The sequence below is a fragment of the Lepidochelys kempii genome, chromosome 4 (genome assembly GCF_965140265.1).
Source record: "Lepidochelys kempii isolate rLepKem1 chromosome 4, rLepKem1.hap2, whole genome shotgun sequence".
Taxonomy (NCBI): domain Eukaryota; kingdom Metazoa; phylum Chordata; order Testudines; family Cheloniidae; genus Lepidochelys; species Lepidochelys kempii.
Window position 1 is genome coordinate 110,057,356 of NC_133259.1, and position 241,879 is coordinate 110,299,234.

Below are 241,879 nucleotides of genomic sequence, written 5' to 3' on the forward strand. Positions count from 1 at the left end.
TTCTGTGGGGGGTTTTAGAACAGAGGTGGGTTGCTGGATTTAAGTTTCCGTTGAGCTGATGGGACAGGTCAGGCAGGAGGGTTTGATGCTTATGGATCAAACCATTAGTTAATTTATATTGATATTTGTTTGAATAATATGAAGGGCTTAGAATGTGACATACATGTTTTAAAGCCTGAATAAAAGTTTCAATCCTTATGAAGCTTTTAGCCAGAACAACAAAACTTGGCTAGTTTAAGATGGCAAGTACTTTATAATAATTTTACCAGTGTTTGCCAATCCTGATAGTATTGATTTAGAGCATCTTTGAAAGATTTATTTCTATTGACTCACCAGTTATGGAGGAGTGTTTCTGACCTCTGAGTCACTCATATAGAATAAATGGGCAACATGACAAAGTGCTGTTATGTTAGCAAAACAGCTTGTCACTGCTATGTTATTGTTGTACAAGAATTCCAGATAAGGACTAGGTAGGTTTACTTATTCTGCATGCAGGTTTTGTTCTGAACCCTTCACTTTTTTGTAGAGGGAGGAAAAAACATTTCAAAAACGTTTTGGAAGGGGAGGCCATATTTGATGCTCTCCCTCCCCTAGAAGTAGCCAGGACTCACGGGTCCAATCCAAAGCCCACTTAAATCAATGGAAAGACTCCTGTTGACGTCAGTGAAATTTGGATCAGAACCTATATGCAGAAAACAAAATATGTACTGGTTAGGGTTGCCAACTTTGGCTGGATGAATTCCTGGAGGTTTCATCACATGACATTATCTTTAATTAAAGATTAACCTTTAATTTCTGGTGATTACAGGACAATCTGAGAGGGTTGGCAACCCTAGTACTGTTACAGATGTACTATATATACTGTACAAGTTTAACACAAATGCCTGAGTTTTATTTGAACTGAAGCCTGATTACACAATATGGGCTCAGTCCTACACTATTGAAGCAAAAGGAAGATCACCTCTAACATAAAGAATGGGCTAACAGTTTTCCAATTAGAAACTTTGAGCAATGATTTGCTAGGCTACAATACATTTTTCTAATGCTCTGAAGATTAGGCTTTTTGCAACAACCAACATCAGTGTGCATAATTTTAAGAAACAATACTATTGTTATTCTGAAGTGTAACAGAATAAATGTTGAACTTTGTTTAGTTGAAATTTATTTATAAAATAAATGTGTGGAAAAAGAGTCATATACATATCTAACGTTCTTAAATATTGGTAGAGCACGGGCACCATGGGCCCATCTAACTCGCCACCTATGCTCCTGGGGATCTCTGCCTTCTCCCTGCTTTTTCACTTACCTGGGGCTGCCTTTCCCCCTTCTCTTCACTCACACTCCGCCCATTTCTAATCCCCTTGGGCGAGGTCTCCCCTTCCCCACCACCCACTAACTGTGGCTCCTGGTGTCTCCCCCATCGTCCCCAGGGGAGTGAAGCGGTTGAGACTCTTGCAGGGGGAAGGAACAGTATAGCGTCCCCTGAAGGCAGCCACAGCCACCTGGGAGATGATGGAGTCCCTGATGACCAGGGGCCTGCTGCCTCCCCCTTTGGAATCTTTTGCACTGGCTGCAGTTCAAAGGATGCTCCAAAGCCTGGGGTCTGGAGTGTCTTTCCCTGTTTGCCTTTTCATCCTTCTCTCTTTCCTTCTCCTTGCATTTCTTCTGACCTTCTCTCCATTTTTCTTCTTCCTTCCCTCTCCCCATCTCCTTTTTTTAAACACTTCCCATTGCTTTTGTAGCATCATCTCCTTACCTTATTTTCACTCCTCACCAGCCTTGTCCTCCTGTCCCCGTCTCAATCATTTCCCCTTCCCGGCACCTTTTGTGCCACTTCGTCTTTCTTTCACACCCCTCCTTCCCCTGCCTCTTCTGCAGTCTCTTTTTGACTCAGAAGCCTAAACCCCCTGCACAGGAGCCAGGGCTGCAGATGGAGAGAAAAGGACCTGGAAGCTAGGCACTGTGCCTCCCCTGCAACCTTCCAGCGTGTAAAGAGTTTCTGCACTTGATGCACCAAAGGAAAACTGATCAATTCTGCGTAATAAGCAGAGCGATTGCCAGGATCCTTCCTCCCCAAACTTGCTCAACGCTCCCCCTACATGCTCCCTGGCTGGAGGGGGCTGCTCCATCCCACGTGGGAGTGGAGGAGCAAAGCGAAACTGACAAGATTCTTGAAGTACTTTGCTTTGCTGATGCACCATGGAGATGAGCCGTACAACAGAGCCTTCAACAAGGTGCCAAAGGCACCCGCCTGAGCCCCCTGCCCTCGCCAAGCAAGTGGTACGATTTAGTCGGCAGCCCTCCTCTGTAATCTATCTCCGGCAATATCTGTGCTGCTGGCTGTATGGCTGGCTCAGCGTCGCCTCTGGGGAATTTGTAGCATCCAGCCATTGGCATCTTCTCGTGGCGGAAGCTCAACCATTTGGAGAGAAAGAATAATAATATTAATCATAGCAGGAGGAGCACATGTTGTCTGCCTCCTCGCCTGGGTGTTTTGCGGAAGCATAGAAAGGAGGGGGGCAGCTGCTCCGGCTGCCCAGGTTAGGGGCTGAAGTTCCTAGTGCTGCTGGACTGTGTGTGTGCAATACACGGGGAGAGGGAGGGGGGGGAGTGGCAGGATTGCCGTACAGTACTTAGAGCAAACCCCCCACACACACACACACATCTACGTCTGGTTTTAGAGAGAGATTAAAATATTTCATGTCTGATGGCCTCTGGCATAAACAAGATTCATCAGCCCGGGACTTGCAATGAAGCTAAAGCCGCTCACTGCAGCTCGACAGAGGAATGCAACCAGGAACTCCACCTGAAAATGTGCAAGAAGATTGCCCAGCTCACCAAGGTAAATCTTGCTGTTCGTTCAGCGCCTTTCGGGCGAGGGGGCCGGGGCTGGTGGGGGGGGGGCGTGGCTGGCTGCTTGGAAATGTCCTCTCGTGATGATCCCCCCCCCCCCTCAAAGAGGAGAGGAAGGAGTTTTAGCTGATCTGATAAGGAAAGACCTGGGGGATCTATGTGCAGAAACTTCATTTCAAAACGCCTTCCCTCAGGGTGCTACAAATCAACCTCAATAGATTGCTTGTTGCCTCTGCGGCTAACGCTGGAGTCGCGGCGCACAGCTTGCCCTGATTATAGCAGCGGAGAGAGCCCTAACTCTCTGAAGTTACGTCAGGTAGGTGGGAGGATATTATCCGGCTTTTATCTTAAGTCCTAAGGATCAGAGTTCGTTTGCCTTTTACTGCTTCTGAAGTAATATTGCCCACAAGTCTAATAAGTTTGCTGTGTGGAATGCAATACTGCTTATAGCATATGTTGCATAGCTACCGGCTTCAGGTATGTTTGCGAAAATAAAAAATCGATTTCATTACCTTAGCAAAGGATCGTAGGTACTGGGGGTCAGAGTGGACTAAACTACCTCACTGGGCTCTTCCATATCTCAAGAGAGCCTGTCAGTTAATCCTGAGTTGCAGAGGTAAGTCAGTGGTTTAGCCTGGCCACTTCCTGCAGCATGTAAAAGTTTTAAAAAGTCTCCAACCCAGTAGCAGTAGTAACTGTCCTTCAAACTATTTGTACACTGCACCTCTGTCAATGAAAGAAAAAAACCCACCCTCATTCCAGCCCAGGTTTATGTGCTCGATTTCTACATATTATGCAAGCTCAACACAATCTATGGAGACATGACTGCACATGGTCCATTAATCTATCTAATAACTTCCACTCCTTTCATTATTAATACAGTACTAACTCCAGTTTAAATTGCCACCTATATAAATATGGTATGAACATAAAACAGCAGGAAATCATGAAAATATAAATATTCACTGGGCAGGGATACTGTATTGTGCTACTTGTGACTTCTTCAGTCATCCCTAAATAAGGACAAATATGGAGGGTGTGTTGTATGTATGCTGTCCACACAGATATACACCAGTGTTTTGTGTTTGTGCATGTGTATAGCAATGGTTATTTCTACTTATTTTATATACACACCTGAATGCACATTTTGATCCTACAGTAAACTTAAACTACTTGTACACATATCTGTAGCATTGCATTACTTGGGAGGTATTCAGACACAACTGGGATGAGGCCCATATAAGCACCTAGAAATAATCAGCATGTAAGGTTATGACTTGTTTAATCATTTTCATTTTTTATTTATCCCTGACATTGCTGCTCCCTTGCCCCACAACTATGCATGCACAAAAGGTGACTGGAAGATTAATTTAAATGGCTCCTCATTTTTTACCTACTGGTTCAGTCACTGTCATTGGTCCACTTTATCTTTGGCTGAAGACTCAAAATAGCAGCAACCTCTTACACCTACTCTACTTTACTGTTCTATGACACACCGCACAGGGCATGCTGAAGTAGTTGATCCATAAGGATCACATTCAAATGCTAATTTTCAAATTCTTGTCATTTTTTCAATGTGAAAAACAATAGTAAGGTTATTACTTAGTTTTATTTTTTTAAAGTGAGACTTGATTGTTTACAGCATCAGTAATTCATAGGATCACCAACTCAACCTTTCAGGTGATCCTGCCAGATCAGACCTGAGGCATATTTGTGCAGCAGAGTGGTGAAACATGCTGCTGAAACTCTCTGTGGATAAATAGAGGTTTTCATTCTCTGAGGCTTTCAGCATGCTGCCTTCCACAAGCATTTAAGTCATACCAAAATTTTGCTTGAAAACATCTTTAATTCCAAATAAATGTTGAGAGAAAATCTTTTATTCTGTCCCAAACTACAGCAACAGTATTTTGTAAAGTTTGTCTCTGGATTAGAAAAAATAAATCTGGTGTCTGTTCTTATTCATTGTGGGTAAAAATTCAGCTGAGTGCAAAGCCCTCCCCACTACTAAAGTCCTTAGCCAGTGATATGTGAGGCTTTTCAGAGCTTTTTGTTAGAATTGCACCATTAGAATTCTTTGCCTTTGATGGGATTCATCCTCTGGATACTGCTACATCATCTAAAACTAAGATGATTTATCCCTGAAGCTCATAAAAATACATCTGAAGAGTAATTTCACACTATTATAGGATGTGGCCCTTACGCACTTTTTATTATTGCAATGAGATACTTATTAAGGCTATACCTATGCAGAGATCATTGCAGGATTTGGGCTGAAGTCTCTTGCCATTTTGTTTTTTAAATTCTTGATGCAGCAATGTTAAATTAAATAAACACAATGAAACACTACCATAGTAGGCTTCAGAAAAGGTCTAACTTTTCAAAAAGTGGCCTCAGAATTTCAGCAGGCAACATCTCTCTTGCAATTCAGAGGCCAGAGTGAGGTCAGCTGAAAAATTTGGCTTCTGTTTGGAAAAACTGTCCAAGTAGGTCAGATTTTGGCCTAGCAACTAAAAAGATGCCCCTTTGACTGGTCCTCTTCTCCTGGCCAAATTCCAATCTGGAAAATTACAATACATTACAGTAAATTCCTCCCTTCAATTTCAACTGGATATAATATTCACCTCCACCTCTAACCTGAAACTAATTTATAAAGTATAATGTTGCTATATATGGTTAAAGAGCTGCCACCTTCCATCCCAAAGGTGTCAGTATTTCAGTGATTGGGTGGGTGGGGGTGGGAGGAAATACATTTTTTGTGTATTGAGGTGCAGCCCCGCTTCCAGAACCTAAGAGATTCTGGCTGAACATTTTCTCACATCTCCTAATTCATGTGCACCCCATCCATGGCCCCACAAAGTCACAGGATCTCCTCGCCAACCTCCTCCTGGCAAAGATGGCCATCCATCACATGAGGAGGAGGAAGCTAGAGAAGGGGTTACTCTGACTTTAGGGACTATTTCCAGTCCCCCATCCAATCGTGTCTCCAGGCAGATTTCCTCTTGGCAGTGTCCACTGACGCCTTAGACACCTTTGAGGAGCAGTGGACACGGTCTAGGGTTCTCTGCTCTGGGTCCCCTTCAGGTTCCCTCATTTTTAACCTTGTACCTCACTCCCATTCCTGTTTTTTCTTTCATTGTTCCACATACTAACTTGTGGACTGGGCCTAGTGGTTCATCTCCCGCTTAGTCGAGGGAGTTGGCCTTTAATCTTATGGAGAGGCCCTAGACCCGCCTGTCCCATACTGACAAATAGTATCCCTGATAATTCTGTTCACAAGGAGGAAGATTATGGCATAGCTTTTGTACTTTCAGCCAAGTGCATTTTTGCATGGAAGGGGCTGAGGTTGCCTGTATGTACGTAGCTTGTAAAGCATAGAAAAGCCTTTGGGATGAAAGGTGCAATATAAATGTCAGATAGTATTAGCAGTGGTTATTAATAACTATCTGCAAGTGATGTAAGAGAACATCAGTTTGGCTGTGGGAAAATGACTAATTTCATTTTAAATACTGCATAATAGAGTTGTATGAGTCTGAAGTGCCAGAATCTAAAGAGTTTGCAAGCCATCCTTGCTTACGGCATAGCTAGAGCAGGGACTGCACAGAGTTTCACTGGAGAAAAGATGTTCATGTCTTGGTACAGGAAGCTGTAGATTGATTTGCTTCCCACAAAATAAATAAATAAATAAAAAAATAAAAAACAACCACAACAGTATTTTCAATACATCAGTCCCCTTGTTATACTTATAAGAAGCACACGGGATCTTTATAGGGAAGAAGGAGGCATGCTGCATTTGTTGAGAATACAACAGTTAGCATATGCTTTTCAATCTCTCTCTCTCTCTCTCACACACACACACCCCATGCACACAGTCCTGCCAGTTGATTTTTAGTTACCAGTCCAAGGCTGGATCAATCTAGTGGCCAACCAGATTGGTTGCAGAGGGGAGCAGGTCGCAATCCGATGCTCCTGGAGTGTGGCAAGACGAACCCAAAGTCCCATGGCCAAGCACCCTGTTCTTACAGTCTTTTTTCTCTGTTGAAGTCGGATCCGATGAAGTGAGCTGTAGCTCATGAAAGCTTATGCTCAAACAAATTGGTTAGTCTCTAAGGTGCCACAAGTACTCCTTCTCTTTTTGCAAATACAAACTAACACGGCTGCTACTCTGAAACCTGTCATAGTAGACATTATAACTTATCTTAAAACAAAAGGGTGACCATAATCAGTCAAAAGGATTGTTTTGGTCTGTCCCTGCCTTAACATCAGTACAGACAGTGGCAGTCTGTCAGATGCATTCCTACCAATGTCCCAGAGGGTCATTCCTTTCTGCTATTCAAAAAGGGTGGCTGATAAAATGAAATCAAGACATATATTAGTACCTCTATTCTTATAGTACAATTATAAAATCCTGTTCCTACACCCTCAAATTTTAAACAACCAGTAACCACAGGTACTTTCTCATTATTTGAGAGTTTAGCTAGACCTCCAGCTTCCTGTGCTTGATATATGCCTATGATGTGAAGAACTCTTTTTATCAGTACAACACTGAAAGGGTGGCAAGCATCACATAGTTACCAACTCTTGTGATTTTTATTGCATATCTGATATTGTTCCAGCTCCTGAATCATAAGAGAATCTCTATTTTTTATTTTATTTATTTATTTATTTTAATGAAAATGAAGTTTCTAGTTGTCCTGGTTCCAGAGAGAAGCTTAAAAACATGAACCCTAAAGTTTCAAAAATTTTGGTTGGTTGGTTTTAAAATCATGAGATTGTTTTTGATAAAACTCAGGATTTTTGGAGGGTTTGACTCAGGACCTAGGAATGCTTGGTGTTGGCAATACTATGTGTATGCACTGATATTTGTGTAAAGTATTCCTAGTCAGTGTTTGGATGACTCAGATTTGTGTCCTAGAAAGGGAAGGAAGAAAAACAAACACTTGCTCAATGGATTTTTATTAAGTCTGTGTAAAACTTTCATAATGAAATCCATGTTTCACTGCAAACCCAAAACTTTGGCCCAATTTGCCAAGATCACAAACCTTGTGGCAAACTATATTCGAGTTTCAAGTGGACCTTGGAACCTGGGGAGATCTATGGGGTTGGTGGAAACTAGTTAAACCTAAAACAAGGCAAAATTAGCAGTTTCAGCTGAACTTTTCTTTGAGTTTGAGTTCTGAAAACAAAACACAGGGCATGTGAACTCACAAAGTGCATGTTGTAAAATGGAAACTGCCAGCTTTCGCACAGTTGTAGTTGTGTTTGACTGATACAAAGACCACTTCTGCTCTCAGATACATACCTATGCAACCCCAATGGATTCAAATCAATAGGGATTTAAAATCAGTGGACTTTCATGTCTGTAGTTGAGTGTGGAATTTGGTCAACTATGTATTAGTAATTAAACTTAGCTTTCTGTATTGGACCCAGCCTAGTGAGAATAATACTACAGCCCTGGCTTACTGTATGTATTGCACTTGCCAACTCTTTGTATTTCTGTTCTGTATCACAATAACATTCAACTTAGAATGAAATGGCAATTTTCATTTAAAACTTTGGGCCCAATCCTGAGAAGTACAGAGTACCCACAACTCTGTAATTGTACTCTGTAACTGCAATTGACTACAAGAGGAGTTACAGGTGCTCAACACTTCTTAGGATTGTCCCTTTTATTTAAGACAACTTGAGAAATGCAAATGAGCTTTCAGAGACCAGCAATGAGGGAAATGGATCAACTTTCATTTAAAAGGAGATTCTGACATGGCTGGCAAGAACGAGGCATTCTCTAGATATTCATTATATACAAACTTCTCCTTGAAGCCATACCAGTGGGTCTCAGTCTATTCCAGACTTTAGTCTCTTGAGCAGAGCCTGGCAGGCATAAGATACCCTGCTATAATATATAATGATATTATCAAGCAGAAAGCAAAAAGCCATTAGTGAGATGAGTCCCAGCCCAGTTCTTTAACCACAAGACGGTCCTTTCATCCTTCTCCTGTATTTCCCAGGGTTGAAATTCTGGAGGCTGATGGCAGAATATTCTCAGTGGAGGTTGTCCTCCACTCTGGAACTCATTTTCCCCACAGATCCATCTGACCCTGTGTATTTAGCGATTGTTAGGCATCTGTGCCAGATGTACATTGTTTTTTGTTTGGCTGTTCAGTTACATGGACTGTGTTAGTCAGTGGAGAAAATTGGCTTAGGGGAATGTTGTATGTGTTGAAGTCAGAAGCACTGGTCACATGCTTAAATGTAAGCACATGCTTAAGGGCTTTTCTGAATGGGGGCCTTACTTTGCTTAAGCACTCCCTTCATTGGCATCCTATATCAGTTAAAAAAGGAGTCTTAGGGTGTGTCTATACTACAAGCATTAGTAACACAGCTGCAACGAAGCCATGGGCAGCGGGTGGACTCCCCCTTCGAGGAGGCTAGCCCCCTGCCCCGCCCCTTCCACCTGAGACCCCACCCCTCTGCCTGCCAGAGTCCTGAACACCGCCCCCACATCCTAGCAGCCAGAGACCTGAGCTCCCACCTGCACCTCCCAAGCTCCGGGCCAGCCCCAGCTGCCAAATGAGAAATACACTGCGCTGCGTCTCCCCTCCCGAGACCCCGAGCTGCCCCCAGCAGGAAACCCAGGAAGCTGAGGAGCAGATACTGCCTCCTCAGCCACCCCGGAACCTGCATTATGCATAATAATAAGCAAGAATTTCCTCTGGCAGAAGCTCACTCCTAGCTCGTGCAAACCGTAAAAAACAGCAACCTGGCATCCGGTGGCAACAGCTGCACCAGGGGAAGTTTAGTCTCCCCATGCCTATTATACTGGCCATCTATGACAGCGATGCAGCTACGCTGCTGTAGCTCTGTACTGTAGACACTTACAGCAATTGGAAGGGGGTCTTTTAGGGCTGTCAAGCGATTAAAAATATTAATAGCTATTAATTGCGCTGTTAAACAATAATAGAATACCATTTATTTAAATATTTGGATGTTTTCTACATTTTCAAATACATTGATTTCAATTACAACACAGAATACAAAGTGTACAGTGCTCAATTTATATTTATTTTTGGTTACAAGTATTTGCACTGCAAAAAACAAAAGAAATAGTATTTTTCAATTCACCTAATACAAGTACTGTAGTGCAATCTCTTTATCATGAAAGTGGAACTTACAAATGTAGAATTATGTACAGAAAATAACTGAATTCAAAAATAAAACAATGTAAAACTTTAGAGCCTACAAGTCCACTCAGTCCTACTTCTTATTCAGCCAATCACTCACACAAACAAGTTTGTTTACATTTGCAGGAGATAATGCTGCCTGCTTCTTGTTTACAATGTCACCTGAAAGTAAGAACAGATGTTTGCATGATACTGTTGTAGCTGGTGTTGGAAGATATTTATGTTCCAGATGCACTAAAGATTCATATGTTCCTTCATACTTCAACCACCGTTCCAGAGGCCATGCGTCCATACTGATGACAGGGTCTGCTTGATAATGATCCAAAGCAGTGCAGACTGATGCATGTTCATTTTCATTATCTGAGTCAGATGCCACCAGCAGAAGGTTGATTTTCTTTTTTGGTGGTTTGGGTTCTGTAGTTTCCACATCAGAGTGTTGCTCATTTAAGTCTACTGAAAGCATGCTCCACTCCTTGTCCCCTCTCAGATTTTGGAAGGCACTTCAGATTCTTAAATCTTGGCTCTAGTGCTGTAGCTATCTTTGGAAATCTCACATTGATACCTTCTTTGCGTTTTGTCAAATCTGCAGTGAAAGTGTTCTTAAAATGAACATGTGCTGTGTCATCATATGAGACTGCTATAATATGAAATATATGGCAGAATGCAGGTAAAACAGAGCAGGAGACATACAATTCTCCCCCAAGGAGTTCAGTCAGAAATTTAATTAATGCATTATTTTTTTAACGAGCGTCATCAGCATGGAAGCATGTACTCTGGAATGGTGGCAAAAGCATGAAGGGGCATACGAATGTTTAGCATATCTGGCACGTAAATGCCTTGCAATGTTGGCTACAAAAGTGCCATGCTTGTTCTCACTTTCTGGTGACATTGTAAATAAGAAGCAGGCAGCAGTATCTCTCGTCAATGTAAACAAACTTGTTTGTCTTAGCAACTCAGTTCACAAGAAGTAGGACTCAGTGGACTTGTAGGCACTAAAGTTTTATATTATTTCGTTTTTGAATGCAGTTATGTAACAAAATAAAATGTACATTTGTAAATTGCACTTTCATGATAAAGATATCGCACTACAGTACTTGTATGAGGTGAATTGAGAAATACTATTTCTTTTGTTTATCATTTTACAGTTCAAATATTTGTAATAAAAATAACAATAGAAAGTGATCACTGTGTTGTAACTGAAATAAAAATATTTGAAAATGTAGAAGAACATCCAGAAATATTTAATAGATTTCATTTGGTATTCAGTTGTTTAATAGTGCGACTAAAATTGCGATTAATCACAATTATTTTTTTTAATTGCGATTAATTTTTTTGAGTTAATCATGTGAGTTACCTGTGATGAATTGACAGCCCTAGTTTTTTCCTATCGCTGTAGTAAATCCACCCCTCAAGAGATGGTAGGTAGGCCACCAGATGAATTCTTCTGTTGGCCTACCTGCATCTCCAGTGGGGCTTAGGTCGATATAACTACATCACACAGATTATGAAGTTTTTCATGGCTCTGAGCAATGTAGCTAGGTCGACCTACGTTTTAGGTGTCGCCTACGTGGTAGCCATCTAAATTCTAGCTTCCTGGAAAAAGGTAAGGCAGGTATAATTATTGATCTCAGCACTCCAGAGAAGAGTTCAATGTTCTCCAGAAATGAGGCAGCATGAGACTACATCTAAACTAGGATCACATTTTTTGGAGCAATTTTTTTTTCTCATGGGCATGCAGTACCAACACTGGTCAGACAGGAAAAGTTAATCTCTTCCAATGCATCTTAAAGGATCTCATCGCCCTTTGCGAGCATTAAAGACTCAGACTAGACTTTCCAAACTTGAATGCCTAAGACACCCTCCCATCTCAATGAGAACCAGGAATGTAAGAGGCAAGGGAGCTAGGAATCCTTGGTCCCACTAAAAACCAGCCACTTAGTTTCGTAAATATGTAAGTTTCGTATTCTGGGGAGCAGTTCAGACCAGTGAGGCATTGTGTCACAACTTGACTTGTAACCATGGGTGCCTCACAATGCTCTGCTGCTCATAGGCGCTGATTCTAAGGAACCTTAGTGTTTGTTGACCCCTTCAAAGAATTCTAATAGACTGGTGAGGCATGTTTTCCCTTTAAAAAAGCCATGTTGACTCTTCCCCATCATATCATGCTTACCTATGTGTCTGATCATTTAGTTCTTTACTACAGTTTTAACTAATTTGCCTGGTACTGAAGTTAGGTTTATTGGTTTGTAATTGCCAGGATCACCTCTGGAGCCATTTTTAAAAGTAGGTGTTACATTAGCTTATCCTCCAGGTATCTGGTACAGAGGCTGATTTAAGTGATAGGCTGCATACCACAGTTAGTATACTCCTGGGGGGAATTATATGCCAAAAAATTAAAAATTCTGCACACAATATTTTAAAATTCTGCATATTTATTTGTCAAAATAACACAAAATAATCACCCTAGTTTCAATTATTTTGGTAATTTATTTCAAAATATCTGTCAGCAGGTATGTCTGTAACAATACAGACAAGAAAAAGATTCAGGAAATGTTTTTTGTGGGGCTGCTGATTAATTGAAGTTAACTCACACAATTAACTCAAAAAAGTTAATTGCGATTAAAAAAAATTAATCGCGATTAATTGCAGTTTTAATTGCACTGTTAAATTATAGAATACCAATTGAAATTTATTAAATATTTTGGATGTTTTTCTACATTTTCATATACATTTTATTCTTGTTGTAATTGAAATTAGAGTGTATGTTATTTTTGCTTACAAATATTTGCACTGTAAAAAAGATAAACAAAAGAAATAGTATTTTTCAGTTCACCTCATACAAGTACTGTAGTGCAATCTCTTTGTAATGAAAGTGCAACTTACAAATGTAGATTTTTTTTACATGACTGCACTGAAAAACAAAACAATGTAAAACTTCAGAGCCTACAAGTCCACTCAGTCCTACTTCTTGTTCAGCCAATCGCTAAGACAAATAAGTTTTTTTACATTTAAGGGAGCTAATGCTGCCATCACCAGAAAGTGAGAACAGGCATTTGCATGGCACTTTTGTAGTTGACATTGCAAGGTATTTACGTGCCAGATATGCTAAACATTCGTATGCCCCTTCATGCTTCGTCCACCATTCCAAGGGACATGCTTCCATGCTGATAACGCTCATTAAAAAAATAAGCATTAATTAAATTTCTGACTGAACTCCTTGGGGGAGATTTGTATGTCCCCTGCTCTGTTTTACCCACATTTTGACATATATGTCCTGTTATAGCAGTCTCGGATGATGACCCAGCACATGTTGTTCATTTTAAGAACACTTTCACTGCAGATTTGACAAAACGCAAAGAAGGTACCAATGTGAGATTTCTAAAGATAGCTATTGCACTCCATCCAAGGTTTAAGAATCTGAAGTGCCTTCCAAAATCTGAGAGGGATGAGGTGTGGAGCTTGTTTTCAGAAGTTTTAAAAGAGCAACACTACAATGCAGAAACTACAGAACCCGAACCACCAAAAAAGAAAATCAATCCTCTGCTGGTGGCATCTGATTCAGATAATAAAAATGAACATGCATCGGTCTGCACTGCTTTGAATTGTGAACGAGCAGAATCCATCATCAGCATGGACGCATGTCTTCTGAAATGGTGGTTGAAGCATGAAGGGATATATGACACTCTAGCACATCTGGCACATAAATATCTTGCGACGCTGGCTACAACAGTGGTACGAGAATGCCTGTTCCCAGTTTCAGGTGACATTGTACACAAGAAGCGGGCAGCATTATCTCCTGCAAATATCTCTAGACAAAGCTCTGGCTGGGATGATTTAGTTGGGGATTAGGTCCTGCTCTGAGCAGGGGATTGGACTAGATGACCTCCTGAGGTCCCTTCGAACCCTGATATTCTACGATTCTATGAAATGTAAACAAACTTGTTTGTCTGAGCAATTGGCTGAACAAGAAGAAGGACTGCAAGGAGTTGCAGGCTCTAAAATTTTACATTATTTTATTTTTGAATGCAGGTTTTTTTGTACATAATTCTACATTTGTAAGTTCAAACTTTCACGATAAAGAGATTGCACTACAGTACTTGTGTTAGGTGAATTGAAAAATACTATTTCTTTTGTTTTTTTACAGTGCAAATACTTGTAATCAAAAATAAAGTGAGCACCATACACTTTGTATTCTATGTTGTAATTGAAATCAATATATTTGAAAATGTAGAAAACATCCAAAAATATTTAAATAAATGGTATTCTATTATTGTTTAACAGTGCAATTAATCACGATTAATTTTTTTAATCACTTAACAGCCCTAGTTTTTTGACAAATGGATTCTGTACTAGTCATATTAATACAGTACTCTGAGTAATAATTCATTTAAATTACAATACAGAAATCTATTTCTCTCACCCCTCAGAAGCAGTGCAAAGGCTTGGCAGAGTCAAGGGTATGGGAGGAGCCGAGAGAGAGAGAAGTAATTGCTGGGAGCCTGGGAGTGAACCTGGAGGGTTGTTAGGTGTTGGGGGGGAGAAGTATGGAATAGAGTTTTTTTGGGGGGGAGGGATTGTTAGGGAGTTGGGGAGCCTCCCCCATACAGACCGTGGCTGACCCATAGCCTCTCCCATTCAGTCAGGCACATCTGTCCCATCCCCATCTTTCCTTGCACCTCCTCCACATACACACACCTGGTGCCCTTGTGTCCCTGCACCCCACTCCCATTCAGCTCTTGGGTCAGTGCTGTCACCCCACTTGCTCCTGTGCCCCTGCCCCAGTCTGTCACCCACTAGTCCTTCTGAACTCCAGTGTATGTAACCCCCCAGCAGCCCTGTGTGCCCTGCTCTGTCTTTCCCCCTATATACTGTCCCTTCTCGCCTGGCCCTGCGGGCATATCACTGTGAGAAAAGCAACCTCTGTTCTCTCCCTCTCCATGGCTGGCTGCTCGGACTCGTGAGCTGGCTGCCCTCTCTTCTGGCACCACAGCAGCCTCTGGTCAGTGAAAGGTGTAACTGCAGCATCTCTCCAGCAGAATGTATTATTCTGCTAAGAGAAAAAAATCTGTAGGTAACATTAATTCTGCGCATGTGCAGTGGTGCAGAATTCCCCCAGGAATAGTTAGTAATTCTGCAATTTCATAGTTGGGCCCCTTCAGAACTCTTGGATGAATATCAACTAGTCATGGTGACTTATTACTGTTTAATTTATCAGTTTGTTCCCAAACCTCCTCCTGTTGACGCCTCAATCTGGGACAGTTCCTCAAATTTGTCACTTAAAAAGAATGTCTCTGATGTGGGGATCGCCCCCATATCCTCTGCTGTGAAGAACGATGCAAAGAATTAATTTAGCTTCTCTGCAATGGCCTTGTCTTCCTTGAGTGTTCCTTTAGCATCTTGATCATCCAGTTGCCCCTCTGACTGTTTGGCAAGCTTCTTGCTTCTAATGTACTTAAAAATAAGAATAATAACAATAATTTTTTTGCAGTTAGTGTTTGTGTCCTTAGTTAGCTGGTCTTCACATTTTTTCTTGGCCAGTTTTATACTTTTACATTTGACTTGCCAGAGTTTATATTCCTTTTTATTTCCCTCAGCAGGATTTGACTTCCAATTTTTAAAATGATGCCTTTTTGCCTTTAACCTCCTCTTTTACTCTGCTGTTTATCCATCATGGCATTTTATTGGTCCTAGCCAACTGCACTAAGTTTGCAAAGAACTTCTAATAATTGGCAAATAAATGCTGATTTACAGTATAAATTTGGACCAAATTCAAGCTACTATTTCAAGTCCCCTTATTTAATGTTTTTATCTGAAATGGCTTACATTTTGCCTGTAATGTAAGAATTGATAAAAAGTAGTAAAGCTTAAAAGTAAATGAGCCATTAAATGTATAAAAGAAATGGCAAGTACGGGCTCTAGTCTCAGTAACCCTTTTCTCATTCTAGCTTTTAGTTTTGGATACTATACATAAGTGCCATTTTTCAGTGACTTTCTAAATTGTATATCTCCAACACCCATTTATTTAAGCAGTATTATAGCTGCTAGGGTTGAGACATTACAATCAGAAAAAAAAATAGTATCTGAGTTAGGAGTTGCTACAGCACCCATTAGCCTAGTTTTCTTAAGGTATTGCATTCTCATGTAATCCTTTAACAGAGGTTGTACAGCAGTGGATTATATTATGTGTCCTGAGCATTTCTTTACACTGTGGTATACATGAGACACAAAATATTTCTATCTATCTGTAATAGTGATGGTCTACAAAACGCAAGGGGAGGACAGGGGGCCTAAACCCCCTCCAAAATAAGCAATTGAATTGATAGATTGCACACAATATTATTGTACTATAAAAATGTATTGAGTAAGGTGTCATAACTGGTGACACACTGGTCATGAATATGATTGTGTGAGGTATGGATGGATGGTGCGTAAAGAGTTATGTATGTGTACTGGACATATGTTCCTAAAATATGTTTTGGGGACAGACTTGATAAAGCTTGTCTTAGGTAAAGGGATGTTGGTTTGCCTGTGTCTCCAGTGTAACTGAGCAAGGTGATGCGAGAGAGAATAAAAGTTACATTTACACCAAAGTCAACAGGAGGATGATAAGACAACAGGAAGAGACAGAGGGGAGACTAACTTTATCTGGGGATACACTTCAAAAGAGTACATGTCAGAGGTTTACTGGACTATTAAAAATGACAGAGAACCCTTACTTATTCATCGCAGAGGGGACAGCACAATTTGATTCTGGGTGTGTTGAATCATGCTCCTGGAAGGGCTGGAGTTGCTGGTAGTTTGATATAAATGAGAAAGCTGTATAGGCAAAGATTGTAGCTTGCTAAAGTTGTCTTGGACACTAGCAATGTGTTTTATTTGGGGGGTTGGTTGTAACCATTTTCTGTTACTCTCTCCTTAGTATCACTTTAATCTGTTTTTTATTAATAAATTTATTCTTCGTTTCACTATAAACCATCTTAGTGTTGTGTATTTAGGCAAAGAGTGGATCCTCAGTGAGTTAACAGGCTGCTGTGTGTTCTGTCTCTTTGGAGACAGCAGACTTAATAATTTCTAGGTGTCCAGTGAGAGGGACTGGACACTGCAGGGAGATGTCTCGGGGAACTCAGGAACTGAGGTTCACTGAATCTCACCTGCAACTCCGGGTTTAGACTGTCAGAGTTTCAAGGAGTTTGCTGGCAGACAGACTGGAGTGGCAGGGAACTGTCACACAGTTTAAGCTCCAGCAAAGCCATAGCTCTGGGTGCCCCAGGAGAGCATCACAGCATGCATACAGCCGGTATCGATTGGTGGACAGTGAAATACTATAAGTATCTTAATGGTGGTTTAGATAATGACCTTACATTGCCATTCTCTAAGGCTGTTTCTAAGGCAGGTAGAATGTATGGATTTTTACAATAGATAGTTAGCATATCCAGCTACATCAAGGTAAAACTACAACTCAGCCTGTCTACACTAGGATCTTAAAACGTGCGAGCTACCTCACTGTAAGAACACGCCTATTTTTCTGGATGTGCCCATAGTCTAAGAGATTGGTCATATGTGGTACTGAATGCCTTCTGACTATGGTGGGAGTTAAGGCCACGCAGCAGCTTTCGGACGGTATCGTCACTAAGAAAAAAGCCGTGTTCTTGCATTGAGGTAAAACCCTGGTGAAAACATGGCAGTTTGTAGGCTTCAAACAAGTTAGCAGGTCAAGTTAAAGGCTACAGGGGACCCTAGTGTTGTCTTATCTGGGATTGTATCCTACCTTAGTTAACTCAACTTGCCTAATTCAAGTTAAGAACACACCTTTTTCTCTAATGAAGACAAGGCCTCAGAAGGTCAGCACTTTGTATGATTGGACTCAAAGACCATTTAAATTTATGGTTAACTTTAAGCAAATGAGTAGTTCTGTTAAGTCAATGAGACTATTCACATTCTTAAATCTAAGAATTTGCTTAAGTTCTTTGCAGACCTAAGGCCCAACAGAGGAGCACGCATGCAGTAATGCCTATAACAAAAGGGGACACCTTCTCATTGCACACTTCAAAATTATTAAGTCTGCTGTCTCCAAAGAGACAGAATACAGAGCAGCCTATTAACTCTCAGAGGATACACTCTTTACCATAATTCAGTATGTGGAAGAGAAGCTAGCTCATTTGTTTGCTGATGCATTTCTAGTCAGAGCAATCTTTCCTTTAATTGTTCATCCTGTGTTTGTTCCCGGTTATGTTCAGGCCAGGCACAGCTAAATCTACTCACATTTGTTCTCAAAACAAGATAAATTGCATAAGCAAGTAATTGTAGGAAAACAACAGCCAGAAAGCTATTTGATACCCAGTCTTCATTATGGGATTAAAATTCTATATCCCCACTGTTTGGATGTTTTTGGTCTCTCATGGACATACTGCAGTTCAAAGTTATCTCTTTCCTTTGCCTCTTCTAAATTTCCCCTAAACATACCAGAAACAATTACAAAAGTGTAGACTAGAGAAACCTTCCCTTTAAATTATCTTTGGAACTTGAGACATTTGCTTGGTTGTGGCTACAATTGGACAATGAGTGAGTTACTTAGCTGGCTGATTCCAGTGACAGATGAAATAAACCTATAAACATACATTTGAGTTTTACATCCAGAAAGTGTTTTGTATCTATCTACAGTCATGAAGTGAGAGTTACTAGTTAAACTGATAAGGAGACTTGATAGAATTGTGGCTGTTTCTTAATATTTTTGTTTAAATTGGATTTCTAAGCTGCTCTAGTGGCTTAGCATCATTCCATGCAAAATGCCGTCCACCATATCAATGGGTGGTGGAAATTGATGGGGCCAGTGGTGAAAGGGGGGCAGTCCCCGTAGCAAGGGAGGGAGGCACTTGCTGAGTGAAAATAGGTAGCTCCTCCCATGGGAGTCTCTGGCACCCCTTGGCCAGCTAGCGGAGAGTAGGCTGATTGGCCAGCATTCCCCAGCTCTCAGGATTTAGCCCAGCACAGGGGCCATGTGGAACTTCTTTGCAGCATTCCACCCTACCCACTGAAATAGGAATGGGAACCCAGCCTGATGGATGCTGTGAGTCTAGCCAATAACCTCTTTTCGGAGCTCAGGAAAGAAATTTTTCTCCCAGAGGCCAAATTGGCAGAGGACCAAAGCATTTTTTGCCTTCCTTTCAGCACCTGCAGGCCACAGTGGGTTAAGTAGGAATGCACTGGGACCTAACGGAGGTACTGGTGTGGTGTTGCTTACTCGTCACAACTCGCGGCCAGTTTCCAGTGCAGTTAAGAGAAGAAAATGAACAGTTCCTAGATGTAAATGATCTTGGATTTTGGTAATGGGCCTTGGGCTCATGTGATAGGGTCAGACCTGGTGGCCTCACGGGCTGAGGTCACCACCCTGCTGCACCCTCTGTCCCTCTCGCGGGCAAGGAGAATAAGATTCACAACTCTCAGTATTGTATGGAGTGTAGTTGTAGCTGTGTTAGGTCCCAGGACCTGAAGAAGAGTTGTGTGGCCCAAAAGCTTGTCTCTCTCAGCAACAGAAGTTGGTCCAATAAAAGATATTACCTCACCCATCTTGTCCCTCCCACTCCCATTATTGTTAGAGAAAGTTGCATGTCACATTTCACATGTCCTGCCTGGGAAATTTATCACTTATATGAAATCCCAGGTCAATAAAGTATATCAACGCCTATAGCTCACTATGCAATTGTTTTAAACAAACATAATTGTCAGCTGACAGTCCCCTAACAAATGCAAGAAGCAGAATTTATATCCATGAGTAATTGTGAAAAGGGACCTGCCTTCCAGGTTAGTTGGCAGTGTCTACTTTTTCAGCACATCACAGAACTGCCTTCTAAGGCCCCACTACTGCAGCTGGCTCTACACTGGCCACTGACCTCTGTGAGGTTCCCCGCGGGTGCAGGAGAGCCTGCTGAAGGGCAGACTGGAGCCTGGTTTGTACAGCATCTCAGGAACAAAGTCATGCCTTTCCCATTGAGTCAATGACTACTTCTCACAAGTGTCCCCTTTGAGCTAATTTCTTCCTTCCCCCAAATATGAAATACTCTGTTTATGTCGCTGCCTTTGAGGTGTAGGGCAGCAGATTTGAACCAGCCAGGGCAATATATGTGTTGCTGATACTGAGTTGAAGAAAAAGTAAAAATTTGAGGGTCGCCCCCAGTGTCCTCTTCTTACACTAAATGGACTAGCAGAGCAAAGACTTAATGCTCTGCCAGTTGCTCTCTTGGGATCCTTTTAAAATGCTTTTTAACCATCTCACATAAGCTATTGATCTTGGGGGAAATTCCTGCAGAAGTACTTAAAATCTCCAATAGCGCCATAAATCCTCTGACAGTTACAGTATCCAATAAGTTCAGCTCCATCTTACAAAGCTCTTTTGGGTAGTTAACATACGGGAAATGGAAATGTTCTTGGATTTAGACCATATTTATTTCCACTTCCTTTTCTGACATCCCAGTTCAAGTTTGGTTTTAAGGTAGTTGTATTGTATGTGAATTTTAAGCATAGAGATGTAGTTACCCATTCTTCAGTAGCAACGGAGAGAAATGCAAGGCATTATTCTCATGCTCTGCAAAGCCATGCAAGACCTTTTCCATATCTAACAACTACTTAGGAGTGCACATCCCAGAGGCAAGGCCATTGTTATATTTCAAATATATGAGCTAGTGCATCTCAGTAAGCAGTTCTAAGTACACAGAGAGAGAGAACTGATTTGCCACATTATCAATAGTGGAGAATCATTGCCATGTGTTAATATTTAGCTACAAAGGGCCAGATTTTTAAAAGGTAGGCACCTAGGAACTTTGAAAATTTCACTAGGTGCCTATTTTCCACTTAAGATACCTAAATACCTTTTAAAAATCTGGCTCCAAATAATTATCACAGAATACGGTACAGTATTCCAGAAACCTCAGCAAATCATCAAACTCTCATAGGACCATATCCTTCTCATTCTCCTTTTTAAAAAATATTTCCTAATTTTAAATACTGTTAGAGTAGGATTTGGGGAATTTGATAAACAGCCTGGAATTCTTCTATAGTTAACATCTTTAAATGCACAGTTAATTATGAACATTTAGTCCTTGTTTAGCCAAAATCTTTGCCCAGCCAAATTGACCACTTCTTAGGAGACAAAGGTCATTAGTAAAATATGGTTTATTTGAAAGTGGTGTAAAATGACAAGCAATCACTATAAATTAGGGTTGTCAGCCCTCTAGGATTGTCCTGTAGCCTCCAGGAATTAAAGATTAATCTTTAATTAAAGATTATGTCATGTGATAAAACCTCCAGGAATACATCCAACCAAAGCTGGCATCCCTACTTTAAATGTGAAGGATTTTCTGGTCCTGCTTGCAGGTTAGGAGGCTCTGAAGGAAGCTCTATGATCTGTGTCATCTGCGTCAGCTAACAGACAGGCAGTCTGAAAAGAGTGAAAAAAGCAAGGTGAAGTGAGTTGTACCTCACTGCCTCAGGGAGCAGCCTGTTTCCTCTCTCTCTGTTTTTTAGGTTTATGTGTGTTATCCTTCTGAATTCTAAGAAATAAAGTGATGTTATGTTGCAGTCTTCCAGCAAGAACATTGATGTTTTTATCTAACATCTATGTATGCTTGAATATAACATAAAATAAGTAGGTTGCAGCTGTCCTCATCTTTAATACAGAGATGTGGCCTGTGGAGACAATAGGTCCCAGGGAAGAATGTTCCATCTTAATTAATGTGAAAGCATTGTGCTTGGTTTAGTCAGACCCTGACTCTCATAACATAAGAGTAGACTTTTGGTGGAGGAATTTTTAAAACTCAGGGAAATCCCTTAGAGATCTCTAGACCTTGCTATTGAAGAAAGGAAATTTCTGGGCAAGCATATATTTCCCTAATCACACTCCCTCCAAGGCAGTAGCTAAGCAACACTCTTCTGGTGTAGATCAGACCACCACCAGAGGAGCTGACCCTGTCTTGCTCTTTCTTTCATTCTCTTATATATAGCAGGGGAGTTGTTTTTCTTTTCCTTCCTTCAGAGCTTACAGTGCATTTATACAGAAATTGGAAGTGCTTCACTTAAGGTTCCTGAATATTTTTACTGAGATCATCGCTAGTTATATAGGGAATTCATAAGTTAGCTGCAGTAGATCTTCAATTTTAATTAATAAAGCCACCCGAGAAATGCAATATTAAAAAAAATAATCTGTCCCATTGTTTCTCTTGATTAAACAGCAGGGAGCAATTTAGAAAATCAGAATTTAGATTAAAGCTTTAATCTAAACAGCGTCTCTTTGAGAACAATTCCCATTTCTTTTCAGGCAGTTTACGCTACAAATGTTTCATAGATTTTTATCTGTGACATTTAAATGAGCTGGTTTTACATTAGACATGCTGTGTAAGTCACTTATGAATGCTGGAAGTACAGTTCATTAAAGGCAGTCTGTAATATTAAAGAAATCAAAGTCCCTGCAGAGTAAAATGCCCCTACTGGGAAACTTCAAAAACTTCAGAAAGCAATAAAAATAGACATGACACCCAACATTCCACATTAATGAAAGTTGCCATCATCTAAAATGTTCTGTTACTTTCCCAATATTTAATCTTAAAAACAAAATTCCTATGAGAAATACCTTCAGATTTGCCACACCTGCATGTAAATGGGGATGGATAAGGAGGAGAGTAGCTTCTTATTTAAATTATAATAGCTACAAGGCCGCTATCCTTTTGGCATTCAAATCCCTCCTGGAGAGTCGCTTCTGCTGTGATTCCAACAAGAAACTAACCATGAGCTGATGGCAAGGTTGATGGGTGGTTTGGGATCGTTTATATATTGTATCTAGGGGAAGGAAACTGTATTAGCTAAGTATTTAAAGTGGCTTATCTCCACTTTTTCCCACACCCTCTGTTCACTTGTTTAGGCCTCAATCATCCAGACAGCTACATATGAAGATATGATTAACTTTGTGTGCAATACACATGAATTGAATTCAGTAGGACTGTTCATGTGTGAAAAGTCCACTCACACAGATAAGCGTTTGCAGGATCACGTAATCTTATATCGTAAGCCCTTAGGGCAGAGACTGCCTTGAGTGGGATTTGTTGGTCCCCAAAGAATACTGCAAAGTTCACAGCAGGCCAGGGTGGGGACTAAGCGGTGGGGCACTGGCCTTGTAATGCTCGCATAAAGGATTGGCGGGTCCTTCCAGCCTCCTAAGAGGATTTGTCGATCTATTTAATCTGTCCATATAGATTTTTATATTGAGCTTATATGGTGGAAATGGGGATAGAAATGTGTGTGGAGACAAGGGAGGAATGTGAATGAAGCCCATGCCAAGAAAGCCATAAAGTGAGCTGAGAGAAGATGGATAGTTGTACTGTCTCATTCATAGTTACTCAAAAATTATATGGAGGTGGGGAATTTGAATGAGACAAAACCCTTCTTGAAGAGTTTTGGTGAAGGGAGAGGGAATGGTGGGAGATGCAAAGCAAGGAAGAAAATGGGAAGAAGAGAAAGGGGGGATAGCTTTTAAAATAAATATAATGTAACAAAATTCTCACTGAGGAATGACCATCCACATCCATATAATACTCAAGGAAACCCCCCTGTTCATTTGTGTCACAGGGTGGGCTGGTCCCTTTAAGGGAGTTTGGGCTCAGTCTCACCTGTGCCTGATTTACCTCTCAGAGCATGTATCTGAGAACCCGGGCCTGCAAGGAGCCACAAGGGTAGCTTGTGGTCGAGGGAGCAGAGCTCGCAGGAAAAGCTGTGTGCTGAGAGGAAGTCTAGCAATGGGCCATATGACAAAAGGAAACTGGTGGGAATAGCTGGAAGGATAACAGCTTGCTGAGGAAACTCCTACGTAACCCTGTGAGACTTAATTACAGAAGCTCAGAAAAAGGTTGAGTAGTGGAAAGGGTCCTTCATTGCAGGTTAAGTGAAACGAGAGTGAACTATAATATTATGGGGTGGAAACACGAAATTAATTTGCTGTATAATAAGTGTTTCCTTTTTAAAATGAATTCTAAACAGTTATTAAATCACAAAGCCTATGTTTATATAAAAAGACATATTATTTTGAGTTGTGAATTCCTATTTTTCTTCAAAAGAAATACCCATGCTGTATCAGCCAGCCAGCGACTTTGCCATGTTCCATCAAAGTGCCTTACAACTATTAATAGACTTGGGGTTTGTTTGAACACAAACATTGTGCTGTAACTGTAGGCTTAGGCCTTGTCTACATCATACAGTTTTGTTGACAAAAGTCAGGCTTCATCGAAAAAAACAGTGGAGGTGAACACACAACAATGCTCCTCCCGCTGATTTAACTCTCCTGATATGCCAACACAATAAAACCACGTCAAAGAGTGGCATAGAGCTTTTTGTGACACAGTTAGAGCAACGCAGTGTCAGTGTAGACAATGTGCTTGCTTAAGTCACTCTAAGTGGCCCTCCAGGAGGTCTCCCACAATGTCCATCATGACCGCTCTGGTAAGCAGTTTCTACTTCACTGCCCTGCAGCCAGGTACACAGGCACCCCCCTTTAAAGCCCTGGGAATTTTTGAAATTACACTTCCTGTTTGCTCAGCATGGACAGCTCACATTGCATCTTCCCAGCTGACCATGCAGCAAACGCACTCTCAGCTTTCCACAACAAACGCGCTCACGCCTGGAGTACACCAGAGTTGCTGGGAGGGCAGGCTGTGCAGTTGCAGCTCCGATCCAGCCGTAGGAACTTTGACACCTATAAACAGATTACTCGTGTCATGGATGACAAGGGACTCAAAAGAGACATGTAGCAGTGCTGTGCTAAGACCAAAGAGCTGAGGCAGGCATACCAGAAGGCAAGGGAGACCAACCATTGCTCTGGTGTGGTGCCAATAACATTCCGCTTCTACAAAGAGCTGCATGCCATCCTCGGTGGCAATCCCACCTCCACTGCCATAAGCCCTGTGGATACTTCAGGGGGACTGGAGGCAGTGGTCAGATGAGTCAACCCTAAGGGATGAAGTGGTGGATGAAGAAGTCGAGTTGAAGGAGGATGTGAGCCAGATGCGTGGTGAGCCAGAACCTCTTTTTGACTCTGGAGGGGTCTAGCCAGTCCCAGTACTCCAGCTCTGGCATGCCTGAAGCAGGAAAGGGGAGCTCTAGTAAGTACTCATTTTTCTTTGATAGTGCACAGTTATATGAGGTAGAGGTGTCCTTTATTTCGTTACATGGTGCACGTGGGAGAAGGGATAGAAATTAACAACACTAGGTACTATTTGTATCTGCATCGCATTCCCCTGTGCAGCTACACAGTGGGGGCCCCGTGGAAAAGTTTGTTAATGTACATCAAGAGCTCCAAGGAATCCTCCATAGAGATCTCTAGGAAACCTTCCTGCAGATACTCTGCAATCCTCTGCCGAAGGTTCCTTGACAGAGCTGCTTTGTTTCTTCTCCCATTGTAGGAAACTTTGCCGTGCGAATCGGCAATTACTTCCAGAGGAACCAAAACAGCACACAGGTGAGCAGCATAGGGACCCACTCTGAAGCTGCACACATGCAGAAGATGCACCCTGGCATCTTCAGTTACCCTCAGTCATGTGATTTCAGCTTCAATCGCCCCCATCTGTGGAAAACAGTGCCAATATTCAGAATAGTCTCCCCAGGCGCATGTACTGATCCCCTTCTGCTGAAACCATGCAGATCCTTTGTCCTGTCTTGCACCCCTCCTCCCGGACTGAACTCGCCATGTTTAGTGGTGTGGCCGTGCTGCATGCTTTCCAAGGGAAAGTGAGAAAGTATGTAGCTTTTATGATTCAAGACTGTGAGTGCACACACAGTACTGATTCTTTTCTTTTGCTTCCGTAGATGTGCCCTTGAGGGCCAGCCTCTACACACTGGCGGAGCGCTTCTGCCAGATAAGGAAGCAAATGAGAAGGAGTAAGGAGGACACAGTTTCACGAAGTGCTGCCATCATCAGATCAGGCCGATAGTGAGCATAGAGTGTGGAGAGAGACAATAAACAAAAAACTAGAACAGGATAGACAGAAGTGGAGACAGGACCAGCAGCAGATAATACAGGTTCAGGAGTGGATAATAAAGCTCATGGAGATGCTGAGGTCCCTGACTGCAGGTGAAACATAGGAGTGCTTGATTCCTCCTGCAGCCTGTACAGAACTGCCTTCCTTGCCCTCCCCAAACTCCCACACTCACACATTCCTCTCACATTCCCGGCCCGATGCAGTACCCCTTGCACTCCACCCCTAGGGATATTTTCCGTAATGACAGCTGGACTTACACACTGCTGTGAGATCCTTACTTCAGAGAGTGCTGTTCACTATCATGTCCCTTGTAAGAAATGTTAATTTGTGTATTGCTGTTAAATAAAAATTGAGTCTTACAAAGACAGAGATTCTTTATTTGAGGATGGTTGCAATAGAAATTCATACACAATGGGAATCGCCACATTTGCAGACTACAATTAATGCTCAGCCAGGAATCATTACAGGGGTCATTCAATGTGGCAAGTAAACAAAGTCTGGCTCAATTAATTACAGAAAGACACATTACTGGGGCTCATTGTCAAAATGCTGCTTCAAAGCCTCCCTGATTTGAATAGCCCCTTGGTGAGCCCCTCTAATAGCCCTGGTGTCTGGTGTCAAAATCAGTCGCCAGGTGATCCACCTCAATGCTCCACCCCAGGAAACTTTTCCCCCTTGACTTCACAAATGTTATGCAGAGCACAGAAGGCTGCTATGACCATGGGAATATTTTCTTCACTGAGTCTAGCCTGCCACAAAGGCAGGGCCAGGAAGCCTTTAATCTGCCAAATGCACCTGCTGAACCTGTTGTTGAAGCGCTCCTTGCTGCTGTCAAGGTTTCCGGTGCATGGCTTCATGAGCCACGAGAGTAAGGGGTAGGCTGGGACACCCAGGATCACTATGGGCATTTCCACATCCCGTATTGGAATCTTCTGGTCTGCAAAAAATTCCCTGCATGCAGCTTTCTATATAGCCCAGTGGTCCTGAAGATGCACGTGACATGCACCTTCCCTGACTATCCCATGTTGATGTCAGTGAAATGACCTCAGTGACCCACCAGCGCATACAATACCACAGAGAAGTAGCCCTTTCTGTTGATGTACTGCATCACAAGATGATATAGGGCCAAAATTGGGATATACGTGCCCGCTGAAGTTAGCGAATCCCATTGCCGCAAAGCCATCCACTACTTCCCACACATTGTCCAGAATCACAGTCCTTCGTACTAGGATGTGATTAATGGTCCTGCACACATTGCAACCCCTACAGTGTACTTTCCAACTCCAAACTGATTCGAGACTAACCAGTAGCAGTCTGGAGTTGCCATCTTCCACACAGCAATCGCCACTCGCTTTTCCACCATTAGGCCAGCTCTCATTTTGGTGTCCTTGTGCCGCAGGCCTGGGGCAAGCTCTGGACGGAGTTCAAGGAAGGTGGCTTTACGCGTATGAAAGTTCTGCAGCCACTGCTCATCATCCCATACCTGTTGCGGTTCAGTGATGAGACAGAACACAGCTTTATGCAAGCAAACAGGCTGGTCAGCGGAGATGGGCTGTTCTGCACCCCCTGCCTTCCACCTTCTCCTTTTATTATATTTCTCCCCCTAAGCATTACACACTGCTACACAAAGGAATGTATGACGTTGATTCATATGCTTAGTTACCATCCTCCATCTACTACAATCCTGGTTCTCAGGCCTTGAGCCCGGGCTAAAGAAACCTCCCACAGTTGCTGTCCAAACAATCAAGTTCTCAGGGTTCATATCTAGCCCTTGTCCTTGGATAGAGCAATGTGTGCATTGCTCCTAGGAAACAGTTAGGGTGTGCCCCGCCTGCTTCCAGGTGGAATAGCTAGACATTAACCCTTCACATACCTACATCACAATCCGATCCCACGACTTGGTGCTTGTTTCCTGAGCCCAACAGCGATGCTCCACCATGTGCAGCTGCTCCATGAATGCCAGCATCAATCTTGAAATGTTTCTTTCCAGGGCGCACAGCAGGGCAGGCACCATGGATTCCTATTCAGATTCACAGCTCATGAAACACTGCAGGATCAGCCACATTGTGTTCATAATGCTTATCCCAAGATTGGTGAGTGGTGCAGGATCCATGCTTTCAGGCAAAGATAGCAGGCACACAGTTTACAGGGGCAGCTGAAAAATGGCACGAAACGCAGTAGGATGCCCTTGGAATTATGGGACCGAGAAAACTGCACCATAAGGTGATCTTTCTGCCCCCATGATGCACTGCAATCCATTCCCAGAACTCCTAGTGGGAGAAGGTGGTGATTTGCACAGTGGGATAGCTACCCACAGTGCACTGCTCTCTCTGTTAGTGCTAGAATACCAACTGTGGACGTGCTCTGCTGACACAAGGAGTGTTGTGTGAACACGCGCAAGCGATGTAATTACAGCAGTTTATGATCGTCAGTGGAACTTAAGTCAACTTAACTCTGTAGTGTAGACACGGCCTTAGTCTCCACTACAGAGTTTTGCCGGCCTAGCTATGGTGGCTAGGAGTGTGGAAAAAATTGGCATAGCTATGCCAGCGAAACTCCCCAGTGTAGAAGCAGCTATGCTGACAGAAGAGTGCTTTTGTCAGCATAGCTAATGTCTCAGGGTCGAAAGGGGGAGGGGGGCTAGCTATGCTGGCAGAAAAACTCCTGCCAGCATATGCTGCACCTACGATAGGGGTCTCTGCTGGTATAGCTGTGCCAGAAAGGTATTTGTAGTGTAGAGAAGCCCACAGAGGTATTGTTAAAGTCCTACAGCCCTCCAAGTGTGGATGTAGTTATACCTCTATAAAGGTGCTGGTAGAGCTTATTACTGTAGTGAAAGGGGAACAAACTGTAAGAGTATTAGGCACCTTTGTATCAGTACGATTGCATCCACACTAGGGACTGTACCTAACCCACACCTGTATAAAAACTGCATGTTGACCAGGCTCTAGTCTCACAACAAAGCCTATGAGATGATGCCCTTTTTTACAGGTAGGGAAGCTGGAGAAAGATTAAAGGACTTGACCAAGTTCAGAGGAAATCCCTGGCAGAACCAGTAAAACCGTCATCGTGTGATTCCCAGTCCTGTGTCTTAACCACAGGTTCATCTTTCCTCCCCATGCAAAAGCAAGTGAGAATTATAGCACTGTGGTTCATCCAGCAAAGCAATAAATGTTTAACGGAAAGCATCTTCAGTCAGTTCCCACTGTGGCTAAATGAATAAGCAGCATTCATCTAATTCTGTGAGGAGTGTGCATCTATCTTGCACCCCAGTCCTTGACTTCCAAGAGACAGCACCCTTTCCAAATAGCCATAATACTCTAGTGATGTGATGCAAGTCACACCTCCCAGACCAGCCTTGACTGTTGGATGCCACGTACGGTTTATTTAGGGGAAGGTAGCATCCACTGTGTGCTATGTACACATTAGCGAAAATGCAGTGTATTTACAGCGAAACAATGCAGACCCCTTTGATTTTAGTCTAATTCCAGATGATTAAAGATTCTATTTGTGTTTATTAAACCCATCAGTTTAACTAAATGCAACAGCAAAATAATCTCTATCTGACTTCAATGACCATATTTTTACTTAGGACTTAGCTTGGTAAATATGTTGAGGCTCAGTTTGATTAACCACAGTAATTACCAGAGCAAAAAAAAGGAAATATATTTCATTTAATGATAATACAAGTTGCTTTTTCTTCCACTTTCATAGTACTTTAGTTATTGTCAAATGAATTCAAACTAGTTTGGATAAGGGCACTGCCACATGAATTGAAACCTGGCTTAAGAACGGTAAACAAAAGATAATGATAAACAGCCACATATCAAGTTGTGGAGAGGTGGATGCTACAGGGATCTTGCCTTATTTAACACCTTAATTAATTATATGGAAGTGAGAAAAGTTAAGAAAAGTCATAGATGATACTAGGTCATGTGGAATCACAAACACCAGTGAGGGAAGAGAAATAAAACAAAAGGAACTGCAGAGGGGGAAATATGGACAGAAAGCAACAAAACTGAATTCAGCTTAGAAAACTGCATGCGAACGCATGTGGAGAAAACTAATCCAAAATGTGGCTATTGAATGGGAAGGAGAAACCTGGAAAACTGTAATACTGAAAAATATCTGGGAGGAAGGAAGTAAAAAGCTGTTCCACAGTGATTTATGTAGGAATCCTGCACTGGCAGAGGTATTGACAGGATGGCTAATTTCTGTCCCTAATTTGTGTGTCCAGTTCCTACCTTGCTTTACAGGGTGGGAAGAGCTCCATAAACGCTACTGGACCACATGAAGTGGCTGCACTCTGGTCTGACTAAATCCTCAGTGCACAAAAGTCAAAGGAGTAAATCATGGAGCGGAGATGAGTGGAGAACTCGAGCTTCCTGCCTCTGAGAAGTCATCCATCCATCCTGATCTTCCCTCTCTGTAGGGCTTTCTGCCTGCTCTGTGGGAACAGAGAAGGACCAGAGCCTTTGCTGTTCAAAAATAAATGCTTATTATGCAGGGAGAGCTGTTTGTGAGAGAAGAGGGAATTGCTGGAGTTTCGCTTTCTGTCTTTCCTCACTGTGAGTTCCAGGGGGTCTCATCTAAGCTGTCTTGTTGATAGAATTCCTTGCTCACAGTTCTGAAATGGAACTTTCTTCTTTGAGATTTCCCAGCTAACTGTCAGTCATCCATGAAAGGCCCACTCCTTGGGTCCTGGCACTGCATCTGCCCAGAGTTATGGTGGTTAGAATTTGTGACTCTACCTCTGGATATGGGGAGGAACTTGAGGCTGCATAAACACTGTCACACATCCCCAAAGGCTAATCCCACCCACACAGTATGCATTTAGGCAGGCTGTGGAGGGCACAGAAGACTCTGTGTCCTGGATTAGACCTTCTGATTCTATGATTTATTTTTCCTTTCCTGAAATTATTTGGATACTCTATTGGTGGTGCCTTTTTCACTACCTCCCCTTCCCTGGAAACTTAAAAATACCATTACTGCAATACATTTTTACTTTGCAAATTCTTAAACTAGCTGAGCAGCTATTTCCAATACAGGGCAAATTTAGCACATGTCTATATTTCACAAAAGAGACATCCAGCTGGCCTCACTTTTATTCATAGACCTTAATGTGATTAGCAGAATGATAGACTGCTGAGTACATAAACAACTTGGGTACTGTGTGTCCAATATTAATCTTAGGAGTTCAGGAACATTTCAGCTCAGATAAGCAAAAAGAGCACAGGAGGGAGACGAATGTATGTTCTTGTCTGGTTTCTGGGGCACTTTAGGTGAGCTAAAACATTTTAATTTAATTTATAAAATTTCAGTTGAATGGGGGAAAAAAAAGATACTCTTCCCCCTCTCACACCTTTCCAAAATCTTAACAAGAACAAGGAGGAAGCATAATCTAGGCAACAGGCATAGCAAAATAAGTAAATAGTAATCTGAAGCAAAGTATTCTATGGTTAGAATCTCTTAATGCACCTCTGCTGATATGTATTATTGATAGCAATAGATAGCTCATTCTGGAGAAAAGGGCATACATCAGAATATCCAGGATATGAAGTGACATAATTTGATGGTAAAATTTCACTAGAATAGTTTTAATAATGTGTTGGTTGATGGATAAAGGCTTAATATAAGATTGCTTCATTATGTGTTGGTAAATGGAAGTCAATACCACTAAGATCAGTGTAGATTCACGATAACGTTAATGGACAATGATGGAAAAGTTTTAATCTACTGTAGCAGGGGTGGGAAAACTTTTTGGCTTGTGGGCCACATCTAGGTATAGAAATTGGTGGGCCATGAATGCTCATGAAATTGGGGTGGGGGCGGGAGGGTGGGAGAGCTCAGGCTGGGGGTGCGGGCTCTGGGGTGGGGCTGGGGGTTTGGGGTGCAGGAGGGTGTTCTGGGCTGGGACCAAGGGGTTTCGAGCGTGGGAGGGGGGTCAGGGCTGGGGCGGGGCGGGGGGTGGCTCAGTGGTGCAGGCTCTGGATGGCGCTTACCTCAAGCAGCTCCCGGAATCAGTGGCATGTCCCCCACACTCTGGCTCCTACGCGGAGGCACAGCCATGCGGCTCTGCTGCACACTGCCATGTCTGCAGGTGCCACACCTGTAGCTCCCAGCCGTGGTTCCCAGCAAATGGGAGCTGTGGGGGCGGCGTTTGGGGTGGGGGCAGTGTGCCGAGTGGAGTTCCCTGACTGCCCCTATATGTAGGAGCTGGAGTGGGGACATGCCGCTGCTTCCGGGAGCCGCGCAGAGTGGCCTCCGACCCCGCACCCCGGCTGGAGCGCCAGAGTGGGGCAAGCCCCAGACCCCGCTTCCCAGCGGGAGCTTGAGGGACAGATTAAAATGGCTGGCGGGCCGGATCTCACCCACGGGGAGTAGTTTGCCCACCCCTGTACTATAGGCAAGTAAGTGAGCTATGAACTACGGTCAGAGAGTGAACTGTGTTTGTTTCTTATATACAAGTGGAATTGTACTTTACAAAATCTCTCTCATGGATGTAGTAATAGTGACTTGAGTTTATATAACCTGTCAACCTGCATGTTCAAAGCAGTGTTGCCAACTCTTGTGATATTAGGTAATTTTTTTCTGTAGATTTTGGAATCAAGAGATTTCAGGAGAATTAAAAAATAAGTTTCTAGCCTTCATTGTTACAAAGGGAAACTTGAAAACATGACCCGAGTTCATCCTAAAGGTTCAGAAACCAGAAGGCAAGTAAAAAGCACCCCACATTTATTATAAAATACCTCATGATTTGGGGGACTGACTCATAGTTTTTGAATGCTTGAGATTGACAGTACTTCAAGGACCTCAATCCTGCAAATACAAACATGAGTCACTTTACCATTATTCAGTAGGACTATTCATGAGCATAACGCTACCTATGGGTATGTCTACATTGCAGCTGGGATCATGCTTCCCATTCCCAGCTTGAGCAGACACAGACATGCTAGCTCTGCTCGCAGGATAGCTGGGGTAGCACATGCAGCAGTTTGGACTAGTCAACAAAGTACAAACCCACCTGGACCTCTGTGTACATAGGGGGGCAGCTAGCCCAAGCCTCCTGCCATGCTACCCCTGGATAAACTGCCTTTTTAGCACACTAGCTGGAGTGGAGCTAGTCCATATCTGCCTACTTCAACTGAGAAGCACCCTCCCAGCTGCAGTGTAGATGTATCCTTTGTGTGTGTCTTTAGGTTCTGAGCCAAAGCGCTTTAAAAATATTGCAAAGGAATTGTATTGAATTACAGACTATAGGCCAGTGATGTGGCATTTGGATACATCAGGTCTGAATTTGCTCCTATTTGTGTATAAAACTAATTTCACCCACCATTGAACTGCAATGATGTGGACTGAGGTGACCCTCCAGATTGAAATTCAGAGAAATTTTAACAGTGCGCAGCAGCAGCACCCAACATACCAAGGCAGGAAGTTAAAAATTCCTCCTAATGATGTCAAAGCCCTTTACAGCACTTGAATGTATCCTCACAACACCCCATGTGAAGAAAGGAAATCTTATTCCTGTTCTACGGGTCAAGAAACTGAAGCAAAGAGGGACTAAGACCCACATCCTCAAAAGTATTTAGGTGCCTAAATAACTCTTGAGGATCGGGGCCTAGATGACTTGCCTAAGATTATACATGAAGTTGTGGAGGAGCCAGGAATAGAACTCCGGAGTCTGATTCACCACTGCACTATTCCAAGTTCATATGAGTGGAACTCCACTGAAACCAGTGAAGGTCCATTGGCATAAAAGTACTGCAATGGCAAATCCAGAACTTCTGAATCTCAGACCTGTGCCTTCATCATAAGAATATCTTCCTTCTGCTTGAATATGAATAAAGAATATGGGAAAAGGATGTCGGTGTGGACATTTATTAAAATATTTATTTGGGATATTTGTGAAATGTATTAGTTGGTTTTGTTTTGTACCATTTATATAGTTATATCTAGAACACCGGGAGAGGAAGATGGAGCCTGTCCTTTTACTAAGGGAGACTTTGCTTCAAAACTCATTGCATTATTTTTGGAAAGTAACTCCTTTCAGGCTGACATAATAAAATATGCTCTTCTGTAATCTGCTTGGACAGTAGACAATGTAGAGTTCATGGTGACAAACTTAGCTGCCATCGGTGGAGGTGAGAGATGCTGTCTCTGGAAACAGAGATGGAAACAGAGATGATGCAATCACCTGACCTCAGTGAACAGATATCTAACTAGTTAGTATTTGAAGTTTGTCCCCTCCGCATGCTGTGAAGAGTTTGCATAACTTTGTAAATCTATGTCTGGTTTAAACGAGGTCTGTCAAGTGATTAAAATTAATCACGATTAATCGCACGGTTAAACAATAATAGAATACCATTTATTTAAATATTTTTGATGTTTTCTACATTTTCAAATATATTGATTTCAATTACAACACAGAATACGAAGTACACAGTGCTCACTTATATATATATATATATTATTATTATTATTATTACAAATATTTGCACGGTAAAAAAACCAAAAGAAATAGTATTTTTCAATTCACCTAAGTACTGTAGTGTAATCTCTTTATCATGCAAGTTGAACTTATAAATGTAGAATTATGTACAAAACCCCCAGCATTCAAAAATAAAACAATGTAAAACTTTAGAGCCTACAAGTCCACTCAGTCCTACTCGTTGTTCAGCCAATCGCTCAGACAAACAAATTTGTTTACATTTGCAGGAGATAATGTTGTCTGCTTCTTGTTCACAAGTAATCTGAAAGTGAGAACAGGCATTCTCATGGCACTGTTGTAGCCAGCATCGCAAGATATTTACGTGCCAGATGCGCTAAAGATTCATATGTCCCTTCATGCTTCAAACACCATTCCAGGGGATATGCGTCCATACTGATGATGGGTTCTGCTCGATAACAATCCAAAGCAGTGCAGACTGACTGTTCATTTTCATTACCTGAGTAAGATGCCACCAGCAGAGGGTTGATTTTCTTTTTTGGTGGTTCGGGTTCTGTAGTTTCCGCATCAGAGTGTTGCTCTTTTAAGACTTCTGAAAGCATGCTCCACACCTCATTCCTCTCAGATTTTGGAAGGCACTTCAGATTCTTAAACCTTGGGTTGAGTGCTGTAGCTATCTTTAAAAAATCTCCAGTGAAAGTGTTCTTAAAATGAAAAACATGTGCTGGGTTATCATAGAATCATAGAATATCAGGGTTGGAAGGGACCCCAGAAGGTCATCTAGTCCAACCCCCTGCTCAAAGCAGGACCAATTCCCAGTTAAATCATCCCAGCCAGGGCTTTGTCAAGCCTGACCTTAAAAACCTCTAAGGAAGGAGATTCTACCACCTCCCTAGGTAACGCATTCCAGTGTTTCACCACCCTCTTAGTGAAAAAGTTTTTCCTAATATCCAATCTAAACCTCCCCCATCCGAGACTGAAAAGGAGTACCTGTGGCACCTTAGAGACTAACCAATTTATTTGAGCATAAGCTTTCGTGAGCTACAGCTCACTTCATCGGATGCATCGGATGCTGTAGCTCACGAAAGCTTATGCTCAAATAAATTGGTTAGTCTCTAAGGTGCCACAAGTACTCCTTTTCTTTTTGCGAATACAGACTAACATGGCTGCTACTCTGAAACCCATCTGAGACTGCTGTAACATGAAATATATGGCAGAATGTGGGAAACCAGAGCGTCATCAGTATGAAAGCATGTCCTCTGGAATGGTGGCAAAAGCATGAAGGGGCACACGAATGTTTAGCATATCTGGCACGTAAATACCTTGCAATGCCGGCTACAAAAGTGCTATGCAAATACCTGTTCTTACTTTCAGGTGACATTGTAAATAAGAAGAGGCAGCATTATCTCCTGTAAATGTAAACAAATTTGTTTGTCTTAGCAATTGGCTGCACAAGAAGTAGGACTGAGTGGACTTGTAGGCTCTGAAGTTTTACATTGTTTTGTTTTTGAGTCCAGTTATGTAACAAAAAAATTTTACATTTGTAAGTTATACTTTCACGATAAAGAGATTGCACAACAGTACTTGTATGATGTGAATTGAAAAATACTGTTTCTTTTGTTTATCATTTTTACAGTGCAAATATTTGTTATAAAAATATGTTTGATTAATACTTTGTTTTAAATTACAACACAGAATACAATATGTATGAAAATGTAGAAAAACGTCCAAAATATTTAATAAATTTCAATTGGTATTCTATTGTTTAACAGTGCGAGTAAAACTGTGATTAATCACGATTAATTTTTTTTAGTTAATCACATGAGTTAACTCCGATTAATCAACAACTCTAGTTTAAACTGGTATATTTTCCTGACAGGTGCTAGGCAGGTGTTAATGAACATATTTAGGTTTCGCAGACTTCAATATGTATAATATAAAAAGAAAAGGAGTCCTTGTGGCACCTTAGAGAGGTGCCACAAGGACTCCTTTTCTTTTTGCGAATACAGACTAACAAGGCTGCTACTCTGAAACCGGTGTATAATATAATGTTTCTCTATAAGCATTTTTTTTCTATTTTCATCAATTTAAGCTTTCTCAGTTGTAGGAAATTATGGGGGTTGGACAACATGGGAATCAGACAATAATTACTGAATGACTATAGATGTTGGGATTCAAAATGTTAAAGCTTAATAGCTGTTAAAATACAAATTGTCAACATCGTATGAAAAAGTAAAACACCTTAAATCAAACTAATGAGATCTCAAGCAGCATTTTTCTTACTGTGTCTAGCTGTATATTTTGAGTATTAATTAATGGAAAAATTTTTCATCAGTTTGTGTGTGTACAGTGAAATCAACATTTACTAACAAAAATCTAGTCCTTCCAAGCCTAAAAACATATTTTTGAATGCTGATTGCCTCTAGTATCACAATCACTTATGATTTTATTCTCCTTTGATTCTCATCTCTTTCCTAACACCTCGCTCTGACAAATTTTATCCAGCTAATGAAGCAACCTGCTGGAACAGCACCTTCATTGCTGGCATTCAGGTTCCTACAAGAATAATGTGCCTGACACTTCTCTGTAAACACAAATCAGCTTTTTTCCACAGTGAGCCAGTTAACCCCATCTCCACTGCTGAGGTGAAATTCGATTTTTCTTTTAATTACCATTTTTAATTACCAGATTTAATAACAGAAAGCAAATGATTTAGAGAAATCAAATAATAAAGTGGGAGTATTAAGGTTTATTATCCATTGCACTGGTAATGCTTTGGTGTATATTGTGTGCCAGTGTTTTTTACCAGCATGTCATCTAACTCTGCTCAATAGCAGAAAAATAGGTAAGAAATTTCTTAGTGCACACATACCTTTGGAGAATTGCTATGGCAGCAGTAGCCTAGATATTATGCTGGTGATTCAAAGAACAATATAATCATCGCTGCAGGTCAAGGTGGTTCAGTCTTTGCTGTCACACCACACTGATTGGCTATTTAGGGTTGCCGTTGAAAACCACTTAAACTGCAACTAGGATGCTGCAGTGCAGTTCCACAGAGGCTTTCACCAGGTTAGCTGATGATACCTTTGCTCCAGTAACTGCACCTGGTGGCTTACAGTTCAGCAATTATGCTTTAGCGTCTTCCTTCTGGTATATTGAGCTATAAATAACAGGACCAGTCCACCTGACTGCTTCCCATACCCTCTATGACAGCATTTTTGATTGATTGGGTTAGAGCATCTCACAGTGCACACAGAGGCTTCTCCGTCCAAAGCCCATGACTTTGGAATGATTATTCTGGGGCAAGGCTAAAATGTTTTTTTATTTTCTTTTTCAATTTATCTATGTGGGTTTCTTTTGCTGGGCTTAGTTTTATATTTTTGGGAGTTCTAAAGGTATTATTATTATTTTATGTTATTTTTAGAGTTGGGACATTGTTGTCAATTACCATTTTTATTACGGGGCTTGGATGTCTTTGGGCATTAGCATTTAACAAAAATTGATTTTTGTTTTCTTATTTAGGCAAGTTTAACTGTTTATAAGATTAATGGCTTAAATTTTCTCAAAAGACTAATGATTTTGGGCCTCCAATCTGAGGATCATTTTCAGAAAGTGCTGAGCACCTGCTCTCTGAAGATCAATATCCTTTAAGTCATTTCAATTTGAGTACCCAAAAACTGAGGTACCCATAACCACTCGTCACTTTTGAAAATGTTATGCCCTTAAACCTAACAATATTTAAATCAAAATTATACCTGCATAGTGGTTCTAGTCACCAATAAAAGACAGGATACCAATAATTTCTAAATGGCCACAATGGGTAGATAAGCCATTGTCTCCCAGCCTTTTGGGCAATGGAACCAACTACAACGTTGGCTATTCCCACTAGCGCAGGTTGACTCCCATTCCTTTGTACCTGCTCTGACCTTCATTGGAGTTTGGGTTCCTCTCAAGCCCAATTTCACAATAGCCAGTAGGGGGCAAGGAGCAGCCCAAGCTCAACGGCGACCAACAACACAACTGAATAGGAGGCAAGTAGTGGCGGCACACTAGAATTCAAGACAGGGACTCAGCATTAAGGTGCGAGTGAAAGTCAGGACCCTATTAATCGAAGGGTTACCCGAACAAGTTACTTTGGTCATTGCCAAAATACATGGATGGAATGAATCCCTTCCCCCTATTTTTCAAGCAGACTATAGAATAATTAAATATGTTCCCAAACTGACTTAGGTTAGCACTTTCAGAGGAGAAAGAATCTGCTCAGTTCTTCCAAGCATTTCTGTTTCATTGAAAAACAGTTAAAAATAACAGGGTAGAATTAACAAGATGTAATACAAAGCTAAAATATATGTCTAAATTGAGATAATGGCCAAAAGACTTTTGGCTGTTGGTTTGCTTGGCTCTGGGAATATGATTCTATCACTGTCTGTTGTCATATATTTATCCAGAAATATACCCAGATACTGCTGTACTTGTGTTATTTTTATTAAGGCCCCTCCATGGACTTGAATATTAGCAGGGCATGAGGTTACATTCTGCAGGAGGTAGTTGCATGTCTGCTTATTTTTTTTTTTAATGGATAGCTGAAGGCTGAAGTCCAATGTGTGAATGTCACACTATGGAATATATAAAATACTACTATGGATAGCACAGAAAACTCTTACATGTGACCAGACAGACTCATGTTACCAACAAAGTATCTGGAAGAAATCTGAAGATATTCTTAAGGTGTACAAAATATAGGCCCCAGACCTGCAGTTCTTACTTAGACAAAGCTCCTCATGATCTCTCAGTTGATGTTTTGCCTGAGGATTGAGCAAGGATTGCAGGACTGGGATCATACTGTGACCAAAGAGTTGGATGTGATCCTGACTCTAGATGCATGCATTTGAGGCTAGTGTTGGCTATAAATGAGTGGTCAAAAGCCCATTGGGATTCTTGCCATTGATCTCACAGGGCTCTGGTCAGGCCCATAATCTCTAGCATACATTGTATGTAGTCCCAGATATTTATGTAGAGCTATGAGCTTTGAACTTTTGATATGAAAAATAAAAGCAGGAAACTCCAGGCATATGTCAATATATTAATTAATATCCTATTTGAGTCTTGACACCATTCTATATTTTTATGCCATCACTTTGTATGCACATGCTTAATGAGAAAAGACATCCTATTTCACAAAGGGATCCAGAAACAGCCAGGCCAGAGTAGACCAGTCCATTTATGCCAGGATCCTGTCTCTGATAGTGCCAGAAACTATACGTTAGCCAATAAATACAGAAAAGGGAGCCACTAATAAACAGAAGGAAACCAAAAATCCATGGAAAACATTATAACCAGACACATGTATCTGACTAACATAGATGTCACCTGTAGGGCTTTTAGTGGGCGGACATATGGATACTAAATGACTACATCTATATTTCTGTAGTGTATGTTGGTAGCAGCACAGTTCAGTACTGACCTTTATACATTTCAAACACAATTACCTATGCATTAGTCCTAACAAATTCCTCTAGCTCAATCCGTTCAGAAAGCCACTAACAGTAAATAACATGAGTATGCTGATGCATAAATTTTACATACTACAGGATGACTTACAGCATCACAAGGGATTTTGAATGTATTAAATCAGTCTGTTTGACATTTAGGGGGGTGACTGTTATTAACAGTACTGGGATACATCAAAGCTTGAAGCAGAAAATAAAGAAAACATCTATAACAAAATAAAGATGAAAATATTTATAACAATCAGTTACATCCCATGGGCCTGATCCTGGTCCCTGAAGATCAATGGCAAAATTCCCATTGATTTTGCTGGGAATGGGATTAGGCTTCAAGTATCTCTTCAAAGAGAATACTAAATATTTTGCAGTCACATATAACAGCCTTGCAAGCTCATCATGCAAATTTACCAGCTCAGGCAAAAATTCTATGAATCTACCCTTCATTCCAACCCACTGTAGATTTTTAATAGATATTTCAAAATAATAATAATATTTTGTATTTATATAGTATTTTCCATATGAATAAGAATTTATGTAGTACCTTCCATATGGATAAACTTTACAAATATTGAGTGAAGCATAATCAGCCCTGAGAGAAGAGGATTATCGCTCCCCATTTTATAGACTGAGCAAAGTAAATTGCAGAAAGTTTAAGACCAACAATTTTAAAAGTGGCCACTTATTTCTCAGCTGTTGAATGCTCAACTTGAGCCAGCCAAAACCTGATTTTCTGCAGCACTGTGCAACCAGCGCTTCCATTGACCTCAAATGGATTTGTGTGAACTCAGCACCTCTGGAAATCAGGCCTGTGTTTTGAATTAGGTACAGTGGACACTCCTGAAAATTTTGTCCTTAGTGACTTGCCAAAGTTGTCTGAGGAAATCTTTGCTAGAGTCCAGAAGAGACCCTATATTTCCCAGGTCTCAGTCTCCTATCTTAAACTCAGGGTCATTTTTCCTCCCTTCACCTATGTTGCTTTCTAATTTGCACTTGAGGTGTGTCTGCCTGTTATTTTCACTTTTTTCTCCTTGCTAGTAAGGAACAATTTACATTTAACTGTAGTGATCATCATCTTAGACATTAATTTAATACATTGATGAATACAACTGCTGAAATCTTTAATACCATAAATTAAAACATATTGTAATATTCTATTCCTGGTCTATAGGTGATATATGCTTTGAACACTAAAAATGATGAGCATGAGGCCAGTATACAGGCTCTTAAAGAAGCCCATCAAGAGGAAATTCAGCGCATCCTTGCTGAGACAAGGGAAACCATTCTCCAATATAAATGTAAAGTAGGAGAAGAGCAGGAGCTACGAAAGCATATTCAGACCCTTGAAGATACACTGGAGCAACACACAAGGCTAAAGGAGGAAACCTTAGTAGAATTTACCATGTGCAAGAAGCAGGTGGAAGAGAAGGCATTCAGAACAGAGGCAAAACATACTGAAACGATCATTACCCTTTCCAAGGAGATGCTAGATTCAAAGACAGACTTTGAAAACAAGCCTCAACATTTCAACCAGGAGTCCGAGAGCCTGGTAAATGAATGTAAGCCATTTAGGCAAGATAAATTGGATAAAAAGGAGACAATAGATGAAAAATGCAGCATAGAGTTGCGGGCTCTAATTAATGAAATGGAAAACCTCAAGAGGGAGAACCAGAAAATAACTGAAGAATATGCTCAGAAAGCCAGCAAACTACAAGCCTCTTACAAGAAAGAAAAAGAGACTTTGAAAAAAGCCATGCAGCAGTCAGTGGCCGATACACAGCAACAGTGCCAGCAAAGAGCAACAGAGCAGAAGAAAAGCTCTGAGGCCCAGGAAGCTGCTTTGCGGCAGCAGGCGAAGAAGCTGGAAGCTGAGCTGGAGGTGAAAGGCCAGAAGATAAATGAGTTGAAGAAGCATTCCCAGAAGCTGAAGGAGAAGATGCAGGTAGAATGGGAGATGCTGATCCATCTGCCTATAAAGTAGCAAATTACTAAATCTTTAAAATTCTGTTTTATAAAAGCGTTTTTTCTTTCTATAAATAGCCCTTTGAGTTAAGTGCTTTGTAAGCACTAGAGAAGTGTAAGGCAAGAGGGAGAAACTTAATTAACTGACAGAGTTTCGGAGACAATTAAGAATCCATTGGGGAGCCTTCCGGAACAGCACCCTCTCTTAAAGCTGTAGATGATGCGTGGGGGAGAGAGGTGAACCTTGTGCCTTGACTGAAAACTTATCCTCCCCTCAGCTGCCAGGTGAATCATAGAATCATAGAATCATAGAATATCAGGGTTGGAAGGGACCCCAGAAGGTCATCTAGTCCAACCCCCTGCTCAAAGCAGGACCAATTCCCAGTTAAATCATCCCAGCCAGGGCTTTGTCAAGCCTGACCTTAAAAACCTCTAAGGAAGGAGATTCTACCACCTCCCTAGGTAACGCATTCCAGTGTTTCACCACCCTCTTAGTGAAAAAGTTTTTCCTAATATCCAATCTAAACCTCCCCCACTGCAACTTGAGACCATTACTCCTCGTTCTGTCATCTGCTACCATTGAGAACAGTCTAGAGCCATCCTCTTTGGAACCCCCTTTCAGGTAGTTGAAAGCAGCTATCAAATCCCCCCTCATTCTTCTCTTCTGCAGGCTAAACAATCCCAGCTCCCTCAGCCTCTCCTCATAACTCATGTGTTCCAGTCCCCTAATCATTTTTGTTGCCCTTCGCTGGACTCTCTCCAATTTATCCACATCCTTCTTGAAGTGTGGGGCCCAAAACTGGACACAGTACTCCAGATGAGGCCTCACCAATGTCGAATAGAGGGGAACGATCACGTCCCTCGATCTGCTCGCTATGCCCCTACTTATACATCCCAAAATGCCATTGGCCTTCTTGGCAACAAGGGCACACTGCTGACTCATATCCAGCTTCTCGTCCACTGTCACCCCTAGGTCCTTTTCCGCAGAACTGCTGCCTAGCCATTCGGTCCCTAGTCTGTAGCTGTGCATTGGGTTCTTCCGTCCTAAGTGCAGGACCCTGCACTTATCCTTATTGAACCTCATCAGATTCCTTTTGGCCCAATCTTCCAATTGGTCTAGGTCCTTCTGTATCCTATCCCTCCCCTCCAGCGTATCTACCACTCCTCCCAGTTTAGTATCATCCGCAAATTTGCTGAGAGTGCAATCCACACCATCCTCCAGATCATTTATGAAGATATTGAATAAAACCGGCCCCAGGACCGACCCTTGGGGCACTCCACTTGATACCGGCTGCCAACTAGACATGGAGCCATTGATCACTATCCGTTGAGCCCGACAATTTAGCCAGCTTTCTACCCACCTTATAGTGCATTCATCCAGCCCATACTTCCTTAACTTGCTGATAAGAATACTATGGGAGACCGTGTCAAAAGCTTTGCTAAAGTCAAGAAACAATACATCCACTGCTTTCCCTTCATCCACAGAACCAGTAATCTCATCATAAAAGGCGATTAGATTAGTCAGGCATGACCTTCCCTTGGTGAATCCATGCTGGCTGTTCCTGATCACTTTCCTCTCATGCAAGTGCTTCAGGATTGATTCTTTGAGGACCTGCTCCATGATTTTTCCAGGGACTGAGGTGAGGCTGACTGGCCTGTAGTTCCCAGGATCTTCCTTCTTCCCTTTTTTAAAGATTGGCACTACATTAGCCTTTTTCCAGTCATCCGGGACTTCCCCGGTTCGCCACGAGTTTTCAAAGATAATGGCCAGTGGCTCTGCAATCACAGCCGCCAATTCCTTCAGCACTCTCGGATGCAACTCGTCCGGCCCCATGGACTTGTGCACGTCCAGCTTTTCTAAATAGTCCCTAACCGCCTCTACTGAAGGGGGCAGTAATGTTGCCAAAGTGTGGCAGGGGGTATGCAAGGAATGGGGGACGGCAGCTGTGTATCCTCCCACCCTCTAGCCATCAGCAGCCCATCCACTTCAATATGAGGTGCATTCTTGGGTAGAGAGGCTAGCCAGCAAGACAGCAGGTTGGACCTCAGCTGCTTTATGTTGTATGCTCCTAGTCATGACCCTCAATTTAGGTAGCATTTAATAAAGCGTGCATCTTGGGAGATTCTGATACAATGATGATAATAGGCCGGATCACTTCCTCAATGGGGAATAATCTGTTGGAGGGGGCTCAAAAGGAGGAAATCTGGAAATCATAAGGATCCCCTCACAGAAATTCCCTTATACTGTTCCATTGGGGGTGCAGGAGCAGGGTTTACCTCCCCGTCAAGGCTCGGAACCTCACCGATTCCCAGGGTCCATGGGTGGCCAGGGCCAGACACAAGGAAGCTCCTTCCCCCTACGAGAGCGCTGGTGCCCTCTGTCCCCACCTCACTGACTGGCAGTACAGCTCTGAGTGAGCTGCACAAGCACAGACTCCTCCTTAAAGGTGGATCCCTGCTGACGGGGGGCTTCAAGAAAAAAAAAATGAGACAGCCCCAGGCCACATCACCTGTTCTTTGTGAATTCCACAAGGCCAGATGGGGAATGTGTCCAGACTCCACTGCCTCCCTCTCCCCCACACTCCAGAGAAGAGGGGGAGGATGATGCCACAGAGTTGGGTAAGCCCTTCCATCACACAGGGTGGGGGGATCCAGACACAAACCTTGGTTCAGCAAGATACTTAAGCATGTAGCTAACTTTAAGCAAGTGAGTAGTCCCATTGAAGTGACCCCTGTGGAAGTTTTCTACATGCAACTCACTTACTTGAGCTGTGTTCAGGGTCCCGTATCTGTTCTTAAGAATGTAATATTTCAAATTTTAACTTTACAGTTAATTAAGTCTTAATTTACAGTTGCTAGAAGGCCTGTAGGATCTAGGCCCCCATTTGGCAAATCACTTAAACTGAGTGCATGCTTAATCTTAAACAGCTGCTTAGCCCCACTGAAGTTAAAATTAAGCATTCACTTAAATGCTTTGCTAAATTTGGGCCTTGCTGAACTAGCTAATCTGAAAGAAGCAGAAGCTGAGGGATAGAAACAACACTTCCTAGAACCTGGTCCCAGAAATAAAGATTAGATTGTAATTATACACGTAATAGTACAAATATAAAAGACTTCATGCTACTGGTGTATGTGTACATGTTGCCTATAGTTTATGCATATTATAACATGCAACTGTTTTATATCTATTAGTTTTCCACATACCATAATAGTTTATGTATTGCTAGCAGAAACTGATTTAAATGGAAGAAAATGCAGTGTTTCTGGCATGCAATAAATAAATAAAAAAGGAACTGGAGGTGTCGAGGCAGTTTCAGGTCTTTTGCTTTTAGTTTCTGATTTTGGTATCAGCTGAATGGGGCTCAGGTTGAAATTACATTAGGAAGATCTGTTCTGAGGGCCAGATCCTCAGCCTGTGTAAATTGGTGGTGTTCCTGTGAAGCCAATGGAGCTATGCTGATTCACATAAGCTTAGACTCTTGCCCTGAGTGTTGAAAGAAGAACTCTCACTTTGGGATAAATTTGGGGGAGAAAGAGAACAGTTACACAAAATGTAGTTTCCAATATTTTGTTAATATTTGTTTTCACATAAAAGCTCTCCTTCATAAGGTGGCTTTTTCTACTGTTACATATTTATGACTACCTTTCGCAAACACATACAAGATGACAAACTGTGAAGAAGAAATTTCTTTAGTCACAAATATCTCTGATCATTAGTAAATACTGGCAAGGAAAGCCATTAAATGCATTAAACATAAAAGGAAAAGGATATTTAAGTGTGATGAATTTTCTATTTTTTCCTCAGTGCATGACAAGTGCTTGGAGACCTTTGGATGAAAGGCCCCATATTAGAGCAAATTTATTATTAATTATTATTATTATTATTATTTCAGAGCCAGTGCATGTGTGATGAAGCTGGTTTAAATAAAGTTCTAATCTCTCTAATAGATGTTGGAGGTATTGCAGTGCTTGACAGAGGCAAAACTAACTAGCTTACCTCTAAGTTTCCAAGGTCTGAGGCATCACTATATAGTAATGGTGACTGGTGACTGTTTGGTGACCTCTGCACCTTGAGAATAAAATGGACTATATGCAAGATGCCAAAGAAATAAGTGATATCCTATGATATTTTAGGACTTGGAAATACAGCTTAAGGAGTCTCAACAAGAGACTCTGGAGTCCCAAAGCACAGTGCAAAAACTGGAAGAAGAACTGACTGTAGCCAAAGAGAGGCTCATGCTCCAGGAGAATGAAATATTGAGTAACGCAGGTACGATGCTCATTAATGTCATTGTTAAATATTTCCCTTGCTAGTCAATCACGTTGTAAACTCCCAAGTGATGTATGTTGTTTGAAATGTAAATCTTACAACCGCAGAAGAAATGGAAACTGTACTGAATTCCCAAAGCAAAGCTGAGAAAGAAGTAGATGAACTGAAGAATCAAATAATGCAGCTGCAGCAAATGACCTCCACCAAACAAAGCCAAATGAAGAAAGGCAGTGAAGACACACAGGTGCTTACACAGGTATTTACTCCCAGACCTCTTAAGGCATGGTACCCCATCTAGGGCCTGATCCAAAGTGCATTGGTATTAATGGGGATCTTTCTTTTGACTTCCGTGGACTTTGGATTACGTGTATAGGCCTCAGTCCTGCCAGGTACTGAGTGTTTGGCCCAATCCTGCAAAGCACTTAAACACACACTTGACTAGTTTGGTTGACTTCACTTGGACTACTCACATGCTTAAAGTGAGGCTTATACTTAAGTGCTTTCCTGGTTCAGGGCAGAATGCTCAATAGCTTGTAGGATCAAGCCCTTAAAAAGGGAGAGGATCAAGGCAGACTTCCTAAAGCTAAGATGCTGATTAATGTAAAAAAAGAAACTTTTCGATTCCATTTAGAAGCTTAACAACAAAAGTTCAAATAATGAACTCCCACCAGTAAGGAGTTTATAGACCCTAATAGCTCCCTGATCACAATGCCTCCTGCTAAATTAATTATCCAATCCAAACTCTCTTTACCATGATCTGTTAGCTCCCCTTACTGGATTATTGCACTTGGATGTTAGAAAAACACACTTGGTGTGAGAAACATAGCGGGGACCAAATTCATGGTGGTGTATCGCCATGAAAGTGCAGTTGTCCATGAGGAGATCTCTAATTTCAGAAGTAGATTGCAATATGAAAAAGTGTGAGAAGCTAGATTATAAAAGTTGTGTACAGTCCTGGAGCCTTAACATTTCACAGGAAGGGAGTGCTTTTTTTTTTTTTTTTTTTTTTACAAGAACCCAGTGTTGTCCAATGAAATTCACCTCAGAGGACAGGAAATCCCCTACAGAATAGGTGGACTGTTCAGGCTCCAGGACTTTATCTTGATTTTCTTATAAGGCCACTGTATTTTATAGGCCATGGAAGCTGCAGCTACTGAAATAGAAGATATAAAGCAACGGCACAAAGAAGAACTTCATAAAATTAAACAACAGTCAGATGAGGAGAAAATGCGTTTGAAGGAGCAGCTTGTGAAGGGGTTGGAAGATCTTGTAAAGAAACACACAATGGAAATCAAATCTGCTCAAACCTCCATGGAAGCTGAAAGAAAAATATTGCAGAAGGTAGGGATGTTCTTCTATTAATAGATACTCTGATTCATCTGTTTTTAATCTCATTGGTCATAGTAATTTTCATTATTCTAACTGGAGGCACTTTGAGTTACTAGAAAATGAAAGGATTTTGTTGCTGCATTTCTGTTCTAAAAAGTGAACTGAACTGGTGGTTTTTCTAAGAAAAGCTTCACAGTCAAAGTGAATTTATCCTTGATGTGACTCCTGTGTTCTTGGCAGTGCCTATGCTTGAATGCCTTGCCTGTGACAGCAATGTGATTAAATTAATGTCCATCCCAAGGGATAATGACCAGGGGTTGTATATTCCAATCTCAAATTTAAATTCATATGGATCCTTGCTATTCAAAACTCGAATAACATTGACCTACTCAATATTTACACATTTTCCAAACATAGAGCCCAATCCTGCAAGATGTTGATAACCTCCTGTAAGATAATAGAATTGAGAGGATTTAGCACCACTCATCATTGGCTCCAGAATGCAGTTCTGCAGGTCAGATGTTGCTGCTGACTGCAGGAACCAGTGGCCACCCAGGCACAGAAGAGACTAAATAAACTGATACTAATCTCCATACTTAATTCCAATCAGTAGGAGTAATTCTTGTCTTCCCTCAGATCCAAATAGGTTGCCTTGGTAACAACAGTAGTCATGGAAATACTGTAGGAGTCTATACTGCACTTTAATTTAAACTGTTGGCATAGCATTGGCACCCAGTCGCTAAAGAGATTCATCAGAGAGATGTAGTTTTTTGAGAAATAACCCTCTGCGATAAATTCTGCTCTTGTGTCCGTGGGTTGCACTCCCTTCGGTTCAGTGAATTTGCACATTGCAAAGGCCTCGATACAGCAAAGCACCTAAATACATGTGTTAAGTCCATCCTAATTTAGCAGAGCACTTAAGCACCTGTTTAACTTGCAGCAGGTGCTTAAATCCCAATGGGACTTAAAATTAAGCATATACTTAAATGGCATGTTGAATCAGAGCCTAAATCAGAAAAGAATTTGGCCCTCTGTCTCCTAATGGGACTTGCTTATTTCTGTCTATAAGATATATAAGCAAAACTATTAGAGCACACAACACAGCAATCAGACCAACTGGTCTGGGTATCATTCACATCCTTGTTGGAGCTGCAAGGGCTTCCCTACCCTATTTTCTCTGCTTTTACACTTTTCTCCTTGGAGTTCCACTTCTGGTTAAGAATCACTGAGCACACATCCTTGTAAAGAGCATAAGGGAGGTTGCTGCTAAGCCACGTAAGGCACTCTGCCCTGCTTGTTAGCTGCTGAGTACCTTGTTTTGTAGTACTCTTAGCCCCTGCGAGCCTGGGGAGCAAAAGTCTGGGGATTGAACGCACGTTCTTCGATGTAACAGTGCAAAGCAGTTTGAGTTTTCATTTGTATTGTGAGTAACCCTAATTTTTAAACAGGGTGGATTGACTTAAATCGCTTTGATTTAAATGAGATTTAAATCAGCAAGCAGAAAACTTTGATTTAAATAATCGATTTTAATCAAATTTTGCATGTGTACCTTTTAATTATTTCCCTAAAGAAAGATTGATTTGCAACTAAGTATAGCCTTTACACTAAATTTGGTGTTTCTTTTTGCTAACCGGTAGGATACCCTATATCTAATACACATCTGTTTAAGTAATTATTTAGCTTAACTTTTTACTAGATGGTGCTTTTTTTCCCTTGTGATTTGTGTCAAGCTCTATTTGGATGGAATTTCAAGTTAACAATGCAAAAAACAGCTTTTTAAAAATTAAATAAAACAACCTTAAATGCTGGATACATTAGAAAAAAAGTTTATCAACACATGTTTTGCATTTAAAACTAACTGATTTTATTAAACAAAGGATGTATTATCTGTAGTTAGTGAATTGAACTGATTATTTTTGATCACCGTGTCCTTCATGAACTAGGAGATCACATTCTCTCACATCTAATTTTTATTCATAGATTGGTGAAAGAAAACAAGCTTTCCTGCTGTTTCAATTCCCAGTTGGTTTCTTAACTTTGAATGAACTTGTCATTGAACTGATCTAGCTGAATAAACTAATGAAGAAAATATTGTTTCTGAACCTACAGAAGAGGCCATTGATGTCAAAAGCTGGTTTAGCACTTCAGCAAACTTGGCTTCCAGTGCTTAGCCAGTGACTTCCACCCATTCAGTGGTTTGATTTTGTTTAAAACTTGGCAACAAACATGTACTCTTTAATATTTATTGTAGTTATTTAAATTATTTCATGTATTATAATAAGTTTAGGCCTCAACAAAAGTTGTCAGTTTCAAATTTAATTTTAAATAAAACTGCATTTAATTTAAATAAAAAAAATCCAATTTAAATTAAAAAACCCTTCAATTTTTTTATTTTAAAAAAAATCATAGTTTTTCTACGCTGTTTTTTTAAGGGGCCACAGCCTGGCCCCCTTTAATGTGTGTGCACATTTGCATGTGCAAAACATCTGCATACATACGCTCATTAATAATAATATATATCTATATTACAATAGCATTCAAAGGCTCCAGTCAAGAGCTGGACCCCATTGTGCTAGGTGCTGTTCAAATTTTTTTTGAAGCACTAATACATGTGCATGCAGCAATAGAGTTTAAATGCACAAAATCTCATTTGTCAAAAAGGGAACTGTGTGTGGAAAATTCCATCCCCTGACCATGAAAGTGCAAGTATTTGAACAGGGCGTGTCCAGGTGTTTGAACAGGCAAAGTTGTGCTCACACAAAGGGAAGCCTTCTTCTGAAAATCCGACCCCTTATTTGTGAATAGCACGTATCTATGTGAGCAATCTCATGTGTATGCCAAATGGCGCTGGGAAAAGCCACAGGACGTTTTCTGTGTGCACAATTTAAACTTCCAGGTTCAAATGTGAGTTACTTTTTTTGTCAGTGATAAATGCACAGATATAGATACTGCTTGTAGGCATCTTCCATAAACAGTAAAACAAAACTTGTTTTTGTCAAATAATATTTTTCACTGCTACTGTTACTTCTGTCCCAGGATCTAATGAGTTAAGTTCCTCAACAGCTTCATGAGGTAGGGAGAGATGATAATATTCCCATTTTCCAGCTAGGAAAACAGACATAGAGAGGTTACATGCCAAAGCTCACACAGAAAGCTTGTGTAGATTTCTGATCCTCAGTGCTTTAACCACAAGACCATTTGTTCTTCTCCTTTTCTTTTAAAACTAATTTTGTCTATTCCAACTCTCTTCTCAGTTCTCTGTTAATCTCTGTCTGCCAGTTCACAGCACCTCCACACTGTGAATTGGTGCTAGATTTCCATTTGTTTGTTAGCTATGAGGAATCCCCATTACTCCACGGTCTTTACTTGTGTTTGCTAACCTTGTACCTTCCTTTTAATTATATTACTTGTCTCTTCAGGAGTTTACATTCACATTCTGTTATGTTGAATGCTTTTAAGTCATTCTGCTTTAAACATTATAGACTTCCATTGGGGCTGAAGTTCATAGAATTGGCATCTTCACCTTCCCCCTCCCTTCCCCCCAACCTCCTGAAGTGGTCTCTCAAGAGCTGCTGGAGAAATGTTTTCAGTCAGCAAGTTGACACAGATGAGAAGAGCAAGTATGCAAATGAGCTTCAAACAGACTGCCCAAGGAAATATTTAGGAGTTGCATATTCAGTCTTTCTATAGCAAATGAGCACTCTAAATGTGCAGGTATTCAGACACTCAGGGGTACATGTTCAGCTCAGAGCACAGGGAGTCAGATGAGTTAAACTGGGTAAATCCCCACCTTCTGCTTTGACAATGATGTGTACAAAGTTGTGCATGCCCTGAAAGGAGATTTAATTAACTATAAAAGCATTGGATTGACGACCCTGGACACTGAAATCCTCCATCCATTGAGCAGATACATCATGGGCAGCATCACTGCAAGCTTCCAGTCACTCTCCTGCCAATGGGCATCAACCTTGAACTGGAGGGATAGTTTCTAAGGGTGAGAGATGGCAGTTCAATCTTCATTTAATTTTTGATTTCTCCACTGGGGTTGTCATTAAGGTTGCAGTTGTAATGGTGATTTCTGAGATGTGTATACCTTTCCACTAGAAACTCTACTGAGATTATCAGTCATCAGACTTTGATGATATAGTAAATACATGTTTAAAAATGTGATGGATGGTTTTTACATTAATACAACTTTAACCCTTCTTGAACATAGAAGCAATATCAGACAAGTGTCATCTACCCACTGCAGTTTTAATACTCCAAGCTGCTTTTTGGTGGAAGATTGAGACCACAGCCAGTGTAAGCCTATGCTGATCACAGAAACAGAACAAAACACTTAGATGACTCTGTAATTAATGTAAGGAGAGACACTACAGGAGAGCAGTATCTATTATTGAATAAACTGTTATGGCTATGCAGAATGCATGGAGGCAGCCTTGCTGAATCTGAAGAGACATGACAGAGTGTGAATCCTAAAACTAAGTCGTGAGAAAGTGTATCGATTTCTTCAGCTGAAATTCCCTCGCGCCCTCACATGGAAATCCTCACCACAATTCAGTTATGCTGGAAGCATCATCAGGGTCAAGGATAACAGTTTCTAATGGGTTGTTTGTAGGAGACTTGCACTCAATGATTTTTCCACATAAAAGTTGCTTGCAAAGTAATGAGATATGATTTCATAATATTGATTAATAATTATATTTTCTAAAATGCAGAAATTAGTGACTGAACTCCATTATCTATTAATATGCATTCTCTGCCAATGCTTTTGCAATCCTTTGCTAAGGGACAATGTGGTCTAGCTCTGGTCTGACTTCCAGTCAAGACCATTATTTTAAGCTCTCCTACTGATTCACTCTGTGACCTCAGCCAAATCACTTCCCTTCTCTGTCTCTGTTTCATCATCCAACAGCACTTAGATACTACAGTGAGGGGTGCAACAGAAAACCCTAATTAAAACCCTAGATCTAAAATGGGGACAAGGATACTTAACTTTCTTTGCAAAAAGCTGTGACAATCCTTGGATGAAAAGTGCCATTCAAGTGCTTAAGTATTATTATTAGCTTTCATAGAACTGTATGGACTCCTGTGATCTGCCTCTGTTCATGTTCCTGAAACATATTGTCCATACCTCTTCCACCCTACTGAGACACTTCCTTTCCTTCCTTCTATGATGTATACTCTGGGCATGCTCCTGCATGTTTGTAATTTTTTTAATTTACTTTTAGGAGGTTCAGATACAGTTAGAGGAATTAAGAAAGAATGCTGAGAATGAAATAAAGCAGCTAGAGAAGGAGAAAGAAGCCCTAAGTAGGAAACTTCAGGACTCTTCACTTGAGGTATGCTGGGCATAAATCCACTGTGATATTAAAAGGACTCTTAATTTTTCTTCTCATTCGAAAGATTTTTAATGAGATTCATAATCCTTGCTGTGTGCAATATCCTTCAAGGAAATTTGCAAAGACTATAGGTAGAAATATCAGAAATTATTATTTTTAAATGTCAACAAAGATTTTAACAAAATGATATTAATTTTCACTGAGCTTCATATAGGCTTACTCTTTTTTTGTTGTTGATTTTTGTTTTTTGTTCCATAGCTCTCTAATGAGAAATTTGACTTAATGAGGGCAAGATTGTGACTTGGACTATGTGCCCATGCAAGAGGGGAATAAGAACCTTACTAGCTCCCCTATATGGGCTCCCCCAGATCTTGGATCCAGGTGCCTAGAAGTAACCTGCTTACTCGTTCCATGGAGCACATGACGGAGAGGGGAAAGGAATGGATGGAACTTTGGCTCTATCCTCCATGCTCACTAGCCAGAGTAGCTGAGCTTGCATGGGATAGATAGTAATTTACTGCTGGTATAGGGCAGCAATTAGTCCCACCCCTCTCCCAGGAAAGAAAAGGATGCAGGGGAGGAATTGGGACCCAGAGGTATGTCTCTGAGTCATAGTGTCTCTGAGAGTGCTGCAGCTTACACACCAGGCCTTGCTAAGGGCTGTGCAAAGTCACAGTGTATCCCTAATCCATTTTTAGCATAGAAGTGTCTATTCTAATACAGAATCCAGCTGAAAAATAAGTCTGAGACATGTTAAAATCCAGATGATGCCTTTGTAGCACTTGTGTATAATCTATGGGCTAAATAATATGCATTTGCCAAATAAGTATATCTGTCAAAATGTTTATCCTATGGAGTATAATGACTGAAGGTTCGATAAATAATTTGCCTGTCAAAATAAAAACAGAACCCTCATGAAAGCACTTCTTTACCCAGAGAAACAGTACATCTGTAAGGATGCTGACAATTGTGAATTTTGATCTACATGAATCTGGACGGCATTTTTATCTTCTCCCAGCTTTCTCCCTTGCATCAGCCAGATCTCCTAGGGAAATGTTACCTGTTTTAAAACTTTCCATACATAATATTTCCTTTTCATATGCTACTCAGAGATTTTTGCCTGTGAGCATTTTTAACATTTTATCTCACAGGAAACAAGCTGTCAGAGGCCAGGAAATTCCTTGTTCTCATCATATTATAAGTGAATTCAATGCAATGGTGACATGCACTGATGATGCTCAACACCATATTTGCTTTTCCATCTCATTACATTTGATGTCCTGCCCAGAATAACAAATTAACTGACCTGTATCTTGCTTCTCTGGGATTACATTAAAGATAAGCAGATGGGTTTTGGGGAACGGGGAAGTTTTCATCTGTCGTTGTTGTTGTTCTTGCCTGCCAACCTAGGTTTTAAGGCTTGAAGATTTTATCAGGCAAAATCAGGACATTCCCAGATACAAAGAATTTCTTCACTCTCACTCCAGAAAAAATCATGAGAGGCAACAGGAATCAGATAGCCCACGCTACGGAATGAGTGAGGCACAGGTAGGACCTGTTGATTTTATGTTGCAATTTAGGTTTCCCATCACACTGTATCTTCCGTTTCACCACTTCTAAACCGTTTCACTTCCAGCACAGGGGGGTGGGCCAGTGGGAGCACTCATGACACCACTTGCTGCCAACCAAAACATTCTGTCTCAGCTGGTACTTACAGACTCAAGGTGGTCATAATAAACTCTGTCTTCTTGACTTACTATAATTCAGTGTACAAAGACACAGAAAACATAGGGTTCCATTGCCCTGAATGAAGGGGAACTGCACATTCCAACATCAAACAGTTGTCTTGTGGGCCTTCTACTAATTTCCTAGTGTTATCAACTGAGAATATAACTGTAATCTGAACTCCATCTAAATCCTTTTTGCTTCAGTTTCTCTCTGTTTGCCTCTTGGCGCCCCTGTAAAAAGACTGCCTGTGGATGATACATACATTTTGACGTATTTCAGATGGTCTTTTTGTGGCTTCCAGGGTGCCTGATGCAATACGGTGCGTCATTTGGGAAGCCAGAAGTCACAATACTCTTTGTGCCTTTCTGTCATCCTGCAAAAATACACATATTCTTAGTACATTCAAAGTTGAGAGGTTCTTCCTTACCATGAAATAATGTCACTCTCAAACAATGCTTGAATATTATAATGATAATAAGCGTTGATTGCTTTTGGAAATCATCAGTTGTCATAATAATTCTGTGCATTCATAGAGTACCTTCCATGCAAAGATCTCAAAGAACTTTATAAACAATAATTATTTAAAACATACCTGAAAATAAATATTATTGTCCACATTTTACTGATGGGGAAACTGAGGCAGAGAGCCATTAAGTGACTTTTTCAAGGTCACAGAGGAAGTCTTACTGGCAATACAGGGAATGTAGCCTAGGCCTCCTGACCTCCAGTCCTGTGGTGTGGTTATGAAATCATTGTAATCTCAAGAGACATATAAGAAAGGCCATACTGGGTCAGACCAATGGTCCATCTAGCCCAATATCCTGTCTTCTGACAGTAGCCAATGCTTGGTGCTTCAAAGGGAATGAACAGAACAGGGCAATCACTGAGTGATCCATCCCCTGTCGTCCACTCCCAGCTTCTGGCAGTCAGAGGCTAGGGAACCCAAAACATGGGGTTGCATCCCTGACCATCTTGGCTAATAGCCATTGAACTCCATAAACTTCAATAATTCTTTTTTGAATCCAATGATAGTTTTGGCCTTCACAAATTCCCCTGGGAATGAGTTCCACAGATTGACTGTATGATAGGTGAAGAAGTTCCATTCACTAGGTTGTAAAGTCATCCATTCATCTGCAAGTTCTGGCATAGAGAAAAGGATTTCCTATGAAAGGACATGTGGATTCTTGATGTCGCTCTGTAAATTGCTTGTCTAGAACCATCATTTCTTGGCACAATTGCCCAAGGATTGAGGTCCAATCAACTGATAATACTACCCTTTCACATGCACTGAGTATTCACAGCCAGGAGACCACTGTGTACTATATGAACAGTATTGTGTTTTGCTAAAGACATGATTCCCAGCTGGAAACACTGAAATAGCTCAGTCTTGAGCTTCTGCCTCGAAGGTTAAGCAGTGTGCTATCACTAATCCAGTTCTAACCTAGACACAATTTCAGACCTAAAAATAGCTGCATAAGGCACATTTGTGGTTGGTTGAAGTAGTGAGAGTGTTGTGCAGAGTGGAGGGAAGCGTTATAATTAAATCTCACTCTGGATGCTCCTGAAAACACAATATTGATATACCACTGAGATTTTCTAGGTAAACTAAATAAATCAAATTCTTGCCTCTTCTCACTCTCAGAAGGAAGCATGTGGGAAATGGACTAAAATAAAATTCTAAAGCTTAGGCATATTTGGTCATCTCCTTAAAGCTTTAGGAGCTTTCTCCATATGTACTAAAGTGCAGGAGTTGATATTACAAGATACATAGCATGGAAGGGCAGGGACCATCTTTTCATGTTATATGCATGGACAGCACTTAGCACAGTGCGGTCCCCTGATCCTCGTTCGAGGTACCTGAGGTACTACCAGAGTACACATAATAATAATGGCAACGTGGTAACCCATCTTGGTTTCCCCATTTAGGAATTGCCCTGAGTATTGATGGGGTGAACCTGTGACCTTAAATGAGCCTGAAATAACTTTGGAGCCAGCAAAACAACATCACATGGTGCATCCGATGAAGTGAGCTGTAGCTCACGAAAGCTCATGCTCAAATAAATTGGTTAGTCTCTAAGGTGCCACAAGTACTCCTTTTCTTTTTGCGAACATCACATGGTGACACTGTGTCACTATGTTGTGATGTTTTGTCTAACATGGTGCCATTTTGATGCAATATCATCATATTGTGAGTGAAACATTGCAACATCATGGGTGTCCAAATTTGTCTCACTGACAGGGCTGAAAGTAACTTAAAAGTCTTAACTGGCCCCGGAAGGGGCGGGGCCTCGGCCAGAAGGGGCAGAGCTGCGGGGGGTCAGCCTCCCCTAGCTAGCCCTTCAGCGCTGCCTGGCCCACGCCGCCCAGGCCTCCAGTAGCAATTTAAAGGGCCTGGGGCTCTGGCCGCTGCTGCGGTAGCAGCGGCTGGGAGCCCTGGGCCCTTTTAAATCACCAGGCCCCAGGGCAGCTGCCCCTCCCCTCCACCCACTCTGGCAGACCTTGGGGGGGGCAAAAGGGGCAATGACATTAAAGCGCTGCCATGCACATGGTTTAAGGACCCTATCAGCAGGGCCACTGACGTGGGGGGTGGTGCATAAGGGTTAGTGATGTCAAAGCGTTGCCGCTGCAGTGCTTTAATATCGGCTGTGTACGGGCCCATACCGGCAGCCACTTCTTACTGGGACAATGACATTAAAGCGCTGCCATGCACGTGGTTTAAGGACCCTATCAGCAGGGCCACTGACGTGGGGGGTGGTGCAAAAGGGTTAGTGATGTCAAAGCGTTGCCGCTGCAGTGCTTTAATATCGGCTGTGTACGGGCCCATACCGGCAGCCACTTCTTACTGGTACACCGTACCGGCCCGTATTGGCCCACTTTCACCTCAGCTCACTGAACACATTCTCAAAAGTGGCAATTCTAATATGAATGCATCAGAAGGCAGTTTTAAGTCTTCCAAATGAATGCAGTCCCTTACAATAGAGATAGCAAGAAGAACATCAAATTTTCTTTGTAATCAGATAGCTAGTACAGTAAGCCAAATGCTTCTCTTTGATTGCAAGAGCAGAGCTCAGCCCTGGTATTTCACTCTTCTTACAGGCACCAGAAAGAAGGAAGGTCCAGGAATTAGGGCACTAGCTAGCACTTAGGAGACCCAAGTTCAATTTCCTACTCCACCACAGACTTCCTGTATGATCTTGGGCAAATTGATTAATCTCTTTGTGTTTCAGTTCACCATCTGTAAAATGGGGATAACAGTACTTTCCTCCTTCACAGGAGTGTTGTGAGGATAAATACATTAAAGATTGTGAGGGGTTATGATAAGGTGATGGGGACCATATAAGTCACTTAGAAAGATACAAATCTTTCACTGGTGTCTAGCTGTTTAATTTATCCATACAAGACATTTCTAGTGCCCCCCAAACCTTGGCAAATAGGGATTTCCACATGTGTAGAGAGAGCAGAATATGGATTGAAAGAAATAAACCCATTTTCCCAACAAAGAGATCCTAGTTATGGTTAGAAAAGGATAAGACTTCTGAGGAAAACTGAAATATTTTAAAAGTTTTATAATTCATATTCTTTCTATACCACACTGGATGTTTTATCAGTCATTTTCTCTTTTCTTTTTTTTTGTGGGAGAAGGGGCAGGGGAGAAGGTTGGGAAGCAAAGTCAGCTGTTCTTAGAGGGACAAGTGCAAGCATACTGTGAGAAAAAGACCTTAATATTGGTGAAAAAATGATATTAATGAAACTATTTGTTAGGTCATTGGTTAGGCCATTACAAAGTTGTCTGTGTCTTTATGGAATATTAAGATATATAGCTACAAGTATGTTACAGCCAGGATATTTGAAAATATAACACTACATAGTATGATTAGCTAGTTATGACACAAAATATTCAAGCTAATCAAAGAAATTCCATGAGGTTTCTATCACCATGGAGATAAGCCAAATGTCAGGAAGTTTCCCCTCCTTAGTCAGAAAACAATGTTCATTACCCCATAGTGTCTCATCTAGACACCCCCACCTTATATAAATATCGGTTTGATACAAATGTCAGCCTTATCTCAAGACAAACAATGTAAAACATTCACGTTTTAGGAAGAGACCTGCTTTTGAAAAGAAATGTAGGGTTGAATTATCAAAGCAATAAATCTAGGGGTAAAGTGGGCTTTTTCACCCTCCGAAGAGAAACTTCTAAGTAAATCCACACAACAAAGTCTATAAATATCTCTGTTGAAATGAATTTTTTAATTACCCTAAAATCTTCATTCAGAAAATCTTATAGGAAATATATGTGTAATTGGAAATGTTTTAAACCTTTTGTTTATTTCTTAAATGAAATGTCAAACAACTTTGTGAAATACATGTTTGCAAATATGTTAGCTAAATTCAAAGCTCCTAATATCATAGCTTTATAAATGGTTGTCAGGATTCCCTCCCCACTCTGAACTCTAGAGTACAGATGTGGGGACCCACATGAAAGCCCCCTAAGCTTATTTCTACCAGCTTAGGTTAAAAACTTCCCCAAGGCACAAATCCTTTGTCCTTGGATGGTACGCTGCCACCACCAAGTAATTTAGACAAGAATCAGGGAAAGGACCACTTGGAATTCCTATTCCCCCAAAATATCCCCCCAAACCCTACACCCCATTCCTGGGAAGGCTTGAGAATAACATACCAACCAAATAGGTAAACCAGATTCTTAAAGAACAAAACTTTATTATAAAGAAAAAAAAGTAAAAGAAGCACCTCTGTAAAATCAGGATGGAAGGTAACTTTACAGGGTAATCAGATTCAAAACACAGAGGATTCCCCTCTAGGCAAAACTTTAAAGTAACAAAAAATCAGGGATAAACCTCCATTTTAGCACAAGGAAAATTCACAAGTTGAAAACAAAAGGTAATCTAATGCGCCCTGCCTTATTTACTTACTCTTTTTGCAATATTGAGACTCACTTTAGGATGGTTTATAGGAGAAGGAGTTTTCTGACCTCGTGCTTCTCTGCTTCCCAAGAGAACACACACACAAAGAGCACAAACAAAGCCTTCCCTCCCTTCCCCCCCCCCGCCCCAGATTTGAAAGTATCTTCTTTCCCCATTGGTCCTTTTGGTCAGGTGCCAACCAAGTTATTTCAACTTCTTAACCCCTTACAGGTAAGGAGGAATTCTAGGCTACCCTTAGCTGTATGGTTATGACAATGGTAAAATGCTTTATGTACTGACATAGGATCTAGAGACCTTGCTGAACTAATTAGTAATGTAAGAAGACATTTAAGAGTAGAATATTTAAATTAATGGGGAATTGATTAATTAATTAATTCCTGGCAGTGGGCAAACAACTCCCTCACCCATCTGAGGAAGACACAAAGAATCATCTCTCCAAAAATTGTTATAAAGAACTAATAACTCGTTAAATAACTATTTAAGCAAAAGACTTTCTGCGAATTATTTAATTTAAAAAAACTGTTTTGAGAGCCAAACACTTGGCTCCTATAAATAATAGGAGTGTTTGGACTCTTTAAAAACAAAATTTCATTTCCTGACAAATTCTAATAAAATGGAAGGAATATCTCAGAAAGTGAACTGAATAAAAAGAGAGAGTTAAAACTCAGTTTAAAAGTTGTCTGATGCTGTCCTGCCACAAGAATAACAAAGGCAATTAGACGAGTATTCAGGAGCTATAGGTGTCACCTAAGCCAATCCCAAAGGCATAGAGCCAGTGAAAGAGTGACAGCAACCGACTTTGAATCTAAACAAACCTGGAAAAGGTGTGTTTTCCTACAGTTCCATGGAATTAGGAAGGAGAAGAGTATAAAAAAACTCTGAAGTAAACACCCCTCACACACACACCTGCTCTGCTACTCTGCTTAAACAGCAAGCACTCCACAACTTATCCTGTCAATCTCTACAAGCAAGCTACCAGAGACACACAAGAAAAACAAGTATCGGGGGTAGATGTGTTAGTCTGTATCCACAAAAACAACAAGGAGTCGGGTGGCACCTTAAAGATTAACAGATTTATTTGGGCATAAGCTTTTGTGGGCTAGAACCCACTTCATCAGATGCATCCGATGAAGTGGGTTCTAGACCACTAAAGCTTACAAGAAAAACAGAAGACTCAAGAAGAGAACAAGCCAAGGACAACCTCCCCAAGAGTTGAATGTGGATTGGTGAGAAAAAGTTAACTAATACACTGTCAAGGGATTAGATTTAAAAACTCTTGTAATGATTTTATTGGAATATTGAAATGCAATTGTAACTTAAAATATGAACAGTTTCTCTTGTTAATCACCAAATGGTTAGACCATGTATTCTTGGAGAGGGCTAAACATTAATAAACCAAGAAATAATGGGACTTAATTGGATTTTAGATTCTTTATATTGGTTAAATAGCCTAATTTAAGGTGACTCTTTAAATGGCTTCTTCTAAGTAACTCCCTTTGATTTCATAGTATTCAGTTAAGATTGCTTACTTTCTCATGTATAAACTAGCTGGTTATTATAAAATAAACAGGATCTACCTACTTATAAACAAATTTGTTTGCTCAGCTATAGGCAGTTCAGATATGAATGAATTCACAATAATTTTGGGAAATGAAACAATATACTTTGGGATTAAATTTACCAGATGAAGAACACCTAAGAGTCGAGTTCACTCTCGATGGCATCTCTCCCAAAACTCTGCACAGAGAGGCACACAGGTGCGATTGTAATGGAAATAACCAGTTTATTATTTGTGTTGTTTTGTTTAATGTTTTCTTTGCCTTTCTTTAATGATAAAATAGCCATTGCTAATAATTGTGATTCTGGTCTCAATTACGGTGTCCCCTAAAAGAACCCCTGTGACTAAAATAGTGGGAGTCACACCCCTGAGTTGACAATAAGAGGAACAATAATCAGTAAGTGCCAGCCTACCACTTCTTGTTTCTCTAAACTTAAAATTACTTGGTATCCCACAATTTAAAATTACCCTCTTTACTCCACAATACTCTTGAAATTTGAAAATAATTCAGCAGCACATAGTAAACATACTGCTACTTGCTGTTGGAGCTGTGGAAAAGGGATTTGATGCATCTTTAGGTCCCTTAACACAAAGTCTTGTTGGATGGAAGTGTATGAATTATGGTATTAGGTCTACAACAGACTATGCTTTCAAGAGGCTTTGTTTTGCAGTAGGATGGTATAAAATACAAAGTCATACAAGCTGTTGCTATTATTATTGACTATTAATGCCAAATAAAATGAGCCAGATATTCAGCTGATGTAAATTGGCATAGCTCTTTTGACATCAGTAGAGCTATGCCAATTTAAACCACCTGAGGGTCTGGCCAGATATTCTGAAGCAATGAAAGACTGCAAAAAGGCTGAACGTAGCAAAACGATGGGGAGAGAGGGCATGCATTGGTGAATCTTGAAACCCATTTTCGTGGCTTGAAAGATAAGAAAAAGAAGTTTAGTGGGATGTAGCCTTTGTTTCTGGACGTCTGTCTAAGATATTAGAAATAGTGGGGTGCATAATGTATTCCTAAGAAAGCACATTCATCCCTGCTCCCAACTCCGTTTCTACAAAATAAAATATTTGAAATAGGAAATCCTTTTTCCATCCAATTTCCTCTTCATCCATTATTCTCTGTGACCCTGCAGATTTACTGCTCAACCTGTTCCTAGTCAGTGTGAACTTAATATTACCAATGTTTTGAACCATTAGTTTCCCCTTAGAGTCTGGAAGCTTTCTAACCTGGTAAGCCCAGTTGGAGTTCAGATGTCCCTCTTCTTTTCTTCATATTTATTTGATTCACAAAAGGAAAAAGCACCCTGGGTTTTTTAATTGGAAAATACAAAGCCTGAATCCAAACACCTCATTTGAAAATTGTACTTTGATGCTTCCTCTCAGTGGTATTTGGGCCCAGAAAAAGAAATAGGCTGTGGACTAAATTAATGCTAATGTGTGTTATGCCCAGCCCCACAGGAAAGCTAATATACCATTGACTATGGATATGTCTACATTGAGAGTTTACCCATGTCTTGGCTCATATGCATTTGTCCACATGTCAGTCAAGCCAGCTGCCAGTCCACACTGCAGAGATGCACGTGTGCCATACCCTATGTAGCCATGTCCACAATGACACTATAGCTACTTGTTATTCCAAGCCTGTATTCATAGGTGTGCCTAATTGGGTACAGAATGTGAGCGAGGCCAAACAGCAAAAATTAAGATGTTTGTACACCAATGCGAGGAGCCTAGGTAACAAAATGGAGGAACTAGAGCTATGGTGCAGGAAGTGAAACCAGATATTATAGGGATAACAGAAACATGGTGGAATAGTAGTCATGACTGGACTACGGGTATTGAAGGGTATGTGCTGTTTAGGAAAGACAGAAATAAAGGTAAAGGTGGTGGAGTAGCATTGTATATCAATGATGAGGTAGAATGTAAAGAAATAAGAAGCAATGGAATGGGTAAGACAGAGTCCATCTGGGCAAAAATCACATTGGGGAAGAAAACTACTAGAGCCTCCCCTGTGATAGTGTTGGGGTGTGCCACAGACCGCCAGGATCTAATTTGGATATGGATAGAGCCCTCTTTAATGTTTTTGATGAAGTAAATACTAATGGAAACTGCGTGATCATGGGAGACTTTAACTTCCCAGATATAGACTGGAGGACAAGTGCTAGTAATAAAAATAGGGCTCAGATTTTCCTAGATAGCTGATGGATTCCTTCATCAAGTAGTTGCTGAACCGACTAGAGGGGATGCCATTTTAGATTTGGTTTTGGTGAGTAGTGAGGACCTCATAGAAGAAATGGTTGTAGGGGACAATCTTGGTTCATGTGATCATGAGCTAATTCAGTTCAAACTGAACGGAAGGATTAACAAAAATAAATCTGCAACTAGGGTTTTTGATTTCAAAAGGGCTGACTTTCAAAAATTAAGGAAATTAGTTAGGGAAGTGGATGGGACTGAAGAACTTATGGATCTAAAGGCAGAGGAGGCCTGGGATTACTTTAAATCAAGGCCGCAGAAGCTATTGGAAGCCTGCATCCCAAGAAAGGGGGAAAAATTCACAGGCAGGAGTTGTAGACCAAGCTGGAGGAGCAAGCATCTCAGAGAGGTGATTAAGAAAAAGCAGAAAGCATACAGGGAGTGGAAGACGGGAGGGATCAGCAAGGAAAGCTACCTTATTGAAGTCAGAACATGTAGGGATAAAGTGAGAAAGGCTAAAAGTCAAGTAGAGTTGGACCTTGCAAAGGGAATTAAAACCAATAGTAAAAGGTTCTATAGCCATATAAATAAGAAGAAAACAAAGAAAGAAGAAGTGGGACTGCTAAACACTGAGGATGGAGTGGAGGTTAAGGATAATCTAGGCATGGCCCAATATCTAAACAAATACTTTGCCTCAGTCTTTAATAAGGCTAAAGAGGATCTTAGGGATAATGGTAGCATGACCAATGGGAATGAGGATATGGAGGTAGATATTACCATATCCAAGGTAGAAGCGAAACTTGAACAGCTTAATGGGACTAAATCGGGGGGCCCAGATAATCTTCATCCAAGAATATTAAAGGAATTGGCACATGAAATTGCAAGCCCATTAGCAAGAATTTTTAATGAATCTGTAAACTCAGAGGTTGTACCGTATGATTGGAGAATTGCTAACATAGTTCCTATTTTTAAGAAAGGGGAAAAAAGTGATCCGGGTAACTACAGGCCTGTTAGTTTGACATCTGTAGTATGCAAGGTCTTGGAAAAAATTTTGAAGGAGAAAGTAGTTAAGGACATTGAGGTCAATGGGACAAAATACAACATGGTTTTACAAAAGGTAGATCGTGCCAAACTAACCTGATGTCCTTCTTTGAGATTTTTTTAGACAAAGGGAACGCAGTGGATCTAATTTACCTAGATTTCAGTAAGGCGTTTGATACCGTGCTACATGGGGAATTATTAGTTAAATTGGATAAGATAGGGATCAATATGAAAATTGAAAGGTGGATAAGGAATTGGTTAAAAGCGAGACTACAGCGGGTCCTACTGAAAGGTGAACTGTCAGGCTGGAGGGAGGTTACCAGTGGAGTTCCTCAGGGATCAGTTTTGGGATCAATCTTATTTAATCTTTTTATTACTGACCTCGGCACAAAAAGTGAGACTGTGCTAATAAAGTTTGTGGATGATACAAAGCTGGGAGGTATTGCCAATTTAGAGAGAGACCGGGATATCATACAGGAAGATTTGGATGACCTTGTAAACTGGAGTAATAGTAATAGGATGAAATTTAATAGTGAGAAGTGTAAGGTCATGCATTTAGGGATTAATAACAAGAATTTTAGTTATAAACTGGGGATGCATCAATTGGAAGTAACAGAGGAGGAGAAGGACCTTGGAGTGTTGGTTGATCATAGGATGACTATGAGCCGCCAATGTGATATGGCCGTGAAAAAAGCTAATGCGGTCTTGGGATGCATCAGGCGAGGTATTTCCAGTAGAGATAAGGAGGTGTTAGTACCATTATACAAGGCACTGGTGAGACCTCACCTGGAATACTGTGTGCAGTTCTGGTCTCCCATGTTTAAGAAGGATGAATTCAAACTGGAACAGGTACAGAGAAGGGCTACTAGGATGATCCGAGGAATGGAAAACCTGTCTTATGAAAAAAAGAAAAGGAGTACTTGTGGCACCTTAGAGACTAACCAATTTATTTGAGCATAAGCTTTCGTGAGCTACCGCTCACTTCATCGGATGTCTTATGAAAGGAGACTCAAGGAGCTTGGCTTGTTTAGCCTAACTAAAAGAAGGTTGAGGGGAGATATGATTGCTCTTTATAAATATATCAGAGGGATAAATACCGGAGAGGGAGAGGAATTATTTAAGCTCAGTACCAATGTGGACACAAGAACAAATGGATATAAACTGGTCATTGGGAAGTTTAGACTTGAAATTAGACGAAGGTTTCTAACCATCAGAGGAGTGAAGTTTTGGAAGAGCCTTCCAAGGGAAGCAGTGGGGGCAAAAGACCTGTCTGGCTTTAAGATTAAACTCAATAAGTTTATGGAGGAGATGGTATGATGGGATAACATGATTTTGGCAATTAATTGATCTTTAAATATTCAGTGGGCTGTGATGGGATGTTAGATGGGGTGGGATCTGAGTTACAAGAGAGAATTCTTTCCTGGGTATCTGGCTGGTGAATCTTGCCCATATGCTCAGGGTTTAGCTGATCGCCATATTTGGGGTCGGGAAGGAATTTTCCTCCAGGGCAGATTGGAAGAGGCCCTAGAGGTTTTTCGCCTTCCTCTATAGCATGGGGCACGGGTCACTTGCTGGAGGATTCTCTGCTCCTTGAAGTCTTTAAACCACGATTTGAGGACTTCAATAGCTCAGACATAGGTGAGAGGTTTTTCGCAGGAGTAGGTGGGTGAGATTCTGTGGCCTGCATTGTGCAGGAGGTCAGACTAGATGATCATAATGGTCCCTTCTGACCTTAATATCTATGAATCTATGAATCTCATAGTCCTTGGCGTCCTCTCCACATGGAGCTGCTCCAGTGCTACAACTTGTCTGTCTTTCCCGATCGCCTGTGCGGAAGTGCTTTCAGGTTGCCATACTGTAAAAATCAATTCTGGCTATGCAACCTGCTCAAATTCTCTCTGTTCCAGCCTGGGGACAAGCCATGATCAGCTGCCCCTGCTTGCAGGTGAATCGTTTGTGCAGTGGAATAGACATTCGGCGAGACACTGGATGGCATTTCATGAACAGTTTCATAAACACCAACTTTGATAGCAATGGCAAAGTGCCTGACGTGTGGGTTGTCAGGAGATCTAGACACTACCTGCTGGGAGAAGCTGGGGCCTTACTTCCTCCTAATAATATCATTATCAATGGTGTGTTGGTGCCTACCATTATTTTGGGGAACCTGATCCTAGCATGGCTCATGAAACCATATCCAGACAACACAGGACCTGGCAGAAGAAGGTTCAGTTACATGACCAGAAGTTATGGGATGGTTGTGGAGTGTAGCTTTGGCAGGATAACAGTGAGATGGTGCAATTTACTGACCTCTTTGGGTGCCCTTGTGGGCAATGCCGGCCATGTGATTGCAGTCTGCTGCGCTCTCCACCACATCTGCAAGGTTAAAGGTGAACATTTTTATGGAGTGGATGCAAGACAAAACATCATTGGTCAGGGACAATCACCAATAGGGGCTCTAACTTTGGGGAACATAAATATTTTTGAAATACTAGAATGGAAAAAAGTGCTGTTCTAGTGGTGGGATCCTATCAACTTATGCAAGGGAGAGTTTTAGAAAACTGGCCATGGAACTGCGTATCCATTGAGCAGAGAGGCTTAGTGAGCTACCAGCATGGTCCAAGAAAATGTTCTCTTCCCAGAAATCTGAGAAATCATCTGGAATTTTTATTCCATGAAAAGTTTTCAGACATAATGTTCCCAGAGGGGAATGAAATCATGATGAAAATGAACCAAAGTTTGCATTATGAGGCATACCTCTAATGCCCAGTGTCTGAAGCAGGGTAGGGGGAAGTCTGGAGCAGAACTCAATTGTGCACAGGTTGTCAGGTAGCCGGGAGGTCAATCCATATAAGAGGCTGTCCAGGGCAATGGTCAGGTTTCTCACAGGGGTCAATAGCTGGAAGATCCAATCCAAGGGGCTGGGTCAGCGGATTAGGAATGCAAGGTAGCAGGATAAGATCAGGCAAGGCAGCAGGGCAACAAGGTAGGGTCAGGCAAAGCAGCAAGGCAGTCCAGGCAGCAACCAGCAGATAATTGTCTGTTGCTCAGACACCTTCCTCCTCGTGTTAGGGCCTCTATATAGTCCAGGTACCCAATGGAGTGCTGCCTGTCCATCCAATCAGGGACCTGGAGTGTAGTTGCTGTGGGTCTGTAGGCCTTGAGCACTACGGTTATTGGTCAGGAATGGCATTTCAGTGCCCTACTGTGGTGCAGCAGTTAAGGATGATGCTGGTGGGCATGTGTTTAATACTGGGGTCTTGAGATAACCCCTATTCCCATCCTGGCACCAAAGGAGCAGTCTTGTCTGGATGGACTCTGTGGAAGGCTCTGGCTTTTTCTGGAGGGTGCACTTGATGGTTCCCAAGACCGCTCTTCCAGCCTGTATGCTTCCCAGTTGATGAGGTACCATATCTTCCCTCTTCATATCTATGAGTCTACATTTTGTGGACCAGGTATTTGCCTTGGACTTGGACTGGTGGAGGGGGAAGTTGTTTTTGTTGGGAAAAAGATTGTTGGAGAGGGGTTTAAGGAGGGTGACATGAAATACAGGTTGCACCTTAAGATATTGGGGAATTTGAAGTTTGAGGGTTACTTGGTTGATCTGCCTGCAGATCTGGTAGGGCCCTAGGTACTGTGGTCCAGTTTATGAATGGGTCTGCCTGTTTTGAGGCGCTTGGCCAATTCCCAGGAAATATACCCTGCACTGCTTCATTAAACCCCCGTTGTAGCACTCTGGTAAGGTTCTGTGAGTTTGGCTCCTGAAGGCAATGTGGGCTGTGAGGCTGCAGGAGATGTTCCCTTTTGCAGTCTTGTGAGCTGTTCTTGAAGGGTGTGGTTTTCTGCACAAAGTTGGTCCATTGTAAAGCTTGGTTTTCCACCTGCAGGCAAGTGATCTGCTCCTGGAGGCTCAGCATCCCCTGTGACTCTGCACCTGTGAGTTTTATACGCTTTTTGGGTAGGACAATCCAGGCGGAGACTGACATGGTCTGAGCAAACCGTAATGCCTGGTGGACAAGATGGCTAAGGGGCAGTCCAGAGCAGTAGTCAAGTGTGCACAGGTTGTGAGGTAGCTGGGAGGTCAATCAGTATCAGAGGCAGTCTGGGGAAATGGCCGGAGTTCTCACAGGGGTCAGTTACCAGAAGGTGCAACCCAAGGAGCTGGGTTGGGTCAGTGGGTTGGGGAGGTGAGGTGGGGCAAGGTTGCAGGGGAACAAGGTAGGGTCAGGCAGGAACCACCAGGCAATAGTCTGTTGCTTAGACAGCTTCCTTTTCCTGTTGGGGTCTTTATGTAGTCCGGGTACCCAATGGAGTGCTGCCTGTCCATCCTATCAGGGGCCTGGGGAGTGGTTGCTGTGGGTCTATAGGCCTTTAGCACTAAGCCCTGGTCTACACTAGGACTTTAGGTCAAATTTAGCAGTGTTAAATCGATGTAAACCTGTACCCGTCCACACGATGAAGCCCTTTTTTTCAACTTAAAGGGCTCTTAAAATCGATTTCCTTACTCCACCCCTGACAAGTGGATTAGCGCTTAAACTGGCCTTGCCAGGTCAAATTTGGGGTACTGTGGACATAATTCGGCGGTATTGGCCTCCGGGAGCTATCCCAGAGTGCTCCATTGTGACCGCTCTGGACAGCACTCTCAACTCAGATGCACTGGCCAGGTAGACAGGAAAAGAACCGCGAACTTTTGAATCTCATTTCCTGTTTGGCCAGCATGGCAAGCTGCAGGTGACCATGCAAAGCTCATCAGCAGAGGTGACCATGATGGAGTCCCAGAATCGCAAAAGAGCTCCAGCATGGACCGAACGGGAGGTACGGGATCTGATCGCTGTATGGGGAGAGGAATCCGTGCTATCAGAACTCCGTTCCAGTTTTTGAAATGCCAAAACCTTTGTTAAAATCTCCCAGGGCATGAAGGACAGAGGCCATAACAGGGACCCGAAGCAGTGCCACATGAAACTTAAGGAGCTGAGGCAAGCCTACCAGAAAACTAGAGAGGCGAATGGCCGCTCCGGGTCAGAGCCCCAAACATGCCGCTTCTATGATGAGCTGCATGCCATTTTAGAGGGTTCAGCCACCACTATCCCAGCCGTGTTGTTTGACTCCTTCAATGGAGATGGAGGCATCACAGAAGCAGGTTTTGGGGACTAAGAAGATGATGAGGAGGAGGAGGTTGTAGATAGCTCACAGCAAGCAAGCGGAGAAACTGGTTTTCCCGACAGCCAGGAACTGTTTCTCACCCTGGACCTGGAGCCAGTACCCCCCGAATCCACCCAAGGCTGCCTCCTGGACCCGGCAGGTGGAGAAGGGACCTCCGGTGAGTGTACCTTTTAAAATACTATACATGGTTTAAAAGCAAGCATGTGAAAGGATTAATTTGCCCTGGCATTCGCGGCTCTCCTGGATGTACTCCCAAAGCCTTTGCAAAAGGTTTCTGGGGAGGGCAGCCTTATTGCGTCCTCCATGGTAGGACACTTTACCACTCCAGGCCAGTAGCACGTACTCGGGAATCATTGTACAGCAAAGCATTGCAGTGTATGTTTGCTGGCGTTCAAACAACATCTGTTCTTTATCTCTCTGTGTTATCCTCAGGAGAGTAAGATATCATTCCTGGTCATCTGGTTGAAATAGGGTGCTTTTCTTCAGGGGACACTCAGAGGTGCCCGTTCCTGCTGGGCTGTTTGCCTGTGGCTGAACAGAAATGTTCCCCGCTGTTAGCCACAAGGAAGGGGGAGGGTTGAGGGGGTAGCCACGCGGTGTGGGGAGGCAAAATGCGACCTTGTAATGAAAGCACATGTGCTATGTATGTAATGTTAACAGCAAGGTTTACCCTGAAAGAATGTAGCCACTGTTTTATAAAATGTGTCTTTTTAAATACCACTGTCACTTTTTTTTTCTCCACCAGCTGCATGTGTTTCAATGATCACAGGATCTTCTCCTTCCCAGAGGCTAGTGAAGATTAGAAAGGAAAAAAAAACACACTCGTGATGAAATGTTCTCTGAGCTCATGCTGTCCTCCTACACTGACAGAGCACAGACGAATGTGTGGAGGCAAATAATGTCAGAGTGCAGGAAAGCACAAAATGACCGGGAGGAGAGGTGGTGGGCTGAAGAGAGTAAGTGGCGGGCTGAAGAGAGTAAGTAGCGGGCTGAAGACAGGGCTGAAGCTCAAATGTGGCAGCAGCGTGATGAGAGGAGGCAGGATTCAATGCTGAGGCTGCTGGAGGATCAAACCAATATGCTCCAGTGTATGGTTGAGCTGCAGCAAAGGCAGCTGGAGCACAGACTGCCACTAAAGCCCCGGTGTAACCAACTGCCCTCCTCCCCAAGTTCCATAGCCTCCTCACCCAGATGCCCAAGAACGCGATGGGGGGGCCTCTGGCCAACCAGCCACTCCACCACAGAGGATTGCCCAAAAAACAGAAGACTGTCATTCAATAAATTTTAAAGTTGTAAACTTTTAAAGTGCTGTGTGGCATTTTCCTTTCCTCCTCCACCACCCCTCCTGGGCTACCTTGGTAGTCATCCCCCTATTTGTGTGATGAATGAATAAAGAATGCATGAATGTGAAGCAACAATGACTTTATTGCCTCTGCAAGCGGTGATTGAAGGGAGGAGGGGAGGGTGGTTAGCTTACAGGGAAGTAGAGTGAACCAAGGGGCGGGGGGTTTCATCAAGGAGAAAGAAACAGAACTTTCACACCGTAGCCTGGCAAGTCATGAAACTGGTTTTCAAAGCTTCTCTGATGCGTACCGCACCCTCCTGTGCTCTTCTAACCGCCCTGGTGTCTGGCTGAGCGTAACCAGCAGCCAGGCGATTTGCCTCAACCTCCCACCCCGCCATAAACGTCTCCCCCTTAGTCTCACAGATATTGTGGAGCACACAGCAAGCAGTAATAACAGTGGAATTATTGGTTTCGCTGAGGTCTAAGCGAGTCAGTAAACTGCGCCAGCGCGCCTTTAAACATCCAAATGCACATTCTACCACCATTCTGCACTTGCTCAGCCTGTAGTTGAACAGCTCCTGACTACTGTCCAGGCTGCCTGTGTACGGCTTCATGAGCCATGGCAGTAAGGGGTAGGCTGGGTCCCCATGGATAACTATAGGCATTTCAACATCCCCAACAGTTATTTTCTGGTCTGGGAATAAAGTCCCTTCCTGCAGTTTTTGAAACAGACCAGAGTTCCTGAAGATGCGAGCGTCATGTACCTTTCCCGGCCATCCCACGTTGATGTTGGTGAAACATCCCTTGTGATCCACCAGAGCTTGCAGCACTATTGAAAAGTACCCCTTGCGGTTTATGTACTCGCCGGCTTGGTGCTCCAGTGCCAAGATAGGGAATGGGTTCCATCTATGGCCCCACCACAGTTAGGGAATCCCATTGCAGCAAAGCCATCCACTATGACCTGTACATTTCCCAGGGTCACTACCCTTGATATCAGCAGATCTTTGATTGCGTGGGCTACTTGCATCACAGCAGCCCCCACAGTAGATTTGCCCACTCCAAATTGATTCCCAGCTGACCGGTAGCTGTCTGGCATTGCAAGCTTCCACAGGGCTATCGCCACTCGCTTCTCAACTATGAGGGCTGCTCTCATCTTGGTATTCATGCGCTTCAGGGCAGGGGAAAGCAAGTCACAAAGTTCCATGAAAGTGCCCTGACGCATGCGAAAGTTTCACAGCCACTAGAAATCGTCCCAGACCTGCAACACTATGCGGTTCCACCAGTCTGTGCTTGTTTCCCAAGCCCAGAATTGGCGTTCCACAGCATGAACCTGCCCCATTAGTACCATGATGCATGCATTGGTGGGCGGGGGGGCGGCGGAAGCAAATGCGTACAAGACAAATCTGTTCTATTTCTTGTTTTGATCCACTCCATCTATCTTTTACATCTTTGGCTGGCAGCAGACGGTGCAGAAGGACTGCAAGCCATCCTCATCTCTTGCCTGCCCGGCAGAAGATGGTACAATAGGACTGCTAGCAATCCATATCGCCTGCCTGCTCACCATAAGATGGTTCAATAGGACTGACTGCAGGACTAAAGAGAATGACCTGGTCAAGTCACTTCTAATGTAGTCCCTGCACACATGTCTACACAGGTGCTCCTGGCCGATGTGGCCAGGAGCACCTCGGACATGACGATGACTGCTACCAGTCCTATTGTACCATCTGCTGTCAGAAGGCAATGGGTAGCTGCTGCTGTGTAGCAATGCAGTACCATGTCTGCCAGCACCCAGGAGACATACGGTGACGGTTACCTGAGCAGGCTCCATGCTTGCCGTGGTATGGCGTCTGCACAGGTAACTCAAGAAAAAAGGCGCAAAACGATTGTCTGCTGCTGCTTTCACGGAGGGAGGGAGGGAACAGGGGCCTGACGATATGTACCCAGAACCACCCGCAACAATGTTTTAGTCCCATCAGGCATTGGGATCTCAACCCAGAATTCCAATGGGCAGCGGAGACTGCGGGAACTGTGGGATAGCTACCCACAATGCAACACTCCAGAAGTCGACGCTTGCCTCGGTACTGTGGAAGCACTCCGCCGAGTTAATGCACTTAATGCACTTAGAGCATTTTCTGTGGGGACACACACACTCGAATATATAAAAACGATTTCTAAAAGAACGACTTCTATAAATTCAACCTAATTTCGTAGTGTAGACATACCCTAAGACTGGTCGGGGTGGCCGTTCAGTGCACTACCATGGTGTAGCAGCTAAGGGTAACTCCTAAGAACCTGGTGGACTCAAGACCAGCGACCTGGTTACACTGTTGCCCCAAACATCACTTGCCCCATCAAGAGAAAAAACTACCTGCTGCATGAGCACTGCACTACCTGCTGCATGAGCAATCATCTTAAATGGCCTATTCAGAGAGTCCAGAAGAATAAAAATGGACTTGCAATGGACATACCATCACCACAACGTGGGGCAAATGTTGTCTAGCCAAAGAATGCGAATGTAGCGTTGACAGGATGAATGAGTGACAGTCGCAAAGAACTTTACCATTTTTTGAAGCCCTATGGACGTATAAGTGCTACCATAGGGAACAGCAATGTGGTAGCCAAAGTACGTGTCTGTACCAATAACAGGATGAATAAACTAAAAGCAATGTCAGTCACAATTAACTTTACCAGTTGCTGTAGCCAGATAGGCTTGTAAGCAGTAGTTGATGGGAAAACCAAGGAATACAGCCACATTACATAGTCAATCCCGGTTTTACAAAAGGCATTATTGGCAAAATTCCACATTCATGCCTGCTAGGCCATGAATTCTGTACCCTTATAGGAAGGCTTAATTGGATACAATGTATGAAACAGAGTGTTGAATTTACATAATTGTTTCATTTTTTTTCTCCTCCTTGGCATCCATCTTGGGTAGCTTGCGAGTGTGGGGAGGGGTGGGCGGGAATTCTATATGGGTGGCTGTAGTTAAACAGCTGCCACCCAGGATAAACAGTATTCTGTGGTGTTTAATTTTTTTTTACTCCTGGCATCCAATTTGGGTAGCTCATGGTGGGGCAGTGGCAGTTTGTAGGGAATATCCCATAGGGGAGTTGAAGTGTAGTACCCACCACCCAAGCTAAACACTTGTCCTCCTGGAATCTAGCATCCTCCTGCATGAAAAAAAATTACTTGTCATATCCCAAAATCCTGCCCTCATGTACCAAAGAAGAAATACTTGGCAGTAATAATAGAAAATGTGATGATTGGTGCTTACCAGGCTGTAGATCGGGGCCCCAGTCCAGCTCCACACTCTGTCTCCCCAGGGTGGTCCACCCCAAACAGGACCTGAGGGGATCTGCCCGGACTGTCTGCTAACTGTCCTGCTGGGGGTCCTGACTGGGAGCACTAAGTTCTATGGGCAGCTCCTGTCACACCTGCCTCTCCTTCCTCCTGCCTCACGACAAGACACTCTGCAATCAGGAGGAAATCATGTCTGTGCTGTCAGCCAAGCACCATGCTGAGCTCCCCACAGCAGGGGCATGCGACCAGTCTGGCAGTTGGAGTACTTTTCCTTGCAGTACATGGACTTGAGGTGTTTAATCTGCTCCCAGCATGGCACTGTTGTCCAGTGGATGCCCTGCTCAACTAGCCTCTGAAATCTTTTCATTGAGATGAATATTACGCCAGCTCCTACTAAAGCCATGGCTCTGGATCACCAGGCAGCACCTGGTGTGGTTCTCCTGGCAGCTTGCAGCATGCTGGGATTCAGCCATTTTGAGATGGCCAGGCAGGCATCTGTGAGTTGTCAGCACAATCCTCCTGCACAAAAGAGGAGGGGGCAAAATGCTGTTCAAGGGAACATAAACAGTGGGTAACTTCTGGCTCATAGAGAACAAGTGGGAGGGAACTGAGGGGGCAGAAAGGCAGAAACATACAGACAGGGAATTGTGGGAGTGACAGTGGAGGACTATGTTGTCTCAAGGGTGGTTCACCTTGTAATTGGTACACCCACATCACAAAGTGGGTGGGTACTTAGGTGGGTCAGATGGTGACACACTCTCTTACCCACACCCCCAAACGGGTATGTTTCCTCATATTCTACAGCCCCTAGCCTAGATGCATGTCTAAGGGCTTCCAGTGTGAATGCTAGGGGCAAAAACCCGTGGCTCAACACGCGTAAACCCAGAAGTGTAGACATCCCCGTGTTATTTTGAAGGCCAATTTTATCAGCAACAGCAGTATCTAAAACCTTCAGTAAGTGCTGTCTTTCCATTACATGTGGTAAAACAGACATGACCTCATAGCTCACAAGTCACAATAAATGTGTTAGTTTCATCTTAGGCCTAAGTGGCTAGTTGGCCAAATCACAGACCTGAGCTGATTCACCATCTCTTTTTCAGTGAGACCTTGGGCTAAAATAGTAGCAATGTTGGAAGGTGGGTGCAGTTGGCAGGTGGATGAAGGAAGCCACCCAGCATCTGCCTGCACTAAGTATATTTATAGCCAGTGTGACTAGTCCCTTAGAACATTACATAAAAATGTTTAAAACATAAAAAAACCACCCCATTTTAATTAATAATAATAGGGTGTGAGCCTGGATACAGTTACTCATGCAATAGTCCTTATTCATGCAAACATTTCCCTTTAACTCAATTGGACTATATGAATAGGTGAAGACTATTCACATGAATAAAGGTTTGCAGGATTGGGCCTATACTCTCTGCAGAGCCCAGTATGCAGGGCCCTCCCACTCATTTTGTAACTCCTGGTGGGCATCCACACACACCGGCCCTCAGTCCTGAGCTGGAGTTCTGAAATGCAGCTTTTTGCCCCAAGTGTCCTATTTTAGTCAGACTTTGTGACTTTGGAATCTCTTATGGCAAAAGGTGGTTTTTTGGACTACACTCTTTAGCTGCTCACATTATGCATGCTGTTTTTACTTCTGTTTACAAGTGAACAGACAGATGTATCCTTTGATGTGGTGCATTAAATTTACATTTGATCTTAATGAGTACATATTGTATTGGGATAAATGAACCTGAATGCTTATTCCTATCAGTCTTTTTTAGTGGGCTCAAAATAGCTTGTATATAATTTTGCCAGTAGATGGCACTAAGTGTACCGCAGATTAAACAGTGTTTACTCCTTTCAGAGTGATTTTAACTGCACACGCACAACTTGTGCTTCTTGCCATATTGGCACAAGGACACTAGATGGAACTAGTTTCGTTTCTATATACATTAAGTAACAAGTCTCAGTATAACTAACATGGTGTGTGATTTTTTTTGGGATGTGTGAACCTGTCCGTTAGACACTAGACCAACCTTTCGAGTCTTCATTTATTCACTCTAATGTAAGGTTTTGTGTGTCGGTAATACATTTTAATGTTTTTAGAAGGTCTCTCTCTATAAGTCTATATTATATAACTAAACTATTGTTGTATGTAAAGTAAACAAGGTTTTAAAAATGTTTAAGAAGCTTCATTTGAAATTAAATTAAAATGCAGATCTTATCAATTTAGTGCAATGGTTCTTAACCCTGCGGGTGCGAGATGCCCTTTCTGGGGGTGCGAGACATGTGAGATTTTTTTAGAAGGTAAATCATCGAAAACACAAATTAAGCACAGGCACATAAGTAACAACTACTTTGTTTCATCAAACCTATGTATTTATTAACATTATACATTTTTTAACGATTACCGTAATATACAAAGTTTTCAAGTTTTCAAGTTTTTAAGCTAATTGTAGTGTAATTTTTAATAAGGGCTGCAGAGTGCTGGGCCCAGGCCAGGAGCAGAGCCCTGGGCTGGCTGCCAGTACCCAAAGCTGGCAGGAGGGCTAAGCAGGGCTGGAGGCCCGGAACCCAGCTGGCAGGGGGCCGGGCGGCTGGAACCCCAGACCAGCAGCGAGATGAGCAGGGCTGACGGCTGGTATCCAGGCTGGCAGCAGGCTGAGTGGGGCCGATGGTCAGGACCCCAGCTGGAAGGGGCTGGCGGCTGGAACCCCAGACTGTCCGTGGGCTGAGTTGGGTGGCGGACAGAACCCCAGACCATCAGCGGCTCACCCGCTGCCAGTCTGGGGTTCTGTCCGCCGGCTCCTGTCAGCTGGGGTCCTGGCCACCAGCCCCGCTCAGCCTGCTGCCAGCCGGGGGTTCCATTCACTCAGGCCAGCAGTAGGCTGAGAGGGGCCGGCAGCTGAGACACCGGCTGGCAAGGGTCCGGCAGCTGGAACTCCAGACTGTCAGCGGGCTGAGCGGGGCCGGTGGACGGAACCCCGGCTGGAAGCAGCGTGCCAATAAAAATCGGCACGGGTGCCGCAGGTTGCCGACCCCTGCACTAGACTGAGTCTACCACCTAACTTTGCATAGGCCACCCCAATGGTTCATATAGATTGTAACTTTCTTTCACAACTGACCTCAGCTTGATTTGACCTGTCAAACTATGTGAAAAGCTCCAATTCGCAAATCTAGCCACTGATCCAATCCGCACATCTCCCAGTCTCCCACGGTGAATACTGAAAGATGTGGCAATGGTACAGACTTGGCCACACATCGGAGACTTGAATTTGTTTCCAACTTTCTCTATGCATGTAATGAATGGTGAGTTGGGGAAGTCTGATATATATATAAAAATCATCAGGGTTGATTCAATTTCCCTGTTAGATAAGCTTTCTGTCCTTGGCAGCCCTGCTAGAGAGCTTTTTTTAGCAAGGCTTATGGCTGCTTGCAGCCTTCTGTCATGTCTTAAGTACAAACATTGTAATGCATCCATGGACACAAATGGCCATGTTTCCCAGCTAAACTTCTACACATGCAGCACCAGTGATCGCGATCCAAAACACGGACTTCTACTGCTTGAGCTACAGGAGTATCCCCACTATCTGTAGTACTGCTGGGACTTCAGGCCTTTGGGCAGCTACTCAATGGGGAGGAAATATATGATCAGAGTGGATAATATATCCAGCAAGGACAGTGGGACAAATTCACACAAGCCACTGTATTATATAGTCTTCTCTCACCCTTGCCCTGTTAAACCAAGCTCATCCTTGAATGTCTGACGCCCAAAGGAGAATCAGATGCAACAGGTGTGTGCCAAGCAGCCACACATTTATAGGCAGCTGGTGCCTGAATGTTGGAGTCGATCTCCTGTGAGCCTCATACACTCCAGGACAACAGTACCTGAGTGGAGGGACTCCAGTGTTCTGGTTTGCGCTTATGAGCACCAATGCTGTATCCATGAACTGAATGGAATGTCAGACTGAGTCCCTCTTGTGGCTGGCCTATACAGATATAAAATCATATCTAACTAGGGGAGAGACATGGCTCAGGTGCTAGAGACCTGTGTTGTTGGAACAGCTGCTTCTGAGTTTTGTCCCCAGTGTTGCAAATTCATGGCCATGGCAGATTCATTACCGCATTCTTCATGTGATCATCACATATAAAGGAACAAAGACTACCCTGCTTTTATTTTACTCAAAGCCATAAACAATACCAGCCCTGCCACCACCAGCCCTGCCATTTATATGCAAAGTTCCTTCCCCGTTCGCCTTTGATTGTTTTGCAGAAGAAATAAATTTGAGAAAAAAAAATTTACAAATAGCAAATTAAAGTAACTTTACAATAGAAATAAAGAGCTTGTGATTAATTAAGCTGCAGGTGTCTCTAACAGCAAGCTTCATACTTGCCTTTTTCTTTTAATCCCAGGAGCCGTTTCTGCAGCAGAAAGACAGGTCTAAACTACAAAGAGAAAGGGGCAAAGGCCAAGAGCCCTTAAGAGCACAGACAGGGACCAGAAATGAAGTCAAGCCACGGTACAGTGCAATCAGAGGGCTCCAGTCATAAAGTGACTTGGAATTTAGGTTTTACTTGGAGTATGTTAATGGAGACTGTAGAGGGGAGTATCCTGAGACCCTGGGAGTTACATCCCTTCAGCGGTTTGGGGAGGTTTTGTGCTGAACCCCGGAAGGATAAGGGCACACTGAGTACTTCGGGGATGGGCCATGTGTGTCTGGAAATAGGGAGAGGTAAAGAAAATCTGCTGGGAAAGTGCTCATCCCCGGCAGGAAGGACTAAGCACCTAGGGAGAGGGAGCACATTGAGACCCTGGGAGAAAATGCATGGAAGCTGTAGCATGGAGTGAGGATGTGGTCTTGCATTGCTCATTAGCACCTCCCTCTGGCCACTGCAGACATGAATGAGTGCCACAAGAGCAAAGCAACTGTAAACTATAAGCAGCTAATAAAGCTTTTCCACTTGACAAGTAATTGTAATTAGCTGATGTAAACATAGAAAACCCAGACCACACTGAAAAAGAGTAAAATGAGCATGCAGTAGTTTGGAGAATGGTCAAATTATTGCCTATCTGGAAATGTGTTTATCACATTAAGTAAATTACAGGGCCTGCGAGGCTCTACCTTTAACAACATGGGCTCTGTTTCTTTAAGGCTGGAAAATGCACGTGTTCCCAGAAGGGAAGACAGGCAGCCTTCTCTTTCTTCTTTACAGAAAGAGAAGGCAAAAGAAGCAAAGGTTTTGCAGAAGGAATGGCAGAACCAAAAGACGGATTTACAAGCTCAGGTACAGTGACAAAACTCTTAGTGACATTACATGGTAAATGTGCTCCTTGGCTCATGAGACATCTGCAGCAGTGAATTTTGTCATGGTAGCCTTTAGGAAAAATCTGTTGCTAGTTATTTAGAAAATGTAGCAATAAAAAAAAAAAAACAGGAATGAGCATACACTAAATGGCCCCATTGCCCCCAAAAGAGAAAGCTGTAATTCTAGTTACTCATACAGTAAATATTATTTCTTCTGTATTTATTTGTTATGGTGAGAGAGAGAAAGCACACAACATAAGTCTAGGATGTGATGCACGGAACTCCCATTACCGCTAATGGGAGTTTTGCACTAAATTCTTCATCTACCATTTTGTCATTGGACCCTTCAGTGTCACAACTCAAATGCCACTCAATTAACTGTGCTCTTGAGCCTGCTCTTTGAACTGTGCCCTTCATTACTATGCAGCCTGGACAATGGGCTACCCACACGAGCAGGAGATGATTTGGGAAGATAAGAGATCAAAGCTCTGATGCTTTATTTATTTTTTTAGTAAATTACTTGATGCAGTCTAACCAGACAGTTGGTGGAAAAAGGATGGTAGTGTTTTATTATATTCTTTCTGGGAGGGTATTAGCATCCCTGCAAAGCCCTCAGACCTGCTCCACTTTCCACCAGTCTAACACCTCCATCCTCAAGGTGTTCTGTGGCATCCACCATTCTTCAAGCTGGCCACGATTTTCAGCGCTAGATAGGCCCGTAGGGTCATCGTTGAGAGAAATAAGGGCTCTCTCCCACCAGGAAATGAATGTCCTGTTGTTTTCTTAGAGCATCACACGTTCATAAAATATAGTAAAACTGAACACACTTTCTTCAGATGAGTCTGTTTTGATGCTGCGAAGCAGCCGAGTGCAGTGGTTTGTACCGTACGTAGCACAGTGTGGTCCTGACTAGGGCTTGTAGGTGCTATAGTAATACAAATAATAATTGATGAGGCTAACAGCTAACCACAGTCTAGTAATTGTACCATTGTTGAAGGTTGCTCAGCTGAAGCAAACATTAGACCAACAAGCAAATAACTTCAAAGAATCTCTGAAGGAGCAGACGCTACAGTTCAGCAAAGAGAGGGAGAAGCTTTTGCAGGATCTTCAAGACACCATTCAACAAAGCCAGAATGTTAAAGCACAGTTGGAGGCATCACATGAGAGAGCTCTACAAATACTAGAGAAAAGCAAAAATCAGGAACTCAAGGTAGTTTTGTACTGACATTGGTGCTGTTTATTTTTATTTGCTTACTTGGGTCAGACTTAAATCATTTTAGGGTAACTATAAGCTGAGAGATGATTCTCTAAATTCAGGTATTTCCAGTTATCCTAAAGATAGGTCAATATTATTTCAAATAACAGGCTACCCTGCTGTTCTGATTAATCATGGCTCTACTGTTATGCTTTATTTCTTTATGTCAGTGCTTGAATATAGATCACACTGTACATGATATGTTTTTATAGGAATTATCTGAGCCTGGCCTCAAAAATAAGAGGAAATTCCTAAGAAATATATATTTTAAGCATATTGTTAATAGGACTCTGACTTTCTCAGGTTCATCCATAACTCATTTTTACATAGAATACTTATTTACAATATAATAAACTGATTATTATAATAATGTGTACAGATTAAAGAAAGTGTAAAAAAATCAATTATACAAGTGTAAAAACCACTGCTTTTAAATGCTTATGTAGATTTACCTCATTGACAAAATAATAATCAAAGTTCATACTGTGTATTGTCCTAAAGGGAGGTTTCCATTCAAGAAAAAGGTAAATTTTAAAATATCCATGTGATTGTGACATTGACTTCATATCCAGATTGCACACCTGCTGTAAATTACCTTTTCTAGCTATAGAGTAAAACAAACACTTTGGGAATGGAGGTTGTTTGTAACTCTGAAATGTTCATAACTCTGAACAAAACGTTATGGTAGTTCTTTCAAAAGTTTACAGCTGAACATGAGCTTAATACAGCTTTGAAACTCACTATGTTGAAGAAAAATGCTGCTTTTAACCCTCTGAATTTAAATGAAACAAGCACAGAAAGTTTCCTAATTTTGTCAAATCTTTTTTTTAAACTTTCCCTTTATATTTTTAGTAGTTTATGTTTAACACAGTACTGTACTTATTTGCTTTTTTTTTTTTTTGTCTGTGCTTCTGCCTAATTGCATTTTTCCAGTTCTAAATGAGGTGTGTGGTTGACCAGTCAGTTCCTAACTCTGGTGTTTGTAACTCTGAGGTTCTACTATACATGGTATAACCATCCCAGGAGGAATTTAACTTAGACCATTTGTTTACAAATTCTGCCTTGGACACTTGGAAAACCACAATGAAGTCAGATCTAATTTAGGGGAGCATTTGGCCCTCAGAATGTCCCAATCACATAGTGCCATATCCTGCAGGCTAGACTCAGCCAAAATTTCACTGACAAGGGCAGGTTTTTTTGGACCAAGTAAGGACCGCAGGTTTTGGCCAATATATACTAATAACCAATAATGCTGAGGCCTTACTGGAAGCTGAAGAAAAATTACCTTTCTAATGACTAATAGTACAATCTTCAACATTTGTGTTTCACAGTTGATACAAACATTGAAAACCTCTCAAATTCTACTATAAGAAGTCTGGAAAACTTCTTCTGTTCCTTTGTTGCTTGGTTTTATTTTGTCTTGAGTCTTCTGCTAATCTTGTATTGATGAAATAGCAACATTTGGTGATGCTGCAAATTAAATATGCTGTGTGTATGAAGGGTCTGATTCACCCTTGCATTAAACCTGTAGTAGCAAAGGAGTGAATTAGGCCCTACATATATTTATCTTACTTGCAGGAGGCAGAAGAACATTTGAAGAAAAAATATGATGACAGCATCAAAATCCAACATCACTCTCACAGATTGGAAGTACAGGCTTTGGAAGAGAAGGCAAAGAAAGAATTACACGGTGAACTTGAACAGAAACAAAAACAACAAGCTGCATGGATAGGTATAACAAGCCACATGTCACACACAGCTTCCTACTTTATTATGATTTGAGAAATGCTCTGGTCATTCCATGGATCCCATGCCCTACAAACCCAGCTCTGTCAGTTCCTGCTGTATTTCCCAAAGTTTTAGCCATACATGCTTATTGTTAACTTAGCTCCTAGTTGTCAGTGGCCTGTTTAAAAAAACTGCCTTTGCAGACACAGTAAATCAGTACGTGATAGCTGGAAATTTGTGAGATTTCCTTTGTTTCTTTTACATCAGGATTGATCAGCTGTGGGCCAAGTGTGTCCCACTGAGTTCTGTGATGCTGCCAATGGCAGCCTTCATCTTACTACTGTGATCCGCAAATATCTCAGCCGAACATGCTCAGGTCTAGATGCAGCACTGCTTGCTGTGACCTGTGGTCTCTTTGCACAACACCTTAAAGCTAAAAGGCTTCAATTTGCTCCACTTTCTGCAAATTAGGCATCCCCCAGGTTCATGGCAAATTGCCAGCATAGCCCTTGCTTAAATAAAGTCATCAGTCTTGATTGTTTCTAGCCAGTGTGATTTACCTGGTACTGGGTCATAAGTGGGGGTTTTTTACACCTGGCTCAAAAGTGGGGAAAAAGTGAGGCTGAATGATGCAAATGTTATCATTTTTACTTTTAAAAAAGCAATACTCGTGGGGTGCACACTATTTTAATTACAATTAAGTTGTTTGTCATGTGAACTCATAAGAAAAATCAATATATTTTATTATATAATAAAATGGTTTAGACCCACTTAACTATACCTAACTAGTAGCCTAATGCCATTAAAAAATGGACACTCCACTACATTGGACATACGGGTGGAAATTCATCCTTGTGCCAAGTGCTACTGCAGGCCTGCACATCTCTAAGTCCCTATAGGTGGGACAAAGTGGTGCAGAGGTCTTCTGCTGGCCCTCTGTAAAGTGGTGAATCTCACCCAGAGGTGAAAGGAGAGTAGCAGAAAAAGTCAAGCCTGTAGGAGTACTCACATGCTAGGAGTTAAGCACAGGCTTTGTTGAACAAGGGCCAAAAAGAGGAACCAAGCCCATGTGAAGTTAAAAAATACTTATTCATTTGCAGAAATATGAAAAAATGTGATGTTAGAAAATCAGCTGTTCACTGATGTTGGTAGCTGGCTGTACAGAAAAGAGAAGCTGGGAAGTCAGAAGTGTGTGTAAGAACCTTATGTGAGACTCTAATTTAGTCACTAAGGAGGTGTTAAATTCAAAGAAAAAGGATTCATCTTTACCATTCCCTAGGAAGTGATCCAGACTATTCAAGCTCACTATTAAAGGGGCTTTCTTGTTGAAAAAAAGAATAATATGAATATTCTTAAAGATATCATCGCCTGCAACCACAGCTGGAAAAATAAGATCAAATGTAAGTTTAAGCTTTAGGCAATTTGAGGTTAAAAGATTAATATTTCATTTACTTTCCAGGTTATACTGCCAGGGTACCCTAAAAACTGATCATGAAACTAATATATTCTGTATAAACACCTCTCATATTTTAGAGAACTGTTCATAGATTTACATGCTGGTTGACTTTGTTTTAGAGTAATGTACACAGAAATCTCTCTTAATGTACCTTTCCAATATAAAGAAAAACAAAGAATAGGCAAAATTCTACCCACTGATGCAACACCATTGATTTTTAAGGATTTTGAGTGATTTGAGTTGGCTGTGGTGCAGGCCAGAATTTCTGTAGTGCTTAGCGATATAGCATGTCCCCTCCTGCTCTGATCAGCTCCCCTCCCTCCCCCCAACCTGGTCCCAGTATGCCTCCTATGCCAGGGACTATGGTTGGTATAGAGCCATTTACATCAGCCCTATACTGCTCCTACTACATGTGGGACTCCTTTACAATCCTCTATGCACCACCAGTATTACATAAAAGAGGACCGGATAGGTGCATTCATAGATTTTAAGGCCAGAAGAGACCACCGTGATCATCAGTCTGACCTGCTGCATAACATAGGTTATAAAACGTCACCTACTGATTCTGGCATGAAGGTCTTGTTGTGGAAGCACAATAACCTGTGGTTATTATTTAACAGATGATTTTTGCCATCAGGCCCAACAGGCTCCTCTTGTACAGCGCATGTGGGGTAACTTCCTGCTCTTTCCAATCTTATTCAGTGGACGGAATGGTGGCACAATTGCGTGTCAAGGCAAAACTTAATGCTTTAACTTCTTCTACTGCAAAAGTAGATGTGCCCTATGTCTGGTCTCTTACCTCCTTCACTCCTTGATAAGTCTTTTGTTATTGTTGCTAGAAACTCTGAGGATGGAGCTGTCGGAGCAATACGCATCCTGCACCGGTCACAAAAAACAAATGGAAGAACTCCAGACGGAGCTGAAGAATGTGAGAGCACTGAAGAACCAACAGGCAAGCTTCCAATCTTTACTTCATTGACATACAGTGTTACTGATCAGATCGTGAAAACTCTGTTTTAGGTTTTTAAATGACACTATTCCTGTTTAGAAACAGACGGGGTCGCCTTCCTTTGAGTCACAGTCAAAAGGCATTAGCACTGTTTATCAACAGTTTGGTGGGCAGATTTGTATTTCATGCAGCATTTTGACAATGTGATCTACAACAGAAATAAACATTCAACCAAATGATCACTAATTTCAACATTGATTGTGTATGTCGGTGGCAGTGGGGATCTTACTGCACTCACATTTGATATTGTAAATCCACAAGCCCTTATCAGGGATTAATTGAATACCAACGCTACCAGTCCATGAAAAGTGCAGCATTTGGACTAGGAGTCTGTGTAGCTTTCTTCTCATATTCAATGGGAAACTTATAAACTGAGTCTGTCCCCATTCCAGTGTTTGGTATTGTTCAGCGTTTCATGTGTTTAAAAGTACTTGCTCCTTGTTCTCCCTTATATACAATGTGCCCCAAATTTTCAAACATTTTGTGCCTAACAATAGGTACCTAAAATAAGTGGCCTGATTTTTAGAGGTGCAGCGCATGCAAGAGTACCATTGATTTTAATGACTTGCAGGTGCTCAGCACCTCTAAAATTTAGGACAGTTACTGATGTTTATTGTTAGGTGTCTAACTACAGATTTAGGAACATAACTTTAAGCATCTAGGTTTGAAAACTTTGACTTGTGTGTGCATGTGTGAGAGTTTAGTGGGGGATGTGTGTGTCTGTACTACATAAGATGAATACATATATATTTTAGTACCCAATCCCTTGATTATATTATAGCCAGTTAATTTCTCATTATATTCAGTTACTTTATAGACTCATTCATGTCATGCAGCTTCCTGGCACCTTTAAAAAGATCCTGACCACAGAAGTTTGTTCATTGAAAGTATTCCTAAAATCTGTTTGAATATTTTCTGTTGTTTTGACTCATATCCTTAAACTTTTATTGATGATGGTGGTGTTGGTGGTGGTGTTTTATTTCTGGCAGTTTGCTAGGAACAGAGAAAACAGTCCTGAATGACCGGATTTGAAAGTGACATGATAACGTCTGAACTATATAAACCATGCTGTACATCATAAACTTTGTGTTTCACTTGTTTTATTCAAGTAATAAAATTGTAATTATTATTACAACTGAATCTCTCAATCATGATCACCAATTGCAATCCTGTGAGAAATTTAACCAGCAGATAAAAATAGCTAATTCTGGCCTTTTTCTTAGGAAGGACGTAACCAAAACCAGATTAAATTTCTAAATGAGGAACTGGAGAAACGTCAGAATGAGATTTCTGGGCTCAAGAAAGAGAATTCGCTTCTAAAGGACACAATGGAGCTGCTCAGTCCAGAGATGGACTTACAGAAGCAAGAGTCTACACAGCTTTGGGACAAGGAGAAGAAACACAGGTCTGCCTTATATTACTGCCCTTCACAGCTTCCTCATACAGGGTCAGCATATTGCTAACATCAGTATTCTTCCAAATGCTGTGAGAGATCTGAATTTATCCTTCCTAAAGAGAATTATATTTTAGGCTTGGAGCTTTTCAAAAGTGGTCTTCACTTTTTGCAGTTCCTAACGGTGCAGCCAGCATTCCCCTTCCCTGCTGCATTGAAAATATTGATGTTTACTGCTTCATCCATCTAAATACATGACACAGAAATGTGTTCTTTGTAGCCACCAGGGAACGCTACTTACTTTCATATTATAATGAAGGGAACTAAAGGTTGACCAGTCCAAAACTTCCCCCATGCCCTACACACTAAATTCGTTGTAAATGTCTGACTGAGAACTAGTCTCAGCCTTCCAAAATAAGGGCTTCCCACAGGGTTAAAAAAAAATCTCTGCTCCTCAGCGAGTAATCAACCAAGTGTTAAGACATCCCAGGGACCGTTTTTGAATGATACTTGAAGTGATCCCTGCATATATGGGGCTCGGTTATGGCTGAGAGATCCATGACTGCATTGGGGAGGGGAAGTGGCAGTAGCTATTGGCATTGTGCCTGTAGAGGCCAGGAGCAGACAATTTGCCTCCTGGGCAGAGGGAGGAGCACACTCACTAGTGAAGATGGCAACACTGCATGACTGGAAAAGGTGTAGTGTGTATTCCCTAAACATAAGCCATAAGGCAGTGTGCAGGGGCAATAGGGCACAGGATCATGGCCCGGAGATGTCCCACTGGGGCACTGGATACTGCTGCAGTGCTTGCAGCCTCACCCCCTTTGCATGCAAGGGGTGTAGGCTATCTCCTGCTCTAGAGCATAAGGGCTTCTCTGTGTTAGTGCAGCGATCATTTGGCTCATAGTTTGTAAAGTGTTTTGAATGCTTTGGGATCTTTGGAGGAAGGGAACTCCCTGAGCATCACTCAGCGTTGCTAGGGTTGTATTGAAAATGAGGAGAGATTGAGGGATCTAGAGTCACATTTTCAAAAAGCTTCTCCACTGGTATAGAATGCTTGTCCATAATTACTCAATTTGTACGACACATGGACGCCAGCCACCGGACAGGCCCTTTACATATCTGGCTAGGACAATCTAGAAAGAGAACTCAGGGAACATATTGAGAAACTCATTACCTTCAGGAGTGCCTGAGTAACTCTGTTGGCCTTTGTCAGTCAGTAACTAATTAATGAATGGGAATGAATCCTCTTCTTGCACCATTTTGGAAGTTACTTGAAGGTGACTTTAAACTAAGTCAAGTATTAAAAAGAACTGGAGACTTTGCAACAAGATCAACAGAAAGAAATGCAAACCACAGTGTCTAATTTCAACAGCGCTTCCATTTACTTTGGAGGTATTTAGAACCTGTGTTCATGAAGGAAATAATTATTCACAATCTGATAAGATGATAGGGAAAAGGAACAATGACCTGAGGCTAAAAAAGGAGAAATGCAGGATAGACACTAGGGGAAAAGTTTGAGGTGTAAACATTCTCAACAGTGAGAGCACCTGGGTATTAGGATAAGGGAAGTAGATCAAATTACCTCATTACAGTAGCAGAATGCAAGGAGTAAGAGTGGATGACCCAAATTGTCATTGCTGGTCATAATACCAGTTATTTAATTTCAACCCCTTGCTAACTCATAGAATGGAGCGGACAAGCAATTGGTAGCATGGCATGAGGTGCAATGCATGTGCCAGCCATTACAGGTACCCTGGATTTTCTTTTTGCAGATCACACATTGGAGGAGCTGGGATCTGAAGCCCTGTTTGGGAAGGACAGTAATAGTATTTTAAAATTTAAGGTGCCATATGTGCATGTAAATTTGATACTGTTCCTTTCAGGGCACTGACTCTCCCTTCTTTTTTTCTGCAAGTTGTTTTTCAGTTGGAAGGTCCGACTGATGACTGTTGTAGCCTGCAGTCATGTCTCACATAAGTTGGGGGTGGAAGCACAGAACAGGCTCACCACAAAGAGGAGCGAGATTTGTATACACCAGCTTATTATAACTGCTGTTATTGAGAGTTTTAATTGCTAAGCAGCAGAGCAAATTCTACATATGTTATGTTAAGGTGTCATGTGCCACACTTGTAAAAAATGGCCTGATTTTTTTAGCTCACAGTTGTCACCAAGTGAGGTGCTGTGTGTGAGAGGGTCAGATAAACATGTGAAAGTCTGGCGTGCTCAATGGGATCATTTACATCGTTAGTGACATTTATAGTATTAGTCCCATAATCTTTATTTCAAACCAAGTGTAAAGTATTTCTCATGTGGTACCATGGTCAAATTAAATGCAGTATCAAAGAGCTTCAGCTTAAATTCCCAGATCCCTCAAACAACTAAACATAAATATTGTTAACAGGGAATTCACATAATATATTATGTCACTTTCAACCTCAAGATTGACTGTTGTCCTTGGTGTTCCTCTGGTGCTTCAAGCCAATTACAGCCAGAATGCCAAAAGCATCATGTGGGCCAGGACCCCCTTTGAACACAAATGCAACTTGGCTGAGGCTCAGACCCTGTAGCCCAAAGGATCGTTTGCCTCTTCTCAGAGCAGCTGGCCATCCCCATTCCCTGGAGAGTAATGCAGTGGGGTCCAGCTTTAAATTCCAGAGGAAACTCCTGTAGTCTTATCTATAGTTATGGGTTCCTTTAACTAATTACCCAACCCAAGGAGAGGGTTTACACCTACTTTAATCTGTGAGAGTTCAGCCCCAAGATCGACTACAGTAGAGAGGTTTTCAGTAGAAGGGGGACCCCATGGTGCACCACAGAGACGATACAGTGCTTTTTCTGTAATAACTGGTTGGTTAATAAAAGTAAACAGCAACACACAACCTGCAATCTGGTAAAGGAGAGAGAGGCCATACAGAACACATAGTATTTGCATTATCCACACCATGCCTTGTGAAAAACAAGAAGTGTTAGTCATCATCCTCACCACCAGTGTTTGTGAATCTGGTGTCTCCCCCAAGGCAGGCCAGGATACAACTTTTATAAAGTGTTACGCTGAGGCCCAATGGGGTTCACACATTTATGAAGGTTTCACCCCCTTTTCCTTATTTGAACTTCCATACTCCACGACTTTTGGGGTGCCCTGTTTTTCATAGACTAATTCATTAGTTCCCTTTATACTCGTACATACTTAACATTTATGTCACCTTATCACCATAGTAACAGGCAATTACCTTAAGGAAGTCTTTTAACATTTCATCCCAGCTGCCAACAATCATCTTGCGATGTCTTCTGATCTGTTATTATCCAAACTCAGCAGTTATTTTCAAAACATCAGCCTATTTCACACAAACACAAGCTCAGCAAGTTGATTTTTATCTTATTTAGCTATATTATAAAAATAATTTAGCATAAATTATCCTAAGGCCTAATTTGGCTAAGCTTAATATCTTACAAGCGTGATGCCTGTAGGCCTTGAGTTATAACATTAATTCATATATTTCACCTCGATAGCCTAAATATTTCTGATATCTTTTATCCTTGGCTGAACTTCACAGGAGCCCCATCAATGGGTGCTGCGCATAACCCCCTCCCGAGCCTAAAAAAATCAGAGCTCTTAATAGTCTTTACCCATCAGTAACTAAATAATGAATGTTAAAACACTTGAGAATTACATAATTTTTGACATCATTTTGACAGGCTACTGGAAGAAGACCTCAAGGTCAAGCACCAGAAAGAACTGGACATCTTGAAACAAGAGCATCGTAAGGAAATCCAGAACATGATAGCTGATTTCAGTAGTGCTCAGACCCATCTCCAAGCAAAGATTGTCTCCCTAGAAACTGAGTAAGTGATTTCAATAAGACACAGCTGCAGTAAGGATGTTTCACTATATCAGTGATAAGAATTAATTATTGTTAATTATTATTTTCATTACATATGGGTGGAATATTTTAAGTGTTGGAATAATAGTGTATTGTATAACTATTTCCCAGGCACTCAAACAAGGCACAAATATACTCTAATGAAGCATAGATATGCCTGACTGTGCAAATCTATACAAACATAATATCAGTACCAGTAAATTACACCATGCACTATTGCACTTATGCACGTCATCAGTCTTACTAACTTTAAAATAATTTACATCATGATCCCATAGGCCCTGATCCTGCAAACACTTACACACATGCTTAACTTAACTTCAAGGGAACTACATACATGAGTAAAGTTAAGCATGTGTGTAAGTATTTTAGGATAGGGACCAAAGTGGGAATGACAGAGGATAAACCATGTAGTTGCTGAAGCAGCATGTTCTAGGTTAGATTCAGGGGACTAGGAGTCAGGAGTCCTGGTTTCTATTCCTGGCTCTGGGTCAAAGTGCTCACACTCTGTGCCTCAGTTTTCCCATTTCACAAATATGGGAAATATCCCTTGGTAAAGTGCTTTGAGATCTTTAGAGGAAGGTGCTCTGTAACTGCAAAGTGGTTATTAGATTATTATTAATTATTATTATCAATTTTGATTTTTTAATGTTAAAAAGGCCTATCTGAAACAACAGACATCCTGACATCAGTTAAAAAAACAAAAATAACTATTACTTAAACCCACAACAGCCAATGAAACTCAATCCCCCAAAAAATTCCCACCCGCAGACACAAACTGACTCCATCGCACCGCTCCCTCTGCGAAAGCCTGAATAAAGCGAGGCACCTTTCACCATGCCCTGAAGGTCAGCAGCTCTGGGCTGTTTCAGACAATGCAAAGAATTGGTTCCAAAGCTGAGCATCCCTCACAAAGAACCCTCTGCTCCCAGCCCCCTCCCTTTTAAATCAAGTGGCTGCACCAATCACAGCTGTGGTAGCATGGCAGGGATGCCCAGAGGATTCAGGGGGCCTGGGGTCTTCGGCGGCGGGGGTTCTTCCACTCCGGGTCTTCGGGGCACTTCACGGAAGACATGGAGCAGAAGTACCCCCGCCGCCGAATTGCCGCTGAAGACCCAGAGTGGAAGAAGCGGTGGTGGGTCTTCAGCAGCGGGTCCTTCACTCCGGGGGTGTTCGGCAGCACTGAAGGACCCTCGTGGGGGCCTCTACAGGGCCTGGGGCAAATTGCCCCACTTGCCTACCCCCGGGCAGCCCTGTAGCATGGCAGTGGGAGAGGGGCAGTCCAAGCCATTGATTGTGTTTTATCTGAGTGCTGAGGAGGCTGGAGGCTTCCTTTCTCTTGACAATTTCCAGCTACAACAAAAGAATAAATAAAATATATTCTCTGTAGTGCATTGCTCACCATCACCACTGAATCATTTAAAAATTTAGCTTATGTGAATTGAGGCCCAAATCCTGCCTGGGGAGTGGCTACCACAGATCCCTGTTCGTTTCTGTGCAGAGTCCTATCGACAACATAAGCTGGATACACCTAGTGTACAGGGTTGACTTCAGCTGAACTTTGCCCAGGAGTGGAGGGGGGCACATTTGTATTTAATGTGTGCTTTCTTCACCACATTCCTCTTTTTTAAAAAATACAGTTTTGTCAGGGGAGCCCTGAATATTTTCCTGGATTTCAGGGATGGGGTTTATGATGGGTCAAAGAGGTCTAAACTCTTAGGCCTTGAATGAAGTTGTTTCCTGATCTGGATGAAAGTGTTTGCATTTTTTATTTGACACAGACTTAAAGAATTAGAAGAGAAACCAAGAAAGCGAGAGTCCAGGCCAGAAGATATGCACCTTATAGGCTGCTTGCAAAATAAATTAAGTGAGAGAGAAGAAATTATCAAACAACTGACGGTAAGCATTCCTTGGTGGACATATACTGTATAATGTGTGTGCTGTCACTGAAGTCAATTGCAAAACTTCCATTGACTGCTATGGTACAGAATCAAGTTCTTAATTTATCCAACTGGTATAGCAGCAGAGTATTAATGATAAACCTAGGATGCCAGGCCCATACACTATTCTAAGTACACTCCTGCCCCTTTCCATAGCAGCTTTTCAGCGGAATGAGGCCCCTTACTTGACTCAACAAGACTGAGACATTCATTAGAAGTGACATGAGATGGGAAAACATTCCATTTCCTAAATGTAAACCCCCATGCTGTTAACAAGAGATAGTGAATCTGCTTAAAAGTATTGCAAAAAACCTTTCAATCTTTTAATAGGGTCTTTTCAATTGCCAAAGCCCAGTGCTTAGGTCCAGCTCATAATTAACAATTTCAGATTATACTGAAAGGCTCCATCTGCTAGTCATTTCACACAACTCATCAAGTTCTTGCTCTCTTACTGCTCTGGGCCATTCTGAACATTGTGTGCTTACAGACCAAGGACACACATGGTTTTATTTCCCTTCAGGAGGGAAGAAAATTTCAGCATTTGCTTTTACCCAGCACTGAATCTCATCCAAATAGATCCTTTTCTTTCAACACTAATCCTGGATGCTTAACTCCTTCCATGAAGGTAAGACAAACAGTTCAAGTACAATAGCAAATCATGTTGTGTTGTTAGTATTTGAACACTTACAGGTGCTCAGATTCCCTGGGGAGCAACGTACAATAAGTAGATGGATAGAGATTAATTTTTATTCTTCAGCTAGTTCATTCCTAATATTTCAGCCACTATACTGCTGCTTTTCAGTAGAAGTATAATATGCCATAATGTGAGCTAACCTAGAACCAGGTGATGAAGATAATGTGTGTATTCATGCAGATGTGAGACAGTCTGCTTAGAGATAAGAGCCTGATCTTGTGCTGGGATAAGGGCTATTTCTTGCATATCCCTAAGAACTGGCCACTCTACCTCACTCACAGTGAACAAGTAGGTTAGCCACTGAATCAATGGCTACACCACCTGTGCAGAATCTGCTCTCCTCTGCTCAACCTTAACCAACACTTCCCTATAGTACCCTGGCGTGCAGGGGAAGGGGGCATGTTGGTGGAGGAGAAAGGGAGGCCCAGTGGCTAAGGACACTAACTCAACATGTTATTCAATCCAAAGGGTCTGTATGGCAGCTACTGTAGCTCTCGAGTAGGAGTGCCCGCTCATGTGCAGCAGTATAGCCAATAGTGAAGGGTTGTTACCAGTGGCTGTAGTGAAAACAAGTGTATGTCAATGTCAAGTAGTGAATGTACTTCTTATCAAAGCCACTTAGAACCCCTCCCCCCCGAACTAGTGTCAACAGATCTGGGGATCTGTGTGAAGCTAGCAGGGTTATGGCACTCCAGCAATTTTAAAATCAAGTCACCCAACTGCTTGGGGTGGACACCATTGACCCATGGGCCCCTGCAGCGTGTTCTAACTGAGCCTACAGGAAAGGTTTTAATTGAAACGTTATAGCCAGAATTTTCAAAAGTAGCTATTAGTTTTGGGAGCATCCATTTTTGGGTGCCCAATATGAGACACCCAGATTACCTGCAACAATAACTGAAATCCATGGAATTGGCCCAGGGATGAATTTGGCCTATACTGTTTTGAAATGAGCATATGTAGTGTTTATAGTACCATCCGTGTGTAAGAATGTGTGCATAATATACATTTCTGTTCCCACAATAAAAGCAGAAGAAACTGAACGAGGTGCCAAGCCGTGTTGTCAGTGTTCCGAATTTAGCCTCCTACGCAAAGAACTTTTTGAGCTGTGACTTGAGATCAAAGAGAAATTCCCCTCCAATAACTAAATCGACAAGCTTAGACCAGAGTGCTGGCTGCATCAGGGCCAGCTATCCATCAGGACAGTCGTCAGACAGTAACCAGGCCTCAAGGTAAATGTGCACTTTGTAGAAACTTGATTATGAACTAATTAGTATTTAGCATTTTTCAAGCACCAAGACAGTGCTAGGTACCACAAAAAAATAAAAATAAAATAAAATAAAAAAGCTATAGGTCCAAAATTCTGCACGCACACATACACAGCTCACTGCAGGATCTGGACCATTGTCTCTGCCTGGCAGAGCTTGCAATTGAAATTCAATATGGCACAAGTGATACTGGTGAGGGTTGCACCTGGCCTCTTCCAGCTCACAGGGACATAGCTCCATCCATTCCAGGATGTTTAGTAGTTCAAATATTTTTGGTTATTTCCAGAAGAATTTGAGCAACAAAGTAGCCTTTCTCTCCCCCCCCCCCCCCCCCAAAAAAAAAGATTTCTGAGTAATGGTAGTATTTGTCTCTTTGCACAGGACACAAGGCAACGAAGCACCCATAACCAAAGATGACCAGAAACAAGACCCTCAGCATCAGGAATGGTTTACTAAGTATTTTTCATTCTAAAACCAATTATTTCCAGAGTACTCAGAAAGATGACCTCAGATAATTTCACACGCTCCTGTGAAATGTTTAATCAGGGTACGGACTGGAAAAAAAATTGAGCGGCACACAGCTGACTAGGAATCTAAGTGTTCTTGGCATCCAGATACTATGGGATTAGAGGGTGAGCGCCTTAGAAATATATATTATTATTATTGTAAAAATGAAGGCAGGTTAAGTGAAAAATTATGGGTATGTTGTCATCTCAATAGCACAGGAAGAGTCTTTCATATCAAGATAGGAACCATTTCACAGGCAGAATGCTGAATTTGTTCCCCAGTGACTCCTGTCCGGCTCTCTTTTAAGAAAACACCTTAACTTTATTTTGTGCATGTTTTCATATAAATCATATATAATTTCATATTTATTACATCCCATGCTTTCTTTTCCCTTTTTTTTTTGCTGTTTAATATTCAAATAAAATAAATCGACAGGAATTACCTTTACAGGGTGTTTGTTTAATCTGGTAGTTGTTTTAAATTTGTTGTACGGTATACTGAGAGACAATGTCTGCAAGGTGCTTTAGAATGATTAATATAATTAGAATAGGGAAGTATCCCTTTTACAGTTGTATAGACAGCTCATTACGTCATTCTCATTAAACATATTTAAGGATCAGTCTGGAAAATTCAGGATAACATTCAATTATGAATATTAATAAAATATTTGCTTACAGATCAAGTTAATGTTTTACACTTTAATTCATGATGCAGAATTTTGAACCAGACTGTGTACAATTCATAAAGTTTCAAGTTTATGAAAGATGGGTATTCAGTACATTCCATCCATGTGTATCTTCAATATGTCTACCTCTGGTATCTAAGCACCAGGTACATCAATCCACTGGGAGGACCCAATTATCCACATCTTACACTGCTTTTTTAAGTGGGTCATTCTTGATTGCTGTTGCTCATCATTCTGAGGGAAGATTTGCATAAAGAAATGTGCATTTTACAGTAAATTACCGCCCTGAAGCTGGCATAGCTGTGTCTCACCCTGATCTTGGATAGCAAGGAGTTCCACATCTGAGAGCCTACTACTGAAACGCCCACCAGCCTCCAGGACTTCTGCTCTGTTAGCCTATTGTTGTTTGGAAACAAGTAGTTTGGTTCTGAAAGGGATTCAAGACAATTTAGTTTACGGACAGAATGTTTGGTAACAAAAGGAGGAAATTACAGAAGGGCTATTTACTCTGTTCTGTGTTTGTACAGCAGCTAACACCGTAGGGTCCGGGTCCATGACTAGGTTCCTGGCCTAGACTATAACAATACTACTAAGAATGAAGTTAAAAAAACGGTGTGCAGGAAGTATCTGAGAAGTATCTGTCTCTGACAGTGATAACTCAAATTATACCATTTTTCATGACAAAATGTTTCACATAAATTCTATTGTCCTATGACTGAACTGAAGGACTTAATAGGTGTGGTTCTGATCTAAATAAAGCTACATTGTTTATAATGAACAATTAGATACATTTTGCTTATGGACAATATGCAAGATGTTATTCTCAGCTATCCATTTATTAATTTCCTAAGCAAATGATGGAAATAGAATCATAGAACCATATGGTTAGAAGGGACCGCAAAGGTCATCTAGTCTAACCCCGTGCCAGGATGTAGGATTTGTTGTGTCTAAACCAGGGGTCCCCAACGCAGTGCCCGCGGGCGCAATGGCGCCTGCTGGGGCAGTTGTGTGCGCCTGCAGGACACCGCACCCCCAAAATGCCGCTGCTGAGCGCGGCCACCTGAGAACTGGCTGCCGAAATGCCACCGAGAAGCATTGCCATTTCTTGGCAGCATTTCAGCGGCGACGCTTCTTTCCGCTGCTGCTTCTCGGCTGCATTTCGGCAGCGGGGTGTTTGGCGCCCGCCACAGTCTGTTGGGAATAGGAATATGCTATTCCCACAGAAAGGTTGGGGACCACTGGTCTAAACCATCCAAGACAGATGACTATCCAGCCTCTTTTTGAAATCCTCCAGTGAAGGAACGTTCACAACCTCCCTAGGCAATCTGTTCTTTTGTCTTACTGTCCTTACAGTTAGGAAGTTTCTCCTGAGATTTAATCTAAAACTTCTGTGCTGCAATTTGAACCCATTGTCTCCTGTCCTGCCCTCTGTAGGAAGAGAGAACAATGAGAGAACATACAAGGGGGCATAAATTATGATTTAGGATGGCAATACAAAATACAGTAGCCTGAAACCACAATTATATAATAATGAAAAAAATGAAGTGTATTAGAAACCAGAGCAATTTACCCTTTCAAGGGATGTATCTTAAGCATGGTCATTAGGAAAGATAAAAGGTAGGCTAGATTAGTGTGAATGGCACTACTTGTTTTATGGGGTTGGATGTGGAATAAAGGGACTTTCATCTGTAGGTTGTAAATTTGAATCAATCCCAGGTTAATGGTAGTGGAAATTTGTTACTTTAGGATGAAGACTGGGTGACTTAAGTGAGCTGTAGCTCACGAAAGCTTATGCTCAAATAAATTGGTTAGTCTATAAGGTGCCACAAGTACTCCTTTTCTTTATGTGAAATGAGTTGATGATCTTAGTCCAGGTCGCAGTGGGAAGTTGTCCATCACACAAAAACCACCACCACTAATGACACTAATTGACAACTGTGTTGGCACAGAGTTTAAAGGACTAAATAAGCCAGGGACTGAACTCTCCTCTCATGGTTAGAGGGGATTCCTCCAAAACAGAAGAATGGCAGATTGCTGGAAAAATTTGTGAGAGAGCTAGTACTTACTCTGAATGTATGGAGGTTTTAGGTGTTGTCAAGGTTCCTTCCCCACTCTGAACTATAGGGTACAGATGTGGGGACCTGCATGAAAAACCTCCTAAGCTTATCTTTACCAGCTTAGGTCAAAACATTCCACCCGTCGTCCTTGGATTGGCCGCTACCACCACCAAACTAATACTGGTTACTGGGGAAGAGCTGTTTGGACATGTCGTTCCCCCCAAAATACTTCCCAAAACCTTGCACCCCACTTCCTGGACAAGGTTTGGTAAAAAGCCTCACCAATTTGCCTAGGTGACTACAGACCCAGACCCTTGGATCTTAAGAACAATGAGCAATCCTCCCAACACTTGCACCCCCCCCCTTTCCTGGGAAATATTGGATAAAAAGCCTCACCAATTTGCATAGGTGACCACAGACCCAAACCCTTGGATCTGAGAACAATGAAAAAGCATTCAGTTTTCTTACAAGAAGACTTTTAATAGAAATAGAAGTAAACAGAAATAAAGAAATCCCCCCTGTAAAATCAGGATGGTAGATATCTTACAGGGTAATTAGATTCAAAACATAGAGAACCCCTCTAGGCAAAACCTTAAGTTACAAAAAAGATACACAGACAGAAATAGTTATTCTATTCAGCACAGTTCTTTTCTCAGCCATTTAAAGAAATCATAATCTAACACGTACCTAGCTAGATTACTTACTAAAAGTTCTAAGACTCCATTCCTGGTCTATCACCGGCAAAGACAGAATATAGACAGACCCACAGACCCTTTGTTTCTCTCCCTCCTCCCAGCTTTTGAAAGTATCTTGTCTCCTCATTGGTCATTTTGGTCAGGTGCCAGCGAGGTTACCTTTAGCTTCTTAACCCTTTACAGGTGAGAGGAGCTTTCCCCTGGCCAGGAGGGATTTCAAAGGGGTTTACCCTTCCCTTTATATTTATGACACGCCCCCCCAAATCTCAGCTAGGGTGAAACACTGGCTGGGATTTCTTCCTGGAGCTCTAGGAAAAACAGAGTTAATAAGACACATGCATCTCTAAATATACTATCAAGTACATAAAGACTAACAATATTTTCTACATCTCAAGGACAATTTTAACCAGTTGATTCTGGGAAACTTTCACGGGACAGTGCATCAGCCACTTTGTTAGAAGCTCCTGAGATGTGTTGGATGTCGAAATCAAAATCTTGGAGAGCTAAACTCCACCGAAGAAGTTTTTTGTTAGTTTCTTTGACGGTGTGAAGCCACTTCAGTGCAGCATGGTCGGTTTGCAGGTGGAAACGCCGTCCCCAAACATATGGGCGTAGCTTTTCCAGAGCGTAGACAATGGCGTAACATTCTTTTTCAGTGACCGACCAGTTGCTTTCCCTCTCAGACAGTTTTTTGCTGAGAAACACTACAGGGTGGAATTCTTGATCAGGTCCTTTCTGCATTAAAACTGCTCCCACACCACGCTCAGACGCATCTGTGGTTACTAGGAACGGTTTGTCAAAGTCTGGGGCCCTTAGTACAGGATCAGACATGAGTGTCGCTTTAAGCTTGTTAAAGGCCTTCTGACACTTTTCGGTCCACTGAACAGCATTTGGCTGTTTCTTTTTGGTTAGGTCTGTCAGTGGGGCGGCGATTTGGCTGTAGTGCGGTACAAATAGTCTGTAATAACCGGTCAAGCCTAAGAAGGATTGAACCTGTTTCTTTGACTTTGGGACAGGCCACTTTTGGATGGCATCCACTTTGGCCTGTAGGGGGCTGATAGTTCCTTGACCCACCTGGTGTCCAAGGTAAGTCACTCTGTTTAGGCCTATTTGACACTTCTTAGCCTTAACAGTTAGTCCTGCCTCCCTTATGCGCTCAAGGACTTTTTGTAGATGTTCCAGGTGGTCTGCCCAGGAATCCGAAAATATGGCCACATCGTCAAAGTAGGCGACTGCATATTCTCCTAATCCCGCTAGGAGACCATCTACAAGTCTTTGGAAGGTGGCGGGTGCATTTCGCAGCCCGAAAGGGAGTACATTAAATTCATACAGCCCAAGATGTGTGGTGAAGGCTGACCTTTCCTTGGCAGATTCATCTAGCAGTACCTGCCAGTATCCCTTGGTTAAGTCCAAGGTAGAGATGAACTGGTCCCGTCCCAGTTTCTCTAATAGTTCATCTGTGCATGGCATTGGATAGTTGTCTGGGCGAGTTACAGCATTTAGCTTACGGTAGTCCACGCAAAAACGTATTTCCCTATCTGGTTTGGGAACTAGAACCACTGGAGATGCCCATGCACTTTCAGAGGGGCAGATTACACCCATCTGTAAGATATCCTGGATCTCCCGTTCTATAGCAGTTTTAGCTTGAGGAGACACCCGGTAAGGTTGGACCCTACTTGGGTGAGCATTACCTGTGTCAATGGAGTGGTATGCCCGTTCAGTCAGTCCTGGGGTGGCTGAGAACGTTGGCGCGTAGCTAGTGCACAGCTCCTGGATCTGCTGTCGCTGCATACGCCCAAGGGTCATGGAGAGGTTCACCTCTTCCACACCACCAGCACTTTTCCCTTCGTAGTAGACACCTTCAGGCCACTCTGTGTCATCTCCTCCCTGGGCTGTAAACTGACAAACCTTTAATTCTCTGGAATAAAAGGGCTTTAGAGAATTAATATGGTAATATGGCACTATGGCAGGACTAAGTATATCTAGACGATCCCTGACAGGTGTTTGTCCAATCTGCTCTTAAAAATCCCCAATGATGGAGATTCTACAATGTCCCTAGGCAATTTATTCCAGTTCTTAACCACCCTGACAGGAAGTTTTTCCTAATGTCCAACCTAAACTGCCCTTGCTGCAATTTAAGCCATTGTGTCTTGTCTTAGCCTCAGAGGTTAAGAACAACAATTTTTCTCCCTCCTCCTTGGAGCAACCTTTTATGTACTTGAAAACTGTCATCATGTCCCCTCTCAGTCTTCTCTTCTCCAGACTAAACGAACCCAATTTTTCCAATCTTCCCCCATAGGTCACATTTTCTAGATCTTTAATCATTTTTGTTGCTCTTCTCTGGACTTTCTCCAATTTGTTCACATCTCTTCTGAAATGTGGTGCCCAGAACTGGACACAATACTCCAGTTGAGGTCTAATCAGCGTGGAGTAGAGCGGAAGAATTACTTGCTTACAATATCGTACCTTGCTTACAATATGCCTGCTAATATATCCCAGAACGATGCTGGCTTTTTTTGCAACAGGGTTACACTGTTGACTCATATTTAGCTTGTGATCCACTGTGACCCCTAGATAATTGTGAATATTCTACGTTCATGCTATGCTGGGTACCCAGGGCAGTGAGGCCACCTTGCTACCAACTGCCCTTAGTGTGAGCAAGCCTTGTCTCCGCCTGCCATGGGTCAGCTCCCCAACTACACTGGCCACAGGCAACAGAAGCACTCCCCTCCCAAGATATTAGACAGACTTGGGGTGGGGTGGGGTGGGTGAGGGGTTAGGTAATCTTTTTTTACTGGACCTAAAGATGACCATTGTGTAAGCTTGAAAGCTTGTCTCTTTCACCAGTTGGTCCAATAAAAGATATTACCGCACTCATTTTGTCTCTTTCTGCTCATATATTCATTCCAGCTATTGCAAAGCAGAAATACCCAATTTTGAAAAGCCATAAAATGAAAAAAACGTCCATTTCCATACCATGCAAGTTAATTGTTGAACTGGTTACCAGTTAATACTCTAACCCTACAGCAGCCTCCAGTGTGAGTCATTCGCACTCTGAACTCTCGCCACCAATCACCTGGATGCTTTAGTATACTCAAAGCTATGACTTATTAGGATTCTACATCAACTTTTGCTAGAAACAGTCTACTGTTCTGTCTGGAAAGATTTTTAAAATTTCTACATTTTTCATCTCACAGCATGTACCATCTGGCTTCATTTAAGTAGGAGGTTTTTGCACCCTCACATAGTACACTTTATACATAACTTCAAGATTTGCTAAGGTCTGTTAATCAGTGCATTTGAAACTTCTCATCTTCAAAATCCTTCTTTATAATGTCATACATCAGGCCAAGTTGTACTTCAATTAGTTTAATCAAATTAGCAGTATACATATTTTATACACAATTATTTTCCTTCTGGTACAGTGGTCCCATCTTTACAAGGTTGCCTTTGCAGACAGATAATCCCATAGTGATCTCTATTCTTGATTTAAAGGGTGACCATTGCTTTCCAATTTTATAAGTATTCCCCTTTCTACTTTAGTGTGTAATTTGTGGTGCCAATATCACCAAATATTTTAAATTTCTGGCTATCCAATATTCAGAAGCCATAGCAACTGTCTTTCATAAGACAACATTCTTTGAAAGTTAGTTAAGGTTAATACATAGCTCATATAGTGCTTCCCTTCAGTAGAGCTCAAAGCGCTTTACAAAGATGGTCAGCATTATCCCCATTTTACTGAGGGGGAAACTGCCGAACCTCAGGATTTTCTAAAGGAAAACATAGACTAGGCCTGTCAACATGGCAAAGTGGGAGAGCTACAGTAGCAAACAAATCTGCCAGAAACACTGAGTGAATTTTAGACTGCTACCACACTTTTTTGTTTCTTCTCGTTGACCTCTTCCTATGGAAAGTCTAACTCCAGTCCCTCCCCCAAATCTCCGTGTAATATCCAGAAGGCTTAGTTTTCCACAAGCAACCCTTTAGAAAATCTACGAACAGTGCAAAAAGCTTTTTCTGTCTAGTAAGGGAGACATTTTGTATGGCATCCAAGAGTAGATTGACAACCTGTGACAAAAATGATTGCAGTACCAGACCATGTGGCAAAAGCTTGCTCTCATTTAAAAACCTAAAGCACAGAGGTCTCTCCCACAGCCAGTCTTGGCAGCATATGCTACTGCCCAATCCTGTAAGGCCATATTTTTGGGTTTTAATAAGCCAACTATTTTTTGTACTTACAATACATAGCTACAAGTATTATGAGTAGAGCAACATATCTGGTAGTTGAGTAGGTGGGAATTGGGGGGAGGGTTCGGGACTGAAGAATCAATATTTTAGGATGTTTCTGCTAAAATGATCAGCAATGAAAGAGCTACTAGTTAATAAATTGGAGTAGTAGTGCATGTATTGAGAGATGCAAGAGCAAAATGAGCTTTTTAAGGTGAAAAAAAATCTTTTCAAAATCTGAGTCCAATGAACAACTAGAAGCCTTATGAGGAATAGCAGTAAAACCACTCAAAACCCCCACAAAGGACAGACATTATCGACTTCGATTCTTATCATTCAGCCATTTTCAGGTCGATAAAAGCCTTTTTCCACTGAGGGAGTTCCCTTTCTCATTTCACAGGTGCAGACAAAAATGGACACAGTAGTTAAGTGCGATGTACATGCCTAGACAGATTGAGTTAATTTAAAAAGTAATCATCATGTAACTCAAGTCCTGTACTTGCAGCAATCAAGGGGAGTTTGTTACTGACTGACTTTGTGGCAGCCTTCCCATTCCTTGTGTGAAAATAGGTGACTGTCTCTACAGGAAAATGAGAAACTTCAAGTACTGTCCAAGTCAAGCAGATGGTTTCCTTAAGTCAGTGGTTCGAAGAGAGGCTTTGAGAGAATATTTAGCTCCAGAAGTTGGGAGTAGTTTCTCCTGCATTGCAGCTTCTCTCCACTTACAGCAGAGTGAAGTTAATTTAAACCTACTCTCTAAAGGGAGTTTGAGGGCTTGGCTACACTTGCGAGTTACAGCGCAATAAAGGAGGCCCAGGCACACTAGCTCACTACCTGTCCACACTGGCAAGGCACCTAGAGCGCTCTGACTCCGTGGCTACAGAGCTGCTGGTACTCCACCTCAGCGAGTGGAATAACATTTGCTGCGCCCCTGCTGGAGCGCCGCAGCACCAGCACGAATGAGGTGTTGCATTACTGTGCTCTGATCAGCCTCCAGAAACGTCCCATACTCCTCTTAAGTCAAGTGGCCACTCTTGTCATTGTTTTTGAATCATTGTAGGAATGTGACTATGCCCTTTGAAAGCTCCGTTTCTGACAGCTGGCTGCTTATCTGCTCCGAGACAAAGCAAGCCATTAGTGTGGAATGCTGTGTGAGAGAGAGAGAGAGAGAGGGGTGTTGGGGGGGTGGTCTGCTGCTGTCTGAACAACACACTCCCTGTCACACTCCACCCCACCCCATTTGAAAAGCACGTTGCAGTCACTTGCATGTTGGGATAGCTGCCCATAATGCACTGCTCCCAATGCCACTGCAAGTGCTGCTTGAACAGTGCGCTTGAAGCGGTCAGTGTGGACAGACGGCAGCGCTTTCCCTACTGCGCTCTCCGAAGGCTGGTTTAACTCAAAGCACTCTACATGTGCAAGTGTAGCCATGCCCTTAGTTTACATTCTCTCCTGCACTGTGCTCTCAGAGCACAATGGCAAGCACAGAGCAGACAAGCTGTCTGGTTCCCTCACTTACAAAGCCTCAGGTAATTAGCCACATAGTACACAATCAGGCAGTACTTCTCCACTCGCTTTCCATGGCAGCTGCAGCAGCCTGAAACTGATAACACTCAATTTCTAGCTACTTCAGCTAAATCTGCTTTGATGAGGAAAGCCAACAACGTTCTCCCAAGGTGCCAAACCCTTAAACTGAGTGGGTATAGTTTCAGGAGGAAAAGAAGGCACCATACATTTGTAGAAACAGGCAATGGAAAGGGTAGAAAATGCCAGGCATTATGCTTAGATGGAGGATGACTGGGAAATATTAACCACATCCCTTTCCAACAGGAAGCTCTCCTACAAGATTTTAAAAGCATCAGATGCCAGAGCATTTCCCATTAGCACCAACATCCCATCAGCTCTTTCTTGCCATGTCTACACTAGGAAAAGAGATGTACTTTTTAAAACACATTTAAAATACATTCTCCCCCACTCCTAGCGAAGACAAGTGCCTAAGTCACAGATAGTAGCAGTGCTCAACAGAAAATCCTTGTTTTGATTTATTTGACCAATCAGTCTCAGCAATAAGAAGTCTGCACTATTTCTCCAGAATCTTAGGATGTGACATGATTAGAAACACTCACAGTGAAAACTGTATACAAGGCTACACTTGAGATGAACAAATAAACTCTGCAAGTACTTCTAGATCAACAGTGCCTTAACTGGACTTTAGCTTCATTAGGACTTCTCTGTCAGTTTCCCCAAGTAATAGGAGGGGGGTTTAGCATATTCTATGCAAGTGTATTGTGACTACAAGATAAGACATACATGAGCATTTGTTCAGTTTGAATGTAAAACCAATCCATACTTTGATAAAAAGTTAAAAAACTACAGATTCTTCCCCATTTATTTTATGCTTAGTTGTGTCCCACGGTCGTAGTAAAACACTATTTATGTTTATACTACAAATTACATCACATATTATACAAGGTAGAAAGTTCAATATTCCATTTCACTTTAAGTTAAAATACTACTCAAAGATCTAAATTCAAACATCTTTCTTAATCATGTTTGCTTCATGGGTGCAGGAATATTAGCAGAAGCCTGTTCTAGATAAGCTAATGGTCCTTGAGGCATTTCTGCAGGTTTTTTGTGTTGCACATTCATGTCTTCTAGAACCTGCTGCCAGTGACGCAGTTTACCCAAATGCTTCTGAATTAGTGCTTCTTTCCGCTGTAATTCATTTTTCAATTCTGAAACATCCTGCAGTTGATAGACATCTTGAATTAATTAATGACTTATTTTCCTTGTAAAAAGATTACATTGTAAACTCATTTTAACTATTACAGTTCCTATGAAAGAATGGACAATTCTCAGAGTGAAAACAACTTACTATGAGAAGTGGCTGAACTGGAGATAGAATAATTTGGCTACTCCCTTCCATGATATACATTCTACTTGAGTGTACCAGGTCTCTGTTTCCATACCCCGCATGTAATTCAGAAAGAGGTCTACCCTCTGCACATCCAAATTTGACTAACTGGTCTGTTCCCTCAAAGGGGCATATCTATATCCAGATTTTCTTACGTGCTGTAAAGAGCTACTGAGAATGATCCAGGTGAGCTCTACAAACTTATAGGGACAGGGCAATAAGCTAATTAAAATCAACCATTGTTTGTTCTGTGCTGCATTGCACCTATTTGTACCTTTAGGTTCTAGGATCTTCAGGAAAGAGACCTGCTTGTTTGCACGGCACACTTGTAGTATTAATGTAGCCATATAAATAATAATGGTAGGACAGTTAGGAAAACTAGCATAAATGGGAATAAATTTTAAAAATCCAGTATGCTTGCAGATGGAGAAAGAAGAGAAATGTTCCACTGAACAAAAACTACATTTCTTGATCAAATATGCTACTTGTCTCAGATTCTCTGTACTATCATGTAACAAAAGAAATACACCCTTAGTCTTAAAAGAAAGGAACAAATTAAAGTTGTCACAGGTCAAGTAAGTAGATAAAAAGATGGTAATCTCCTACCTCTTTAATAACTAGCTCTGGTTTCTGGACAGACAGATGTAATCTTTTTTGTAGGAAAAAACATTCTGTTTGTCTTGCAACATCCAGAAATTTCTGGATACATTGATCAACACCTAAAATACAGAAATATAACAAGATTTGAAAGATAAAGAAATCAAAGACCAGATTAGTTTAACAACATCCATAGAAGGAAATTAGTTAATGTACATTAGCCTCTTTGTCCAAGTAGCCGCGTGTTCAATATTTAAAAGCTAATCTACAGCTTTTTACAAAAGACATTTAAGAAAGTAAATCCAAAAACTTGATTGTAAAGCTCTGTATTTTTAGTGGCCTGTATTTTTAAAATCTGAAGTCCCTAAATAATGGAAAGTAAATTGACTAAATATATCTATAGATATCCCCCCACAGACCTTTACTTCTGCAAGCTCAAAGGGGCATGCCTCTTTTTTAATAGTAACCAAGTTACAATCAATATTCTGTAAGATGTGGAAAAGAATACGGTCACTTCCCGTTTCACTGCAAAAGGTTAATTAAAACTTCTCTAACGACAAAGGGCCTCAAAACCCAAGTATACAAATGAACAGAAAATCACTTCTGTGGGTACTGAATGCAAATACATTAAGTAACATTTCAGTGTATTCCCATGTAGCAAGATCACTGCACAAAACCCTACAGTAATGTTTAGAATAGACGAACAGTACTCAAAAAGGCATATTTGTTAACGACTCTTATAAAATTTATTTAGTTATCCAGTGCAAGAGTTTTCTTCATTCCAGCATAGTCCAAAAGCAGTTTTCCCTCTAATTTTTCCCACTCATGTGCAGAATGAACACATCACCTCCATATTGGTGCACATAACAAAATTCATGTGGTGGGGGTGGGGTTCAGAGTGTGGGAGGGTGAGGGCTCTTGCTGGGGGTGCAGTCTCAGGGGTGGGGTCAGGGATGAGAGGCTATGGGCTGGGTCAGAGGGTTGGGCTCTGGGGTGTGAGGGCTCCAATTAGGGGTGAAGGCCCTGGGGTGGGGCTGGGGATGAGGGGTTTGGAGTGCAGGCTGCCCCAGGGCTACAGCGGGGAGAGAGGACTCCCCCCAGCTCTCTCTGCCCGCAGAAGCACCTCTCCCCCAACCGCAGCAGCTCCGGAGCTGGGGGAGAGCATCTCTCCCTGCTGCGGCAGCTCCGGGGCTGGGGCCAAGGGATAGGCACCTCTGCCTCAGCAGGGCTGGGGTTGATTGGGTCCGGGGGGGAGGGGGAGGAAAGGGGGTGCCTCTTCCCCAGTTGTGGCTGGTCTGGGGAAGGGGCGCCTCTCCCACGACCAGTCCGGGGATGGAGCCAGTGAGGAGAGATATCCCTCTCTGCCATGGCAGGTCCAGGGCTGGGATCTCTCCCAGCTGCAGCCCTGAGCACCTACGCAGCACTTAATAGGCTACTGTGCAGATGCGCAGCTTAGAGAGAACTTAGTCCATAAGTATAACCTGATATCTGAAAAGAGAACAAGGAGCTAGAGTTTTCAAAAGCTCGTAAGTCACTTTCGAAAATGGGACTTCAATTCTTAAATCCCTTTCATTTTCAATAAGACTTCTGAACATTTTACCCAGGCCTTTTTCTACTTTATAAGCTACTATAAACAACAGGGATTCCAGAATTAGAAGTTGGCTTCTAATGCTGCCATTGCATGAGCAGAACAGCAATCCACTAGAATATATTCCTCCCAGTCACATAGCTTTGAGTGCAAAAGAAAGATTTTTTTAAAAAAGATATTGTCAAGGTAAGCAGAACCCAGGTTCTCCTTTCCTCCCTAACCTTTTTGCTCAGTCACTGTAATTCATGAGGCTTATCTGTTTTACAAACCAAATGCTTCAGTGGGATTCGCTCTCCCATTGCCAGCTAACTATAATAGTCGTGAAAAATTCCACAAGGCTGTGGCTATACTAGGAACATTTTTCAAAAATTCTTGTAATTGTTAACACTGGTTCAGCCCCATTGGATTAGCCACATTTGGATCTCTACCATAAACGACACATAACTTGCTGATGATATGTTAAGCACGTTGGGCAGATTTTCAGTAGTGCCTAGGTGCCTAACTCTGAGAGTTATGTGTTTTTGAAAATCCCACTAGGCACATGACTACCTAAATACTTTTAAAAAAGACCGATGTTAATAGGGTGAGATGACATAGTATTTAGAACAGTGGCAGCAGACACTGGGCTCTCTCCACTACTGCTTCCAAATTAGCATAGACCAGTGAAGCTCAAAATATATTGACAGTGATAAAAATTTTTTATAGATTCCCTAGTGTAGATAGACCCTATAAATGCACAGGTTCCTGAGATTATGTGTAGGAAATTAGAAGGTTTGTAGTTTAAAAATTAGCACAGATAACTTAACAGTATCTTTTTAACGAACCCAACGTGCCAACCCTGTTATAGCCAGAACAAAATACTGGCAGGCTCTTACCAGTTCTAATTTCTTCCTGATCTGTGCCATTCACATAATCCTGACTCACAAGTGAAGCAAAGCAAGCCTAGATGATTGGGAAAATAGAGATACTTGTTTTAAAGGAGAAACCAGGCACCTTATGCACATGTCATGCAAAGACAGCCAGCCAGCCGCCACTCGTCAACAGCCCTTGCAAATGGCAAGAGTGGACCAGGGAGGCAGAAAGTCAGCGCACACTGCTTCATGCAGGTTCATTCCCCCCAAAATCCTCAGCCCTGTATGCCTCCCCCAGCCCCTCTGCCTCCCCCCACCACCCCCCGCCCCGAACCGCCCCCCGCCCCTCTGCCTCCCCCCACCACCCCCCGCCCCGAACCGCCCCCCGCCCCTCTGCCTCCCCCCACCACCCCCCGCCCCGAACCTCCCCCAGCCCCTCTGCCTCCCCCCACCACCCCCCGCCCCGAACCTCCCCCAGCCCCTCTGCCTCCCCCCACCACCCCCCGCCCCGAACCGCCCCCCGCCCCTCTGCCTCCCCCCACCACCCCCCGCCCCGAACCTCCCCCCGCCCCTCTGCCTCCCCCCACCACCCCCCGCCCCGAACCGCCCCCCGCCCCTCTGCCTCCCCCCACCACCCCCCGCCCCGAACCGCCCCCCGCCCCTCTGCCTCCCCCCACCACCCCCCGCCCCGAACCGCCCCCCGCCCCTCTGCCTCCCCCCACCACCCCCCGCCCCGAACCGCCCCCCGCCCCTCTGCCTCCCCCCACCCCTCTGCCTCCCCCCACCACCCCCCGCCCCGAACCTCCCCCAGCCCCTCTGCCTCCCCCCACCACCCCCCGCCCCGAACCTCCCCCAGCCCCTCTGCCTCCCCCCGAACCTCCCTCTGCCTCCTCTCCCCCCCCCCCGGCCCCGAACCTCCCGGAGCCTCTGCCTCCCCCTCGCGACCCTGAGCCCCCCAGTCCCTGAGCTCCCCCCCAACCTCAAAGGAAGCTTCTAGCTCGTCCACCAGGGTGCTGTTGGGGTTGCGCGGTCCCGCGGCGGCCGGGAGGAGACCAGCCTGGCCGGGGCCGCCGGGAGGGAGCGGAGGGGGAGGCGGCCCTGACGGCTGGTTTGTAAACATCCCGCTCAGAGCCGCCGCCATGACGCGCCGCCCCGAGAGCGAACTGCGCCTGCGCGGCGGAGGGGACGGGAGACGCCGCGGTGCCGACGCCCGGGGCTCCGCGGAGGTGGGCGTGGCCTGCACGGCAGCGTCGCCCTCGCGCGCCGGCCCTGGGGGGCGGGGCTGCGGCGGGCCAGGGGCCCAGCGCCAGGGAGCTGCCCCGGCCGGCGGCAGCTGCTGGCTCAGGCCCCCGTCCTGACAGGAACGAAGAACAAGCCCCGAGGCTGCCGGGGGTTGCAGGCCCACGGAGTCGACCTCTGCCCCTACGGCTGAACGGAGCCCCCGGAGCTGCGATGGCTGCAGGCAGCCCCGCGCTCGTTGGCCTCTCTCCACAGGGAGGCAGCAGCTCGCTGGCCCTCTGAAGGCCACCCCAGCTTCCTTGTATCGCCGGGTTGCCACTTCTCCAGGATTGCCCTGGAGTCTCCAGGAATTAAAGATTAATCTTTAATTAAAGAGGTCATGTGATGAAACCTCCAGGAATCAATATCTGACCAAAGCTGGCAACCCTATTGCATCGTCACCCAACAGGGGTACAGGTTTTCCCACGTCCTGGCAGTCACATACACAACCCCCGGCCCCGGAGGATAGAAGCTGTAGCTTCTGTCCTCAAATGCCTCTCCTCTTTCTTGTATCTATGATCATAGTGGCCTTTTTTTAAACCTGGAGAGGTTCAAATTTGGTAAAAGTATGCTTCAACTTTTTTAATCTGGGCTGCCTTTTCACTGTCCATCCAAAAACAAAAGCAGCAGATGAAAAATAAATGAGTGCTAATAATTAAGGATCTAATTTGCATATGGAATTAGCAATATGTACTGAGATATACTGGTGCTTTTGCAAAATTATGCACAGGTAAATGCTGAATTTAGGACAGCTATCTGCATATGGATCAGACAGTGGTTAAAGCAATTAAGTTGCAGTTCCAACTCTGCCACTGATTAGGTGTACAAATCTAAAATTATCACTACACTGCTTTGAAATGATTAGACAGAAGGAGCTTTACAAATGCAAAGTATAATAGCAAGACAGAGGAAAAGATTATCCTTTCACATGTATCCTGTTAACAGTTTATTTTCCTGTCACACTCCTACAATTGTGCTGAGCCTGTATCTATGGCACTCAGATGCCACATCTGCTGTGAATTCTTGGGGCCAACCATGGTTACAGGAAGCAAAACAGGGGTGCTGTCCTCTAAACAATTAGCCAGCCACAATTAAGTCCTGACTGAACTGCAGTTGGGAAATTTACAGGTGTCAGGGGAATACTAATATGAGGACTCAGATTTCAGAAATTAGAATTCAGATGATGTCACCTGATGGTGCAGACTGATCAGTAAAAAAAGAGTAGTGTTAGTCTCTGTAAACTCCTCTATTTAAATACACTGACACACTGCACATTAGAAAAGCTGTTCCTCTTACTGACACACACTCCAAGAAAAAGTTTTTCTTTAAACAATCCCTCCCCTAAAACTGTGATCAGATTGAGAGTACCATTAACTATGGTATTACACAACCAAGAAGTTACCCAAATCAAAAACAGTCATGTTAATTTCAGCTTTATTGAAGGCACAAGAGAAAAATCAATGCAAGCACAATGAAAAAAGCAAAACCACCATTAGGGAGACAAATTTTTATGCCAAGCTTTTTGAGAGGAATTATAAACAACTGCAGGAAATTGTTTAATTTCCATTAATTATGCTCAATAAATTGGCATCTCATATAGACATTGGCAAGATAATCCATCTCCCTGACAACATAGGAAGGTTCCTTACAGCTTATTTTCTGGTTCATTATCTAGTTTAAGATACCTCTAGCAATGGAGTCTCCCAATACCTAATAAAACACTACCATGGATTAGCTGATTAAACAGATGGTAACAGTACCTCTAGCTTCTTCCAGTATGTTGTTCTGACAAAATTTCTGTCAAACACTATCCAGACTTATTCTTCCATGTATGGTATATCCAAAACACAGAAGAAGGGCCATGATTCCAGATTAATGGTTTTATAGTGGAGGCTACATTATACTGTTTAGACAAAAGAACTTGCTAAAGCAACTAAAAAGGTAGATTTATTGTTTGTGACCATTACACAGATCACTACTACTTATACATCTGAACACAAATCCAGATGTTTACAATGATCTTTTTTCAGTATTAAATGTCTAAAAATAGTTCAAACAGAACTTCTCACCTTCAACAGCATAAAATGGGAAGAGGGAACCTCAACTATGGGATATTCTTACTCAGTAAGAACGGTTTATAAAATGCATTTGTCTTTCATCATTATATCTTTTTAGATTATGGGAAGTATTCCTGGATTGCAGACCTACTTCCACATTTGGCATTTTATCAGTGTACATAGGCCATTAACTCGTTTTAAAACAAATTTTAAGATTAATTGAAGTAGACAGGTGGAGTGGAAGATTACAGAATTAGTATTTTACTAGACACTTCGCTGGTCTTGGCTCAAGCGTGTAGCAAACTCTACTAATGTTCGCGTGGGTCGTCCTGCCATGCCTTTTCGAAGATAAGGAACCTCATCTTTATTTGACATCACACCAGCAATATCTAAATGAGCCCAGTTAGCTGCAGTCACAAATTCTTTCAGGAAGGCAGCAGCTGTGCATGCACCTCCAGCTCTGTTGAGGGAGGAGGGAGAAGAGAAAGAAAAAAAAAAAAAGTGGATTTTTAAAAACTTTAAACAACTCTAAATCAACAATAAAATGCACACTGAATGGTTAGCTACTCTCCAGCAACTGGGGTTCTTCAATATGTTCAGTGTGGATCCACTGAAGGTGTGCATGCACCTCATGATTGGAAGCTTCTGCATAGCCATGTCTGTCAGAGCTGTAGATGCACCCTGTGCCGTCTAATGCTTCCACACAAGGGCATAAAGGGTGAAGCAGCTGGAACTCTCCCTCAGTTCTCTCAATTAAAAGCTGAGAACTTCAAAAAGTGGGGACTGAGGGCAGGGCAGATCCACAACATCTCAAAAGAACCACAGGGTAAGAAACCATTCTTCCTTCTTCAAGTATGCATCAGTGTGGATCCCACTGTCGGTAAGTGGCAAGCAGTATCACCTCAGGATGGTGGAACTGAAGAGTCTCAGCTTCAAATAATGACAGAAGCACTTGGCATCAGACCTGGCTGCCATGTTAAGGACATTATGTTTAACACAAGTCAACGGGTTGCTCAACATCGCTCTGTTGTAGATCTCAGATACTAGCATGCTTCTCAACCAAGCTGACAACACTGCCTGTGCCCTGGTGTAGAGTGTGTCTTGGTGTTTGTAGGGAGAGGCTTGCCAGTTATCTGATGGCAAGTGGAAATACATTGCTTTTGTCCACTGCTTTTGTCCAAAATGTCACATAGGCCCACAAAGAGGTGGAGAGGATCTAGAGTATGTTGCTTTTGTCCTTGTGTTGAGTGTGGTTTCAGGAACAAGACTGGAAGATTAACTGATTGATTTAGGTGAAATTCTGAGACCACTTCAGGGAAGAATTTGGGGTGCAGTCTCAGCATCACTGTGTCTCTGTGAAAGAAGGTGTAAGGAGGTCTAGCTCAGAGAGCTTGGAGCTCATTAGCCCTCTCTTCTGAGGTAACAGCCACTTGAGGGTAAGATGATGTACCAAGCAATCAGACAGCAGCTCAAAAGGATGCTCCATGAGCTTCCGGAGAATAATGTTGAGATTCTGTGCAGAAGCTGGCTGACAGATGGCTGAGTATGCAGGAGGTCTTTGAGAAAACTGATGGAGAGTTGTGGCTGCCCTTTACACATTCAGACAAGGTGCATGCATGGCCCCCCAATATTCAAAAGATTATGATTTTGTGACATGATGCACGTGAACCTCTATGTGGGATCCACACTAACACGCACTTGAAGAACACAGTAATACTCAATGTTTGGTAGAATTACAGAGCCATGTGCCTGTTTAAACATAATATTACCCCTCCCCCAGACCTGTAAAGTGATAGTACTGATGTTCTGTTCCCCAGCTTCCAGATATGCTGGTTACATCATTTTAAGATGGTAGAGCTTCTTTTCTTTGGTGAAGCTGGCCCACTCTCAGCCCTCTTTGCAGAGAAACATGCCCCTAGGGCAAACTCTCCATGCTTCCTGGTGTGCAAGGACTGGACTCTTAAATACTCATTGGGCAGGACACAGAGTGGGGGTGGGTAGGTTCATTGTGTGCTCGCCCCCTGAACAAGAGTCGTTGTCACCATCTGGTCCTAAATGGACAAATAAAGATTTGGCTCTATATTTTAGCAATTTTTAAAAGTAAAAATACTGAAATCCCAACTCCTGTTTTAAAATCTAACTGTACTAGTGACTGTTAGCGCAAGTTCAAAGTATTCCAATAACTATGGAAATGCTGGCTATTTCTAAAGCAACAATGTGATGATAAATAAGTGTATCAGTCAAGAAAGCGTTGCTGCATTTCAGTTAAGTAATGTACCTGCTATATTTTCCAACATTACTGAGGTCTGCAAGTGGACAATCGGTAACTTGTTTTGTGTAATGTTCAAAGAGAGGCATTCTCCAAACGCGGTCCCCTGTCAAAATACTGGCCTGCAGAAGAAACAACTGTTATACTTGGGGCAAAATTGATGTGGTATTTTTTGTTTAGATTAACTCTGCAAGTACTGTAATGTATACTGCAATCGCAGCTTTGGGTGGACTGGGTAGTTATCAAACCACTTTGAAATTAGTAACACAAGATAACTTCAGAAAGATAACTTCACAAGATAACATCTGAAAAAAATATGCTAAAACAGTAAAAGATGAAACTCAATTTTAGATGCTTTAAATTTTGCCCTCCATGATTATGATGAAAAAGAGCCAATTTTCTGCAAGACATTTTTCTGCTGGTAATGCAGATTTTTCATAAATCACTTCCTTTGGAGAATTCCCTCAGGAATTTCAGTTTGACCATATATTAGGCATTTTTAAGAATTTAATGAATGACACATAATCAAGACCAATTCACCTTTTAACACAAGTTACTAGCAACCAGTAGATCTAGAGCTTATAATTAAGCAATAAACCATAGGAGGGTGTGTATCCTTGAGACACAGGTGCATGCCACTAGTGGACTGTAAGCTACCCAAGAAGTGTATCAATGGGCCTGCAATTCATACACACATACAACCTATGCTTCTCAATTAAATGCAATATTAACCCCCCCCACAAAAAAACCCACTATATTTTAAAATTTAATACAATATCTATCATCTGACTTATATAAGAGACCTTCAGGAACATATATACCTAACATTTAAAGAAAAAAAAAGTCCACCGTATGGCCTACCTCATAAAGGTGAGTCCAAAGCCAAGATGAATTGGTAAAAACTCCAGTCGCAGCAGATCCTAATGCTACATCCATGGCACCTATAAAATACCACCCTGTAAATTATACCTCTTGCTCTTGGAGATGGAGCAGAACATTTCTTTTGCATTCTACCTTCCAATTGTATTTTTTAAGATGATTTCCCGTCCTTCTTATCCCCAATTCCTACCTTGGACACTTGGAGTCTTGGTACTCTTGCATTTATTTGGAAAAGTATTATTGAAAACCTGCTCCTTTGTTAATTAGTAATAGGCCCAATTGTGCCCTCTGGTCGCCCAGATGGAGACAGATGTCATCCCTCTCACATGGAAGGGAAGGGGCAGACATCTCCACAACAGCATCCCCCGTTGCCCAGGACCCAGCGGAAGGCTGTCTGGATGGAAGGGAGCAGGCTGACACACACTATGTCCCCTGTATCATGATCATCAGGCAAGAATGGAAGCAAATCCAGGTCTTTTTAGCAACACGAATTCCCCTTTCAGGAGGCTAAACCCTAATAGTACAGATAGAATGCAAGTGAAAAAAGACAAGCTCCCAAAATACCACGGTAGATGGCCCTAATCTCCTATAGATCCCTAGGCACAAGAAATCATCTAACACCCATTCCATAGTTCACACAACAATCTGAGAGGAAATTTGCATACTTCCTTCTCTTTATAACTGGCCTGCCATGGATTTCACCACAGAAAGGGGCGGTCTGGCCAATAACCTTAATATGGACTTTTTATCCAGCCAGTTATAGAAGTTCCTTGTCCTTCAGCTCTGTAATTACCATTTTGGGCACATTAAAGGCACACTGTCAGGTAACTGAAGGCCAAAATAATATTTTCTTATAGAAAACCTACAATAGAAATATTTTTATAAATTTGTAATGGCGTGGCACTCACCTCTCATGAGCACCCCATTCTGGTAGGGTGTGTCTGCAGTCTTTAAATAGTCCTGGCCCTGGTATCGGGCCGTACCCCCAGGGCTTCCTCCATGGAGGCAATGGTTTCACCTTCTTGGTCTACTTTGGCCCCAGCTCTTCAGCTGGGCCACTAAGTAGTTCAGTTCCCCTTCTGGGGGTTTCTCACTGTCTGATTGTAAGCCAGTTCCTCAGTGGCCAATGAGGGTAGAGGGGGACCCAGGCCTGCGCCCACTAATCTGGGTCCCAGGCCAGGGATCCTAAGAACAACAGCCATGTGTTGCAGTGTCCCTTTAACTATACTGCTTTCAGTTACATGGACCATTTCCCTAGGTCCCAGCCTTTGTCAAAGCTTCACCCTTACCTCAGGGCTCATCTAAGTTCAGGTCTAGCAATCAGCCAGGAGCTCTCTTCAGTCCCCTAGTCGCTGCCAGCACTGAGTTGTCCGTGGTGCTGCAGTTCCCTTTGGCCAGCCAGGAGCACCAGCTGCACTCCTACAGCTCCTGCAAGGAGCTGACTATCTTTGGCTCTGCAGCTTCTTTTATATGGCCCTCTGGACCCTGACTGGCTGCGCCCTGCAGCCTCTCTGATTAGTTGATTACCCTGCAGTAACTCTAGGCTGCATGGAGGACTTCTCTACTGCTCCTTTCCTGGGATCAGTGTGGCAGGACCCTGAGGCCTCCAGTGGGGGGGGTGGGGGGTGGGTGGGTCTTGGCCTAGTCCATCCCATCACAGAATTCTTACAAGTATTCAGTGAAACAGGTTTACTTGTTTGGAGTTTGAAATTCCCTTGCAGTGTTTGTAATCTAAACTTTTCAGCTCAAAAACCCACGAAAACTGAAGCTTGCATCACTGTCTAAAACAGAGTGAACAGAAGTCAACATGCTGATCCAGTTAAAGCGGGAAAACCCTATCAAGATATTGACCCACGTATAAAGGTAAAGGGCTTACACATTAGTATAACTGGTGCCACAGAGCTGCTTCTTGATGCTGACCCTTCTTGGGACACTCAGGGTATGTCTACACTGCAGACAGACACCCATGACTGCCCTGAGCCAGCTCACTCAGGCTCATGGAGGTCAGACTGCACAGCTATTTAACAGTGGTGTAGACATTTGGGCCAGGGCTCTAGGATCCTGCGAGGTGGAAAGATCTCAGAGCTATCTCAGGCTGCAGCCCAAGCCCAAATGTCTACACCGCAATTAAACAGCCCCACAGCCCAAGCCCTGTGAGCCTGAGCAAGCTGGCACAGGCAGTCACAGGTTTCTAACTGCAGTGTAGACATACCCTGAGTGCCCAGGTAATAATGAGGAGGCCTATTTTAACAACAGAGCATACCAAAACTGAAAGGTCTGCAGGAAACCTGCACAGACCAAAAGCATGCAGCGCTTTGGCTCCTCTTCATCCCCATGACACCTAGATACCCCAGACAGAATCATTACTATCATGGTGGTAGCCATTACCTTCTCCTCCTCTGGGCTGTCAAGTACCTCAAGGGGAAGTTACTTTGTATAAGCCAGTAATCCTTGAATCAGCTTCCTCTGTGGCTGCAGAAGCTGGCATATACATGAGTATATATCGGGGTGGGCAAACTTTTTGGCTCGAGGGCCACTCCTGGGTGGGGAAATTGTATGCAGGGTCATGAATGTAGGGCTGGGGCAGGAGGTTGGGGTGCGAGGAGGATTGTGGTGTGCAGGAAGGGGCTCAGGGCAAGGGGTTGGGGTGCAGGAGCGGAGTGCGGGAGGGGGCTCAGGGTATGGGGGGGCTTAAGGCAGGGTGTTAGGAGGCTCAGGGCAGGAGGTTGGGGTGCGGGGTGCAGGAGGGGTGCTGCTTACCTCCAGCGGCTCCGGGGTGGCAGCGGCGCGCAGCGGGGCTAAGGCAGGCTCCCTGCCTGCCCTGGCCCCACGCTGCTCCCGGAAGTGGCCAGCATGTCCAGCAGCGGCTACTGGGGGTGGGGCGGGCAGGTAGCTCCGCCATGCGCTGCCGTCAACTGTGGGTACCACTCCCGAAGTTCCCATAGGCCACGGTTTCTGGCCAATGGGAGCTGCAGGGGCCTGGTGCCTGCAGGCCAGGGCAGCACACAGAGACCTCTGCCCCCCGTCCTCCCAGGGGCCGCAGGGACGTGATGCTGGCCGCTTCTGGGAGTGGCGTGGGCCCAGGGCAGGTAGGGAGCCTGCCTTAGCCCTGCTGCGCCACAGGGCTGGAAATCCCATGGGCCGGACTGAAAGCCCTGACAGACCGAATCCGGCCCATGGGCTGTAGTTTGCCCTCCCCTGACATATATTAGCACAAGTGATTAAACAAATGTAATTTAAGGCATTATTAGACATATGCATAAATAATTCTTTGGTTTCACAGATGCATTTTAACCCAATTAAATACTGTTTGTAAACTACAGATTTCCTTTTTTTATGACAACTGCTTTACTGTGATATATGTGAACAGAAAAGTTAAAAATATTAAAAATAAAATGTAAAAATAAAACTACAACATAATTCATGCATAAACAAGGAGGAAAAAATACACAAAGTTCTCATTTGTTAATGAAACTCCTAAGAAATGTGTTTAAGGAGTTAGTTTCTCATAATGAAAAACTTTTTTGCAACATGAAGCAGGAAAAGAAAGTTAGTTACCTGTTAATGTTGCAGCATTCACAATGGCCCTTGCATTAAAATTGTGGGCATAACAGAGAGCATCAGCTAATAGCAACCTTCCCTCTGCATCTGTGTTATCAACCTGTAGATACAAGAGAGGAGGGGAAAAAGCCATCTACTCACAAGTTCCCCTTTACTTGATTTGCTTCTTAAAAATTCTTTTTAAAGAGACCATCTGGGTTTTTGGCTATCAGGCTGAAAGTGATCCCTGTATTACAGCTTGTGTAATAACTGCAAGAAGTTGAAATTTACTTTCTAATATAAATACAAAACAAAACCAAAAAATATTTTGATGATCAATTATTTTTCAAAGTGATCTTAGGTAAGTGAACTAAAACAGGACACTAAAATCAACCCAAAATGGAGTTGTCAAGCATTCAGAAAAAGCTTATTTTTAATGTAAATCAGGGAACCTCACAGCATTGCCGCCAGGCCTCCCAGGCCAGGGCTCTTAGGTGTCAGCAGCATAGAGCAGGGCAGGAGGGTACAGCAGAAGATTGGTTGCTGTCCCCTGCAAAGCCCATGGAAATCCAATGGCTATTATCTAGCACAGGGTGGGCAAACTATGGCCCATAGGTCGGATCCGGCCCACCAGCTGTTTTAAGCCGACCCTCGAGCTCCCGCTGGGGAGCAGCGTCTTGAGCTTGTTCTGCTCCGGCCCTCCAGCCGGGAAGCAGGGTTGGGGGCCGCTCCACGCAGCTCCCGGAAGCAGGAGCCGGAGCGGGGCCATGACGCTATGTATAGGGGCAGCCAAGGGGCTCCGCTCTGCACACTGCCCCTGCCCCAAGCGCCACCTCCACAGCTCCCATTGGCTGGGAACTGCAACCAATGGGAGCTGCAGAGGTGGCGCCTGCGGACAGGGCAGCGCGCAGAGCCTCCTGGCCGTGGCTCCATGTAGGAGCTGGAGTGGGGACATGGCCGCTGCTTCCGGGAGCCACTTGAGGGAAGTGCCACCTGGAGCCTGCACTCCTGAGCCTCTCCCCGCGCCCCAAACCTCTGCCCCAGCCCTGATCCCCCTCCCGCCCTCCAAACCCCTCAGTCCCAGCCTGGAGCACCCTCCTGCACCCCAAACCCCTCATTCCCAGCCCCACCCAGAGCCTGCACCCCCAGCCAGAGCCCTCATCCCCGTCCCCCACTTGCCCGCCCCAGTCCGCAGCCCCCTCCTACATCCTGAACCCCTCATATCTGGCCCCACCCTGGAGCCTGCCCCCCTACCAGAGCCCTCACCCCCTCCCACACCCCAACCCCGATTTTGTGAGCATTCATGGCCCGCCATACAATTTCTATTCCCAGATGTGGCCCTCGGGCTAAAAAGTTTGCCCACCCCGATCTAGCAGCTGCAGGGGAACCTAGTCAGTGGAAACACAGATCCTACTGGAACTATATTGCCAGGAGGGAAAGGAAACTGTAGGGTAGCACAGAGGCAGGAGGCATCCCTGTAAATGGCTGTGATATCTGTAGATTTAGAGATCTACTTCCTTTGGTTCTTGAGGGCTCCTCCCTCCAAAAATCCCTGCCCCCTGCAGCCCCTCCTGTTTGAGGGGTTGCATTAGAGTGAACTCTGCCTGGTAACCCTTGTGGTGCTTTCCTGAGCCTCTGGTTCTTTCCAATGGGTTTCTTTATGGCAGGGGGTTATGAGGCCCCTCAGAAGCACAATGGTTTAGAAACCGATAGTCATGCATATAGCTTGGTGAAGCCTCAAGGAAAGGAAAGGTTCCCAATGTCAAACTCATGAATGGGGGTAACAGAATTACATAGAAATTCTGGAAGGAGAAATATTGATTTGTCCATTAATTCCTACAGGGAAACAACAATCTATAGCATTAGGGCATGTGTTAAGATTTAACCAAATGGGGAATGGTTATGTATTTCAGATTAAACACAAAATATGTACTTTAGGCCCTGATTCTGCAAGCTGCTTTGCACAGCCCTGGTGTTATGGGATGCTCACCCCACCCAAGGCCTGGAGGGGTTAAGGTGGCTTGGCAGGCCAATTTAACTGCCCAGACTACACCTGAAGAAGGAGACAGGGAATAGGCCAGTAACTGGAAATGGGCTCAGCTAGACAGGAACAGGAAGTAGTCTACAGTCACTCCCTGGGAGGAAGAAGCTTGGGCTGGCAAACCCAGAGAGAGGGAGAAGCCAGAAAAATAGGAGAAGCCAGAAAAACAGCAGCAAGGGATAGGACCGTACAGATGTTGGCTGCTTGTTATAGGGTCCCTGGGCTGGAACCCAGTGTAGAGGGTGGGCCTGGTTTTCCCTACCAGCCACTGGGAAGTGACACAGGGTTTTGGAGATGCCAGCCTGACAGCTGGTCTGGAAGGCCTTTGAATTCCCCAGAAGGGGAGGACCTTAGTGACCTGGCCAGAGGGCCAAGCCATGAACAGGAAGCAGCAGCTCTGGGAGTGAGAAGAGCCGCAGGGTGAAAGAGCCGATGGGTAGACACACCGCCAAAGGAGGGCGGTGCCTGACAAGAGCTACCCCCAGAGCCACCAGGCAGAGTCATCATGTGCGGTGAGTGGCCCTCGTGACACCCGGGTTCTGCATATGTGGAGCAGTTTGTAGGGTCAACGCCTTGGTTATGTCAGCAGAAGAGTAATGCTCTTGTGTTTTACAAAAGAGGTGCCTGAAGAGGGCCTTGAAAATGTACCAAACGCAACTACCATTTTGCACACCATGTTTGAAGACTATCTTTAACTCTGGCTTTATAAGCACTATAACAGCCTCCTGTATGGATACAGCAGATTCTGGAAAATGTAAGTGACTGGGCTTTTTAGCTTTCCCTAGTCATTTATAATATTTTTGCAAATACAAACCCCCAACCCCCCCCCCCCAACACTGAAAGAATGCTCTGTTAGCAATTTTAGTTACATGTATTTCTCATACTGTATAAATTCACTAGTTTTTAAAAATAGTCTTTGTGCACTTATTATAACAGAAGTTGAAACGGTAAAACTTGATTGATTAGTAGGTTTGCAATGAATGTGTCTAAAACCAAATTTAAACACACACATACCTGGATTGTTTTTCCATTCTTGGCCCTAACAACATCTCCAGGCTTGCTTGCCCTACTGCTGGGCATATTTTCACAGAGAGGTGCCAAACCTGAGAGGGAAAAGAAAGAAATACTGCAGTGTACCATGGGTTTCTAAATTCAGCAGTTACAGAAAAGCTACTTAAAAGACAAGTCTTTACACTAAAATCACTTGTAACAGAAGGATAGCATTCTTGTCTGGAATTTACATACAATTTCTAGACTGGCACCTGAAATTTCCTGAAGAATGACATGTTCCAAATTTCCCCATTAGTGACATTTCTGCATTATACAATTAAGTCTGTACATTTATCTTTAACATGCTGCATTCATAGAAGCATAGACTATCAGGGTTGGAAGGGACCTCAGGAGGTCATCTAGTCCAACCCCCTGCTCAAAGCAGGACCAAGCCCCAAATTTTGCCCCAGATCCCTAAATGGCCCCCTCAAGGATTGAACTCACAACCCTGGGTTTAGCAGACCAGTGCTCAAACCACTGAGCTATCCCTCCACTCACCTATGCTATTTTTACACCATGTGTTATACCTGATTTACATCAAGTGAGGACAGAATCAGGCACATTGTCTTGAAAAAGAGTTGCGAGCTTCTCATCTCAACGGTGAGGCTCCCGGTCAATAAGTTACTCCTTACAACATGTAGACCTATATGCATATTTCATATGCTTATAAAGGGCTGTTTATTTCTGGAATTCTAAAGCTATCTGGGGAATTTCAAGAGCTTCTCATTCCAAACAAACATTTTACAGTGTCAAAAGAAAGAGATCCAGGGGAACCACTATATAGGACTGACATAAGGGCAGCTGGGGAAGATGGTAAAGAGCCCAAGTCAGTGCTCTGGTTCCAACTGTGGCTATAGTGACAAGGAACATGGTAGTCCACCAGTCATACACAAGGAGAAGCCCATGATCATGTGTTCTGGACAGAGCACACTAAAGAGGATAATGCTGGGCTGATGAAGTAGTTTTCAGAACTAACAAACATCTTTAATTCCCATAAAATTGGGGTTTCTCAAACTTGTTAGTTGTATCAGCCTCCTCCTGGACATCCACTTTTGCTATTGTGTGAATCAACTCATTTATTCACAGCTGCACAACATCCTGTGGCAACTACAACCAGTACTTATACGGAAAAATATTAAAAAGTGAGTTAGCTAATCACATCTCCATCCTTAAGAGTGGTTCCTATTTCCTTTCTTCCTGTTCTGCAGCAATGGCTAAAATAGATATTAAAATAGCTTTGCCCTAATGTAACATTTTAAAGCATATTTTCTGATATTTTCCCCTCTCCCCTGCAACTTACCAATTATATTAAGAGGTAGATTTAGTGTTGCTGCTGTCACAATAGCTGAACACACCGTTGCTGCTCCTCCCATATCTGCTCTCATTGCATCCATACCTGAAGAAGGCTTAAGTGAAATGCCACCACTGGGGATGCACAGATCAAGAATAGACGTTAATAGAAAATCTCATTCAGCACATAGAAGCCTCACACCACGTGCTTTAAAATAACTATTTTGTCCATCTGTATGTTTATGACAATAATATCAATAGTTCGTTATTTTTTAATTTTCTAGTATTCTAAAAAGCAATATATCTTGTTTTAGTAAAAGCTATCGCCTCATCAATTTAATCTGACACAATAAAACATCTCCCGGATAATCTGCAACATACTAAAAATGTAACCAGGCAAAACACACAATTACATTTAGGAAAACAAAGATAAATCAAAAGGATTTAACAGAGGGAAAGTGGTATCCCTAGTAAATCAGTTTAACTAAAGTGCAGAAGATGAATAAATTAGTCAGTAGTTAGGTCTTCCAGGTGAGAGAGTGGAGAGGAAATTATGTAGGAAGAAAAAAAAACCAACCTATTTTCACTCTGCCAAAACACGCTACAGAAACAAAGCAGATGCTTCGATGACTGTAGACTAGGAAGCTTATACCTCATTTACAACTGTAACAAGGCCAAAAAAACCAAAATAAAAAACAAAAACAAACCCACAAGTCTGCTCTACATCTGCTGTTGGCCTACTGAGGCTCCATCTCGCCTTTGGAAGCAACAAGGTACAGCAGAACCTCAGAGCTACGAACGCCTCGGGAATGGAGGTTGTTTGGAACTCTGAACAAAACGTTACAATTGTTCTTCCAAAAGTTTACAATTGAACATTGACTTAATACAGCTTTGAAACTTTACCATGGAGAAGAAAAAATGCTGCTTTTAACCATCTTAATTTAAATGGAACAAGCACAGAAACAGTTTCCTTACCTTGGTTTTTTTTTTTCTTTTTCCCTTCAACTTTCCCTTTATTTTTAGGTAGTTTACATTTAACACAGTACTGTACTGTAATTGATTTAATTTTTTTTGGTCTCTACTGCTGCCTGATTGAGTACTTCTGGTTCCAAATCAGGTGTGTGGTTGACCAGTCAGTTCGTAACTCTGCTGCTCTGAGTTTGTAATACCAATTCTGCTTTATGCAGACGCTCAACCCTGCTGTGTTCCCAGGGAGAGTGGTAGTCTACCACATATGGCAAGTTCATGGGAATGATACGAAAGATACACGGAGCATGATAAAAGCATCTCCTTGTATATCATAATATTAGAGGGTCACTGGCAAGAATTCATCTGTGCCTGGCTGAGATCAGCAGCTCAGAGAATAAATGTTAACTAATTTCTGACACTGTAATCTCTACCTCCCTGGCAGAGTTCCAAAACTAGTCCATCTGAGCTAAAGAACCCTACCTTCCCTCCTGCCCATCACCAGGGTCACTGACGAGAAAGGGAAGGATAAAAAGCAGGGAGCCTCTTCACTTGGACCAGGAGACCCCTTTGTCTCTCCAGAACGATGGGGGTTGGCTGAGGCCCTCACACTAGCAGTCAGGATGGGAGAGTCCCAACTCACCCACTTACTCTGATGTATAGTAAAACATATATAAAACAAAATTACTATTGATATTGGGTCTCATCAGTTTCTCTCCACTTGCCCAGCACCATGTACAGCATGGGGGTTGCAGTAGCTTTCTTGGTCTCCATGGGGAGACAGATGGTTAAAAGATGGGCACTGCGCTGCACAGGAGGTGCAGAGCTCATGTAAGCAAGCACTCCTTTTGCCTCCTGAGCAGCTGCACACACACCAGGCCACAGGAATGTTTGGTTTTCATTTTGCTCTTGCACCAGAGGCTAAATTTTCCTCTGGAGCGGTTGGCCCACAGCACAGCAAGTGTATCTGACCTTCTGAAGTAACATTTGGATTTTCTGATTGGAATATGCTTCTCAAAGTTACTTTAAAGGTGAGATGCACATCTTTTTGTAAACAAATTTTTAAAAACTTCTCATTAAAATTTCAGACCAAGACAACAACATTGGCAAATGCAAAGCCTTGAAATTACTATTAAATACATTTGAGAACAAGAGCATTTAAAATCCATTCCTTTCTCATTCTCCTGACAAACCATAAGTTGAGGATGTTTCATTTCCCTTGAAACAGTTGATAAAGCCAAGCACTCATAGTAGTGGCCAACTTGTACAACTGAAACACAGGATCCCTATCTCTGAGCTTGGCAGAGAAGTGAAAAAGGGACAGGTTTTCAAACATCCTGTTTAAAATGCACTTATGTGCAATATTTAGGTCTCCATATATTCTGCTATGGGTTTGAGATCTTCAGCAAATTATTAAAGTTTTGCACAACCTGTAAAATTTTATGCTGTTGTGTTTTTAATATAATTTTACATACCAATTACTAATTCTCATTTGATGAATTTCCCCTGAAATGCTATTTGTAAGCATCACTAAACAGAAGCGAGCATAATGGATTATTTCCTCCATGAATAAAATAAAAGAAATTGCCAAACTCTTCTTGGTATTTTCCCAAATTTTGTTAAAGTAAGCTGTTCTGATTGGAGAATGTTTTCTTCTAGTCATTTGCAACAGAATATCGAATTGTAAATAGTAAGCGGGGTTGTTAATGGTTCAGGTTTCAAATATGGTTGATTTTTCAATGGAAATACCAAGAGGTCTATTACTAAATTTTATTGGATAATCTCTTTAATTTGTTGGCATACTTTACAAACAATAGATTGGTAAAGTGTTAGCTAATCTGCCTGTTTTGGGAGAAAAAGAGTGAGTGGCACAACGACAAATATTTTTGTAGTACCCACTTTTTTATAGGCACCTCAATTCCTCCACAATTGGATTATAGTTTTTGTTTCAGTCATAAAAATATTAGCAAACATACCTATCAAAGGTAACTCCTTTCCCAACAAACACTAACGGAGAGTCGCTTGCATTAGCACTGCCTGAATAGTGAATCTCCAAGAAGACTGGAGGCTCATCTGAACCCTTAGCTACACTCAAGAATGCTCCCATCTGTTGTTCTTCTATCCATGCTTTTGACCTATAATAAAAAAAGATTTTAATTAGAGCCATTACAAAAGACAAGAAAAAATATATACAAAAGATCATAACTCTTAAGAGTTTTAAACACATCTGTAAGCAATTTTATTTACCTAACTGACAGATTGCCAAGTAAAATCACTGTTTTTTATCCACTATTACTTCTTTGTTAAATAGAAAAACCACTTTCTCAAAGTTATTTTGTTTTCCTTTTTAAACTATTGTTTCCTGGTTTTCCACATTACAAATACCATGCCTTCCCTTCTCACCCTCTTGGCTGGAGGTGTGCGCTAAAATCTTTGGAGGACCTGAACAGTAATGTGACATGAGACTGCATCCACAAAGCAGCAGGGCACAGCCTGGTTCTACAGTTTCAAAGAAACTGCTACAGTTATGGGCAAATTCATAGAAACAGGTAATGAGAGTTTGCTTACCACCTCCAAAGGATAAGCAACTAAAACCAAGAAGAAGGGATGTATATTCACTGGGAAGTAATACAAAAAGATTGTCAGGCTTCCTCTTCCATAGTTTTTTAGAAGGCTTGTCATGTTACAAAAGTAGTTAACATTTTCGTCTTGTTTCTTTATTTTTGTCCCACCAGACTATTCTCTGCCTACTGTAGTGACTGGAAGTCCTGCTCTTAATACTGAGAATAACTTGCTATTTCTGGGAACCAACAAAGCTTTTATTTATTTTAAAGTTTACAGACTGTTACACAAATACTTTCCTTGCATTTGTCATCGTGAATGGCAAAAGGGTAAAAATGAGCAAACTCCAGAAACATTTTACATGCTGCATCTTAATTAATTACAACTTACAGAGAAGGAATGATTTAAATTGAACTTACCTTATATGGACCTTCACATTGCTATTGACACTTCTGAGTTTCTGTTCAATAACTTCAGCAAATTTCATCGGTGTTATATAATTAGCAGGGGCCTCCATCAAGTAGCGAGCCAGGTTTTGACCCTCAGCAAACATGACACCTTTCTGCCAGGCTTCCTTGCCATCACTAAACAAACACCACATAATTATAATTGAACCCTTGCAAAAATAAGATTGTCAGTATTCAATTGTCTATATTTTGAAAAGAAAGCTGCCCCACGAAGGGAAGGTGAGAAGGAATGTTACATTAGCTCTATTATTATAGGAACATGGGAACTGCCGTACTGGGTGAGACCTGAAGTCCACCTAACCTAGTTGAGTACCTGTCTATGGCAATGGTCAGCACTAGATTTTCAGAGGAAGGTGCAAGAACCCTGCAGTAGAAGATATGGGATACTCTCTGCACCCACATTACGTCTCATAATAGTTAGAGATTGGCTTAAGCCATGAAGCATGACGTTTAATATCCCTTCCAAAATGTGTGTTCACAGTAACAACAACTCTGGACATTCTTATTCTCCACATACCTGTCCAATCCATTTTTGAATCTTGCTAAAATTATGATTATGAGTTGATAAAGGTGGAGCTTGGATAGTGGGATCCCCACTTCAAAGCATAGTTCTGGTCACTGAACTGTCAACAGTCACAGTAAGGTGTTCATAGAGGGATATCCCTAAATCCTACCTATGCTGTGCTATCTAGGCGCTCGCAACACTACTATGAAGAATGGAAGTACTATTTCCCCATTTTAGAGATGGGAACCTGAGACACCCAGAAAATAAATGATTGGCTCAGAGTTGAACAGGGGAAGTCTGTGGCAGAGCTGGAATTGAACCTAACTCTTCTTAATCCCACTCCAGAGCCTTAGCCACAAAGCCACCCATGTCTTGAGAAGTTAGTTGTTTCATAAAGACCAATAATCCTGAGCGACTCTCAAGGTATCTGTTGCCCTGGGAAATGGATGAGTGTGACACTGAGGTGTATCAGTATAGGATTAGGTTGAGAGATTTTCCAAGACTACTACTTAGCAGGGTGCAGCTTCCCTCTTTCAAGGAAGGAACTGTCCTAGTGCATATCTGGGATTCAGTCCCTAGGAGCAGGGAAGATGTGGAAGGCTGGTAGGGGAGGGGATATAAAAGAAGCCATTGAATTATTCTGAGGAAGTGCTATATTACTGAGAGAAGTTCTGTTGTTGTCTCATCTCCCAAGGAGAGGTCAATGCCATTCAGAATCCAAAAGGAGCGTGTGTGTCATTTTTCTTGTTGCATACTAAATACATTGCCTATCACAGTGTATCTAGTGATTTATGTAAGACATGCTGGGGTTCAAGAGCTTATCAGAACTCAAAAAAGAATCAGATATTTCTGAACAACAAAATAAACAGAGGAGATATAAATCTATGCACTCCAGGGCACATACCAACCTCTAACTAACAAAGGTTAGGAAGTGTCTTCCCCTGTGGATCCAGTGTTGTAATTGTTCATTAGGTTTCTTGCATCTTCTTCTGACATACCTGGTACTGGCCACTGCTAGAGACAAGGTGTCAAGTGGAACTCTGGTGTGATCTGCTACAGCATTTCTCATGTCTTAGAAGGGTTTGTTCATTGAGTGAGAGAACGAACTCCTGCACTTCTGAGTTTTTGATATCATTAAAAGGACTGTACACATCATAAAACAGACAGAGTGGTTTTTCCCCCTTCTTTCTTAATCCCAGACCCTTTTCTGCTTCAGGGAAGCACTTATGAGAGGAAAAACAAACAAACATGACACACTATTAATGGTAATTAGACATGCAAAGCAAATGCTGTAAAGATGTCTCTGCTGCTAAAATATTTTATGCAACACCAACTAAAAGAGAGGTGGGGGAAAAGGGAGTGATACATACTCTAGGTATCCAAATGTTTCACAAATAAAACTTTAGTTTGTCATCACCTTCCATGTAGCTGAGCAGTAACTACAGGTTTCTTTTTTTGCTTAAGTTCATTGTATTCATATAGCCCAAGAACAGCTCCTTCTGCAGCAGACTGAGCATCTCCACAGGGGTCTACTTCAACACAAGGTACCTCCAGGTCCTGAACTTGTCTGCATCCAACTGGAAAATACAATACATCAATACGTGAATACTGACTGCAGCAGCAAAATGGATTCCGGAGGTAATTAATATAACTTTTCAAGGAAAGAACCCAGTTCTATTGACACCTGGTAGATTCTGGCATAAATCAGCTGAAAAAAATTTTCAATAGAGCAAAGCCTATAGCAGCAATTTTTAAAAAGCAGAGTATTGGTGTTTGTCGTGCAACTGTGAACTTTGAATATAAGACTTATCAAGTAAGCAATTCAGCAAGGGTTGAAAGAGAAAACCAAAGTTCTTAAAACTACACAACTTTAAAGTATTTCAGGTGACCAAAGCCTGTAGCCATCAGAAATTAAGTTGTAATACAGTGTGTTGCTAGTATAGCTTAAGTAGCAATTAGTTTTTTAAAGTCACAACAGCCTTTTGATTCAAAAGGCACATCTACGTGCAGCAGAAAATATGAACGTATTCCATAGCCATCACATTTGTTTAAGAGGGACTCCCATATAGCACCCCTGCCTGGAAGCACCCTACTGCTGCAGGTTGTGGCATGACAGGCACACCTGCCTGAGTTTCCCTCTTTCAGTATCCCCAGTAACTCCACAACAACTCTACTACCCCCTCTTGGTGCTGGTTTATTACAGCAGCAAAACATACATAGTCCAAAACACAGGTGTTAGATCATATTAAAGAAGTTCTGTATTAAAATCACAAATGAGTTTGATTCTACATAGTTTACATTCCAGGGTATTACTAATTAAGAGGTCTCTTGGTTTTTGGTACTGCTTCTCTCCCTCTATGTGTGAAACTTGCAAGCTGCTAATTGTGTTAGTACATTCTAAGACAGAGTCTGTTCTCAAAGCAATTCTTTGTAACAACAACTACTCACACAGAGAGAGACTCAAAGCAATACTCTGTAACAACAGAAACAGCACCCAGAGACTCCCCGTCCTTTTGTTGTATTATTCTCGCTTTGTTAACAATTGTGATTAAAATAGAGATAGAGGATGTATGTGGATGGATGCTTGGTGTGGATAACAACAATGATCAGGGTGGTGCCAGCCTAAGAATCCAGTGTCCATCGGCTGAAGAAGGCGTCAAGTGGAAATAACCAGAAGACCCCGGAGGGTAGACTGGAATCCACCCAACAGCCTCAAGAATGGGAAAACAAAAGAACAAGATAACATCTGGCAGCACAGAGCCATCAGGAATGTGCCATCTGCTGATTGATTCAGCAACAGCATGATGAAGCAATTCCCATAGACTGGCATAGGAAGAATTCCTATAAAAATGGACTCTAGAAAGTGAGAACTTTGGGGTCTGATTCTGCAAACCAACTTCCAGGAGCATCAGATGAGCATCTGACAAGGCCCTGCTCCCTCCTCATGTCCAGGCCAGTGGCTTGGCATGAGCAATTCTAAGACTAGTAACTATAATAACAACCTTGCGCGCGCGGAGGGAGAGGGGGAGAGAGACTAAATATGAAATTGAATGGAATGTTATAGCTATAACTAACTGCTTACTATGATTCTTTCTGTATTCACAATAAATGTGGCATTTTGCCTTTTCCCCTTTAATAAGATCCTGCTGGTTTTTATTTTATTGGTATAACACAGGCTCCAAAACCCAAGCCTGTTTCTCACCCCAGTGTAGTCATTAAGATCACCTGTGGTCTTATTCCATGACATCCTACATACCACACGCTGGCATCTTCATCCATGCCCAGACTCTGTCAGTCTACTCCAGCCTTATACCAGAACAGCCACCCCAGCCCTTTCAAGTGGAGTGCAACCCTGATCTTCCCAGCAGGAACCCCTGCCAGTCTCTCTGCTCAGGAACATCCTTGCCAGGGCAGCATCCTTCACTCTTCTTGGCCCTCTCATGAGTCCTCTGGGACCAGATCTCCAGCCCTGTAGATGTCGGTGGGTAAGCCCCTCCACTGCTTGCCTGCCTTCAGCTCTCTTTGGCCCTTGGCTCTGGGTTACAGCCAGCAAGCAACTCTCCCTGCTGCTGCTTCTCCTGCTTCTGCCCTTTCCAGCCCTCACTCTCTGGCTTGGGGACATCAGTCAGCAAACCTGTCTTTCCTTTCTTTAGCCTTCAGCTTTCTCCCAAGTCCCAAACATACAATTTTTGGCAACTCTCACCTACCCCTGACTCCCATTAGGCATACGCAGCTCTGATTCACCAGGTCTCTCCAACTCACTGAATCTCTTCCTGTGTGGGTCTCCCTGGTCTTTTACAGCCCCCAGGTGCTGTTCTCACTTAATTGGCCAACTAGGAGCACCTGTTCTGGCACAGGGGTGCTGGACCTACTTCATTTACTGGGGCCAACCACCCTGTGACAAGGACTGAGGTTAAAAGCGATATCCCTCTCAATTAAAATGCTAGAAAGCAAGGCTATACCAAATTATGAGACACCACATAAACATGCCCAGTGCTCACACAGCATGATTTCACTGATTGCAAGAGACAGACTTCACAAATTCACAAGGAACTTTCTTCAGCCCCCAGCTGATGGGGGGGGGAAATGGGGGGGAAGGGCAAATATAGTGCCAATCTATAAAAAGGGAAATAAGGGCAACCTGGGGAATTATAGACCAGTTGGCTTCAGTGTTCCCTCTTAGTTTTCCAACCCATGTGTGGAATGAATTTTGTTACGTGCACCAATATGGAGGTGATGTATGACACATCACCTTCATATCGGTGCACATAACAAAATGCATGTGGTAGGGGTGGGGCCAAGGGACTCGGAGTATGGGAGGGGGCTCAGGACTGGGGCAGAGGGTTGGGGGCAGGGGTACGAGGGCTCCAGCTGGTGGTGCAGGCTCTGGGGTGGGGACGAGGGATTCAGAGTGTTGGATGGGGCTCATGACTACGGCAGAGGGTTGGGGGCTGGGTTGTGAGGGCTCTGGCTGGGGGTGCAGGCTCCGAGGTGGGACCAGGGATGAGGGGTTTGTGGTGCAGGAGGGTGCTCCGGGGTTACAGCGGGGAGAGAGGACCCTCCCCAGCTCTCTCCCTGTAACAGCACCTGGGCTGGGGAGGAGAGATGCCTCTTCCCACCATAGCAGCTCCAGGGCTGGGGCCACAGGATAGGTGCCCCTCCCCCAGCCCCCACAGGTCTGGCTGGGGCTGGGTTCAGGGAGGGCCACCCCATGACAGGTCTGGTCTGGGCCCCCCTGGCCGTGGCTGGGTCCGGGCTAGGTTGGGGCTGGGGCGCCCCTCTCCCGGCAGGTCCCCAGGTGGATTCCCTGAGCACCTGCACAGCACTAAATAGGCTGCTGCATAGCCACGCGGCTTCGCAGGTTCCTGGGAATTTAGGTCAGCTTAACTTCAGGACCCAGAAAGATAATGGAGCAAATAATCAAGCAATCAATTTGCAAACATCTATAAGATAATAAGGTGATAAGTAAGAGTCACCGTGGATTTGTCAAGAACAAATCACATCAAACCAACCTAATATCCTTCTCTGACATGGTAACAAGCCTTGTGGATAGGGAGAAGTGGTAGATGTGGTTTATCTTGAATTTAGTAAGGCTTTTGATACTGTCTCACATGAACTTCTCATAAACAAATTAGGGAAATACAACCTAGATGGAGCTACTATAAAGTGGGTGCGTAACTGGTTGGAAAACCGTTCCCAGAGAGTAGTTATCAGTGGTTCACATTCAAGCTGAAAGGACATATCAAGTGGAGTCCTGCAGGAATAAGTTCTGGATCTGGTTCTGTTCAATATCTTCATCATGATTTAGATAATAGCATAGAGTGCACTTATAAAGTTTGTGTATGATACCAAGCTGGGAGGGGATGCAAGTGCTTTGAAGGATAGGATTAAAATTCAAAAAGGATTTGCACAAACTGGAGAAATGGTCTGAAGAAAACAGGATGAAATTCAATTAGGACAAATGAAAAGTACTCCACGCAGGAAGGAACCATCAGTCACATGCATATAAAATGGGAAATGACTGCCTAGGAAGGAGTACTGCGGAAAGGAATCTGTGGGTCATAGTGGATCACAAGCTAAATATGAGTCAACCGTGTAACACTGTTGCAAAAAAAGCAAATATTTTGTGATTTATTAGCAAAAGTGTAGTAAGCAAGACACAAAAAGTAATTCTTCCACTCTACTCTGCACTCACTAGGCCTCAACTGGAATATTGTGTCCAGTTCTGGGTGCCACACTTCAGGAAAGATGTGGACAAATTGGAGAAAGTCTACAGAAGAGCAACAAAAATGATTAAAGGTCTAGAAAACATGACTTATGAGGAAAGATTGAAAAAATTGGGTGTGTTTAGTCTGGAGAAGAGAAGACAGAAGGGGGCCATGATAACAAGTTTCAAGTACATAAAAAGTATTAACAAGGAGGAGGGAGAAAAATTGTTCTCCTTAACCTCTGAGGAAAGGACAAGAAGCAATAAGCTTAAATTGCATCAAGGGCGGTTTAGGTTAGACATTCTGAAAAATTGTCAGGGTAGTTAAGCATGGGAATAAATTTTCCTAGAGAGGTTGTGGAATCTCCGTTACAGGAGATTTTTAAGATAAGGTTAGACAAACACCTGTCAGGATGGGTTAGCTAATACTTAGTCCTGCCATGAATGAATGGGACTGGACTAGATGACCTCCCTTCCAGGCCTACGATTCTATGATGAGGAAACACAAAATATATCATGTTATATTGTCAAGGATATCAAAAAGTCTTAATTACCACCTAAGCAACAGCAGAAAACATTTAAGGTTGTCATATGTGCACAGGTTAGGGGCACATGGTTATAATCTCGTCAATTTCACTGATCCTCACATGGTGAAGTGAAAGTGACAAGGGTCTTTTCAATTTCATGCTACTTGGGAAAGCTATGAGAAGCAGATACTGGAGTTGTTTGTTTGCAGACTTAGGAAGACTACTCTGCATTGATTGTTATTTGGAAGGTTCTCCACAACCATAAAGCTATAGTTTGGGAGTTGGAGAGAGGGGAGGGTTGTTTTTTTTTTTTAAATTGTGGAAAATACATATTCTGCAAAAAATTAAAGGACTCGGCCCTTTTCTCACCAGGGAACCCTTCCCACTTTTCAGCGGTGAGTGAATTTTCCAAGCCATGCATTAGGTCTTATGCTTTAAAACAAAATGTGTTATGGCCTGTTTGATTTAAGCTCATGTGCTTCACCGAAAATGGAATGTATCACATTATAGTAGGGCTTTAATAGATCAAATACTTGCAACAGAAACAAATATTAAATGAAAATAAGTTAACCTGCAACAGCTGTCCGAATGTTTTCTTTGTCCTCATTCCAGTTTTCCTGATCATTTACTCCAGCAGCCTTCTTACCCAAGCCGACAACTACAATGCTTGGAAAATCCTGTGCAAAACCAACACACAAGTGGATTTAATTTCTTCACTCTGATAACCATGATGTAAGGTTAATATCAGTTATAAAGAGTATTCTTTTTAAATGAAGGCAAACATAACCTGAAAATGTATCCATTATCGTTAGTATGTCATTATGATAGCGATCTCCTCTCTACCTGTCATAAGCAGATGGACAAATTCACGGTTATCTAATTGTTAATATTTATGTGTATTGTTGTGGTGCCTAGAAGACCCAGTGTCCCATTGTGCTAAGCCCTATACACACACACTGAGAAGTTGGTGTCTGCCCCAAAAAGCAATCTAAGTAATAAGACTGTTCTTATTGGTTAGGGCTTTATGTTCAGTATAACATGATGAGGTCTGTGCACTTTTCAGCCTGTCCCCACCTATTAGTCTACACAGCATGGCAGGATGCCTCCATCCTGAGCAAGGGTATTTACTTTTGTGGCCGCTCCACAATTCAAGGGCAGCAGGCCACTGGCTAACTGATTCTCTACACACATACCCCTACCTTTTGAGCACTACAGAGAGCAAGGAGAAAAAGTCTCAAAAGGGCAATCTGTCTTTTCCCACCTTACCACTGTTGAGAGCTCTTTCTAGTGCTGCTATGCACTGAAAAATTATTTAAAATGTGATGTGTCTCCATCCACAAAGATATAGAGGTGGACGGATCCCCACTCCTCCTGAGCAGGATGAAGTTAGGCGAACTTGAGGTCTCCTCACACTTCTATTACAAAAACTATGCTCTTTCAGTTTATAACAACAACGAGGAGTCCGGTGGCACCTTAAAGACTAACAGATTTATTCGGAGACAGGTTTCAGCCTGGTAGCCGTGTTAGTCTGTATCAGTAAAAAGAACGAGGAGTACTTGTGGCGCCTTAGAGACTAACAAATTTATTTGAGCATAAGCTTTTGAGAGTAACAAACCACTTCTTCAGATGCAACTGAAGAAGTGGTTTTTTACCCACAAAAGCTTATATCCAAATAAAGCTGTTAGTCTTTAAGGTGCCACCGGACTCCTCACTGTTTTTGTGGATACAGACTAACATGGATACCCCTCTGATACAGTTTATAATAATCATTTTTAAAACTGCTGCACCACGAAACATCCAGCTCACAAGAGACTGCAGCTAGTATAAGCTTTCCAGCCCAGCTACAGCCAACAGTGATTTGAACGGTTTTCTTTTTATCACTTTTTCATTCTCTTGGGAGAGAATTGTGTAGGGTCCAATTCTGCAGCCTTTTCATGCAAGGAATCCCTACTTACTTTAATGGCAGTTCCACATGCTACAGAATTGGGATTTTGGGACCTGATCTAATCTCCAGTAAAATCCATGGGAGTCTTTCCACTGACTCTGTCAGTTGGATTGGGCCCTTGTAGAGGAACTTAGATAGAGAAGGCAAAAATCACTAAAAGTATTTCTTTGAAATTTTAGAAAAACCACAGTATAGCAACACATTAAATTCAAACACCACAGTATTTAATGACAAAGTATAACATTCTGTTGTAATAATATGCTGCGCCCAGAATGAGCTTATAATAAGGAATAATGCCAAGACTCAAATTCAAGCCACCCACTAGTCATTATACTCATAAAAATTCAAGTTTCATACCTGATGCAAGCCATGAAATAGGCGTGTTTTGCCTTTCTTCAAAGAAGGCCCAGATCTAGAACACAAAAAAGTGCCATGAGCTCTTTTAAAACAGAGATCCTGATTTCTGTGGTAATAATTTTATTCTCCGGTCATGCAATATCACTCAACTCCATACAGGAACATTGGATCAGAACGGATTCAAAGGAAAAAACATATCACCAACAGAATCATCACCACCACCACTTTCTGCAGCCCTGTTTTTTCATTAGAGGTCCCCTTATCTGATTACTGACTTAATTCTGTTTAGCAAGAGAGATATGAATGTCAATGCATGAGGTGGTATGGCTGCAAACTAGAACAATGAATAAAGATGTATTTTCTGTGTTTACACTATCTTAAAAAATATAAGAAACTGATCTAAACACTTACATGGACAATAGCTCTGTCAGCTTTCCAGATACAAGTCTATCAAAACTCTCTCCAGCATTAGTAAATTGAGGAACCGCCTCTTCTTTTTCTTTTGCATAGACTCCTAAGATGAGGCCCTTTTAAAAAAAACAAAAAATACACTAATGCAAGATACTCTTTTCTAAACAATATATATTGAGATTTGATAAATGTTTCTGAACATAACCATAACACTGTATGAAATAGGTTTAGTGAACTCAGTTTATTAAATAATCGAGAGTCTAAAGTCCAGATTAGATAAATCAGGATACAAGCCAAGACCAAAAGTAACATTCTTTAAACAGGAGAAAGAAAGAGATAGAATATGAATAATTCCATGCTTCAGATCATGGTGCTGCTTTTTAAAGGTATTTAGGTAAGTAGGGATACAGGCGCTTTATAAAAATCACACTAAGCACCTACCTGAATTTTGACACCCTCAATACCTTTAAAAATCTGGCTCACCATGTACAAAAAGAAAAGGAGTACTTGTGGCACCTTAGAGACTAACCAATTTATTTGAGCATAAGCTTTTGTGAGCTACAGTATCATCCGATGAAGTGAGCTGTAGCTCACGAAAGCTTATGCTCAAATAAATTGGTTAGTCTCTAAGGTGCCACTAGTACTCCTTTTCTTTTTGCGAATACAGACTAACACGGCTGCTACTCTGAAACCTATGTATAAAAATGAAGTTTCCAGACACTGATTTAAAATACAGGCTATTTTGCTTGTTAATTAACATTATCTCTGAACAGGCACATCCTGAAGAAAGGAAAAAGCTGCACTGTTTGCGACTGAGTCAGGGTCAAGGACATTATCAGGTGCATTAAGAAGGAAACAAAACCACCAAACAAGAGGAAATCAGGTGCAGGAGGGCTCTGCATTGGTAGCCGGTCGAAGACCAGCTGTCAACAGAGACCCTTACAAATAGCTCCAGAACGCCAAGGAGCGCCCCGAGTTGCTGACTCTGGCCCCAGTCCCACAAAGCCAGAGGTTTAACTCTGAGCACGACAGCCCTCGCAAGGGCTTCCACGCAACCGCTCCGGACTGCGCACATGATGGGGGCGTGTGAGTGCGGGGCAGCAGGTGAACCAGCGAGTGAAGAGGGCCGGGAAAAGCCGAGGGGGTGGAGGGGGGCTGATGACACTTAACCGGCAGCCTGGCCAGTCTTCACTGACCAGGGCGCCCGTCGGAGGACAGCCCAGCTACCGCCTCCCCACCCCTGCGGCGTCCGCTCTGCCGCTGGCATTTCCACCCTCGGGACACAGACACGCGTGGCCGGGCCAGCGCCTGCCTGCAGCTCGCCGCTCCCCTCCTCGCTCGGCCCCCCGCCCCCACGTGCTGGCGGCCCCGCACCCTTTACCTTGCGCCCCGCGCTGCTGCTGGAGCCCCGCGGGGAGGAAGAAGGCCCCCGGCCGGGGCAGCAGCAGGCGAAAGGGGGAGCCCGGCTGAGGCTGCCGTGAACGAGCCTCCTCAGCAGCAGCGGCAGCAGCATGACCCAGCCCGGCGGCCGCTGCAGGGAGGCAAGGAAGCAGCGCGCGTGTCCCGCCCCTCTGACCTCGGCGCACGCCGCGTGCTTCGGGGGCTGGGCCTCGGCCTGGGGCTGCCGGGGACGCCCAGGAGCAAGGGGAGTTCCAGGGAGGCGGCGGGGGCCGGGCCGGGCCGGGCGAGCGCCTGGCTCATGCGGGAAGCCGGGAGTGGCGCGTTCCTGGCGCACGGGGGTAGCCGGGCGGGAGCGTGTGGCTGGCTCCTGCAGGAGGAGGCGGGAACAGCGCCGGGGCGAATGGGGGGCTCTTGGCTTTGTTGGTGCTGCGGTGTTCAGTATCTGCGGGCGCAGACACAATCTCGTCTGAGCGGCTGCCTACCCCGCCCGACTGTTTCCCTCCCCCCCCTCCCTCCCCATCACACCAGACTTTGGGAACATCTGGATTTGGAGCCGGACTTTGTGGCTCGGGGTCATTTTTATATAAAATCACCCACAAAGACGACCTTGAAAGGACATGGTTAAGATTTCAAAGACAGCGCTCAAGAGTTAGGAAATGCCTGAAATAATGGGAATATTAAGGACAAGTTTAAGGACCATGTTTAAGTTTAAGGACAATATTAAGGACCATGGTTTTATGTCTTATTCAGAAACAGTTAAATCAATCCAGCACCATAGAAATTACAGTGTTAAATTTGCTGTAGCCATATTAGTATGCAGTACATCTTGCATAGAAAAAGTGGATAGTTGCCCTCTAGTGAATAGTGGTTCGATGCATTCATTTATAGTAGTAAAAAGTATTGTTCAAGATGAACATTATTAAAATATTTTCTCCATTTGCTTACTATAAGCTTTTTAAAAGCACATAGCTGTAATTTATGTTTTATGGTCACACTAAAAGTCACCCTGTTTGTAACTTGCATTTCGTTAGGATGAAAAGAATTCTCAATACAGGATTGTGTTCTTTTGTGGCATATGAAAAGCTTTCTTGATTGTTTTTTTTATTATTTGATTAATTAGTCTTTTGAATTATTTCTATTTGGCATTTCTGGCTGTGATCCTACATGAACTGCATCAGTAGGACTACTCAGTCATAGGTGAAGTTATGTGCATGTTTGCAGGATCAGGCCATAAACTGCTCAGATACCACAGTTAAGAGCATAATATACATGTTTAGAGAGAGAGGTTAGGTTCTGAGTGAAGAGAATGTAAATCTCAGAGATGAACAGAAAAAAGGAGACAAAGTAATAACTGAAAATTTAAGATTAGTGAGAATGACTGTTGTAAGATTTCTTGCAAAATCTACTCATGAGTGTACCCTATATATTCTGAACAGAAGTGGATTTGTGATGTTATAGCAAAAGTACCAGTCATAAAGGAAAAGGAGGACTTGTGGCACCTTAGAGACTAACCAATTTATTAGAGCATAAGCTTTCGTGAGCTACAGCTCACTTCCTCAGATGCATATCGTGGAAACTGCAGCAGGCTTTATATATACACAGAGAATATGAAACAATACCTATTCCCACCCCACTGTCCTGCTGGTAATAGCTTATCTAAAGTGATTTCCAGCACAAATCCAGGTTTTCTCACCCTCCACCCCCCCACACAAATTCACTCTCCTGCTGGTGATAGCCCATCCAAAGTGACAACTCTTTACACAATGTGCATGACAATCAAGCTGGGCTATTTCCTGCATAAATCCAGGTTCTCACATCCCCCCCACCCCCATACACACACAAACTCACTCTCCTGCTGGTAATAGCTCATCCAAACTGACCACTCTTCAAGTTAAAATCCAAGTTAAACCAGAACATCTGGGGGGGGGGGGGGGTAGGAAAAAACAAGAGGAAACAGGCTACCTTGCATAATGACTTAGCCACTCCAAGTCTCTATTTAAGCCTAAATTAATAGTATCCAATTTGCAAATGAATTCCAATTCAGCAGTTTCTCGCTGGAGTCTGGATTTGAAGTTTTTTTGTTTTAAGATAGCGACCTTCATGTCTGTGATTGCGTGACCAGAGAGATTGAAGTGTTCTCCGACTGGTTTATGAATGTTATAATTCTTGACATCTGATTTGTGTCCATTTATTCTTTTACGTAGAGACTGTCCAGTTTGACCAATGTACATGGCAGAGGGGCATTGCTGGCACATGATGGCATATATCACATTGGTGGATGTGCAGGTGAACGAGCCTCTGATAGTGTGGCTGATGTTATTAGGCCCTGTGATGGTGTCCCCTGAATAGATATGTGGGCACAGTTGGCAACGGGCTTTGTTGCAAGGATAAGTTCCTGGGTTAGTGGTTCTGTTGTGTGGTATGTGGTTGTTGGTGAGTATTTGCTTCAGGTTGCGGGGCTGTCTGTAGGCAAGGACTGGCCTGTCTCCCAAGATTTGTGAGAGTGTTGGGTCATCCTTTAGGATAGGTTGTAGATCCTTAATAATGCGTTGGAGGGGTTTTAGTTGGGGGCTGAAGGTGACGGCTAGTGGCGTTCTGTTATTTTCTTTGTTAGGCCTGTCCTGTAGTAGGTAACTTCTGGGAACTCTTCTGGCTCTATCAATCTGTTTCTTTTCTTCTGCGTTCTGCGGAACGCAATGCCATCCACAGCCTCAGAAACAACTCTGACATCATAATCAAAAAGGCTGACAAAGGAGGTGCTGTTGTCGTCATGAATAGGTCGGAATATGAACAAGAGGCTGCTCGGCAGCTCTCCAACACGAGTTTCTACAAGCCATTACCCTCTGATCCCACTGAGAGTTACCAAAAGCAACTACAGCATTTGCTCAAGAAACTTCCTGAAAAAGCACAAGATCAAATCCGCACAGACACACCCCTGGAACCCCGACCTGGGATATTCTATCTACTACCCAAGATCCATAAACCTGGAAATCCTGGGCGCCCCATCATCTCAGGCATTGGCACCCTGACAGCAGGATTGTCTGGCTATGTAGACTCCCTCCTCAGGCCCTACGCTACCAGCACTCCCAGCTACCTTCGAGACACCACTGACTTCCTGAGGAAACTACAATCCATCGGTGATCTTCCTGATAACACCATCCTGGCCACTATGGATGTAGAAGCCCTCTACACCAACATTCCACACAAAGATGGACTACAAGCCGTCAAGAACACTATCCCCGATAATGTCACGGCTAACCTGGTGGCTGAACTTTGTGACTTTGTCCTTACCCATAACTACTTCACATTTGGGGACAATGTATACCTTCAGATCAGCGGCACTGCTATGGGTACCCGCATGGCCCCACAGTATGCCAACATTTTTATGGCTGATTTAGAACAACGCTTCCTCAGCTCTCGTCCCCTAAAGCCCCTACTCTACTTGCGCTATATTGATGACATCTTCATCATCTGGACCCATGGAAAAGAAGCCCTTGAGGAATTCCACCATGATTTCAACAATTTCCATCCCACCACCAACCTCAGCCTGGTCCAGTCCACACAAGAGATCCACTTCCTGGACACTACAGTGCTAATAAACAATGGTCACATAAACACCACCCTATACCGGAAACCTACTGACCGCTGTTCCTACCTGCATGCCTCCAGCTTTCACCCTGACCACACCACACGATCCATCGTCTACAGCCAAGCTCTGCGATACAACCGCATTTGCTCCAACCCCTCAGACAGAGACAAACACCTACAAGATCTCTGTCAAGCTTTCTTACAACTACAATACCCACCTGCAGAAGTAAAGAAACAGATTGATAGAGCCAGAAGAGTTCCCAGAAGTTACCTACTACAGGACAGGCCTAACAAAGAAAATAACAGAACGCCACTAGCCGTCACCTTCAGCCCCCAACTAAAACCCCTCCAACGCATTATTAAGGATCTACAACCTATCCTAAAGGATGACCCAACACTCTCACAAATCTTGGGAGACAGGCCAGTCCTTGCCTACAGACAGCCCCGCAACCTGAAGCAAATACTCACCAACAACCACATACCACACAACAGAACCACTAACCCAGGAACTTATCCTTGCAACAAAGCCCGTTGCCAACTGTGCCCACATATCTATTCAGGGGACACCATCACAGGGCCTAATAACATCAGCCACACTATCAGAGGCTCGTTCACCTGCACATCCACCAATGTGATATATGCCATCATGTGCCAGCAATGCCCCTCTGCCATGTACATTGGTCAAACTGGACAGTCTCTACGTAAAAGAATAAATGGACACAAATCAGATGTCAAGAATTATAACATTCATAAACCAGTCGGAGAACACTTCAATCTCTCTGGTCACGCAATCACAGACATGAAGGTCGCTATCTTAAAACAAAAAAACTTCAAATCCAGACTCCAGCGAGAAACTGCTGAATTGGAATTCATTTGCAAATTGGATACTATTAATTTAGGCTTAAATAGAGACTTGGAGTGGCTAAGTCATTATGCAAGGTAGCCTGTTTCCTCTTGTTTTTTCCTACCCCCCCCCCCCCCCCCCAGATGTTCTGGTTTAACTTGGATTTTAACTTGAAGAGTGGTCAGTTTGGATGAGCTATTACCAGCAGGAGAGTGAGTTTGTGTGTGTATGGGGGTGGGGGGGATGTGAGAACCTGGATTTATGCAGGAAATAGCCCAGCTTGATTGTCATGCACATTGTGTAAAGAGTTGTCACTTTGGATGGGCTATCACCAGCAGGAGAGTGAATTTGTGTGGGGGGGTGGAGGGTGAGAAAACCTGGATTTGTGCTGGAAATCACTTTAGATAAGCTATTACCAGCAGGACAGTGGGGTGGGAATAGGTATTGTTTCATATTCTCTGTGTATATATAAAGCCTGCTGCAGTTTCCACGATATGCATCTGAGGAAGTGAGCTGTAGCTCACGAAAGCTTATGCTCTAATAAATTGGTTAGTCTCTAAGGTGCCACAAGTCCTCCTTTTCTTTTTGCGAATACAGACTAACACGGCTGTTACTCTGAAACCAGTCATAAAGGAACTGCTTTGGGTGTGTTGAGATTCATTGGATTGTTAGCATGTACAGTAGAATGTAGCATTTCACTAGGACTTCACATGCATTACATTTTAATGCCAAATGATCTAAAAAATCTTTGAGAAATAAAGAATGGTTGACTGCTAAGCACAAGAATCTGAGACCTTGAGCTGCTGAGTGAAGCAATCATTTTACTTTTCCAGATTCCTGTAACTGAACTTACACTGCTACATTTAAAGTACACTTTGAAGCAGCTGGCATGTCCATCATTTCTTCTCTCACCTAACTGTGCAGTTTTTCCACTAAATGCTAGGAAGCATTTTAAATAATAGGTTGCAGCATTACTAAGTGGTATAGAATTATATCAAGATACAGAGATGTGTGATATCTAACCTGGTATCACTCAGCAAGAATGGTCTACAAACAATCTAACGTATTACCTTTTAAAATTACATTTTTAAACAGTTGCTGCACAATATATCATTTGAAAATCAACAAAGTGGTAACATTTGAGGTAGTTATTTATTTCTGGGAGGGCCATAGCTAAAAACTAGCATTTAAAGGCATGAGCTGGCCATTGGAGGGAGGCATAGTTAAGGATACGATTTAGTCACGGAGGTCATGGTAGTCACAGATTCCGTGACTATACCGGACCTCTGTGACCTCTAGGAACTCAGGAGGCAGAGACAGAACTGTGTGCTTCTGCCCTACAACTGGGGCTGGAACCAGGACCCTGCAGCCCAGCCTCACAATGTCCCGGGTTTGGCGGGGCCTCGCGCCCCAGCCCCGCGGCATCTCAGGCTTGGTGGAGGCTGCAGTCAGGGCTGTGCGCCACTGCCCGGCGGCTGCAGCGAGGGCCTTGCACCCCCCTCACAGCTTCCCAGGGCTGTGCACACCTCCCCTGGCTGCCACCTGCCAGGCACATGGGGCTACACTCCCCACTGTAGTTGCTGGAGATGGGGTGGTGCCCCCTGTCATAGTGGGGAGCTCAGCCTGTCAGTCCTGCCCCCGCCCCCATGGAATTCTATTCCACCCCTTCACCTAGTCCTGCCCCCCATTATGTGTAGTTAAAGTCACGAACAGATCACAGGTTCTGTGAATTTTTGTGCATTGCTCATGACCTGTCCCTGACTTTTACTAAAAATAACCATGACAAAACCTTAGCCTTAGGCATAGTATGTATAGCTACATAGGTTTTATTGGATTCTGTATATGGGATGGCCAGAAGCTGGGAATGGGCGACGGGATGGATCACTTGATGATTATCTGTTCTGTTCATTCCCTTCGAAGCACCTGGCATTGGCCATTTTTGGAAGACAGGATACTGGGTTAGATGGACCTTTGGTCTGACCCAGTATAACCATTCTTATGTTCTTATATGTTATCTTCTACCCTCTTGGTGAGCACACCGGGAATTGAACTGAGGAGCTCCAGAGCTAAAAACATGAGCGGTTACATCTTGAGCTAAAAAGTTAAGGCTCTGTAGTTGAGGCTGTAATAATTCATATTCTCTGTGGATCATACAAGGGGGCCTGTAACATTCACTCACCAGCAGGTTACATACATACAAATTCAGTGGCTCATTTTTCCAAGTGTGTGAAAATGTCTTTTGATTGTGCTGAAAGAGGAACCATGTGACTTGTATCTCTCTGTAATGTTCTTGAAATATTATCCCCCTCCCTACTGCTCCCCTCCCTGTTCCTGACTAGGACTTTTATTGTTCCAAAGTTGAGAGAGCCCTCAAAGAATCCTTCCCAGTCTTTAGACCATATCCAGTACATGGAAGGGCATGACGCTGGAGTTTGTAATATCTTCTCTGCAGGGGTCTAACTGAAATAGATATCTGAATAAAACAGATTTCAAAGAAAGGTTGCTTCGGTTAAGTTCCAACATCTTCATTAGACACCTAAATAAGTGGCTAGATTTTCAAAGGTGCCAAGCACCCAGCATATCCTACTAACTTAAAATATGGGGAAAACTGGATGTAAAAAATTAGTAACTCTGAGTTAGTGAAATCTCTTAGTAAAAAAATAACTCTAGATTCCATTTGAAAACACCTATTGGTCATAATCCTGCTCATTGTGAGCTTTGCCACCGACTTCAGTCGGAGCAAGACCAGGTTTTTTATTTATAGTGAAGAATGCTATTATTGCAAAGCTGCAGTGTTTTATGTTTCAACACTGAGGACTGATCCTTTTCATGTGTGAGTCAGCAATGGAAGTTCCGAGTCCTTATTCTTTCCAAAGCCTGTGCTTTACATCAAGCTTGATTTTGGACCATTTACTTCAATAGAAGTTTTAAGTGTGAATAAATATCAGGATCAGGCCCTTAGAGTTTTCTTTCCTATCAACGTACTGTATAAGGGATCTATGCACAAATCTTTAAGAGCACATCAATCCTTCATGCTTTAATGAGACAATAACTCCTTTAGATGCCAGTGTAATGCTGTAGTTTAGGAAAATAAGGGATAACACTTTATTACTAAAAGCAACAGATGTCCTCATTAGTATGCACAAGAAAAGTTTTGCTATGCAGTATGGAGAAAGGCTCTTAATAGCTTTGTCTGATCTTGGAAGGCACTGAGTACTGTCAGCGTGGGCTGAGGCCACTTATTACTTTGCTGGATATACTTAGAATCTTGCAAGGTCATGGCTTAAATATTCTACTAACCGTGCACCACGGTGCATCACTTTATCTTTGTTATACATTGTCTGGGGAAGCGTCCCTCCATCATCCATATTAGCAACACAGTAGAGTAATTGGATTCACTTTTCTCAATTCATATGTACACCTCTGTCAAAAACAGAATCAATAATGTTAACTTAAAGGTGGGAAAAGAGCAAGCTAAGCTCTCTCCTTTCCTAATAGCACATTTGACCATACATAAAGCCGAATGTTCCACATCACTCAGGAACCTGCCTTTTGTATTGAAATGTTGTTTCAGCCATTTTCAGTTGCCACGGCTTTGCACTTCTTCAAAACACAAGAGTGATGTTCAGTCCTCTAAAGCTGACATGCTGCACTTAAGCTTATATTTTCATTCTCTGACCAACTTTGATGTGGGCAAAGTGGCCATCAATGAACAGTAAGTGATACTTCCTCCTTCTCTTCTTTTTGTAAAGAAATTAGTAGTAAGCAGAAAAATCTACACAAGAAAAATGACAGCTCCCAGCCACTGGCCTGTGCACAAGTACTATACTACAACTAGGGGTACTTCAGGCTTTTGTGATTGCCGCACTAGACTCTGGACTCTCAACTAATGAGCCTTTGTGCTAGGCTTCATCATGCTCTGCTGTCCACCTTCCATTCAGTTGTAGACACTCTAACCTGCAGTTGATCTTCAGTGACCATGACATTTGGATCTGGAGCAACCCAATTCTGACTGCAGTTGAATGGAAAGCAGCAGGCACCGGGCACAATCGTCATTTGCACTGGCTGGAATTCGGCTCTTTGAGAGAGATTTTTAAACTTGGTTGCTCTTGCAGTGCAAAGGGACCTTAATAAAGCCAAGGATCTAGTTTAAGTTTGGAAAAATGAAAAGGTTAGGAATCCCAACTGCTGTACACTTACACACACACAAAAACTACATTAAAAGAACAAAAAGAAAAGGAGTACTAGTGGCACCTTAGAGACTAGTACTCCTTTTCTTTTTGCGAATACAGACTAACATGGCTGCTACTCTGAAACCTGTCATTAAAAGAACACTATGCTATGCAGGGTGAAAAGTCTAGCACTCAAAAGTTGGGAAATGTCATCAATATGGTTACCTATACAACCTTAATTGGGCTCTGTTGTCCATATGGGGGATGGGACACTTTGCCAGGGGGTTTCACGTGTATTTTCTGACAGCAGAGGAATGGTGAGGCTCTGTGATCTTGGGTACCATACCAGGCACTGGAGGGAAGTGTGCCCTTGTGGGCACAGACTCTTCTGCCTATTCTCCCCAAGCTTGATCCCTTCTATGCTGTTCCCTCCAACCTGTCTGTATTCCCATCCTGTCTCTTCCCCACTCCTGGCTCCTTGTCCCTGTCCCATTCTCTTCACTTAACCAGTCCCAGTCTCTATTTCTCAGGCTTCTCATTCCACTCTCCTTGCCCAACAAGTCCTAGTCTCACCCTTCTGGACTCCCAGGCCCAGTCCGTCCCCTCACTATTCCTTATCTCCAGTTGCATTGCCCAGCCAGTCCCAGTTTCCTCACCTGCTGTCTCAATCCAATCTGTCTCTCTCCTACCCTGGCCTCCAGGCTCCCCCCACCACCCACACTCTCCACTGACTCCCTGTCCTAAAGTCCCACCCTGGGCTACTCATCCAGTCTCAGCATGCCTCAGCCTCCTCCTCCCAAGCCTCTTTGTCCCTCCAGTCCCAGTTCTCCCCATGGACACCCACTTCTTGTCAGATTTATCTCCCCTCTCCCTTCACCTCCTTCCCTCTGCCCTACCAGTTCTCACTCCCAGTGTCCTTGCCCAGCTAGTCCCAGTTTCCCTCCACTCCTCATCTGGTCTCAGTCATCCCCCACCTTCTGGCTCCCTCTCTTCTGTTGCTCTCCTCAGTTCCCAGTCAGAATCACCTTGCCTAGCCAATCCCAGTCTCCCCCATGCCAACTCCCAGGCCCATTTTCCCTTCTCACCCCCCAGGTACCATCCTCTCTGTATATGAATAAGACAGTTTCCTCTGCCACACGCCTAGGCCCAGCAGCAGGTTCACTGATAGATGAGGAGAGACTGGCTCCCTGTTCAGGTACCCAAACCCAGCACAGCCCACAGCAGTGCAGAGCTGCAACTGCAAGAAATTTGTGCTCAGCCCCTAGCTAGAGCATGCCCAGTGCAGACAGAATCTTCAGTTGAATTTAGCTGCTAAAATCTAAGAAATCTCTGATGAGCACATGTGAACTGCAATTTTTCAAAGGAATATAAGTTGGCCAAATATGGCACATTCCTGACATAAAACTAACCCCCTTGCCAAATTTCATACTCCAAAGCTCTAGAGCAGTGATACTCAGACTGAGGCTCAGGAGCCCCAAATGGCTTTTTAACGTGTCTCCTCGTTGCATCACACAATATTAGAACAATGTGATTTAATTATTAACCAATCAGGATGCGTTTACTATGTTATTAACCAATTGTAGAATACCTGGTCAATCATTTTGCTGTCATCACTGCTCTAAAGCTTCTTAAGAAAAGGCTGCCAGAATATTTTTTAACATGAGCAAAACAACATATTTCCCCCCAACCTCGTTCTTGGAAACAGCAAACTATTTTGTCTAAAATTTACAAATGATAATAATAATAACCAGCTTGAGGCAGATTCCTGACATTGAATATATCGACCAAACAATTAAAGTTTGGTAACTGAAAACAGTGTCTTACAAAAGGAAGTGTTGGGCAATCTTAAAACAGATGGTGCTAGCAGTTCCATCTATAATTGTAGCAGACTGCTAGTCTCTCATAGTTAAGGATATATATTCAGTCATTAGTAATCATAATCACTAATATGAATCACTGGCAAATATTAGTAATGTATGAAGGCACTAAAAGGTCTTTAAGCCAGAAGAGTGGAGTAATTCTAGCAGAGTAGTATTATTCATAACCTGGGGAGTATAAGCTAAATGTAAATCTGTGAACTAAAGTAATAGCAGTATTTGTTGACAACTGAATGAGTCCTTATGACAAAACTCATTTGAAAGAACAAGGATACATGTGGGACGTTACACTAGTAATAAGGGTCATTCAAAAGCACAAAATGATAATTAACCCTCAGCATCTGAACCAACTGAGGTTATGGGTCAAATTCTCTTATCATTTATACAAATCCAAAGTAACCAACTTAAATGAATGGGGAATTATTCTGTATTTGCACACCATTAACTGTAATCAGAATTTGGATTTTACAGAACGTTACAGTACAGACAGCTAAAATGCAAGTGTCCTCCACCCTCTCCTGTCGACATGTCTCAACGCTATTTTGGGGAGATGACCTCTGGGTGTGAAAGGCTAATTCAGCCTGCAAATCGGTCCAGGTGACTTCCTCTAAGGGTATCAGCTGTCATGGTAGTTTTTGTGATTACAAGCACTTGTCTACCAGGAACAAAACTCAGGTTACCAACTCATTTCCCAGGCATCAGATGATAATGATAGTTGATCACACTACACACTGTGCAAACAGTACTACAGTCTTCTAGGGTGATAGCCATGAACCTATTGTAAGCTATATCATTTTGGACTATTATTGCAAAATGTTGCATCCATTTTTTTGTGTGTGATGTTGGCTGAATTTGAACTGGTGACCAAGAAGTAAAAGGTTGTTGTACAAATCTTCTGAGCCATCTTCTCTAGTCTTATTTACACAATGGCTCCTAATGGTACCTTTAGAGCCACTTTGATCAGTTTGTGAGCCTAGTCCAACAAATGTTTACTCTGATCAGTAATCCTTACTCAGGTGTGTAGTCCCACTGTAGATTACTCATGTGAGTAAGAGTTTTCAGGACCATGCACTATGTCAGCAGTTTTTAAAATGTGTTGGAATAAGTGGTAAAAATCCTCATGAAAAGTAGCTCCAGTACACTTTTATAGCTATTTCTCAAAATTAAATATCTCCAAGTGCCTTTCCTTTTTCAGTTCCTAAAGGCAGTTATGGCTAGTTATGGATAAATGACTTGCCATGATTTCATTGTTTCTGCATCAGAGCTGCTTTTAAGTTATATGTTCACAGAACAGCATAGTAATTTGACAAATATTTCATTTTACACCAAAGTTCTTTGGCTAAAAATAAATAAGTGCTGTATTGTAAGGCCTTGTGCTGTGTACCAAGCTTCAACTTGGAAAGAAGTTTTGCAGTTAAGTTTGTGCTTAAATTCAGCCTTAACTACAGCAGCATTAGTGAGATCTGCAGTTATGTAGTAAAGCAGAGCCATGTGCCCAAGATTCAGAGCCAGCCAGAATTGTTTTGGGAGGTGAGGGTAAGGTGGGAACACTAATGGTGAGTTCTTCCAGGGGGCACTGACAGACAAGAGTGGGCTGCTAAGATATAAGTCATAGTCACTTTGTGGGTTGGATTTCTGCAGTCCCTCTCCTAATATTGCCTCCTCACCATAGTCTTGACTCAAGGAAGGAAAGTCAACAAAGCAAAAGTAAAACAAATACAAGACAAAATTGGCTGTTATAGCTTATGTTAGGAAACATCTCCTTTATTGACTCTAGCTTCTCACTCATGCAAAGCTGATGGTAATAGTGCTCCAAAAGAATTGAAAATTCCAGCTGCCTTCCTTATCCTGATATTTTGTAATCTTTATGGGTGAATTTTTTGAATGCTTATGGAATGAGTTTCCAGCTGCTCTGTCTGGAATCAGATAAAGAATTCTTCCTAAATTTAAGTACCCATGTTTGAAAGTGTGGATCTTGGCTTTTAAAATTATTTTTTTCAGTGGAGAGGGATTTTCATATAAAAATGAAGGATTTTCTTAAAATATCCTGCAGCAGTATAAGAATTATTCAGATCTTTCTTCTAAAAGATTTTCATACCTCTTTTGAGAGAGGCTTTGACTAAAATAAAGATTTCTATTTGCAATTTACAAAATATAGCAGTTTTCCATTAATCAGATGACTACAAATAAAATGCATTTTAAGAATTAATTTGGGATGGCAGCTTTACTATAAGAGTTTTTCATGAATTCAAATAAATTCTTTACATCCAATTTTCTGTAACTGTCATTTATAAATAGTTTAGGAATCTATTTTGTTTCACTCTGATAGGTAAACTCAAGAAGTCTCATGTTTACCTTAAGGCTTGATAATTTTCAGTTTATGATGCATCACTTGCAACTCAGTTTATTAAATGCTTGTGGTAGTGTTGGTATTTCACACAAATTTTTTCACACATCTAACCATTGTAGTATAACATTTTTTCATTTTAATACTGTTTCATCAAACAACATTTTGGACTTAATTTCAGATAAAAACAAGAATTGGCAGAGGCTCGAGGACCATAAATCTGTCAAAATACGAATCTTCAGGTTATTATAAAAAGAAAAGGAGTACTTGTGGCACCTTAGAGTAATGATGCATCCGATGAAGTGAGCTGTAGCTCACGAAAGCTTATGCTCATATAAATTGGTTAGTCTCTAAGGTGCCACAAGTACTCCTTTTCTTTTTTGCGAATACAGACTAACACGGCTGCTTCTCTGAAACAGGTTATTATAACAATTGTAATATCATTACTTAGAGTCTGTGTACAAACATTTTGCCCATCATTGGCTAGAGAGCTCTTCACTTTTCTTACATGCTATTATTCTTCCCTAAGAATATTCTTATTATAATATTCCATATTCTTCTTCTTTCCACTTCTCTAGAGTCTAGCTTTTGATGTTTGTTCCTCTGTTTCTAAATCTTTTCACAAGTTCTTGATGATTTCCCTTACATTTCAGTCTTCCAGGTAATGGAGTTTACTCTTCCAGTTCTGTAGCACATCAATAAACAAGGTGTACTTGTTCCTCTCAGATTTTCTAGAGAATTCTGAGGAAATAGCTTGCAACTCTGGATAAAACCTTAAATCCTGTGTCTGTTCTTCCTGCTTTGAAATAAAAATGCATTCAAGTATCTTAAAGGCCAAAGTATGGCGATTTATGTATTCTCTTCCTTATTTATAGTTCACTTTTTGGTTTTGGTGAAAACATACTTTAACTCCGATATGTAAAATATTTAAGATGAAAAATATTCTAGAAAATAACTTTATTGTTGTCCATATTGGTTACTTTTTCAATTATGTGGTTTCTGTAGTTTGTCTTCCATGCAGTGAATATTAATTGCTGGTACTGACAACTGGCCTCAAAAATACTGTATATTTCTGAAAGTGGCAGTTTTACTGTCCATGACAGCAACAATCTCCATCCAGTACTAAAGTTGCAGAACCAAGGAGTTGTTCTTTTCATGAGAGTTCACTTTGTAGAACTAGTTTAATGTAGGTGAAGGTTATCAGTACATGATATCTTCTGCTGTAACAGTCGCCTCTTCTGTTTTAGTCTTGAATTCAGGGAAATGAACCCCACTTATGGCTATTAGCAACAAATTTACTACATGAGATGTAGCACTAGCCACACAAAGCCAAATGGAGCTTTCATACCGTTCTTCCAAAATTACAAACTGAAAGACATTTTCCTGGAAATTGGCAATTCTTTCTGTGAGGCGATGAAGTTTAACAGCAGCTATAAAGCTAGTGACTGCCAGTGCTGTAAAGCCTCCTGCAACAAAATGAAAAAATAATTAATCATTTTCAAAACAAGTCAGACATTTTGGCTGTGATTCACAAAAACATGCTTTAAGCACATAATTAAAGTTAAACACATAATTAAGTGCTAGTCAGATTAAGGATGGATTTAAAGATGTGCCTAAGTGCTTTCCTGAACTGGGGCTTTTATTAGTTATGTGACCAAGCATTGCACCAATGTTATGTTTCTATTAAAGTTCTCTTGTATGTGATATTGAGGCTATATATGTGAATTCCCTGTTCATACAAAACAATCTACAATATGCTGAAGGCTGAAATGCCTTCTAATAGTTTTAGTCTAATACGGGGGAATACAGTGCTAACTCTATTTTTTGCACACAAGTACATAAGCCAAGGAGAAATACAGACTTGGCAAGAGGAAGATGTTTTCATTTTTGTACACATTTACTTTTACCATTTTATTCAAATGTGGTTGGTAGTAAAAGTTATTTTAAAATTATTTTACCTGCAAGTAAATTCCATAGGCATATACCGGCTGGACCTTTAATAGCTCGGTATGGAACTTTTATTGCATTGAGAATGCAGAATCCAAAACTGACCAGAGCAAAGGAAATGGCCGCACAAAGGAAGATTAAAATCATCACATGAAGGCCTGCATTCAGCTTTTTCACCAGATGCGGGAAGACTGGCAAGAAACAAATATTCAGTTATTCAGTGTATAAATCTTCCTGTGAAAATGACAGGATACACATTATACTGATGCTATAAACTGCTTTTCACTCAAATTAACAAGGCATTATTTACGAGAGGAATCAATCTGGTAGATACAGGTGTGTTAGTTCATGAGGGATGAATTTATCTGCTCACTACATCAGAGGAGCAGAATTCGGACCCTGTAACCCCCTGAAGTTTGGGGAAATTCAGATACAGCATATGTCCATGCTGTGAGCTGGAGGTGTGATTCCCCCAGCTTGAGTAGACCTATTCACACTAGCTGTCATGGAGCTAGTGTGCTAAAAACAGTAGTGTAGCTGCTGTTGCATAGGCTGCGGCGAGCAGCAGCATGGACCAGCTGCCAAGGTTATGCATCCTTGTGGCCCAGGTGTGTTCGTATGCAAGGCAGCTAGCCCATGCCACTGCTCACTGATCCCCGTGCTACTTCGACTGCATTATTATTTTTAGCATGCTAGCTCTATTAGAACTAGGGCAACTATGTCTATATGAGCTGGGAATCATATACCTAGTTCCAAATGTAGACACAATCTCAGATCCAAACCCAGTGCCATGAGCTCATTTCTAATAGTTACGTATCTGTATTGTACTTATACAACTAAATGTGATTAAGTGCCTTGCTGAATCAGGCTGTCAGCCTAGGAGACTTCACTACAGGCCAGGCTGCCTTAAGCAGGCTAGATATGCTACTGCAGTCACAATAGATAGTGCTAATGAACAAGTTACTTCTGTCTTGATACCACCACCAAAAAATAAAAAGTTAAAAGAACATTATTAAGGTTGCAAAGTCCAGTATGCAAAAGTTAGGAAATGCCACAGTTAAGGTTGCCTGTTCCCCATGTGTGTATGCATTATAATACGGCCTTTAATTACAGAGTCACGAACTATTTTTTCCATAGGACTCCTGCCTCATTTCATGTTCCCATGGGTCCACTGTTCTGTCCATTCTCCTCAAGCATAACCCCTTCTACCCTGTTCCCTCCAACCTGTCCCAATCTGGTCCCTTCTTTTTCCTACCCCAGCTTGTTCTCTCAGTCTCATTCGCTATTTCTCAGGCTTCTTGCCCAGACTCCCTGCCCATCAAGACTTAATCCCACCCCTCCAAACTTACCTTCTCAACCAATCCCAGTTCCCTGCCACTCCCAGCTCCTCATGCGATCTATCTGGTATGTAGTCACTGCCCCCCTCCTCCGCCCCGCAGCCACAGACTCTATCCCCACTTGTTTGTAGTCCCAATCTTTCTCCATCCAGTCTCTGTGTCCTTGTTCCAGTTTCTTTCCCTAATCAGTACCAATTCTCCCCCCTGCTCCCTGGTTGCTCATCAGATAAATCTTTCCCCATCCCCTTTTCCTTCCTTACCCAGGCCCCACTGGTTCTCAGTCTCTTTGCCTAGCCAGTCCCAGTCTCCCTCGACAGCTCATCCAATCTCAGTCTTCCCCACATCCACTTCCTCCCAGTCCCTCCCACAACCTCCATTTCTGGCTCCTAGTCCCATCTCCTTGCCCTGCCAGTTCCAGTGTCCCCAGGCCCAACCTACAAAAAGCTCTTAATAATACAGGCCCAAAGTTTCCTCTGTGTTCCCTCCAATGTATCTGCGGTCAGATGAGTTTTCTCAGTCTCCTTTCTCAGGTTGCCTCTGAATGAGGCAAGGGAATAGCCATTCTCTGTTTAGGGACCTCATCTACAGAATCAAGAAGCTGTTCAGCAGAATCCTTCTATGACTGTTTTCCAGGAATGGTCTAAGGCCTTTGCATTTGGGTCAGTATATCACTGACCATTTTAGCCTCCCCCTTTCACCTTCTTTTTCTTTTCTATGTTTGGCTCAGTTGTAGTCTAGGAAGGTAACAGCTAGTTTTGCTGCAGCACTGGCCAAGTTTTAGTTACATTTTGTATAAAGTTTGCAGAGCATCCCAGTCCGGGCTGGCCTTAGGTTTTATGTGGCTCTATGTGAAGTAACACATGCAGGATCCCCTATATGTTATAAACTGTTCAGGAAGGACAGGCAGGGCAGAAAAGGTGGGGGAGTAGCACTGTATGTAAGGGAGCAGTATGACTGCTCAGAGCTCCGGTACGAAACTGCAGAAAAACCTGAGTGTCTCTGGATTAAGTTTAGAAGCGTGAGCAACAAGGGTGATGTTGTGGTGGGAGTCTGCTATAGACCACCGGACCAGGGGGATGAGGTGGATGAGGCTTTCTTCTGGCAACTCGCAGAAGCTACTAGATCTCACGCCCTGGTTCTCAGGGTGACTTTAATTTTCCTGATATCTGCTGGGAGAGCAATACAGCGGTGCATAGACAATCCAGGAAGTTTTTGGAAAGCATAGGGGACAATTTCCTGCTGCAAGTGCTAGAGGAGCCAACAAGGGGGGGAGCTTTTCTTGACCGGCTGCTCACAAACCGGGAAAAATTAGTGGGGGAAGCAAAAGTGGATGGGAATTTGGGAGGCAGTGACCATGAGTTGGTTGAGTTCAGGATCCTGACACAGGGAAGAAAGGTAAGCAGCAGGATATGGACCCCGGACTTCAGGAAAGCAGACTTCGACTCCCTCAGGGAACGGATGGGTAGGATCCCCTGGGGGACTAACATGAAGGGGAAAGGAGTCCAGGACAGCTGGCTGTATTTCAAGGAATCCCTGTTGAGGTTACAGGGACAAACCATCTCGATGTGTCGAAAGAATAGTAAATATGGCAGGTGACCAGCTTGGCTTAATGGTGAAATCCTAGCAGATCTTAAACATAAAAAAGAAGCTTACAAGAAGTGGAAGGTTGGACATATGACCAGGGAAGAGTATAAAAATATTGCTCGGGCATGTAGGAATGAAATCAGGAGGGCCAAATCGCACCTGGAGCTGCAGCTAGCAAGAGATGTCAAGAGTAACAAGAAGGGTTTCTTCAGGTATGTTGGCAACAAGAAGAAAGCCAAGGAAAGTGTGGGCCCCTTACTGAATGAGGGAGGCAACCTAGTGACAGAGGATGTGGAAAAAGCTAATGTACTCAATGCTTTTTTTGCCTCTGTCTTCACTAACAAGGTCAGCTTCCAGACTGCTGCGCTGGGCATCACAGCATGGGGAGTAGATGGCCAGCCCTCTGTGGAGAAAGAGGTGGTTAGGGACTATTTATTTAGAAAAGCTGGACGTGCACAAGTCCATGGGGCCGGACGAGTTGCATCCGAGAGTGCTAAAGGAGTTGGCGGCTGTGATTGCAGAGCCATTGGCCATTATCTTTGAAAACTCATGGCGAACGGGGGAAGTCCCAGATGACTGGAAAAAGGCTAATGTAGTGTCAATCTTTAAAAAAGGGAAGAAGGAGGATCCTGGGAACTACAGGCCAGTCAGCCTCACCTCAGTCCCCAGAAAAATCATGGAGCAGGTCCTCAAAGAATCAATCCTGAAGCACTTACATGAGAGGAAAGTGATCAGGAACAGTCAGCATGGATTCACCGAGGGAAGGTCATGCCTGACTAATCTAATCACCTTCTATGATGAGATTACTGGTTTTGTGGATGAAGGGAAAGCAGTGGATGTATTGTTTCTTGACTTTAGCAAAGCTTTTGACACGGTCTCCCATAGTATTCTTGTCAGCAAGTTAAAGAAGTATGGGCTGGATGAATGCACTATAAGGTGGGTAGAAAGTTGGCTAGATTGTCGGGCTCAGCGGGTAGTGATCAATGGCTCCATGTCTAGTTGGCAGCTGGTGTCAAGTGGAGTGCCCCAGGGGTCGGTCCTGGGGCCGGTTTTGTTCAATATCTTCATAAATGATCTGGAGGATGGTGTGGATTGCACTCTCAGCAAATTTGCGGATGATACTAAACTAGGAGGAGTGGTAGATACGCTGGAGGGCAGGGATAGGATATAGAGGGACCCAGACAAATTGGAGGATTTGGGCCAAAAGAAAACTGATGAGGTTCAATAAGGATAAGTGCAGGGTCCTGCACTTAGGACGGAAGAACCCAATGCACCGCCACAGACTAGGGACCGAATGGCTAGGCAGCAGTTCTGCGGAAAAGGACCTAGGGGTTACCGTGGACGAGAAGCTGGATATGAGTCAGCAGTGTGCCCTTGTTGCCAAGAAGGCCAATGGCATTTTGGGATGTATACGTAGGGGCATAGCCAGCAGATTGAGGGACGTGATCATCCCCCTCTGTTTGATGTTGGTGAGGCCTCATCTGGAGTACTGTGTCCAGTTTTGGGCCCCACACTACAAGAAGGATGTGGATAAATTGGAGAGAGTCCAGCAAAGGGCAACAAAAATGATTAGGGGTCTGGAACACATGACTTATGAGGAGAGGCTGAGGGAACTGGGATTGTTTAGTCTGCAGAAGAGAAGAATGAGGGGAGATTTGATAGCTGCTTTCAACTACCGGAGAGGTGGTTCCAGAGAGGATGGTTCTAGACTATTCTCAGTGGTAGAAGAGGACAGGACAAGGAGTAATGGTCTCAAGTTGCAGTGGGGGAGGTTTAGGTTGGATATTAGGAAAAACTTTTTCACTAGGAGGGTGGTGAAACACTGGAATGCGTTACCTAGGGAGGTGGTAGAATCTCCTTCCTTAGAAGTTTTTAAGGTCAGGCTTGACAAAGCCCTGGCTGGGATGATTTAATTGGGGATTGGTCCTGCTTTGAGCAGGGGGTTGGACTAGATGACCTCCTGAGGTCCCTTCCAACCCTGATATTCCATGATTCTATGCAACTCTTCCACTTCTCTGAGGTGTCCATGCCTTCATAGACCCAAGTTGACTGGATTACTCTGAAAAACTCAGTGCTCTTCAAGCATGTGTATTTTTAAAGTTTATGCTTCCATTTATTTAATTTTTGGGTTGTTAATTGGGTTAAAAAACTAATCACCATACTGCCAGGCTTTGCTATAAATTGGAGCCTAAGGAAAAACAGGACCAACAGATGGAAGAAGAGTGGGGGAGGTAGGAGGATGCCTGAGCCGTGTGGAGACGGAAACTAGTATCCTTTGTTATTAGAGAATAATTATCATGGTAGGGTGTTCTCTGGCACACACTGTCGATGTGATACTGGGAGCACTAATATAAAGCAGTTTATTAGGGGAGAGGGCATAAGGACAAAACGTACAGGGCAAAATTCCAACTAAGCCTTCAGATTTGTGCGGGGAGGAAGGAAAGAGGATGAAAAGTGCGTCCTCATCACTGTGCGTCCTCATCAAGGGATGAGGGCAGATAACCCACCACACAGTACTCTGAGGTCACTGGGTTTGGGGGGTCTGTTCAATTCCTGTTTCTACAGCAATAGAGAGAAGGGTCCTTATTAAGTGTGGTCCCCTAGGGCCTCCTGAGGTGTTCTACCTGTGTATGCTGCACACTGGCAAAATGGCTCTGGAGTGCCTGCCAGCCTGCCACACCCAGCATAGGCAACCCCTCAAGGGGAGAACAGGTGTTTGCCCACAGTATCTAACTAAAGATTTCATAAATCTACATTTTTTGAAAAAAGGAAATCTCAATACCATATTCATTTACAGAATTTGTGAGGGCCCGATCTTGCAGTCCTAGCAGGGAAGATTCCCGCTGATTTTAATTGGAGTTTGGTTTGCGTAAGCACTGTAGGATCAGACCCTTTGGGCATAATATCCATGTATTCCAGTAGTCACACTGCAATTATAGCACTCCCCTTCAGGTTGCATAGCAACTGATGAGAAAGTCTGTATTTATTAAGGATTGAATTAGCCCTACATGATTGAGCAGGGGACTAAGGGGATATAAAGTTGCCCCTTCCTCCATTCCCCTGAGCAGAATCTACCCAGATATTGAGCTCAGGTATGGGCAAGTGAGTGAGCAGGGGCTGTATGCCAGTATTCCCTCCCACAAGCAGCTGGGCATGGTGGAAGAAGAGCGTGTCAAGGAGCAGGCAGAGCCATGGCTCCTTCCCCTGTTACAGCCTTTGGAGTCAGCTGGAAGGGTAGTCGACCTACACAACATACTTCCTCTTCCCCCATGTAAAATAGGAGCTCTAAGACAATCCTGTCTCGGAGGGGTGTCTCTGAGTCACAGTTCCTTCCCAGAACTCCTCCTAGGGTGGCACAGAGATACACACAGGCCCAACACAGAATTTAAAGGAAACTCTCAGTCTATCCCATAATAATTAAGGAATATTTTTCTTATCTTGCTTATGCAGTGATACAAGTTTGTACCAAAGAACATAACTAAATGTTTGTTTTTTAAAATTCTCACTCATATTTCAGAACCATAAAAGCCCCAAGTAAACTGAGCCATAGATGTGAGTTCAATAACTATTCCTATTCTATGGGTACTACAAACAAAAGGACTTACAATGCTCTTAGAATTTATTTATATATTCAACCAAAACTTTACTTACTTGTGAATTTGGAAAGCCGCCCACCCAAACCACATTGTCGTATTTTTTCCCCCCGAAAGAGTCCATAGTGAATATCTCCAATGAACTTGACTAGCTCTGGATCTGTGGCGTTGACCAAATCAGCTCCTGTTTTACAAAGGATTTTGCCAGACATCCACTTTTGGATCCCCATAGCAATGACAATCAAGAGAAAAGACACAAAACTCAATGCAGAAGCCAAGGCAAACAAGGTCTTTTTAAAGCAGTTGGGCATCCTAGTAGTTTCAAGAAATCATCTCCAAGGCCGCTCTGCAGTAATTAGATGAGTTTCACATTTTGCTGCTGCTCAGAAATCCACAGGTGGTAAGATGCCAGTTATTCCACACACACCCTTTAAATCTCATTGTATTTTAAAACTTCAGAGGCAGAGTTAAAAATCAAGCCCAAAGTATAGATTTGCTGCAACAACATCCTGAAATGGTTGCAAAGAACAACTTCATTACACTGTAGCACAGTGGTGCTTGTTTCTGCAGAAAGTAATCCTATCTCTATTGCACGACTAATGTTTCATCAGAGGGTTTAATTGTTCCCTGTTTTAAATATTCAAATGACACCAGTTTCTTGACAATGATCACGTAGGAGAAATTTAGATGCACAATTCAGTTGTATGAATTATAAAGAAAAGTTAAACAAATTGTGTGAATGGGACGTAGCGTGGAAAAAAAAAATTGGCACCAGAATTCTGCTGACACCGAAGCTGTATCAAATGTCTTTCCCTTGGTGCTTGCTGCGATCCCACTTTTTCTAAATGTCACTACTGTCACAGCCACCAGAAGTGTTTGTAAACAACAAAATGATGACCCTCCATTCGCCAAGCCTGTTAATTGAAGTGTATAAATTATGTTTCAGGATGCCAAGCCTTATTAGATTAATCTTCTATATAAAATGGGGTGCAAAGCAAGTTGTTATAGCTTGGAGAAGCACAATGCCAGCCTTATTTAACATATACCAGCAACTTGCTATTGTAAACATGTGCAGAAACAGCCACCACTGTACATGCCAGAAGTTCTACTAGATAGCACTGTAAAAAAATAGTTTGCATGTCTATAGGCACTTTTACAAAAGGAGCTCAAAGCTCTTTGCAATCATTAATTAATCAATTCTCCCAGCATCCCTGTAAAGTAGGTAACATAATACTTCTCTGACTAGTGCCTAAACAAGTTGTGGAGGGACACTAGTGCTGCCAAAGGTTCTGCTGTCTGTTGGGTAAAATACAAAACCAAAGCCTTGATCAATTATCGTCAGTGAAGGTCCCATATAGCACTATTTGTGGAAGTAAGGAGGGTAATCCTGGAGTCCTGAATACATTCCAACTCAGTTAATTACAGTGGACCTAAATTTCACCTGCAGATTCAGTTGGTTACTTAATCTTCTTTTATCTAATCTATATGTACATATTCTTATACCGTGCCCATCATCAGAGAATAAGATCACCTGACAAATTTATTAAAAGGAACAAACATTTCCTGCCCTAAGTTATTATGTAGTGTTCTGCTTAACAGCTGCTGTCATCAGAGGTATCTGCATTTTGTTGGTAAATTAACATATAGGGATATAGGTTCATTGAATATGCGATAGACATTTAAGTAGGATGTAATGATTTGAGTTGGAGTTTGACCAAGATGCCTTTATTTTTACATGAAGTGCAATGTGGGGCCAGTAGTGACCATGAGGGATTGGGGGGAACTTGGTTTTACATCCCAGCCACAAGACAGTACTGTTCACCACAGCACAGTGCTCTCAAACATGCTTCTTGGGCACTGGCTTAGTACTGAGTGACTGTCTCCTCCTGAATTTCCAGCACCATTTGCACCCTGGCTTTTCCTTGTATTGGGGCATTAACGTGTTGCTTGAAAGACCCTTTTATTTTTAACTAAAATAAGAAAGTTTCTGCTGCTGCCACTAGTCTACAACGACGCCTAGCCGCGTGGGAAATCTGTGTAGGAGCGCAAAGGCAATCCACCGAAGGGAGGGAAATGATCGAGAATGCACATTCCGCCTGCGTTATACAAGGACTCTGTTGCACAGCGCTGTCTCAGCAGCATTTGATAGATCCATCCATGGTGTGCAACCGGGCGTCCTTATTTAAACCACCGTTGCCGGCAGAGTGCCCCAGGCAAGCAACAGCGGGGTTTGTTGTTTGGTGTGCCTTGCGCCAATGATTACAAGGGGGTGGAGAAGCAGAGAGTTTTATTTGAAGCTTTAAATAGGGACACAGGGAGACTGGGGCGCAGGATTTAAAACAGCTTAGAGACAAAAAGAAAAGGAGTACTTGTGGCACCTTAGAGACTAACCAATTTATTTGAGCATGAGCTTTCGTGAGCTACAGCTCACTTCATCGGATGCATACCGTGGAAACTGCAGAAGACATTATGTACACACAGAGACCATGAAACAATACCTCCTCCCACCCCACTCTCCTGCTGGTAATAGCTTATCTAGTGGGGTGGGAGGAGGTATTGTTTCATGGTCTCTGTGTGTATATAATGTCTGCTGCAGTTTCCACGGTATGCATCCGATGAAGTGAGCTGTAGCTCACGAAAGCTCATGCTCAAATAAATTGGTTAGTCTCTGAGGTGCCACAAGTACTCCTTTTCTTTTTGCGAATACAGACTAACACGGCTGTTACTCTGAAACCTAGCTTAGAGACAGGTTACACCTTACAATTTATGCCTTTTTTATGCCTGGAACTTAAACCGAAGGCCCCCCGCCGCAGGGCCGCCTTGTACTGAGCCCTGTCCCGTGGGAATTGGTGCAGCGTCCCGACCCCGCGCAGCTTCTCAGCCAGCCTAGGTGGCGGTGGCGAGCGCGGAAGCGGGAAGCGAAGGGGGCCCCTCTGCCTCCGGTCCGGCGGCCCGGCAGGGAGGCGGAGCTGCTGGGCTGGGCGGGCTCCCGGAGCCTCTGGCAGCCGCAGGCTCAGAAGGCGAGAGGGAGCCGGGCGGGCGGCGGCCGGAGCATGGCAGCGGCGGCGGAGGCGCACAGGGTGCTGGTGTACGGAGGCAGAGGGGCCCTGGGAGCCAAATGCGTGCAGTATTTCAGAGCCAAGCACTGGGTAACCACCGGCAGAGCGGGCTGGGCACTTGGTGCCGTTGCTGCATGGCTTGGGGTGTGTTCTGGGAGCAGCTGCCTGGGGAGGAAGCGCTCTCCAGTGTATCGCAGCCCTGCACCGCTCTGCGTTGCTTCGGCCCAGCGGCCAGGGCTCTCCCCCGTGCAGTGACCTGTGAATCGCAGAGCTCCGGAAACTGTCGAGCCCGTGTAAATCTCGCCCAGACTCAGAGCGAACTCCTCTCTCTCCTGCCAGAGGAAGAGATTTTCAGCCCTTCCTGGCAGCAGCTAATCCCCAAAGAGGAGGACGGCTTCCTCCCCGCGAAGGCGTAAAGCTCGGCAACTAGTTTGCAGCTGGCCAATTGCTGCCTTCTTTGCAAATCATCCAGTGCATTGGTTTTTCACCCCAGCTGTGAAGTGGGCAAAGTACAGACTTTGTTATTAGAGAATAATTATCATGGTAGCCACTGCCTGGCTCCTTAAATACTTTAAAAAAAAGGTAGTTATTTACTGATAAATGATCCATTTAAAAATTAAAACTCTCTTTGTTGTCCTTGTTTGTTGTTATCAGTGGGTTGCCAGCATTGACCTAGCAGAAAATGAAGAAGCTAATGCCAATGTTGTTGTGAAAATGACGGACTCCTTCACTGAGCAAGCAGATCAGGTGACTTATTCATTTTCCTTTAAGTGTTGTAATAAAGCTTGTGGTATCAAGCTTTGGGGCAGCTGCTTTGCATTAGGAAGGTGCTTGGGCAGTTCTTTCAAGTGTTGAGAAAAGCACTGGGTCTCTAAATGTCTTTGGGACTGGAGTATGAAATCCTATCTAGAATAGACTATAGAATAGACTGCCTTGCTTTGTTTCTTATAAGCTGTTTCCCCGTGGCCGCACAGTTAGGTCATCTTCAGCCTAATACCTGGCTTCCCAATGGTTAAGGCTATCATCAGTGTATTCATATTTAAAGAAAACAGAGTTCTCATTTACTCTTGGGATTACATGGAGCCTATGTATATGTATTATTACATTCAGAGAGCCCAGGGACACCCTCCTTTTATTAAAACCATATTTATCTTTAAAATCTGTATCTGGGTAACAACAAACTATGTAGACTCCCTACTCGGGCACAAGAACAAATCCGCACAGACATACCCCTGGAACCCCGATCTGGGGTATTCTGTATGCTACCCAAGATCCATAAACCTGGAAATCCTGGACACCCCATCATCTCAGGCATTGGCACCCTAACAGCAGGATTGTCTGGCTATGTAGACTCCCTCCTGTAGGCCAGTAGTTCTCAAACTCTTGTACTGGCGACCCCTTTCACACAGCAAGCCTCTGAGTGTGACCCCCCTCCCCATAAATTAAAAACACATTTTTAAAATATTTAACAGTTAGAAATGCCAGAGGCAAAACGGTATTTGGGGTGGAGGCTGACCGCTCGCAACCCTCCATGTAATAACCTTGCAACCCCCTAAGGGGTCCTGACCTCCAATTTGAGAACCTCTGCTGTAGACAGAATCTGAAAGAATTTTGCAAATCTGTTATTTTTTATAAGTTTCACAGAGATAAAGTTCAGTGCTAATATATATATGAAGCCCTACACTTGGGAGAGGAAACAAAAATACGGTAGGCTAAAAGTATAAACTCTCAAACTTTAAGCTTATAAGCAAGGTTGTAAAGTATACTCCCAAGCTTTAGGGTTACGCAGAAACTTTACCAACAGCGAGGCTAGTCCATTATCAGATTTCTTTCTTGCACCTTCGTTCTGTGTTTCTGAACAGTACAGTACAAAGGGAAGGACTATTGCCTGAAAAGCAGTGTCCCAAGAGAAACTCAGTGTTAGTAGGTAGTAAACTAAGGGCCTGATCCCTGAAACTAACTGATCCTGCAAGCCTCACTCATACGTTAGTTCCATTGACATCACCTAGCACTTGGTTGTCTTTTAATCTGTTTTCAGTATTCAGCATTGTTGTTTTGCTTCCAGTGGGTAAAATCATAAACTCTAATTTTGAATAGCTGCTTACATCACCATGTGTGCAACATAATTTAAAAAATTACAATTTAAAGGCTGGGTATTTATATCTTCTTCAATGCAGTATTTTCAGAATGACTTTATAACTTCTTTGTTATCTATTTAAGGTGACAGCAGATGTTGGAAAACTTCTGGGTGAACAGAAGGTGGATGCTATCCTATGTGTAGCTGGAGGATGGGCAGGTGGCAGTGCAAAAGCTAAATGTAAGCTCTTTGTTAGTAGCATACTTACAAACACATTAATGCAATGGGAAGAAAAAGTCATGGTAAGAGGTAGACTAAAATCTCTCCTTTACTGTGATCACACAGAAAGGGAGCTAATAGCTCCACCCAAATCAATGGGAGCTGGAACACCTCTAAGTGCCTTTCATAGCCTTTTCTATTTGATGGTTTCGTGTGATTAATAATCATACCTTGTTCTAATGTAGCATTTTTCATCAGCACATCTCAAAGTGCTTCACAGATGAGATCAGTATCCCTAGCCCCATTTTACAGATGGGGAAACTGAGGCATAAAGAGGTTAAAGTGACTTGCCCAAGGTCACTGGCTGAGCCTGGAATAAACCCCAAGTCTCCTGAGTCCCAGTCTAGTGCTCTATCTACTAGGCCACACTACCTTCCAGAGTCTTCAGTGCTGGTGTATTGTGGCACTATACTGTTGCATCCTGACAGGTTTTTATGTAGTGCCTAAAATAGCATTTTTAAATGGATGCAGGTCTTCAAGTTTAACATTTAAAATGGCTTTTTACTGAGCTCCTAACATTTCATAATAGCCAGAATGGAATTTTTCTAACCTAGGTTAGGGTACCCAAAATTATTAGCCTTGTTTCTGGTCTGGAGTATATAAAGCAGCTGGTGGACCCTCCCCTCCTCACCCCATACAAACATACAAGGCAAAGGTGTTTCTTATTTTTAAAGGCAACATAGGAAGATGACATTCACTCCTGTTTCATAAAAAAGAAAATATTTGTGCGTGTCTGTTATAATCCAACACAATGCAGTCAAACAGTTTAACTGCTGTATATGAGATAACACATAGTACTATCAGTTTAAGTTATTGACAGTCAGGATGGGAAACGTCTTGGGATGGGTGCTCATCCTGTCTACTTCATGCCATTAATATGTGTGTGTGTGTGTGTTTTAGTTTTTATGGAAATAAACATCTTAAATGCTAAAGATATAGGTATTCAATATTATTATTTGCTTAATCTTAATTTTTCTTCCTCTGTCCCCCAATAATATGTTGCTAAAACTAATGATTGCTGAATTGATTTTAAAATTCTATTTTCATTTGAATTGACTAGCTGTAATACAACAACTCTTCTTTTTTTTTTTTTTTTTAATTGAAACTGCATGCAGGCCAGTCCTTTAGAAGTCTTGAGATTCTGAGCCTGTCTAGGCAGCAGTCATACAGTCCAGACCGCCTGTAGGCAGATGGAGCCCCTGCTTGAACAATAGTCTGATGAACAAAAGATGTGTTTCCCACCAATTCCTTTATGCCTTGGAGTTTTCCATCCACTAGGTCCAGTCTTGCATAGCTTATGAGATCTAACAAGACCAAAGCCCCTGGGAAAAAATGGTTGTGGTCCAGCAGTTACAGTGTTGTTTTCCATGAAATTTCAGGGAGTAAGCAAGCAGCGGTTGAAATAAAAGTCTAGGTTTTACATAATACTACAGAGCACTATCCAAAGATCACCACTGCAGACATATAATATTTTAGAGCAGTCTTTGAGATCACAGAAAAGAAAAAGCATATAGAGCATTTGGTTTTCTCAGGTGGTCACCCATCCAAGAACTAAGCAGACTTAAAGCTATAGTTTATGGAAAACAGCGTGACTTTATTTTATACAGCTTCTCTCATACAAACTCTAACTGGACTATAGAGTTAAATAATTCAGTTACAGAGTTAAAAGAATAAAGAGTGAGACCTTAAGAACGATAGGCAAGGAGAAGAGTTGTTTATCCTGCAGATGAAAAGATCGTTCTAGAAGGTAAGAGCTGCAGAAGAGAAGGCTCTCTCACCGTCACAGGTGAGACTATGCAAAGGGACAGAGAGAGGAAGCTGATGCAAGATAAACACAAGAGGAGGAAGTAAAGAGAGCGACAGGGTCTTTGACACTGATGAAAGCAAAGTCAATGGGAGTTTTAGAAATGAGGGGAGTTTTGAACGGGGTCCAGAAATCAAAGGTGAGCCAATGGAACTGGCTGAGGTTAGGGGATATGGTCACACTTGTTGTAATGAGAAGTCAAGTAACAGTATTGTGCACGTGCTGTTGAGCAGGAACTTGAGGAAGCCAAAGAGAATGGAGATACAATTGGCAAGGCGAGAGGCGCTGAAGGCATTGATGAGGATTGCAGCAGAAGTGGGATATATGAAGTGGCGTAAGGCAGATTTGCATGCTGCTGTTTTAGTCTGTATGGTGGGGCACAAGCTAGAACTAGAAGACTTTTGCTTTCTAGGTAATTGACCCAACTATTTTGTTTTTCAGCTTTATACAAAAATTCTGACCTTATGTGGAAACAGAGTGTTTGGACGTCAACTATTTCCAGTCACTTAGCCACAAAACATCTGAAAGAAGGAGGCTTATTGACTCTGACTGGAGCAAAAGCTGCTTTGGCTGGAACTCCAGGTAACCAGCAAAATGTGGTGTTTGCTTTGACACCAACAATAATTGTTTTAATTATTCCTATTTGAGAAACAACAGTTTTACTCCCTTAACATTTCTTCCCATATTATACATATGGTAAACTGCTGTTTGAATCCCTTGAGGAAAGTTGTAACTTTGCAGTTGGCAATCCAAAACCCATGGCAAGTATAGTGTAAGAAAGAAAGAAAATCTGTTGCTTAAATACTAGATGTCTGGCTTTGGTGAAATCTTTTTTAGTATACCAAGCAGTCAGAAGTGCTTGGGAAATAATGAAGAACAACACATTAAAAATTTTAGGTTTAACATTGCAAACCCTTAGAGAAGGTTAAACTCCATATTTGCTTTCCTGGAAGGCAGGGTTCTTAGGTAACTAATTTTTTTTAAAGTCAGTGATGACTCAGTTGTTTTTATTGAACATGGTCACCCTGCTTGTGTTCTGAATCCAGTTCACCTTGCTTCAGACATAGATAAGCTTGATGACCTTCAGCCTCTGTCTCCATTAGTTGTTTAGTATAGACTTTGTGACATATACCTTGTGATCTTTGATCTCATTCCAGTTTTTCTTGCTCTTTATAGAGAAGAAAGTCTGAAAGCAATTTAAAAAACACAGGTACTAGGGGACTGTGGGCATGAAGGGTGACGACAGAGAGGTTAACATCCATTAAAGTCTGCAAGATTTATCTGAGATTCAAATGAAGTAACTTCCATTTGGTCTCTTATATTAGTGTTACTTTGCTCTGTTAGATATCTGCAACAATATTCTGATGTGACATAAGAAACTTTAAAAGTTAAAATGATGGAATGGGTTGTAAAGATAAGGGGTAGTGCTTCAAAGCTATGTCTGAAAACCGAGCTAAAGGAATTAACTGTTACCATTATGTTCTAAGAAAGTATACTGTGTTTTGTAATTAATGATTTGGCCTCTATATTCGCATGTTTAAAGCGGCATCTAACGTAGTCTGAAGATAAAATTGTTATTACTGAGTGAAAAGGTTGTTTTGTTTCCTTTTTGCAACAGACTGACCATGTACTGTTACAAATGCAAATAGGTGAACTCTTTGGAATAATTCTGTGACATTTTGTTAGGGAAGAGAATCAATTTAATTTGCTTTCATGTTTTGAGCAGGATGGTTTCAATCATTGTGGATTTTTAGGACAAGCAGTGCTGTGGGAAAACACATGAACCTTATTAAATGTGAGGAGGAATTGGGAAAGACATTTGCACGAGTTGAGCAACAATTATCTTCTGACATTTTAGGCTTGTTATTTATTATTCATAATTATGGAAGTCTAGCTATTCTTGTTTTTCAGTAGACTCTGGAAACAATTTTCCTATTTAAGTACCGTAACTTTATTGGCAATCGCCTACAGCAAACTGGAAAGAAAAAATAAATAGAAGAAGTAGAAGGGGCTCAGGGATGGATGGCAAAGATTGAAAGATTGGGACTATTTGGTTTACAAAGGAGACAAATAAGAAGGGATATAAGGGATACAAACAACAAATAGTAAAGAGAAGGTAAATTGTCCACTTCTATTTAGGCTTTCTCTTAATACACAAAAAAAGGAACATTTAGAGAAACTGTAGGGCAACACATTTAATATTGATCAAAGGAAATACTACTTTGCACAATGCATAACTAGCCCGTGGAACTCATTATTGCAAGATCTCATTGAGTGCAAGAATTCAGTAAAATTCCAAATAAAGTAACAGGCATTTATAGGGATAGTGAAAAACATATCCAGTTACATTAGATAGTATAAGGCATTTGTTTTTGGAGAGAGAAACTCTCATGCTTCAGAACCTAATTCAGCTAGTAACTAATAAGGGTTAGGAAGAAAACTGCCCATAAGGGAAGTTATTTAATGACTTTCCACTGTGGGGTTTCTTGCAACTTCTGCCAAAGCATCTGGTAGAGGTCTGTGTCAGACATGCCAGTACACAAAACAAGGTGGACCACTGGACTTATCTAATATGGCTGTATGTATTTACCCCTGATTCTGCTAACATTTAAGCACTTGTTTACTGTTAAGTATGTGAATAGTTTCATTAAAGTCTGTAGGTCTACTTGTCCTTAAAGTTAAGTACATGCATCAGTGTTTGCAAGATTATGGCCATAGATATATCTGCAGCGGGGTAAAAAAAATTTTGGCTAAAAAGGCTGATTTGATGATTTTTAAAATTTGTGTAGATTTCACTCAAGTATTCATTTAGAAAAACAAAACAAAAAAAATTGAAAAAATGAAAACATTTCATTACAACATTTCCTAAACAGAGTGTTTTGATTTTTGGAGGGTTTGAAACAGCTTTTTTCAAAACTCTCTTTAATTTTTTGTTTTAAACATTCAAAACATTTTAAATGGTCAAAATTGAAACAAAATGTTTTATTGAACCTGAAACAATTTTTTTTCCAACTTTTTAAAATCGCCAATGAACTGAAAAATCTGTTTTCTCAGCTCTAGATATATCTTCTCCGGGTGTCTTTTTAAAGGCAAGTGCTATAACACTGTGTTCAGATCTCATGGCACACAATCTGTGAGACCAACTAAACGAATCTTAATTTTTAAAAATATTTTTTTAAATTCCGTGTTTCTAGATAAATTGAGCTCTGTGATAGCAACGCAATTCCTTTGTCACGGGTAAGTTCTTCTAAAAACGTGTATACATTTGTGCAATGTGCTATAAGACTGATTCTGTTCCAAGATTGCTGCAAGTGAATATAAACCTTCCTTTCATTAAATAACATAGAAACTTTCACTGTCTCCTTTTTATACAACTATTGTCAGTGAGATAACTTTTTGTAATCTGTTTTATTTCTAATTGTTAGGGATGGTTGGGTATGGCATGGCAAAAGGAGCAGTACATCAGCTTTGTCAGAGTCTAGCTGGTGCGAACAGTGGCTTGCCATCTAGGTCTGCTGCTCTTGCTGTTCTACCGTAAGTGGTTGCATAGTTACCTGTGCTATTGCATTGTTTAATTTTAAAGTATGGCTGTAACTGAGTGACACATGGATGTGCTTCTTTTCTGAGGCCCCATCTACACTACAGAAGTAACAGTTTAAACACGGTTGTGGTTTCTCAAAGGAGGGACCATCCCTCTTCAGTAGTCTCTAGAGCATACCTAGCATGTTATAGGCATTACCATCAACAATAAATAACATTTTTTCTTTCCTGTGCAGACAGAAGGAATCATTGTTACAACAATGTTAGAAAACCATGATTTAACCTTGACAGATGGTTAAACCATATTTAAATATGGTTATTTTGTAGTGTAGATAGGAGTCTAAAAGTGACACATTAGAAATGAAACTGTTTAAAATATGTTTTTTTATTTGAAAATGTATGTGAAAAAAGAAAATAGTGGAATGTTTTATTTAGCTGAAAGTGCTTTTGAATGTTTGCATTCACTATTCCTTAATTTTGGTTTGGGCAAAGCCGATGTCTATCAAACTTTACTTCTGAATACCAAGTGGTGTTTAGATGAGGAAAATATGTCTTGCCAAACTTTTACCTTTTTGAGATTCTTTCCCATAGAAATGTAGCTTCTACTGTAGTGCATAATATTATATATCCTCTTGGTAGAGTGACTTGGGCAGCAAAAGTAATTGTCCCTTGAAGACTTGTGACTACAAAAGGTTTAGTTCCTCTTTTCCCTGCTACAAACCTACTAACATTTATTATAAGTTGGCTGCCTGCATTGGAAGAGGGGTGAATGAATTGGCTGGCCTAATAGATATACAAAAGATCTAACTTCTGTGATTCCCTTTGATAACCTAGTTAAGGATTTGAGTATTTCCTTTCCAGGCTTGTGTGAAACATAGTCTTTGAAGATTGTCAGTGCTCAGAAGTACTGGAGAGGGGCTTAAAAATGCTGTCTGAACTCATTTAATTGCATCTCACCCTCTTCTTTACAAACTTCTCCACCTGCATTTCTTTTTGGACAGGGAATGACAACATACAGGATAGTTGAATAATTAACACCTGGCCCTGCAGAGTACCACCAACAGTCAGATACCAAGTTCACACTGGTCTCCTGGCTACTGGCCATTCCAAACTTGCATAGATGCCTTGAAAGGTTTTGGTATTGTATAAAGTTTGAAGAGAGTAACAGTTAAGGGTGGGATTTTCAGCAACGTATAAGTGACTTAGGCATTTTTGAAGATCCTACCTTACAAATATCATCATATTTAATTATATAGATTTAAAAACTTAAGACTGATGATTACATGCTGTTAGAGACATACAGCTTTCAAGAGAAATCCATCTAACGTTTGGATTTCAGTGCCCTGTTCTGCAAGTTCAGCATACACTAGAGCAAAGGACGGAAGAGCAGACCGCTCTTATCAGAAGCATGATGTACAAATGAAAGGCTTATCTCTCTCAATTGCAGGGTTACCTTGGATACACCAGTGAACAGGAAATCAATGCCTGACGCAGATTTCAGCTCCTGGACACCCCTAGAATTCCTTGCTGAGTGAGTACATGCACAATGACTAAACAATTCCTAGCTCTCCTTTTAAAACAGCTGGGTTTTTTTTTTTTGCATCTTCCCTTCTTAAAAATAGGCAGTCTTGTCACTCGGATTTGGATGTTTCCGTGCACCCCCATTTTCTGTACCTTGAAGTTAGGTTAAGCTTATAGGGCCAAATCCTCAGCTGGTGAAAATTGGCATAACTCCATTGACCTAAGTGGCCCTGCATTAATTTACACCAGCCCTGAGTGTTTTTAAAGTCAGCAAGCCTTTTAAAGCATGCGGACAATTAAGTTAAATCACAAACAGCTGTGTCAGACATAAGCAGTCTGGTTTAAAGGTGAACTGTAAAGAGAAAGGTGTTTATGCCCTTTACTGCTCGTTTTATATTGTCTTAAGGTAGATGTAGTTCCCCCTCCTTCTGTGTGCCCACTTCCTCTCCCCAGAAGTGCTATTGTCTGCTTATTTCTTGAGTAATATCACTCAATCAAGTCCTCACGGCTAGATCTGTGGAGGGTCAGACCCAAATGAAGCTGCAAGATGAGCTGCGGATTTCTTTGCTCCATACTGAGGGGTAGAGGCTCAGCCTCTTCTCCTTTGCTCGGCCGAGGGTAGAGCTCTGCAGCTCATTGGTGCTGGCTTTGTGGCATTATTCAGAACAGGCCCTTCAAAGATCTTGCCAGAGAGAGGGAAGTGAAGGCATGATATAGGATTTTCTTTTGTTTAAACAGCAACATTTTTGGGGGGGGGGGGGGGGGGAGAAGAGTGGAAACCGATCCAACTTCATACATCATAAAGGGCACTGAAAAAAATCTCTCTAGTTTTGTAGTTTCCCTTTAAACCTGCGGAAGCCAGGGCACTTGGAATTGACGCTGAAGCTGTGTCCTTCACAGCATGTCTGTTTTGACTCTGGATTTCCTTGCCTTTTGGAGTGCTTTCGTTGGGCCTTCCATTCAGGGATGGTTTTAGGCAGAGGAGGCCTAGGCAGCTGTTTGAGTTGCCTTATTTAAAGGGCCACTGCCAACTTGACATATAGTTAGTTTAAAAAAAAAAAAAAAAGTACTTTCAGTTATTTACCCACACTCCTGAGACCGTTTGGCGAAATGCTGTGGTTTTACAAACATGTTCCTAATTTTAAGGGCTGTTTTAATTTTTTTTTCCTCTTGTGAGAGAGGCTCACAAACAGGGGAACTGATTGTACATGTGAAACTGACTGCACAGAGTGATGCATAAAGTAAATAAATCGGGGGGGAGGGGGGAGGAGAGGAATAAACTATAAGCTGTTCCACTAGATTAATTTTAGCCATAGTGGGTAAAACAAGCCCCTCCCTCCACCCCTCCTTTTTTAAAAGAGTTAAACCAGTGCCATCAACTTAAAATCTTAAGTTGAAATTTTTATGAGTCAGTAATGATCACACTCTGTAAAAATCTCCATCACACTTCCTGGTAGAAGCAAAGACTATTTCCCTGTATTGTTAACCCCACATACTCAAAAATCACGAGCCAGGCCCCTCCAAATGATGAGATTATCTTGAAAATCATGCTTCCTTTAATTTGCCTTCTGGTTGCTGAGCCTGTAGAGTGCTAAAGATTTACTTCCTTAATGAAAGCTGAGATTCTCCCATAATCACTTGCCTGCAGGAGCTAGGGCTTTAAGAAAAACACCAAATATTGTGAGAGCTGGTGACAGTGCCTTCCTCTTGAGAATCCCCACAAGAATTCTCATACCATCTGGTAATCACATTCTGGGGCTTAGTGTGCCCCAGAATTCATTGCATCAGATTGCATGACCATTCAAAATGGCTACTGGGGACTGCAGAGCATGAGGATAGAGTATGGACCCTGAAGAATGCCTTGCATTCTCTGGATGAAATTGGACTCCTCCCTTCCTCCTCAAGCAGGTAACACAAGGCCTCTACGGCTCTTCCAATCTTCAAAATAGAGTTTAAATTGAGCGTAGGCAATGTGGTGGCCCACTGCTGATGGGTGAATTCGTCCCTGTGAGACTTCAAGTCCCACTGCTCCCCTCACAGCCCTGAAGAACCATTTCCACAATTGTGCAGTAAAGTGGTGTGATGATGGGAGAGAGTGGTTGAAGGGGTAGGCTGCCTAGGGAAGGAAAAAAGCTGAAAGAAAAGAGCACTAGACAAGGGAAAGAGCATGAGACCGAGAAGGATAGGGATGGGATAGAAAGGGAGGACATTGGAGGTGAAGGAAAGAGAGGAGGGAATTGGGAAAGACTCAGAGGATGATAATAGGGGGAAAATAATGGACAGAGAAGGGAGAAGAGCGAGAAGAGAACAAATATATGAGAAAGGGAAAGAAAAAAACAAATCACAGCTTTGAAGTATATTAACTTTATTTTAGCCATAATCTTCAGTGGAAGTTTGCCTCTGAAGAAAAAAACAGTTCTCTACTGGGATGCCAACAATATTTTTTGTTTTGGACCCCAATGTTCCTAGTCACCTTGATGACATCAGTTTCAGTAAATTTCTGTTGGATTACCTTTTATCTTCAAAATGTTTTTTTTCTAAGAAATTGAAATATTTTGCAAACTTTAGGAGCAGAATCGAGGTACAGTTATCTTCCACCCAAAGTTACCGTTTATTATTTATTATGTGTTTTTAAGACTGAATTTTCAGAGGTGCTGCACGCACTCTGAAAATCATGGTGATAGAGCCCAACAGGACAATAGGTGCTTTGTAGACAGATGAGAGACAGTTCTTTGCCCTGAAGAACTTACATTCTAGGCCCCGATCATGCCATCAGATCTTTGCGGGTGAATCCCTGTTCCTGAGCAGAACATTATTGATTTTGTGGGGCTCCATGTGAGTGTAAGTATCTGTCCTCGTGGAGACAATTATAAAGGATCCACACATAAAAAGACAACATACGGAGAAGGAAGTGGATATGGCAGGCTGACTCTATTTTTTTTTTTTTCACACCTCTTGCCTATTCACACTTATCATATTCTCATATTTTTTTAACAGAACCTTTTATGACTGGATCATAGGGAAGAACAGACCAAGCTCAGGCAGCCTAATCCAGGTGGTAACCACAGGAGGGAAGACAGAACTAGCTGCCGCACATCTTTGAGACTGATCAGTGTGATTGTGAAAACACAGCAAATGAGAAGGTTGTAACATTCTAGTCAAGTTTGGGTGGTCTTCTGTATCCAGTGATTCTATTACCTTGTTTGTGAAACAAGATGTTGACTAATGTTTCTCTGTTCTTAGATGCAAGCTATGTTCCTTTACCAAAAGGTATCCATTGTCTTCTCTATATATCAAGGCTGTAGATTTTAAAATCTTTAAAAGTCCTAATCTTGAGCATTCTCTAGGGGGTTACCTCTATTCTTTAAAATTAGGCAAACAGTGGTGGCTATGTATCAGAAATTGTGCTTAATGATGTGATGTACCTACATTTATAACTGTCAAGTTCTGTCTCAATTGTCTTTTGTGCAACTGTTTTTGTCCATTTCAGCAATATCGTTGTCTTCTAATATCCTAACTCTAGGTTTTTTTTGTTGGACAAGATATAAAATAAAATCACTGCAGCCCTACGAAAAGCCCAAACCTGCTACCCCTTTTCCTGTGAGTATTCTGTACCAATTCAAGTTGTTCCATTGGAGCCAATGGGACTGAATAAAGGTTACTTGCACAAGATGGGGTTGCAAGATTAGAGCCCTTAAATTGCCTTAAAGCTTTCAAAAGGGCTGTCAGCCCAAAAATTATTGTGGGGTGTTTTCTGTCCCAAATAATTGATTTACGATATTATAAATGTGTCTTGTGTAACTCCTGTTGGGTCTTTACTATCTGAAGGAGCAAAAGTGCCCTAAGGAAATATAAATAGAACACACAGACTATTGTTAGACTATAGAGGATTTTGGGCTAAATAAATATGTATTGTTTTATTTATTGGGTTGGTTACTTCTTTATAATCTAAATTTGTGGTGTAAGAGATTTGTACAGTGCTTCCAAAACAACTCTTAGCTCCCCACTTGAGATTATTGTGTACAGACAACAGGAATACTTTAAGGTCTCATGTTTTCTTTCTTATAGTGGAGTTATGGAAATGTTATAAATAGTTTCTTACTATAGAGAAGTAAGGAGAATCTAGCTTGGACTTGCCTTATCTCCTTTGTATCTGTTGTCTACTATCCAAAAACTCTCATTTGGAAATGAGATTTGAGTCAAGTAGAGGTCTCCGTGTTCATGTTCAGCACCCCCTGTCTGACACAGGACTGGGGCTGGACTTACAGCACCACTCAAATTCATAGGTATGGGCTAAGGTATACTGGCAGGGGTTCTCCAGAATGAGAAGATGGCTGGAAGTGTGGAAGTGTGGCTGGAAGATGGCTGGAAGTGTTGTCAACATCAGCTGATATTCTTTGAGACATTTTGCTTAGTGCACACATTAAAGAAGGCAGTATTTTGCCCACCCGCTTTCTCCGAGTAGTGTGGCACTGTGATCTCCTCATAGTTCCATTGCCTGAACCAAACCTCATGAGTTTGCTAGAGTTCTTAGGAGAAAACACCTTTCTCTTGGGGTTTTATGATATTTCTGGTTCTCCTGCTATTTAGAACCTGGACTGGAACAAATGTAAAATGATGAGGGTAGAGAAGATGGGGGCCCAAACTGAACTGCAGATATAAATTGCCCTGAACTTTTGAAATTCACATGAGGGTCTGAACTTCGCAGCGAGCTTTACCTCTAAAATGAGCTAATCCAAAACTAGTTTAGAATCTCTCTCTGCTTCTACCACATGCAGATTTGGATCTGAACTGCATAATTGGGCCCAATTCTTCATTATTTTTTTTTAAACTAATTCAATTAAATGTGGTCAGAATTTTTTTCCAAAAATGTCATTTGAGGACGGATCACGAGGCAAAGTAGCAACAAAAATAACTGCAAAGGATTATGTTAGAGAATATAAACTGGGAGAGCTACATGAGGAGATGTACTGTACAGCCTGTAATATTTCCCTGGACTACCATTTAGAAAGCCCTGTGCACAAAAAAGGAAATTGAAAAGGAAGCAACAGAACAGGGCTGAAAAGAATATGAAGAACTCTAAATATTGGAAAGATAATTAAGACTAAGAAAATCATGGGCTGCGATTTTGTTGTGGAAATTGCAACTTTCAGCATTCACTGAAACATTGCCACAAATTTGAGGGAATTAAAAAAATTGATACTTTTCATTGGTTAAAAGTATGATATTTTGCACCTATAGAAAACTGATGCACTTAGTCATGGTAAATTTGATTGATTTTTCCAGAGAATTTTATATAATAGAATCACTATCAAATATAATTGTATCAATTTCTGAATCATTTATGAATTGCAACTCTTAGTCAAGCCAAAATTATGCAGTGAGATCTTTTGTGGAAATAATCCACTTGCGTTTAGTGGGCTCAAGAATTTATAGCAGAATAACAACAGAGGTGAAAGGAATATGCTTTACTGCTCCCACCTCTTTTTCTCTCCCTCCCTGTGTCAGCCAGCCAGAGTGCAGCAGCTAGAGACTGTCTGTGTGGGAGGGAGATGTTTCATTCTAATCCTTGTGGTGTTCGACTGATATCTGAAAAATGTTGCAGAAGTCAATAGCGAATGTCACTTGTGACTTGGATGCCTGCCAGACACACTTATTCCTAGAATTTGACACACCTTATCCTAAGGATTTGCTCTGTAAACAGTGATCTAACAAGGCCAGCCTTTGAACACTAATGGTTTTTTTGTGAGAGAATTACAGAATCTTACAGAAGAATTGTGAGCAATTTTCAAGAATGCCTGTAGAGGGCAGAAACTTGCAGTACATGGGAAAGACCTCCTTTTTACTCCCCTGAATATATGGTTATTTAACAGGTTTTGAAATGCTCTTTTTGGCAGGGAGGATCCTTCAGCTATTTCAGCAAAGACTGCGGCATGCTCTTTTTTTCTTCCTCTGCTTTGTTGTCCCTAGCTCAAGTTTTCTGGCCTTTCGGGGCACTGTGCAAGACCAGGCTCCCACCACTTACCATGCTCCCCATGAGGCTCCCAGACCCATCCCCCTTCAAGAGTTTCCCACTATTCTCACCCCTTCCATCTTCCTCTTGAAAACAAAATAAAGAAAAGATTGCTGCTGCTCCCAGTCCCAGGGTGCCATGGCTGTGGAGGAGGCACTGAAGCGGGGTGTGCCATTGCAGCAATGAGTTGTTGACAGGTTATCAGCAGTTGCATTTTCAATGCACGTTCTGTCATCCAGCTTCATCAAGGGCCTAGACATGTCTGGGATGGGAAGAGGAGCATTTAACTTTGACGCTCCTTGTAAGGAGGGCAAGAAGCTGCAGTATGCCCGGGCCCAAGTCAGGGGAAATGGCTTATTTTCAGAAAGCAAGAGTTAACAAGAATCCAGAATTTGGGTAGAAGGCAGGTTTAGATTCATAGAATAGATTCATAGAAGGTTAGGGTTGGAAGGGACCTCAGGAGGTCATCTAGTCCAACCCCCTGCTTGAAGCAGGACCAATCCTCAATTTTTGCTCCAGATCCCTATATGGCCCCCTCAAGGATTGAACTCACAACCCTGGGTTTAGCAGGCCAATGCTCAAATGACTGAGCCATCCCTCCCCATAAACTATCTTACCCTATGTGAACACTATTACTAGCATTTCATAAAGTCTAGTCAAGCTTTTGAACTTGTATAAAATTGTGCTAAAAATGTCCTCCTTTGTGTGTAAAATTCTGTGAGGAAGAGGTGAGTAGTTGAATAAAGCTTCAGAAGACACACACAAAAGCAGTCACTTGCATCTTAATGGAGGAGTGATCTGTATTTAATCTAATTACTTCCTCAACATGCAAAATATTCTCTCTACCCAGATTTCAATATTGCATATAACTATTGATTTCTTATAACACCAAGCACTTTCTCTTTGTACATCTATTGTAACTTTTTTAAAAAATAAGGTGTTTAGTACTCATCCAGCTTTCCACATTAATAATGCACAGCAAAAAATAGGGAAACAATTTTAATTCATTAAATCTCTTAAAAGATGCCAATAACAGAAATATCATTGATTTCTTTCATATTAAGTTGATTATGGATTTCTAACTTGGATTGCCCATTATAAGCTTTGGAGGTTTAGTTATAGCATTTAAATTTGGAGGAGCTGAAATCGGGTTTAACTCTTAAACAAGTGGCCCTAAGTAGTAGATAATATCACAACAATGTTACTTAGGGGTGAGAACACAAAGCAGCCAGCCACACAAGTGCTAGTGATATAACTTGAAAGTTGTTGTTCTGAAAATATAAGCTACCCTCCATAATGGTGGTTCTTTTCTTTGTATACTGTATTTCCTTTTAGACACCATTACCATTTTGTTTACATTATTCATTGTTCAAGAACAACAGCAGAACCAAATACATATATGCAGCCTATGGCCATAACTACAGTGTGGCCTACAGGAGCATCAGGGGAACTAGGTTCTATTGCTGATTCTGCCAATGGGCTGCTGAGTGATTGTAGACAAGTAATTTCATCTCTCTATACCTCAGTTTTCCCCTCTGTAAAATAGGGTTAAGGATTCTTCTTTTGTACAGCACATTGAGATCTACTGTTGGAAAGCACTATGTACAGACTAGGTATTATTTTTCCACAGATTCAGTATATGTACACACACACTTTTTTAGTCATCAGTTTCTTTCGGGGAAGAGAAATTAAGAGTGTGATGGGCGGCCTCAAATCACATCACTTCAATAATTTTTTCAGTGACAGGTATGTACAGTAGTTGCAGACTGACGGTAATGATTTACAAACAGTTGCCACACAATGGTAATTCAGATACCACTATTATCTTCAGAGTAACAGCCGTGTTAGTCTGTATTCGCAAAAAGAAAAGGAGTACTTGTGGCACCTTAGAGACTAACCAATTTATTTGAGCATAAGCTTTCGTGAGCTACAGCTCACTTCATCGGATGCATACTGTGGAAACTGCAGAAGACATTATATACGCAGAGACCATGAAACAATACCTCCTCCCACCCCACTCTCCTGCTGGTAATAGCTTATCTAAAGTGATCACTCTTCTTACAATGTGTATGATAATCAAGCTGGGCCATTTCCAGCACAAATCCAGGTTTTCTCACCCTCTGCGCCCCCCGCCCCCGCCACACACACACAAACTCACTCTCCTGCTAGTAATAGCCCATCCAAAGTGACCACTCTCTTTACAATGTGTATGAAAATCAAGGTGGGCCATTTCCAGCACAAATCCAGGTTTTTTCAACCCCCCCCTTCCAAAAACCACACACACAAACTCACTCTCCTGCTGGTAATAGCTTATCCAAAGTGACCACTCTCCTTACAATGTGTATGAAAATCAAGGTGGATCATTTCCAGCACAAATCCAGGTCTTCTCACCCCCCCCCCCACCACCACCACACACAAACTCTCTCTCCTGCTGTTAATAGCTCATCCAAACTGACCACTCTCCTTACAATGTGTATGATAATCAAGGTGGGCCATTTCCAGCATAAATCCAAGTTTAACCAGAACGTCTGGGGGAGGGGGGGGTTGGAAAAAACAAGGGGAAATAGGCTACCTTGCATAATAACTTAGCCACTCCCAGTCTCTATTTAAGCCTAAATTAATAGTATCCAATTTGCAAATGAATTCCAATTCAGCAGTTTCTCACTGGAGTCTGGATTTGAAGTTTTTTTGTTGTAAGTTAGCGACCTTCATGTCTGTAATTGCGTGACCAGAGAGATTGAAGTGTTCTCCGACTGGTTTATGAATGTTATAATTCTTGACATCTGATTTGTGTCCATTTATTCTTTTACGTAGAGACTGTCCAGTTTGACCAATGTACATGGCAGAGGGGCATTGCTGGCACATGATGGCATATATCACATTGGTGGATGTGCAGGTGAACGAGCCTCTGATAGTATGGCTGATGTTATTAGGCCCTGTGATGGTGTCCCCTGAATAGATATGTGGGCACAGTTGGCAACGGGCTTTGTTGCAAGGATAGGTTCCTAGGTTAGTGGTTCTGTTGTGTGGTATGTGGTTGCTGGTGAGTATTTGCTTCAGGTTGGGGGGCTGTCTGTAGGCAAGGACTGGCCTGTCTCCCAAGATTTGTGAGAGTGTTGGGTCATCCTTCAGGATAGGTTGTAGATCCTTAATAATGCGTTGGAGGGGTTTTAGTTGGGGGCTGAAGGTGACGGCTAGTGGCGTTCTGTTATTTTCTTTGTTAGGCCTGTCCTGTAGTAGGTGACTTCTGGGCAAACTGGACAGTCTCTACGTAAAAGAATAAATGGACACAAATCAGATGTCAAGAATTATAACATTCATAAACCAGTCGGAGAACACTTCGATCTCTCTGGTCACGCAATTACAGACATGAAGGTTGCTATCTTACAGCAAAAAAACTTCAAATCCAGACTCCAGCGAGAAACTGCTGAATTGGAATTCATTTGCAAATTGGATACTATTAATTTAGGCTTAAATAGAGACTGGGAGTGGCTAAGTCATTATGCAAGGTAGCCTATTTCCCCTTCTTTTTCCTACCCTCCCCCCCAGACGTTCTGGTTAAACTTGGATTTATGCTGGAAATGGCCCACCTTGATTATCATGCACATTGTAAGGAGAGAGATCACTTTAGATAAGCTATTACCAGCAGGAGAGTGGGGTGGGAGGAGGTATTGTTTCATGGTCTCTGTGTATATAATGTCTTCTGCAGTTTCCACAGTATGCATCCGATGAAGTGAGCTGTAGCTCACGAAAGCTTATGCTCAAATAAATTGGTTAGTTTCTAAGGTGCCACAAGTACTCCTTTTCTTTTCACTATTATCTTGGGGCTAGTCTTCATGGCCCCATAGTGTAGTATCTCCGATAGTATGGTATAGTAAGTGTTAACCTTTTTTTTTTTTGTTACCTCTAAAGCTTGAATCTAAACGCTTCATGTTTTTTGGAAGGAATCACTCCTCTCTTCACTGCAGAAAGTGAGTCCCTTCCCCACACCTTGCAGTGGCAAAGCTATATTAGCAGCATGTGTGGTCCGTATTAGACCCCTGTAATTCAGATGAGCTAATACAAAAGTTGTCTCTTTCATGTGAGACCATGCACCTGCAACATATGAAAAATATGTTCTCATATTTAAGAGCCACACATCTTTATGACCGGACTAGTCTTATGAACATATTAAAGATACTTGATAGCCAGGCAGAGTACAAATGTCCTTGAATTTCTGTCACTTCAAGATTCTTAAAATGCCAGCTACTTAGCTGTCCAAAATAATAAATGCTGTCCTAGCTAGCAGGGAATAGTTAGGCACAATTAAAATAAGTGCCATTTTGCAGCCAGGTAGAGAAGTGTCACGTTTATAGTATCAATGGGTACTCTATGCACGTCTGTTGCAACTTTTCAAAGGGGCAGTCCTCAATCCAGAAACTATCAATGACTAATTTTTCCATAATATATGATAAATATCTTTAATGTGAATAATTTAAGTGAATAGCAAGTTTTGGTTTTTTTACAGCAATAAAATAAATGCTAATGATTTGCAAATTTAGGTCCAAATCCTTCTAACCTTTACTTCTGCAAACCTTTTGTCACCTAAGCAGTTGATATTCAGGTAAGTAATGCCATTAACGAAATGAGGCTACCTACCAGAGTAAGGATTACTTATGTAATGCTAGGAGCCTGGGAATAAACAAGAAGAATTGAAATTGCCCATTTATGATGTTTGTTTAGTTGATACTACTGAAACTTGGCGGGATGATTCCCATGATGTTAAAATCAATGGTTATAACTAGGGCTGTCAATTAATCGCAGTTAACTCATGCGATTAACTCAAAAAAAATTAATCGTGATTAATCACACTGTTAAACAATAGAATACCAATTGAAATGTATTAACTATTTTTGGATATTTTTCTACATTTTCAAATATATTGATTTAAATTGCAACACAAAATACAAAGTATACAGTGCTCACTTTATATTATTTTTATTACAAATATTTGCACTGTAAAAATTATAAAAGAAATAGTATTTTTCAATTCACCTCATATAAGTACCATAATGCATCTCTTTATTGTGAAAGTGCAATTTATAAATGTAGATTATTTTTGTTTGTTACATAACTGCACTCAAAAACAAAACAATGTAAAACTTTAGAGCCTAAAAGTCCACTCAGTCCTACTACTTGTTCAGCCAGTCGCTAAGGGCTTGGCTAGACTTGCGAATTAGAGCGCATTAAAGCAGCCCCTGGCACCCTACCTCAGTACCCGTCCACAGTGGCAAGGCACATAGAGCGCTCTGACTCCACAGCTAGAGCGCTCCTGGTACTGCACCTCAGCGAGAAGATTAATGCTTGTTGTGCTTTGGCTGAAACTCCCAGGCATCAGCGTGAACAAGGTGTTGCATTACTGCACTCTGATCAGCCTCCGGAAATGTCCCATAATCCCCTTAAGTCAAGTGGCCACTCTTCTAATTGTTTTGGAATCGCTGCAAGAATGCAGATATGCCCTTTGAAAGCTCCCTTTTTGACAGCCGGCATGCTTATCTGCTCTGAGACAAAGCAACCATTACTGTGGAATGCTGTGTAAGAGAGAGAGGTGGGGGAGGGGAGTCTGCTGCTGTCTGAACTTACAAGACAGCATGCTGACATGGTCTCAGCCCCCACAAAACCCACTCCCCCCCCACATACGCACAATACACTCCCTGTCACACTCCACTCCCCCCCCCCATTTGAAAAGCATGTTGCAGCCACTTGCATGCTGGGATAGCTACCACAATGCACTGCTCTCTGTGGCCGTTTCAAGAGCTGCTAATGTGGCCCCACCAGTGTGCTTGTAGCTGTCAGTGTGGACAGATCGCAGTTCTTTCTCTACTGCGCTCTTTGAAGGCTGGTTTAACTCAAAGCGCTCTACATCTGCAAGTGTAGCCATGCCCTAAGAGAAACAAGTTTGTTCACATTTAGGGGAGATAATGCTACCGGCTTCTTATTTATAATGTCATCTGAAAGTGAGAACAGGTGTTCGCATGGCACTTCTGTAGCCAGCATTGCAAGGTATTTACATGCCAGATATGCTAAACATTTGTAGGCCCCTTCATGTTTCAGCTACCATTCCAGAAGACATGTTTCCGTGCTGAAGACGCTCGTTAAAAAAATAATGGATTAGTTAAATTTGTGACTGAACTCCTTGGGGGAAAATTGTATGTCCCCTGCTCTGTTTTACCTGCATTCTACCATGTATTTCATATTATAGGAGTCTCGGATGATAACCCAGCATGTTATTTGTTTTAAGAACACTTTCACTGAAGATTTGACAAAACGCAAAGAAGGTACTAATGTGAGTGAGATTTCTAAAGATAGCCACAGTACTCAACCCAAGGTTAAGAATCTGAAGTGCCTTCCAAAATCTGAGAGGGGACAAGGAGTGGCACATGCTTTCAGAAGTCTTAAAAGAGCAACAATCTGATGCAGAAACTACAGAACCCTAACCGTCAAAAAGGAAAATCAACCTTCTGCTGGTGGCATCTGACTCAGATGATGAAAGTGAACATCTGTCAGTCTGCACTGCTTTGGATCGTTATCGAGCAGAATCCGTCATCGCAAAAGGGCCCATTTCACAAAGCTGAAAAGAAATTCTGAACCAAATCACTGCAAGGAAGAATTTAATCAGAAAAATATGAATGATAATTGGGAATGTTACAAAAACACTTTACAAGATGTTTATGATACAGAAGCCTATTGGTGGTTCGCTACTCTGTGTCAGCAACTCTTGCGAGGCCTGACATACTCACTTCATCTAACATACTGTTATCATAAAATTATATATGGGAACATGTAATACATAATTGAAAAACTAATAACTCACTGATCATTAATATTCTAGTGTGATGGAGGCATGGCATGTATACAAAGAGTTATGGATAGGTGCTCGAATTATGTTAAATGTGTTTGGCAAGTAGTGCGTAAGTCCAGTCTCCCCTAGACAAAGGAATGGATATTTGCTTGTTGGACTAGCCTGGTTGTCAGGCAGAGATTATGAAGGTACATTTACATACAAGGTAAACAAAGCCATCAAGCTAACAAGGGGAGGAGGTAATGACAACTATCACCACATCAGGACTTTCAAATATAATGGAGGGAGACTTCTCTCTTGCTGGTTCCAGTTGTCCTTGGGCCTCCCAAAATTCTTGGTTTCTCTCTCTCAATGCTAGTGAACTACTCAGTTCACCGTTCCCGGCCAATGAGAGCTGTGGGCAGCCATGCCTGTAGATGGTCAATGTAAACAAACTGTCTCACAGTCCGCCAGCAGATTACCCTGACTGGCCATGTGGGGCCCATGGGCTGCAGGTTGCCCACCACTGATCTAAATCATTGAGGAAGATATTGAACAGAACTGGACCCAGAACTGATCTCTGTGGGACCCCACTTGATATGCCCTTCCAGCTTGACTGTGAACTACTGATAACTACTCTCTGGGAATGATTTTCCAACCAGTTATGCACCCACCTTATAGTAGCTCCATCTAGGTTGTATTTCCCTAGTTTGTTTATGAGAAGATCATGCGTGACGTTATCAAAAGCCTTACTAAAGTCAAGATGTACCACATCTATCACTTCTCCCCATCCACAAGGGTTGTTACCCTGTCAAAGAAAGCTCTTAGGTTGGTTTGATGTGATTTGTTCTTGACAAATCCATGCTGACTCTAATGTATCACCTTATTATCTTCTAGGTGTTTGCAAATTGATTGCTTGATTATTTGCTCCGTTATCTTTTCAGGTACTGAAGTTAAGATGACAGGTCTGTAATTCCCTGGGTTGTCCTTATTTCCCTTTTTATAGATTGGCACTAGTTTTGCCCTTTTCCAGTCCTCTGGAATCTCTCCTGTCTTCTTGAAGATAATTGCTAATGGCTCAGATATCTCCTCAGTCATCTCCTTCAGTATTCAAGGATGTGGAATACAAGGAATCTTGTCCTCTCTTGCAGTGAAGGAGTTAAGAAGGATGGTTCTGGGGAAAGGCCAGAAACTAACAACACTGGTAGAGGAAAGAGAGAGAAGGGTAAGGATACTATTCACACGTTGTGTGAAAATCATAGACACTCCCTATCATCTATCATCAGGATTGTCCCTAGCTATTCTGGGGCCCTATGCAAACCCCCTGCATTGGGGGGGGGCAGGCCTTTGCAGGGGAGGGGTGGACTTGGGGGCAGAGGGGGAACCACTCCCCAGCACTCACCGGCGGTGCAGCTGGGGCTGGGTCGCTGCACTTCCCACCACTGGTGAGTGCAAGCCCGGCCCTGCTGCAGTCCTCAGGGGAGTAGGGGCAGGAAGGGGTGGGGGCCAGGGGGAAGAGGCGGGGCAGGGTAGGGATGGCCTTGTCTATCATGAAAACTTTTTAGATTAGGCGATAGCTTAGGAAAGTCCACGTTCTCCCATTCTCCTTCTCTAACAGCTGCTGGAGTGCATTAGTGCTGGTTTGGTTTTCATAAAACCACTGCTGTGTATCACTCCCCATTGCATCTGCACCACCTACTGGAGGACTCGCCTGCTGTGTGTGCCAAGCATGTGGGTTTGATGAATGTAGTATCTACATAATGCGTCCATGGAAGGGGACATTTTGGATCCCATGGAAAAACCTGAAAACTGCATGTTGGACAGGGGAGGAAAAGCAGGGGAGATTGCTATTGACTACATAGAAACTTACTGCAGCTGATATGCACAAGCATGTATTCTTTAAAAAATGGCAGTTGGCTTCAGGAAGTGCAAAACATTCCGCATGTATCTGACCCAAAAAGTATGCAGCTGGCATTGGGTATTAAAATGCTGTTTGAACGAATTTTTACAACATATAAACTGTCACTGTTGGCCAGTGGTCCCCAGCTGTGGGGTATGCCCCACTATGGAGGTGCGAGGAACGTTTGGGGCACGTGTGGCGGGGCCGGGCCAGCCCCACAGGGGGTGGGGAGGGAGCACCACCCAGCCCCACTCCAGCTCAGCTCTGCCCCCTGCTCCACCCCTGCCCCAGCCACAGCTCCGCTCACTGATCTACCCCAACCCCAGCTCTGCCCCTAACTCCACTCCACTCTTCCCCCTGTTTCACCCCTAGCCCAGCTCTGTCCTCATTCCCGCTCTGCCTCCAGACTAGCTCCGCCTCTAGCCCCAGCTCCTCCCCCATCCCCAGTTCTGCCCCCAGCCCCAGCTCCTCTGCTGAGCCAGCTGTGCTGTAATGGGGGGATGGGGCGCAGACAGATTCCATTCCTGGTCGGGGAGGGGGGACATGACAAGAAAAGTCTGGGCACCACTGCTGTAGGCTCTTTGCCTGGAACCATGTATTGATGGCCACGCTCCCTGTCTGCATTTCCAAATAAAGAGGGGGTGGGGGCATGAGTCTGCCTACACGCTCAGATGTGTTCACATAGTACAGCGTGAACAAATGCTTCAAGTGGCAGTTAGCCTCAAGAGTTAAATAATTTAAACGCAAAGGAACCTAACTGTATAAAAGTCTTTCAGCACGCAGAAGAGGTCTGATGGATGCCTTATCTAGGAGCTGTATTGTCAAACAAGGCAATAACTGACCCCTTTGTTAGCATCTTTGATATCTTTTTAAATATTGTAACACAGCCACCGTTTCAGGTTACTTAGTAATCCTGTCTAGTGTGGACTGGATTCTTAAATGAACTCCTAAATCCTAACCCTGTAAGTAACGCATTCCAGTATTTCACCACCCTCCTAGTGAAAAAGTTTTTCCTAATATCCAACCTAAATCTCCCCCACTGCAACTTGAGACCATTACTCCTTGTTCTGTCATCAGCTACCACTGAGAACAGTCTAGAGCCATCCTCTTTGGAACCCCCTTTCAGGTAGTTGAAAGCAGCTATCAAATCCCCCCTCATTCTTCTCTTCCATAGACTAAACATCCCCAGTTCCCTCAGCCTCTCCTCATAAGTCATGTGCTCCAGTCCCCTAACCATTTTTGTTGCCCTCCGCTGGACTCTTTCCAATTTTTCCACATTTGTAGTGTGGGGCCCAAAACTGGACACAGTACTCCAGATGAGGCCTCACCAATGTCGAATAGAGGGGAACGATCACGTCCCTCGATCTGCTGGCAATGCCCCTACGTATACATCCCAAAATGCCATTGGCCAACTTGGCAACAAGGGCACACTGTTGACTCATATCCAGCTTCTCGTCCATGGTAACCCCTATGTCCTTTTCTGCAGAACTGCTGCCAAGCTATTCAGTCCCTAGTCTGTAGCGGTGCATGGGATTCTTCCGTCCTAAGTGCAGGACTCTGCAGTTGTCCTTGTTGAACCTCATCGGATTTCTTTTGGCCCAAATCCTCCAATTTGTCTAGGTCCCTCTGTATCCTATCCCTACCCTCCAGTGTATCTACCTCTCCTCCCAGTTTAGTGTCATCTGCAAACTTGCTGAGGGTGCAATCCACACCATCCTCCAGATCATTTATGAAGATATTGAACAAAACCGGCCCCAGGACCGGCCCTTGGGTCACTCCACTTGATACCAGCTGCCAACTAAACATGGAGCCATTGATCACTACCCGTTGAGCCCAACAATCTAGCCAGCTTTCTATCCACCTTATAGTCCATTCATCCAGCCCATACTTCTTTAACTTGCTGGCACGAATACTGTGGGAGACAGTATGAAAAGCTTTGCTAATGTCAAGGAACAACATGTCCACTGCTTTCCCCTCATCCACAGAGCCAGTTATCTCGTCATAGAAGGCAATTAGATTAGTCAGGCATGACTTGCCCTTGGTGAATCCATGCTGACTGTTCCTGATCACTTTCCTCTTCTCTAAGTGCTACAGAATTGATTCATTGAGGACCTGCTCCATGGTTTTTCCAGGGACTGAGGTGAGGCTGACTGGCCAGTAGTTCCCTGGATCCTCCTTCTTCCCTTTTTTAAAGATGGGCACAACATTAGCCTTTTTCCAGTCATCCGGGACTTCCCCCGGTCGCCATGAGTTTTCAAAAATAATGGCCAATGGCTCTGCAATCACATCCGCCAACTCCTTTAGCACTCTCGGATGCAACTCGTCTGGCCCCATGGACTTGTGCACGTCCAGCTTTTCTAAATAGTCCCTAACCACCTCTTTCTCCACAGAGGGCTGGCCATCTACTCCCCATGCTGTGATGCCCAGCGCAGCAGTCTGGAAGCTGACCTTGTTAGTGAAGACAGAGGCAAAAAAAGCATTGAGTACGTTAGCTTTTTCCACATCCTCTGTCACTAGGTTGCCTCCCTCATTCAGTAAGGGGCCCACACTTTCCTTGGCTTTCTTCTTGTTGCCAACATACCTGAAGAAACCCTTCTTGTTACTCTTGACATCTCTTGCTAGCTGCAGCTCCAGGTGCGATTTGGCCCTCCTGATTTCATTCCTACATGCCCGAGCAATATTTTTATACTCATCCCTGGTCATTTGTCCAATCTTCCACTTCTTGTAAGCTTCTTTTTTGTATTTAAGATCAGCAAGGATTTCACTGTTAAGCCAAGCTGGTCGCCTGCCATATTTACTGTTCTTTCTACACATCGAGATAGTTTGTCCCTGTAACCTCAATAAGGATTCTTTAAAATACAGCCAGCTCTCCTGGACTCCTTTCCCCCTCATGTTATTCTCCCAGGGGATCCTGCCCATCAGTTCCCTGAGGGAGTCAAAGTCTGCTTTTCTGAAGTCCAGGGTCCATATTCTGCTGCTTTCCTTTCTTTCTTGTGTCAGGATCCTGAACTCAACCATCTCATGGTCACTGCCTCCCAGGTTCCCATCCACTTTAGCTTCCCCTACTAATTCTTCCTGGTTTGTGAGCAGCAGGTCAAGAAGAGCTCTGCCCCTACTTGGTTCTTCCAGCACTTGCACCAGGAAATTGTCCCCTACACTTTCCAAAACCTTCCTGGATTGTCTGTGCACTGCTGTATTGCTCTCCCAGCAGATATCAGGGTGATTGAAGTCTCCCATGAGAACCAGGGCATGCAATCTAGTAACTTCTGCGAGTTGCCAGAAGAAAGCCTCGTCCACCTCATCCCCCTGGTCTGGTGGTCTATAGTAGACTCCCACCACAACATCACCCTTGTTGCTCGCACTTCTAAACTTAATCCAGAGACACTCAGGTTTTTCTCCAGTTTCATACTTGAGCTCTGAGCAGTCATACTGATCTCTTACATACAGTGCAACTCCCCCACCTTTTCTGCCCTGCCTGTCCTTCCTGAACAGCTTATATCCATCCATGACAGTACTCCAGTCATGTGAGTTATCCCACCAAGTTTCTGTTATTCCAATCACATCAAAATTCCTTGACTGTGCCAGGACTTCCAGTTCTCCCTGCTTGTTTCCCAGGCTTCGTGCATTTGTGTATAGGCACTTGAGATAACCCGTTGATCGCCCCTCTTTCTCAGTATGAGGCAGGAGCCCTCCCCTCTCACACGCTCCTGCTCGTGCTTCCTCCCGGTATCCCACTTCCCCACTTACCTCAGGGCTTTGGTCTCCTTCCCCCAATGTACCTAGTTTAAAGCCCTCCTCACTAGGTTAGCCAGCCTGCTTGCGAAGATGCTCTTCCCTTTCTTCGTTAGGTGGAGCCCATCTCTGCCTAGCACTCTTCCTTCTTGGAACACCATCCTATGGTCAAAGAATCCAAAGCCTTCTCTCCGACACCACCTGCGTAGCCATTCGTTGACTTCCACAATTCGACAGTCTCTACCCAAGCCTTTTCCTTCCACGGGGAGGATGGACGGGAACACCACTTGCGCCTCAAACTCCTTTATCCTTCTTCCCAGAGCCAAGTAGTCTGCAGTGATCCGCTCAAGGTCATTTTTGGCAGTATCATTGGTGCCCACGTGGAGAAGCAGGAAGGGGTAGCAATCCGAGGCCTTGATGAGTCTTGGCAGTCTCACCGTCACATCGCGAATCTTAGCTCCTGGCAAGCAGCAGACTTCTCGGTTTTTCCGGTCGGGGCGGCAGATAGATGACTCAGTCCCCCTGAGGAGAGAGTCCCCAACCACCACCACCTGCCTCCTTCTCTTGGGAGTGGTGGTCGTGGAACCCCCAACCCTAGGACAGTGCATCTCATGCCTTCTGATCGGTGGAGTCTCCTGCTCCCTTCCCTCAGACATAACATCTGGACCACTCTCCGCATTAGTACCTGTGGAGAGAACATGAAAACGGTTACTTACCTGTATCTGCGTTGCTGGTACATGGACGTTCCCCTTTTTTCTTCTGGAGGTCACATGCTGCCAAATTTCTTCACCATCCTCCTGTCCCCTATGTGGAGTCTGCTCTGAATCTTCAGAACCTTGTGCCCGTAGAAGCATATCCTGACGTCTGTCCAGGAAATCTTCAGTTTCTCTTATGCAACGCAGGGTCGATACCTGTTGCTCCAGACCTTGAACCTTCTCTTCCAATATGGTGGCCAGCTTGCACTTTGTACAGACAAAGTTGCTTCTGTCCTGTGGAAGAAAGACAAACATGGCACATCCAGTGCAGGTCACAACAGGTCCAGTGCAGCTGAACACCCCCCATCCATATTACCTTCCTTCTACGAGCTTACTTAGGAGTTGTAGTAATTACTCAGAGACTTCAGCAAGATGTAAGCCTCAGTGGGCTCTCCCCAGGCGAACTCCCAAGCAAACTCCTTCTGTTAGCTGCTGTGCTGTTCCCAGCTCAGCTGGTCCACAGCTGACTGGCTTTTTATACAGTCAGGCCCACTTAAGGCTCACCTGGAACAAAGCACTCCCAGTTCCCGCCCTTTTCAAACAACCAATCAAGCACACGGTCAAACTGTCCTCACAACAAACACTCAGATACTCACAACAAACAAACACTCAGATACTCACCAACACAGCCTCCTTAATGCAGCCCTTAGCATATCTCCTCTCAGGCAGATCCCAGCCAAAATCCTTCTGTTAGCTGCTGTGCTATTCGCTGCTCAGCTAGTTCACACTGTCACATCTTTTTGTGTCTCTTTAGCTACAAGCGCTAGGCTCAGATGAAAACCTTTTAAAAAACATAGCTCAGTTTATTCAGTGAGAGGTGATTCTTAGCTGCTGGCCTAAACCCAGGCATTGGGTCTCCCCATGACGGACATTTTACCCACGGTAGGAGATCCCAAGGCAGTTGCAACCTCCCCTCCACCACAGTGCCAGGTTTACAATGGCGCCACTGGCGACATGGAGCCGGGCCTATGCTCAGAAGGGCCCCAGCCTGCTTTGCTTGCACTGTTCCCTGAGACTCCACGAGCCCGCTGGCTCTCCTCCCTCTGCCTCCCACCCACCACTTACTCCTCTCAGCCTGTCCGCCTGTGAGCCAAGGGCTCCGCTCCACCTCTTAGCCCCACCTGCCGGCTTCTCACTGCCTCCCGGCCAGACCCCAGTGCAGCTCCAGCTCCGGGCAGTCTCTGCTTCCTATCACCTGTGGGGCCCCATCTGTCTCCCTGGAGCTGAGCCACCTCGCACAGGTGCAGAAGCCTGGCCAGTCTTGGCCAGTTTGGGAGGGCACGACAGTGTGGGGGCTTGGCTGGGCCCCTCCAGGCAAGTGCGTCCTGAGGGAGCCCAGCCAGAGCAGGCCATGGCCTGGCTGACCGTGCCACTCCCAAGGGGCTGGAGCAATTCCCTGCTCCGGGACCAGCCCTGGCTGCACTGGCAGCTCAGCCCGGCAGACACAGTCACCTCGCAGAGGGCCAGTGAGTGTGGCCGGGAGACAAGGTGTAGGGGAGTGGGTCTCTGGAGGGCCTGGGTGGGGGTGCTGGGCTGTGAGATGGTGGGAAAGATCTCTGTGTGTTGGGGCACTAGGGAATGGGGGTTCTGTGTGGGATGCTGGGCAATTGTGGTGGGGCTGTGGGCAGGGAGGTGCTGAGCAGAGGTGGTAGTGTGCAAGGCGCTGTGCATTTGTGGCAGGGTCTGGGGGGGCTCTGGCCGTAGGGAATCATGGGGGTGTTCCGGTGTTGAGCGGGGGCTGGGGAATGTGTGGCGCGGCATGGGCCCACCCCCAAGGGGAAAGGGCATGCTGGCAGCACAGGGCCGGGTGGGCCATTGCGCGTCTGGCAACTGCCGGTTTGTAAATAGTGCCCTTGCACTGGGCTGGGCAGAGCAGGGCCACCTCTGCCATGCCGTGCCCTTAGTCGGCCCCTCACTCCGGAGACTGATCGCCCCATGTCATGCTCCATTGCCCCCATGGGAGCCCACAAATATGTTTGGCTCCAGGCCCACAAAAGGTTAATCTGGCCCTGCTCCACCAGGGTGTCTGTCAGAACTGAAGCCAAAGCTGGGCAGGGAGGGAATATGGCAAAAGGAAGCTGGGGTCTGAGTGCTGACTCAGTGAAATCTATTGCAGCTACTGCTGGCAGGGGCTGCCTCAAAAGGGAATGGGGAGAGAAATACCACTGGCCTTTCCCAGGCTACAGCAGCCTTTCCTGGTGCAGGAGGTGAGACTTGAATCTCCGGCAACAGCGACTGTACCTCTGGTCCATATGTCTAACTGCCCACTCAGTGCCAGAAACTCTAATGGGCTGGTTTTCGGAGCTATTGAGCACGCAGACATTGAGTTTATATCCATGGGAGCGGCAGGCACTCAACACGTCTGAACATCAGGACCCAACAGCTTAAGAACAAGGATCAGACCAAGGCTGGCAGTTGAGATGGCAGCAATCTGCCCACTCACCCCAGGATAAACGAGCCAAACTCATTTGATGGCAGATCTCAAGAGTCATGGGAATTGCAGATTAAGAATCATGTATGTAGAAAGCTGGATTTACATCTTTCCAATTTCCTTACGAAACAATGTCACATTTACAAACCATCATCTAAATGCTGCACAGGAGCAAAGGATACAAGCAGAGCTCTGTATTAACAGTGACCTACATCCTGGGGCAAACCAGAGCCACAACAATGTCAGACAGGATCTTCGTATTAGCAATTTAACTGTCAGCCACATGATTTGTAGCTGGATGGAGTGAAGGCTAAAAAGCCAATATTTCTGTTAAAATGAGCCTAATTTATTGCATATTATGAAGAGCAACAGAAGTTTGGCAGGATTAAAAGAGGCTTTATTCACTTGAAAGTCAGGGGTTTGGACAGACGAGGCTAATTTTCCAAAACTTGGTACATTTTTTGTGATAAACAAATCCCCTCATCTTTCCTCTCTCTTCCAAACAAAACAAACCCCCCAGAAAATGCACACGCATGCATGTAACTGGTAAGGGATAAGAATACATCCCTTGGCTGTAGACAAATCTTAGGGGGAGCAGACACTGTCTCTTGGCTGCAGTGGGAGAGGCAGTCTGTGAAGTAAACTTGACCTAATCTACTTCGAGCTTTGAAGATCAAGACTAGGGCCTTAAACTATGTCTGCTATTTGAAGCACTTCTGCATCCCTCCAGTGAGCTCTGTTACCTCAGCCTCCCTCCCCAGTTCTGCTCCATTCTCTTCAAATGCCCTTTTCTCTGGCCTTGTCTTCCTAGTTCTGCTCTATATCTGTCTGGACAAAAGCCTCGATTTAGGGTTGAGCTCACTGCAGGCTTAGAAGCTTGTAATCATGGCTGCTGGCTCCCTCTGCTGAGGGGAGGGGTGTCTGGCCCACTGTTTTGCCCCACCAAGTCCTCACTGGAATAAGTGGAAGAGACATGGGATCAGACTCAGTCTTAGTCCCAGACTTTCTTTTCCAAATGAGGAGCTGGGGACTGGCCTCGCTTCATGTGCTGAGGGAAGACAGGAGTGGCTTTATTTCACTGGGGAAATGGCTTACTTCAGCCATGGGAGCAAGAGAAGCTGTAGTGCTGCAGATCACCAGGGAAGTGCTCAAATCTCTAGAACCACTGAACCATTCAATTTGTGTGTAACAGCCACCCACTTGATTCAACAGAGGGGGGAACTTGATGGGGCTGGGGGTGAAAAAGGACAGGCTCAGCAGCAAGGGCGGGAGACACTAGTTGAAGGACACCAGGTAGCTCTTACCCACCTTAGGAAGCTCTGGCACCCACTGGCCAGCTTAGGAGAAGGGATGTGGATTCGCCAGCATGCCCCAGCTCCCAGGATTTAACTTGGAACAAGGACAGAGGCCACATGGAGCCTCTTTTGGCAGGAAGGGTGGCTTAGGTAGTGTTGAAGGAATGTGCAGATGAACCCTTGTGCCCTATAAAAGCTTTACTAAAAATCTGGGGCCAACAGCCAAGTCCACTGTTCATACACAGTGAGGGCAGCTTTCTCACAAGGTACCAATTTGCGACAGTACTGAGAACAACCTTGCCCCACTGTGGTCTTGACCCACTTAAACTTGGTTCTCATTCTTTCAGAACGTCAGTGGCTGCAGGAGGCTTTGGTCTGTAGCCAGTTTAGGTGATAAGGCACTGGAAATCAAGGTGTTACAGGACTTATATTCGCACCAGGGAAAAGATGGCAGGGAATAGGAAGTGTAACTAAGCCAGTGCACTTGTTTGTATCAGAGGCTACCCAGAGCGTACTTGGTATTTGGATTTGCAGGCGCTCTATGGTGCATTGGGCCCACAAGAGGTCAGCCAGGACAACAGGCAGAGCTAAGCTGGGCTTCAGGGCCGAAGCTGTTTGCATCCAGTGGTTTGGCAGAAGAGGCAGGCAGTGGGATCAAATCATGCTGCTTCTGCACTCACTGACAAGCAATGCAGACTCACCTCATGTCCTGGCTGCTCACCTTGAAGAGACCACACTCAGGGGCTGTACAGGCACCAACTTCAGGGACAGAATCAAGAGGCATATTAGTATGATCAGGCAATTATGGCTGGAGGTGAGGTTAGTATGGCCAGAAACTCTCGCAAGGCAGGTTCGGCCAGGAGCCACAGACACAGCCCATATGGACAAGGCTAGGAAGAAAGTGACTAGGGAGGTCACCAGGATATCCCTGGAGCCAAGGGGTTCAGTGACACAGCACAGGCACATCCGTTAGTCTTGGCCTGAATTTCCCAGGGATGATGGCATGGGTATGGAATGTGAGGGAATGGATTGGCCAGGAGTTTGATTCCAGGCTTCATGGCTGGGTGGGATATGACCGAGCTAGGAGCTGGAACCCCTTCGTGACTAGTTTCCACTGTGGTTAAAAGGCTAAAATGAATGGTTCCCAGAGGCAAAAGACCTGGGATTTTGGTGACAGGCCTTGGGCTCATGGGATAGGGTCAGCCCTCATGGACTGAGGTCCCCACCCTTTTGTCCCCCTCATGGGAAGTGTGTGCTAGGACTCAGAGAGAACTGAGTGCTGGGGAGTAAGCTGAGGAGAGCCCACCCTGAGCTACAGGTTCTGTGGTAGGACCCCTATACCCTGGAGTCAATTAAATGCCTGGTATAGGAGAACATAGGTGGGGAGGGTAGTGCCCCTCCCCTGTGTTGAAATTTCATACAAGTGGCAGCCTGTTGCTTAAATCCATCCATGTGTCTGTCCTCATTTTGCCAGTTTCCATATCAAAAGATGTGCATAAGTTTCTTCCACTGCGTTGGTCATGCAGTATTACACTGCAGTGCCGTGCCAAGTGAGGCTGCAGAGTAAGCAGTTACATCATATTTATGTAGCCATGACTTGTGTTCTGTACTCTGGATTGTATTATATATTAGGGTTTTTAATTGCAGGTAAAAGCTGCAGCAGCTATTGAAATACGCTAGTTTAACCAGATTTCACCTGAATGTCCCTTTCCACATATCAGGGGGTAGCCCTGTTAGTCTGTATCCACAAAAACAACAAGGAGTCTAGTGGCACCTTAAAGACTAACAGATTTATTTTGAGCATAAGCTTTTGTGGGTAAAAACCCCACTTCTTCAGATGCATCCACATAATACATTAACTACAGCATGTGAGTCTATGGCTGACAGTTTAGTCATAAATGACTATACTAGCATCAGATATTGAAACCTCAGCCAAGTATCAGAACCTTCCTTGTACCATAAAACGCCAGATTTTGTCCCTGGTGAGCCTCCTCTGCACAGCCCAGGAGCAGGATTTAATCCAGTTTAACCCTGTTTCTCCTCTTGTAATTCTACAACTAAGTCGCTTCTGTTGTCGATCTCTTCAACATTCCTCTGCCCTACTACACACAGCTTTGTCAGCAACAGCTAAATAGAAATTATAGGTTGTTCTAGAAGGTGGAAATGTTCTTCTCATGCAGCCCTCCAGCCTTCACTCCCCCTCCAATAGAGATTCCTAAAGTATACAAGTGGAAAATTTAGCCAAATAACTAAATGGCAGAAGTGACACAACCATCCTTTTCAAGTGGTATGGCAGCCTTTCTTTCATTTACTTTCACAGTCTGCAATCCCACCCTGCCTCACAGCAACTAAATACAACAGAATGGCTGGCTCTGCTGAATGGGATGGGTGGGCAGGATGACTTTGGAGAGGCTGCGAAGAAGCGTGGAGGTAGTGTGACCAGTGCTCTGAAACTTCAGGTATCCACTCGCCCAAACTTCTCCATACTGCAGAGAATGATAGTTAATGCTCGGCTGTTACACAGAGCCATTCATCTGCACATCTCCAAGTTCTTTACAAAGGTGGTAAGCATAATTATCGCCACCTAGAAAATGGGGAAAACAGACACAGGTAAATTGTGAGCTTTGCTGGCCGCTGCACTGGTACTCTTGACTTTGGGGATGACTCCATCTCCATTATGCCCCAGAAAGATCCTCTGTGCAAGAAGAAAAGGAGTACTTGTGGCACTTTAGAGACTAACAAATTTATTTGAGCATAAGCTTTCATGAGCTACAGCTCACTTCATGGGATGCAAGGTTCATTTACTCAGGCATCTGGAATTTGGCAAACTGTGAGCAGTCCCTCTGTTGAGCACTTGCATGGGAAAGCTCTGTGCTGCTTTCATTTACCCTGTGCATCCTTCATACTTGTATCACTTGAATAGAAATGTGAAGCTAACTTGATTTCACATCCACGTCTATATTTCACTCCTTAAAGCTTGTTGCACATGCCTGTACATTTTGAAAAGTTGGAGAGGGTAATGTAATGAGGAGGAGGCGGCCTGTATTTTGCTGTTAAAAAGAGTGGCAGAAAGAGGAATACTGAGAAAATGGGTGCATGTAATAAAGCTGCACTTTAAAGGCAACTTTAACATCTGTGACCATTTCTTATGTATCAGATTATCACATAGGACTCTCTCATCTTGGTATTATAGAGCATATTTTAACATGGGTAAACTGATCTTAACCAATTTCTCTTGTGTATAAAGCAGCATCAGGGATGCACGTTCTCTTTCCACTTAGTTTATCTTCATGAAACTTATGATGGAAAATGGAAGGAAAATATCCCTCCTCTTTCATGGTTTGAGTTCCTACATCCCCCTCTTACAATATCCCAGGGCAAAGTGGCACACTCCTGGTGGTGGGTTTTGGATCTGCAAAGAGAGGGGGAGGTGTTGCTTGATCCTTTCCAAAAAGGATTGGCAAAGGGATGAGAGTGGGGATCTAGAGAAGGCTAAGCCTTCATCTTAGTAGATGCTTTTCATAGATCCCTAGTGCTCCCTTGTCCCATCTCTCATGTATTAGGAGAGTATAGGAGGCAATCTTCTCTGTCAGTGTGGTGGTGGAAGTATTTGCACCCATTTTGGGTATACTACATTGATTGTATATCCTCCTAACTTCTTTGAGTCACACTAAATCCAGTCCTGTTCACTGCCCACTTCTGGAGACTACCTCTTCGTGGAAGACTCAGTCGTCATTTCCCTTCACCTTGTGTAGTCATGCCACCTGTGCAAAGCGTGCATAAAACACTTCCATTCTGATTGGGTAGCATTAGCAATAGCAAATCAGGCCTGAAGTGTGCATTGTGAACACACTGCTAGTACTCTACTACTAGAGACTATGCATGTTAGACTAGAGGATATGTGGAAATGTAACTTTTATAGCCTCAGGAGAACACAACATTGTGTGTCTAAACAATAACTCATGAAAGTGTGTACACTGAGCAGTCTATACACTCGTAACTTGGATGAGCTAAAGCAAGCAGCCCAACTCCCACGTGTTATCCAAGTCCCAGCCTGAGAGACCAGTGCCAGAAAGTTTTTGACTATTGCTACCACTGGATTCTTTAACAGCGGCTTAGTTGTGCTGCAGCAATGAAGATAGAACTAGCTGGCATTGTTTAAGATAGGCGTTTGTCAGCTGGAAGACTGCTTGAAACAGCTTAGATGTGTTTTATAACAAATCCTTGGTTGCCACCACTGCAGAGCCACATGAATAGGGCCCTACCAAATTCACAGCCATGAAATACGCATCACAGACTGTGAAATCTCTGGTCTCCCCCTGTGAAATCTGGTCTTTTATATGCTTTTACCCAACAATATACAGATTTCACAGGGGAGACCAGCATTTCTCAATTTGGGGGTCCTGACGGGGAGGGTGGGGTGTCACAAGTTTATTTTAGTGGGGTCACACTGTTGCCACTCTTACTTCTCTGTTGCCCTCATAGCTGGGCGGCCAGAGAGCGGCGGCTGTTGGCCGGGCGCCCAGCTCTGAAGGCAGCACACCACCAGCAGCAGTGCAGAAGTAAGGGTGGGAATACCATACCGTGCCACCCTGACTTCAGTGCTGCTGCCTGCAGAGCTGGGCGGCCAGAGAGTGGCGGCTGCTATCTGAGGGCCCAGCTCTGAAGGCAGCAGTGCAGAAGCGAGGGTAGCACTACATGCCATCCCATCCTTCTGCGCTGCTGCTGGCGGCAGCTCTGCCTTCAGAGCTGGGCTCCCGGCCAGCAGCCGCCGGTCTCCAGCTGCCCAGCTGTGAAGGCAACGCCGCCGCCAGCAGCAGCGCGGAAGTAAGGGTAGCAGTACCGCAACCTTCCCTTATAATAACCTTGCAACCCCCCACAACTAATTTTGGGGTCAGGACCCCTACAATTACAACACCATGACATTTCAGATTTAAATAGCCAAAATCATGAAATGTATGATTTTTAAAATCCTCTGACTGTGAAATTGACCAAAATGGACTGTGAATTTTGTAGGGCCCTACACATGAATATCAGAAGACTCTGAACAGTAGAGGTATGTCTATAGTCCAGTAAAACATCTGTGGCTGGCCTTTATCCGCAAGCTTGGGCTGTGGGGATATAAGAGTGCAGTGTAGATGCTTGGGCTTGGGCTGGAGGCTCCAGCCTGAACAGCCACACTGCAGTTTTATAGCCACTGGGGCCAGCTGCAGGTGTTTTACTGCAGCATAGGCATACCCTAGTTGTCCCCTCAAAAACGCATTGGTACTGTAATTTCAGGCTTTACTTTGAGAACTTGGCTACTCAACCTGTAGGTGCAGGTGCATGAGGAAGCAGCAATAGAAGTCTACTTTTAACACAGTTCCTAGTTAGTTATTAGCAAGTAACTGACAAGATCTATCACGCCAACCTCTCCTTTTCAAGGAATTACAGCATCAGCAATTTGAAAGAGAGGGAAAAAAAGGGGCATGAGAGCTGAATTGAGTGAACCTGTGTGATGCTGGAATACTAGCTCTTGCCAAGGCATTACGTGTCAGCTAAGCCCTGACAGATTCATGGCTGGAAACTAGACCTGCTCATCTGTATGTTAGTATTGTTCAAGAGAGGAGTTAGACTTGTAAGGATGTGTTCAATATCTAGACTCTATAAAATGTTTGTAAGTTGCTGCATACATTAATCTTACTTGTAATGGCTGCAGCTGATACTAAAAGGTACTAGGTAAGTTTTGCTTTATAACTGTAAAAAAAAAAAAAAAAGCCTGTGCTGAACTTGTAGTAGTTCCCCTGCCCATGAAGAAAGGCTGTCAGAATTACATAGGCATCACAATACAAAAACTGGGCTAATGGTCTCCTCACACCCTTGAACTTTCCTTGTGCAAGAAAGCTCATCCACTCAGCTTGAATCCTGGAAGTAGGAAATAAAGATAACTGTCATGAAATTTTTTCATCTCCTTGCTGTGTGGACTCACAGGGCTGGTGCTAGGAAACGAAAGCAATGATCCCCAAGGTCATCCAGCATTAGCCCTACAATACATACAGTGCTGACAGATTAGTCCATAATTCCATTAAGTGACAGTTGTAGTAAACGCATTTGTGTATATATGTTGTCTGTTTTCACCTTGTAATAATTCGTTCCTTTTTCCTGGTTAATAAATCCTTAGTTTACTATAGGATTGGCTACAAGCATTGTCTTTGTGAGATCTGAGGTACAAATTGACCTGGCATAAGTGACTGATCTCTTGGGACTGGGAGCAACTTGAGTATTTTGTGATTTTTGGTGTAAGTGACCATTTATCACTAAGTCCAGCTTGCCTGGGTGGCAAGATAGACTGGGGTGCCCAAGGGGACTCTGACTCCATGGTAAGACTCTTACAGTGCTTGAGGAGTTTGCATTTGTTACTGAGGTGGTGAAATCCAATTATAGAACATGCTGTCAATTTGGGGTGTCTGCCCTGAGGTTGGCACTCATATTCATGAGTCACTCTAGACAGCATGAAAACCTATAAGAAGAGTCTTGTTTAACTTAAATCATTTAGTACTTGTACTGGTCTTTGACTGGGATGATTCAAGGCTCAGTCAGAAGGCCTTCTATCTCAGGTATTTTTGTAGCATACTACATAGACATTTGCAAGTCTCTTAAAAGGTAGGAAGTAGACTACACAATTTTTAGCATCCTAACATGATCAGAGCTAGCATGGGTATGTCTCCTTTGAGCTAGGAGTGTAATTCCCAGTTCAAAGAGTATACACACCCTTAGAGGCAAAGACAGATGAGTCCCAGAAGGGGGGCAAAGACATAGCATAGAACCCACTGAACTTCAGGTTTTCTGTTTATACTTTTTTGTCCTCCTGGAGGGGGACTATACTGACAGGTGATGTGGACTGAGGAGCAGGGCACTGAAGAAGCAGACTGCTACAACATGCCACAGGTGCCAGAGCAGAAAATCCTCTGCAATGTTTCATTCTGGCCCAAGGGGATGAGTTTGCCCAGTGAGATAGTTACTCTCACAACTAACAAATATCACTGACTTGAGTATGCACCCAGAATTTGTGGACACCCTTAGCAGACACTACTTCCCCACGTGGAGTCTATGTATGAAACAAGGAAAACTATTAGGGGGAAAGGATACACCCTCTCCTCACTCCACAGTAACACTGGCTAGAGTCCATTTAACTTGGTTCCCCACCCACCACTGTGAACATCCACTAGACCAGTGGTGGTCAACCTGCAGCCTGCAGGCCGCATGCAGCCCGCCAGGGTAATCTGCTGGCGGGCTGCCAGACTGTTTGTTTACATTTGCACAGCCGTCTGCAGCTCCCAGTGGCCACGGTTCACAGTTCTCAAAAGTTTACAGACTTTAAAATATAATTTCAGTGTGTATATAGACACAACTCCTTATATAGTGTCAATACAGACACTACACAGTGATACTAATGAACAGTGTGTCACCAGCTTTCACTGGACACTTTACAAGATGCTTTTTGGATAAATAGAATAAAAGCAGCATGTTTGGTGTAATGAGTTTTTCAGGCCTAATAGGAGTTGCTGTTTCAGAACAGTAGACTTTTTGCCAATCGGCATTGAGGGGGCCTTAGGGTCACAGTGGACTTGTGTATCATTTGCTGCACACCATCCAAAGCACGCACTGATTGCAGAATTATTAACTTCATCCTGGGCTCTTCTCTGGTGCATTGCTACCTGCACATCCTATAATAAAATATAATAGTGTTATCTCATTTTGGCACCATGAATGAGGGCTGTATTTGGGAAAGATACACACACTCTCACCCTTTCCTTTCCCAAATCAAGAAGGAGCCAGCCCAAGTAGCCTAGCAAAGCGCACAGAACATCTGAGGGGGAAACCAAGCCCAAGTCTCCTGCAGACCCTATGGGCATACTCAGATCTCAGCGAGGAGCCAATCGCGAGGAGCCCAGAGAACATGCAAGATCATATTTGAACATGTGAGTAGTGCCTTATTTTGGTGATTCACCTGGGTGAGCTTACTGCCCTCTCCCACACGCCACCGTCGCTTATGCTGCACTCCTCCAGTTCACCTCCTGGCATACTATTATTTACATAACACTTTCTAGTTGTCTTGGATGTATCCAGTTATTGCACCATAACTGCAGAACCTATCTTGCATGACAAATTGTTCCTCTGTCTGGCCTTATAGTCAAACAGCTTTTACAAAGCTGCATAATGGACAATGCACAGACCTCTTAGCATCATTGCAAGTGGACTGCAATTTATATCAAAATAATTTATACATATTTATCTTGTCATCCCAAAGGATATTGCACAGCACTTAATTACATACAAATCCAATACATAAAATTGGTGTCTTGGAATGCTACAAATTTTAACACCAGGGTGAAAGCGTCTAATTTGAAAAAGTATTATCCTTGAAGCCATTAAGTAATATTGAACAATACTGATGAATAATAAAGGAAATATGGAAGGACACACAAAGGACAGAGACACAGAGGATCATAATAAATATAAGTAAATATGTAATTTAAGTAATAGATTTTTTTCTCCAAACTTTTAATCAAATGATGATCTTTTTGTCTGAATAAACTTTACTCAGTGGACAAAAAGTTGCCAGACACCTGTTGGTGGTAAAAATAATACCTCTCTCTTATATCATACTGTTCATCAGTAGATCTCCAAAGTACTTCATAATTTTTAATGTGTTTGCCCTCACAACACCTCTTTGAGGTAGGAAAGTATTATCCCTAAAAAGAAAAGGAGTACTTGTGGCACCTTAGAGACTAACCAATTTATTTGAGCACGAGCTTTCGTGAGTCTCTAAGGTGCCACAAGTACTCCTTTTCTTTTTGCAAAGACAGACTAACACGGCTGTTACTCTGAAACCTGTTATTATCCCTAATTTACAGATGGGGCTGGCTGTAGTGTCAGCATGCCTCTGTGGGTCACAACTGAGAATTCCAATTTCAGGACAAACTGCTGAGAGATAGGGCAGACACACCCCAAAACTGGTGGTTATTCTCCCATAAGATATACCAAACCAGCAACAAAAGTAAATTTCTGTGTCACCACACTGGCTAACAAGAAGTCAGAAAAGCAGTTTCTTTAGGCATTCCTGACCTTGTATCACCACCAAAAACACTAGATTTAAAGATAAGTGGTTCTTTTAAAACCAATTTAATCAAATAAAAGGTTCTTCTGATCCCAAAGGACCAGCCACACACCCAGGTCAATATACAGCTTATATCTTACCCAATAATCATGCTGTTGCCAATCCTTTAGTATCTAAAATCAAAAGGTTTATTTATAAAAAGAAAACAAAAGAAAGAAAAAGAAAGAAAGAAAGAAAGAAAGAAAGAAAGAAAGAAAGAAAGAAAGAAAGAAAGAAAGAAAGAAAGAAAGAAAGAAAGAAAGAAAGGTGAGAGTTAAAATTGGTTAAAGGAATCAAATACATACAGTACTTGCAAAGTTCTTGGTTCAGGCTTGTAGCAGTGACAGAATAAACTGCTGGCTTAAATCAAGTCTCTGGCTACTTCCAAATCATTGGAAGGACCTCAGTCCCTTGGTTAGAATGCTCCCATTAGCATAAATCCAGAGGCTTGAGCAGGAAAGACGCAAAATGGAGATGTTTCCAGCACCTTTTACAGCTTCTGCCATGTGGAGGGAAATCCATTCTTTCAAATGAAGCCCTCAGCACAGCTAGTGGAAAATTACAGGTAAAAGATGGAGTTTGGAGTCACATGGGCAAGTCATACTGTCCATGCATGATTTCGCTTAGTCACAGCAGAGGCCATTACCTATACTTCAATGGAATGTTCACAGGAAAGTCCATTCAGCGTAGATGGGCATCTTCCATTGTGAGTGAAGTGTTCTTTTGATGGGCCACTTAATTTGAATAGCCCCTTCAAGATGTGCAGGTTAAATACCTTGTGGGCATTACCACAGGAACAAACATATTTGAAATACAGGTATAAAGCCAATGCTCATAGCTTCAAATACAAAAATTATATTTGTATACAAATAGCATAATTATGTTCAGCAAATCATAACCTTTCCATAGACACCTTACTTGACAACCTTTGTTGCAATTATATAACAGTGGTAGCAACAATGATCTATATGGTCATATTTTATTAGATAACGTCACAGGGGGAAAGTAAAATACTGAGAGACTAAGTAACTTGCCCAAGGTCACCCAGAAAGCCTGTGGTAGAACATAGAATTGAACCAAGAAAGCCTACATTCTAAACTAGCACCCTACCCACTAGACTATCCTTGGTCTACTAAGTGTATTGTTGAAAGACTTCAAATTAACCACCCGTCTGCAACTGTGTGGCCTGCTGTTGACCCTGGAAAAGCAGAATTCCCGGAGCCACCAGCCAGTACACCCCATCAAACCTGTGAGCGAGCACTGCCGGTCCAGGTTGGATCTAGTACCTGGACAGAAGGGACAGTGCCAGACTTTGTTGTTTTCCAATTTTATCTCTAAACAATGGTGACCTGTGGAAAATGCTGGGACATCTAGGTACCAGCCAGCCAGCAATAGGAATGGTCCATTGTCTCAGTAAAACAAACCTGGAATCCCTCTGGCTCCCTCAGCGTTTGAGGGCAGGCCACAAGAACCATATCAGCCTGACATCAAATCTTGCAGTAGTCCATGGCAAAATTCTACTTAAAGTCAATGGAGCCAGGATTTCACCCTCTGTCTCTAACTGTCCTCTAAAGTTATGATCTAAAGAGTGCTTATCTGTAGGAGCAGAAATTAAAACCACTTGATATAATCCCAGTGATGCCATAAGATTCTGAGCCAACAGACCATTGCCACAATAGTACTCAGACTCCTTAGTATTTAGTAACTTCTGGACAGTTGATGTTAGATCCTGGGCTTTCAAAAGTGGTTGAAAACATCTGGTAAGCTTACCTATGGCATTTCCACAATGTAATATTATATACTGTGCACCAAACATTAATTACTTTAACACTGTGTTTCCTGATGTCTGCTGGGTTTTAAAAATTCCTTCACTCAGATGGCCTCTTAAAGTGTGCCATAAGCCCTTTTCTCTTCAGCTGCCTATAAGCTCTTTTTTTACAGTACCACAAATCTTAATTTTTTTCTTACACAAACACTAATGCAAAATCTCTCAATGAAATATTAAAACTAGTTCACCCAAGAATTCCTGCTGTGTCTAAACTGCTTGGACTGCTCTTGTGATCTGACATCAACAGAAATTCAAGACTGAATTGTTGTCTTGCCATCACTGGGGGCCCATATTGTACCTATAAAAATTTGAATGAAGGCAGAAATACCCTTATTTAAGCCCACATCTGCTTTCTATTTCACATATGGCTGACAATTCACCAGGTAGGAAAATTGCAGTAAAAAATCTTGACCGTTGGTGTTGCAAAAAGAAGGGAGGGAACACGCATACACAAACTTTAATTATTCCAGTCTGAAGAATCAACATTTACATGAAATTTCTAAAACCCAAAGAAATGTCTGGCAAAAGTTACTTCTGGGATATTGCGGCAATGAGCTTTGGAAAAGGAATCAATGAACAGAGGCTTAATGCAGTAGATTTATGTATGCTGTCAGTTTCTAGGCAATAAAACTATTGTCAGTTTTTTGCCTCTAGCTACTTTCTCTAGCTTCTGGGAACAGCTACAGAATGTGTTCAGTTATGTGACTTATTTTTTTCCTTTGCAAAACTAACCACTTTTCCCCGTTGGTGGATTTTATATTTTAAAGCACTCAAACATTCTTGCCTGAGATTTTTTTTTTTTAAATATCACATGACAAAGATTCATTTTGCAATATTGCAGCTGAAGTGGTTTTCCATATCACATCGACAGCTGAGAAATCAATGTCAGGATTACATCCAGGCAAGCATACAGGCTTAAATAAGATGGAAGTCAAAAGATGCAATACCTCAGCTTTATAAAAAGCTGCAACTTGACCATATGATAGATGGTTTTGATTCATTAATGCACTGTGCTGGCTAGGCAATCCCCTCAGAGAATTATTTACTGGAGGTTAACTTCTTTCTCCCTCTTTCCCCCCCCCCCATCCCTATTCTTCTCTCTTTTCCGCTCCCAGTTTATTGTCCTCTCTTGTCACTACTACTCCAATATGACCCTAGATCCTGCAGCTGAATGGCTACCTGACACTGCACGTCCTTATGTCAAATTCTGGGAGCTGGTATGCTCAGTGCAGGGTAACCTCCATAGGTTAACAGTTGTTCAGTGTTTAACCACTTGGGAGATGGAAGACATTCAGTTTCTGACCTATAGTCCTGGCCTTCATTATGAAGATTCAGGTACTGACTCTAATTTTAAATAGACACTACCTAGGTATAATTTTTTCATGGTCCTTTCATGTTAAGGACAAGTGGGGATTGGTATTTTGTTGTTATCCTGAGTTGCTATTATAAGCAATCAGTTTTATTCCACAGAATAGTAGCTAAATACATTAATGGTACTATGTTAAAGTCTTAAACCTAAAAGTATAAATAGCTTTAATTGTTGTCATTATACATTATACCTATAGTTATATTTTCCTTTATACTACTTTTATATGGACATGAACTTTGGAACAAAAATGTCCTGATGGAAATAGTGTGTTTGTAACTGATAGCTTTTGTTAGTATTGGAAATAATATTCTGGTGCTACTGATTTGTTAATTTCTAGGAGGAAGGGAAAGATCTATTCTTTTGCAATACAGAGATCAATGATTAGGAAGGGATGGTAAAGATCTGTAATATCTGAGATGAGACACACTAATTCTCTTTTGCTGCTGGCTATAGAATTAATGATCTACCTTGTTGATAGGTGAGAGAGCCAGTAGGAAAAAAACACTCCTGTGGAATACAGCAAGAAAAAAATAAAAAATTGTCAATAAGCATTTTCATTGACAAGATTTTCCTATTGATTTGCATACATGTTTCTTGACATACAAGATCATGATTAGACCTCCTTCATTTCCTTCATAGTAGGAGCACTGCTTTCATTTTTAGGTAAGTGATGTTTGTGCTATAAACTAGAATATATGATTAATCATAGCATCATAGAATCATAGGCCTGGAAGGGACCTTGAGAGGTCATCTAGTCCAGTTCCCTGCACTCATGGCAGGGCTAAGTATTATCTAGACCATTCCTGACAGGTGTTTTTCTAACAAAATCATTGATGAAGATATTGAACAGAACCAGACCCAGAACTGATCTCTGCAGGACCTGTGAACCACTGATAACTACTCTCTGGGAACAGTTTTCCAACCACTTTGCACCCACTTTATAGTAACTCCATGTAGGTTGGATTTCCCTAGTTTGTTTATGAGAAGGTCATGCAAGACAGTATCAGAAGCTTTACTAAAGTCAAGATACACCACGTCTACCGCTTCCCTCCTATCCACAAGGCTTGTTACCCTGTTAAAGAAAGATATCAGGTTGGTTTGACATGATTTGTTCTTGACAAATCCATGCTGACTGTTACTTACCTTTTTTTATTTTTTGATCATTGGAGATCTCCTGGTTAAGACAGGGTGATCTCTTTCCATACTTCCTGTCTTCCTACGCAGTGGGATAGTTTGCTCTTGTGCCCTTAATAATGTCTTTTTGAAAAACTGCCACTGTCTTCAATTGTTTTTCTCCTTAGACTCACTTCCCATGGGATCTTACCTACCAACCCCCTGAGTTTGCTAAAGTCTGCCTTCTTGAAATCCATTGTCTTTATTGTGCTGTTCTCCCTCCTACCATTCCTTAGAATCATGAACTCTACCATTTCATGATCACTTTCACCCAAGCTGCCTTCCACTTTCAAATTCTCAACCAGTTCCTCCCTATTTGTCAAAAATCAAATCTAGAACAGCCTTTCCCCAGTAGCTTTTTTCACCTGCTGAAATAAAAAATTGTCTCCAATACATTCCAAAAACTTGTTGGATAATCTGTGCCCAGCTGTGTTATTTTCCCACCAGATGTCTGAGTAGTTGAAGTCCCCCATAACCTCCAAGTCCTGTGCTTTGGATGATCTTGTTAGTTGTTTTAAAAAAGCCTCGCCCACCTCTTCTTCTTCCTGGTTAGGTGGTCTGTCATAGACCCCTACCATGACATCATCCTTGTCTTTTTACCCCTTTCATCCCTGTTTTTATGCCTTTTATTCTTTTTACCCCTTTTATCCTTACCCAGAGACTTTCTCTGTGATGCCAATATGCCATAGTTGTGTTTATTTACTAGCATTTCAAGTTCTTCTTGCTTATTCCCCATACTTCTCGCATTAGTATACAGACATCCAAGATACTGATTTGATTTCCCACCCCCACTCCCAGTTCTGTCTTATCTCTCCTTTATTCTCCTGCTATAATAGCCCATGCTACCCCCAAATTCCAACCCTTCTCCCAGGTCTCCATGTTTTTGTCTTACCAGTGGGCTTTGGTCACCTGCCCTCTTTGAACCTAGTTTAAAGCCCTCCTCACAAGGTTAGCGAGTCTGTATCCAAATATGCTCTTCCCCTTCCTCGATAGGTGGACCCCACCTCTGTTTAGCAGTGGGATTTAACTGCAGGCAGCACCTATATGTATCTAACAAAGCCATCAAATAAATTGATATGACTGCCATTCTCTGCTAGAAAAGGAGTGTGAAATGTACTAAGGATTGAAATGCACTAAGCAGAGCTATTATGAGACACATACATAGTGTCTACTAGACCTATGCATGGAATAATAGGATTAATAATAAAAGGATAAACTTCTCATTTTTGCAGATTCACAAGGTGAAACTTTGTCTCAGACATGTTCATGAGAACTAGAGGAATCTTTCCAAGGACTGTAAAACATCAGCCAGAGGTTCTGGTATTTATTGGTTACCCGCTACAGTAGCAAAGTTTGAAATGCTTGTCATGGCAGATACTCAGAGTATATTGCTTTTTTTAACTTTGGGTTGTCTGAATTTGAAGAATACTGTTAAGAAAAAGGGAAGAAATGTCTTTCAATCCTACATATTTAGTTTTGGTAATATTCTGTTTTTTAGAAACATAAGAAATCCAGAAAAATAGTATGAATTTGTAGATATTTTTACATCTTACTCTGATATTGTGAACCCTTTCCTAAATGCACCTTGAATACTCTGTTTAGTGTCTCTGCTGCTCTCTAAGCCCCGAATTCAGGAAAGCACCGAAAGGGACAAAGGATTTGTCTACACAGTGGGGTAATTCACTTTGGGGGGGGGGGGAAGGAGGGTGTAACTTCTAACGGGCATGAAAATGTTGTGCATTCATTGGTCCATATAGCCCCTGCGGATGCACTTTAATGTAGTGCTGTTTGAAGGGTACTGGGAAACCTTTAGTGCGCACCAGCAGGATGCACATGGACCAACTAATTGCCACATGTTAGTGCACTGTGAAAATCAGCCCCATTGAGTGGATTACCCCATCGTGTAGACAAGGCTTTGAACACATGCTTCAGTGCTGTTCTGGATGGAGATGCTTTCCTAAATCAGGGTTTGACTTAGCTTGATTTCTGCATGACTCTGACAGGTTTTCTCCCGTCCCTAATCCCCAGCCTGTCTTGTAACAAGACACTCTTTTTACTATATGCCAGTCTCTTTGAAACGCTTGCACTAGCTTCTTTGGATCTAGTCTGATTTGTTTCTTTAAGCAGGACAAGATGAAGAAGTGCAAGGACCAGTAAAAATATGAAATAAACTGAGCTGTGGTCAAAAAAAGCCAAGTCACCACCTCTTCCTTCCTCGGACCCCTCTCCAAATAAATTAATGAAACTCTTAAGGTCCACATATGCCACAAACTGAGTAATTACACACCATGTAATCTTAAAGCTGCAGCCCTCTCCCTTCCTCACCATTGGTTCCCTCTCACTGCATCACATTTAAAAGCTAGTGAGCTAGTGAGCTCCATGGGCCAGGGATCTTGGTTGATCTGATAGCATGTAAAGTGCTTCTGCACATATTTGGAAGTAAGAAACAAACAAAAAAACCTTTATTTGGAAAACAAATATCACAGTAATAAACTTATTAGAAATAATAAAACAAATGCATAAGGAACTAAACCTGCCATAGTCTAAATTCTTTGATTTTTCACTTTTTCAGTGAATTCAGCAGGACTACTGACATGCTTCAAGTTAAGCATGTGCTTATGTACCTTGCTAAATTGTGGTCGATTAGAGCCGGCAGATCAGTTTCAAATCTAAAAATTTTCAGAGGGAACTGGGGGAATTTTAAAATTTTCTAGCCTGCTGTAAGTGCAACACACTCCCCCCCCCCCCCCCCCCGGTGCCTCCTGCTATCTTAGACATACATGTAGTATCTTGGAATAGTTTTTAAAGAAGTTGGGTCAGTATATAACTATTGTGTGTGATTTACTGTAAGTTTAAGAAGATTGTATATGTCACCAGATTTTCACTATTATTCTTTAAGGCTTAAATGATTCTTATATACATACTACAGAGATTATTGTTTACTTATCATTTGAGTGACTTTGATGGCCTGTTTGACATACCTGGAGTGTGCTGCAAGATTTTACATATGTATCAAATGTTGTTATAGGGGAAAAATGATAATTTAACTAAATACAACTATAATGACTACACAATAGGTAGCAGGATTAAGGGCTGTATGTACAACCTTAACATGTCACTTCTTGATTGTTATGTTAAATACCAAAGAAATGAACACATGTATATTGCACTGCAGATGGTGATTATCATATCATGCATAACAGGGATTTGTAGATTATTAAAATAAACATATAGGATTTATGCAAGAGACTCCCATTAACACTAGTGGGAGTCTACCTGAGTAAATTATTTCGCCAGTAATGAGAGGATAGTAAATGATCACAGACCTCGTCAATATGACTGTTACAATATACCATTTAGCCATTGATTTTAGCATGATTATCTTTTCTTTGTGATTCAGGTCAACAAATGCCTTGCTTCTTAGTGATTTTAGCTAACAAAAATGTTTAAGGAATTGAAAAAGATGAATGTAGTTACTTTAGAAGTATGGACTTTCCTGACACTTCACACATTCCAAATAATTTACTTTCTTAATATGTCACATTATATTAACTGATGGTAGAACAATACCACTATTTTATATGCATTGGAATATTACAAATCTGGATGATTTTTTTCCATACTCATAAAATCTGTTTACAAGTTTTTTAATAACTCAAATTCTTATCACCCATTAGCACAAATATCAGTTACATAAAGGTTGGTTCTGTCCTCTGAGGCTGCACTGACTGAAGCTAGGCACATGCTGTGTATGTGTTGTGACTACTGCTTCCTTTATCAACTATACTTGTTTCACCACTATTTTGTCCTCCAAATTTATTTACCACTGTTGTCTCAACAAATGTTTAAGCCAATTCCCCTCATCAAGTCTCTACAGTCCCTAACCTCTAATTTATATTGACTTCTATCTTTAGTGTTGGGACTGTGCATGTATGCACATGCAGTGTCTAGTACAACCGGGCCTTGATTCCTGACTGGGCCTTCTAGAAACTGTCATAATGCAAATAATAATGAAGCTCCAGGCCTGCAGTAACTCAACTTCAGGCATCAGACTAATTCTTGCCAGACTGAAGCTAAGATCTGTTGCTGCTCTACTCCTGCAGCGCTTACCTTCAGCCCTGCCAAAATGCGATTTTTACAAAGGTTTGGAGGGTCCCAGATATATTTATAAAATTGATTGTATTTATGTAGGGGAATGCAATAAGTATGAGTTACTGAGCGGTACTTTCAGCAAACAGATAACAGTCAATTTAAATTAGAATTATAAAGTATAGACAATCACGGAAGCTTAAGGCACCAGCAAAATAAATAAATAAAATAAAATTAAAAAACAAAAAATCCAGAGCTGGCAGGGCTAAAGAAAATGAGAAGGCATTAAGTATATCAGGAACAAAAGAAATTATATCAATGGTATAGGCCCGTTACTAGATATAGATGGTAAAACTATTAATAATTCAGAAAAGACAGAAGTGTTCAGTAAATATTTTGGTTCTGTATTTTGGAAAAAAGCAGGATGATGTACTTGTATCATAAGAAGATGATAAAGTACTTTCCAATCCATTAATAACTAAGTAGGATGTTAAACAATACCTACTGGGGATAAAAAATGTTTACATTAGCAGGCCCAGATAACTTGTACCCAAGAGTCTTAGAAGATCTGGCTGACATCTCTGGCTCAGTGATGTTAATATTTAATGTACCTGTGAATATCCGGGACATTCCAGAAGACTGGAAGAGTGACAGTGTTAAAAAAGGTTTCAGAGTAACAGCCATGTTAGTCTGTATTTGCAAAAAGAAAAGGAGTACTTGTGGCACCTTAGAGACTAACCAATTTATTTGAGCATGAGCTTTCGTGAGCTACAGCTCACTTCATCGAATGTTAAAAAAGAGTGAGTGGGATGACACAGGTAACTATAGGCCAATTAGCCTGACCAATCCCTGGCAAAATCCCAAAAGCTGACATGCAATTCGATTAATAAAGAATAGAAATATAATTAATGTCAGTCACCATGTAATATAGTTCTTGTCAGACAAACTTGACTTTGTTCTTTAAGATGACAAGTTTGTTTGATAAAGATAACTGTAGATGTAATGTACTTATTCTTATTTATAGTGTAGTGCCTAGGAGCCCTAGTCATGGATCAAGACCCTAAACAGAACAAAAATAACATTCCCTGCCCCAAAGAGCGTACCAGTGATTCTTGTAGGGCATTTGACTTAGTACTGCACCACTTTCTGAACAGGAAATTATCATATTACCATATCAATAAAGTACATGTTACATGGATTAAGAACTGGCTAACTGACCAATCTCACAAAGCAGCTGTCAGTGGGGAATTGTCACTAAATTTGGGTGTTTCTAATGGGGTTCTGCAAGGACTGGTAGATCCAGTGCTATTCAACATTTTTTTTTAATGATCTGGGAGTAAATATAAAATCATGGCTGATGAAATTGGCGGGTCAAACAAAGATTTGGTGGAATGATAAATAATGATGAGGCGAGGGCAGTCATACAGAGTGCTTTGAATGGCTTAAAGAGCTGGGCTCATTCAACCAAAGTGTGTTTTAATACAACCACATGCAAAGTTATGCTTCTAGGAGCATGAATGCAGGTCACAGCTACAGAATGGGGACTGTATCCTGAAAGCGGTGACACTGACAAGGATTTCAGGGTCACAGTAGACAAGCAACTCAGCATGAGCTCCAGGTGTGATACTGAGGGTAAAAGGGCTAATGTGATTCTTCTATGTATAAGCAGGGGAATAGTGAGGGAGAACAGGAAAGTAATTTTTAGCTTTGTTTATTGCATTGTGAGACTGAAACTGGAATGCTGCCTGTAGTTCTGGTGTCCACATTTCAAAAAGGATGTTGATAAATTAGAGAGAGTGCAGAAAAGAGCAACAACAAGGATTGGAGGGCAGAAGAAAATGCCTTACAGTGGTGGGAAACTTGAAGATCTCAATCTGGTTAATTTATAAAAAGAAGACTGAAAAGTAATGTGATTGCAATATATAAGTACATTCACGGGGAGAAAACACCAGGTACTAAAGGCCTCTTTAATCTAGAAGAAAAAGTCATAGGAAGATCTAATGGGTGGAAGCTGAAGTGAGGGTGAAGGTGATTAATCACAAAATCAAACTGCCAAGGGAAGTAGTGGATTCTCCATTTCTTGATGTCTTCAGATCAAGACCAGTTACCCTTCTGAAAGATATACTTCAGTCAAACACAAGTTATTGGGCTCACTACAGGGGTAACTGAGTGAAATTTAATCTAATGGCCCCTTAGGTCTTAAACTCTAGGATATGAATCTAAGAAAAAAAGAAACAAACGTGTCTTCCAAGTGTCTCTAGCTGGGAAAATGACAACCAGGCCAACTTTCCTTTTTGACAAAAAATGACCTTTTACTCAAAAACAATTTTGCAGCACTTTTTTTTTTATTCAAACTTTTCCAAATTTTTGACCAAAATAAATAGTGTTCTGGTTTTCAGGAAATAACATTTTTACTGTCCTCCTCCTCCACTCCACAAAAAAGAAAAAAAGAAGAAAAGAAAGCTGTAAACTTTTTTGTATTACATTTTTCACGGAAAATTCATCTATTTTGCAACTAGATTTACTGAACATCCACAAACTGGGGGATCCTAAATCATTAGCCACTTTTTTAAAATCTTGGCTGTAGCTTTTCCCATAGAACATAGTACAAGAGCCAAATTTATTTTGTCAAAACAGGTTTCTGGTGGAAAATGCCATTTTTTTTTTCAAATTCGTATCACATTGGACAAAATTTCATTTTGAAAAAAAGATGGAAAAAACAAATTTGAAAATGTCAATGGTTCATTTTGATATTTTTGGAATAAACTTATTTGACTTTTCATTTCAAAATGATGTCATTCTGAAATTCATTTCATATTCAGAAAATAAAAAATAAGGGGTAAAAATTGAAAGGAAATGTTTTAATTTACCAGAAACTATTTTTTGTAATTTGCATTTTGTGCAAAAAAAAAAAATAATGGAAATTTTGCCTTTTTGTGCTGTTTAAAAGACCCCCCAAATCTCAAAAATTTTCATGAGACAGAAAATTTCTTTTTCCAAGGAACTCTACTCATCACTATTATGGAAGCCAAGCCTGTAAAAATTGTAGGCAGGACACTTTTTTATTGGTCTGTAAAGTTATAATTCACATCAAACAATGAATAAATACATAAATATATTAGGGTGGGTTATGTTTTGTTGATGTATGAATTGTATATTCCATACACATTCGTCAGTTACTTGAGTACTTTGAGGACTCAAGGCACCCTATTTGATTTTTTTTCCTGTCTACCTGCATTGTGTATCTTTATCAGATTAGGTTGCTTGTCTCTCTGGGAATTGCTACTTAAACTCCTGAACAGTACACTGAACAGTGTGCAAATTCTACTGTGAAAATGCTCCGTTCAATATATTATTTTAAATCTGTCTAGAGTGGATGTATTCCTTGCCTGCCTTTTTCTTGATCTATTTAGTTTGTGCTTTTATTTTGTCACACAACTGTTCCCTCTGGGTTATGAAATGTCAAGGTCAAACTGAGGTGAATCTGAATGGTGCCGGGGATCTGACATGTAAATAAATTTGAGACAATCCGTGTGATGTTCAGAGTGCATCTAGTCTCACAGTCATTAGCATTCAGGGATACTCATTAGCACTCAGACGTCCCAGTCAGGATGCACTAGTAAAATTAGATATGTTGATTAGAGATACAAATTACATGTTGTATGTTTAGACCCAAAGGAGGATGACTTAACATTTTAGATTTAAAAAGATCTTTAATCTTGTGAACATTTTATTTTTTCTTGGGGGAGGGGAAAAGGAGGGGAACTAACTCAGTAGGAATACGATGATGCATCTTTTCCAAAATAAAGTTAATTTTAATCATATAAAATAGCTATGTGAATGGTTGAATAAGAGTGAAATTAGAGCTGAATTTAAGACAAGCATTTTTGTTTTGTTTTTTAATCATTGACAGGGGTGTTAGGTGCCTAAATATACCTTTAAAAAGCTGGCCCTATACTCCTGGGGGCAAAAGCAAATCTTCCTCTGTTTTGCACAGTGCCTAGATACACTGGTACTATATGTAAAACTTTGGTGACTTTGGATAATTGACATGTATTGTGTGCTAATACACCTCATTCAGTGATTCAAGTGAGATCTAGCTAAAATGGAAGCACCATGCAGAAAGCACTGATATACAGGTTTTACTATCTGCCTGTATTAATATTAAAATTGTATCACAATGTGTCATGTTTATATCATACAGACAGCACTATCTAGTGTAAACACAGCGGACAAGGATACTGTACTTAACATTAGGCTATCAGCACTTTGGATAACATTAGTAAAACATATCATGCTTGTTGTGCAGTGTGCATCGATATGGATACACCAGGAGAGTTATCTTAAGCAAACATAACACTCTAATGTCTAGCACTACCAGCCTTCAACACTGCCAACATAAGGTACATCATGCAGGCAGCTAAATCAGTTACAGTATATAGCTCAATGAGATGGAGAAGTTTCCACTCAATAGTTTCAACAATTCCTTGCTTTTAACTGCCTTGTATAGAACAGGCTAATGCAAACTAATATTAGCAAGGTGCTTATTGGTCCTAAATGCTTTGCTGTTGGTTCTCACACTACCTAAAATCCTCATCTGTGCATTGGTGGCAAAATCCAAATGGACAGAGTGCAGATGTTTCCTGTGCTCTGTTCTTATCTTTTCTCGACTTATGGGGAAGAGTATCAGGATAGGGCCAAGTATCAGAGAGACAACTATTTTAAATGAAGTTTTTTCAGTGCAAGGGTTGATTGGTGGAAGCGACATCTCTGAGAGGCCAGGAGGAAACTTAGGTATTTGGATTTTCACAAAGGGCTCAAGGCTACACCTAGCAAACAGGGTCCACAGCTGAAAAGTGAAGTGAGCAAACTGTGATATATATTGGTTATGGGTCAGCACACAGTTGCTCAGTTATTTGGTCTGTGGAAGTGTCTGAAGCAGATTTCTGAAAAGCACACCATAACAGAGTCCCACACTTTTGAGGGAGCAGGTCACTAAACCTATAGTTCAGAAGTGATCTGTATGCATGAAACTATATTCATGATTCACTTGGGAGGTTAGCAGGTGTGAGGGTTGAGATGGAGAACACTGAAACTGGAAATGTAAAACATATCTGTCTTCTTAGAAGCGGGAAATTTTAGGAATTGCCTTAGAGAACTGATCAATTATTCATGTAAGCTGAATGCTTTGGAGGAAGTTACAAAAACCTTGTAGTGACCCAGCTGTGTAATGCTATAGTCTATGGATGAGAGGAGAAGTTTTCCTGATCCCAGAGTAAAGGTTCAGTTGGACAGCAGACAAATAGGCAGTGACAGTTTAACAAATAATTTAAAAGGTCAATATCATTGGCTAACATTTCCAAAAAAACAGGTGCTTAGAGGTTAGCTTTCTAAATTTGTATTCAGGCACTTAAATAAACAGCCAGATTTTCAGTGATACTGAGTGAAGGCTGTGTGGTTCTGGGTTTCTTACATTCTGGAGTGTCACAGATCATAGAAAACACGGCAGTTGCACTGACATGGCTCATAGGCCCCAAGTGAGTCAGGGTATATATATACCGTAAAAAGAAACCCACGGCACCAAGTCTCAGAGCCCAGGTCAACTGACTCGGGGTCGCAGGGCTCTTGCTATGGGGCTAAAAATAGCAGTGTAGACATTCCTGCTCAGGCTGCAGCCCAAGCTCTGAACACCAGCAAGGAGGATTGGTCTCAGAGCCCGGGCTCCAGCCCAAATGGAAATGTTTATGTGACAATCAGAGTCCAGACACCCCAAGGGGAGAACATTGTCCAGCCAGGAAAAGACAATGGTGGACCACTAGAGTTGATGGGGAAAAAATGTGAAATGGAAAAGAAAAAACCCAGTCTTGGAAAACTAAGAGAGTAGGGAATTTCCCTGACCATGAATCACCACACTCTGAGAGAAAGAGAACAAATTGCAAACCCTTAAAAGGGAAGGGGTGGGAAGTGGAGGACATTCACAAATGGAGGGGAAGCCTCTAAGAGGGAAGTGGTCCATGAAATGCTGGATCCCATCTCTGATGAAGGATTCACTGGGAAACTGTTCAAAGGCAATAGATGACATATTAGAAAAGGGAATTTAGCTAATATGGAAGTGTAAAGCCTAAAGCTGCATCTTTATGTTTATTTTCTGTGTAAAGTGGATGTAAGGATTGCTTTCCTTACTATTTCATTTTTGAATTTGTGATTCTTCTACTAAATAAACTTTTATTTATTTTTACCACAAGCAGGTCCCTGTTGTGCAAACTGTGTGGAATGCGTGTGCCAAAGTGAACTGACAACTGGGGGCTGTTTCCATACTTGTGGTGATCAAGAATCAGATGTCAAAAGTGTGTCTTGTAGTTAAGAACTCAGGGTAGACAGATCTGGGGACACTTGGGACCAGAAACTGTTGAGGTCACCCGGCAAGGAATAGCTAGCCTGGGGGAAGCCAGAGTCAGACCTTTATGTGGGCAGGACTCTGAGACAGAACAGTACAGCACTAAGGCACCCAAAGTTTCAAGGCAGGTTGTGAAAGAACCCCTTCCTGGTCTTAGTGATCCCCAGAATTTCACGGTTTACACTATTTTCGGCCTCATAGCATAAGACCCAGTCAGATGACCAAGGCTCTGCTGCCAGGCTTGTTTTTTTTTTTTGTTTTTTTTTTGCATTGTAGCTGTACCCTCAGGTTGTTTGTGTGGCATGGCAAGTTCCCTCTCTTTATAGCCTAGTTTGCTGGTGGATTCTGTGCACTTCAAAATTTAACTCCATTTTAACATTTCTTGTGCCGTTCTATCTTCTAGTTTTATACTGCTGCCCATCACCACACCTCAGCACCTTCCATGTAAAGTCAAGAGCAACTGCAGAGTCCCCTATTGATTTCATGGAGTCCCTGGCACTTACGTCTTTTCAGAGTAAAAACTCTGCTTGGGGTAGAGTTTTTGGTTTTGATTTTTTAAGATTTCTGTTGTTAGGGGTTTATTGGGTATGAGGGGATGTCAATGTTGTGTGTCATTCTTATGGTGGTAGGGCCGGCTCTCGGCACCAGCAAAACAAGCAGGCGCTTGGGGCGACACATTTCTAGGGGTGGCATTCCGGTGCCGGCCATGCCGCCCCTAGAAATGGGCCCCCGCCGCCCCAGCTCGCCTCTGCTCTGCCTCCGCCGGCTCCCCTGAGCGAGCCACCGCCGCTCCGCTTCTCCCCACTCCCTCCGAGGAGGGAGGAGAAGCCAAGCGGTGGCACGCATGGGGGAGGTGGAGGCGGAAGCAGTGGAGCAGAGGCGAGCTGGGGTGGGGAGCGGTTCCTCTACCCCCCCCGTTACTTCCTGTGCTTCCCCTCCCCCCCGCTCCCCTCCACTCCGCCTGCTCCCCAGAATGCGCTGTCTCTCCCTCGCTTGAGAGGGAGGGGGGAGAAGCGGAGCAGTGGCGTGTTCAGGGGAGCAGGCGGAGCGGAGGTGAGCTAGGGCGGGGGGTTTCGGAGGGGAAGCCGCAGGAAGCAATGGGGCGGTGGGGGCGGAATGCGGCATGTCCAGGGGAGGAGACGGGACCAGGGATTTGGGGAAGGGGTTGGGAAAGGGCAGAGTTGGGGCAGAGCTAGGGGCGGGGGGGCACAAAAAAAAGTGGGGGCGGCCAAAAATTTTTTTGCTTGGGGCGGCAAAAATCCTAGAGCTGTCCCTGTATGGGGGAAAGGCTTTTTCAAAGAGGAAGGTTTTACAGCATTTCCTAAAGATGGTTAGACTCTGGATTCACCTGCTCTCCTTTGGAAGTTTATTCCCTAGCCAGATCCCACTGAGTAAGAACGCTTTGGCCCCACATCATCTTCAAACTCAAAATATTGTACGAAATGGCAGCAAAACAGTGTTTCTTCTTTTTCTTTCCTGATCATGTCAACTTACTTAAAAACTTTGTCTCTTTGCTTTATAGTTGTGTAAAGTACCATGACACTTATAGTTTCTTGAGAGATAATCATAAATAGCCCTGTCACACACTGAATTTGTTCAAGACAGAAGGAATTATGATCTGTTTTAAATTAAATTTCACTTATAATGGGAGAGTATGGTTGGCCTTTCAGAAGTGAAAGCCTTCAAACTTTTCTGTGATCATTATTAACTAGCTAGAAAATAATAAAATGTAGTCAGCTGAGTTCCCTGTGAAACTAAAACATGTGTGAGGAATGGTGTTCCTCTCTGTATTTGTGAATCTGGAATCAATAATTAAAACAGCACCAAAAAAAAAAAAAGACTAGAAATATAAGCCATAAACCCGTGTAGACCTTTCTCAGATCTGCTATCTGGTTTTAGTTTCTAACTTCATAGTAATTAAAATCTTTGCAAAGTTTCTCAAGTAAGTGGGGAGTAAAGACATTATGAAGCGACTCTGGGGGATGAGTTCGCTGAGTTTCTTTCCCCTCCCTTTAATTTCCTCTTGTTTAATTTTTCTGTCTTGAGCCTTTACCTGACATAACGAAAGCTTTCCTTTCATGATAGTGGATTAATAAGCCTATATATTGTTTTCACTATAAATGTACAAAGGAATTTGTATTAGGAAGTTTTCTGAAAGGTCAGCAATAAGCTTTTCAATAGAAATACCCTGAATCTGACGTTTAGAGGTGCTGAGAATCCACTGTTCTAGCTGAAGTCAATGGGAGTGGTAAGTGCTCAGCATATCTGAAAACCTGTTCAAATTTGGTTTGGGTGATTTTTCAAGATATCTCATAGATTCATAGATTCTAAAGTCAGAAGGGGCCATTGTGATCATCTAGTCTGACTAGCTGTACAACACAGGCCATGGAACTTTTCCAGAAAAATTCCTATATCATGGTTTTTAGAAAATCATTCAAACTTGATATAAAAATTGTCAATGATGGAGAATCTACCATGACCCTTCATAAATTGTTCCAGTGAATAATTACTATTACTGTTAAAAAATTATGCCTTATTTACAGACTGAATTTGTCTAGCTTCAACTTTTAGACATTGGACTGTGTTTTACCTTTCTCTGCTAGATAGAAGAGTCTATTTTTAAATATTTGTTCCCAGGTAGCTGCTTATAGACTGTAATCAAGTCACCCCTTACCTTTCTCTTTGTTAAGCTAACTAGACTGATGAGCTCTTTGAGTATATCATTATAAAGGCATCTTTTTTAATCCTTTAATCATTCTTGTGGCTCTTCTCTGAACCCTCTCCAGTTTATCAACATTCTTCTTGAATTGTGGGCACCAGAACTGGACACAATATTCCAACAGGTGTCACATATAGAGGTAAAATAACCTCTCTGCTTCTACTTGAGATTCTCCTGTTTATGCATCCCAGCATTGCATTAGTTCTTTTGGCTACAACATCTCACTGGGAGCTCATGTTGAGCTGATTATCCACCATGACCTCCAATTCTTTTTCAGAGTCATTGCATTGTTAAATGGTGTAGGGCCAAGAATCAATCCCTGTAGAACCCAACTGGAAACACGCTTGCTCGATGATGAGTTCCCATTACAATTACATTTTGAAACCTATCAATTAGCCAGTTTTTACGGTGTGCCACGTTAATTTTATATTGTTCTGGTTTTTAATCAAACTGTTGTGCAGTGTCAAGTTAAACACCTTACAGAAGTCTGAGTATATTACAGCAACATTATTACCTTTATTAACCAAACCCGTAATCTCATTAAAAAAGTACCAAGTTAGTTTGACAGGATCTACTTTCCGTAATCTATATCGATTTGGATTTATTACATTACCATCCTTTAATTGTTTATTAATCAAGTCCTGTATTAGTTGTTCTATTATCTTGCCTAGGACTGACATCAGACCTATAATTACCCGGGTTATCCCGTTTACCCTTTTTAAATATTGGCACTACATTAGCTTTCCTCCAATCTTCTGGAACTTCCCCAGTGCTCCAAGACTTATTGAAAATCAGCTTTAACAGAGCTCTTCAGTCAACTCTTTTAAAACTCTCGGATGCAAGTTATCTGGACCTTTAGATTTAAAAATGTCTAACTTTAGTAGATCTGTTTAACACCCTCCAAAGATAGGAGTAGAATGGAAAGAATGTGATCATCACCATATGATGAGACTATACAATCTGTTTTTTCCCCAAATAAGAACAGAAACATTTATTGAATGTTTCTGCCTTTTCTGCATTGTTATTGATAATTCTACCATTTCCATCTAGTAATGGACAAATACTATTGTCAGGATTCTTTTTGTTCCTAATATATTTAAAAAACACCTTAGAGAAAATCGGTCAGATCATAAAAATACCATGTTTGCCAGGAGTGGCAGCCTTTACGCCTCCTCTCAAAGGGAAATATTGTCATTGATTGCAGCAAGAACAAAAGTGAGTCCTAACACGATAGCAGGGGTGGAGAGGGTCACAGCTGGGTTGTCAGAATCTTGGGGTATTGAAAAAAGAAATATGGAATTAAGATTTTATTATTTGAGTAAAATAGCATAGTGGAACTTTTGGCAGGGACTTGGGGAGGAGGTATGTGAGGAGGAATCAAATGAATCTATCACTTTTTTTGTTTAGGTGCTTTTGTCATGCTTTAAATGTGTGTAAGTTTTTCCTGCACAGAATTATAAAGATAAGTGTGGCTTCATCGCTGGGGTTTATGAGAGGTATACTTTAGCAGACTTTTAACCTTCCTTTGCTTACAATAAGTTTGCCGTCCTTTTAAAACCCTTTGATTCGATGGCTTTTGTTCCCCTTCAAGGGGGACAGGGCTGCCTGGTTACTCAAGCAGATGCCAAGCTTGTGATTTGCATTTGATGAAAGCCACTTATGAAAGCAGAATCAATGCTCAGATTTAGAAACAGTAAACGTGAGTACTGGCTTGTCATTTCTTCCTAGGATATTGTCCTATAAAGTCTCTCAAGTTCCTCTCTCCACAACATCTTCCTGATATCTCTGCTGCCCTCCTGTATGATCCTGGCGATATGTTAGACCGAGATGCAGGGTAAGTAATGTTTTCTCCTCCATTATCTTCATTTTGTATTCAACGGCAAAAGCATGGAATAAAAATGTAGCCATTGAAAATAATCTGTTATAAGTTGATCAAATGAACCATAACCAAACTGTGTGTCTGAATGGTCCTAATCACAGAACACCAGAGACACAACAGGGAGTTTACTGCAAACAAAATAATGTTATAATAATGCAGTCACAGCAGTGGCTATAACATGAGCATTAATACATGTGTTTATATACAGGTGAAGAGAGAATGGCATAGAATACATCAAATAAAGCAAAAGAAATGAAGTTGAGATGGGTTATATATGACAGCGAACCAATCAAAGTTAGAGAGGAGAGAGGCTTTATCTTGAATGAGGTTAACTGGAAACAAAATGGCATTTAATATATTCATGTTTCTAACATAAAGATGTGTGTCTGTGACATTACCCAGGGAGTCTTTACACATGAGAGTGCATAAAGAGTGTGTGTGTGTGAGAGAGACAGACAGACAAGCAAGCATGTGAGACACAACCTCATGGATCTTGATTTTAGACTAGTAGATTAGCTAGTGTGTGCTGTTGTATTTTCACCAAGACCAGTGCAAGGCAAGATGACATATGGGGACACTGGAAGTGTTTTAAATGTTTTGTTTAAGGGAGGTAGTGTTTTCCCTTTTGGATTCATGGAGCATTGTTGATATTTCACGTATAAAGCATCAAGGGTAAGAACCTTGTTGACTGTTCCAATCTTTAGATACTCAAACTCTTATTAATGTGGCCTGATAAAAAGACCATCAGAGAGAAATGTTGCCATTTCCCCTGAATAAAGGCTAGAGTGAATCTAACTTATCCTAGATTGAGGGTCCTACCGACCCACTCTCAGCAAAACTCAGTTCAGTAGGGTGGTGTATGATAGTTCTGAAGGAAGGGCTGGGAGGTTTGTGTGTGCCTGAGACAGAACTTTCAGAGGTGCTGGATCTGGATTAGGAAACTCGTTCCCACAAGCAATGAGATGACCACTGATCTCAGTATGTTCAGAAGCTCCCTTCTTTGACTTGCCTTTCCTCCAGTTTCTTCACACACTCAGACACACAGCACACCCACTCATTGACACATGAACATAAACAAATTCTTACACATGAATCAAGCTACGTGAAGGGAAGGAAGAAAGAGGGAGAGATGGTCACTATAAGCGTTGATTTTTAAATACTTCCTAGGCAGTCAGATACTGCAGTGTTGGGGGCCTTCTAAGTAACTACACAGAACATCTGAGTGTAAGATTTTGCAACTACAGGCTGTATAAACTTTTAAAATTTAACTGTTTATATAGGAAGTTATCAGTTAACTGTCTTAATTGTTTATATAGGAAGTTTTAACAGGTTTACAAATTATCACTAGCCAAGCATCAGAAATTTCTTTAGTCATGTTTATTAATGCAGGCATGTATCTCAAACTTAATATTCAAAAACGTTCATCAAATATGATTCTTGTTTGGTGTATTCTGTCTGAGTATTAAATAAATGATAACCAAGTAGCAAAATGTCTACTTATCCTCTATCTATTTTGCTGGGTATACGCTTGATGCCTTAATATTTCCATAATAAACTTCCATATTTTTTGGAACTACCCTACTAATACTGGGCTATTTTTCTTTTTCTAATGAGAACCTACCAATAGTCTAGCAGCTGCTTGCCAATAAAAGATTAATTCTTCATTTCTCTGAGTGTGACCATTTCCACTAGTAAGTCCCTGGAGGATTATCATAGGACATTTGGTAATAAATAACCACCAGTTTGTAATATTTGGTTATGAATTGCATCCATGTACCCTTTAATATTTGAACATGTCCATCATAGGCATAATATTTTAAAATGTATGTATAACAGTGTATTATGGAACTCTGTCAGTTTAATACAGAGCGTTTTATCTTTTGTAAGTCATATTTTTTCAGCGATAATATCTTTTAAATATGTAAAATGAGAGGTCAAGTTACACAGAAATGGTATCTTTTTAGGCCTGATTTTTAATAGTAAAGTGTGGTTCTACTTTGAAAAGTGAGTGTATGAAACATACTGTGGAGTTCTGTGTTCATGGTTGGGTGTTTATGGGCCTCTGGGATTGCCAGAGCCAGCTTGCTCCATTTACAAGTAAAAATGCTTTTCCTAGCTGTGCAAATTCAACCTGGGCTATGTCAGTCAAGCTACATGTTTTTTTCCCATGTACCACAGTAACAGTAACACAGTAAAAAAGATTTTGCAAAACTAAGTTTTGCCTTTAGTCACATCATTGCTACCCCATGAAGGTGTAACCCTTCTGCCCATCAGAGTTGGCAGCAACAAGGGCTGGGTTCAGTATCTAGGGGTTCCGTTTCAATAACACAGTGCAAAACCAGCTCAAGCCCCCATCCAGTGACCTAGGACAATTACATACCACCCCCGTGGGTGCCTCTGAGGGGCAATACTTCCCCTCTTGCAAGCACAGAGTCTGAGTATAGCAAAAGCCTTTTAATAAAGGAGGGAAACAATGCAGCACTATGTTGGGGAAACACCACAAACAGGATTCATAACATAAACCATGAGCAAAAGACCCACTCCCAAGTAAGTCTGGCAGTGTCCTTTTCCCCTCAGGGTCTTAAGTCCAACAACCCAACAATCGCCTCACCCACAGTTTCTGTCCTTGGTCAGTGCAGCCCCAGAGTTCAGAATTTCATCTGCAGAGTTTACCTCCCAGCCTGGGTGGAAGTGGGGGGAGGTATGAGGGCATCTTACATGCTCCACTGCCCAGATCAAAGGCCACTTGCCACACCTCTCTGTGGTGTTCTGCTGCAGTCTTCACCACCAGCTGAGCCTCTCCACCAGCCGCCCTGCTAGCCGTGCCTCTTGGTCTAATGCTTAGACCTAGGTATCAATAATGTCAGCTCTACAACATGTAACAAGACTCCTCATGGAGTCAAAATTAGCTCTGTTATTACACAGTGCAGAGGTCAAAGTGATGTTTGGGTCCCACACTACCAGGTACACATATCTATCCCCAGCTTCTCTCAGTTCACTGGGCTTTGGAACCCATGTCCCTTGCCTAGCGAGTGCTACTTAGTTGAGGGTGAGTCCCTCCATCATAAAATGCCAAGTACAGTTCTACTGTCCTTGATTCCATAACCAGGATAACAACCCTTTACTACTTCTGCCCCAGTAACAAAGAGACTGGGGATCCCACAGCAGCCAAAGCGACTATTTGGGCAAGCAGTCCCATCAGGCTAGGTTGGGTGGGTGTGCCCAGGCAAACGAGATCAGCCACTGAAGTCCTTTTCCACAGCTCACCACCAGATGTCAAGGTAGTCATGGACCTACCTTGACATCTGGACTGAGAGTCAATCTGACTCTGCTTACAAAGGCAACGGGTTTGCATAGTTTTAACTGAGAGAAAAATTTGCCCTTACAATTGAAATTTAGTTAATATTTTATTTGCAAAGGAACAGAATAGAATCCAGCTCCCTCTCCAATGGCACTTTAGAGGCAACATGGCTAACAAGAGTAAAAAGACTCACTTTTTCTCCCCTTGCCCACGAGGAGATGGAGATTTAGTAGCGGTGGTGTAGGATTCTGGGGGCTATATGAGGAAGCCAGCTAATTCTTGTTGTATTTATTTTGTTGCTGGGTTATTTATTATGATCTGGGGTAATGGACATGTCTTTATTAGTGTATTTTAAATAGATTATGAGTGTATTTTTATAGGTAATTGAATGGGTGCTTTTTCATTTTAGCTTAATAACAAAACAAATAAATACAAAGCAGTAAAAAGGTATGTTAGTCTCATTCATCAGATATTGTTCTGAATACATACAATTCCAGATCCCGTGAGTAAGAGAGTGCGACTACTTTCATGTAGTCACTTCTAGTAGAGCCTCACTATTAAAACCTCCAGATAAAGAAAGTCTTTGGAGGTTATAGTAATAGAAATTCCAGATAGGTAGTAGAGATCACTGCTCAGAGGGACAAAATCATTTCAGTTCTTCTCTTGTCTACACTGGTACCACTCCATTGATAGGGGTGGGATTGTACTGGTGTAAATTTGAGTTTAATTGGCTCAGTAATTTGAACCTCTATAACTGAGCTGGATATCAGTGAATTGATGTTGGAGGAGAAAACTGGAAAGTTATCAACACAGAGTGAAGTACTATGCTGTGCATGTGCTTCCTGCATACCCAGGGTTTGAGGAGGACATTTGTCTATTGCAGTGGTGGCCAGCAGAAAGGGAGGGCAAGAGCCAGCCTGCATAGGTTCTAGCAGATGTCTGACCTGCCACCACATAGTGATCACTTCTAGCCCAACTGTGACTCTTGCCCGTCTTGAATGAACTTGGGATCCACTTGCATTTGTACTAGGATGCAGAGCATCCTAGATACATTGTTACTTGTCATCTGCCTTTATTTTAGATTCTAGATATTCTAGAGTTTGTATCATCCAAGACCAAAATTTGAATCTCCCCAGAGAGAGAGCTGGGGGAGGGGGTGGTAGGAAGAGGGGAAAACTGTCAGGCAAGTGGATGATCAGAGGAAATGTCCGTGGAGTAGACACCACCCCAATCTGCCACAACCCTTCTATACCACTAGGGACAAGTTCTCTGACAGCACTCCCAGCAGTCATACCCTTCTGCACTCTTCCTCCAACAGCGATGAGCAGCTGAAGTCACTGCTCAGTTGTCAGATTGCACCACAGGCTTTGCTATCACTGTCTTACAATTCTCTTCCTTTCCTGCCTGTCTGACAAGGTCAGTATCCACTCCAAAAGACCCTTCACTGGCACCCTTTTTGCATTAAGTTCACTCCTCATCCCGACACTCAATGCTCTGCATAACTCTGCTCCAGGCTTACATCCACATCTCTTCTCTCATTCCCCATTTCATACTCTATGTTCCATCCATACCTCTTACCTGACCACCCTCCTTTGTCTTCTGCTTTGACACATGATTTGATACCTATTTCCATGCTATCCCTTCTGCCTACAATGACATTTCTTGCAATTTGCCAGTAAAAAAATCATTTCTTTCAACTTGCCTCCCCTTCTTAATCTTTGCTCTGGTACAATCCTGATAGCTCTTTTGGGCACTGTCTATAGAATGCCTAGCACAATGGGCTCCTGGTCCATGACTGGGAATTCTATGTGCTTCGATAATACAAATAATTAGGGATCCATGTCTGTCACAGAGGCCACAGAAGTAGCAGATTCCATGACTTTCCGCAACCTCTGGGACTTCTGCAGTGGCCAGTCTGGCTGACCCCAAGGTGCCCAAGCAGAAGCTGATGCAGCTGGCCCCGGGGACCGTCCATGCAGCGGTTGGTGCAGCTGGCCCCAGGGACCGCCTGACCAGCGGTCCCAGGGGTAGCTGGAGCAGCTGCTGTTGGCAGCCCCCGGCAGCTGGGGCCACTGGCCCCAGCTCCTCCCCCCAGCAGAAGGCTGCCGGCTCTTCCTGCAGCAGTAGCTCCCCTGGTGCCCCCCAGCAGGGCCCCCCCTCCAAGATTTAGTCAAAGGTATTTGTAGTACAAGCCATGGACAGGTCACGGGCATGAATTTTTGTTTATTGACTGTGACCTGTCCATGACTTTTACTAAAAATATCCATGACTAAAATGTAGCCTTACAAATAATAATAATCCCTTTCTCACCTGTGACTACACATGGAAAGTAAAGGCCAAACAAACATCTACATGTCAGATTGAAAAATCTCAGACCCACAGCACATCCTCTTGTAAATAGCAATCTCTCTAGAGCAGTTTTGCCTTTTGCCTTGCTTTCTGCTGTTAGCCTCCCTCCCCAATCATCTGTCATGATTTGATCATGATTCTTTCTCAGTTAGGCTGCTAGCTCTTCGGATCAGGGACCTTGTTTTCTCAGTTGTCTGTAAAGTGCCATCCACACCAATACACTGTACAAAATAACTTCTGTTTTATTGTAGACATGATTATTTGTCCACCTATTCAGAACCAGAGTTGGGGTTTGAGTTCATTTTATGTGATCTCTTTTGTGCCTCAGATGGAACAGATGGCTCAGCTCAATACACATCTGGATGTGGATTATAAAGAATTCAGACATTAGACTGTATCAATGCAAAGTGAAACCTGGCTATCAATATCAGTTTGCAAACTGACAGGTTTCAGAGTAACAGCCGTGTTAGTCTGTATTCGCAAAAAGAAAAGGAGGACTTGTGGCACCTTAGAGACTAACCAATTTATTAGAGCATAAGCTTTCGTGAGCTACAGCTCAAACTGTATTTTTTGGGGGACGGGAGATTAGGAAAGCTTCCTGTTAACATTCAAATCATACTTAGGGATAGTTGCTATGAGCACACTTTAAAAAAAATCCCCAGACATGACTATCTATTGAGCACCAATAATATGCTTGGCCAGGGACAATGCAAAATTTAGCCATATGCTGCTTGGAATTCTCTCGGGATCTTGCATTGGGTCACTTATCTGTAAGTGATTTCCAGAGGAAACAGTATTGCAAAGGCATCATTTGCTATGGGTTGCCCTTCCTTCTGTTACCTCTGACACATGATGTTACAGCAAAGCTGCCTGTGGTAAGAGATGGTAGTTGCGTTGCCTTAACAGGAAACCGACCCTTACCCAATGCTCTGTGTACTCTGTGGCAAGCTGGATCTAAATCATATGCAATGCCCCATGGGTTCCATGGAATTCCAGTTCCGAGTTCTGTGGCAGACTGGCAGAAAGTTTTTCTTTCAATATTGATTCTGGAGACTCCCAAATATACGGGTTCCAGGGATTTTCTTTGTGCTTAGATTTCTATTTTTTCTGTCAATTGGTATGGCTCGGTTTTGTTATCATAAACTCAAGAGCTAAATGGATGCTAACACAGTTGAACTGTAATAAATCAGTCTTGCCTAGTTCTTACACAAACTAAATAGTTAACCAGCCAATTTTCAAGACCCTTAGGTATGGCCATCACATTGTGAATACTCAAACACCATGTTTGTGAAGTCTCCAATGCTTCCCTCAACTCCTGCTGGCTTCACTCTCATCTCTGATTTTTCTACTACATTTTCTCTAAACCTCTTTCCACAGAAGATGAAGTTCATTGGAAGCTTTTTCCTGCTTAAGTTAGATGGGCTGATTTTTGTGACTTCAGTGTCATGGCTTTTATTACGATTTTCCTTTGCTTATTGTTTCTGTGTCTTTGAGAAAGGGTTCTACACTGAATGACGTAGGCAGATGAAAATAATCAGTACTAGAGCTGTTTCAAAAATATCTGTTACAACTTTTACTTGCAAGAAACTGTTTTCAAAATGTTTTTCCCCCCATCTGTCTCTAAATCAAGAAATAAAACAAAAAGCGGGGGAGAAAAGAGAAATATAGAGGGGGTTCTAAATGAATGTTGCATAACAAATCAAATCGGTTTCACAAAGAATCAAAGGCATGACATTTAGGACTTGGGAGCCATTATGCAACATCAGGCATATTATTCAGGTACATAATGTGCTTTTCTTAAATCGTGCTAGGTAAATCTGGGCACTCAGGACTCCTCCTCATTCAGATTTGACTTTTCCTCATCCAAGCTGTTTGCATCTGCGTTGTATTGAACTAAGTGCTGCTGTGCTACTATGCAGTGGATAAAGAGGCAGTTAAGTTCAATGACTATCTGTGATTGCACTGTGTAAATATTACATCGATCTGGAAAAGCCCCATCCTCTTTCTTTCCAGGTTTGAGACATCTCTCCCACAGGTTTGAACTAAGAAAAGCACCACCTGACAAAGTCAAGGAAACGTTAATTTTCTCTGTTTTCATAAAGTGAATGTTTTCCAAAGCAAGGAGGTTAAAAGTGAAGATTACTGTTCTCATAGGGGAAGTTATTTTGAACAAGTAGACAAAGATTTATCATGATCTTACTGCTTATAATGGAAATAAAAATAGAAGAGTCAAAATAATAATTTAAAAGGGAAGCACATGAGGACACTATTTGGAAGCATACAAGGCAGATTTCACTGTTTCAGCAGCCTTGGCTTTTTAGCAAGAAGTTTTTTAAATAAAATGTTGGTGTTTTTTCTGTATTTGTATTTTTTTAATTGCACCTGTTGCAATCTGTGAGTTTACACAAGTGATAAAAAGCACATGAATTAAAGCCTAGGTCAGATAAACCAAGGTCAACTCAAAATTTGCCAGGACATGGGAGGCGGGGAGGGGGGGCGGGAGGGGACAAAACCCCTCAGGCAAAAGCCCATATTCTAAAGAACAACAAGCTTCAGCCCTCTCAGACCAATGAGTGAAGCAAATTTTAGGGTCAAAGCCAATTATTTAAATCTAGGGACTGTAAGCATGAACATCTCACTTCATCTCAACTATGTGGATGGATCATAAAGTATCTGTCTGTCTCTAAAATGGCCAGGATCCATACCATATGGGCTTTATGGATCAAAGCCAGCAACTTATACCCACAAATTCAAAGCCACTACAGTCTTGTGAAGTACAAATGCCCTATGACCTATGTGAGAAGTTATACTAAGCAAGACAGCTGCACTAGCAGAAGTTACTAGTGAACTTCAAGAGTAGCTCATAGTGATAAGCCATTCCAGAAGTGACAAAGGCATGGATTGCTGCAGTGAGACCCAGGTTTGAAAGGAAAGGTCACAACCTCCTTGCAAAAGGCGCAGACATCAGCTCTATTATCTCCTCTCAATGTTTTCCCCAGTCCAGTACATCACTTATGATTTATGTAGATTGAGCATCAGACAGTTAGTTCTCATCCAAGCTGTAATTATGGCTAGACAATTGAAAAAAAGGGAAGAAAAAGGGACTATCATTTGGATCTGATGAAAAGGACAAACATTGATATATTGCCGTCACAGCATCCCAAAACTTTACTCTCTCTCCTAGTGGCTTTGCATACATACCGTGAGAAAAGAGGTGAAGTTATAGAACCTAATGGACCCCACGTAGTCCTTGGGTCAGATGATCAATTTGCCTTCAAAACCAATCAAAGGTTCAAGACTAGATAATGCCACAAAAGTCCCTTTGTCATAATCTTTCCCCAAGAAAGGTTAGAGATTGTGAGGGACTGAGATTGTCAGTGCAAAGAGATGGTTTCTTGAGCAAGGGCCTAACAATCACTCATCTGAGAGATCCTGATACTAGGCCCTCCTGTAGGAAATTGTTGACAATTTTGATTTTGCCAGCTCAGTAGCCTTGCCTACTATTAAGGGTACCCAACACTTAAGATCCTGTTTCTAGTTGCTTAAAACTTTGCTAAATTTAAACCATTTGGGTTGAAATTTTCTCTATTGGGTGTCTGCCCCAGGCTGAACTTTCTGGGGAAAAAAATCAGCCAGAATGGTTTAGATATTTCCAAAAATAAGACTAGGGAAAATAAGTTGTCAATGTGAAATTCTGGTGACCATTTCTTTGAAAAGCTCTACAGCCCCCATGCTTTGAAGCAGGGACTTAAAGTTTGGCTGGCAGGTGGCTTTTGTGTTAGGGATGTGCCGTTTATTATACCCATGGAAATCTGTCAAATTTGGCCAAATTATCAGCCTTTGAAAAAACACAGTTAACAGATGCTGAGTACAGAATTCTTAGTATTTAGCAGCTAAATTCCCTGAAGATGCTGTCGGCAATGGATAGCTGCCTGCTCGGGGCTGATCAGGACTATCCCTGCAATTGTAGCTGTGGGCGGCTACAGTCTGTGCCAGGACTGAGTCCAGGCACCTGAACTGAAAGCAGGGAGCCTGTCTCCCTGTGTTCGCACTGACACCCTCGTCCCCACCCTCTGGGCCCTGGCAGAATGGAAGAGGAAGTTTCCTGATTCCGATGCAAAAGGGACAAGAGCTGGACTTGAGGGGTGAGGGAGGGTTGGAGGGAATAGATTGGGACAAGGAATTAGGAGAGATGGGGGTGGAAACTAAGGCTGGAGACTGGTGGGGGAAGGAAAACTGGGACTGGGAGTTGGGGTTGGGGACACTGGGCCTGGCTGGACAAGGAGACTGGGATCCACCGGAAGGGGACTGTGAATGGCTGTGTTAGGAGACTGGGAGCTGGGAAGGAATAGTTGGGGATGGGTTTGGGGACTAGGAGACAGAAATTGGATGAGAAATCTGGGGGTAGTGCTTGGGACTGACTAGGCAAGGAGACTGGGATTGAGAGCCAGTGAGTTGGCATGGGGAGGAATATGCTGAGGGGGAAAGGAACAGAGCTGACTGAGTAGCTTGAGAGTGGAGGGACAATGGGGACTGGTAGGTCAAGGAGATGGGGGAAGAAGCTGGGATGGGTGTGGGGAACTGGGAATGGAATAAGGAATTTGGAAGGGTGAAACTGGGTCTTGCTGGGCAAGGAGACTGGGACAAGGATGAGAAGCCTGAAGAATGGAGACTAGGTAAAGAGAATGGAACCCATCAATATGAGGATAATTGAAATCCCCCATTATTATTGAGTTTTTTATTTTTATAGCCTCTCTAATCTCGCTGAGCATTTCACAGTCACTATCACCATCCTGGTCAGATGCTCAGTATTATATCCCTACTGCTATATTTCTTATTATTCAAGCATGGAATTACTATCCATAGAGATTCTATGGTACAGTTTGGTTCATTTAAGCTTTTTACTTCATTTGCCTCTGCGCTTTCTTTCACATATAGAGCCACTCCCCCACCAGTAAGACCTGTTCTGTCCTTCTGATATATTTTGTACCCTCATATTGATGGGGTACATGTCACCTCAGGACGGGATGCAGAGATAAAGTTTCTTGATACCTTAAATGACTGCTTCTTGGAGAAGCTAGTCCTGGAACCCACAACAGGAGAGGCAATTCTTGCTTTAGTCCTAAATGGAGCACAGGATCTGGTCCAAGAGGTGAATATAGCTGAACTACTTGGAAATAGTGACCATAACATAATAAAATTTACCATCCCTGTGGGGGGAAAAACACCAAAGCAGCCCACCGCAGTAACATTTAATTTCAGAAAGGGGAACTACACAAAAATGAGGAATTTAGTTAAACAGAAATTAAAAGATACAGTGCCAAAAGTGAAATCACTGCAAGATGCATGGAAATTTTTTAAAGACACCATCATAGAGGCTGAATTTAAATGTATACCCCAAATTAAAAAACATAATAGAAGGACCAAAAATGTGCCACCGGGATTAAACAACAAAGTAAAAGAAGTGGTTAGAGGCAAAAAGGCATCCTTTAAAAAGTGGAAGTTAAATCCTACTGAGGAAAATAGAAAGGAACATAAACTCTGGCAAGTGAAATGTAAAAAACAGAAATAGGAAGGCCAAATAAGAATTTGAACAACAGCTAGCCAATGACTCAAAAAGTAACAGCAAAATTTTTTTAAGTACATCAGAAGAAGGAAGCCTGCTAAACAACCATTAGGGCCACTGGACAAGAGAGATGATAAAGGTGCACCCAAGGAAGATAAGGCCATTGTGGAGAAACTAAATAAATTCTTTTCATCTGTCTTCAGTGCAGAGGATGTGAGGGAGATTCCCACACCTGAACCACTCTTTTTGGGTGACAAATCTGAGGAACTGTCCCAGACTGAGATGTCAGTAGAGGAGGTTTTGGAACAAATTGATAAATTAAACAATACTAAGTCACCAGGACCAGACAGTATTCACCCAAGAGTTCTCAAGGAAACTCATGTGGAATTGCAGAACTACTAACTGTGATATGTAACATATCATTTAAATCAGCTTCTGTACCAGATGACTGGAGGATAGCTAATGTAATGCCATTTTTTAAAAAGGCTCCAGGGGTGATCCTGGCATTTACAGGCCGGTAAGCCTAACTTCAGTATAAGGCAAATTGGTTGAAACTATAGTAAAGAACAGAATTATCAGCCATATAGATGAACACAATTTGTTGGGGAAGAGTCAACATAGTTTTTGTAAAGAGAAATCATACCTGGCCAAGAGCTCTAGAATACTAGAATTCCTTGAGGCGGGTCAACAAGCATGTGGACCAGGATGGCCCAGTGGATATAGTGTACTTAGATTTTCAGAAAGCCTTCCACAAGGTCCCTCACCAAAGGCTCTTAAGCGAAGTAAGCTGTCATGAGATAAGAGGCAAGGTCCTCGCATGCATCAATAACTAGTTAAAAGATAGGAAACAAAGGATAGGAATAAATGGTCAGTTTTCAGAATGGAGAGAGGTAAATAGTGGTGTCCCCCAGGGGTCTGTAATGGGAGCAGCCCTATTCAATGTATTCATAAATGATCTGGAACAAGGGGTAAACAGTGAGGTGGCAAAATTTGGACATATTACTAAACTACTCAAGATAGTTAAGTCCCAAGCAGACTGCAAAGAATTACAAAGGACTCTCACAAAACTAGGTGAATGGCAATAAAATGGCAGATGAAATTCAGTGTTGATAAATGTAATGCACATTAGACAACATAATCCAAATTATACATATAAAATGATGGGATCTAAATTAGCTGTTATCACTCAAGAAAGAGATCTTGGAGTCATTGTGGATTGTTCTCTGAAAACATCTACTCAATGTGCAGCAGCAGTCAAAAAAGAGAACAGAATGTTGGAATCATTAGGAAAGGGCTAGATAATAAGACAGAAAATATCATATTGCCTCTATATAAATCCCTGGTACACCCACATCTTGAATACTGCGTGCTGATCTGCTTGCCCACATCTGAAAAAAAGATATATTGGAATTGGAAAAGGTACAGAAAAGGGCAACATAAATGATTAGGGGTATGGAGTGTCTGCCATATGAGGAGAGATTAATAAGACTGGGATTTTTCAGCTTGGAAAAGAGACAGCTAAGGGGGAATATGATAGAGTTCTATAAAATCATGACTGGTGTGGAGAAAGCAAATAAGGAAGTGTTATTTATTACTTCTTGTAACACAAGAACTAGAGGTCACCAAATGAAATTAATTATTTTAAATAAACAAACAAACAAAAGGAAGTATTTCTTCACCCAACGCATAGTCAACCTGTGAAACTCTTTGCCAGAGGATGTTGTGAAGGCCAAGACTATTGGAAGACAGGCTACTGGGCTAGATGGATCATTGATCTGACCCAGTATGGCCGTTCTTATGTTCTTATGAGTCTGTACCCACTAGTGACATACTCCTCCAGAGCCTCAAGTCTCACCATTCCTCTGCTGTCAGCAAATATCTGTCAAATCTCCTAGCAGTGTCCTATGCCCCTCTTGTGGTGTTTCACATTGAGGAGGACAACTTACTACTGCTATCAGTGACTCCTTTAGTTCAAATGGTACAGGCCTGTGTGATGGATCTAAAGGTGTCAATCCTGCTGGTGACCATGTGGATGTCACTGTAATGGGAGTTCAAAAAACTATACTGAAAATATGCCATACAAGTATGGACTTTTGGGACAAGAAGTGTTAAGTGGATTTCCTGGGGAATACCCTAGGGAGAGCTTAGTGCAAGTTACACATCTCTGGTTATGCAAAAACCCAGCCTTTTGAAGCTATGCCTTGAGGAGAGGGTCTTTGTCTGCTGATTACCTGGTCCACAGGCCCAAGATCAAAAGGTTGATCTGCCCAGCCATGGTTCTGGTTCGGGATCCAAGACAGATAAACTTGTAACCCAGGGGAAAACCCAGCTGTGTGTTTTGAAGAACAGAAAGCACAGTGCAAGCACAGGACTGTTTAGGTAGTCTGGTTTGCTGGGGATATCATAATGTGATCCAGGGAGCTGTGCAGCCTTAAAACCCCTGGTGAGAAGGGAGTGAGATTCAGATCTCTGTCCAAAATAGGTGATGGCTGGGAGTCAGAAATCTTTATCTGGATGCTCCCAGGAACCATGGAGGGGGGTACAGGTGCAGTTACCCTGAAACTATGACAGCCACACAATGGAATGTCTACATTTTCAGTTTGCTTTTTTAAAACTTAGGAAATCATACAAACATGTATAAGCTACATTAAAAGAACATCATGAAGGAGTCAAAGTCAAGCACTCAAATGTTAGGAAATGCCAGAATTCACATTGCTGGTGCAAGATGGCCCTGGAGAACTGGATTCTATCCTGGCTTCTGCCACAGAGTTCCTGTGTGATGCTGGGCAAATCATTTAAATCAGACTTTTCACAGGTGGCCACTAATTGTGTGTCCTTCATTTTCTGGGTGCTTGACTTGAGACCCTGGGGCCTGGTTTGCAGAAGTGCTGAGCACTCACAGCTGAAGTCAAGGAGAGCTGTTCCCTGAATATAAAGTGCTCTGTGATACTAAGTACTCTGAAAAGTCAAGTCCCAGGCGTCTCAAATTGGGCACCCAAAATTAGTGTCTACTCTTGACCTTCATCCATCTGTGCCTCAGTTCTGTACCTGTAAAATGGGATAGTTATCCCCCCATCCCAACTTACAGGGGCTTTATGAAGATAAAATAATGTTTGTGAAGCCCTCAGTTACGATAGTGGTGAGCGGCCTTTGTCCTTCATTGTGTGTCCTTCATTTAAACCAGACTTTTCACAGGTGGCCACTAATTGTGTGTCCTTCATTTTCTGGGATAGATAGAACTTGATTCTATCCTGGCTTCTGCCACAGAGTTCCTGTGTGATGCTGGGCAAATCATTTAAACCAGACTTTTCACAGGTGGCCACTAATTGTGTGTCCTTCATTTTCTGGGTGCTTGACTTGAGACCCTGGGGCCTGGTTTGCAGAAGTGCTGAGCACTCACAGCTGAAGTCAAGGAGAGCTGTTCCCTGAATATAAAGTGCTCTGTGATACTAAGTACTCTGAAAAGTCAAGTCCCGGGCGTCTCAAATTGGGCACCCAAAATTAGTGTCTACTCTTGACCTTCATCCATCTGTGCCTCAGTTCTGTACCTGTAAAATGGGATAGTTATGCCCCCATCCCAACTTACAGGGGCTTTATGAAGATAAAATAATGTTTGTGAAGCCCTCAGTTATGACAGTGGTGAGCGGCATAGAAAAGTCCAGGAGGAAATTAGTAATTCTGTCTTCAGATCAGGGTTTGAATAGCATAGTAAGGCAGGAATGGGGCCACATATTGAAAAATGAGGAAAAACAAAATATTGAACAGCTGCTCATTAACTGAGCACTGTCCATGCTGTGCACTGAATGCAGGAGGGGTCCTGTGGAAAAACAAGTAATTAGAGACTGTCATAGTTCGTATACACAGAAGTGTTGAATTCAGGTTGCACAGGCAATCTTTATTCTGGTATTTCCTAGCTTTTGAGTACTTTACTTTGCAATCTTAATGTTCTTTTAACGTAGGTTTGTGTGTGTGCGTGATATATCTAACTGTAATTTTGGATATACACATTACATTTAAAAGAAAGAGAAGTATTGGGTTGCCATAATCTAGAAATGTTTAGAAAGAGGGATGGGCATCTGATAACATGGTTATATATAAAGCTGAGTATTGACAGGGTTGAATTCACTAATGGTATGTCTTCATTGCAGTGTTAACCTGGGCTGTTACTTGGGGGTTGCCGCTAGCCACCCTCCTTTCTATGAAGCAAATCATCTCTCATTTGGGCTGTAAGCTAAAGCCTGAGTGAGGTTTTCCCTTGGGCTGGTAACCCACCCACTTCGCAGTGAGGGCACAGGCTAAACCACACCATTGGTGATAGGTCTCCAATGCCTTCCCATAATCACTCCCATGTACCTAGGAGGATGGACAACAAGTTCTACAGTTCACTGGGAAAGAGGCAGAGAGCAGCTCAGATTACTGCAGCCCAAAGAACTATTGGCTATGCCCCAAGAAGTCCTGGAGGCACATGCAGGTGAGTTCAGCACCACTGAAGGCTCAGTACCTTGGGTAAGGCTTTGCGGTGTGGCTGTTCACACCCAGCTAGACTAATCTGGGTGCTGAGATCTGGGTGCCAGTCATTCAAATTCGTTCTGCAATGAAGACATACCCTAAGTGGCTGTTTCTCATTCTGAGTGTGGTATACGTGAAAGCTGCAAACGAGTGGTCAGTGTTCAGTGATCACCAGACATTAGTGTGTGACTTTTTCTGACTCAGCACGCCTAAACTTGAAGGAAGTGAATCGAAAGAAATAATTGGCTGGATGGACATAAACCGATGATTCTTCTAAAGTAAAATGGAAGCAGAAGTTCAGTAGCAAAATAGAAAGCAGGCTGGGGGATGATATTGTCCAAGAACGAATGCCTCACTGAATGAAACTTTGTGAAGAGGAGAATATTGGTGACTTTGAGGATGCTACAAGTGACACTTTAGATACCAGCGTTGTAACTGAAATGTAGCCACAGTGATGATTTGTCTCTCTTCCAGGCCGTCTAATAGCTGTTCAACATCAATTTCATTCATCCTAGGAAGCAGTCTGCTTGCCTTTGACACACCCCAAAATGGTGAAGATTAATCAGTGCATAGACCACTAAAAACAACTAAAAGGGAAAGACTTGAATTTCTTTTATGCCACCAACCTGTCTTTGATGCCACACAAAATGAACTATTTTAAAGAAATAATTGCAGTCCTTCACCCTGGATAGTCTTCCATGACCACCTTCAGCCTCATGATTGATTGAAAAAGGAGGACCGCTGCCTCAACTTTCCAGCGATATTCCCTGGACATCTCAGGAAGATTGTGTCTTTACATTTGCATCCAGTTTGCCATAAACCGATTAGAATATGCACCAAGCCAGAGGAGAACTTTGTTAAAAACACGGCAAGCCTTTTACTAACCGGGAGACTCTGCAGAAGGACACTAAATAAGTTTTGGAGGGACTTGACAGTTTATAAATTCATATTACTGTTACAGTCTAAGTGGAAATCTGGCTTGATCTAAATTACAAAGAACTGGAAACCACACGAGGACAAAATCGAAAAACTATTAAGGGATGCTATGGACCGCTTCAATAATTTAGCCACTCTGACCAACCCCAAAGCAAAGATTGTACTTTGAGCCCAGAAGAAGAAAAGAGGCTGAAACATGGCTGATGGAATGCAATTCTGAGTTTTCTCCTTTTCTTCTAGCACTTAAAATCAAAGATCTACAGTTGAAAAGCAGTGTGTTGCACCAAAATGTTGGGAAATTGTGGTGGAAAAATCATGGAAAATAGAACAGTCAGTGTTTTGTCAGTTTTTAAAAGACCTTCACTCCTGTTCAGCCAGCATCATGGCAACATGTTTCCACCACATTCTGATTTTTTGGGGTGTTGAAAAGTAGCAATAAGCATGCCAGAAAACCAAATAACCTGGTGAAATTTATTCGTATCTGAGGGGAGACGTAAATGACTGGTAGACCTAATTAGTAGACTGAGGGCTTGATTATTGTGTTCCTGAATCTCAGGGTTGCAAGTATTTCATTTTGGAAAATATGTGCATTTTTGGAGGAATTCTAACAAAATTATAATATGTTTCATTTGTTAAAAGTTTCATTGTTTCCCCCTCCACCCGGGGCTGGATTTACACCTTACGCGTTCCTAGGTACAGCATCTTCAGCACCTCCCCCACATCCCCACCTTCAGCTGATCTTCATGTTTTCTGTAAAAAATGAAACTTTTAACCCACTTTTCACTTTTAGGCACCCCTAGAACGCCGGCACCCCTAGGCACGTAACGTCTGTGGCTAATTGGAAATCCAGCCCTGCCTCCACCTCACCCAGGGATTTCTGCCACTTTAAACGCTCCAGATCATAACAACACTGTAGTGTAGAAGGGGAATATTCCCGGGGTTTGATACTCATTAAGGAACTAGATTACTGGCACCTGTGTCATAAGAGTTGCTTTCTTAGCGTAAGTTAAATAACTATTTTATGCCTATCCTACTTTTTCAGTATTTTTTTCAGCCATGATTAATGTTTTATTCCTGTTACAATTAGAGCTAACAAGTATGTGATCACCTCACTTCAGATGTAATCTATAGTAATTAGCAAATACATAAATTATGCTGAGAGTAGATATTGACCTCTGTTTCATTAATTATCAAGAAAGATACCATAGAAGCCTGCAATCTTTATTCAGGTTCAGAAAACTCTGTTTCAATTTAAGAAACAAATAAAGGAAATCCCAATGAGCAACTGATTATTGCTAGGTAGAACATGTGCTTCTGAACTTGTCCAAGGGTACAGCAAATCAGTGGTAGATCTGGGAATAGAACCCAGGATATGACCCCCAAAATCATGCTCTAACCATTAGTCACAGATAGAATTAAATTTCTTGAGTTCAGGCATCTTATTCTGCTTTGTCTATTTACAATCAGCCACACACTTCCCTTTCTTCTGGCTGCCTTGTAGAATTTGTTGACCTGGTATCAAATCTGTGTGATGTGTAAAACACACCAGGATAACTAGCTACTTTAAGTAGTTAACTATACATGGAAAGCACAGGGATAGAACCCGGGACCTTCTGGCTCCAAAAATCATACATCTACCATTTCAGGAGAATTCCCTTTAGCTGTAAAAAGTATCAGGGGTTATAATTTTCAGAGTGGTAGGGTGTTAGTCTGTATCAGCAAAAATAACGAGTCCTTGGGGCACCTTAGAGACTAACAAATTTATTTGGGCATAAGCTTTCGTGGGTTAGAACCCACTTCATCAGATGCATGGAGTGAAAATACAGGAGCAGGTATAAATACATGAAAGGATGGGGGTTGCTTTACCAAGTGTGAGGTCAGACTAACAAGATAAATCAATTAACAGCAGGATACCAAGGGAGGAAAAATAACTTTTGAAGTGGTAAGAGAGTGGCCCATTACAGACAGTTGACAAGAAGGTGTGAGTAACAGTAGGGAGAAATCAGTATTGGGGAAATTAAGTTCAGGTTTTGTAATGACCCAGCCACTTCCAGTCTCTATTCAGGCCTAATCGGATGCTATCCAGTTTGCAAATTAATTCCAGTTCTTCAGGTTGGAGTCTGTTTTGAAGTTTTTCTGTTGAAGAATTGCCACTTTTAGCTCTGTTATTGAGTGACCAGAGAGATTGAAGTGTTCTCCTACTGGTTTTTTAATGTTATGATTCCTGATGTCAGATTTGTGTCCATTTATTCTTTTGCGTAGAGACTGTCCGGTTTGGCCAATGTACATGGCAGAGGGGCATTGCTGGCACATGATGGCATATATCACATTGGTAGATGTGCAGGTGAACGAGCCCTTGATGGTGTGGCTGATGTGGTTAGGTCCTATGAGGATGTCCGTTAAATAGATATGTTGACAGAGTTGGCACCAGGGTTTGTAGCAGAGTTTGGTCCCTGGGTTGGTGTTTTTGTTGTGTGGTGTGTAGTTGCTGGTGAGTATTTGCTTCAGGTTGGGGGGCTGTCTGTGAGTGAGGACTGTCAGCCACTATAAGGTAGTTTAAAAATGCTCCTTTAAAATCATAAACTGTATCTTCTCTCAAGCATACTCTCTTGTGCAGTACATGATCATCTCCCTTGTGAACCAGAGGTTGTCCTCAGCAATGTCTTTTCACTCCTTGGGTGTTGCCTTGTGTCTTCCCA

General features: G+C 42.5%; 5 protein-coding genes across 7 annotated transcripts; 2 read left to right on the forward strand and 3 right to left on the reverse strand.

Moving 5' to 3' along the window:
- The first annotated feature begins 2,225 nt into the window (after positions 1–2,225).
- On the forward strand, positions 2,226–95,218 carry FAM184B (family with sequence similarity 184 member B). Of its 2 annotated transcripts, none has more exons than XM_073342435.1 (18): positions 2,226–2,842; positions 41,169–41,939; positions 46,094–46,229; positions 46,337–46,485; positions 47,364–47,570; positions 52,790–52,900; positions 54,311–54,448; positions 78,522–78,628; positions 79,262–79,394; positions 80,412–80,624; positions 82,248–82,401; positions 84,693–84,805; positions 86,086–86,267; positions 89,955–90,101; positions 91,921–92,038; positions 92,567–92,704; positions 93,800–94,002; positions 94,420–95,218. In XM_073342435.1, exons 1-18 carry the CDS (start codon positions 2,708–2,710, stop codon positions 94,508–94,510), a joined length of 3,246 nt encoding a protein of 1,081 aa, XP_073198536.1. In that variant the 5' UTR covers positions 2,226–2,707; the 3' UTR covers positions 94,511–95,218. The 2 variants fall into 2 exon arrangements, with proteins under 2 accessions (XP_073198536.1, XP_073198537.1); XM_073342436.1 differs by having other exon boundaries at positions 92,600–92,704.
- Positions 95,219–97,625: 2,407 nt separating this feature from the next.
- MED28 (mediator complex subunit 28) lies at positions 97,626–109,356 on the reverse strand. 2 transcript variants are annotated; one of them, XM_073342438.1, is made up of 4 exons: positions 109,139–109,356; positions 108,184–108,250; positions 105,730–105,842; positions 101,336–104,954 (listed from the first exon to the last, which is right to left on the reverse strand). In XM_073342438.1, the coding sequence occupies exons 1-4, from the start codon at positions 109,298–109,300 to the stop codon at positions 104,757–104,759; spliced, it is 540 nt and encodes a 179-aa protein (XP_073198539.1). In that variant the 5' UTR covers positions 109,301–109,356; the 3' UTR covers positions 101,336–104,756. The 2 variants fall into 2 exon arrangements, with proteins under 2 accessions (XP_073198538.1, XP_073198539.1); XM_073342437.1 differs by lacking the exons at positions 101,336–104,954; positions 108,184–108,250; positions 109,139–109,356 and adding an exon at positions 97,626–99,900 and having other exon boundaries at positions 105,730–105,814.
- A 1,507-nt stretch (positions 109,357–110,863) lies between these two features.
- On the reverse strand, positions 110,864–137,650 carry LAP3 (leucine aminopeptidase 3). Its single transcript, XM_073342439.1, has 13 exons — positions 137,392–137,650; positions 136,011–136,126; positions 135,600–135,654; positions 133,869–133,974; positions 128,481–128,640; positions 126,511–126,675; positions 125,506–125,664; positions 122,574–122,698; positions 121,238–121,326; positions 118,201–118,303; positions 114,625–114,704; positions 113,773–113,885; positions 110,864–111,954 (listed from the first exon to the last, which is right to left on the reverse strand). The coding sequence occupies exons 1-13, from the start codon at positions 137,521–137,523 to the stop codon at positions 111,759–111,761; spliced, it is 1,599 nt and encodes a 532-aa protein (XP_073198540.1). The 5' UTR covers positions 137,524–137,650; the 3' UTR covers positions 110,864–111,758.
- A 13,789-nt stretch (positions 137,651–151,439) lies between these two features.
- Positions 151,440–159,011, reverse strand: CLRN2 (clarin 2). The gene is made up of 3 exons (XM_073340121.1): positions 158,759–159,011; positions 152,198–152,377; positions 151,440–151,705 (listed from the first exon to the last, which is right to left on the reverse strand). Exons 1-3 carry the CDS (start codon positions 159,009–159,011, stop codon positions 151,440–151,442), a joined length of 699 nt encoding a protein of 232 aa, XP_073196222.1.
- Positions 159,012–161,656: 2,645 nt separating this feature from the next.
- Positions 161,657–174,900, forward strand: QDPR (quinoid dihydropteridine reductase). Its single transcript, XM_073342440.1, has 7 exons — positions 161,657–161,849; positions 162,414–162,506; positions 163,980–164,076; positions 166,361–166,501; positions 169,345–169,453; positions 170,907–170,990; positions 173,978–174,900. Exons 1-7 carry the CDS (start codon positions 161,754–161,756, stop codon positions 174,081–174,083), a joined length of 726 nt encoding a protein of 241 aa, XP_073198541.1. The 5' UTR covers positions 161,657–161,753; the 3' UTR covers positions 174,084–174,900.
- The last annotated feature ends 66,979 nt before the right edge of the window (positions 174,901–241,879 follow it).

Coding starts and splice junctions, on each gene's coding strand:
- FAM184B (XM_073342435.1), top strand. CDS start 2,708: ATGGCCTCTGGCATAAACAAGATTCATCAGCCCGGGACTTGCAATGAA. Junction 78,629..79,261: donor AGAAATGAAGTCAAGCCACG/GTACAGTGCAAT, acceptor TGTTTCTTTAAG/GCTGGAAAATGCACGTGTTC. Junction 94,003..94,419: donor GACAGTAACCAGGCCTCAAG/GTAAATGTGCAC, acceptor CTCTTTGCACAG/GACACAAGGCAACGAAGCAC.
- MED28 (XM_073342437.1), bottom strand. CDS start 99,788: ATGACCCTTGGGCGTATGCAGCGACAGCAGATCCAGGAGCTGTGCACT.
- LAP3 (XM_073342439.1), bottom strand. CDS start 137,523: ATGCTGCTGCCGCTGCTGCTGAGGAGGCTCGTTCACGGCAGCCTCAGC. Junction 122,699..125,505: donor AAAGGAGTTACCTTTGATAG/GTATGTTTGCTA, acceptor GTGCATCCCCAG/TGGTGGCATTTCACTTAAGC. Junction 118,304..121,237: donor AGAATGGAAAAACAATCCAG/GTATGTGTGTGT, acceptor TTGTATCTACAG/GTTGATAACACAGATGCAGA.
- CLRN2 (XM_073340121.1), bottom strand. CDS start 159,011: ATGCCCAACTGCTTTAAAAAGACCTTGTTTGCCTTGGCTTCTGCATTG. Junction 152,378..158,758: donor GCGGCTTTCCAAATTCACAA/GTAAGTAAAGTT, acceptor GTTTCTTGCCAG/TCTTCCCGCATCTGGTGAAA. Junction 151,706..152,197: donor CCTATGGAATTTACTTGCAG/GTAAAATAATTT, acceptor ATTTTGTTGCAG/GAGGCTTTACAGCACTGGCA.
- QDPR (XM_073342440.1), top strand. CDS start 161,754: ATGGCAGCGGCGGCGGAGGCGCACAGGGTGCTGGTGTACGGAGGCAGA. Junction 161,850..162,413: donor ATTTCAGAGCCAAGCACTGG/GTAACCACCGGC, acceptor TGTTGTTATCAG/TGGGTTGCCAGCATTGACCT. Junction 162,507..163,979: donor TCACTGAGCAAGCAGATCAG/GTGACTTATTCA, acceptor TATCTATTTAAG/GTGACAGCAGATGTTGGAAA.